Source organism: Magallana gigas, chromosome 7, assembly GCF_963853765.1.
Source record: "Magallana gigas chromosome 7, xbMagGiga1.1, whole genome shotgun sequence".
NCBI lineage: Eukaryota > Metazoa > Mollusca > Bivalvia > Ostreida > Ostreidae > Magallana > Magallana gigas.
The window spans coordinates 1374906-1655149 of NC_088859.1; the positions used below are offsets into that span (position 1 = coordinate 1374906).

A 280244-nucleotide genomic window follows, 5' to 3' on the forward strand; every position below is an offset into this window, starting at 1 on the left:
CCTGTCGGACGCTTTTCTTGGGTGTGACGACGGCCTCGTCATCCTCACTGCTGTCCTGACTGTCGCTGGTTTTACTGACCACGCGCGAGTGGCCGTTCTTCTCGGTTTTACGGGCCTTTGAGGACTGGCGGTGACTGCTAGAGTGATGCTTGCTTCTGTGTATGGATACCGTTCTCCTGCTCTTGTGGTGGGAATCATCCTCGGAGATGGAACCAGATTCTACACTGCTCCGCTTTCGCTTCCGAGAACTCTCCTTTTCTACAACTGGTTCTAGTCTTGGTGCATCAGGAAAAACTCTTTAAAAAAATAAAATGCATTATATGTAGCAATCATAGTCATCCTTTAATTATCATAGTTTACTGCAGTATTTTTACGAGAAAAATTGCATTTTCACAAAATGGCAGATACCTTCTTAAAATAATAACAGCTCTTCTCTGAACAACATCTTGTGGACGAATACAATGTGTTATATCATCTGCTGCATATCCACTAGAAGATAAAAGAGAACATCTTCCATTAAAAATAACTATTTTAAACCTAGTATATGCTCAATTGCTCATACTTCATTTCATTGCCAGACCTTTATATAAAGCTTAAAATTTTCACTTTTTTTGTTAAAAAAGATTTAGTTCTGCGACTCAATTAACCCTTTATCACTATCTTAGAAACAATTACCAGCTTGTCCGTCAATGTAGGAAGACTGTGCCAAGCTAAGATATATGATTTTATTGTAATGCTTCAGTTTTCCAAAGAAAATGACAACCATTTGCCCATTATTGATTAACCTATTACAATTTTCTTGAACATGTTTTTTCTTGGATTAACATGTTGTATTTCTAAACAATTTTTAAGTTATTTAAAAAAAGAAATGAAGCAATATATTTGGCAAAAATTAATCAATGGGGTTTTTTTTTTATATCAAAATGCACACAAATAATAAGCCTCTGTTGCATTAATACTGTCCATTTTAACAGATTATATATACTGAAACACAGTCTTTATATAACACCCAGGGTTGTCTCTAAGACCTGGGAGGCGGGGAATTCCCCCGCCTATAATGTCTTAATTACCCAGCTATTACTGTGGAATCATTAGATTTCGTGGTGGCTCAGTTTTCGTTGAATTCGTGGGTACCTCTCATCATCGAATTAACATCCTCCACGAATTAATAAATTAGGGTAATAAAGTTATATTTCTTCTGTAGGTTTGAGAGAATACACGAAATTACGTCCCCACGAAGCTGTAAAATTTAAGCAATCCACGAAGATTGGCCCCCACGAAAATTAATGATTCCACAGTATTGCTTTTCAAACACATTGTAGCTATAAGGAAGACCCCCAAACCCCCTGCTACTTTTTCACTTCCTCCTTCTACTTCAATTTTTAGAGACAACCCTGGGTGTAACACCGATAGCATGGTATCACAGGTACAAGTTTCTTTATAAAGAGTCAGTCCCAGTTCTCTGTTTCTGTCACTTTGCTTACTTCAATATTCATAAATATCTTTATATCTACACTATATTAATTTTTAAAGTACAGTAGATTGGAAAAACTTTTCCAATGCCCCCCTCTATTGCACCTGGTTTACACACATCTGGTAATAAAATGAAAAGTTTATGGGAACTTTACATTATAAATAACAATAAAGTACCTGAATAATAACATTGATGAATTGTGCAAGATGTTCCAGAACTACGCTATTCAATTGATTAAAGATGGCAGATTTCCCCCATTAAGAATTTCTTTAAGAAATTTGATTTCATTATTTCTTATTAATTTTTCAGAGTAAAAGAGGGATATGTCAAAGATGAAGTCTTGGACATTTTTCTTTTACTTCTATTTTTTTTTCAACTATTATAAGCTGATAGGAATAATAATTCATATAGAAAATTGACAAAAAGTTATTGAAACAGGAACCAGGGACAGACAACAATACAAATATTAATTGTTTCATCATCTCTTATTAAATTTACCTAATCATTGTGACACATCCTCTGTCTATTGGCAAACATAACACTGGTGTGGAGACTCGAATAGGCCTAAAAGAAAACTTACAGCCAAAACAGAGAGCACTGTCACTAAAAAAAGACACTGACACAATAGGGCGATCAAAGATATGGGGTGGGTCTATGTGGGACACAATGCAGCCTCCCGGCATGTAATCGTTAATGACAGCACTGTTAACAAACCCCTCAGGTACAATCTTAGCATCGTACAGAGGCTTAATGACTAGTTCGTGAATCCAGTCTGGGATTTCATCCACTTCTCCTTTGGGATAGAGCCTTTCCATCCCTGGTCCCTTCTTCTCCAACTGGGATCCATAAGTGTAACCTTCCCCAAAGAAATACTTGTTTCTCAGTGGCGCCCTGTCGACTGTATGTGATTTATACTCCCCTTTGTCTGCTATTTTTACCGTCTCGTTGATCTTTTCCTCTATTTTTTCACACTGATCGTCATTAAACAAGCGACGTTGCTTGATTCCCGCATGGACCTTACTTAACTCGTCTGCATTGCTCCAGCTGGCGTCAAGGTCCTGGTAATGTGATTTGGACTTGTATTTGCCATTGGATGAGTCTCTTCTCGATTTTTCGGACTTTCTGTCTCTGCTATGCCTGGACGAGCTAGAATTGTGTGGAGATTGAAGCTTCAGACGTAAATCCTTGAAGTTTTCAGCCATCTTGGCACATTTTCCGAATCTCCCAGGATGCACTTCGAAAAACAGAAATTTCGCGGGAACATATGAAGTGCAAAAATGCGTCGTTTTGTAAATACCCATCTTACTTTTGCGCTGCTTGTCTTATGTCTCATCAAACAAGTTTTATTCAGTTGGGGAATTACGGTTTGCACACTCCCCTATTCCCTTTTCTCCCTGACAAAATTTTTATGCATGCCCCCTTCCCCTTTTATAAAAAAATAACGTTAGCATACCGATATCAAAATTATAAAAAATTGCGATAAAAAGGTGTTAATTATATATGCATATGAATTTTCTCGAAAACAGCCACTCACTGATCATCTAAAAAAATTCCGGGGTGGGGGTGTTAGCTAGGGATATAATTACCATTCCGGTGGGAAGGGGGGGGGGCTATTTTAATTTTACTACTGGGTACAGGGCGGTGTTTCAATATTCGTGCAAGCACGTATCATGTACATAAATGCATGTAGTTGGCACAATAATGTGCGCGTAGATTTTTTTTTTGGGGGGGGGGGGGGGGAGGGGGGGGGGTCTACCTCAACATTTGCTTCGATCGAGGCACGTTGCATTTTTTTTTTTTTGAGGGGGGGGGGTCTGGAAACAGGCTAAAATTTATATATAAAAAATTGTAGAAGCCTCCGAGACACACGCAAACACTTTTTGGGAACATGTATAAAATGATATGAAAAAATAAAATATTAATAATATGATTTTGATGATTGCTGATGTAATGGTTTTTATTTAGCTTGTCAGGATTTTTGGTGAGTCGATCTGCACCCCCACCACCCCACCACCCCACCTCTCTTACGGCGGATCCATGTATACATGTAAAACGGAGATCAAACATTTGCTTCAATTTGATCATAGTTCCATACAGGCAGAAATGCATATATCATAAGTATTTGGATGTCTTGACTGAGCAATTTTCATTCATTGTTAGCATATGTTTCAATGTGAAATTCTTATTCAATTTTGAAATTCAAGAAATTGATAGAAACTACTGAAGTTCTGACATGCACTGAAGCATCTGAAAAAGTTACATGTATGCCTTATAATGCAAGAAAAGATCATGTAAGCATTTGGAGAGTTTTTCTTCTTTGTGCATCGATCTACTTTAGTTGACTGTTACGTTGATTGTTTTGAGTTCTATTCTACAATTCATCTTTATATATTCTCAATAAATGATTTAAAATGCAGTATTTGTCCAAAGCCACCGAGGATCTATGATCTGCGTACATAAAATTTGCATGGTGCATGTAGATCAGCTGTAGATATCTTTACTGAGAGGCGGGGGTTAGGGGTAACTGTGTCACTAAGTGGCCGTGGAATAAAACGAGAGATATTGTCCGAACTGCCTTATCAGCTGTTCGACAATTATCCAAGAAACTACTTGTGTTGTACTGTACGAGTTGCGTGGGTTCTGACACATTAGATAAAAATTCCTGCAGTTTTAAATCCGACATTACCTACACTTTTAGCTGTGACTGACAAATCAAATAATATTATAGCATATATTATATACTTGTACGATATGTGATTGATCCATTAAACAATGGCAAGTAAAAATGTCGAAAAAACAAAACCAAAACATATGTCGGTTAAATCGATCATGTACGTGTCGAAAAATATTCTCAAGTAAATCCCGTGTGTCAGAGTAACACTGTAAGATAAGTTAAATGTCTGGAAAACAAAAAACACAGTCGGGTAAAAGTCATTTGTCGGACAAAAAACCCTGTAACCATGAGCTAAAAAAGCACTGCCAACATACACTTTTTATGATGTCGATATCGGCGAAATCGTACATAAACTCACGATATCGACATCGATATCGAACTTGATAAGTTGCATTACATTTATGTCGATATCGATATTGTTCCTGATTATTTGAATTTGCCTATTTGGTGTAAGCAATTCTATATCGATGCGATATCGTCGATATCGACACCAAAGTAAGACTACGCCCAAATAAGACATTAATGCAAAATATTGATAAAGGTGAAAGAATATCAACTGCAAGTATAGATATCTAGAAGTGTAGAGTTTATGTAGATGTGCGATGTCTCTATACCTACATGTACTGTTGTTGACATTGGTGAATCAATGCTGAAACAATATCAACGACATCGACGTTAAGTAAAGACACCTTAATTAAAAGTGAAATGTTTCAATGACTACAGATTTGGTATCGTTGAAAACGAAACCAATGTAAGAAAGCATTGTTGCAAATAACGTACATGTATCTAAATTTATTGGAATGGTGTTTGACGACGGTGAAATGATATCCATGGATACGATACTACATCGTGTCTTGGACAAAACAAAATTTTAGAGTCGAAAAAAAACCTGCAAGGGTGTTTAAAAATTCTTTAGTGCCTGTATACACAACTATTATATTTATACACTTGCAAATGTTTTCCATTATATAACACTGTTTACGCAATCAGCTGTTATTTCTGCATAACATCATTTTGGGTCAAGAGGTCAAAGTAGCGAATGAATAATCTATAGGTCACTACTTTTTCTATGTACTCAAACTAACCGACTTATGCTAAAACACACCTATTAAACATCGTAGGGAAAACATAATTTAGGCATACATAAAAAACGTATCTGCATTTTGTTATGCGAGGTTTTATACATTCATTTAAGAAACAAGAATAGAATTCCTGAGTCCCCCGCCGGTCAAGCAGTATACTAGTATCGAGTCCATCGACCAATGCTGATTTTCGAACTTGACCAAAGTATTAGTGGTATGAACATTTGGTATAAATTTAATGAAAATCTGTCAAAATTTGTAGGCATGAGAGCGCTTACAAGGTCAATTTTTGGATAAAACAGAGTCATAATTGCGGTCAAAGTCTCATAACTCCAACAAAAAGTATCGACCAATGCTGATTTTCGAACTCGTCCAAGGTAATAGTGGTATATACAATTGGTATAAATTAAGTGAAAATCCGTCAAAATTTGTAGGCATGAGAGCGCTTACAAGGTCAATTTTTGGATAAAACAGAGTCATTATTGCGGTCAAAGTACCATAACTCCAACAAAAAGTATCGACCAATGCTGATTTTCGAACTTGACCAAGGTAATAGTGGTATATACATTTGGTATAAATTTAATGAAAATCCGTCAAAATTTGTAGGCATGAGAGCGCTTACAAAAAAGTGTGACGGACGGACACACGGACGCACGGACACACGGACGCATGGACGGACGCCCGGCATTTCTATGTCCCCGCACCGCGTTGCGGCGGGGGACAATAAGGTATCATTTTTGGATGTATATCGGGATATAAATACGGGTTGGTCACGTGATCAAATGAAATCTCATTTCGGGCTTTATGGGATTTGATCACGTGATCAACCCGTATTTATATCCCTATATTTACATTCTACTGTGTTTTTCCATTAAATTCCGTGATGTTTAAATGCCTCTAAATGCAACAAGTAGTCAAAGGTCAAATTGACGAGTTTTATTATGACGTCACAAACGTTGAACGCTGTAAACTGCAACGTCACAAGCGAAAATCAAAGTTCACGCTTGTGGCTGTTACTGTGGCTCTTCCATTAATGTTAACTTACCCTTAGGATAAGATCGGAATTTTAAGGTATAATTCACATTTGCAGACAAGGCAAGAAGTTAAAAAATGTAAATATAAGCATTAAATCATGATTTTTTGAAGTATACACTCTCATAACTGCCGCGGTGTGTGCATACAAATTTTCATAACGCGCTAACGCGCGTTACTCAATTTGTATGCACACACCGCGGCAGTTATGAGAGTGTATACTTCAAAAAATCATGATTCAATGCTATAATATACATCCAACAATGATACCTTATTTCTGAAATAAAGTTTATAATTTTTACACAACTCTGTCATACAATTTTAATGTAGACCCGTTTCTCTTCTCAATATATAGGTACAAAATAAAATTACATCGGTAGAATCACTGTCAAGTAATCGAAACATGGGCAAACATACTACCTGTCAGGTACTAGTAATTCTTACATATATTCAGAAAATTACAATCTCAGCTCATTCTATCAATACCGGTATTAAATTTACAGTCGTCTATTTTAATATTCTTTGGTCATGACTTTTAAATTTCCAGTGTCCAGAGAGTCTTTATATACATCAAAGGATTTTAGGTGGTATGGGACACTTCCATGTTGTGACATATTGTTTATCGAAATAAACAATAAAATCAAGTGTAATTATATAAGTAGTTTCTTTCCAATCAGTGTCACCTAAAACGTAGCGCAGTGGGTTAGAGGGTTTACTACGAATCTGTACGTCATGACTTCGAATCCGCTGAGGTTTTTACAATTTTTAATCTCCCAATATTTTTAAAAGCTATTTTTTGGATTATATATTGTAAAATTAGAAAATTCTAAACCTGTGAAAGAATTTTAATGAAAATGTACTTTAATCCACATTAATATCGACAGATGTCCCATACCACCTTAAACTCCACATATAAGTGATAAAAAACAAAGTTGTAAAAGCGTTATTTATTCATTGTATCTATAACAATCAATGCTTATTCTGCAATATAAATGCAATATATATACAGCTGGAAAAATTCCTTCCCTTATTAAAACATACTTTATAAATCCTTATTAATGCTGTTATATTTAATTAAGGTAACATTTGCAGTTTAACCATGTATATTTCAGTTTAACAAGTAAAAGGAGGCAGCAAATGCATGTAAATGCCAAAATAAAAATTGGTACCATGGTCGATCTTTGTCTCAGCTAGACAAAAACAGTTGACATTGATCTTTTTATTTTAGTTGGACATGCTTTCTAATCACAAAATCTATATGTATATGAGTATAACCTAATTCTAAGTAGAAATCTACGAAAACATTCTATATAGAAACCTGTGTAATATAGAGAATCTTCTTCCTAAGTCTATTTTAAGATACGGTCAATCTAATTAAAATTAGATCCTTCACGCTCTCGTATTTGATATGTCGCTGTGAATGTAAATTTGATTGGCTGCTATTTTTTTTTCGCAAAGTTCAATCTGAGATGACCCCATATGGGATGTTGTTAGATCCTCACAGCGAATTCGTGAAGGATCTAATTTTAATTAGATTGAAGATACGGTAGTCACAGATGCTTTACTAGTCAATGATCTGTGGGTAAATAACATGGACTTGTAGAACACAGAATGCTAATAAAAGTACTGAAGTACTGAAAGCCGGACTCTTTTGGTGTCATTATGCATATTGTGTAGTAAAGACTGAAAATCTCTCTCTCTCTCTCTCATGCTTTTGTCAGGAAAGCGTCAAAGAGCGACCAAATGTTGTAAGCGGCTATAAACAAAAATATGTCTCTCTAGTAGAAAAAAGATTAACAGCTGCTGCTTTGAATTTTGCAAGAAGCGTTATATATACAACCCCCATTTTTTCAACGTACAGTAAAGTAGTTCTTGGAAATTCATGCGCATTGTATGTGTCCAAAATGCATAGTCTTGTTTTTAAAACACGTTAGAGAAGACTAATTAAATTTTTGATTGTTTACTTTGCTATTTATAGTAACATTGGCGATTTGCCTGCCTAGAGCCAGGACTCTGCTTTCAGCAGAGCCCGGCTAAAAATTGAATTTACTTTAAGAACATATTACTGGTACATCTGTCATCTAAGTAAACATTATAGAACACTAAAACACAACACTTTAAATCTAAATAATTATGTGGTTAAGAGCTTCCAGTCCACAATTTGCATAATAATATACATAAACATTTACATGAGAATACATTGCTACCTAAAACTATATTTAAATACACATTTTTTTTTGTAAACAACAATATTATGATATGCACTAAAATATCCGATAAATGCATTTCAAAACAAGCATTTACTAACAATCAAAGAACAGGACAATGTACTTAGCAATCTGAAGGTTAACACTAAAATCACCAAGCACGTAATACAAGAAAGAAAGGTTAATCTAATACATGTATAATAGTGGTCGATCGGTGTACGTAATAGCGGTCGATCAGTGTATAATAGCAGTCGATCAGTGTATAATAGCGGTCGATCGGTGTATATAATAGCAGTCGATCGGTGTATGACAGCAGTGGATCACTGGCCTACAATAGCCAGCAGAAGTTTCTTGTAGTCTCCGCTGGTCTCGGATGACACCGCGGCATTGAGGGACTTCCCATGATCCCTCTGATATTGATCCTTAATGTTCTGTAGATCAATCTGCAAACATGAACTTCTTATTTTAAAAAAGGAAGAGATATCATTGCTTGAAGTGAAATAGACACTTTTAAAGAAAATTCTTCAGTCTACAGTTGAAGTCCACGGACACCATACTTGCCTCTGATCGGGACACGATGATTCGGATTAAGGTGGAGTCATCAGTTCCCATTCCTCGCATTGCTTCGTACAATTTGTCCGAGAAAAACTTGGGTCTATTCATAGCACTCATAACTGTGGTATGACAAAATTTGAAAATTTAGTTCAATTTTGTTATAAAACCAAAATGTTTAGTTTTATGGGGAATGATTTACCAACAAATAAACATACACTTCTGCTTGAGTATACATGTAAATATGCAAGGAAACAAAATATAGATGTTTACAAAAAAGGATTTGGTTTTTAAATTGCAAAAAAGTCTTTTTACAGTACATGACAGGCACGTAGCATCGTTTTTGAAAGTGGGGGGGCCAGACCCATCCAAAAAATCTTGACAATTAAGCAAAAAAAAAAAAATAATAAATGGGCGGAATTTTAAAGTTTCCAAAAATCTTCAAAATCCTAATCCGTGGGGGGGGGGGGGGGGGGGGGGGGAAGAGAGGAGACTCAACTATACTTCCCAAAAAAAAAAGTTTCCCTGCCAAAATTTTTTCCCCTCCAAATCATGAAATTCCTATTCCGTGGGGGGGGGTAACTTCAATTACACTACTCATTTCCTTCTTTTCATATCAATTTTTTACTACCTTCCAAAAAAGTGGGGGGGGGGGGGGGCCAACTCCATTATATTTCATTTTTTTATATGTAAATCTTAAAAAAATTGTTGCTGCGAGAAAAAGTGGGGGGGCCAGGCCCCCCCTGGCCCCCCCTGATGCTACGTGCCTGCATGAATAAATATAAATTCTAAGATGCCAGTTTAAACTACATGCAACTCACTGATAGCTTTGAAACCATATTCCAGATCCAAAGACATCTCAGAACCAATTGAACTCAGGATGTCCTTTCCAGAGAGCTGAAACCGAAATTAACATGTACTGTACACATAGTTTAAACACTTCATCAATCCAGCAAACACATGACTACTGAATTACATGTAACATTGTCAGCATTTTGCTTTGCATATACAAATTGTATATGATATCTGTCAGTAACAAAAAAACAAAAATCTGACATATTGGTCATAAAAAGACTGTTATTTACTTTCTGATATTCTTCAAAGGTGGCCCTCATCTGGTACTCGTGTCTGATGGATAAGACTGAGAGGAAGGCGGACTCATCCGTGCCAAACTTTTTGACGCCCTCCTTGTACAGGGTCTGGGCATCCTGCTGGGCCAGAGCCCGGTCGACCACCGCCTCAGGACCCCTCTGCATCAGCATCTGTCTCTGACTGTCTGTCAGCTCGGTTCTATTAGCCTGTAAATCAATCATAAGAGCGAATCACATACCTGTTCAAGATATATATATATGATTGTCAAATTAAATCTTAACATGAACTAAAAATACGTGTATTACCAGTACACATTTATATTTATTATATTTCCATTGAATACAAACATAATACACATACATGTACATATTTGCTCCTAACTACATGTCCTCAGCATAAGATTGGAAATCAAAAGGAGATAAATGTTACCTGGAAAAAGGACACCAGCAATCTTTTGAAATGTCCACTTGTTTCACTGGCACAGTCAGCCTCAAGCTCTCTTTCAAAGTCTGTTTGAGGTCAATTAATATTTAAATTTGATTTAATAAAGACATTATATATGTTAAAGACTTGTCATTAGATTAAGAATATGCTTGTCATTACTAGTATACCAAGAGTAAGATATAGGAACAAACTCATTACGTTGCTTGTAGGCTGCCTTGATGCCCCGTATTTCTGCATTTGTTCTGGTAGTCAAAATTTCAATCAGGATTGATTCAATTGTTCCCATTCCCTGAAAGATGAAATAATCCTATCAAATGTACACGTATTTCTAAGACGAAGAGACCGATGAGTTATATGGCCTCAATCAGAACTTAGGACTACTGTGCTTTCATCAATGTTCATGGCCACCAATTTCACAGATTCAGTGAAAATCAAAGTTTGAAGGATATGTAAATTTGTGGCAAATGATAATTCTGATCAATATAATATTATATTAGGTACTGCACTTCAATAAACATTTAATTACTGATCAACTCAACAACTGGTATTCAACGATTATTGATTAAACCACAGAATTTCAGCTTGAAATGAACTGATCAGACAAAAAGAGATAGCTGTCTATTTGACGTACCCTCATTGCTTTGTTAAGACACCAGGCGTCGTAGTATTCAGGGGACTTAACAAGCGCCAGGATCAGCTCCTCCAGATCACTTGACAACTTTGACTTCAGATCCGAGATCAAATCCTGCAAAACGATGGAGACGCTATTGATTGTATTAATTTATCTATAAATGAAAAGATGCTATTACATTTACATTGTATTTATTAATGTAGTACAAGTATATACATGTATTGAAACATGTAATACCGTACTCTATGATAATTGAGAGCTGCCTTCTCAGAGATTGTGCTTTATACCTTTCCATACACGCTTTTGTACATGTCGAGAATTTCCTGCCTCTGTTTGTTAGAGGTGTGGCCAATAACTTGAATGATGGCCTTCTCATCCGTCCCTACAATCACATATTTCATTATACTTTTTGATAAAAGATATATACAACTAGAGCAGAGCTCGTGGCAAAGCCACGAGTAGGTCTTCCGTTGTTGCTGCGAGTTGAAAATATATGTGATGTGGTGTCAAACGATTATAATTACTAAACTTTCAGTTCTGTTGTTGTGATTGAAAGACTGCATTTAAAACGTGTATTGAAAAAGAAAATAAGAAAATGTTTTAGTTTATGTAATCGTAACAAACATTATTTAAAAAATGAAATATTTAATGGCGAGTTAAATTTTCAGAGGGTAGCAAGCATTGTTGTAAACAGTATGTACTCGTGGGTCATGTCAGGAATTGTGGTTTGTTTGTTTTTAAACCGAACCCGTTTACAAAACACGTAACCTTTTCTCTAAGATAACTTCTTTATTCAAATATTTCTAAATTTTTGAAAACAATGTACAATTTAGAATTGTTGCGTGCTGACAAAATTTACAGACCCTGAAACGTACTACTACACCAAAAACGCGTGCGACTTACGTGCAAGAAACGTTTCGTGTTAACCTTATCGTGTGAATCGTGAAGCGTTTCGTGTAAACCGTTTAGCGTTTCGGACAAAGCGTGCAGAGTTTCGGACAAAGCGTGTAAATCGTTTCGAGCAAAGCGTGCGAGAACCATGTGAAACGTTCATCAGATTTCATTCGGAACTCTCTGACAATTTGTTTCAAAATGGCGCCCGTGTTTTACATTACATGTATTTTAAACTGTTTGTAATTAGCAAAACTCTTTTGTAGGTATTTTCATGGGAAAAAATCTAGAGGAAATGATAAACTAATCTTTTTACAAAATTGAATTTAATTTTAACAAACAAAAGAAAGGTATATGTATTAAAAGACGACTAGTTACAGAGTACATGTATATATAACGTTTTATACGATGTTTCAGTACTGGCCCAGTCGTTTTACCGGTAACGAATATTTGCCAGTATCGAATAATTTTTAGAAAAATTACTAGTGGAAGACGAAGTTGAGGTTTTAAAAAATCCTAGCTAGGTAATTATAAAACAGAAATAAATATTCTATCAGTGCGTGAAGTTGTTTGCCATTTGCACTATTATTTACCAAATTGTTTACAAATTAAAAATGTGACCCAGATATGAGCTGCCGGAAGATCAAAGCAGAAAAAACGAAAGTGTGAAAACAATTAAGCCTAACTATGAAAATAAGTTTGTTATTGATCCCTATTTAGTGGATAATAAGTAAATATAATTCATTTTAAAAGATAATGCATCATATCAAATAATAATGGAGCTTTGAATGAAATTACGACTTCAAATAGAACCACGTGTAGTTTTCCTAGTTTCGGTTCATTGCGACAGAAGTATTATTTGGCTGCATATATTGATAGATGTACGGGAAAAACAAAGGAAAATGGCAACTACTTATCATCAATTACTATTATAAAGTGTTTTAATGAAAATTCAATATCATAAAGTAACGCAAATGAAAACTGTTCAAGTCCAGTTTTAATTTGACGGGAAAACGGTATGATAAAAATAACGATCATATTATTTGTTTAAATGACATATTCCCACAATTGTTTTTCCTTCTTCATTTATAAGTCTATTAACAAGTACCTCTAGTATATTTTTGAAATTAATTCGCCTCAAAATATTCGGTCAGAAGTGATAAAGGGCGCTTAATTCGATACTGGGAAACGAATTCTCAAAACTAGGAAAATGGAGGGGGTGTTGAAATTACTACCTTTATATTTTCGGAAGTTTGATACTACAGTTTAGAAGGACAAAGAAACGCGATTTCCCACAATTGTTTTTCCTTCTTCATTTATAAGTCTATTAACAAGTACCTCTAGTATATTTTTGAAATTAATTCGCCTCAAAATATTCGGTCAGAAGTGATAAAGGGCGCTTAATTCGATACTGGGAAACGAATTCTCAAAACTAGGAAAATGGAGGGGGTGTTGAAATTACTACCTTTATATTTTCGGAAGTTTGATACTACAGTTTAGAAGGACAAAGAAACGCGATTTAAACATAAAATAAAAACATTTGGAATTCCGATAATAATAGTTGCATGCACGACGAAACCGCATATTGATTCGTTACTGGTAAAATGACTGTGCAATATTAAAATTCGCTATACATAAAAAATATTAAATACAATTAGCAAAACATGATTTCTGTTGGAACAAGCCTTAATCAACTTTAACTTACACGAGCATGTTTTGATAAGCATGTATTTTTTTTTATTATTTATTTACATCGATAACTCTTACTAAGACCATTCGGCTTTGTACAAGCGGCACACATAACCTGTGAGACCTGCACCTGGCTGAACCTGTCAATCAAACTCTGTGTATTTGTTTTCATTGGATGGTCAAGCGTCTCTTTTTTTGTCAATAGCCAATGGAAAAATTAATGACTTCAATGTAATCGGAATCAGTAATTGATGAAGCACACAATTTAAATGATAGAAAATTTATTAATTATTTGAACAAAATTAAATGTAAACATAGAAAGAAAACATACTGATCATTTCTATGAATTGCAGGAAGAAAGTTCTTTGGAATCCCGATTATAGATATTTTTACAAGTAATTATTTTAATTATTTAAACCACTGTTAACGGAAAACAAGTGGCTTTAAAAGTAATTAACGCACAGGGATTTGCCTACAATGTACACAGTCATGCAATTAATTATTATGGGAATCTTTACGTATGGTACTTAATTCAAATAGATCATGATAATCTATACACTGTACGCCGTTATACATGTACATGTAAGGAGCGCCGGTAATATATACGAAGATTGGGTCAAAAAATTAAATCATTTTTATTTCTTGTTCTTTTCAATACAATGTTAAATTACTTTGAAAAAAAAAATCCGAAATAGTAATTACAACTTTCTTTTTTGTTTAATCATTTGAATTTTTTCTGAGGTGCATGGATATGTACAGAACATATTTATTTACGCTAATGATACGACATAGGAAGAAAATTAACGGATGTTTGTATAACATTGTTTTCTAACGAATGTGACTAATTTAATTTTAAATATTTTTCAACATTATCAATGTAAATAATATCAGATTTATTTACTGTTTGTATTTTTACATCGTATTCTCTGAAACCAATAAAAATAATAATGTTAGAAGAAAAATCAAATCCCGCCGAATACTGAAAACCCGATTTCAGTTTGTAATCATGCGGATTTTATTTTTGGTATTGACTATTGAGTTACGGTAACATTTTTTCTGGATGATCTTTTTTATTTATTAATTTATGTAGTAAAAGCACCATCCAATTGTTACTCAATTAACATAACAATTGATGACCCGGGGCTCTATATGTTCTGAGCTGTGTGCGCTGAAGCGACACAAGATTCTCGGTCGCACGGGGCGGTTGAATTAACACAGACTGACCGAATAAACAAACGGGTGGGAAAGTGAAACAAAATGTTACACATAAGAAGAAGCCACCTAAAATGATTTTCGACAGATCTTGATATCGTTTCGCCAATCAAAAAAAAAAAAAAAAAAAATACAGCGCGAGCTCCTGTCAGCGGGGCGGGAGGGGGGGGGGGGCAGCAATGAGTTCGCTTCCACAATGAAACGAACATGTAGAAAAACTACAGAAGTGATTAATATGTGAGCGATAGAATCTAATCTAAAGTGTTTAAAACTCATGTGAATATTCTTTTAAATAATCATCGGATGCCTCAACTCAGGACATTCTTTTATCGTGCTAGCACCTACCGCAAACATGTAACATGGAACTTTGATTATAATTTGAATTGATTATTAAACTATCGTTCATTAATATTCATTTACACTCAAATTTAATTAAATAAATACAAAATGGACAAACTTTGATAACATAAAATTAAAACAGTTCTTGTATTTACGGCTATATTAACTCAAACACGTTCATATGCATGGAAGTGTGCGTCTCGGTGTGCGAATCTTGTGTATTAAATAACCGCTATGTAGTGCAGCCGTGGCTGAGATCCTCGGCCGTGGGCGACCGATAGATTACGTCAAGGTACAACGCACAAACCCGCACAGCTCAGAACCCATGAATCTTTGAAAAGATTGCAGTATAATGACCTTACTCTATCAAATAGAAGTTATTTATTTTAAACTTAAAAACCCACAATTGATCTATGTCTATTATTGCTTTAGATTGAAAAATGACATTCCTTTATTAATTAACTTAACGATTTCTTAATTGACACCCAATCGTTTAATCCATAAAAAAAATATGTGTAATCAAAACGAAAACATTTCTTGAGTTTGCGGATAAATAAATTCATATATGAGAGACGCAACTCTCGTGTATTAGATAACCGCTGACCGCTAGGTAGTCCAGCCGCGACCATGGTGACCGATTTTCTCGGCCGCGGGCGAGGGAGAGCTTACGTAATGGTACACACACACACACATCTCTGATTCAAGGTAGATTTTAAATGCATGGAGTTAATAACTAAAATGTAATGCATAGATTTTTTTTTATTCCATATTTTGTGGTTTACTAGAAAAGAAAAACAATGATTTGTTTCCCAAATCCAGTTTTTAAAGGATTGTGCATTATAGGAACTTAACAACAATGACTTAAACTCCTAAAATAAAGCACGTATTCTAAAAAAAAAAAATTCTTATGAATTAATGCCGTTTGTATAAACCAGCATACTTTCTGCGGTAACTTTATGCCAGTTGTACGCGCAAAGACTTTCGTTAACTTGTCAAATGAAAACAGGTACATGTTAACATGTAAAGCATTTTACACTCATACTACACAAATCTCATACAAAATAACATTGTAACGACCTTTATGAGATCCCAACAAACAACTTTTCCAGCGACAGTCATATCAAAATCCTAACCGTTTTTGAGTTATTAAGCAAAATTTTAGGGGCCATTGGCCCTTAATTTAAGGAGCCAGCCCCTTTTTATTGGTGTCAAATGAAAGCCCTTGATATTTTGCACAACTTTTATTCTACATGTCTTAACAAAATGTTTTTCGTTTAAAAGATATTAAGGAAAACATGTCTAAATTTTTGCACTTTTTGGAATCCTGTTTTTTGACCCCCTACCTTTTCCTAAATAAAAAACGTAATCTAAAAACAAAAACAGATGTGCACAACTACAATGTCTCTGTTATTCAAATTCGTTGGATTCTCATTCCCTGCTATCATAGTCTCGGAGCCTTTGTCTGGAAACAAAAGGCCCTTAAAAATTTAAAAGGGGAATAACTCTTTAACGGAAAGGGAATTCTACATTTCATGAATTGCTTAAGATAGTGTTCTGTAAGGTACATTAGCCCTGAAAATTTGAGCAAAAACCGTTCAGAAATGAGCAAGATATGAAGCCTCAAAGTTTGCGTCTAGGAAACAAAAAAAAAAAGAAAAACTAGAGCAAAGCTCGTTGCAAAGCAACGAGTGGGTCTTCCGTTAATGTCGGAAGAAAAGCTTGAAGTTCCTGTAAGAAGCAGAGCTCTTAAACCAATAACAAGAGTAACTTAAATAAAAAGATGAAAAAAATCGAATTATTCCTGGTAAGACTTAACAAATCCGAATGATTTGAGTACGAATTAACAAAAACCTTTCAGATTTCAAGAACGACTTAATAAAAAAATCCGAATGTGTTCAAGTACGACTTAACAATTATTTTCTGGTACGAGTTAATTTTACTTTGAACATTACGCTATTTTTTAAACCAAGGACGCGGAATCAAAATTTCCGGAAAAATCAATTTTTAAACCCCCATATCTCTGTAATGCATCGTCTGATTTTCCAACGGATTTCAGATTTGAATTTACCATGGCATATTCTATAAGACTGTAGTATTGTATTATTTTGTTTAAAAAAATGAAAATTTCCAAAAATTAGAACTGCTTCCGGTTTTGAGCAAATTTGATGAACAAAATTTTAAACCCCCCAGTACATTATAAAATTGATACATCTATCATCAGTAAAAATTTCAAAGCCATATCTTTAACGTTTACGGAGATTTCTTCCGGACAAAATCACTTTTTTTAAATCTAAAAATGGCCGCCAAATTTGAACGGAAGTGACGTAAATGCTGAAACTTTAACATCATTTAGGCACGGTAACTTTACAAAAGCTCTGAAAAGAATAAAATTCGTTTAATATCACATTTGGCCCCATAAATTTATTAAAAATGAAGTACACATTGAATCAAAACTATACATTGAAAATAAAAGCTGAACATATGCTTCTTAAAAAAATAAGCAAAATTTATTGAATGCGTTACGTATGTGCTATTTTTTACAAGTCAAAGTATGCACGGAACGCGTATTTCCGGAAAAATCAACAAAATTTAAAGACTTATAAGCATAATTGAATAGGTCCGCATGATATCACCACTCTAAAACTTTTACACATAAGAGATCGTTATATAAGCTCTTTGCATGCAAAAAATTACGATGGTGATATTGCGCGGACCTAGTTTTATTTTTAAATATGTTCATTTTTACGTCATGGAAATACACATGCATATGAATGTGTTGTTATATAAACATTAAGTTTGTGCATTAAAGTCAAAATACTATACTCTTATTGTTAAGTATCGATGAATAAACCCAATGAATGAACAAGTCATCACACTACTAATATGAAGAGCGGGTCTGTTACGAGTAACATGATATTTCACACGTCTTTCCTTGTATTAGCCATATCATTTTACTTCCGCGTTGCCGTATCTAAGCGACAGCAGACCAAGGTGCGTGTATTGTACAGGTAACGTTACGCACGACCAAGATCAATGAGACGAGACGGGTGAAGAATCAGTTTAGAAGAAGTGAAGGTAAATAAAATGTTTATCTTTATTTTAATATTATATTGAACATTACACACTGTATAATTTATAATAGTCATTCTCAAAGAGAAAAGTGGCACGATCACAATAGTCTCATAGAAATAATTATGAGTATAACGTTATATATCAATACAAATCTGAAACATTATAGGGCTAACATGCTCATGTACATGTAATACGCACAGGAATTCAAGTATTTTGCACTGTAGGCCAAAAATATTAATGCATTACATTCCTTTAATTATCAGATACTGGCCATATAGTCTTTATGTCTCGGTGAATATAGACGTCATTTTCCAAAAGTGACGTCACAATGCTTTTACATTATTTATTGACACTCGAGTCATATGATATTGAAGTAACAATGTCTCTCTATAATATATACGAAAATTTAAGTAGTCTATATATAGCTGATTGCCATCAATTGTCCACCTCCAAAAAAATCCATTAAATCACCCAAGTCCATGTAACGTGATTCACTTTTTTCGGACACATATATTGGATCGAATAATACTTTTATGTAATTAATTATAAACGGAATAAGAATTTGGAAGTATAGTTTTCTATGTAGCGCAAGGAAACGATAAACAATAACGGTTGATGTACATGTAATCCAAAATAACTCCTGAGAAAGACAGGTGTGTGTAATAAAATATAACCTTACAAATGACAACATGAAGAAGTACACAATTTATCGGACTATGTGACATAATTATAAATACTTTATTACGAAGGTGATATTTTATTTTACTTTGTGAACTGGGTCATTCATTTTTATGCAGTTCATTTCGAATTTCGTACTTAATCTTTGTTTTGAAGATTTAAAAAGTCCTGCAAAAAATAAAAGTTACTGGTAAATACATTTAGTTTTAGATTTTACATTTTCTTTGTTTTTTAATCTTTCACCAACTTTATTACCTTTATTGCCTGGTGGGTATTTTAACTAAGGAACATATTAGATATATCTTACAGTTTTAATTTCCGCAGCACATATAAGATTTTATATCTCTGTTAGTCTAATTATTGTCATTTCGATACAATAATACTCAGAACGTACGATCCAAGTTGCACTCTGTCCACTCTGTTGTTAAATTGCAGAATTTTTTTTATACAATTTGAGATTTTTGGCATTAATTCATTTAGAGGTATTCGTGAATTGTAGACTTATTTTCACAAAAAAGAAAACGATCACAATATTATCCATACAAAGTATTCTTCTTAAAAAGCAATATGAAGATAACGAACAGAGAGAGAGAGAGAGAGAGAGAGAGAGAGAGAGAGAGAGAGAGAGAGAGAGAGAGATTACATGTACATGTATATCACTTTCTGACTGTATTGTATTGGTATCAGAGGCGGATCCAGCAATTTTGAAAAGGGGGGGGGGTTCCAATTGATGAATATTAATACGTGCAGAATACATTATTTGTCAATAAACAAGGCCTTTTGAACACTAAGAAACGAAAAATAATTCAGACTTATTACGAAGAGCTATTATAAAAATGAATTGTTGGTAAAAAAAAAAAAAAAATATGTCTTTGATGTTTAAATTCTGAACGATTCTTGGAAACAAAACAAAAAAGGGCTTTCTTTTGTGTTTCATGTGGGTATGAAGGTACGGTATAGCTAGCATTCCAGAAAAATAGCATAACTTGCATAAAATTAACTATAATCGATTTTTTTTAAAAATAGAGTTGACAATACATTGTAGATGTTATTATAAATCTGTGTTTCTAGCGACACTGCTTAGTTAATTTTTAAAAAAAATTCCACATGTTTACTCATAGATGTGAGCACCGGATGCTGATGGGGAGTACCTTTTTCGATAAAAAAAAATCGTTAGGGTTTTTCATATAAGAAATACATGTACATGTAAATTACGGTGCGTTGTAAATAATTCTTTCAATTAGCAATTTTAAAAGTATTTATTTGAAATAATTACAGTATTTATACTATAAATGGGGACAATTGCTTTTAAATAGGCATTACAAGTTTTAAAAAAAATTTATATGTCCCAGATAAAGGGGGGGGGGTTCCGGGAAGTCTACCCACATATGCGGTCGTGAACGCTGCTCATCACTATACACAGGAAGCAGATATTACACAAGATATAAATAATTGGTCAGAATTGGTCTTTGTTTGAATATCTTATTGTTCTAAAGACAACACGAAGCGATTTTATAAGGAAATGTTACGTGTCATCCGGATTTTCTTTAAGTGTGTAAAGCACAAATTAAAAAAAATCAGTAAACTACATATAATTCAGCCCCCAAAAATTTTACTCGGTACATTGTGTTTAGCATTTGACATTGTTTAATTCAACAAACATACTTGTGTAAGAAAACCATACGATCAGTTAAAATGTTGAATGTAAAGGCAGCCATTATACGATGACAACTAATAGGTTCGTTCTCAATGGAGTGACGTTTTTGTGAAACAAGTTCCAATTATCTGTATAACCAGTAAATACACCTTTAATAGCTCATAAGTTTGTTTTCAAAAGAAAATTTTATATGCATGATTTGGGCTGCATGCTCAGTCATCTTCGTGGAATTCATTTGGTCATAAACATTCACAATGATTCAAATATAAATTGCGTATTTTCAATTACTGAATAACAAAAATATTTTTCTCATTTATCCGACCTGCATACAATTCACCTTTTACGGAAAAAGAAAATAAATATGGTTTGCCTATTAATTGAGGTGTCGCTTATAATTCAAGAGATGCTAAAATTAAATTGTGATGCATCAAAAATACTTGGGGTGTTTATGCCTCCCTGACTTTGGTCCGTAAACATTTGGGAGGATAGTTACAACATTACAGAGAGAGAGAGAGAGAGAGAAGAGAAGAGAGAGAGAGAGAGAGAGAGAGAGAGAGAGAGAGAGAGAGAGAGAGAGAGAGAGAGAGAGAGAGAGAGAGAGAGAGAGAGAGAGAGAGAGAGAGAGAGAGAGAGCTAAAACATCACTGGAGAAAAAATGTAGGTCCCATGATGGCATCCATAGTGTATTCCCCCCAATAACTGAACACATAGTGGAAAATAGCAATTTTCGAAAATAAAAATACAGTTACAGTAGAGCACATTTATAACGAACACAATTTTATCAGATCTCGTTTACGGCAAAATTATTTTCATTTACTACATTTTTCAATCGTACAATGAACTCATTATTGATAGCAAATTGTGGTTTAAATCACTGTCACTGACACTCTTCGTTTTAAAGTTTGTTTTACTGCTGAAGGAAAACTAATGAACAAGAGAATGCTAACTTTCGGGATAAAAATAAATATTGATGATATTTAAGAGTGTAGAAATGTCCTTAAATATACAGTGTGTCAGAATTTTCAAGACAGAAAATATGGGGAATTATAAATTAGGTTCACAATAAAATAAATTGCATAATTTGTTTATTTTTGTGGTCAATGTCGTGAATAAAATTGCATATAACTGGCAATCGATGTAATAACGATTGTTCTCATTCAAACAGATGCCAGGCACAGGAAAACGGGAATTCCCGTGTATTCTATGCAGGAAGCGAACAAAACCAACTGAGAGACGAACACTGACAGCAGAACTGAAACAATTGGTGCAGAAAATGTGTGTGTTCGATCCGTCTGATGAAGATGTACTTTGCACTGCATGTCGGATTAAATGCCATGTAAAGCTTAAGAAACACATAGAGAAAAAAGACACAGCGCCAAAGGATACGTTATTTTCACCACAACAACAAGGAAGCTCCTCCAGATACGCCAGGAGTCCACCCTCTGTCACCCTTCCGCTACCTTCGTCCGCCACCAGCCATGCCCGTTGTTTCATTTGCAAACGACCCGGACCCAAACTAATTGTTGTGCCAACTAGTGAGAGAAACTCTGTTTTTCTGCATCAGAAAATCCTTATTCCATACGGTTCAAGGTGCTGTAGTAAACATATTCCGGATGGCAGGTTTACCTCAGATGCTCTGAAACAGATTCCCGTTTTCTCACAAACATCAAGCTTAAACAGGAGCTCCATCGTCGACATTTTACTGTATTTGCGAGAAACTGCTTTGAGATATGATACATCTCGAATTGATTTTGACCGAGAAAATGCTTTCAGTGATCAACAGTACACAACTCTTACCGGTCTTAGCAAGAATTCCTTTAACGACCTGTTGTCTTATATCAGCGACAGTGTTAAGAATACATCTGTACGCAGCGCTAGGAATAGCCTGGGGATTTTTCTTGTGAAGATGAAGTCCGGCCTTTGCAACAGTATTCTGTCAACCATTTTCAACGTCTCCAAAGCAAGCATCCGTCGGGCTATTCATACAGTGCGGAGGGCATTAATGGAAAACTTTGTTCCCCAGAACCTTGGTTTTCAACACATATCAAGAGAAAGTGTTATTCAACATCATACACGACCATTAGCTGAATCATTGTTTGGTGGAACCGGAAGTCAAGCCCTACTAGTGCTGGATGGTACCTATATATACATTCAAAAGAGCTCCAACTTCACTTTCCAAAGAAAATCCTACAGTTTGCATAAAGGCCGACCACTCGTAAAGCCGATGGTGATTGTATCTACAAGCGGTTATTACATCTCTGTAATTGGACCCTATCTCGCAAGAAACAACGATGCAGCCATCCTTCAGCACATCATGAAATCAAACAGGGAGGATGTATTGAAGTGGGTTGAGGAAGACGATATCTTCATTATTGATAGGGGTTTCAGGGATTCTGTTGCATACCTGGAAGAACTTGGCATTCAGGCTATCATGCCAGCTTTCATGAAAAAGGGGGAGAAGCAGATGTCTACTCCAGATGCAAATACAAGTCGACTTGTAACAAAGGTATATTGAGATTGATGCAATAACTATGAAAACCAATTTACAGTCATATCTTAAGTACATGTACTAATACGTTTCCTACTTATTTTTAGATTCGATGGGTTGTTGAATCGGCAAACGCTAGAATAAAACGATGGAAACTGCTTGACTGTATTCTACCCACTAGCCAAATACCATTTATTGGTGACTACGTCAAAATTGTTTGTAGCATATCAAACAAATACTACCCACCACTTTCTTCGGGTTCGTATATGTAATACATACATAAGATTTTAAAAGATTGCATGATAGATATTTTTTATCACTGAAGTAAATATCAAACGTTTATTAATACATGTATTAATGATATTAATAACTTCATGCAGGTGACAGAGATGCCGATATGGCTGTTGCAGCCAAAATGCAGTTCCTTGCGAAACAAGTGAACCACCTTAAGGAGGAAGTCGAAGCCAGGAAACTGCACTCACGAGTAGCCATGTGGAGAAATCCTGAAGATCTCGATTCCTTGGGCTTCCCTCATTTGGATGAGGATGATATTCGCAACATAACGTGTGGAGTGTATCAGCTTAAACTTGCTAGCAGTTATGCGGCGGAACATTTTCAAGATGGAAGCAATATCTTGATACACAAAGAGGACCCGAATCTGCTGAGAATCAAAATTCAGAGTAGACATGTCTCTGCGAAATCATATCTGCTTTGGATTCGTTTTGATGAATCAAGTATAACGGGTTGGTACTGTCAGTGCAAAGCTGGGGCCCGAGTGGTAGGGGTTTGTGCGCACGTCGCGGCAGTTATTTGGTATATAGGACTCCGTAACTACAAAGGATCGTTTAAATCTGTCCAAGACTGGGGAAGATTCGTTGATGACGCTTCAGTTTTGCCGGAACCAGTAGACGAGTCTGAGTCAGACGAAGATCTAGTTGAAGAGTAAATCAAACGGAAGTTGTCAAATGAAATCACTGATATGTATCAATTGAATTGTAGATAGGGTAATTTTTTGAAAGGTAGTTTTCATTAGTTGTTTTTTTTTAATTCTTTAAATCGACTCTCTTAAATGATATCTGATTTGTAGTACATATCATAATTATCAAAAGTTGAATTCAATAACATGCTTGTCAATATGTGAACGTTTACTTTTCTAATGGCCACTTGCTGCTTTCATAGTCATCATTTTATGTACTGTATGATTTTAAAGAATAACGATCGAAATTTTGATACATGCAAAATATGTATAATGAAGGGGGAATCCAATATTCTTCTTTTTCAGTGTATTTTGTGTACGTTTAATATAGACACATAGTTTATATAATGTCTTAAATGATATTGGTAAGTTCAAATAGAAAGTTTGATTAATATTTGTGACTAAAAATTTAAATAAAACATTTTTTTTTCATTTTATCGTAGACAAAAGTTTTTCATTGAGAAATGATAAAACTGTTTGAAAATTAAGAAAATTATGTGAATAAAAATCGTACATATGTATTCAACATGATCCTCAACAAGAGTCGCTTATAATTAGCGGACGATCCTAATATTTTTTACGCCTGAAGAAAATAATTTTAGATTTGGGGAAGGGCATAACTTTACTTTTCTTTAATTATTTTCGAAGGGGGGGGGGGCAACTAAGCAAAAACCCCTTCACATACAAATAAAACAATTGTTTCATTTAGAGGGCACAAGCATTAGAATATGTTTAATACAGTACTCTGTAGAAATCAGCAATATTATGGAGGGGGTCACACTGTATCAGCAATATTATTTGGATGGGGTATGTACATGTACATATGCGTATTCACTAAGAAAGTGTCCGATTCGTTTCTTCTTCCGTTGCCCTTCCATATTCGGTGTAAATATATATACGAAAGTATCCCCAAACAACTTACCTCAGATTTCTTATTTTTACTTGTCTCTGCACCATCGATCACCAGCTCAATACGGTTGCGTGGTTTCACTGGTTTGTTTACGCATAAAAGCGACGGTTTTTGATCCGCTTTCCGAGTAAGCCTAAGGTTGTTTAATAGGAGAAACTTTGGGGCAAGTAAAGCTACAATTATTAACAGAAGAACTAGCTGAATAATTTTTAAAATAAATTATTTGCACAAAATGTGATTATGTTAATCTTTTTAAAACCAGCGTATTTGTTGTGCTGTAAATTGGAATTTTTTTCGTAAGTATCATATGCACTGTAGCTTTATATTTACCTCCCCATATTTTCTTCGTAGAGCTTCAGCCATATGTACCGTATGTATGTTTTGTCACAAGTACGTACACTTTCGAAAAATACCCCAGTTCGACGGACACGAGTAACCCGGTGAATTTTTCATTCTCTGATAATTTGTCGTGCATAATTTAGTCTGAACCAGCAGCCAACCAAGCATTAAGCAGAATCCACCGATAAAAAAGTTTGTGGTTAAGGCGCGGGTATTTTTTATGCACGAAGTAGCTGTTAGAATTGAACGCGACGCCATCGATAAAAGTCAGCCAAATCGGTTTTAATAACATTTATATAATTTTAAGCAATTAAACAATTAAATATCTGAATATAAATAAGGAAACCCCGCATGCGCCTCAATTATATATATTTGAATTTATTGGGCTGAATAGTAAAAAATAGATACGCAGTGTTATCACAGGCAACGACACTGAAAAATGTAAATATTTAATATAAAAAATAACATGAAAAAATGAATTATTTGAAAATCTGACGTAGTCTTCTTGCTCATGACGTTGCATAGAGCAACGTCAAAATGATGCTACGTTATCGCAAAGTATACTGCATTTACATTTCAGTAAAACATAAACAAAGCTTTAAACAGTTATAAATTGGTGATTTTATGAAAATATACCCTCTGTAAAAGTATTTTGAGGAACATTATCTAAGTTGGACATGGGGCCGAAATTGACCCCAAACGCACTTGGTCCTTTCATTGAAATCGGATGAAAACTTTTTGAGATATAAAGCCGAGAAGGAGTCAGAAAAAAAATAAAAAATAAAATAATAATAAAATGAAACCGAAGAAAAACAAGAGGGTCTTCCGTTGGAAACGGAAGACCCTAATAAGAATAATCTTAATTTTTTTCCCGCACAATAATAGAAAGGTCTTCCGTTGGAAACGGAAGACCTTAAAAACAGTGCAGTACTATCTGTACCAAAAGATAAACCAATAATGTATTTAAGGTAGAAGTTTAGAGTATTCACATTGTTTAATGTTTGCTCATAAGACAGAGTACTACCTGATATACTTATACAGTATTCTATTTCTATATTTTCCTGGCATACAATATAATGCAACAGTAAAGTCATTTATTTCATAATGAATATATCTATTTCTAGTTTTAAAACTAGGGACGGCCAGTACCTATTCCTCTCATTGCCGTGCGAAGAGTCATGGTGTCCAATTCACAGTTGAAAGGGTTTGCTGGACGAATGGTCGGTCTAGGAATGTCCCCCATTGACACCCCTCCAATCTGGAAGTTATCCATTCCTGCTGTGGCTGAGGGTACACCCCCTGGTGCCTATAAATAAAAGAGCAGTAAAAGTCCTATAAGAAATGCAAAAAAGAAAATTTCATACATATCAGTGATCTGAACAATAATAAGACAAAAAAATTTAAACCACATATATAAATCCACAATATATGTACACCAGTTAAGTAATTTGAACAATAGTTATACATAATCTGCATGCCGAGTATTACATTGCTTTTGACATTTTTGCTTCAGGATGGTTTTATGCAGCCATATAAAACATCTAAAAATAACCACCTGGTCATATCCTCTCTGCCCTTGGAGAGCATATGACTGTTGACCTGGAACTCCGACCTGAGCTGGTGGAGGCTGTTGCCCTGGGTAACCGCCTTGACCTGCTTGTTGCCCTGGGTAACCGCCTTGACCTGGCTGTTGTCCAGGGTATACAGGCAACTTCACCACATATGATTCACATATGTGAATCATATGTGGATCATATGATTTGTTTCATACGAGATCATAAAAAAGGGCATCATATGTGACAAATCATATGATCCACATATGATTCACATATGATAGCCCTTTCATATGATTAACATATGAAACTTTTATGTGTGTTGGAAGTTATTTTCATATGAAAATCATATGAAAGGGGCATCATATGTAAATCATATGAAACATACATATGTGGGGTTTTTCATATTTACCAAAAGGAAAATATCCACTTGTGCACACAGAAAATAAGGTATATTTCTGCTTTAAATAAAATTTATCAATATGTTTCTAAAGTTTTTAGACTTAAGCATATTATTCTACAGATCTATCCCTAAAATGTCTTGTTTTCAATAAAAAGATATAGCTTATTTTACATAGTGCACATAATTAAATTATTCAAAGAATATAGAAAAACAAGTTATTAGCATTTGTCGATACATATATTCTTCTTAAGAATACAAATTATTGGACATTTGGTTTAACAAATGTATAAGTACTAGCTGTCATGTATACCAATGAAAGTCAAATCATGAGTAAATATACCAAAAATCATTAAAGTGTATATTAAGAAACGAAAATTGAGTTAAAGCAATGTCTATCGCTTGTTTAGAACTGGAGAATTTCACGTTTTAGTCCTGTTCTCTTGTTTTTCTGCTTGCTGTCCATGGTCATGAAATGGAATAATCACCAGAATCTTCTTAGAATAAATATCTCTTTATAATTCTTCAGTATCTCCTTGGTTGCAGACTAAATTTTCTTTAGAATATATGGTCCCTTTAAAATGATGAAAAGAAATATTTTAAAAACTATACAGACTAAGTGTAATTTATAATGTACAATATTCCATACATCTTTAAATCAACTTCATTATAAATGAAAATAAAGCAATTCACCTGAAAGATAGTAGACTTCATTAGTTTATTTTTAATGACCTTTGCATGTGCTCATGATCTTGAATCTCTCAAAAACTCTTGAATTTATTTGGAACTGAATGAAAAATTTTTTTTTGATAGCAACCTTATAATACTTACCTTTAGCAAAAGTCTGGACCAATGAATCCCTTAAATTAAGTCACTTTTAGGCTTAAAATTGTAGTGCACATGATCCTTTTTGACAATTTACTAAAATAGATACATGTATATGCTACCTTAGAAATCCTTTGATACCAAGAGTTTGTTTATACATGTATATCTTTGTGTGCAGTTTTACTCAGTTGAAACATGCTTTCTGGTAAGCACTCAGATATCAAAAACACTAAAAAATAACATTTTCAATAAGCCCAGCAATAAGTATACTTAATAGAGTCACTGAGTGGCCATTTTCATAAAAAAAATAGTAAAATCATGGTCAATTTTATATACTGAATATTTTTACTGACACTGTGAATGTTTTGCATTGGTCAGAAATGTCAGTTATAAATAAGATGTATAAATTTGTAGTAGTACCTACTTAAACTATTTCCAAATTCATCGGGTTCATTATTCATTTTCTCTTTCATCTATTATAAAACGTAAATTCTTTTTGGCCAATTCTGTTAAAAGTGTTCACTATTGTTTAACAAGTATATAAACCCGAGCACATTCGTGCTCGGGGCTTCTTCACTGAACCTTGCATCAAGGTACGGAGTCGCCCTCCTTTTGGCAATTTTAAGTTGACTCAAATTCCATATTTATTTTGGGAAATTACTTTTTTGTTCTTTAATTTTTCGTTTTTTATTTTGGTCACTAAGGTACACCAGCTCCTCATCGTAATTAATTATTATTTAATTACGAATAAATTATATTTTTATCTTATCAAATTCTTCTGTTTTTCTTCTTGTTAATAGCCTTAACAGGCGGACGCAAATTATCTGGGTAAAATATCATGTAAAAACACAACGCGAAGTCAAAATATATCATATACAGTAGCAAAAAAGATCAAACAACTACATTGGTGCCGTGACCAGGATTTGAGTCAATTTCAATTTTTCTATTTTTGTCATTAATTTTTTTTTTTTTTGCATGTGTATTTCATTTTGAAAATGTTTGCAAATGACTTGGAGAGACGACTCTTAGAAAAGGTAGACGGTATTTTGAAATGGTATTCTTGAAAATCCGACAATAAACCGTCTGTTCATTTTGATGAAGCAAAAATGAGTAGTAAACCATTTTTTAGAAGATCCAGAATACGTTTCCGAAACGCCTCAAAGTTCTCAAAGAAATGTGTTCAATTTCTGTAAAACGGACGTGTTAAATAAATCAAAAAGTTTTATGGAACCACCCAGTAAAACGGCATCAGGTTTTGATTCGTGAGACTCCGGGATAAACCGGTTCGGTAGTAATAAAAGCCACTCGTTGAACAGGTTTTATGAACCAAGTCATGAAGACAGGTGCAAGCTTAGATATCGCGACGAACAGAAATATGTAAACACTACTTAGAGGTCTTATGAACCAAGATTTCACGACAAACGCGAGTTTAGAAATCACGACGACGAGGAATATGTAAATACTACTCAAAATTCTAATGAACAAAAATTTCACGACAAACGCGAGTTTAGAAATAAAGATGATTTCGTTCACACTACCCTGAGGTTTCATAATCTGACCCTCGACAGGTGCGAGTTACGAGATCGAGACATTTCTGATCACATTCTGATAATTCCCCCTTTGAAAGAAAAGATAGAATTTTGAGAGAAAAAGAACAAGAAAAATTTGACGGAATTTCGACTGACTGGCAAGACTATATCATAAGTTTTGAACAAGTCGCCGACTGGAACAATTGGAATGAATGCGAACGCGCGCAGCAATTGGTTATGTGTTTAATAGGGAATGCACAAAAATTACTGAGCGAATGCATGCGAACAGACCTTCAAAATTACCAGCGACTTAAAAATGTTTTGGGGAGAAGATTTAATCCAGTAGAACGCGAAGTTGCGTTTAGATGCAAATGTAAAAGCAGAAAAATGAATCAGCCGCAGAATTTGCATTACGAAATGAAAAAACACGTTCAATTTCATCACCCTTTGTCCCTTGATCAGGCAAATGCCTACGCTATGGAATACGAAGCGTTTGATGGGTCTTTAAATCGTGTCAAAACACCACAATATGATTCCGAGCTCGAAAGAAGCATGGCAGCCATGCACATGTATCAGTCGCGAGCGTCAAGAGTGATCTTAGAACAAGTTGAAGATCTTATAGACAAAAAAATTGAGAAATTCAAAAATGAAATTACAAATCTCCTTAAAAATCCTACTTATGTTGAGAGTCAAATCAAACCGAGATCTGACATCGTTTGTGGTTTTTGCAAAGCTGTAGGGCACATTGAAAGCCGTTGTTTCAAGAAAAATCCAAATTTAAGACCGACATTTAACAAACCAGAATCGAGACATTTAAACGGTTAGTGGCTGGTATTGGGGTCGGAATCTCAGCCAAAAATGATGAAAAACGACCAAAACAAATTTCGACTCAAACGGAAATTATTGAGACAAATGATACAGAATTAAACACTATTACTGTTATAGAAAATGAAAATCTCGAGTCCAGAACCCGTTAAACAAAACGGTGAACAATACTCAAACAATAACAATGCTTTACCTGTGAAAGAAAACGCTTATGAAATCTGTAACGAAGTGAAAGAAAGCGCGAACGAATCGAGTGAAATAAAAGCAAATGTCGCGTATCAGGAGAGTATTTCCTCTCCAGTGGTCAAGTCTGAACATCGTATTGATTGATCATACATCTTGTATGTTTGTAAAAGCACAAATAGGAAACAAAACTTTACAGTTTCTTATAGATACTGGGTCTCCTGTATCTATCTTGAAAAAGAATATTCATGACAATCTTCAGTTAAACCTTTGCTTGCAAGCGCAGACAAGGTTCTCTATGCAGCAAATGGGAATCGGTTAGAAATATTTGGCAAGGGTAAAATTGAATTTGTTGTTGGAAATTACAAGCTTGAACAAGAGTTTATCATTGGAAATTTAGACTCCATTGATGGTATTTTAGGTACTGATTTCCTAGAAAAGAATGATTGTGATATCATGATTCGGAAAAGAAAATTAAAATAAAAAAAACGGACAATAAAGCTACTTCAAAAATCAAATAACAGCGTGGCTTTTGTCAAACTAAAAAACAATGTGGTAGTTCCTGAAAATTCTGAGATGGTGTTAAATGGTTATCTTGGCGGCAGTAGTCCCATGCACCATAGGATAGTCGAGTCATCAAAGTTCATTAAAAACAAAGGTTTAATGGTAGCAAGGTCAATCATTGATACGAACAATTCATGTCAAATAGTATCAGTTCTAAATATTCACGATAAACCAATAACCTTGAAACGCGATGAGGTACTCGCCACAGTCGGCCATGTAACCGAGATTTCTCGAGAAAACAGCGATGTGGAATCTGAAGTTTTGCCGGAAAACCTAACGCCGCTCATTGAAAATATTTCCGAGAATTTGAATATTGAGGAAAGAGAGAAACTCAAAAGTCTTACTCTTTCGTTTAAAGATATTTTTGTGGGCGCGGATGGCAAGGTCGGTCAAACCGATCTCGTGACACACAAAATAGATACGGGAGACAACTCCCTCATTCGTCTTCCACCGCGTAGAATCGCGTTTAAACAAAGAGAAATTATTGACGCAGAATTGGACAAAATGTTACAAAAAAATGTTATTGAACCGAGTGAGAGCCCGTGGCGAGCGCCAGTCTGTTTGGTAACTAAAAAAGATGGTACACCGAGGTTCTGTTTCGACTTCAGAAAATTAAACATTACCAAGAAAGACGCGTATCCGCTACCAAGAATCGATGACGCGTTAGATAAATTAGCGGGAAATAAATGGTTTTCGACTTTAGATCTAGCCAGTGGTTATTGGCAAATTAAAATGGATAAAACAGACAAAATAAAAACTGCTTTTACAACTCATAGGGGTTTCTTTCAATTTAATGTCATGGCATTTGGGCTTTGTAACGCTCCCGCGACCTTTCAAAGGTTAATGGAAAAAGTTCTGGGGAATCTCCCATTTGACAAGTGCTTCTGTTACCTTGACGACATTAGAGTCTTTGGTAAAGATTTTGAAAATGCTCAGGGAAATTTGCATTTTGTTTTTGGTAAACTTTGCGATGCGGGTTTAAATCTAAAACCAAAGAAATGCTCCTTATTTCAAGAGGAAGTTACTTACATAGGCCATTTGGTTTCGGAAAAGGGCATACAGTATGACCCCGAAAAAACTCGTGTAGTTGAAAATTGGCCTCGACCCGAAAGTAAAAGAGATGTCAGAAGTTTCCTTGGTTTTGTAGTCAGTACTACAGAAGATTTATTCAAACGTTTTCTGAAATCGCGATGCCCTTAACCAGACTGACTGCAAAGAAAGTAAATTTTCAATGGGGTGAGAAATGTGAACAGTCCTTTCAAACTCTGAAACAAATGTTGATTACTTCACCTATTTTAGCATTTCCAGATTCAGATGGTGAGTTTATATTAGATGTAGATGCTAGCGCTTACGGACTGGGTGGTGTCTTATCTCAATTACAAAATGCTGACGAGCGCATGATAGCATACGGTAGTAAAACGTTGAGTCATACTCAGCATTATTATTGTACGACCAAAAGAGAGCTTTTGGCTTTAGTTCATTTTCTTAGACATTTTCGATACTATCTCTTAGGTAGAAAGTTTACCGTGCGAACTGACCACGCTCCCCTTAAATGGCTAAGAAATTTCAAAGACGCGGACGGGATGCTTGCGCGATGGTTGAGTGTCACAGAATGCTATGATTGCGTGATCGAACAGAGACCGGGCACCAAACACAGAAACGCGGATGCTTTGTCTAGGTTGACATGTAAGCGTTCAGATTGTCTGGACTGTGCTGATTCGAAGCAAATAAATAATATTCAACTAAACACATTAACAGAGCGAAACGGTAGTTCAAATACCAACCATGCCCCATCAAATTGGGCAGATACTTGGTCTCACGAAGATCTCTGCGATTTTCAAAATCAAGATGTCGCAATTGGTCCCATTAAACTGTTAATGGAAAATCATTCAGAACACAGACCCCCTAAATCTGAGATTGAGAATTTGACAAAAAATTCCAAAACTTTTTGGTCTCAATGGGAACTTTTAGAAATACGAGACGTACTTGTGTACAGAAAATCGCGTTGGTGCAATTCGTGTGAGCTGTGCACAAGAAGTAAACCTGGTCCTGGGTTAGGGAGAAATGAACTGCAACAGTTCAAAATCACAGAGCCTTTACAGTGTATTGCTATAGACATATTTGGTCCCCTACCAGTAACAAAAAATGGTAATCAATACATAATGGTGATCGGTGAGTATATCACTAAATGGAAAGAAGCATTCGCGATTGAAAATCATACTGCTTTGACAGTTGCAGACCGTCTTGTAGATGAGTTTATTTGTAAATACGGCTGTCCCGAACAAATACACACGGATCAAGGTCGTGAGTTCGAATCCGACCTCTTTAAAACAGTTTGTCATAAACAAGGGGTACACAAAACTAGAACCACGCCATATAGGCCCCAATATGACGGAATGGTTGAACGGTTCAACCGAACTTTAAAACAAATGCTTTCAATTTTTACCAATGAAAATCCTCAAGATTGGGACGATTTACTGCCCTTGTTAATGATGGCTTAAAGAGCCACTGAACATAAATCTACCGGTTGTTCACCAAATTTGATGATGTTTGGCAGGGAAAACAGTTTTCCCATTGACTTGATGGCAGGGTTACCTCCCGATATGAAAGATGAAATGTGTGAAATTCAATATGTTGAATGGCTTAAACAAAGCATGGAGAATGTGTTTCAATTTGCTCGCGATAAATTAGGCTCCGCTGCGAAAAGACAAAAGCGCAATTACGATGCTCATAGTAAGAGCAGACAAATTACTCAAGGGGAATGGGTTTGGCGGTGGTACCCTCCAGAGGCAAATAAAAAACTTGGATTGGGATGGGTTGGTCCTTATTTAGTTGTGGAAGATGTGTGCAAGTCCGTTTGTAAGATACAGAGAGATGCAACATCTCCAGTTATATCAGTCAATAAAGATCATCTCAAACAATATCTGGGTAAAAATCCTCCTGTTAATTGGGTTTCTGATGATGACTCAGTAAACTATTCATACTCAGACACTGAGGAAATAGACCAGCTACCCCTGAGGAAGTGTACAAGAGCGGGCCGCCTTATAAAACCGCGGGATATCCTTGATTTATAAAATGAAATTGCAGAATTTTTAATAAAATTAATGTATACAGTGTTTTGGTTTATGGTAAATGATTATTATTTGTTTTATCCTAGTGTTGAGATGCATTCAAATTCTGTAAAAACTATACATGTTCTTAATTTATTTTTAACATATATGTATTTCCAGATGGACTTTCTCAATATTAATGTTTCAAACGAGGAATTGCAGCAATTCCAAGAGAATGGAAGAAAGCTGTGGGTCGACGGCACCTGTTGTGAGGTGAACACGTGTAGGAAACTAGGCCCTTTTTCTACTTTCCGGGGATATATCAACCATTGGAGCAAAGCCCATACTAAGTACATTAATATCTTCAAATGTTCTGTGTTTCATAAGAACTTTGTGTTCCAAAATAAAGGTAAACAACACATTCGCGTACACAAGGACGCCATTTTAGAGGTTCAGGAAAAGGAAAACATTTTTTACGTTGAACCTGGACATTGTGTACCTTTCCGCCTAGGTGCGCCGGAAGAAAGAAAAAAGAAAGAATTTAGAAGAAGAAAAGGCCCTGGCCAAGAGGAAGAGACGGGCACAACAAAAGGACCTCTTTGCGCCATCTCCCCTATAAGAGGAATGCCTTATTAATTGTAGTGATGAGGAAATCGATATTTTCCCGGGAGAAAAGAACGACAAAACATTAGTCATCAAAAGTCTTCGAGAAAACGGAAAGAAAGTTAAAAGTGAAGTGATTGGAGACACCTGCATCATTCCAAACTTCGAAAAAATTATTGAACATTAAACTGATTAAAGTAATGTGTGAGTGAATAGGAAATTCATGACGACCAAATTGAATAAATCTGTTGTGCAAAATAAACTTTAAGTTAATGATTTAGGATAGGATAATGACAATCTTACCTACTTTAAAAATCGCTCTCATCCCATCTTCTGCTTCTATTGACCTAAAATGTGACGTATGTGACAAAAACAAATTTTAAACCGTTTTCGCTTCAATTCCCGGAATGAGATTCTATTTTTAGGGTCTTCCGTCTTCAGCGGAAGACCCTTCTATTATTCTATTTTTTCTTTTTCACTTTTCTTATTAAGGTCTTCCGTTTTCCAACGGAAGACCTTATTTTTTTCGTTCGGTGTCTTTTTAGGGTTTTCCGTTCAACGGAAAACCCTTCTGTTATTCTACGGTTTCTTTTTCTTTATTATTAGGGTCTTCCGTCTTCAGCGGAAGACCCTTCTATTATTCTTCGGTTTCTTTTTCAATTCTATTATTATGAGGGTCTTCCGTCTTCAGCGGAAGACCCTACTATTATTCTATTGTTTCTTTTTCACTTTTCTTATTATTATTTTTTTTTTCTTACAAATTTTGTGCTTGTGTTTTCTATCCAAAAATCGGACGGAAGACCCACTCGTTGCTCGCAACGAGATCGAATCTAGTTATTATTCTTTTTTGCCTTACACATTTTGTGCAGGCGATTTCTCGGAAATGGCTGATTCGATCTCTTTCAAATTTTCACTGATGATGCCTCGCCATCTGAACTTTGTACCCCCGTGACATTTTTTCAAAATTCACTTCCGGTCGGAAGTTATCGTCAATAAACGATTTTTTAAAGTCAATTTTGTCTGTCAGGTTTCTTAAAAACGAGTGAAGATATAGGGCTGAAACTTTCAGAGATGATAGATCTATTGTTTCACTGGTGTACCTCGGTCAAGAGAATGTCAGCCGTCACTTCCGGTCGTCACCGGTAGTAAATTTGAAAAATTGAATTTTTCGAGTTTTTAAATTTTTAATATTTTTTTTTTGAAATTTTTACACCTGATAATGACCCTCTCACTGATTTAGAATATGTAATTTGTTTTAAAATCGATCAAAGCATTCTCGAGAAATTAAGCGTCAAAGTTCTGAAGCGAGAGTCCGAGTAGCTCAGTCGATAGGTTCGTGGACATGGCCAAGGCGACCCGGGTTCAAGCCTCGAGTGCCGCAATTTTTTTTTTCGCTTAGATCTACGGTTTTATCTTTGAGTTGATAAGTAAGATCTAATCTATTCAAAAATCGTACGGAAGACCCACTCGTTGCTCGCAACGAGATCGTGTCTAGTTATACTTTTTTTCTTTTTCTGACTTTTTGGATCGTTATTTCTCAGAAACAATTCAACCAATTTACACCAAATTTTTAGGAGTTATAAAGCATCAATGTCGCTACAGATTATCAAAATTTCAATTGATTACGTCACTTTCGGTTTCAGATATGGACGATTTTGTAAATTTTTAAGGGTCATTTTGTCCACGCATCTCCTCTGAAACTAATCATGATAAAAGCTTGAAAGAACTATATATGATAAGAGCTAAATTTGGCCCCCACAATTCGCCATTTTGTAAGTGTTTCGGGTACGATGAAATGTTAACTTATTTTTTAGAAGAATGATATAAAATATATTTTTCATCTATTTATTTGATTTATTTGCACTCACTGGCAGTATGTGACGTCAGAGGTGACGCTATTTCTATAAGTCAATCAAAATCAGCCAAAAATTGACATTTTTCTTATCTATATACGAATGGGAAATATAGAGCGCATGCTTGAACAAGGAAAACTTTTTTGTCACTTATTAGTCTTGGCTAGATACATATCTGATTAAAATATTTTGTTTGTTCAAGCATGCGCTCTATGTTTTCGGAAGGAAAACCTGCTTGAAAACAAGCAGTTTTATGCTAAAAATGCAAAAAGGGCGGGAAAAGGTTGTCTTTACAATGTCATATTTCTAAATTGTGGGCACTTGAACCAAAATGAATATTATGTAAACACATCACATACATATTTGTACTAAGAAAATAAAGAATTATAGCAAAATGATAATGTTCATTTTGGGGGGCCATTTTAGGCCCTTATCATATATGGTCCTTTGCAGGGATTGTAGATGAATGTCTGTAGATTTCCCTCAATGCTTCCAATTGCGAAAAATGCGCAAGGCCTAGAAGCTCGCCTGAACCTGAAAATTAGCACCAGATTTTTTCACAAAATTTTCGCACATTTTCCGTAATATCTTTTGGCGTATAAATATTTTGTTAAAACATGTAATGCAAAAGCTGTTTCAATTTGCACGGACTTTTATTTGATGTCAAGAAAAAGGGGCTGGCCCCTCAAATTAGGGGCCAAGAGGGCTCTAAAGTCTATTTGCAATAACCTTTTAGTGAACAATAATTTGTTATCAATTATAGAAGCAAAAATGTTCACTGTACAGCTGTTCATCTATACAGTACCATACTTAAGTCTAATATTACGTAATTAGGGGTTTCAAGGGGCCAGAAGTTCAAAACTTTGATCATTAATATCTCAAAAAGGAGAAATATTTTGGAAAGCAATGTAGAACAAAAGTTGTTCAAAATAATATTTTGTACAATATGCTACCTTAAATGTGTTTGTTTATGACCCCATTTAGGAGTTAAAGGGTCGGCCCCTTAAACACATTTGTATAGATATCTCAAGAACGGTAAACATTTTGTGAACACTTGTTAAACAAAATATGTTTATATTTACAAGACCTTTCATTTGATGTTAAGAAAAAGGGGCTGGCCCCTCAAATAGGGGCAAAGAGGGCTCTAATGTCTTCTTACAATAACTCTTTACTGAACAATATTTTGTTTTTAATTATAGAAGCAAAAATGTTCATTGTACAGCTGTTCATCTATACATCACCATACCTAAGTCATATATTACGTAATTAGGGGTTTCAAGGGGCCAGAACTCAAAACTCTAATCATTAATATCTGAAAAAAGAGAAATATTCTTAAAAGCAACGTAGAACAAAAGTTCTTCAAAATAATGTTCTTAACAATATGATACCAAAAATTTTGGTGTTAGTGGCCCCGGTAAGGGGTTAAAGGGTCGGCCCCTAAAACGCATTTGTACAGATTTCTCGAGAACGGTTTACAATTCATGAACACTTATAGAACAAAATATGTTTATATTAGCGAGAAATTTATTTGATTTCAAGAAAAAGGGGCTGACCCCTCAAATTAAGGGCCAGAAGGGCTATTAAGTCTTTTCATAATAACTCTTTTCTGACCAATAATTTGATATTAATCATAAAGCAGCAAAGAAGCTTTTATTAAGTTTAATTTAAAACCGAAACCCGTTTTAAAATCGGATGATGCATTACAGTGATATCGGGGTTTAAAAATTGATTTTTCCGGAAATTTTGATTCCGCGTCCTTGGTTTAAAAAATAGCGTAATGTTTAAAGTAAAATTAACTCGTACCAAAAATAATTGTTAAGTCGTATTTGAACACATTCGGATTTTTTTGGTTAAATCGTTCTTGAAATCGGAAAGGTTTTTGTTAAGTCGTACTTAAAATCATTCGTTTTTTGTTAAGTCGTACCAGGAATAATTCGATTTTTTTCATCTATTACATTTTAGTTACTCTTGTTATTGGTTTAAGAGCTTTGCTTCTTACAGGAACTTCCAGGTTTACTTCCGACATAAACGGAAGACCCACTCGTTGCTTTGCGACGAGCTTTGCTCTAGTTCCCTATTATTTTTTTCTTACGTATTTTGTGTACGCGATTTCCCAAAAACTACTCGGCCGATTTATATGAAACATTCAAATCTGATAGATATTGTTCTGAACCTTATTGCAAATTTTTTTTAATGGTGACGTCACTTCCAGTTTTGAGATATTAACGATTAAACGATTTTTGGAGGGTCGGCTTGTCCACGAAGGTTCTCATAAATTAAAACAGATATTGAGTTCAAAATTTCAGGAATGATAGATGAAAGATTGTAGATATGTAATAGGGCATTTATAATTTTTCAGCGCTAAAAGCGTCGAAGTTCGGGCTAAAAAAATAAGATAAAAAGCGTTGTGATTTTGCATGGTTTTCTTAGTTTATCTTTTTTCCCGGAAATATTTTGATTAGACATGTAGAACAGAAAAGATTTATGTTTAAAAGAGCTTTCATATGACATCAAGTAAAAGGAGATGGCCCCTCAAATTAGGGACCTAGCGTTCTTGAAAGTTATCGCTTTATAACTCAAACGTGGTTAAGATTTCGATATGGCTGTCGCTGCAAAAGTTGTTCATTATGATCTTATTAATGTCGTGACAATAATATTTTGTTCAGGTATTGCGTAATATGAGTGTAAAAAGCTAGACTTGTTACCATGTATTAGTGTTTTATTTGGCAAATAAACGGGGTGCTTGTGCGTATAACTGACATAAAGGGTATCAGTTTACATACGAAAAGTGTTTAAACAATTAAATTATTTTCTAGTGAAATTAACACATTATTGATAAAAGAACTCATTCTTTGCATTGATTTTGAGTCGTTTTTTAAATCTAGCTGGATTTGGAGCTGCGTATGTGAACACCCTTGCCCGCGGCCGAGGAAATAGGTCGCGGCTGGACTTAAAAGCGAGTGGTCTACCGTTATCCAATACACAGGACTTGCGCCTTGTTGTAATGCACACATGGCTTTATTCATGTAGATGCAAAAACACAAAGAATTCCGATTTTATTTTTGTGCACGCGATTTCTCAGAAATGGCTAGGCCGATCTCAATTAAATTTTCAGATATGATAGATATTAGTCTGAACCTGATTGAAATTTTTGTATTGATGACGTCACATCCGTTTTTGAGATATTGAGATTTTTATACGGGTATTTTGTCGTTCTCCTAAAGTATAAAAAATATTAAGCTCAAATTTCTACGGTTGGTAAAGGAAATATTGAAGTTTTGCATGATTGTTGTTTTGTATGTTTAGCACTACTGGTGCCAAAGCTCGCTAGGGCTCGAAAATTGACATTAAAAAAGCGTCGTAAATTTTTGTGCTTTTCTCTCTTTATCTCTTTTCTGGAAAATATTTTCTAAAGACATGTAATGTAAAAAAGGTTTATATTTACAAGACCTTTCAGCTGATATCAGGAAAAAGGGGCTGGCCCCTCAAATTAGGGACCTAGATGCCTCTAAAGTCTTTTACCCATAGCTCTTTACCGAGGGATATTTTGTAATAGATTATAGAAGCAAATATGTTTATTTTACAGTTATGAAGCCCTGCAGTATAACGATTTTCTCATGTGTTACGTAATTAAGGGTTTTTAGGGGTCAAAAGTCCAAAACTTTGATCACCTATATTTAAAAAAGGGAAAATATTTTTAAATGCAGTATTAAAGAAAATATGCTCAAAATGATGTACTTTACAACATGCAACCTTTAAAATTTGGTTCAGTGGCCCCAATAAGGACATAAGGGACCGGCCCCTAAAACATTCTTTCTTAGATATCTCAAGAATGGTAACGAATTTCTAAACACTTGTTGAACAAAATGTCTCTATACCCAAACGACCCATTCATTTGATACCATGAAAAGGGGCTGGCCCCTAATTTAAGTGACTTGGAGGGCTCTAAAGTCTTTTTCCTATAGCTCTTTACCGAGGGATATTTTGTAATAGAGAATAGAAGCAAATATGTTTATCTTTCAGTTATGTAGCTTAACAGTATAATGATTTTCTCATGTGTTACGTAATTAGGTATTTTTAGGGGTCAAAAGTCCAAAACTTATATCACCTATATCTCAAAAAGAAAAAAATATTTTGAAATGCAGTATGAAAGAAAAGATGCTCAAAATTATGTACTTAACAACATGCAACCTTAAAAATTTGGACCAGCGGCCCGAATAAGAAGATAAGGAACCAGCCCCATAAACATTCTTTCTCAGATATCTCAAGAATGGTAACGAATTTCTAAACAATTGTTGAGCAAATTGTCTATAAAATCAAATGACCTTTCATCTGATACCAAGTAAAAGGGGCTGGACCCTAAATGTAGGGACCTAGAGGGCTCTAAAGTCTTTTTTCTATAGTTCTTTACCGAGGGATATTTTATGATATATTATAGAAGCAAATATGTTTATCTTACATTTATTTAGCCTAACAATATAACGATTTTCTCATGTGTTACGTAATTTGGTATTTTTAGGGGTCAAAACTTCTATCACCTATAGCTCAAAAAGGAACAATATTTTGAAATGCAGTGTAAATAAAAAAAAGATGCTCAAAATGATGTCCTTAACAACATGTAACCTTAAGGATTTAGTTCAGTGGCCCCAATAAGGAGATAAGGGACCGACCTCTTAAACGTTTTTCACAGATATCTCAACAACTCAAGAATTTCTAAACACTTGTTGAACAAAGTTCTTACACCTGAAACAAAATAGTATCTGGCCCTTAAAATGTAGACCCATCATAAATGAGTTAATTTAGCTGCGAACTGAAGAATTGTTTCAGTTTTGATTACACATAAAGGTTTATTCTTCAACTGGATTAAACGATAAAGTGTCAATGTTAATTAAAAAAAAAGCAATGCCATTCTCAATCTAATGCAATATCAGACACATAGATCAATTGTGGGTTTTAAGTTAAAAAAAAGAATTTCTATTTGATAGATTTAGTCATTAAATTGCAAACTTATCAAATTTTCTTAGCTTCTGAGCTGTGCGTGTGCATGACGTGTTTATGCGTTAAACCTTTACGTAATATATACTTCGCCTGCGGCCGAAGAAATCAGCCATGGCTGCACTACCTAGAGGTAAACGGTTATCTAATACACAAGATTCGCACCCGCACACTTACATGAATATGAATGTGCTTGAGTTTATATAGCCGTAAATACACTGTACACTGTTTTATTTTATGTTATAAACATTTGTTCATTTTGTATTTATTTAAATTAATCATTGGAGAGTAAATTAAATAGTCGGTCTGAAAATTAATAAAAGCGATATTTCTCCAAATCGGAAATACTCGTCAGACATATTTAAATGGTTGATTTGTTAGTCTTAAATGTTTTAAAAACTGTACAAATAATGTTTTCAATCAACAACACAAAAAACAACACAAATATTAAAACCTTTAAATAATGATCATCCCTCGCACGTGGGCGAGGAGATCCCGCGCAAGTGGACATCTTCTACATGTACCTTATCACACGTGCATGTTTGGGATTTTGTACGAACGCAACTATTTTTTAATATGTTTTCAACAATTATATTGGTTTAAGGTAAACTGATAAATTTATTTTACTCGTACAGTTTATTTAGCATTGATTTATACGACAGCGTACAAGGTAATTTAAAAATCAAATCAAATTATGATCAAAGTTCCATGGAACATGTTTGCGGTAGGTGCTGGCACGATAAAAGAATGTCCTGAACTGAGGCATTCGGTGATTATTTTAAAGAATATTCACATGAGTTTTGAAACAAGTTTTGTTTAGATTCTATCGGTCACATATTAATAACTTTTGTAGTTTTTCTACATGGTCGTTCGTTTCATTGTGAAAACGAATTTATTTCTGTGTTGCCCTCCAACCGCCCCGCTGCCAAGTGCTTTTTTTTTTAATTCCAGATCTCTCGAAAATCATTGGATAGTGACTTCTTCTTATGTGTAACATTTTCTCCTGAACGTGTTTCTCTTTCCCATGCGTTTTTTTTTTATTCGGTCAGTCTTTGTAAATTTCATCTTTCTTTATTGCGTAAATTCAATCGTCACGTGCTACCGAAAATCGTGTGTCGCTTCAGCGCACACAGCTCAGAACATATATATAGCCCCAGGTTATTAATGGCTGCAGATCATCAATTGTTATGTAATTAATCAACAGTTCGAAGGGGCTTTCTTCAAAGTGGTCAATTATCAAACAATAAGACTTTCATTTTCACATTAAAGGTGCGAGATCGTATACGTAATCTGAGAACGTGGCTATAATAAATTAACCTGTTGAACACGCTAAACTTCTGTTATATATATAGTTATGAACAGAATAATATATATTATAATTAAAAGTTTTTAGTCAAAGGTAATTTGTTCTTGGGATGATGTTATGAAATACGACTACATTATGCTATGCAGGCGGTCGCCATAGAAATCATCAAAGTATTGCAAGTGTGGACAGATTAGTTCACATGACTTACAGATAGCTGCAATAATGTAGCCCTCTCCCGATTTTTTTTTTCCATAGGATCTCCGTAATGGTGCAAGTGCGGGAGTGATTCACTCCCGCAACTATTTCGTCTCAAATCGTTTATAAAAGACAATAACATTTGCATTTCTAACCTGAACTCAAACGTTGTAGATGTCTATGGGATAAATTAATCCAAAAATATCAAGTATAGTCCATAAATCGGTTACTTTTCGTGTATGTCAACAACGAAAGTTTAATTTGTCCGCCATGTCTACTGACCTTGACCGGTTTTATTTTGGGACAGCCAATGAGAATTCAGGAGCGGATATTGAACTGAATATAGGAATTCCCCTATTATAAACATAATTAACGCGGTAAATATGAATTTTCCATTATATACTATTTCCTTAAATGATGTTTTAGTGATATAACGAGGTAAGATCAATTATTTACACTGACATTCACGTTATCAAGCCCATCAAAACTCCAAGCGTACATCCCATAAAATCACGCGAGAACTGTCATGGCTGCTGAAAAAGACGACTGGTAAACGTGCTGATGTGTTTTATCTGGTTTTGATTTATATACGATTAATTTGTTCAACCTGTTTTAAAAAATCATTTTATCTCAAGGAAAACAAATATAAAATCGATCTTTTCAGACCGAAGTCAGCCGCATTAAAAACTTAATTCTGCACCATTACGGAGATCCAGTGGAATTGTAGCTCTCTCCAGTAAACATCAGATATAAAAAATCGGAGAGGGCTACATTATTGCAGCTAGACTTACAGACTATAATATAGCGACATGTCTGCCTCCATAAAATAGTTACACTTCAGTGAGATGGACATGTGTTCCTGGGGATTTATTGCTAACTATATAAAAATTGATTTTAAAAAAAAGTTTTATTGAAGTTTTGTGGTATGAGGTTGTCATGCAACTTAATTTACTTACAAGGTTAGCTACAGCCAGTGGAATACTAATTTTAGGTCAACAATGAATACCCAATCTATTTAAATACAAGTTAAAAGGGAAGGCAAATATTGCTTGTGACATGTACTTAATTTTTTGATATATCTTTATGATTAAACAGAGAAAAGTTAAAAAAAAAAAAACCCACAAACATGGAACTTGCATCAAATTTATTTCATGTACATGTTACCCCAAAAATCCGACCGAATATGCCCCTTTGTCACATTTAATTGAATTAACTGAAAATAAAAAACGTAACACCATAATTTTTGCTTATTTTCATTGAAGTTTCTCCCGGTTTTTTTTTTCAAAATACACAGTTACGTAAACTTTCTCCGAGAGAATTACTTTTGATCCGATAAAGGAGAAACAAGTTGCTGTCCTTTAAAAAAGGACTATAATACGTGGACCATTTGCATGTGTTTCCAACGAAAACGTGAAAGCCTTAAGATGAACAGAGATTCCACCCACTCTAGCCCCCTGCTTTTAACCACCAAATTTGTACGTTGTATTACGTATATGTATAGCCCTGACATTTTATCTCAGAATTTAAAGGGTTCATACTTCTAAGATAATTATGATATATCTTTTAATGAGGTTTGCATGTTTAGTATCAGGCATTCGGCGAATTCTACTGCTGTTAACCAACTTTTATTCCCTTGCGAAAAAATTTCCGCGAGGTTCGCGAGGGCCTCGTTGTCGCGAATATTTCTCGCAGCGAACCATTCGTTGTCGTATGGTTGTTATGGTAAGACTGGTATGGAGAAGGCTTGGCCGTGAACAGTAGTCGTAGCGAACCAATTTATCAGAAGTAAATCGCGAAATAAAGTCGTCGCGAATAATAGTAGGTTTACAGTATTTGCGCACACATTACGATGTGCACTACTTTGTTAACTATGCAGTGACAGCTTTGTGTGAATTAATTTCATATTTTGATGCATTTTTCTTGAGATTTAAACTTTTATACAGTGACATTCTTAAATGCTTAAAAAATTTTAATCGGGAAGTACTTTACCTCGCCTACTATAAAAGTAAAGTTAACTTACATGTGTATTCGGAAAACAACAAAACATTGCAAATATCCTATTTGATGCATGTTGTAGTTTCGGCATAACATTAACTTATTTCATAATATTGACAGTTCATATCACATGCCGATCATTTCTTTGAAAGGAATACTTTGTTTCTGTACTGTTTACCGACAACTTTACAATTACAGCGCCTTTGAACTTATGTGTGTATATGGCATGTAATCCCGATCCCGATTCAGATAAACGTGTGCTTGCCTGGTTCCCTGAGCTACCCATTACACACAGGAAGCAGGCTAGCTCATGCGCAGGCTGAATTTTCCCCCATAGCATCCGGTTTAACCTCGCTTATATGTTTTCTGCGTGGACCTCAGGGTCCACGCAAAAAACTGACATAAATATAGGGATTTTGCATGTTATTGCATCGTCGAGAGAAGTAATATTCATTTCTGTAAATAATGTTATTTAATTTTACGTAAGATAGCGGTGTCCTTATATCAGGTGTAAAATTTAGACGCTCACTTATGCTTTAATTCTCGCGATGATCTTTGATACTAGATTTTTATTTTGAATGTTCAAGTCTACTCATATTATTAAACAATATCAGCCCTGAAGAAATTTTCAGAGATGCCATCAATTTTGACTATTTAACAAATTTTGACAGCAGGCAACAATTTCAAACTTGCATATAGTCTTAAAAAAATAAGAAAGATTTTATTACAGAAGTTACGTGTTTTTTAAGGCAGGTTCGTTTTAAAAAAAATACATTTCCTTACATGAATCATGAGTACATGTATATATCAATCCTTGCTACCCTTAAAAACTCGCCGTTAAACTTCTCATTGTTTAAACCCCTGTCACAGTGGAGCTTCGTCCTCACGGCGATCCCACTGCGTCATTGAATAATGTAAAACGCCATGGTAAACGAACTAGAGTCTCCTACAGCGCCGTAACAACGCAACAGCATCTTCGTTCGCCGCGATGGGATATCCTAGAACATTTTAGAATGCCATGCGACGGCGCGCACTGTGAACATGCACAAAGTACGCGCCGTGACTCTGTGTTCTGATAAACACGCCGTAGAAGTGGAGTAAGGTCGCTGTGACAGCGCCGTAAAGTCTCCAACATGGCATGTGCACGCAGTCAGCGCGCAGAGCACGCCGTGGACGCGCGGTAAAAACTCCTAGCACGTCATGAGCGCTCGGCGGATACCTAACGAGAGCGCAGTCAATCGCAAAGTTGAACTCTGTGGAAACGTAGTTGGGGGCTCTGTAAGAACACCTCAGTCGCCGTCAGGATGCCGTGACATTTTCACTTGTAAAATTTTTAAATAAAATTGTATATCTTTTCTGAATTTTCCTTGCGATCCTACGGCGATTCCATAAATTTTACAACGCCGTGAACACCCCCTGTGAACGCAACTTGGTGTGACAGGCCTTAAAGAGTTTACAAAACAACTACACAAACTGTGTTCGACAAATAGTTTTCCTTAAACATTTTCTTCCTCTCTTTACAGGCTTTCAATCACAACACGTTTTTATAACAAAAGCAGAAGTGAAATTTTAGTCATTAGTCATTATAATCGTTTGACACCAAATCATATAAATTTTCAACTCGCCAACGTAAGACCTACTCGTGGCTTTGCCACAAGCTCTGCTCTAGTTCTAAATATTCCTGTCTCAAAGAGTTTTCTCCATGACCCAGTAAAAAGGATTTCTGGACTCATCATTAGAATTGGAACCTCTCCATTTTTTATCTTCTCTAATACTCCTGTAATAATTGTTAATGATAATTATTCAGCAAAGTCCTCATATATGTTTTAATCAATTCAATTATTTTGATTAAATTGATTTCATTCTCCAAAAAAAGTCTTCCAAAGCTGTAGCAGGGACGTATATACTAACTAACTACTATAATATATATGGCACACCAAATTCATAAAAATGAGCTAAACATAGTTTCACAGTCGATAAACTAGGTTTATCAGCTGTTAACTATAGTTTACGGATCCTTAACTATAACTATAGTTTACATTAGTGAAACTATATTTCACGAATGTAAACTATAGTTTACGAATGATAATCATAGTTTATCTATCTGTAAAAAAAACGTTAACAATAGATTTTGCTGATAAATATAGATTCACATTTGTTAATTATAATTTACAATCGTAAACTATAGTTAAGAGTTGTTAATTATAGTTTCACAAATCGTGAAACTACATTTAGGCCAAACAAAAAAATATGTTTGTTTACTGTTACATGCTGAAAAAAAATAGGGTCGGTAGGTAGGATTATTTTTTTATTTTATTATTTATTTTTTTTACACAACTTCAGAAACGTCAGATACATGAAATTTTTGAGACAACTCGAATATATCCCTTTCTAAGTGACAAATTTTTACGAAAATTGGCATAAACATTGAGTAATTCCAAACAAATAATTAAACAAAGTAATATTGAAAGTTAATTAAATATTTTGTTTACGACGGTAGAAAAACAGGGTACCTGGCGCAGGCATAATCTCGGAGACTAAAAAACTAAAAAACTAAAAACTAAAAAACATCCCATTTCAAAGTGTCCGTAGAATTACAGTTAATGATAAAAGAAATCAAATTAAATATGTTCATGTTAAATATGTTTTGCTATATTTTGCGACTAACTTTTGATTAAGTTTCACTAATTTTCGAGGTAAAATATGGATTTGGTACAAACATATTTACCAAGCAATAGAAAATATGACAACGACATTACATTGAATTTTGACCTCAAGACGGCACATCGAATATACATCAAACTTGTGGAAATCTCAGAAGAAGACCTTTAAGGCCACGCAATTCCTTAAACCAAAACTATACGATAACCAGGGATACAGAGCTTCAGTTCATCATATTTTTTTCACTGATTGTTTGACTAGAATTAAGACAAATAGACTAAATATCCAGTACTGTTTACACACTAACTGTTGTCAACAGTTCTAAAATAAAAACAAAATGACTGCAGGAGACATTCACAGTAATTTGATTTTAGGGTAAACAGAACTCAAAATAAAAATCAAGAATGAGAGAAAATGTAAATGATGACATCTTGAAATCAAAACAAAAGATGAGAAATTAAAAAATAATTCTTATTTCCGGTCGTTTGTAAGGTGTTTAAACACAGGAGCAATGAGAAGCGTTAAAGTGACGTTGCGAAAAGTTTGCGGTTGTGTTGGGTCACCGGACGCAGGCACGTTGATCCACTTATCAAAAATGATCTATTCATGCCATGGAAAAGAAACTCTTTACATTGATAAACTTTATTCTGGTTTACATTTTGGTGAAATTTCAAAGGTAAATCTCTTTTCCTAAAAGAACAAGAGTAAATGTCTCAATAATTTCCGACCAACCCTCGCAAACTGATAATACAAAACTGTTTTGCCATTGTGTCATGCTTACTTTTGTTTGCCTTATGCACCCCTGTGAATGTTATTGTCATTTAAATTTTTGACCACGTGGTTTTATTTGACCCTTTCAGTTTCGTAGTAAAAATCGTGCCTCGTATTTATAGTCTATTTTATAGAATCTAGGTACTTGTAATCAAATATAAAATCTAGAGGTTTATTGATTTTAAACTTTATCTTCATTAATTGGTGGATAAAATGTGTTCTAGAAATAAATAAGACAATACAAAAAAATAGTTTATGTCTGCTGTTGCAACAATTAACATGCTTAGTAGAGATCTCCCCTGAGGATTAATTTTCGATTTGCGCCTGACCTGGTAATAGTATCAATAGAGCAACAGACTATATATTTTTATGCAGAATGTTCCTTGAAAATGTCTCGATATGCTAAGTTTTTATACAAAACAGACACCCATTATTTTTTTTAAAAAACATGATATTGCACATCACAAGCATCAAACATGGCCATGATAGAGATGTGCAAAAATGGATTTAAAATGATTTTTGAGGATAATTTTAGGGAAATAAATTCAAGAAATTGATAAAATAACACTACGGATGTCTGGTGTATAATATCGGTTGGATATCGAAATAAAGAAAATCTAGAAAACTCGTTGCCATCCTGTCGCTTCGCTTGCTACGCTCACGAAGCTCACTGGTAGGATTTTGCCAGTTTCTCATTTATTTTCAAGAAATTGATAAAAATCGCCGACTCCTGTGGTCAAAACTATCTTGCCTCCATGTTGTTTGCCTCGTACTTCAAAATCGGGAACCTTTTCATTTCCCCCATGTTATCGATCGAACACCTGGATAAATGCCGATATTAACTGCATTTGCTTTATGTGTGCGCATTCTTCAAACTGCAGAGAACATGTGGACGTAGATATTGTCACCATGTTTTTTTTCACTTTCGATTTCAAACGCTTGACAGATTAAGATGAATATAAAAGTTAAACGTACCCACGTGTGACTTCCGGATTTCTAACGATGGATAAAAACAATTAGGGTCGGCGATTAAATATAGGGTCGGTCGGGAAACCGTAAACAAACATATTTTTTTGTTAGGCCTTATCAGACAAATTCACAAAAATGAGCTTAATATAGTTTCACAGTCGATAAACTAGGTTAACTATAGTTTAAGGATCGAAAACTATAGTTAACGACGTTAATCTATATTTCACGTCTGTAAACTATAGTTAACGCGATAATCTATGTTTCACATCTGTTAACTATAGTTAACACTGAAAACAATCATTTGCGATTGTTTAACATAGTTTATCTGATAAATATAGTTTCACCATTGTTAAACTATGATTAACAACTATAAACTATAGTTCACGAAATCAAATTGTATTATTTAGACATTAAGGCGCCAAATTCACAAAAATGTTATAAACATAGTTTTACGTTTGTAAAGCATGGTTTACAAACAGAATCTCTCATTTAGTATCTGACATGCGGAATTCTCTGTGAAACTATATTTTAACTACGACCCTAAACTATAGTTTACGATTGAATCTATAGTTAACTAGAGTTTTTTTCGTAAATCATAAATATGTTAACCCTAGTTACAGCAAGATAAGATTTTGCCTTAACAAAGATCATTTTCATTGGTTGGTAAGATATATATTTCCTTTTTACAAGAAAAGTGATTTTTCGATAACTTAATGGCAATTGAAATTATTAAAATAACTTAACATTTTTTATTTTGATTTAGAAAAAATTAATACAAACAACAATAAAAAAAACGCGGGCTTTTTTTTATTGTATTTACTGACATTCAATTAAATCAACAACATCTTCCCCTGCCGACTCCAACCTTTGTAGATTACGGCGTATATCAGACAAAATAGTAGGATCAAAAGGGTTGGTGGTAACTTGGCATCTCAGATTATCGAGCAGAGAACTAATTCTCCTTATGCAATTGTGTACAGAGGGCAAACTCGCACGTTCTTCCCTAAGAAGAGCCATTTTCTACAATGGCGCACATTTTGCATCGCCTCTCACGATTGGTTACTCGAGATTTTAAATTGAAAAATATAGTTAACACACATTTAGACTCATAAACTATGTTTAACAGACGTAAACTATAGTTTACAAACGTGAATTATAGTTTAGAACGATAATCTATGATGAACAAACGTAAATTATAGTTTATCTCTCAAAACTATGTATAGGATCGTGACATATACTTTATGTCTTTTAAATATAATTTATAAATATAAATGACAGTTAACTATAGTTTAGAACCGAAAACTATAATTAACGATTGTAAAACATAGTTTATCTGATAAATATAGTTTCACAATCGTGAAACTATATTTATCAACTCTAAGCTATAGTTTACGAATGTAAACTATAGTTTACAGATGTGAATCTATATTTATCAGCAAAATCTATTGTTAACGTGTATTTCCAGACAGAAAAATATAGATTTGCATTCGTAAACTATAGTTTACAGATGTGAAATATAGATTAACGTCGGTAACTATAGTTTAGGATCCTTAAACTATAGTTAACAGCCGATAAACCTAGTTTATCGACTGTGAAACTATGTTTTGCTAATTTATGTGAATTTGGCGTGCTTTAGATTTGTAAACCGTAGTTTACTGATCATAAAACCCTATTTATCAGATGAACTATGTTAAACAACAGCAAATGATTGTTTTCAGTGTTAACTATAGTTTACAGATGTGAAAAATAGATTATCGCGTTAACTATAGTTTATAGATGTGAAAACGTCGATAACTATAGTTTACGATCCGTAAACTATATTTAACAGTCGATAAACCTACTTTATCGACTGTGAAACAATGTTTAGTTCATTTTTGTGAATTTGGCGTGCCATATACATATATATGTCTCTGGCTGTAGCTAGGATGTCATGTGGCGATATTGGTGGGTGTTAGAGTACATGTAATAATTTTCAATGTGTGTGTGTGTGTGGGGGGGGGGGGGGGTGATGCACTGATGCATACGGTAACTCTAATATGTTAATTTAATAAGCTTGTATTTTCCTGAGACTACTTCTACATATTATCATGATTATGTACGCTGTCACTTGTAATTAACTTAAGCTATTAAAAAAGATATTCACCTTCTTTCAGATTCTCTCCGATATAGACACAGTCAACTCCAAAAGTTTTAATGTTAATGACTTGATCTTTCATTAAAGATACCAATGGAGAGAACACCACCACAACCGCAGAACTTCGATCACAGTCATCTGGAAAACGTTCTTTCACTTTTGTCCCCCACAGTAGTTTTGGTAAAATTGAATACAAACGGTTTTACCATATCCCGTAGGTAGTACTGCAAATAAATCCTTGCCATTCACAACCGCTTTTAAACTTTCTAGTTTGAGATCTTTAAGTTTAAATGGCAAATTCATTCCATCACAAATATCCGATATAGTTTTCTTCCGTCATTGTTTACATGAATTAGGAGGTGTGTTTCTTTCAACCAATCAAATTATTTACCGGTATTTTGGTAAGCCTCATTTTGACGTTACAAACATTTACGTGACGCTTTACCAGTCTCTCTGCTCGTCGGAGATTTACGGAGACAGCCGAGCGTCTGGTTGAACGAGACTAGTCCTGCTGCTGCATTTTCCCAGAAGATGACCAAAATGTATAAATGGTATTTAGCGTTGCGCTACATTTTGATGTGTGAGTAATTTAATTATGTAGATGTTTATTACGTCTGTAAATCAGAGTAAAAAGGTAATTAAAGCTGGATCGTGTCTTCGAGGAGGTTGTTTTAAGGTTGTGCAGATCGTGTTTGCATTAAATTCAGCAGTAATAATTAATTAAATAAAATACAGCGTTTAATAGATAAATATCAATCTGGGTAAATAAAATATTTGGTGTTGAAAAGAAGAAATTTCCGAAGAGGAAGAATTTTCTGAAAAGTGATTAACACATCAGTATTATGGTGAGTAGAATTTTAAATCATGGATGCATCAGCCTTCTGCACCATGCATATAAATTATCAGAACTTCAATTGCCACCAAGTAATATTTGAGTCTGTTTTTTGTTATAATTATTCAATACATGTATTTGAATTTACACAAAAAATTTCAGCTTGGATTAGCAATATAAACAAAGTGAATAGCATTAGTAAGGTTATGTAATTCCATTTTTTCCAAGTCTCAAGTTTTGCTAACATTAGTGTGATGCTTAGCATAGAATGTCGTTGTTTTAATGTCTGCATTTTAACCATTGAACATGTTGAAAAGGAAATTATTTGCATATTTATATTAAACATTTTTTGCAGAAATAATATATTTATAAAAGCAAGTATTGCATTTTCATTGCTACGTATGACACTGCATGGTTATATCTTTTTATGTAGTCTAAATTTCACAATTCCTTAACTGCATCAAAAGATCCTGCCAGTGGTGGAAGCGGTAACATTTACTCACCAAGTCTCCATGCTCATTCTTGGAAATTATCAATGCATATCTATAATTTATTATAATAGTAGTGACTTTTTTGTTGTTGTTGCTTTTAATGGAACATTAGTTAGTGAGTAGATGGCTTAAATAACCATGCACTTTTGTGTTGTACATGTGTTTGTGTGTTTTATATATATACATAATTTGTGATTTTATTCTGGATATTTATCATTTTTAGATTATATATATATATATATATATATATATATATATATATATATATATATATATATATATATATATATATATATATATATATATATATGTGTGTGTGTGGGTGTGGGTGTGGGTGTGTGTGGGTGTGTGTGTGTGATTAAGTGTGTTAAAAAGGAGAAATTGAAAAGAATTTTTACCTTCAATGCTTGCAGCTAATTTTTTTTAAATTTCATAATTCTCTGAAGAGCTAATACAAAATAGTAAAGAGTCTTTTAATTTTGACTAGCATATTTAAGTATACTTGCTGTCGCACTGAGAAGGCTCTGGAATGCTTTAAGGTCTGCTGGGGTAATAATTGTAAAAGCGCTTTGAGAAATGCATTGCAATTTAAAAGTGCTATATAAAAACTTGCAATTATACTCTGCTGCACTTAAAATTACTTTAAAATCATCACTCTTATTAGGGGGCCAATGTTTGGGGCTTGTTTGGGGATTTTGTGGGAATCCCTTGCCCATGAATTTACATCCTCACAAACATATATACAAGCATTAGTTTAATAATCATTAAGATAACCCCAAACTTGCCACCAACGAACTAACCTCCTCACCAGAAAAATGTTGGCAACTTACGAACATTGACCCACATATGTATGTGAAATCACATGTAGTTGGTATCTCTTTGCTTTTGAAACGATGTCACCTAAGACATCACATCTCTTTTTCAATTTAGGTTTTCTTTGCAGATTCATAATGGAAAAAAATTTACAGCCATAATTAATGTGGCGGAGAATATTGTTGCCAAAACTTAACAAATAAAAGGTTGCTTGATCAATGCAAAATTACAAAAACAGCAAGATGACATGGTGAAAAAGACACTGGATGAAATTTTACAGATGGCAGAAATAATTTCAACTCATGGAAAGACAAGCAAAGAACAATTTCTAAAACTGAAAAATTGGCTAGAGATGGAAAGCTGGAGCTGGCAAGGTTGAAAAAGGAAAATTTTAAGCTTAAAAGAAAGGCTGATGACTATGCAGCAGAAGTGACGGATGAATCCTTTAACAGTCTACCCTCCCAACAGGAACTTCTACCTTCTTCACAGGAAGATACTCCAGCCAAGAAGCAAAAAATTTCTGATACTGATATGGAGAAAACGTTTGTCCCTACTGAAGAAGAAAAGAAATAGGACCTTCGGGAAAAAAAACATTGAAAAAAAAATGACAGTAATAATAAAAAGCTGTCATTGACTGTTCATCTACTTAATCTTTATGTTCTTTAAAACATGTGTAAATTATACACATACAATTATCATGTTCATTATTGTTATAAACCAAATTTACAAACTATGTGTTCTTTTTACGTGTATCTAATTAAAGTAAAGTAAAATTCTACTGTGTAAATTATAAACATGTCTTTTGGTTGTCACTATTGTACATAACACTTTTACATGCATTGATTTATTCAATAAATTTATTGTTTTAGATTGATAAAAGAATAATTTCATACCATGCCAAAGAAAGTTAGAACTAGTGGTGACAGACAGCATAGACAGAAAAAGAAAGAAAGACTGAGAGAGAAAAGGTGTCAATAATCAAGGAAATAGTGATGAATACTAATTCTGAAAAAAAAAAATTTCATTTTACAGCCTCCTATGAATAAAATCCATAGTGTGTAACGGAATCTGGTTTGCATCAACACAAGAAATAACAATAATGACAAATGTCATTTTCTTAATATATACATGTATCTCATTGGTATGGGTGTTTTTTTCTTCACAGGACTAAAACTTCAAAGGAAGATGAAGCACCTAAATTGAAAAATCTTGCAAAGAAACAGAATGCACAACAATCATCAGAAAATGCAACACCAAACAGAAACTCAAAACAAAATACAACAGACAGAGCTGCAGTTATTAATAAAAGAAAGGGCAAATCAACACACCATTCAAGTGAGCTGGAAATTCTTCAAAAGAAACAAAAGGTTCAGGAATTGTCAGAGAATAAAAAACTAAAGAGAAACCCAGAAAAAATACTACACACACTGCTACAGTTAATAATGAAACAAAGCGCAAGTTATCACATTATTCAAATGAACTTGAAAGTTTTCCAAAGAAGCAAAAGTTACAACTGTCGGAAAGTGAAAAACTAAAGAGAAATCAAGATTCTAATGATTGGCTTACAAACTACTTTGATCATCAAAGTAAGAGACAAAAAAAGAAAAAAGAACACCTTTCAAAGCAGCAGCTTAACAACATTTCCCGCCGTAAACGAAGACAAATGCCAGAATATAGACACAATGAGAACCTTAAATGAAATATTTCAAGAAGAGAAAGGCGAAGTAATGCTGAACTATCAGAATGTGAAGTCATGAGTAGAAACTTGACTCGAGCCAAAAGACGCTCTATACCTGCGATTAAACTACAGGAAAACATCAATAGAAGCTTGACTCGAGCCAAAAGACGTTCTATACCTGAGATTAAACTACAGGAAAACACCAATAAAAACTTGACGCGAACCAAAAGACATTCTATACCTGAGGTTAAACAGCAGGAAAACACCAATAGAAGCTTGACTCGAACCAAAAGACGTTCTATACCTGAGGTAAAACTTCAGGAAAACACCAATAGAAACTTGACTCGAATCAAAAGACGCAAGATTAATGAGGTGAAAGAAAATGAAAAAAGGAAAAGGAAAGAGTGGAGGCATAGGAGTAAAAAAAAGAAAACACATCACTCCACAGCAAATACTCCAAGCGAAGAAAGCAGAAAACTATTGAAACTCAGATACAAATATTTCGTGACCTATTAAAACGAGGCGATGACTATGTTTGCTCGTGTTGTAAGTAAACATTTTGCCAGCATAGTATTTACTTAGTAACAATACTTGCATATTTGAAGAAAGGCATACCTGAGCAATTTCTGAATCAGACTCTTACAGAAACAAAAAGTGTAGGTAATAGTGAATGGATTTGCAAGACATGCTATAAATACACAATGGAGAAAAAAATCCCACCAATGGCTTTCTGCAACGGATTCAAGTATGAAGAGTTACCAGATAATTTAACTGAATTAAATCCAACTCAGACAGAAGAGAGATGTGTAGCTCTGAGGATCCCATTCATGCAGCTTAAGCAACTTGGAGCAGGAAAACAACTAGGTATCTATGGCAACACAGTAAATGTTCCTATGGATCCAACAGATGTTATTTCAATGCTTCCAAGAAGGTTTGAAAACACTGCAACCATCCATTTGTTGTTTAAAAGAAGACTTCAGTATAAATCATCAATGCTTCATGAGACTGTTAGACCCAAAGTGATTTATAACCTAGCTTAGTATTTGATTGACAATAGCGTCTTTATAAACAGGAAGGTATAAAATTGGACACAAACTGGTTGTCGGAAATTAAAAATGATATCAATTTTGCATCAAAAGAGGATTTAGATACAGTTCAGAACATGCAAAATGATAAAAATGATAAGTCAGTGAGTGCATGTCAAAGTCATTTAGGAATTATTACAGATAAAGAGGATGATGATGATGACAGATGATGTGAAGAAACTGCAGAAGAATCCTCTTGATCTGGTAATAAAGACACTCTATTACAAAACATTGATTTTACAGATGATGGTCGTCATGCTTTACAAATAGCACCTGGTGAGAAGAATCACCCCATCAGTTTGTACCTTGATCAATATTCTGAAGAAAAGGCTTTTCCTGTATTGTTTGCTGGTCAAAAGAGAACAGAAAATGATGAGAGACAAAATCCAGTGACATTCAGTACAATTTGTAAAGTAGAGTTACGAAATGTCGACAGAAGATTGTGTGTCTAACATCTTCTTCAAACTAAAGAAACTGCAGACTCTACAAGTCAAAGACATTGCAACAACAGCTTTAAGAAAACAACAAATAATTCATATACTGCTGGGCATTTGAAATCTTCTGAGAATACCAACAATTTGTTGCAGAATGATGAAGGCTTTACATTTTTGAAATCACTCAGATCATCACCGCCATATTATCAAAGCAAACAAAAAGAATTATTTGCAATGTTAGGCCAGTTGGGTTTACCTCCTTTTTTTCAACTTTTTCTGCAGCTGAAACCCACTGGCTTGATTTGCTTGGAATATTAGCTAAGAAAACCCACAACGTAAATTTACTTATCAAGAGATAGAAAATCTCAATTGGATGGAACGATGTGAACTGATTCAGAAAGATCCCACCACCTGTGCAAGACCTTTTCATTTATTAGCTCATCCGAACCGAAGGTTCAAGTGAGCTTTTCTGATCACCCGTTGTCCGTCGTCCGTCCGTCTGTAAACTTTTCACATTTTCGACTTCTTCTCAAAAACCACTGGGCCAAATTTAACCAAATTTGGTACAAAGCATCCTTATGGAAAGAGGATTATAAATTGTTAAAATAAAGGACACATCCCTTTTCAAAAGAGAGATAATTGAGAAACAGTGAGTATAGGGTGCGTGTCTTTAAAAATCTTCTTCTCAAGAACCATTGCACCAGAAGTGCCAATTTTTACACAAAAGCCTATATATGGCTCGGGCCAAAACTGGGTCCCCAGGCGTGGTTCAAAGTTTAACATAGAAATACATTGGAAAAAAATGTTTTAAAAATCTTCTTTTCAAGAACCACTCGCCAGAAATGCCAATATTAACACAAAAGCTTGTATATATACTGAAGATTCTAATTGTAAAAATCGTGACTCCCGGACCAAAACCAGGGCCCCAGGTGGGGTTCAAAGTTTAACATAGAAACACATAGAAAAAAATGTTTACATGACTTTTGTTCCATTTATTCAACTAATTTGTGCACCCAAAAACCCAACTGTGTCTCCCTGATTATTGACAACTCATTGCATATGTATTTAAGGTTGTTTAATCAAGAAATGGCGGATGAATACGATAAGGTGTAAAAATTCACCAAATATTAGTTTATCGCTTACATTTTATTTGGATACCGTGTCCGATAAAAATAAAATTTAATATGTAAATTAATTTGTTATCGGGCACGGTCTCGAAAATAAATGTAAGCGATAAATTTATCTTGTGATGTTGCAATATTGCAGCTAGTTTGGTTGAGCATTATAGATACGGCAGATCAACGCACGTGGTGTGGATTTTTATGTAAACAACCATACCATAGATAATCTTGTTTCACATGGAAATTAAATTTTAAAAAGGTATGTTTTATTATAATTAGGGAAACACTGTTAATGTGTTACCTTCGTTTACAAATGATGAACCTGTAAAATTTGTTCAAGAGTGTTAAAGCAGAAAGAAGATTTATTTTTGAACTTTGAAATTCCTTCGGTTTTTGTAACCATATGATGAGTTATGATTCATTGTATTACAAATGCATCACTACGTATATTTTATAAGGAAATATACTGAGGATACATTCACATGGTGATGTTAAAATTGCATGTAAAAATATAGTTGCATATTGTGGTATTTATGGACTTATTGTACGTACGACCTAACTCAGTGCGTGCACGGATCTCTATCTCCCGGGCTCCCTGGTCGAGGACGGATGTGTCCCGATGCATGGCGAAGGCTATTGTGAACTCTTGTTGATTAACCCATGTTTTATGTGTATTTGTATGTTGTCTGCTTGGCAATAAATACTATAATTTGTACGAATTTAGTTACACAAAATGTTTTTATTCTGATATTATTTGAAATACGACTATTGGAACAGAAATTTAAATTAATGATACCTAAGCCTTAGGTATCATTAATTTAAATTTCTGTCTTTAATAGTCTTTAATATAGGTATTACCTATATTAAAGAAAATGTCAGCTCGAGGCCTTTGTGGGCGTTCTGGCATTTGATATGTATAGTGAAGATTCTAAATTGTAGAAATCGTGACCCTCGGACCAAAACTGGAGCCCCAGGCGGGGGTTTAAAGTTTAACACAGAACTACATAGGAAAAATGTTTAAAAAATTCCTTCTCAAGAACTACTGCCCCAAAAATGCCAATATTTACACAAAAGGTTGTATATATAGTGAAAATTCTAAATTGTAAAAATCGTGACCCCCGGACAAAAAGTGGAGCCCCAGGAGGGGCTAAAATTTTAACATATATAGGAAAATGTTTTAAAATCTTCTTCTCAAGAACAATAATGCAACAGATTGGGATATTTCTATGCATACATGTACATCCTTAAGTAATGTAGATTCTAATTTGTAAAAGTTGTGACTCCCAGACAAATAATGGGGCACCAAGAGGGGTTCCAAATTCACACATTTTAAAAAATATAAAGGAAACATTTAAAAAATTTCTTCTCAAGAACTACAATGTTATAGTTTGTGGAATTACTAAGCATGCATCCCTGGCTTATTTAGATTCTTAATTGGTAAAATCATGACCCCCGGACCAATACTGGGGCCCTAAGAGGGGGTCAAAGTTTATTATAGAAATATAAAGGTAACATGTTAAAAATCCTCTTCTCGAGAACTACAATGCTTCAATTTGTGAGATTACTATCATGCATACAACCTTGGATAATGTAGGTTCGATACTTTTGAAACAGTGACCCCTGGACTAATACTGGGGACCCAAGATGGGTTAAAAGTTAAATGTAGAAGTATATATGGAAAATGTTTAAAAATCTTCTTCTCGAGAACTACAATGCTTCAATTTGTCAGATAACTACGTAAGCATCCTCAAAAAGTGTAGATTCGAAATTATAAAAGCCTTGACCATCGATCTAATACTTGGGCCCCAAGAGGTGTTCAAAATTTAGCATAGAAATATAAAGGGAAAATGTTTTAAAATCTTTTTCTAGGGAACTATAATGCTTCAGCTTCTGCGATTACTATGCAAGCATCCCTAAATAATGTAGATTCCAAATAAATATAGCTTTGGCACTGGACTAATACTGGGGCCCCAAGAGGGGTTCAAAGATTAACATAGAAAGATATATTGAAAATGTTTTTAAAAAGTTTTTCTCGAGAACTATAGTGCGACAGTTTGTGAGATTACTATGCAAGGATCCTCAAATTGTGTAAACTCTAATGTAGTGGAACCAAGAGTTATCTTTCTTGATGTTGTTATGTACAGTCTGAGAGTTATTCCTCTTGATGTGGAACTCCTCTAGGTTCAGTTTTTCAGGCTGTGTACGTGCGGTCCCGCCGCAATGCTACACATTTTCATTCACATGTTACTATTTATGTTGTTAAAGCCAACCATACACCTCGGACCAATACTAGGGCCCTAGAAAGGGGTTCAATGTTTAAAATAGAAAAAGCATATGCTACGAAATAGAATGTTACATGGAACTACTGTTCAGGTGAGCGATGTGGCCCATGGGCCTCTTGTAGAACACAACTCTTCTTTAATAACATTTTAAAATCCGAAAACTGTCCTATAGGCAAAGTTCAAGATTTCTACAAAAGAGTCGAATTCCAGCAGCGTGGATCTCTACACTTGCACTGTTTATTCTGGATGAAAAATTCTCCTACGTATGGATCTAGTCAGATTGATGAAATACTCCAGTTCATTGATTCTCATATATCATGCTCCTCAGATGTATCAGATGTCAGATGTAAGAGGACAAAAAGTTTGTGAAACTACAGAAACACCGACACTCTAAATCGTGTAAAAAAAACTAGAAAGACTATGTCGCTTTGGTTTCCAAATACCTTCGATGACTGAAACGATGATTTTGGAGCCATTGTCAACAGATACAGAAAAATCAGATGTTCCGAAACATAAGGTCAATTATGACAAAATCACAAAAGTTCTAGAAACGCTTACAAGTGATGTTGAAATGGACTTTAATTCATTTCTAGATGAATGTAAAGTTGATTATACTGAGTATCTAAATGCTGTTAGATCCTCGATATCAAAGAAAAAAGTGTTTTCTTAAAGAGAACAGTGAAAGATATCAGGATAAACTCTTTCAATTTAGATATACTTAGAATAGGGCAAGCAAACACTGATATGCAATATGTGATTGATCCATATGCTGTATGTGTTTACAGAGCAAGTTACATGATGAAATCACAGAGAGGCATGAGTATGTTGTTACAGAATGCTGTACAGGAAGTGAAACAGGGAAATTTGGGTATCAGAGAGAAACTAAGAGTAATTTCCAATAAATTCCTCAATCATTGCGAAATATCAGCACAAGAAGTAATTTTTCTCCTAATGCAACTACCTCTAACACAGAGTTCAAGAGATGTGATATTCATTAATACATCCCCACCTGAAAAACGGATAGAAATACTGAAACCAGCCTCAGGACTCAAAGGTCTTCCAGATGACTCTACAGATATTACTTGCACAGGACTAATACAAAGGTACTCGGAATGACCCCCATCATTAGAGAATATGACACTTGCACATTTTGCATCTGATTTTGACAGATATACCTATAACAGAAAAGGTCTCAAAGAACCAGTAGAAGAGGTTGACATTATAGACAATAACATTGAAAATATAGTTGCAGGAACTGAAATGCCTTTACCAGATGGAAGTCGACTTGTGAAAAGAAGGACTTCAAAAATAATACGATATGTAAAATGTAGTCTGAAAAAAAAGATCCGGAATTACATTACAGGGAACAGCTTATTTTATTCCATCCTTGGCGAGAAGAACTTTTAATGATGGGAACAATTTCTTCATTTGAAATACAGTATAAGAAGTTTGAAAATACAACTGTTAAAGTCAGACAAACCTTCAATGCTTGTATCAGTGACTGTAATATGGATAAAATAATGGAAAATGTCAGTCAGGAGATTGTCAAACATAGCACCAACTGCACGTCAAACAGAAGAAGACAGTGAGGAAGCAAGAGAGGACAATATATCATTGCTTCAACCACCAAATGAAACAAGTCGTAATTATGACATTGGACTAGACATTGGATGCCCTGGTAAAACCACCAAAGAAATAGTCATTCAAAATAAACTTTCAGATATTGAATATAGAGAATTAGTACGTTCACTAAACAATGAACAAAAAACCTTCTTCTATTACATTTTACATCTAACAAAAACAACTAACAAGCTGTATCTTGTTTTCCTGTCAGGAGGAGCTGGCGTCGGCAAAAGTCATGCCCTAAGAGTAGTGTATCAAGCAGTTATGCGCTTCTTTGACACTGCAGGCGAAAACCCAGATGAACTTAAAGTTGTCATTGGTGCACCAACAGGCAAAGCAGCCTATAATATAAAGGGAAATACTTTACATTCTATATTCAGTATTCCAGCAAGTCATTCCTTGAAAACCTACATGCCTCTTGATCATAGCACACTGAACACGCTCAGATGTCGCTTTATAAAACTCAGACTGCTCATAATTGATGAAATTTCAATGGTGGGGATCCATATGTCTAACTTCATCAATAATAGGCTACAGGAAATATTTTGTACCAAAGAAGCATTTGGTGGGATCTCCTTGCTTCTAGTTGGTGATTTATTTCAGTTACGACCAGTTTTGGACCAATGGATATTTACCAGTAGCTCTTCAGACTATGGACCTTTAATGCCTAATTTTTGGACAGAGCAACTCCAATTTTTTGAATTGAAAACGGTCATGCGGCAAAACGATGATGCAGAATTTGCCCATTTACTTAACAGAGTGAGGAAAGGAGAACAAAATGATGCTGATATACAAACACTACTTTCAAGACTTGTAAATCTTTCAGAACATTTAGATCTGAGCAAGTTCATTCATTTGTATAATTCGAATGCACTTGTAGATCAACACAATGAAACGGCCTTGGCGAACATAGATGACCCAATGTATATTTCCGAAGCATCAGATTACACTTTGGAAGAAGCCTCTGCAAATGTCAAATCTACTGTATTGGAAATTGCTAAAAGTCAACCTCCACAAAAAAACTCAGAATTTGCTGACAGAATTGCAACTTAATGTTAGTGCTCATTACATGATGATACGAAATGTGGACATAAAAGATGGTTTAACAAATGGAGCATCTTGCCAACTCTTGCATGGGGAGCTTTCTAACAATAAACCCATATAGCTCTGGGTTTTATTCTCTGACCAAGAAGACATTGGATCAGATGCCAGAAAGGAATACAGACACCTTTATAAAAGCAACATTAACCGTACTTGGAGGACGCCGGTGAATTTCCTTACCAGACAGTTTCAAGTTGGAAAGTATAAAACTGTACACGTTATGAGAAAACAGTTTCCATTAAAACCTGCAGCAGCATCTACTGTTCACAAATGTCAAGGAATTTCTCTGTCAAATGCAGTTATATCATTTAAGGGGCGTATCCAAAGCCACATTGTTAATGTAGCTTTGAGTCGAGTTACATCTTTGCAAAGACTCCATCTTTTAGATTTTGATCACAAGAAAATTACTATAGACAACACAGTAAGCGCTGAAATATCCAGACTCCGAAGTGATTGTCAAATAGTTTATAAGCAGTTGCCTTCCACAAAGTCAAACATCTCAATTCAGTTGTGTGCCACAATGCTAGATCACTTCACAATCATATTGATGAGTACAGAAATGATGCTCGCCTCCAACAAATAGATTTCATCTTTATACTGGAGACATGGGCTCAGCGCTGTGATCCTTTGGAATATTACAGACTTCAGGGATTTCATTCTATTGAATTCTATTCCAATCAACAAACTCCTCATAGACCACATTGTAGAATATTTGTCTACATAAAAAATGACAAATCTATTGACAATTATCAGTTCATTCAGGCAAAGGGAATGGAAGGAAAAAAGATTACAGAATTCAGATAAACCTTTGAAAATTACAAGTGTGTATTGCCATCCAACTGCTAATATTGACACCATATGCGAAAAACTTAACTCTATAATCTCACCTGTGAATACCAATATTTTGATTGGTGACTTCAATATTGACCAGTTGAAACAAACACCGCAGCTTAAAAAAACTCCTTTCTACTACAAATAATCTTCAGCTTGAATCAGTTCACTCTCAGGAGACAACAAACTACCATTCCTGCATTGATCACTAAGCACCACAATTATGAATATGGACTGTTAGAATGCTATTGGAGTGATCACAAATTACAGTACCTCTTTATTTAAAGTATGTAGGTATGTGCAATAAATGATAAAATAAGAAAATAAAATCTTTCCTTTTTAAGATAAATATTGAACTAGAGTGTTCAAAGGCATGCATGTGTTGAGAACCCCAACAATTCCAAGGGCTATGGCACTTGCACGACAGCATCTTTAGGTCTCCTATTTTAAAACACTAAGTTAAAGGACATGATCTCACAAACCAAAGCCGCCGCCCCCCCCCCCCCCCCCCCCCGAAGGAGAGGGGTGATACTGTTTTACCCTTGTGTATCTGTCGTTCTGGCAAATGCTGTTCACACAAAAGAAAACCCGGTTTGCTGTCACATTGACAGCTTTCCTTTTGTTGTTGTTTTTCTTCATTAAATAAGGATGAAAACTTTATCTATATGTTTTTAGTATAATGGAGTACCGGTATATTTACAAATATTAGTCTAAAAGTTCCAAAAAGCTTAAAAAAATAATTCCTTAGTTTTGTCAACAGCATCCTGTAGCAGCTAGCTATCGAAGTTAATGTTTCAAAGAAAAAAGGTATATTGCTAACTTTTTCAGAGGTAAAAGAGCAAGTTGCTGTAGAACTCAAATTGATATAATAAGTTCATGCCAAATTAACTATACAAAATGATCTTTTTAAAAAAAGACAAGTTTGAATTAGGTTTTTTTTTAAAAATGAAGTGAATTATGCAAATGATACATTTATGATTACCATGCAGGTAGATTTTGTCTAGTTCCTCTACTTGAAAACGCTATAAGGTTATTGCTAGATTCACTTTTATTGCAGCTCTCAAATGTTAGCTAAAATGTTAGCTAAAATATCTGCATAAGTTTATGTCAATATCGAGATTAATAAGTTGAGTTTCCCAGGCACATGAGTAACACAAAAAAGATCATAATGAAACTTTAGAAATAATTTAAAAGTCGAAAAATTCTGATGAAAATCCAGTTGAACTTAAGCCTATTGTGTGTAACTCATACGATGTATATATAACTAAATGCTGTGACATTTCTTCTTTATGTAGGCACTCAACAAGGTGGATATCCAGAACAAGGTCAAGAAGGATATCAAGGTCAAACTGGTTACCCTGGGCAACCAGCTGCTTCTGCCGGATATCCAGGACAAGAGGGTTCAATAAAGTTTCTATTTCAGAGAAATTGCTAAACTGTAAGAGAGTATAAAATAACAGGGTGTATGACTTTATCTTCAACTAAATCGATTGTAATTTACCTGATGCACAACTTTTCCCATGCAATTAATCTAAAACTTTATCCAATTCCAATTAATCGTTTTAAACCACCTGAATGCTACAGATGTCATAAGCACTGAATACATGTAAGGAACTATATACATTATTTACATTTTTGTCAACCGGTTTCTGCAAAATATACTTACTACATGATCGTGTTCATCTGCTAAAATGGATATGAAAAGAAAGACAAAGATTTTTGGAACACTTTTTAGCATGTTGAAGATCTGACTATTACTGGATGGTCTCCAAATGATCAGATATTTAACGATGTTGCCAACGAAGTTGACAGTCGCTATTTTCCAATATGGCTACTACGGAAGAGCCACGTCATGTGAGAAGGGAGATAATTTGTTTTCATAGAATCAAAGTACTGAAAGTACTGATACAGTACCCGCAACGTTATTTTTTACAATCCTATCCTATCGTATCGTGTATCAATCCTATCGTATAGTTGCGTGTATACTGTTCTATCGTGCGTGTATACTGTTCTATCGTGCGTTAATCCTATCCTATCGTGCGTTAATCCTATCAGGTTTATCGTTTAATTTCACCAATTCTTTCGTTTATCCTATCGTGTTTATCGTTTCGTGCCTTTTCATAAGCAAGTAAATTTATTACTAAGTTGCAACTCGTTCGGTGCGCCGTATACACTGTACGAATATTTATCGAACAAGAATTGTAAAATCCTATCCAACATTCCGTCAGGATACTAAATTTAAAATTTTTAAGATCAAAATTAACCAATATTATATGAAAATCATATCTGTTAACATTGAAAATGAAAAACGAAGTTCTTAGGAACAAGGTAACATATTTACCTTTATATCGAATATATTAAATCGCACGCAGAGTGTATACCTGCGTAAACATTAACTTTTATGCAATATAATTTTGTTGCAGCATATTTTACATAAACAAAACTATTTATGATATAATTTATATTTAATTAAAACCCGAGTTGTATTTTGAACCCGTTATTTTCCGTGTGATATTTGATTTCAGGCTGAAATGTTCTCGCCAATCAGCCAGGGTGTGTGGTAATGAAAACAATGTTAACAAATCGATCGCGGAATGTGTATCTGCGTAAGTATTTATTTAACTTGTCTGTAATAATTCGTTTTTAATGCATCATTTTCTTATACAGAAAGAAATGTACTTATGATAGATTTTATATTTACTTTATACAAGAGTTGGATTTATATTATAATAATTAAACCCGCTATTTTCCGAGTGATTTAATCTCGGGCTGAAATATTCGCGGCGATCGGCTTGGTGTTCGGTAATGAAAACAATTTTAACAATTATACAGAAAATTTATTGATCATTATAGCTCATAATTTTAGTTGAAAAAAATTAACTGGTCATTTTTATACATTCTATAAATGATGCAGCGATGATTAACAACTCGGCAATTGTTACTAAAAAGAAATTCCACGTTAATCTTTATTTGTACGTGTTCTCTCTCAAATTCTGCCATTATCAGTTTGTTCGTAAATATCGTTTAAAGCGATCATACGTTTATCATGAACATCGTTTATTTTTTCCTATCGTGTATCAATCCTATCATATCGTGCGTGTATACTGTTATATCGTGCGTTAATCCTATCCTTTCGTGCGTGTATACTGTTCTATCGTGCGTTAATGCTATCCTATCGTGCGTGAATCCTATCCTATCGTTTATCTTGTAAAAAATAACGTTGCGGGTACTGTAAGCAGGGATCATTTGAGTGATGGACACGTGCGCGTATAAATTTATCTTAGACATTTTGGTATTTTGAGATGACTCAAATTAAAAACCAGACGGTAGATTTAAATTTTAAAAAAAATATAATTTAAGGGTAGAAAATGATATGTACTAATCACTGTTGAAAATAAAAGCTGATAAAGTTAATTTTGTCAATTTTGTTACCGAACGGCTAAAAAATGCCAGGAAGATAACTATCAATGTAGAAACAATAGTGTTACGGAGTTATGTCGGAATCTAAAGAGTTACGAATTTAATTTTTCGGCAAATTGTTTGGTTGATTTTATTTCCGATCATGGAATGAAAAAGATTCCGATTGTTTTAAGATTTGTAGTTCAAATTTATCAGATTTGTTTATCTAAACTTAAACAGACTGATTTTCTTAATACAGGTGACACTTGATGGCTCAAACTTCGATCTCTCGAAGTTCTTGATCTCTCGAAGTGAACTCACGGTCCCAATTTTTTTCTCTATATAACTAAGCAAATTTACTCTTGATCTCTCGAACTCCGATCTCTCGAAGTTCTTGATCTCTCGAAGTAACACCTGGGTCCCGTTACATATATTTCATTGTTTTTCACTCTTGATAACTCGAAGTGGTTGCTGTGTACACACGCGGTTGATCAAGCGTATAATTATAGCTCCGCGTGGACCTTACCTGGATGTTTGATTGAACTCTTGGGGGCTAGCGTGGTAGTGTTAATTGGTTGATTACGTAAGTGACACTACCCCTTGCTTTCTTCCAAGGGTCGATAGGTAATTTGTAAGTGATCTATTAATTTCAATAACTTGTGAAAGTTACGGTAAATGCTCTTTATTTAAAATATTCTAACGTAATGATTAAGAAAACATAATATAATTAAAAGATATTTAACGTGAAAAAATACACTTAATAACCACACAAGTAAGTTCTATATTGTTTAAATTGAAGTAATGTAGCAGAAAATACGATTGAAATCATGTCAGACTATCCTTCCATGTTATAAATATAAATTTCCGGTTATTATAATTTAAGAACCAAAATGACCGGAACAAAAAATTCCGGATTTTTTTTAAACTTTTGATCTCTCGAACTCTTGATCTCTCGAAGTTTAATCATGGTCCCTTGAAGTTCGAGTTATCGAGATTCACCTGTATTGTTTAATGAACTGATCAATTTACTGATATTTATGAAAGGGCGAAAGAAAAAAAGGAAATGATATAATTATGTTTCTGGTATTTCTGCCGGCAGAAGCTTCAAGTAGCATAACCAGAGGTCTCAAAATCTAAACCTTTGAAAGAAAATCGCAGTTTTATATTTAAAGAATGAATTTAATTTGTACTTTATATGTTATACAATGTAATATAACTTGCGACAGTTAATTTACGCTTTATAAACCAGGATGCGGTTTATATGTTCCAAGCTATGTTATACTTTATGACTTAGGTAGAAATAAAATTTATTCCTTAAAATTTAATTTAGAACTATACAACTAAATTCTGGAAAAAAGACCTTCTATTCTAAAAAAGGACTTCAATGCATTTAAAGGTATCGTAAAGCAGATTAGAAATACTTTTTCACGCGAGTCGTAATGGAACGCAGCATATAAAATTAGTGAATTTGTTTAGCCGACCAATAAAGGCGTTTCAACCAAGGGACTTCGCCCTGGACCAAAAATTAACAACCGGTACACCTTACTAATTATAACACTCTAAATCATGAATTTTTCTACGAGTGACTATTTTTAAGTTTACATATTTTTCACATCAATTATTCTACACAGTTACCCTACCGTTACCTCTTACATTAATCGATAAAATATCCGGCCACATCGTAAAACATACACACATATATGTATAGTATAGAAATCACGCATAAAAATATAAGTAAGAAATGTTTTTAAAAAGAATAATATATATGTCCGATTGTTCTTTGATTTTATTTTTGCTACATGCTTCTCTTCCTTCATTAATATGCATCATTTTCTTGATATAACTTTTAAGCTCTATTGTTTGATTTGCAAACAAACATTTTTTTCTTTCATCAATCTAAACCAATAAATTTATTGAATAAATCAAAACATGTAAAAGTGTTATGTACAATAGTGACAACCAAAAGACATGTTTATAATTTACATAGTAGAATTTTACTTTACTTTAATTAGATACAAGTAAAAAGAACACATAATTTGTAAATTTGGTTTATGACAATAAATGAACATGATAATTGAATGTGTATAATTTACACATGTTTTAAAGAACATAAAGATTAAGTAGATGAACAGTCAACGACAGCTTTTGAATATTACTGTCATTTTTTTTCAATGTTTCTTTTCCGAAGCTCCTATTTCTTCTTCAGTAGGGACAAACGTTTTCTCCATATCAGTATCAGAAATCATTTGTTTCTTGGCTGGAGTATCTTCCTGTGAGGAAGGAAGAAGTTCCTGCGAGGAGGGTAGAAGTTCCTGTGAGGAGGGTAGACTGTTAAAGGATTCATCCGTCACTTCTGCCTCATAGTCATCAAACCTTTCTTTAAGCTTAAAATTCTCCTTTTTTAACCTTGCCAGCTCCAGCTTTCCATCTCTAGCCAATATTTCAGTTTTAGAAAATTGTTCTTTGCTTGTCTTTCCATGAGTTGAAATTATTTCTGCCATCTGTAAAATTTCATCCAGGGTCTTTTTCACCATGTCATCTTGCTGTTTTTGTAATTTTGCATTGATTAAGCAACCTTTTATTTGATAAGTTTTGGCAACAATATTCTCCACCACATTTATTATGGCTGTTAATTTTTTTTCCATTATGAATCTGCAAAGAAAATCTAAATTGAAAAAGAGATGTGAAGTCTTAGGGGACATTGTTTCAAAAGCAAAGAGATACCAACTATATGTGATTTCACATACTTTGGAATCAATTTTTAACTGTGGGTCAATGTTCGTTTTACAAAATGTGGACTTCAAATGAAATCGCCCGAATCACAAAAGATGACTATTTTATTAAAATATTTAACCCGAAACTTAATCGAAAATAGATTTATCCTAAATATATATGACTGCCGTCACGAGAAAAGGGCCCTTAAGGTCAAAATTTCAAAAACTCACTTTTTTGTCAATACTGATTAGTCAACTCTTTCTGAAAGTCCAAGATCTTGTTTATTTTAAGCATTTTGTGACAATTTTAGTAAGAGATGTTAACACGACTTTGACGTAGCTCGTCGAAAACGTCACGACGTCATGAACGTCAATTTTTTTTTTTTGCAATAATGTTTTTCTTCTATACTTCCTTTCATCGTCTTTAATTGTTTGAAGTAGAATTGATTAATAATTTTCTACAATTTTAGATTTCTTACAATTTTACCAAAAGAGATCAAAACATTTTGAATATCCAGATATAGTTTAAGTTCTGCACACTTCTGATGACTCTATATGCAATAACCCCCCCACCCCCCCCCCCCCACCCCCACCATAAAATAGATAGATAAAGGATATCTAATAAAAACAAATATCAGTCCTCTCCCAAACCTTTAAATGCATCAGTTATTTAAGCTTCCGAAAAGCAAATTAAATAAGCAAACATGTAACAAACATAAAGATGGTCAAATTCGATGCCCCGAAATGTTTCCACAATTTCGGGGCATTGTCAAATTGCATACACAAATAATTTAAAAGAAGAGAAATATTTATTCTTTTTAATCAACCTTTTGCACGGAGATTTTATCGCATATTTACTGATACTGTATTACTTTTAAGTATCTTCATAGTTCTGATGCAAGTTTAAAATCAATTATAGCTGTTTTTGAAACTCGAATGTTAGCTGAAAGCGCTAACAGTAAACAATTTATTTGATTTGGACTGTCGCATTCTGTTTTATTTATATATATATATATATATATATATATATATATATATATATATATATATATATATATATATATATATATATATATATATATATATATAAACTTGGTCAATTGTCTGGTCAACTGCAAATTTATGAGCTTGTTGTTGGGTCTTTGTTTAATTGTCGGGTCTTTTTTGAGCTGTTGTGTCATCGACCCAACAATTATATGTGTAAAATGAACTGTTTGTCTGTAACTCGAACTGTTGGGCTTTAATTTCCCGTGAGGGTCACATATTGTCATTGTCCAATCAGAAGTCGCGTGAAAATGGCGCGAAATTAGATGCAGAATGAACCGAAATTCACCGAAGACCCACGAAGTGGTTGCCACTATGATGCAGAGGTATATATACATTTTTACATTTACACTGCTTTAATAGGGTCCAATGGAATTAATTGTGTAATATATTAATATGAACACTATCAAAGATTGAAATATTTGAAAGGTATAATGTCGTTGAAAGGTATAATGCTGAAGAAACCTTCGTTTTTATTGGAGTTCGAAATTCCTCTGCCTAACTGAATTGTCTTGACTATACCTAAAAAGCACAGAAACAATTAAGGATTTTAAAAGTGTTAAGGTTATATTCTCTATTCTTTATAACATTCGAGTGTATTGCCTGTATGAACAGAACCAGGTCCGTAGGAAGGAATTTCACTTAAGAAGGGGGGGGGGGGGTGGGGGGCACAACCATACATTTTGAAAATGATTTTCAGTTTGGGGGGGGGGGGCACAAAATTCCTTGACTGACAAAAAAAATAACCCCCAAAAAAGAAGGTCATCAGATGTTATTATTGAGGGGGCACAAGCATATAAAAGTTAATGTCTTCTATCGGAACATCAGCTGATCAACGCACACTTTTTTTCTTTTGCTTTCAGAAGAAACAACAAACGTAAAACGCCTCTAATGGTGGCCAAAGAATGCATTGAAAGAAAAAGGGATTTAGAATTCCTCAAAAAAATTTGGATTATCATTTGTGATGAGATACGTAAGTACATGTAATAATACACCTGTAAATTTCATGTACATGGGTTGCTCCTGGTTTATATTTATTATTTTTTCTCTGAGAGGTATTCTTTGCATTTATTGATAAAACTCTGGTGAATGAAGTGTTGATATTTTGCCCAAGTTAATTGCTCCTAGGTAAATAAACACATTTTTCATATAAATATTAAAAAAATACTTGTTTGTTTGCTTTAGATTTAAACACTACTGAAACGAATTGATACAGTAATGAGTTGTTTCACTTCTATTTAGATTTAAGAAATAGTCTGCAATTTTGTGAATGTTGCAGAATAATTAACCCCCAAGGTAAAAGATGTTGTTTGAAATATTAAAGCTGAGGCATTCGCTGAGACTTTTATATTTCAAACAACATTTATCGACCTCAGAGGTTATTCTGCATCATTCACGACAACAAGGACTTTTTTCTATTCTACTTACAGCTCTAAAATAGGACTGATCGGTTCCTCTATAGAAAACAAAACAAACAAAGGCCACTACGTCTTGATTACACAATGTTTCATTTAACACTAGAGGATCAATTTGTTTTTACTTGTATATCAATTGCATGGGATGCAGACGATTTTAGCATTTGTTGGTTTAAAAATATTCTTTATTGCACGTATTTATAAATCTGTTTGTAACATATATTAATTATCTTTTATGAAAGTAAATTTCAGTTGTCTACTTCTTTGCTTCAAAAGTAAAATCATGTAGTGTATTAAATATTGTGAGGAGGTCAGTGGAACAGCCCAACTTAGCTATAAAAAGTGACATTTATCAGCTGTTTTAGGCAATACAAACTCATTAGACTGCAGAAGACAATGCATCGATATGTTCAAAATAAGAATTAGATTCTACAGTGAAAATTCATACCAACTGTATAATATAAATATTGTTTCTAATGTTAATATTTGTTTTAATTATTATTTGTTTTTAATGAAGTTTGTCATTTATTGGTGAATAATAGGGATGGGACAATCCACCGATGCACTGATGCATCATGGTATTTATTTTGAGGAATTTGGATCGATACATTTACCATTAATACAACGATACCTAAGCAACCTTTTTTTTTTATTTTCCAAAAATATTTGAGCTTCACATATCAGCTATTTTTAGTCCGCTCGCCTAATACGAAAGTACAAAGATGGCCGAAATCGGCAAATACCTCGTAAGGTAGTCAAACCTGTTATGAAGCTAAATCTGGAGTGTGGACAACTTTTGGATTACTTGTTTATGAAAAAGTAGTGGATACGAGACTAAAATAATGTGTAAATTGTGCAACTCTTATTTTAAATATAATAAAACAACTTTGGACATGCGGTAATACATCAACAGATTGAATACATTTTGAACCATTATTCATGTTTTCATTTAGTTGCAATGTATCGTGATACGTATCATATCGCATCTCATGTATCGTGATATTTACCAAATCGGCTAAGTATAGTATCGTCCCAGCCCTAGTAAATAATGTCTGCAGCATTTCTTTGATCTTGGCAATAGCTGTAGTAGAAATGAAAATCATCACTAGCTCCTTCTTAGATTCTGAAACGTAAATTTGTTTATCTCTGATGTTAAAGCTGAACACCGCTCGTAAATAGGCACCGTCACACAGATACCTGGTATATAAACCCTTCGATTCCGATACACCCGATTGCACACCTGAAACTCGTGGTCGACGTGTAGTATTCCTTTCGTGGTCTTTCGATTTTATGCATTTGTTTCTTATTCTATGTGCATACTCTGTTTGTAAATAATGCATTGACCAAATTATTTGATGTTAGTATTCTCCTGGCTGTAAAAAAGTGCGTAAAATGTGATAATTTCATCGCGACCGAATAACACAGCGAGGCGAGATGTACGTCCACACAGGTGAGACCTCTACAGCAAAGTACTTTGAACAGTTTAGAGGTCTGTGCCTTATATAGGGGTTGTAGGGACAGCAGTGATGAAAGAGAAATATGGCGGACAGTGCCTATTTACGAGCGGTGTTCAGCTTTAAAATTCTTTATTTTTTGCAGACTGGGGAGTTGTAACAGAAAAACCTGTATATTAAGGGGATTTTATTGCAGAATACAGGGGCAAATTATGCATAGAAGAACCAAAGGAGAGTGCTTACAAGTTTTTTCACAAGAAGACCAAGTACTGGTAAGTCAGTTTTGTACTAGTAGGTAAATATAGATGCTGAATTTTTTTTTTCGAGGCAGTAAGTGGCTGATAACCTGCCCTGTAGACTGTAAAAAAAAAACAATTAATGTTTATCACTCCTTTGATAATGAGCACTGATTTGAAAATATTTTCAAAACATGTATGTTATTTTCCTTTTAAGCAAAGTCGAAGGGATCTAGTAACTTGTGTTTTAAAGTAAGAAAGTTTGTCCATGTGTAACAGATGTAATGATTGACATGAGGTTCAATGTTCTCTTGTGCAGGGATTCTACACTTATGGTGCCCATGTTCAAAATTAGAATTCACACAATATCAAAAATACTTTCAAGGACTAACCTAGACCCAAAATGTAGTGACACTTCACTTTTCTTTTCAAAGCAAATTAAAAAGAAGTTTTGAAGATCAGGGAGACATGATGCGCAAATCCACTAGCCCTGTCTAGGGCATGTGTCTCATGATTGTCTGTGTCCAGTTCATTTTGTGATAAGGCAGGTCGATTTCCAGACAGACTTGTCTGATTAGCATGAGAATCGTTTTACCTTCGAAGAATATTGTGAATATGATTTTTTTAAAATTAATATTCCACAGAATTTTTAGCCACTAGCTGTCATAGTTTTGAAATGATGCCATCATGGTTCAGTCTCTTTTCACTATAGATATTGTTAATTGACAGTGGGGATCAAGACTAAGTTGCAGACAGTAATACTGCATTTTCCAATTGTAAAGTTTAGAAAAAGCATTTTGATTACGATGGCTAATGCACTAATTTTTTTAGGGAGTTAAACAAGCATTAACAAGAGTGAAAGCTTTTGATTGTACGTGTCATAAAAAAGAATGACGCTAAAACACAAACTTTATTGACATATATTTCTTATAAAAGAAGGTGTTAACATCAAACAATATGCATAATTTGCACTAAAGTTAAAATATAAAATATCTGTTTTACCGGCTCCACTTGCCGATAAAACTCGGTTTGCGACTGTTAAATCAACATTAATGGTTGAAAATAGCAAATGAGAAGACTTTATTCCCTAATTGTTTTAAGTTACAAATTAATGTTAAATATTATTACCGATATATCTTTTAGCTCTTCAAAATTCTTTATATATGTTCAGATTTGGGCAGGTTAATTAGGAATTCTGACAAGTTACATTAATGGGGTTGGAAACTTGATGGATGGACAAGTGGATATATTTCATGATCAGTTACTGGTAATATTGAGGACTGATGAAGACTTCTTTTTCTCAAAAGTAGTTAATGAAAATGTTGGGTCTAGAAATATATATTACTATTGGGTCTAAGACTCTTGGATATGTGTATTTACATGTAGCACAGTATTATTGGGTCATAAACGTGACAGGAAGTGACATGGAAAAGAAAATGGAAAATGTAACTCTCCTTATAACGGAAATAATATCATCCATTTTCTTGCTTTTCATTTGTGTAGTTATCTTCTATAATAGTGTGAGGTGGACAAGGTTATTCCTTTCATGGAATACAGACATGCAGTAAAAAAAGGTATATGTATCACTATTAAATGTCTTAGTATTCTGTCTATGCATCTGAATGCTTTTCCATGCCCTAATGTTCATCTGATGTATGTGAATTTTTCAAATAATTGCCTAGAGCCTCAGGCAAGTTAAGGATAACTTTTTCTATAGTGTGAAACTAAAGATTGAAAGCTAGACAACTAAATTTAGTGTGTGCAAATTGTTATCTGCATTTTAACAACAATTAGCAGAAACAATTTTACTGATGATTAGCATTTGGTTTGTCTTAAATGTAACCCCATAGTATAGAGTCCATGTTCTAGACAGATTAAAAAAGCATTGGTAATTGATACATTGATAAATATATACCCTATAGTGTGGTCTGACACGTGTGACCCAATAATTCAGATACATGTTCTAGACCTTTTTTCATCGCAAAACATTCCTCATTTTGATTTGACTTTCTGACAGAAAATCTTTATTTGGAATATGATTATGTATTGTAGAAATGAGAACTGATGAAACACAGGGTGACCAAGGAGTTTTCAGCATCATAGAGGAAAACCAAAGATATGTATCAGCAACCTGCATAGATAAGCCTGGGCTCTACACAGAGACAGATAGTCATGGCTCTAGAATAACCAATGAAACACTCATTGAGGATCTTGGCAATGGTAATGTATTTGATACATTTGTATGATTCACAATGTTGTCTAACTATTAGGCCCATATTTCTCAGCAAAAATGTCTACATGTTGATGATTAGCAATTGGTTTGTCTTAAATGTAACCCCATATTATAGGGTCCATGTTCTTGACAGATTAGAGTAGAATTGGTATTTGAAATATATAGGCCCTATAGTGTAGTCTGACATGTGTGATCCAATAGTTCAGATACATGTTCTAGACTCTTTTTATTGCAAAACCCGAGTCATTTTGTTTTCACTTACTGACAGTATATATATATATCTAAGATATGATTACATATTGCAGAAATGAGAACTGATGTCAAACACAGGGTGACCAAGGAGTTTTCAGCATCAGAGAGGAAAACCAAAGATATGTTTCAGCAACCTGCACTGGAGAGCCTGGGCTCTACACAGAGACAGATAGTCATGGCTCTAGGATAACAAATGAAATGCTCAATGAAGATCTTGGCAATGGTAATGTATTCGAATACATTTGCATGATTCACAATATTATCTAACTATAAGCCCATGTTTCTCAGCAAAAATGTCCACATGTTGTTGCTTGGCAGTTGGTGTTGTATTAAATGTCACTCCATTTTATAGGGTCCATGTTCTTGACAGATCTCCGAAAATTTCCACATCTGGATGCTTAATAATTGGTTTTGTCTTAAATATATTGGTAATATAGTTGATACATTCATAAGATTCACAATAATGTTTAACTATTAGGCCATTATAATCAGCAAAAATGTCCACATGTTGATGCTTAGCAATTGGTTTGTCTTATAATAAATGTAACCCCATATTATATGGTCCATGTTCTCGACAGATTAGAATAGAATTGGTATTTGATAAATACAGGCCCAATAATGTGGTCTGAGATGTGTGACCCAATAGTTCAGATACATGTTCTAGACTCTATTTTATCACAAAACGTGACTCATTTTGATTTAACTTTCTGACAGTGTATATGCATTTGGAATATGAAAACGTATTGTAGAAATGAGAACTGATGAAACACAGGGTGACCAAAGAGTTTTCAGCATCAGTGAGGAAAACCAAAGATATCTATCAGCAACCTGCATAGAAAAGCCTGGGCTCTACACAGAGACAGATAGTCATGGCTCTAGAATAACCAATGAAACACTCATTGAGGATCTTGGCAATGGTAATGTATTTGATACATTTGTATGATTCACAATATTGTCTAACTAATAGGACATTATTTTCACCGAAAATTTCCACATCTGGATGCTTAGAAATTGGTTTTGTCTTAAATATATTGGTAATATATTTGAAACATTCATAAGATTCAAGATATTGTCTAACAATAAGGCCCATTTTTTCATAAAAATGTCCAAATGTTGATGCTTAGCAATTGGTTTGTCTTAAATGTATCCCAATATTATAGGGTCAATGTTCTTGACAGATTAGAATAGAATTGGTAATTGATAAATATAGGCCCAATAATGTGGTCTGACACATGTGACCCAATAATTCAGATACATGTTCTAGACCTTTTTTCATCGCAAAACATTACTCATTTTGATTTAACTTTCTGACAGAAAATCTCTATTTGGAATATGATTATGTATTGAAGAAATGAGGACTGATGAAACACAGGGTGACCAAGGAGTTTTCAGCATCAGAGGGAAAAACCAAAGATATGTATCAGCAACCTGCATAGAAAAGCATGGGCTCTACACAGAGACAGATAGTCATGATTCTAGGACACCCAATGAAACACTCATTGAGGATTTTGGCAGTGGTAATGTATTTGATACATTTGTCTGATTCACAATATTGTCTAACTATTAGGCCCATGTTTCTTAGCAAAAATGTCTACATATTGTTGATTAGCAATTGGTTTGTCTTAAATGTAACCCCATATTATGGGGTCCATGTTCTTGACAGATTAGAGTAGAATTGGTAATTGAAATATATAGGCCCTATAGTGTGGTCTGACACGTGTGACCCAATAGTTCAGATACATGTTCTAGACTCTTTTTTATTGCAAAACCTTACTCATTTTGATTAAACTTTCTGACAGTATATCTGTATTTGGGATATGATTATGTATTGTAGAAATGAGAACTGATGAAACACAGGGTAACCAAGGAGTTTTCAGCATCAGAGAGGAAAACCAAAGATATGTTTCAGCAACCTGAACTGGAGAGCCTGGGCTCTACACAGAGAAAGATAGTCATGATTCTAGGACAACCATTGAAACACTCATTGAGGATCTTGGCAATGGTAATGTATTTGATACATTTGTATGATTCACAATATAATCTGACTATTAGGCCCATGTTTTCATCAAAACTGTCTACATGTTGATGATTAGCAATTGGTTTGTCTCAAATGTAACCCGATATTATAGGGTCCATGTTCTTAACGGGCTAGAATTGTATTGGTAATTGATACATGTAAATGTAGGCTCTATAGTGTGGTCTGACATGTGTGACCCAATAGTTCAGATATATGTTCTTGACTCTATTTTGTCACAAAACTTGACTAATTTTGTTTTAACTTTCTGACAGTGTATATATATTTGGAATATGAATACGTATTGTAGAAATGAGTGCTGATGAAACTCAGGTTGACTCAATTGATTAAACCTTCTGACAGTATATCTGTATTTGGGATATGATTATGTATTGTAGAAATGAGTACTGATGAAACACAGGGTAACCAAGGAGTTTTCAGCATCATAGAGGAAAACCAAAGATATGTTTCAGCAACCTGCACTGGAGAGTCTGGGCTCTACACAGAGACAGATAGTCATGGCTCTAGAATAACCAATGAAATGCTCAATGAAGATCTTGGCAATGGTAATGTATTCGAATACATTTGCATGATTCACAATATTATCTAACTATAAGCCCATGTTTCTCAGCAAAAATGTCCACATGTTGTTGCTTAGCAATTGGTGTTGTAATATGTTTTACGGTGCGACCGTTGGGGCGAGCACAGCATGTGATCAAACAATGAATTATAATAAATTAAAAAAATAAAATTAACAACGTGAAATTTGAATGCCAAAAAATAAAACATACCTATTTTTCAGTAAATTTTCATTATTCATAGTTTATAAGATTTGCTATAATTTATTTATTTATATGTAGAACAATAGTTTAATCTCAGATACAATGTTGTTAAATAATAAAGATTTTAATATATAAATATTCATTGCACTGCATCTCCTCTTTTAAAGTGATTGTGATTACGATTGATTGATTGATTTCCCCCTTTTTTTTGGCAGTAGACATTTTTTCTTAAACTTACATATAAAACTTGACTCATCATTAGGCTCCCCCAATGCTAAAATTTTTTTCATTTTTAAAATTTAAAATTAAAAATATTTGCTTATCATGTTAAAAGAACATGGTGTTGCCCCCCCCCCCCCCCCCCCCCCCCGCATGTAATAAATGGAAGTGAAAATAAAGAAACCATTGAACTGCTAATAAGCTGAAGGATTAGAATTTTCATGATTTATTTTTCTTTTTGCTTGCAAAGATTTTTTGGATGAGGCTGCCATCCACCCACCCACCCCCTTTAAAAAAGGCGTTTCAGGAAATTACCGTAATTATAGTGAATAAAATATTTGTGAGCATTCATCCAAATTAGTGCAATTCACAACTGTTTCCTGTATCTGAAGAAATGTCCTTATTCGTCAGCTGTTCTTTATCTTAACCTTTGCAAGATTTTAAGAGGATTTTGGTCATTTCAGCAGATTTACAATAACTTCAATTAGAGTAATTTCCCCTTATCAGTGCTTATTGTGACGTCAAAGCTGACGTTGGTTAAGTTGTCGTCTTACTCTTTAAAACTCCCCTGAGAAATAAAAGTATGCGAAGTATACTGTTTTATTTACTTAAAAAGCATGATGTTCTTAAAATTACACATTTTATAAGCTTTTCAAAGGTTTTACTTTGATTCTCGGGAGAACGTGATGTTGGAACGTGAGGTTGGAAACCATTGGTACTATGAATTGTGGGTCAAAATTTACTGACTCCGAAAAAATATATCGGATCAATGTGTAAACGTTTGTGACGTCACACGATTATTTTTGATTGAAAGTGTACTGAGGTGAACTTTAGAGGTAACATTGACTGTATGTCGCTTACATCGTTATTGTTTTTACTGTCTAAATTTGTCTTGCTGATTCTCGTGAGAGTGTGAAGTGATAAAATTGCCATGATTACAGGGAACTACTGGGACGATTAAAACGATGCATTACTGGTCCGATTTACTGACGCCAAAAAAATCCGTTGAATGATTGTGCAACTAGTCTGAATTTTCTATTCACACACGCCTTGCCGGTAGAGCTCGCTTCGCGTCGGCGCTGCGCGCCGGCGAGCTGCGCTCGCTATTAAATGTCACCCTATTTTATAGGGTCCATGTTCTTGACAGGTTAGAATAGTATTGGTAATTGATGCACGTAAATGCAGGCCCAATAGTGTGTTCTGACATGTTTTATTTTTGTTTTAACTTTCTGACAGTGTATATGTATTTGGAATATGAATACGTATTGTAGAAATGAGTGCTGATGAAAACCAGGGTGACCAAAGAGTTTTCAGCATCAGTATGGAAAACCAAAGATATGTATCAGCAACCTGCACCGGAGAGTCTTGGCTCTACACAGAGAAAGATAGTCATGGCTCTAGGACAACCAATGAAATATTCATTGAAGATCTTGGCAATGGTAATGTATTTGATACATTCATAAGATTCGCAATATTTTTTAACAATAAGGCCCATGTTTTCAGCAAAAATGTCTACATATTGATGATTAGAAATTGGTTTGTCTTATTAAATGTAACCCTATATTATAGGATCCAAGTTCTTGACAGGTTAGAATAGTATTGGTAATTGATAAATGCAGACCCTATAGTGTCGTCTGACATGTGTGACTCAGTAGCTCAGAATTATGTTCTTAATCCTTTTTATTATAAAACATTTTGTATTTACTTACGGATAGAATATCTATATCTAAGATAAGATTACGTATTGTAGAAATGAGTGCTGATAAAACACAGGGTGACCAAGGAGTTTTCAGCATCATAGAGGAAAACCAAAGATATGTATCAGCAATCTGCACCAGAGAGCCTGGGCTCTACGCAGAGAAAGATAGTCATGGCTCTAGGATACCCAATACTCATTGAGGATTTTGGCAATGGTAATGTATTTGATACCTAAATATGATTTATAATATTGTCTAACTAATAGGCCAGAATTTTCAACAAAAATGTACTTACGTTGATGCTTAGCAATTGGTTTTGTCTTAAATGTAACCTCATATTATATGGTCCATGTACTTAACAGGTTAGAATAGTATTGGTAATTGATAAATACAGGCCCTATAGTGTGGTCTGACATGTGTGACCCAATAGTTCAGATACATGTTCTAGACTCTTTTTTATTGCAAAACTTGACTCATTTTTTTTCTAACAGTATATCTGTATCTAAGATATGATTACGTATTGCAGAAATGAGAATTGATGAAACACAGGGTGACCAAGGAGTTTTCAGCATCAGTGAAGATATCCAAGGAGATGTATCAGCAACCGGCATAGGAATGTCTAAGCTCTACACAGAGAAAGATAGTCATGGCTCTAGGATAACCAATGAAACACTCATTGAGGATCTTGGCAATGGTAATGTATTTGATACATTCGTATGATTCACATTATTTTCTAACTATTAGGCCCATGTTTCTCAGCAAAAATGTCCACCTGTTGTTGCTTAGCAATTGGTGTTGTAAGTAAATGTCACCATATTGTATAGAGTCCATGTTCTTGACAGGTTAGAATAGTATTGGTAATTAATAAATGTAGGCCCAATAGTGTGGTCTGACATGTGTGACCCAATAGTTCAGATACATGTTCTTGACTCTATTTTATCACAAAACTTGACTCATTTTGTTTTAACTTTCTGACAGTGTATATGTATTTTGAATATGAATACGTATTGTAGAAATGAGTGCTGATGAAACTCAGGGTAACAAAGGAGTTTTCAGCATCAGTATGGAAAACCAAAGATATGTATCAGCAACCTGTACAGGAGAGCCTGGGCTCTACACAGAGAAGGATAGTCATGATTCTAGGACAACCAATGAAACATTCATTGAGGATCTTGGCAATGGTAATGTATTTGATACATTCATGTGATTCACAATATTGTCACACTAGGACATTATTTTCAGCCAAAATTTCCACATCTTGATGTTTAGAAATTGGTTTTGTCTTCAATGTATTGTTAATGTATTTGATACATTCATATGATTCACAATATTGTCTAACAATAAAACCCATCTTTTCAGCAAATATATCTACATGTTGATGATTAGCAATTGGTTTGTCTTAAAGTAACAACATATTATAGGGTCCATTTTCTTTACATGTCAGAATAGTATTGGTAATTGATAAATGCAGGCCCTATAGTGTTGTCTGACATGTGTGACTAAATAGCTCAGAATTATGTTCTTGACTCTTTTTTATTGCAAAACATTACATATTTTGTATTTACTTACTGATAGAATTTCTGTATCTAAAATACGATTACGTATTGTAGAAATGAGAACTGATAAAACACAATGTGATCAAGAGGTTTTTAGCATCAGTGAGGAAAACCAAAGATATGTATCATCAACCTGCACTGGAGAGCCTGGGCTCTACACAGAGAAAGATAGTCATGGCTCTAGGATACCCAATGAAACACTCATTGAGGATCTTGGCAATGGTAATGTATTTGATACATTTGTATAATTCACAATATTGTCTAACTAATAGGCCAGAATTTTCAGCAAAAATGTCCTTATGTTGATGCTTAGCAATTGGTTTTGTCTTAAATGTAACCTCATATTATAGGGTCTATGTTCTTATCAGGTTAGAATAGTATTGGTAATTGATGAATGTAGGCCCTATAGTGTGGTCTCACATGTGTGACCCAATAGTTCAGATACATGTTCTAGACTCTTTTTCATTTTTATTGCAAATCTTGACTCAGTTTGTTTTAACTTTCTGACGGTATATCTATATCCAAGATATGATTTCGTATTGTAGAAATGAGAACTGATGAAACACAGGGTGACCAAGAAGTTTTCAGCATCAGTGAAGATATCCAAAGAGATGTATCAGCAACCTGCATAGGAATGTCTAAGCTCTACACAGAGAAAGATAGTCATGGCTCTTGGATAACCAATGAAACACTCATTGATGAAATTCTTCATTCTAAGTCTATTGGTTTTGTGTCAACAAGAAAATACTGTATATATGACGAAGTTAATGCCTTTTGTTATGCAAAAAGGATTGATTATATGCCAGTGTATGATGATTATGAAGGAATTTTTCGAATTTATTTATTGTCATCGAAGAAAGCTTTGCAGACCATTGAATGTATTGAAAGAAGAAATTTATATGCAGTGTTTGTAAATTTTGTATGATTTAGCTCAACATGAAGGTAACTAATTAGATTGATAAAACTATTTTTCTGAATATGTTTTGGAAATTTTACTGCTATTTCTGTCTTAGTCTCTTGGTTTTTTTTTTTTTTACTTTTAAATCAATCAGCGAGTGAAGATCTTTTTATTGGGCTCATGCTTTAATTATTATGCTACAAACTGGTGTGCAACATGTAACACTTGCATGACATACTGGAAGTTTATCAGATAAACATTGACAATAGAGAACACAGGAATGATGTTTTCGTCAACAAATGAGAAACAAACATATTTTAAATGCTAGGCTAAATTGATAAATATTCAATCGAATGCATATGGAACTTAAGGTATTCGATGTATAACGACCACATTTTGTACCTAATAAATGAATGGTCCGGTATTCTTAATCATTATGTCATTTTGAAGGTGTTATCAAATAAAAATTCTCCACCAAAGGAATTTTCAAAATATTGATTATGGTCCAACTAAGTACACATTGAATTTTGCATTGAAGTCTATGGGAAACGTATGTTTTAATATAATATTGTAAAAAGTAACTTGAAATTTTTAAAACTCTCTTGGTTAATACATGCATAAACTTTCTCTTTATTAAAATATGAAATAAAATAAATCATTTACCGCAGATATTTTGACGAAATTAAAATTTTCTTTTTTTCAACAAGGGGAGATAACTCTTTAAAAAAATTTAAAGTGCAAAATGACCGGCTTCTTATATGTTGTCAGTCATGTGAATTTGATTTATTTCACTTTCATTGTTATTTAGCAATACACATTTAACTGGTTTAAAATGATTCAAAATTCTTCAATATCCCTTCATTATACATTGAATACCTTAAAAGAAATGGAATTAAGAGAAGGGTAAACTTAAACAATTTTCAAAGATATGATACATGATGTCAACGATATTAATGTCGTTTCAGGTATCCAAAAACAAAAATTACTGTATGCAGAACTTTACAAAAAGTTGTTTTTTTTTTCAATTATCAGATTTGTTGATTTTTTTTAAATTTGTCCCTATGCACTTTGACTTTCTATGGAAACCATTGTGACATAGCTACAATTTTAGAAGCTGACCTGGATTATCATGTACTTTACTGTACAATGTAACATTTTTATGAATGCATATTAGATTTTGTGATATACACTTTTGAAATATTGATTTTTTTAAAATAAGTTTTCAGCTTATACATATTAGTTTAAATTTTACTTTTATGCACCAAGTAGATATCCCCCCCCCCTTTTTTTCTAAACAAAAATGTCTGTGTCACATGAGCCTGCAGTGCACAGGAAATACTACATGTATGAGAGACAAGTAACCAGAATTAAATAATTTCTGAATTGTTTGACTGTACACTTTTGGAGTAATATTTTGCTCTTAATAGTACTGGCCATGGAACTGAAGAGTTCGTGTTATTCTAAAGTGTCCATATGACTATATAAAACATTTTTAATTGATGATAGGAAAGATTTCTCATGTACACCAATAGCATATTGTTGCAGCCCAGTTCAAAGTATTTCGTTGTGGAGTTCTCACCTTATCGACGTAATCTTACCTCGCCGTGTTACTCGGTTGCGATGAAATTATCAAATTTAAGACAGTTTTTGCAAGCCAGGAGAATATAGATATTGCATTAGACCTTCCCTACGGTACCAACAATTTGACCATCGAGTTTGACCTACTTTTGAAAATTTTATCCTTGGCCATAACTTTAGAACGGTTGGTACTTTAGTGTTTTCATTTTTCACATGACAATGTTTTCGTCGAACCCATTCTCCAATTAATTGAATGAATCGCAAAGCATGGCGGTCTACTACGTGTTTACGATTCAATAGCGACATGTGGTTCTCGTTGGTTTACTGCATAATATTTACTTGGTCCCCGGAAAAACCGTACAGCTTCTTTATTTTATAAGGCTGACATCGAAAGTAATAATTGCGCACCTTAAATGTTTTTTAAGTAATGCACAGTTTCTTTTTTTAGCTAATATATTTTAAATAATTGGGTCAACGACACAAAACTATGATGTAAATGCAAAACCATATAAACAGTAACCGTTGTAAGTTAATTTATTTTTAAATAATATAATCATAGCTTTCAAGAATGGCAGAAATTAACGGAAATACAAGTATAAATCGATCATAACTTATTAGACCCACCAACTGATTTCGGAATATATATACAATTTTCAACAATAGGGTCCAAGACCCAATTCTACAGTTTAAATGCAATAGGCATATATACAGTTGGTAAACAATTTAGTCTCGTTTTTATGCTATACATAGCTTCCAGACATTTGGATATTATCAATCTGATCCCGTCTTCGCATAACTACAGATAACAGTTGGCCCAATAATTCATAAATACAGAGCAGACCCAATAAATAAGCAAGTTTGAGTATATATATATATATATATATATATATATATATATATATATATATATATATATATATATATATATATATATATTTATATTTATATTAATAAATATAAAACCGGACACTGCGATATTTTTTGGATTTATATATATATATATATATATATATATCTATCTATCTATCTATCTATCTATCTATCTATCTATCTATCTATCTAATAATAACTGAGCAAGATGTTATTGACCAATTAAAAATACTTAATGTAACTAAACCTCCAGGACCAGATGGTATTTCTCTAAGAATTCTCAAAGCAACTTCTTCTATATATAAACCTCTAACCAAACTATTCAATCTATCTCTTACTAAAAAATGTCTACCATATATTTGGATCCAAGCTATGTTACACCTGTGTTTAAGAACAAGGGTAGTGCTGATAGTCTTAATAATTAGAGACCTATTTCTTTAACAAGCTCATTGTGTAAGATTATGGAAAAAGTATTGTTCAAATATATGTTTAATTACATTAAAGACAATGAGCTACTTACAAAATTTCAGTCAGGGTTAAATCCAGCCTGTGGATTCAACTGTAAACCAACTAGTAGAAATTTATGATAAAATTATATCAAGTTTAGATAAAGGAAAAGATATTCGTTTTATCTTCTGTGATATTTCTAAAGCATTCGATAGAGTTTGGCATCTTGGTCTTATCCATAAACTTAAGGGGCTAGGTTTTGGGGGTAACATGTTAGGCTGGATAGAAGATTATTTGACTCTATAGACAACAGAGAGTAACATTAGAAGGATCTACATCTACATTTCAGATGTTAGATACTGGGGTTCCTCAGGGTTCAGACTACTTGGTCCTTTCCTATTCCTGCTTTACATTAATGACAATACTAATAGCATTTCAAACAATATTAGATTATTTGCAGATGATACTTCTCTATTTGCTATTATTGATGATGATGTCAAACAACAAACTTTATCAATTACTAATGACCTTGATATAATAAAAAATTGGTCCAACACATGGGCTGTAGATTTTAATGCAAATAAAACTGTAAATGTTGACTTTACGAGAAAAAATATAAACTATCCTGCAATTCTGTTTGGATATAATGGTGAAATCATAAACAATAAAAAAAGTCATGTACACTTAGGCTTGCAGCTACAGGTGGTTGGTCCAATCATATTAATGGTATTTATGAAAAAGCATGCAAAAGGTTGAATATATTAAGATTGCCCAAGCATACAATTGATAGAGAAACACTGGTTAAAATATACATGGCTTTTATCAGACCTATACTGGAATATGGTGATGTTGTGTGGGGCAACTGTACCAAAGAAAACTCTGAATTGCTTGAAAAAGTGCAAATTGAAGCAGCCAGAATAATAACAGGGTTGAGAGTTAACTCATCCAGAAGTATCTTATATAGCGAACTTGGCAGGGAAACCCTTCAATCTCGAAGGGATAACCATAAGCTTATTCTTTTCTACAAAATAATTCATGGTTTAGCACCGCAGTACGTGTTAGACTTAATTCAACCATACTTTCCAACTGAACATGCATATAATCTTAGGTCTAATGGCAATTTTTACTCTCTGCCACTATGTCGGACTACTTCTTATTACAATAGCTTTACTCCGTCTACAATTAAATTATGGAATAATCTTGATGCAGAAATAAAACATTCTTCATCTTTGTCTATTTTTAAGTCAAAACTCAAAAACCAAAATATACCCAAAACTTGCAAACACTACAGCTTTGGCAATAGGAAAGAAAATATTATTTTATGTCAATTACGGAATAAAGCTAGCAATTTAAATGCTCATTTATTTAAGGATTTTTTAATTGCTGATAGTCAATGTACAAACTGTGGGTCTGAATCTGAAGGTAATATACATTTTTTTCTTGAGTGTCCAAGATACACTCAACAAAGAGTTAAACTTTTTAATCAATTTAATGATATTAGTGTACCTTTTCATATTAACTATATTCTTTATGGTAGCTCTGAATTTTCATACAACTTAAATTGTAAAATTGTTTCTTATGTTCATAGTTATATTATAGCTTCTAAGCGTTTTTGATTTTTTTTTCTTCAAATGGGCTGGATCATGACACCAATATTCTATGTCTGTCTGTCGGTATGAATGAATGAGGTGATGGGTTTATAAATGTAGGAATGAATGTGTTCATGTACATTTGTGTAATGTTAAACAACAAGTTAATTTATCATCATATGACAAAAGTCAAGCTTATAATTTATTATCCAATTATCCTTTGTCTTGTATACAAATATATCAATAACATATCACTCTGTAAACTGGTAAATTATATTACATACTATATACTATATTCTATGATTATTTTATAACACCATTCTTGACTTTGTATTTTGGAGAGGATTTATATAGGCTTTGCCTGTTGCCTAATCCATTTGATTACTCAATAAAATATGTTTAAATTAATTACAAGTAATTGAATGTATTTAAATACATTCAAAAAATATTGTGTATTTTCAATTACTTTTCAATTACATCTCAATTACATTTTTCCAAGTTTAAAATATATAAAAAGGGTGTCTTATAATGATAAATAGATTTTACATGTTTTGCATGGACTTTTGTTTATACAATAATTAAATGTCCCATAATGTTTCATATATGTTTATACAGCATGACACACTGCCCAGGGTAATAGGTAAAGATCTAATTTTGTGGAGGTGTGAACTTCTCTAACACCCAAGAACCCCCATTGATTTTAGACCCAATGGAATCAAAATATCCCATTCTTGTGAATTGTAGCAATTATTTTTTATATCCTGATATGCTGTACTGCCGAAAGTTGTACTTTTTGAATAAACATAGTTTTAATATGTGAATAAAAATTAATTCGCTATAGAGAAAATATTCTTCAGAACCAAAAATGAACTCAGTGGTACTGAATGAATTTAATGTTTAAGAAAACTGTTCTAGAAATGTTCAAGAAATCTGATCTCAACCGAACTATACAACCTTTAAAAACATAACAGTGCATAAATCCCTGTATATCTTAATGCTGTTAATATATGTATATGTTCTCAAGATTTAAAAAAATAAAACTAAAGTAATTGAAATGTAATTAATTACATTTACCAAAGTAATTGAGAGTAATTAATTACATTTTTAAAAATCAATGTAATTGTAATTGCAAGTAATTGATAAAATTGTCAATGTATTTGAAAGTAATTAATTACTTTTCAAAGTAATTGACCCCAACTCTGATCGACATCGATATCGAACTATAATGATAAGTTGCATTATGTCGATATATCGATATTGTTACTGATGATTTGAATTTGCCTATTTGATGTAAGCAATTCGATATCGATGCGATATCGTCGAAATCGACACCAAAGTAAGACAACGCCCAAATTATGACATTTATGCAAAATATTGATAAAGGTGAAAGGATATCGACTCCAAGTACAGATTGAAGTGTAGAGTTTATGTAGATGTGCAACGTCTCTACACCTACATGAACTGTTGTTGACATTGGTGAAATAATACTGAACAATATCGACGAGGAAGTAAAGACACCTTAAAAAGTGAAATGTTTCGATGACTACAGTTGAATTGATGTCGATTTGATATAAGATTGTTGCAAATAATGTATTAATTAATTGGAATTATGTTTGGCGATTATTCAGTATTGAAAGATCAATTCTATGTAAGAATCAAAGATTTATTAAAGGGTCTGGCCACGCATAGTCAACAACTTTCCTTACATTTCATACATGGACACACCCAGGTGTAAAACGCAAAAAAACACTAAAAGTTGGTTGCTGTGGGTAACCGTTGCCATGGTAATCGAGGCTGAAGATGGAAAAATAGCAAAACTTACCTGCTTTGAAGCCATATTAGAAGGTTTTGCCCACTAATGTATACTATCAAAGACATAAAACAGCCTTTGTCCTATTTTCAATTCTTTAATAATATCAGAAAATTGATGGAGAAACCAATACATTTAAAATGCTACCATGGAAACCGAAAGAAATTTTTGAAATTAGATTTTTGAGGTTTTTTAGTCAGCCGAAATGTGAAACTGTTAAATTTTTACATCCATGTCAATGTCCAAGCAAGATATATTTTATTTTGAAAATTGACATCCGTTGCTATGGCAACAAGGCCAAAAAATAGGAAAAACTGAGAAATTGAAGATGATTTTGTTATGCTTTAATTCCTGATTTTAGAAATTTTTTGCAATTGTTTTAGTTGGAACTTGTAAAAATATATCTAAAGTTTCATTTTATTCCACAAAAAGCTTTGTTATGCATAAGAAAAATGTTGTTGCTATGGAAAATTAAGTTGCGTAAAAAAATCACGCAGAAATTCTCATTTTTTGAAAAGTTCATAGCAACGGCAATTATTTTTAAAAATTTTTAATTTCTTTTCAAGTGTCATTAAAGTTAATGACATATTTTATTTTTCTCACCAATTGATTTCATAAATTTATTCATTATAAGTGAATAATATCCATTCAAAGATGCCTAAATATATTATAATTTTACCATAGCAACGGTTCTCAATTTTCATATTTAAATTCTTAATTGCACAATCATAATAGTGTTTACCAAAAAATCCAAGATTTGCACTTTTTATTCAAATCAAATGAAGAAAACAGATTTTTAAATTTCTGTTTAGTAACCATGGAAACGCTCTAAAAATATGCGTTTCTCCATGAATTTTTTTCTGTCTTTTGGAAAATGACAACTATTTTTAATAATATATTCTACTCTGGAAATCCCAAGTTGTGCACATTACTCACAATATGTTCTTAAATAAGCATTCAAATGCCATTTTTACATTTTAAACGTCGGTTACCATGGCAACGGGACCACACAGCAACAAATAAATGGTGTTAAGTTTTTTTACTCATCAAAGTCTATCAAATTGTCAAGTATGAAGAAAAACACTGTGACTATGCGTGCATGGCCACCAAATTTGGATTCATACATAGAATCGATCTTAAAAGAGCTTTAAATTTTCAGTGTCCAGAATGTCTTCTTCATATAATTTAATTCAAAGGATTAAAATTTCACAAATAAGTAATAAAAAACAAAGTTGTAATTGATATATTTATTCATAGTTTCTATAACAATCAATGCTTTTTCTGCACTATAAATACAAAACTGAGAAAAAGTAATGTACTATAAACATTTCATATTCAACACTCTTATTGCGCTAAGGTATTGGAATGAAGAAAAGCCAATTGGAAAAATTCCCTCCCTTATCAAAAGGATAATTTTTGTGCAGGCATCAAACATACTTTATAAATCCTTATAAATGCTGTTATATTTAATTAAGGTAACATTTGCAGTTTAACCATGTATATTTCAGTTTAACAAGTGAAAGGGGGCAGCAAATGCATGTAAATGCCAAAATAAAAATTGGTACCATGGTCGATCTTTGTCTCAGCTAGAAAAAAACAGTTGACATTGATCTTTTTATTTTTGTTGGACATACTTTCTATTCACAACATTTATACGTATATGAGTATAAACCAATTTTAAGTAGAAATCTACGAAAACATTCTATATAGAAACCTGTGTGAGATAGAGAATCTTCTTCCTATGTGTATTTTAAGATACAGTCAATCTAATTAAAATTAGATCCTTCACGCTCTTGTATTTGATATGTCGCTGTGAATGTAAATTTGATTGGCTGCTATTTTTTCCGCAAAGTTTAATCTGAGGTGACCCCATATGGGATGTTGTTAGATCCTCACAGCGACATCGTTAAGGATCTAATTTTAATTAGATTGAAGATACGGTAGTCACAAATGCTTTACTAGTCAATGATCTCTGGGTAAATAGAAACATCAGTATAAAATACTTTACATGGAATTGTAGAACACAGAATGCTAAAAATTGAATTCACTTAAGAACATATTACTGGTACATCTAAGTAAACATTACCGAACACTAGATAAAACACAACACTTTAAATCTAAATAATTGTGTGGTTAAGAGCTTCCAGTCCACAATTTGCATAATGATATACATAAACATTTACATGAGATTACATTGCTACCTAAACCTATTTAAATACAACAAAATTTTTCTAAAAAACAATATTATGATCTGCACTAAAATATCTGATAAATGCAATTCAAAACAAGCATTTACTATATTTGCTAACAAAGAACAGTACAAAGTACTTAGCAATCTGAATGTAAATACTAAAATCACCAAGCACGTATAACAAGAAATAAAGGTTAATCTAGTATAATAGCAGTCGATCGGTGTATTTAATAGCGGTCGATCGGTGTGTATAATAGCGGTCGATCAGTGTATGACAGCAGTGGATCACTGGCCTACAATAGCCAGCAGAAGTTTCTTGTAGTCTCCGCTGGTCTCGGATGACACCGCGGCATTAAGAGACTTCCCATGATCCCTCTGATATTGATCCTTAATGTTCTGTAGATCAATCTGCAAACATGAACTTCTTATTTTAAACAAGAGGCCCATGGGGCCACATCGCTCACCTGAGCAACAATGGGCGTTCAAAAGATATTGTGCCATATGGTCCCTCGGTAGAAAAACAAAAAATAAATATTGTAAAGTATTTGAATTTTACACTTATCTTTGTATACATGTAATCTTTGACATTGTACCTTCATGAAATATTATTTTTTACCAGAATAAGAAAATTCTACGCAAGATATAAAACTAAACATTTGGTAGAGGTATACTGTTAAGTTGTTAACTTCCAAATCCCTATATTTTCGTTCTGCCCTCCCCCCCCCCCCCCCCCCTTTGTAAAGCGATCAAAATATATGAGAGCATATAGGTACATTTTTTCATCAACTACTCAGTACTTACTAGTTATTGTATTAAAAAAAATAGTAGTTATTGTTTTTTATTTTAAAAACCCTACATGTATAGATGTGAAGAAGAAAATTGTACCTCAATGTGCTCATTCCTCAAATTAAAAACATTCAAAAATTTTATTTGTCTTCTCCATTATAATTAAATGACTGTTATTTACTTCGCGTACAAACCAGGATAATTTTCCGCTGTAGTATTCTTAGGAATAGCGATAATTACTTTATCCCCGCAACAGAAATGTGTCAGAAATATGGAAACTGTTTTAAAGATGACGTTTTTATTTACTCGTGTCTGAAAAACTATCAAAATTGATGTAGATTTCACATTATTTATTGTATAAAGAGAGGGCCCCAGAGAGTAGATATATACAGAATACTCACAGTATCATTCTTTTATTTTGTTTGTGTACAAGTATTTAACATGCTCTAATTCATAGAGATTTTCTAATGTTCAACCAAAATTTCAGTGTCAATTGTAGAATTATAAGCAAGATACAGAGCTCACAGTTCGCCTAGGTTTGATTCATATTTTGTTCACATGAGTTTATTACATTCAGCTTATGATTTTTAACTTGGTATTTCCTATTCAGCATTAAAAATGGAAAAAAAAGAATGGCCTAAGATTTTATATTCTTTTATTAACTCAAGACCAGTTTACTGGTATTTGAGGTTCAAAATCAGTGTATACAAATGTACACAAACACAGTGAAGGATCACATGTACAGTAGGAGTAATAATGACGAAAAATGTTAAGTTTACAATACAATAAGATGTTAAAGTTGGTTTCTGAACGAACAGACTTTGAAATTTTTCTTAATAAATATTGACAAATTTTTTACTTTTTTAATCTTTAGTTTTTAAGATCTGTGTACAAACAAAGAATTGTGAGCAAATCTCTGTATCTTGCTTATACCGAGCGCAGCGAGAAGCGGGCGAAGCCCGCCTCGCGAAGCGAGGATTAATGGTAACACGTATATGTAAGAAAATCAGTGAAAAATGAAAGTTGAATCAGGGGTACTTATGCCAAAAAAAATTTCTTCCAGCCCTGGGCGCCGCCATATTGGCAGCCATTTTTTTTTTCAACAAGTTAGTTCGATCAATAAATTGACTGGTACTAATCGATGTTTATTGCCCCTGAACTCGATTAAATAAGTTCCAGTGTTTCGATAGAAGGTAATTTGAATTAAAAGAAATTAAAAAGGAAACTAGATAAGTTTAGTAGTGTTTCAATCAAGAAACACGACTTGTTCTGTGTATGTCTTATCAAATTATCAGATGGAAAATAAAAACATTAACGTCAAGGAACTGATCTTTTAGATACTTAATAAAATATTTAATTTTATTACAGCGGCATTCATATGAATTTAATTGATGAACAATATGAAAGAAGAAATAAAAAAAAGTTTGGAATCACGTAACTCTCTTCGGCTATTTCCGAAGACAAAACTTGAACGTTTTACGTCTGAAATATGACGTCACAATGTAGACTGAGCACGCGACGTTTAGTCAAACTTTGGCTAATGATTTTATGTGTAGGCAACCAAGCGGATCCTACTGTGTGCGTTTCAAATAAATTTTGTTCTACAAAAATCAAACTCCACTGTGTTAGAGCTGCGCTCGGTCCAACGGTTTACAACCGTTTACATATTAATTTTAAGCTTAACACTCAAATATGGTTAGTAAATAGAAATTGAAAACAATTAAACACAAGAAACATTCACTTTAACAAATAAAGAACACAATTTATTTTTTCGAAATGAATCATATATATATAATGTATATACCTACATATTTCCGTCAGCAATGTCAAACTTTATTTTAAATGAATAAACTCGAGAAAATGCCGAGCATCGCAACAAAACCTATTGCATTAATCTACCATTACGCAAAAGATAATGCCGATCGAATTACCGATAGAATGAATTGTATTTCATTATTTTTTGATACATCAGATTTTGCTTAATTTGCGCAGGTAAACATTTAACTGTTTGATTTACCAAAGTCTCTGTTTGATTAGATACGTAAAAATCACGAAATAATAGCGAGCGCAGCTCGCCGGCGCTGCGCGCCGGCTAGCGAAGCGAGCTCTAAGAACCAGTGTGCGCGGGAAAAAGAACGAGCTAAACCTACAGTTCATCAAACAAAATTTTTTGTCTACGTCCCATAATGCTCTCTAATGTTTACACCCGTGGTGCTATGCCAAAAATGGCCGACTTTTAACTCGTAATATACGGTGACTTAAAGTTTGAAGACACGTTTTTGAGTACCGCATATGCTTTGGCGAGACTCAAAAGATTTGTTACATGCTTCCATACCTTCGTATTGAGTCGAGAAACGTAAACAAAGACGAACAAAGTCATAGATGACGTCACAGTGCACTCGCGCTATATTTCCCGCGAAAAATTTAGAAAATTTAGGTGGATCAAACATCTGTAATGAGTGTACTGGCTATTTCAGTATAGTCTGCGATACCTGCCTCATTGACATATGATTTGTTTTTAATCTTTTTTTAATATAGAGATTTTATATATATATATAAACTAGCAAGGGCCATACTTTACTGTCATGTCGATCCATTTTTAAAGTAATTGTGCATGCATGTACCGTGCAGTAGGCAGGTAAGTATATGAGTAGGGAGGAAATAAACAATAGGACATTTTGAACTAAATAAAAAGGAATAAAATGAAAAAATAAACAGGTAAAAAAATTATGTAGATATTGCATATAGTCATACCATTAAATAAAAGTGGGAAATTACACACCTACAAACAGGTACCGGGCTCTCTCTCTCTCTCTCTCTCTCTCTCTCTCTCTCTCTCTCTCTCTCTGGGTAGGGGGTTGCGCTGTATATATCATAACCATTAAAATTAGTACATTTGGCATACTTATTGTAGAGCAATACTCTCTCAAAAATTCTTTGACGTTCGTTGATACCTAAATAAAACTATAAGTTGACAATGATGCAAGGTACAGTATGTGTAATTCTTGCTGCGCTCGCCAGAACGGTAGCACCGTAAAACATATTACAGACGATAGTTCCCAGGTTACAAGCAGAAATAATGAAAACGAAACGAAAATCGGAACAAGCTAACACCAACGTCATGTGTGAAAACTGTCAACGCATTGAAATATTTAGCCTCAATTTACTTCACAAAATCGGCAACAATATATTTTGCATGTTTCAAAAATTTCCCTTCATACGCCAACTGTTGCACAACAAGCAAATTCATCATAGTCAGATCGACCCTTTTTCGTATAATGTCATGGCTGCTTTCAACAAAGAACCTCGTTTTAGAAGTATGGAATACGAGTCTAGGTAAAATGGGTATGCAAACCCGGGCCGTGGCAAAATAAAAGCCAAGGCAGATCGACAATCGTCAATTCCAAATACGCATTATTTTGCAGCAATATTTACAGCGAATACAAATATACTACTCCATCAAATATCCTGAAATTTTAATGAGATTGGCAGATTAATAACTGCCAATCTTTGTTTTGCCCAGACCACGTCATGCGTACCCATTTTACCGGATGCCGGATTACCGGATGCCGAACCCGAAGCTATTAAACTGATTGAAACACGCATTTCCTTTATTATTATTTTCGTAATAACTCAGATTTGAAACAGAATTAGCACTTAATTTTTGCAATTTATATTTTCCTTCCCATAAGGATAATTTATGCTAAACTACGTTGAATTGGAAACAGTAGTTCTTGAGAAGAAGATTTTTAAAAATGCACCCCCCTTTTTCTACAGTTTCAAGGTTTTTTCCGCTTTGAATACAGATCGGACTTTTATTTTTGCAATTTATATTCGCCCTCACATAAGAATGCTTTGTGCCAAATTTGGTTGAAATTGGATAAGCGGTTTTAGAGAAGAAGTTCAAAATGTAAAAAGTTTACAGACGGACAGACAGACGGACAGACGGACGGACGGACAGACGGACGACGGACAAAATGTGATCAGAATAGCTCACTTGAGCTTTCAGCTCAGGTGAGCTAAAAAGGAAGAGATATCATTGCTTGAAGTGAAATAGACACTTTTAAAGAAAATTCTTCAGTCTACAGTTGAAGTCCACGGACACCATACTTGCCTCTGATCGGGACACAATGATTCGGATTAAGGTGGAGTCATCGGTTCCCATTCCTCGCATTGCTTTGTACAATTTGTCCGAGAAAAACTTGGGTCTATTCTTAGCACTCATAACTGTGGTATGACAAAATTTGAAAATTAAGTTCCATTTTGTTATAAAACCAAAATGTTTAGTTTTATGGGGAATGATTTACCAACAAATAAACATACACTTCTGCTTGAGTATACATGTAAATATGCAAGGAAACAAAATATAGATGTTTACAAAAAAAGGATTTGGTTTTTAAATTGCAAAAAAGTCTTTTTACAGTACATGAATAAATATAAATTCTAAGATGCTAGTTTAAACTACATGCAACTCACTGATAGCTTTGAAACCATCTTCCAGATCCCCAGACATCTCAGAACCAATTGAACTCAGGATGTCTTTTCCAGAGAGCTGGAACCAAAATTAACATGTACTGTACACATATTTTAAACACTTCATCAATCCAGCAAACATATGACTACTGAATTACATGTAACATTGTCAGCATTTTGCTTTGCATATTATATATGATATCTGTCAGTAACGAAAAAACAAAAATCTAACAAATTGGTCATAAGAAGACTGTTACAGCAAAACTCGTTTATAACGAATTTCAAGGGACAGTAGAAAAAACTTCGTTATAGCCGTTATAGCAATCTGTTTATAACGAATTCGTAAAACTATTATGGCGAATTCGTTATAAAATAATTAAGGGTTTTTCCGACTAACAGTTTTCTAAACTATCGTAAGTTATAAAATTAGTATTACCGTCATTTACAAAAAATGTCAATATAACCCTTTCATTTCAATTTTTAAAAAAATTCCGTATTCTATTTGAATTTGAGTATTTTATATATGCATCTTAAAATTGCATCTTTCTTCAATGAAAGAACTATGTATGATAAGAGTTAAATTTGGCCCCCTTAATTCGCCATTTTTTAAGTGTTTCGGGTACAATGAAATGTTAACTAATTGTTTAGAAGAGTTGATATAACATATATTTTTCATCTATTTATTTGATCTATTTGCACTCACTGGCAGTATCTGACGTCAGAAGTGACGCCATTTCTATAATTCAATCAAAATCAGCCAAAAATTGACATTTTTCTTATCTATTTACAAATGGGATATATAGAGCGCATGCTTGAACAAGGAAAATTTTTTTGTCACTTATTAGTCTTGGCTAGATACATCTCTGATTAAAATCTTTTATTAGTTCAAGAATGCGCTCTATGTTTTCGGAAGGAAAAACTGCTTGAAAACAAGCTGTTTTACGCTAAAAATGCAAAAATGGCGGAAAAAGGTTGTCTTTACAATGTCATTGTTCTAAATTGTGGGCACTTGAACCAAAATGAATATTATGTAAACACATCATATACATATCTGTACTAAGAAAACAAAGAATGATAGTAAAATAATGATGTTCATTTTAGGGGGCCATTTTAGGCCCTTATCATATATAGTCCTTTGAAATGGAAAAAATTTGTTATAAAAATGATAAAATACGTTAAAATTTTGCCAGCGGGGGTCTTAAAATTACTTCGTTATAGCCGTAAATTCGTTATAGACGTGTTCGTTATATACATAAATTTTCTATAGGTTTATATAAGAAATTTGCCGGGACACGGATAATAATTCGTTATAGCCATAAATTCGCTTTATCCGTGTTCGTTATATTAGAGTTTTGCTGTATTTACTTTCTGATATTCTTCAAAGGTGGCCCTCATCTGGTACTCGTGTCTGATGGATAAGACTGAGAGGAAGGCGGACTCATCCGTGCCAAACTTTTTGACGCCAGCCTTGTACAGGGTCTGGGCATCCTGCTGGGCCAGACCCCGGTCGACCACCGCCTCAGGACCCCTCTGCATCAGCATCTGTCTCTGACTGTCTGTCAGCTCGGTTCTATTAGCCTGTAAATCATTCATAAGAGCGAATCACACACCTGTTCAAGATATATGATTGTCAAATTAAATCTGAAAATGAACTAAAAATACATGTATTACCAGTGCACATTTATTATATTGCCATTGAATACAAACATAATACACATACATGTACATATTTGCTCCTAACTACATGTCCTCAACATAAGATTGGAAATCAAAAGGAGATAAATGTTACCTGGCAACAGGACACCAGCAATCTTTTGAAATGTCCACTTGTTTCACTGGCACAGTCAGCCTCAAGCTCTCTTCCAAAGTCTGTTTGATGTCAGTTAATATTTAAAGTCGATTTAATAAAGACATTATATATGTTAAAGACTTGTCATTAGATTAAGAATATGTTTATCATTACTGTGGAATCTTTAGATTTTGTGGTGGCTCAATTTTCGTGGAATTCGTGGCTACCTCTCATCCACGAATATACACCCCCACGAACTAATAAACTAGGGCTATAAAGTCATAATCTTTTTGTATGTATACGAAAATACACGAAATTACGTCCCCTCAAACCTGTAAAATTTAAGCAATCCACGAAAATTAGCCCCCACGAAATTTAATGATTCCACAATATACCAAGAGTAAGATATAGGAACGAACTCATTACGTTGCTTGTAGGCTGCCTTGATGCCCCGTATTTCTGCATTTGTTCTGGTAGTCAAAATTTCAATCAGGATTGATTCCTTTGTTCCAATTCCCTGAAAGATGAAATAATCTTATCAAATGTACACGTATTTCTAAGACAAAGCGACCAATGAGTTATATGGCCTCAATCAGAACTTAGGACTACTGTGCTTTCATCAATGTTCGTGGCCATCAATTTCACAGATTTAGTGAAAATCAAAATTTTAAGGATATGTAAATTTGTGGCAAATGATAATATCGATGCAATATTAGGTACTGCACTTCAATAAACATTTAATTACTGATCAACTCAACAACTGGTGTTCAACGATTATTGATTAAACCACAGAATTTCAGCTTGAAATGAACTGATCAGACAAAAAGAGATAGCTGTTTCTATTTGACTTACCCTCATTGCTTTGTTGAGACACCAGGCATCGTAGTATTCAGTGGACTTAAACAGCGCCAGGATCAGCTCCTCCAGATCACCTGACAACTCCGACTTCAGATCCGAGATCAAATCCTGCAAAACAATGGAGACGCTATTGATTGCATTTAATTTATCTATATAAATGAAATGATGCTATTACATTTACATTGTATTTATTAGTGTAGTACAAGTAAATACATGTATTGAAACATGTAATACTCTAAGATAATTGAGAGCTGCCTTCTCAGAGATTGTGTTTTATACCTTTCCATACATGGTTTTGAACATGATGAGAATTTCCTGCCTCTGTTTGTTAGAGGTGTGGCCAATAACTTGAATGATGGCCTTCTCATCCGTCCCTACAATCACATATTTCATTACACTTTTTGATAAAAGATGTGTACTAAAACAGTGCAATAAGGTTTGTACCAAAAGATAAACCAACTAGAACTGTCCTAATGGGACTAATACCCCCGCTAGGCTAATTTCAAATGGGACAAATAATTGAATTGAATAATAAAGGTTTGGAACACATACAAAAAAAAATTTCTAGAATTGTAAAAAAAAAAATTAGTTAACAAAGAAAAATAAAAATCAAAATTGTCAGAATTTCACTGTAAATACATATCTATAACAGTAATACATTTACAAATGTATGTATTTGATGATATATTTTTTAAATTTAATTGATTTAAAGAATAACCAACAAAATGACAATAACCCCTCCCTTTGCAGTGAATAGAAATACCGGCAGCCAAGCAATGCTCTTCTGTTGATAAAACTTTCAATATCTTTCTAATAAGAGTCTTGACAGATGCAATTAGTTGTTTCAAATTTTCCTCACTTTCTCCTATGGCACAATGGAACTCCATATCAGAAAATTGATCCCATAGGACTTGTTAAATTTAATAAACTCCCAAAACATTACCATAATTACCATACTATGTAAAAATATGTAAAAAAGAAAATTTAATATTACAAACAATTTTAAAATTGCCAAAACACTACAATCATATCAGTAATTTTGAATTTCTTTTAAATTAATGCCCAACAGGGTCACTTCATCAATTTACTTGACAAATAAATTTAAACAACCTCTAAAAATAGTTTAACTTCTTTATTAATAATTATATTATTTATTTCCTTATAATGATAGACCTTTTGGTTTACATGAAACGTACAGTTTTAAAATAGCCCCAAAACCATCACCCATTTTACAGATTATCAATTTCCCCTAAACACATGCTCCATCTGAACCATGGCTCAGATAATGGCTCCCTTGGGACAAATGAATTCAGCCACACTTGTCTTTGATGTTCTTATTAGCTCCTAAGAATTTATCATTGACAAACAAAAACTTTGCATTGTCAGTTGATAGAATACTTATAAAAAATAATTTTTTTTTATTAATTAAGACATAAAGACAAAAAACTCCATCTGGATGTATTTATATAAATATATTTTAGAGTGTTTTCTATTAATTAATTAATAAAATCTGTAAGGATTACCTCCCTTACTTTTCAACATTAGTGTACAATATATAGAATAAGGAAAATGAAAACTGTCATAAAATCATTAAATCTTGTCTGATCTTAAAAAAAATTGCAGGTGCACATCTTCAGATGGTGTTCAACATATGTACAAATTTTCAAACTGTTCCATGCAGTAATAAAAAATTCTATAGGGGGGACAAAGTTGCGTCTACAGACAGACGGACAGACGGACAGACAGACGGACGGAGAGACAGACGGACAGGGTGAAACCAATATACCCCCCTAAACTTCGTTTGTGGGGGTATAATAATGTATTTAAGGTAGAAGTTTAGAGTATTCACATTGCTAAATGTTTGCTCATAAGACAGAGTACTACCTGATATACTTATACATTATACTATTTCTATATTTTCCTGGGATACAATATAATGCAACAGTAAAGTCATTTATTTCATAATCAATATTTTTATAATATTCAATAATAAATAATCAATAATTTTATTTCCTCCCAATGATAAATCCTTTATAATTGCCCTCTAAAGAGCGGTCACCTGTCTAACGCGGTCAGCGGTCATCGTTATTTGATCCGAAACTGTACAGTCGACATGCATTAGGCGGCCATTTTGGCCGGTCACTTGATTTACACCCGGGGATTTTAAACATGGCTTCCGAATGTCGGGTAGTAAATGTAAACAATAATTATACGCTCGAGGCGAGAGAAACAAAATTAATCGATGTATTTATATTTACATTTTCCAGCGTCTATGCCTATGATAACACTACGTATCAATTTTGTACTATATAACTCATAAAGCCAAATTGAGGCGCAAGTGGGGTTTCCTTATTCATATTTAAACATTTAATCGTATGATGGTTTAAAATTATATAAATATAAGTAATAAGGAATCATTCTTTGAATATTATGAGGTGATAATTTCGGTTGGGGCGTGATCAAATCTATCATAAAGCCCTTCGGGGAAATAGGTGTCAAAAATGTCCGCGGCGAGGCAAGAGAAAATTGCTTGATTAAATATTATGATTTCGAGTTCAGATACGGTGGGTTAAAAACTTGAAAATTGTTGATTTGTATTAAAAGTGTTTGTTTTCTATATATACGGTACTCATGAAAATAGTTAGTGTTATAATTGTGAAAATGTCAGCGACAAGGTTTTACCACGTAATGACTTTTAAATATAAAAATTGCATGCACAATGCACTGTTAAGTATCTGTACTTATTTGTAAATATAATAGATACTATAAAACATTTAATCAATTATTTTATCTATCATTTTGATGCATTATTGTTTTATTGTGATCCGGGACGTATATACTAACATTTATATATAGCATATACGTCCCTGTTGTGATAATTGTTTTAATAAGGTATTTGATGTTGGCAAACTCACAAGTCTCTATTCAAAGGTCACCTCTGTTAAGAGGTCACTTTGGGTGCCTCCCGTAGGTGACTGCTTAATACAAGTTTGACTGTATATCTAATTCTATTTTTAAAACTAGGGACGGCCAGTACCTATTCCTTTCATTGCACTGCGAAGAGTCTTGGTGTCCGCTTCACAGTTGAAAGGGTTTGCTGGACGAATGGTTGGTCTAGGAATGTCCCCCATTGACCCCCCTCCAATCTGGAGGTTCCCCATTCCTGCTGTGGCTGAGGGTACACCCCCTGGTGCCTATAAATAAAAGAGCAGTAAAAGTCCTATAAGAAATGCAAAAAAGAAAATTTCAAACATATCAGTGATCTGAACAATAATAAGACAAAATTTTGAAACCAAATATATAAATCCACAATATATGTACACCAGTTAAGTAATTTGAAGAATATTTGTACATAATCTGCATGCCGAGTATTACATTACTTCACTGTTTTGACATTTTTGCTTCAGGATGATTTTATGCAGCCATATAAAAAATCTAAAAATAACCACCTGGCCATATCCTGTCTGCCCTTGGGGAGCATATGACTGTTGACCTGGAACTCCAACCTGAGCTGGTGGAGGCTGTTGCCCTGGGTAACCGCCTTGACCTGGTTGTTGCCCTGGGTAACCACCTTGACCTGGTTGTTGCCCTGGGTAACCGCCTTGTCCTGGATATCCAGCAGAAGCAGCTGGTTGCCCGGGGTAACCAGTTTGACCTTGATATCCTCCTTGACCTTGTCCTGGATATCCACCTTGTTGAGTGCCTACATAAAGGAGAAATGACACAGCATTTAGTTATATATGAGTTACACACAATAGGCTTAAATTATTGGATTTTCATCAGCCTTTTTTTACTTTTAAAATTATTTTTGAAGTTTCATTATGATCTTTTTTGTGTTACCTCATGTGCCTGGGAAACTCAACTTGTTAATCTTGATATTGACATAAATTTATGCAGATATTTTAGCTAACATTTTAGCTAATATTTGAGGGCTGCAATAAAAGTGAATCTAGCAATAACCTTATAGTGTTTTCAATTAGAGGAACTATAGACAAAATCTAATCATAAATGTATCATTTGCATAATTGACTTCATTTTTTTTAAAAATTGTGTATTTTATATCTGTTTTTAATATTATAACTTATTCATACTTGTCATCTTTTAATAAGATCATTTTGTATGGTTAATTTGGCATAAACTTATTATATTCATTTGAGTTCCACAGCAACTTGCTCTTTTACCTCCAAAAAAGTGAGCAATACCTTTTTTCTTTGAAACATTAACTTCAATAGCTAGCTGCTACAGGATGCTGTTGACAAAACTAAGGAATTATTTTTAAAGCTTTTTGGAATTTTAAGACTAATACTTGTAAATATACCTGTACTCAATTTTATTCAAAAACATATAAATAAAGTTTTCATCCTTATTTCATGAAGAAAAACAACAAAAACAGCAACATTTCATATTTAAACTTTATATTTACCTCATAAGAACAAGTACATGTAATTTCTAAGAGCTGATCCTGAGTTTAACAAAATTGCACTTGCTGTCTTAACAATTCATTTGATTACTGTATCTAAAGTTTTCAAGAACAATTTAATACAAGTTAATCATAGGTTCTCTTTAAACCAATGTATCTACAGTTCATCAAAGAGACCCTCTATTTCTGGAATTTAGAAAGTGATTACATGTACGGTATTTAGTTTAAGACACCTAAATATCTAACTCGCATACAAAATGCCCCCTATGTATAAAAAAAAATGACAGGAATGACTTAATACATGTTTATACATGTACAGTTATGTACATGTACCATTACATTTACATGTATGTCAACCACTTAATGTAAAACATTTATTAAACTAACAATATAAAAGGTATATATTGTAAATCTACATAAACCATGTCTGGTACAAAAATAACATTTAGTAATTATTCATAGCATATCGTGTTAGAAAATATTAGTTTTGTACCAATGTTGTTTTCGAAGAATACTTTAAAACTATTTAAAAACTAGTCTCTAGTATCTACTAACAACAGGTATAATATTAAAACTGTATATCAATTCTGACCCCCCAAAAATAATAAATTTCAATAAAAATAAAAAAGAAGAAAAGAAAAATAACACATAATTAATATGTCTTATTGAATTTCCCATGTTTAATATATAAAGTTTAACAAAACAAAGATAAAAAACGCAATATGTTGGCTTTGAACAAAGAAGATGATCATAAACACTTAAAGGAATTCCCCATCCCACATCAACATTATAACTCACGTGTATATGTATATATATATATATATATATATATATATATATATATATATATATATATATATATATATCACCGACCACTGAGGTTTTTCTTGGATTTATATATATATATATATATATAACACACTTTGAAATGAACATTGACAATAAATAATAAAAGATGCTCAGCCATATAAAAATGCGATGCATATTTTGAATAAAGCAGTTACCATTCACAATGTAATATAAATATGTACCGTATATACTCGCCTATAAGTACGATTCGCCTATAAGTCGGTTGCCTTTTTCCAGCTTTAATTTGAAGATTTTGCTGTTGACTCCCTTATAAGTCGGGTCACTTTTTCAGGACAATTGATGTACAGATACTCTCAGTAGAATACCACATTTTTTCATACATGTTTTGAGTTCTAAAAAAAATTGTCCTTATTTCACCCCATAATTGCTCATAGACTATTTCTATCATGGGTCTATGATGTTAATAACTTTTGATTTTAAATGTTATTATTTTTTATAACACTAATTACAAGTTGGTAATAGCTTCAAAACTACCAAGTATTTAAATATATAGAGTCCTTTTGAAAATTTGATGATAGTGATTTATTTCCTTACTGACTGATTAGGTTGGTAATTAGCCCCTTTAACTGTGGTGTTGGCTTGTGTTGTTTTAGGTGACATGACCCCTATATCTATTATCACCTTAGGTGTGAAAAACTGCTTGACTTTTCTTTTTATGATCACAGGTTCAATGCATTTATCTGTTTATTATTTAAAAAGAAATATAACTTACTTCTCTCTTGTGAAATTTTTTTACTATGTCTCACCTATAAGTCGGACTCCCACTTTTCACTCAAATTTCTACTCCCAAAAATCCGACTTATAGGCGAGTATATACGGTATATTAAAAAATCAATTTACAATTACCATACGATTACCATGTAAGCATAAAAAAATTACACCTATAAATACATGTTTTATTAAAGAATCCCTTTGCTTTTGTACATGTACATTTTTATTTAATATATGAACATTTGCCCATGCATACAGAAAATAAAAAGGAAAGAAAATAATGGTACCACCATAAAGTGTAAACTTGTTATAAATATTTATCATGCAGTTAAGGAGTTGTGTGGAAATAACAATCAGCAGTTCTAGGCTATAACTTTCCAAACTGTAACTAGCAGATCAGTAGGGGCGGTAGTCTGCAATAGAAACAGAAACAACAGTTACTCTAGGTGTACGTCCCAGATTTCCTGTCATGACTTTACCTTACAGCCTACCATTTAATGCAATAAGATCCAAGAATTCAACAGTAAAAATCAAATGAACTGTAATTTCAAGAGCTATAAACTGTTTTGGTGTGCTTTAAATATCAAATTTTCATTTCTGTCACTACAAGAGATACAGTGATCCAAATAAAATCAGTATGTCGGTAAAAAACTGAGTTTCTGTTTCCTATTATGCTACAAGGAGTACACACATTTACTTCTAGCTATATGCTATATGCATGGTATGAAATTTATCAAATAAGCAGTAAGGGGTTCCCAGGTATAAGGTTTATCTGTCAATGATTAATAATCTTAATGATTATTACATGTATGCTCTAATTAATTTTTTCAAAGCATGTTACATACAAATTTCATTCATTCTGAGTGGGCATAAAGATTAATAAAACAAAACCCTAGGATTTATATAGCTTTGGAAAGATTTATAAGCATGAAAATTTTAGAAAATAATGTACAAAAATTGATTCAAAAGGAAATCAATTTTTAAATGTCTACCAATTAATCATATGTAGATGTAATTTAAGTATATATCTGCTCCTTTTGACTTGTTCTTACTATAGAGAATTTTTTCAAACTCTTTGTAAATGTAATACATGAATTTCAAACATTTTCTTAAAAGGAGGGGTGGGGGGGGGGGGGGGAGGTTGACTTGTTGAAACACAAGTCAAAGGGCCCTAGATTAGACCCTTGCTCCCATGCAGTGTATAATTGTACTAACATTACATGTACAAACAACATTGAACCAGTTCTCATGCACTAAGTTAATGAACACTGTCTAGTTAGAGCTGCTCCTGCTGTTATATTTATTTAAAGGTATCAAGCATGCACTAGCTCTCAGCTATACAATATAACTTAAGAGTTTTATTAAAATCTTAAGACTTACTTCCTGGGTACTGGGCAGGTGGGGGCACATTTCCTTCAGAAAAAAATATTCCAGTCATTATTAATGAACAGTTACATTTTTTCACTGGCATATTAAAGTTACTTACATTATCTCATATCATATTTTCAATATGACTGACACAATTTCAAATTCTAGAGCAAAAAATACTGGATAAACATGCAAGTTTAGACTGCAAAATAATGTCAAAAATCAGGTCTACAAGTTGGTACAAGGATTATTTTGTTTACCGATAATTGATGCTTTATGGTAATGGTTTAATCATGATTGCCAATCATTTACAGGAAAATTCAATAGAGATTACATTTCAAAATTTGCAATAATAAATCATCTCCATCACCTGCAATATTACCAATGACAGACACAGTCATTTTCAAATCGATGAACATGAACTAAAATACCTGGATAACCTCCCCCTGGTGCCTGGGGGTAACCTGGCTGGGGTTGGGCGGGGTATCCAGGGGCACCACCTGGTGGAGGAGCAAAGCCCCCAGCTGAGTAGCCAGCTGCAGGGGGTACCCCACCGGCAGGATATCCCGGGGCTCCAGAGGGATAGCCCTGTCCCCCCGCAGGATAGCCTGGCCCTGTCGCTGGATATCCGGAACCTGCTGGTGGCATGGCACCGTGTCCTGGGGGGTAGCCACCTGGGTAGCCAGCACCACCTGCTGGAACCGCACCAGGGTAACCCTGTAACAAAGGTCAAGCTGTCAATTCGCAAGGTCAAACCTGTATATATGTACTACAATAATTGTATGCTGGTTATCACTGTCAAACACACAGAGTTGTTCTTTAAACTTTTCTTGTTCTTGTTTTCATGAATAATTTATGCTCTATTATAATGACTTCTTCACATATTTGTGAAGGAAATCTCACCAATTGCTGTAATGCTTGAACTTTCAAGAATAAACAATAGTATGTTTTCACTTTTTAAAACATTGTCTTAGTTTACATACATCCAACACTTTTAAGTCTCAGCTTGTTTTCTCATTGATAGATTGAGAATAATGAATATTCATAAGAACCAAAAAAGCTCATGTAGAAGTCAGTAAGCTTATGCAGGACCGACAATGGATTTTCATCAATTTGATGTTATCAACTGAAATGTACTTTAATTTATATGTTGAAGATAATGAAATTTATCATAAATCAAAAACATGTTAATTTACTCACAGCTCCTGGCATCCCTACACCATGAGGAATCTTTCCCTGCAAATAAATATGTCAAAGTAAGTAAAGACAGTATGTCAATATAGTAATAATGTACTAAACTAAGTGTGATCATGTGCTTATACATGAAAATGGCTGTTTTACATATAAAACGTCAACATACTTTCTTCATCTGCTTCTTCATTTTCTTCCTCATCTTTCTCTCTTCCTTTGGCAGGTGCTTGTACTCCTCGTCTGAGCTAGAACTGCTGCTGCTGCTGCTACTGCTGCTGCTTCGATGCCCATGCTTGTGCTTCTTGTGCTTTCCCATATTTTACAAAGATGTCAGACTAACTGATAAAGACCAAAAAAATTGCGTATTACATGTACTTATTCTGTTCATAGAAGTTTGCAGCATTTAATCTTAACCAATTTTTAACAGCAATAACTCCCCAAAATAGGGAAATTGTGATTCTCCCTTGGAGATTTAGTTCAAAGGGAAATATTATTGTGTCCTCATCCTTTCAAATCATAAAAGTGTGACAACTGTTTTGCACAATTGAGGTAAAGGGTAGATAGAATGATCAACTTCTTTAATGGCAATCAGACCTAGTTTATCAAGCATCTAGCTTACCCTTTATCTAAGCGAGATTCGTCAACTGAAAATTTTGACGTCCGTCAAAAATTTTCAGTCTCAACGAATCTCACTGAGATACGCTTACCCAAGCAGTAAAATAGGATTTATTTCCCTTTTTAACAAAAATGATGTCGTCTGAATTTTAAAACTTTACTACGTAAACGAATGTCAGACAACACAACACAACACCTCGGCCCCAGGACCCCTCGGCCAAGACGGGTCGGCCCAAATTTTGAGACACCCCGGCTCAAGCAGAATTAAAATAAAATTTCAGTAATTTATTTTTCCATTTTAATGGTAAAGACCTTGTAAGATGCAAGAACTTGTGTCATATATATAAATATATACTGGTATATGATATATACACACACACACTCACATTAAAATATGTTAAAAATATTAAAATATTACATATCAAATACTTGTAAAAGAAGTTGAATTATTAGAAAAAACGAGACCATTTAGTGCTAATTGTTAAGCAAACAAGAATTCATGACAAAGTAAAATTATGAAAATGACGACAATTACGTGATAATATATAAACAAACAAGAGGATGCAGCACACTCCTTTGGAATCTCAAACGCGTGTAACGTAAACTGTAAATTAAGAAATTTACATTCTCCAGTGTCTTTGCCTGCGATAACACTACGTATCGATTTTGTACTATACAACTCATAATACAAATGACGCCAAAATGAGGCGCCAGCAGAGTTTGCTTATTTTTATTTAAGTATTTAATCGTACGATGGCTAAAAATTATATAAATATAAGTACCCGGTAATAAGGAATCATTCTTTGAATATTATGAGGAGATAATTTAATTTGGTCGGGGCGTGATCAAATCTATCATAAAGTCCTTCGGGCTTTATTGGATTTGATCACGCCCCGTCCAAAATTATCACCTTATAATACTCAAAGAATGATTCTTTATTCCTTATATAAGTACTTTTTAAGTAGCACTAAAAATAAAGACTGTTCATACGAAATGAAAAATAATGAAGCTGCATAATATTAACCACACACACGAGATGAAAATTAATGAAGCTGCATATTATTAACGACATAAATGAATAGATACAGTAATTACCTGCTCTGTTTATAATTTAAAATGCTAACGAAAGTTTCTTTGGGGCGAGGTGTCTTGTACATATTTTGAACTGAAAATTTCTGTGGGCCGAGGTGTCTTGTATATGGGCCGAGGTGTCAATAGTTTTGGGCCGACCCGTCTGGGCCGAGGTGTCAACTGCCCTGGGCCGAGGTGTCGTTGGGCCGAGACGTCCGTCTACCAGGTAAACATGCTAACGTTATATCTCAATATTGTTTGATCGGAGATGTAATTCAATAAATTATTATATTTTATTGTTTGTCTTATATGCAATAATTTAACGGACAAGAAAAAGTTAGGGACTCCCTACAAAACAGTACATGGAAATTCTGAACAGGACAACAAATAAGTGATTACTGTGAGATAGCCTATAAATGTTTGGCACGCCTACAAATATTTTGATAATGATATTGCCCCGGTCAGTGCCGATATACAAGCGACTTTGGGCTTGTCTGTTTGCCTTAACAACGCTTAACGTTTGATACTGCAATAAAAATTCTTATTCTTTACTCCTAAGAAATTCTGAACCCATTATGGACCAACTTACAACAGATACAGGACGCACAACTTCGCGAGTTCGTCGGCAACAGTCGCGCGAAACAGGAAACAAAATATGTGGAGCTCTTCTGTTAAAGAAAGTAGAAATGGTACATGGTCAGTAAACATACGTGTGTCTGTAATGACTGTATTGAAAACGCCGAACCTCTGAACTGAAGATTCGTCGATCATATGTTAAAATAGGTTTGATAAAGGTGTGACATGTGTATCACTTTTACAACTATCAGACAAACCCCATGGATTATAGAGTCAGTTGGCATTGCTCACCTGAGCTAAAAGTTAACATGGTTAAATAGCTCATCAATTTTTCTTGAATGTTTTACTGTAATTAATCTGAATTTATTTTTACTGGATGTCCCACAATTGTGACAATGTTTTATATAGACTATAGGTAGTATAAACCAAAATCACAATAAACTAGATAAAAAAAACAGTGGTGTCCATGCAATCGTATGGTGTCAGGATAGGGCCATTGCCAAATTGAGCCCTACACTGGCTTTAGGCCCTATAGTCGTTTAAAGTTCTGTCACACAACTGTGAGCGGTTATGCAACTTCACGCATTTCGTAGTTCTACTTAAACTACATTACACAACACGCTGTTGCGCAGTCACTTGTGCGACAATTTGTTATGTGTAGATGGGACTTCTGTAAAGTGTGACAATATATCTAGACAGTCACATGGGTTGTACAAATTAAATTGTGATATCATTACAGTGATGTGGCAGTGAGACAATGTTGTGGCTTCTCACTATTACTTATTAGGTTAGTTACTGACTCACTACGGAAATATATTGGGTTGATCAATCTCATAGATGGCGAGGCGAAGTCAGTAGTGAGTCAGTAACTAACCTAATAAGTGTTTTGTTTTCCTGAGGACTATCAAGCGACATATTTATTCACAAATAGCGATGATCTACGCAAAGCCATGTACAAGATGCCTAACATTTCGTCCAATTTAACTCATTTAAGCTCTTTAAAATTTTCAATCTCGCCTTTCAAATACTCTTTAAAATCTTTGCTTCACCCATGTTTACTTACAATGTTTTGTTGCTATTCAATTTTAAATGATTTCTCCCTTTCTTCAGCAGAGATTTGAGCAAATTTCGATGCTGCCATTTTGTTCTGCTCCAGACAAAACAATGTGACGTCAATATTCTAAGGGGAACTACTCTAATTTTAAAGAATGTCAAAGGGCAACTACTCCATATACTTTAAGAAGTTTGTATTATCAAATACTTTGAAATGTCAAAATATGTAAGCGAAGCGTCAGCCAATGACAGCCATATTGCCTAATATTATTTCTCACCAAACAAATATAGAGATATATGAGGCAATCACTTGCTATGTTTAAACCAATGAAAGTGTGACCTTTCAGTCCAAGGGAAAACAAAATGTGCTGTCGAACTTTTGCAAATGGCCCTATCCAGACACTGTACAAATTTAATGTCATTGACATATATGTTTCATGTATTACTGTAAAGTTGTAAACATACTACATTTGGCAGTGTATTCTATTTAGCACTTTTGGCAGAATGTGGCTTCCACTGAATCAAGTACATCGCTAAATACTGTGGTTTCATTAATTTTCGTGGGTATCAATTTTCGTGGATTTTCTAACAACCACAGTTTCGAGGATACGTAATTTCGTGGCCAATGATCCTATCAATACGAAATGTTAGTTCAAATTGAAGTTCAATGAACATTTAATTTCGTGGATCAACTTAACAACGAAATCCATGAAAATTAGTATTCAACGAATATTGATGAAACCACAGTACCATGCATATAATTATGTATAAGAATAGTCACATTCAGGGATATGCTAATTCAAATCTACTCCAACTTGTTCAAAAACTTATTTTCGCCAAATAGTGTACACGCGACATAATATATAATACATTTAAAATATATAAGCTTTACTAATGAAATAGCTGATGAAGTAAAAGCGTAGAAGATTTACTGACAGTGACTTAAACATCACCCTGTATCCAGCTAATTATACTGCCTGACTAAAACTCTTTAATACTAGTAACTATTTCCGTTATTAATAAATTCACAGAAATTTTAAGCAGTCCCTGAGCAATGGTGAGAATTCTCAGCAATGGAGACATAGTACCAGATGACGATCCAAGGGCAAGACAGGCTGCGGGGAACAGGGGCAGTAACTCTGCTAGACCAAGACAGGTACTCGCCTCAATGATTATTAATTAAGAAATCTAATAGGTTGTGATCTTCTTTTACAGATCTAATTTCTAAACCAGTGATTTTCAGTTGATGATGAATCACTTCAAAGAATAGGAAAAGAAATTGTTCATATTAAGTTTTCATTGGATGCTGCAAGGATATGAGGTGCAGTGAGGACAAATTATGGAAACTATAAGTATTGATGGACAAAGTACTTGCAGCAACAGCAACTTAGTTGACTTAAAAAGTTTCATTAAATATTTGAGATAAATGCAAGTTCACCATAAATGGGAAGAGCTAGGCTAAGCATACAGTTGTCCAGGCCTATTTACTTGTTTACAAGCATCATGCACTCTCTCTTTTTTTTCTCCCACTCTCTTTCTCTCTCTCTCTCTCTCTCTCTCTCTCTCTCTCTCTCTCTCTCTCTCTCTCTCTCTCTCTCTCTCTCTCTCTTAGCCTTAAAAAATGGCTTCTGTAACCTAGTTTATTTATTCCAGTGTAAATGCATGATACTGCAATAGTCAATGAAACAGTAATGTTTTAAGAATTTGTGCAATAAAATTAATGCTGTTCATTCATTTAATCTTACAGGGCTTTGTGCGACATGAGGAATACCAACAGGGTGGGGCAGGAAGAGGATTCCTGGGTCAAGGTGATGGCCAGGTGTCTGTGTTCACACTCATAAACCAGAAACTTCTGGACTTTGGGATCCCTCGATTCAATGTTGGTCCCTATGTTGTGGAGCCTATAGCGTTAGTGGGAATGATCCTTGCTGGCTTGATGTTTGGACTCCCAGGACTTTTATTTGGAGGTGTTTTGTTCATGGTAGTGATGTCCAGTCAAGTAGCAACCAATGCAGGGAACCAGAGGGGGCAAGCAGGGACTGGGGGTGGGGGTGGGGGGCACAGACTGGGGTAGGGGCAATCAGTTATATCATTACTCATGTACATCTTTCTGTAAAATATTTTGATAACTAAATATTTTATGAAGTAAATTGTTGATCTTAGATTTGCTGATTCCAATTTTTCATTGGAAAATGAATGTTTGAAATGGTGTTGTTCATTTAATGAATAAATTTATGCCTGTGAACCTTCAAGTTTTGTACAATCCTGCTGAAACACAGAGTGGCAACCATGGTGTATTTCAAGGTTCATTAGCAAGTCGTTTTAATCCTATGATGTAAAAATTTTATAATTTCAAAAAAGTACCAATCACTGCAGTTTTAATTTCATGCTGCGAGAAAATTAAAATTAAATCAGTTTATTATAAGTTGAATAAATTTATTTAAAACTATGTATTCACAAGAGGTTAATTTAAAATAATGAATCGCAAACATATTGCTTTTTTTGGCAGATCCAAACTCACCTACAAGGTATTTCTGTTGTAGGGTAATGGTCACTATTACAAGAATGATTAACTGTACAATAGGGCAGAAATCCTGTTCATAAATAACAAACATAAGTTCTTCTTTATTTATGTTTCAAACATGATAAGTATTCAATTACAATCTGTGTTGATGATATGATATGGCATCTACATTTTACAGGTTTCTGTGAAAAGCTTGTTTGATCCAATATTTCTTCACTGCTAATTTTTGCATTGAGGTCATTGACTCATCGGGCAAAAGTTGTTTTTTTTAATTCTAATTTTTTCTTTAATGAATGTTTGCAATCTTTTAATCTACAACAAAAGATGATTTTTATTACTTTAAATTATGCTAAATGGGAACAGACATTATTATTTTAAAAAATGATATTATTATAAAACCATGCATTCGTTGATACTGATAAAATTAAATTTGCATAGTTCTACTTGCATGTTATATTTTTGTGACCTGTACTAAGGTTGGTTTCATGAGATGAACAAAGTTGTAATGTTTTTGTGAAATACACGAAATAGTTACCGTAATAATTAAATCCTTCTCTGAGCCATATACAGGCATATAGAGTAGGTGCTTATTACCGGTTTCCGTGGTGCTAAGCGGATGAGAGTCATTGATTCCCCTTGGATGGGACACCAGTCCATCGCATATGTTAACTCCCAGAGTAAGCCAGTGTCCTTTCAGCTGGGTGGACTGAGACAATGTAGATAAAGTGCTTTGTCTAAGGTCACAGCAAAGTTCATCAAGTGACCACAGTGGGAATTGAACCAGCAACCTTTGGGTTACTGGCCTTACACCTATGGTATGACCACTGAGCCATGCACTTCGCTTTTGTGAAATAGCTGGCAATAAATATCCTACAGTAGAATTGACAGTCTTACTTGCTACAAATTCTGGTCATGTTTGTTTAATTAATTACCGGTGGCATATAATATTTTGAACCCCGTGATATGTTGAACCCGAAATCAAATTAGCGCTGCAATATATTGAACATCCCCCCATTAAATATTGAATAGGAAGGTGGGGGTCAATATACCATATTATTTTGAACTCCCTTTCCAATGGAAATTGAAAGAAGGAGTGGGTTTCAGTATATCGCAGCCCTAATATTTTGAACCCCTTATCCAATAGCAATAAAAATCATCAGGGGGTTCAATATATCATTATATTTTGAACCCCCTATCCAATAGCAATGAAATTGGGGGGGGGGGGGGGGGGTCAGTCTATCGCAGCCATAATATTTTGAATGAAGGGGGGGGGGTCTATATTCAATTCAATTTCTTTATTAACCAATATGTCGCTGCCATGTAATATTAAAACTCCCTCTACATGCAGTGAAATTTGAAATACTTGAAGAGGGAGGTTTAATATATCGCGGCCATAATATTTTGAACCACCTAGAATTCAATAGCAATGAAGATTAGGTGGGGGAGAGGGGGTCAATATACTGTGGCCATAATATATTGAACCCGGGGTTCAATATCTAATAGGGGGTCAATATTTCGCAGCGATATATATTGAACCCGAGTTCAATATTTCGCGGTATCAAAATATTAAATGACACTAGTACGTAGTTGTTTTCCAAAACCTTTCCCCAAAAAATGGTTCGACAGGTCAAATAAAAAAAAAGAGAGACACAGTTTCACAGAAATTTATAAATGTATATTTTTATAAATGTATGTACAATCACTGCATGCGCGGATCCAGAAAATTTTTCCCGGGGGGGGGGGGGTCCGACGGTTATTTGTGTTTGCCGGGGGGGGGGGGGGGTCCGAGGCATATTTTTGATAATTTTATACTGTAATATAAAGAAATTTGAATTTTACAGCGCCCCCCCCCCCCCCCCGCTCTATATCCGCGCATGCACTGACTCGCATCCAATATCCAAAGAGATTGATAACATATCAAATGTTGATTCCCTCTTTAAAGAACATTTATAAATTAAATGTTCAAATGCTGATTCAATTCGATCTTGAAAAACATGATTATCTTCATGATGCCAATTTTTTATTACCTGTAATGATAAATGCAACAAGAGGCCCACAGGTCACGTTGCTCATCGGAGCTTTGTACACCGTATATTGTTACAGGACATCTAACCAGTAATAATTTATTGAAAACATGCAGTACAAAAAGTCAAAATATCTCAAACATTCAAGTAAATTCCTTTTACACTTCTTCATAATTACAATTTATTACATGCTCTATTTTACAATTAAATGATAATTTAGTTTTTCCAGTATTAGTTTTAACAATGCACGTATACATGTACATTCTTTGTTGATTCATGGTGGTATAAAGTTTACAAGCAGTGAAGAAAAAATACATAAAATTTAATTGATCATCTACAGTACCGATCAGATCCAACATATAATAACACCAGAATAAACCCCAACTAAACCCTAGTTTACTTTTGAGGCTTATACTCTGGGTTTGCTTTTTGAAAATTTGGGTCCACTCGGGGTTTACTTGGAAATTGCTTTTGAGGTCAACTGTACATACGGAGGTGTGAAGCAGACCCGTCTTTTATCTTACCATCCTACTAGTACTGCCTGTAATTCCTGCCCCTTGTATATTCCGAATACACAGTTAGCGTCTGCTTTCAGAAGTACATGTGTCTTTTACTAATTAACAATTTTTAATTGTCAATGAGTCCATGATAATTAGTCATGGACTCATTGACAATTAAAAATTGTCCACTCTGGGTTTACTTTCGGTTTACCCTAGGCCCATTCTAGTCAACAACTGAACTTTATTTATTTTACAACGATTGATAAGCAAGTTCTACAACTTATATTAATATCTCTCGTTGGCACGGATGTTAGCGCGAGGGGGTCTTTGGTGTGGGAAGAAGCCGGAGTACCCGGAGAGAACCCACGTGTCCAAGCGGGCGACCGCCATACCCTATCACATACAACCACTGTCGATCGCGGGGATCGAACTAGAATCGCAGCGGTGAAAAGCGAGTGCATTGTCCACTACGCTACTTGGACGCCACTCTAGTAAACCCGGAGTAAACCCAAAAAGTAAACCCAGGGTTTCGATCGTTGGGGTTTACATTCTTTTAGGTTGGGTCTGGTAGGCACTGTACATTTACAATAGTTTTTGTGCCCCCTCTGACCCCCAAGGGTCAGTCATGGTATATAAAAAAATCTACAACTTGTCTAAGCTTTGATAACAATTTTAAAATTACGGCCTCTTTTTGCTTCCGATTTTATATCCCACGTGAAAAGACCACACACATGTTAGCGCACGCAATTTTTATGTAAGTGTTAAATAAACATTAATCAAGTTTTCAAGTGAAAGCATTAAGTGTAAATTAAATCAACTTATGTAGACTTATTAAAGATGGTCTTTATTACACTTGATCAACTTGAAAAAAAAATGATTACTCATTCATGCACCTGGGAATTCCAGTTGGGTAAGAGAAAACAATACAAAATGAAAATACAATTACAAGAGTAAAACTATGTTTTAAAAATTAAAAAAAAAAACGCACTCTAGTAGATACAAGTAGCATCTTCTCCAGTAGGACTATTGCTTAAAAAGACAATTCTTCACATCATATTTTTTTCTATTTGGTTGAAACATCCATGATTTTTTGGAGTTGATTTTAATCAACTCTCCTACGCAGATACTCTGACAAACCGAAAGTGAAACAGTGTTTGGACCAAAGCACAAATCATCGCCGCTGACAAGAATGAGTTTTTTGAGAATAATTGATAAATTCGAAATAATGTATGTTAGAGCATTGTTTTTCAAGGAAACATATTTATAAGTACCTTGAAAACAGTCAGATTTTAAATGGTACGAACAATTTAGATATTTTTTGGAGTTTTATGTATTCTTACGCCAGAGCTCAATATAGTCTCCGACAAGCAGAGAGTCTCTCTTGCTTGTCGGGGATTAACGGCGACAGCCTAGCGTTTGGTTGAACGAGACGAGAGCTCAATATTGCTTGGATCCATACATTTTCCAGAAATATTTCTATCACTGATACATATTTTGATTGAATTTATTCTATCTTTAAATATTACTCAACATGATTCATATGGGGTTTTATCAACATTCTTGTGTCGAAAAAGTCCGAAAATTCAAATTTTGAAAATGTGCGTAATTCAGATACAGATTAGAAACTACCTTTACTTGTCATGCAAAATAACATATCATTGATTTTAAAATAAATAAACATCGATACAATCAACTCCCGTCAGTTCTTCGGTACTTTGATTTAATATTAATCTGTAATCTGTTTGTTATATGGATGGAATAGTCAGTACTAGCTTAGCTAGGCTTTGATTTTCTGTTTCAAATTCATAAATTAAATTTTAAAAACTGTTCACTTTTTTTTCACCGAACTTAATGTAAAAATACACCAGGCTGTCCGAGGATATTCATTACCTATGATATTGGCTATAATATTTATTGTTTTTGACCAAGCTTTGATTTTACTGTTCATATCATATCTAATACATTGACTTTAACCTTGACAGTTCGCATGTCTTTGACTTACCTTTTCTTTATCTTACAAAAGCATCTTTTTTTCTCTTTAACCCTAACCCACCTTGTAAAATGAAACATTGCACGGTTAGTTTGCAGGGAAAATCGATCGGCACATGTTACATTCTCCGAAGTCAGTGAGATGTCGAAAAACAATTTATATAGGATCCATGTTTGTATTTCTATAATTTGTTTTGCATATAGATCTGTTGAAAAAAAAATCCGACAAATATTTGGTCAAATGACTATAAAATATCGGATAAAACGAGTTTGATAAAGGTGTTTTTTCGCTTCAAAAAGTAGGCAATCGATCCAGTCCAGGGATATCAGTTTATGAGAACACTCATGGATATAAATACCACGGATTATTGATTATGACGAATGTATTTTTTGATTATTTTAAAGAAGATCTGACTTTAATTGTTTTCAGTGTTATGGAAGATAAAACCAGTACACAAGAAAAGTATCGATGAAGTAGTATTTAAAGTACAGCCGGGTTATGTAGGGTAAAGATTTCTTTTTTCTTTGGGGTGGGGAGGGAGGGGCGTCCTCTCTAGATTATTTTACGCATCTTCGAGTACTTAAGTCCTTTTTAGGGGGAGTAGGCATCCTCATAATTATATCCCGAATGCATGCTTGTCAACATGCATCTCTTGATCAATGGCATTTTCCATGTAACAAATTAAACCAGAATAGGATATAGTGGCGGAAACAAAAATTATTATTATACTTTCATGTTAAATACTGAAATCTGATTGGTTTAGACGCAGTTGATAATCCGTTCTATTACCCTCAGCGTTAGCAACACGCTTGGCAACGGGTAACACAACGAATTGTTACATGCGTGGAAATTATGCACGTACGGTTCGCCGTACAATTCACGTCATTTCTATATAAAAGCATTAAATATTTCTCAAAAATTAAGACATTCAGTATAATAAAATAAATAGTGCCTGTTTGGGAGGATAACAGTTGAAATTGACACCCCTCGAAAACCACTGTCAACCTCCGCTTCGCGTCGGTCCGTGGGGGGGGGGGGGGGGGGGGAGGGGGGGGGGGGAGTATACCTATACTTCCCGTAAAAAAAAAAATTAACAATTTTCCCCCCCCCAAATCATGAAATTCCTAATCCGTGGGGGGGGGGGGGGTACTATGCTTCTGAATCCAACTTTTCAATCTTTCAAGGTAAATTTTGAAACAATAATCTTTCCTGCGAGAAAAAGTGGGGGGGCTGAACCCTCTATTATGCTATGTTTCTAATGGTAAGGTATAAATTTGCAAAAAAAGTGGGGGGGCTAAGCCCCCCCTAGCCCCCCCCCCCCGGTTCCGACGCCTATGTTAAGGTAAATGTAATTCAAGACCAATTTAAATAGATAAAAAGACAGTTTTGTAGCAGATTGTAGTTTTGCATTACAATATATAAGGAATCATTCTTTGAGTATTATGAGGTGGTAATTTCGGTTGGATTGCCAATAAATACTCCGAACCTGACAATACCTATCACGATAGTTTTATTTTCACGGAGAATCGATTTTTCTATGATAAAATTACTATGATTTTATTATTAAATCATTTTGAAAGGAAGTGAAATTTGCCTTGTTTTTTTCTTTTCTTCAAATTTATGATCAATCTTATTTTCTTTTACTAAAGTCATAATAAAGAAGTTTCTTTTTGTAGAGGAATATAGTTAAGTACGGTCAATTCTTTTTTAATTGGTGCGAAAAAGGTAGGTAAAATTTTTTAACAATACTTAAAATTATTTAATGTTTGGGGAAAATTGTCTAATCGCGAACATAGCGAAAATAAAAACACTTTGATACGTACACAGTATTAAGGTAGCGGGTTTTTTCGCGTGTGTTGTTAAAAAATGGAAATATATTTCACCGTCTAATTTTTCAGTAACACAAATAGAAAGCAGTGTAATGGATAGAAAACCCGTGGGTTCCGACGTTGACTTAAAGAAAACTCACTTCTCACTGTTGATTCAAATATTAAACGTGCAAAAACACCTGGACGACCTCGTAGATTAATATCTTAAATTTTCATTGAATTTAGCTCACCTGAACTGAATGTGTGTAAATCTATGCAATTTGTATTGCTCCGATTCTCTCAAATTGTCGTTTTACTGGATTCCATCTCAATCTCAAACGACCGAATATTGAAGACTCGAAAGGCCGAGTGTTCAGCGCACTGGCCGATCACTACAGGCCGCTTACTGCTCCGAAAGTCGTGAGTTCAAACCCCGGACGGAGACCAATCTATTATAGCTAGTACATTTACATACAGAACAGTTATGCCAAAATAGCAAAAGAGACCACACCAGGAAAGTGCCTGATTTAGAGAGAATAACGTTTGTTTCGAAATAAAGGAACAAAATCTTGGGAATATGGAGAACATAATTTCATAAATTTCAACCAAACTTGACAAAGATTATGCAGTTTTGAGAATTCAAGTTTATTCCAATAAAGTGATCATTCTTTTTAAAAAGGAAAATTAAAAAAAAGAAAATATTTGAATTTTCGGTTCTCTTTTTCCCTTGGGATATATATATATATATATATATATATATATATATATATATATATATATATATATATATATATATATATATATATATATATATATATATATATATATATATATATATATATATATATATATATATATATATGACAATCACTAAAATTCATCTCAATGCAATGATTAGCCTTATCATCACGCAGTAGTTAGTTTTGATTCAAATCCTTTTATTCACAAGAACTATAGAGCTACAATTTATATATATGAATGAAATTAGATACTCTAAAGCAGTGATAGTCACCTCGAAATGAGTATTGCCCCCCCCCCCCTCCCCCGGTTCTTAAACAAAGGAAAACATGTACATTGAAAATAATTATTACTAAAAAAATTTAAACAAAGTCTACACTGATTTACATTATATGTAACATTTCTACACAAATGTATACACACGAATCATGGTGAACCTAATGGTCTCTTGATTCAATACAAATGGGCCTCAGGGGGTTTTAAAGTGTATCTGGAAATTAATGGTATCAATTTTTTTCTCTATAGATTCCTGTGTACAAGCGATCCCCAGGTCGGCCTTCGAGTTCAGTTTCTGTATAAAAATGAACTGCATGTTAATCGGGTAAGCCTTGTAGCCCGTGTGCCTCATTTTTGCATTTTAAGGTAGAAAACTTAGAATTTTTGTTTTAACGTCTGTGCAGGTGGTAACGCTGATATAGAAATACCTCACATTATTGGTCAAAGTGTCATAGACACGCTATATGTATACCAGTAACCAAATGGGCAATGCATGCTACATGTCATATCATAAAATAACATGTAATTTGTCTTAGGTTTTGCAAATAACTAGTATTTTTCTTTGGCAAGACTAGATTCATCTGGTATAATATACACATTAATTAACGTTACATATCTGTCCTAACACCCCACCCCCTGCAGTTTTTGCTTTGTCTAGAATCCAGATCATATACAATGTGGGTCATTGCAATTGCAGTCGAGACCGTTCAATGTCAGAGTATACGCGTAACGGTTCACATGGGGTGACACGTGCTGAGCGCGATTGGGTCAGTAGGCTTGTGTGTGTATTTACAGTCGATAATAAACTGTATTTTATACATATAGTAACCGCTGAATGCGCAGATCCTGTTAGAGTCGGTGAGGTCTGTAATTCCACTCCCCTTGGACAAATTCAGGTTAGGGTTGGGGCTAGAGAATATGCATACAATGTGAAGTTTAAAGAAGATTAACATAGGACGCTTCCCCGAAAAAGCAATCTGATCCCTCATGAAAAATTGCTTGATCCGCGCAGTTGTTACATTCGCCCATACTACCTGACATCATGGGTGGGGTGGGGGGGGGGGGGTGGGTTGCGTATGTCTTACACTGCATGTAGGGAGGCAATATACTGCTGGGTGTCGGGTCTAGTTTTCAGTTATTACACTGGCATTGGTCGATATATACATGTATGCACTCTGTCGCATTCTTTCTCTGCCATAACTATCTGTGCTTTAGGGTCCAGCTGACGCAAAACCTTTCAAGTTTGTTAGAATCTCGATGGTCAGTGGGTCATAAACACACCTTCCTGAATAATACCCCAAGGTTAAATAAATCCTGACACGCAAGGTGTTAAAGTGTAAGGATCCTAAAACAGTCATATATTCATAAATATAGTATCAGGTTTTTTTTTACATGTACCACAAAATAATTATTTAATGGGGCCATAGGCACTGTCACTCAGCTTGTAGACTTGACATATACTTCTCCTCTCACTGATCAACCAGTGAGTGAAAATACTTCGCCTCACCACATACATATCCTAGTTATAAACATCTGTTACACTGCAGTCTAAATATAACTCCAGGAGTTAACTGTTCAAGAAACCACACACAACTCGCTGCTAAGTTCCTGAGTAAGTTTAATGAACAATGGGTACTACAGCAGAACTTAAAAAAAAATATGACAATTATTTTCACATTTCATCTCATGTGGAGTTAATGACATACATAATACATGTAACTATACAAAATTAATGAAACATGATTCTGTCAATATAACTATATACAATGTTAAACCATTAACAGCTTACAAAAAGGACAGGGTAGCATCTACCCCATTTATACACAATATTCCTTTAAAGAGCAATCGCACAAAATAATAATGAGGGGTAAATTTCACTGAAGTGACCCCAATACAAAAGTCACCCCAATGAGGCAATTCATTGATACACAAAGGAAAAACATACGGACCATCACAGAAGGTCTCAAAACACCTAAAACTGATAATAGCACAAAAAGTCCAGTAAGATAGCAATGTGCAGATGGGGGAGGGGGTAAATCTAATACAAAATGGCAGTACATATAACAGATATATATAACCTAGAAAAATCCTGACCTTCTTTGATAAAAGTAACAGAAATTTGATAAAAGCGAATCAAATGTTCTTCCAATGCATCATAGCATTTCAGTACTGCTCAACTGGACGGAGACTTTTATTAAAGAAAGCCATTGTACTATTTCCAGAAAAAAAATCAAAATTCAATCAGTGCTCTGTTTTGTAGTGTAGCATTATAAATTCTATCCAATGGTTACTGAAGAACTGATGCAAGATCAGGAGAGAAAATCAAAAAACAATTACTGATAATGCCAAGAAATGTTACCATATTTGTCAGGTAATTGCCAAAGAAGTGAAGAAGAGCATATTATTATTATAGTTAGTATTGATATAGCATGGTCTTTTCCAATGGTATAATGCCATTCAAAAACCACATTAATAATAAAACCATATACATGTTATATTTCCAAATAAGTATTTGTATTTCTACAAGTGGAATACATTAATTTTTCCATGGCAATTTCCTGTACAAAATATGGTAACTCCCTCACATTCAATGTGTACAAACAAGGATAATATAGACATGTTGCAAATAAATATTGAGATCAAAATTAATAGGCTTGAAACAAACAAACTTTGATACTTTACGCCAACAGGGTTAAGTGTGAACGCCATGCATATAATGTTAACAAGGTCATCATGTAAATTGAAATGTAATTACAAACACACCATTGTCCTGTTACAAATAGTTGACTGTTTGCTGACTAATAACCATGCTCTTTTATATTTTTATCACTTAGGAAGGGGGAGAAAAATAATGACACAATACAGAAATACAACAAAGTTGACAATAGGTAATGTAAAACTTGAGGAGTCCAGGCTTTTTTCTGATCCTGGTCTGTATCCTAGCACTGTCCATTACACCCCACTCCACTGATCAATCGCTACAGCTAACACAGGCCCCAAAAGCCCACAAAACAACACAACTGCTCTCCCTCTCTTCACTTGGGAGCCTGTGTATTTTATCTCTGAGCCTCGATTTCCATGCCTTTGGGAGAGTGGGCAACTTGCTGTGGTGATGTAGCGTAAGGGGAGGAACTAAATTTTTCTGTGGTGGAGAGTTTTGATAATGCTAACAATGCATCTGGGAAGTTAGGGGGTGTGGCTGGAGTATTTGCTGGTGCACATAACTGAAAAAAACAAAAACGTAAAAGCAGATTAACTTCCTGTTGAAAGGGAAATACCAGTACAATTTTCCTTGGCATGAAAAAGTATTGAAAAATCATTTTTTATAACCCTAACAATTATTTGTAAACATGGATGTATTTTCCAACTTTATATGCGAGTGTGTTGTACAATTAATCACCATAACTCCTAGTAACTGTGTCAACATAAGTGGTAATTATTTATTCATTTTGTGCATAAAAAACCTCTAGATATGCTTGCTAAGTTGTCAGTGCTTTGGTGTGTTGCACTTAGATCCCAAGTGGCCTATCCTGGCCAGAATGCTTTACTTCCTCACAGCACTGTATGTTTAATTCAATAACTTATTTTTATCTCTAAGGTCAATAGATAAAAAATACTCATATAATCATTTTTAAGAACAAAAAGGACTGCTATAGTGTGTAAGGTGTTGGTTTTCTTGAAGCCCCCCCCCCCCCCAACTTTGTTATCAAACAGAATTCTATGTCCTAATCTATTAAGGAGAATCTGCACATGACCCTTTTAAACGTTGACATGTGCCAGTATTTAATCTTTTTGACCTTACTTGTATGTCAGTATTGATCAATATTATACCATACTTATATCTTCATTATGCTAACAGATCAATAAAGGGGAAAGAAGTCACCTACAAAACTATCCAACATGTAATGTCATTATTATGTCAATATGTATATACACTTTGGGTAAAAGAACTTGCACTGAACATGTTGAGAAATATTTTTCAGGTCTTCCTAGGAGACCATACACTGAGACACATGCCTCTCATAAACAAGTCCAAACAACGTACATTATTGGAACAGGCAGATATGGCCCACTGGATATTACCAATTATAGATATTGACAAAGAACAACTGAATTGCTATGCAATGCTTGGACTGTATGTAGAATAAATGCTCAAATGGCATATGCCACAAAACAGGGAGGTGTATAACATTAAATATGTGTGCCATGACCAGTCAAGCATAAACAAGTTCAAAACATGTAGTAAATTCTTCTACATAAATGGCTTCATTCACTGGAGTCAAATGACTCAGAGAATCACTGAATGTTGACAAATCTGACCTTTGTCTGAGTTTACTGCATCAACCTGTACAGTCTGTATTTAAAGTATTGCATGTGGAGTAAACTGTGTACTACTGCTACACGTGATGACTGATGAGTATACCAACACTCAGATCCGGCATTTCAACAACTACCTGACCTTCTACCAGTCATAGTCGTACTAAACATACTCTCCATAAACACAGACAACTCAGTTATGAAATGCCTCCACCAAGGCAAGTTGTTTACATTATTCATGGCTATAGATTAAAGGTCTCCAAGGTCATGCATTCAAAACAACCACTGAGCTACAGTCTTCCATTACTCCTCTACAGACAGGCAGTTCAGCTGTTCGCGGTGTGTTCTAATTTCAGTGTTTACCTAGAGATGTGCTGCCTTGTCTGTACGCCTGCCTAGCTGCCTAGACGGTTAAACCACATTACCAAGTACACAATAGAATGCTCAATAATTCTCTTCATTGGCACAATGCTCATGTTGCATAGAAAATTAATCAATATGGCAACCCCATCATGATCAATCAGCACTCAAATGCTGATCTAATGGTCAGTGGTTTTCTTTTCTATATTGTAACGGGGGTTGCTACTTCATAAATGCATAATAATACATGCTTTATTGCACCATACCTAGAAATCTTGTTAGAATCATTTCCAATCAATTGTGTATACATCATGATAGTTAATTTTTTAAGAAAAAAAAATATTTTTTTTTGGAAGTAAAATTTAGTAACATCTTATAATTATCAGTTATCTTACATGTAAACTCTTTCATGATTATGTTAAATTAAGTTTTTTTTTAAAGAAAACTATTGGCTCATACAACTTCTAGGATCAATGAGAATAGTATGATAAAAAAATGCCCCTAATTTTAAATGCTAGTATGTATACCTAAGAACGTATGATATACATATAGCTATACAGATGATTTAGTAACTCTATAGACATAACAAATCAATGTTAACTTGTGTTTGATTATTCAGGCGTGACAAAATGATTAGAGACCAGAATGTAAACAAGTTAGTACTAGCATGTCAGACAACATAGAGAAAAGAATTATCAAGTTTAGCAAGACTTTTTGAATTTTATTCTATTGATTTTTTTTCTGTGCTTTAAATTGTTTACATCCACTTTAGTCTGTTTACAATTTTGTACACAAATTAAAATTCAAACTTAATATTTTAAGAACAACATTGATGTTCAAGGATGTAAATTATGTATTTTTCCATAACTTTCGGTTTATAACATTTCCATAAAAAGGTTGGGATTGGTAATATAAAGGTTATAAATTAGGTCATGTTGGTTCAAAACAAAAACAAAACGATGGGTCAACCAGACATCTATTAAACAACATCCTTCCCTTATTCACCCATCGTAACTTAGGTAATATTGACTGCAACATAAGATCTATTTATAAACACGAACAAGTTGAACAATGACGTGGTTCTAATGTAAACACGGCAAAAAGCAACAACAGAAGTGTATGATGTCATCAATCATGGAGGAGCAACTTACCGGGTAATTTGCGTTTGAGTGATTGCCATGACAAGTCCTACACGTTGGAATAGACGATTCTTGAAGAAACATACTAAGAGCAGTCTGAAAAATAAAGAAACAATATCATACTTCATTCATAATTCAAGTCTTTTCCGAGCGTCAGTCGTTCTAAGGTGGCGATATACACAATCAACATGCGCCATGATAAATACAATTTATGAATGCACGACCTATAAACATTACCTGAAATTGCCAGTTTGAAGCCGCTAACAACTGTTTTGCCTGTTCCGCATGTACTCCTGTGGCCGACACAAAATGGTTTATCATAACTTGTTCTTTGAGGTTATCCATTTTCATGGATTTACACGCAAATTTCCTGCTGCCGTGAGTCCTTTGATAAGGCCAAAACAATGTTGTTATTTCGATGGACGAGTTATTGATAGCTGACGTCATAGAAATTACGACGTTTCATTGGTCCATTCATGGAGACATGGGTGGGGCGATAAATTAAAAACACTCGGAAAGAGCGTGTTTATGAAAATAAAATTTAAGTAAATGCAAGAAAGTCAGTTTTGGTATGTTAATTAAATAAAATTCTCATGTTATTTGATGTTATAAATTATTTTACAAGCAGGTACCTGTGACGTCATCAGATGTAAATACGGAAGTCGCCATATTACTTTTGGTAAACATCCACACTCATTGAAGAATGGGGGGTATAACAAGTCGAGATGCAGGGGAAGAAGAAATCGACACAGCATCAACTAATGCTTATCGATATCCTCCTAAGATTGGTAAGAAGTGAAAAATATATTGTAAATTTCGTTGTATCCCCAGAAAAGCAAGATTAAAACAACTGATACAGATTTCATGCTGTGTATACTTAGAAATTGAATAGTATTTGCTCAGATGAAACAAGAAACACGTTATATTTTTACAGTTAGTTGTATCATGAGTTTGGAATATGATATATTATTACCTAAACAAATGGATTTTGTTTTTTAATAGAGATTAAATATTTTCATCTATTTTGTATATCTAATCATGCATCTTTACTTATCACTATTGAAACCAATCTATTGAACTGCTGGCCAATAGACTGCGATCTATTAGACAGTGAGTCGGTCAATAGAATGGGATTTATTAATCTGCTGGTCAATAGAATGCGATCCATTGGACTGGCAACATATTTTGGAACAGTTGATCTGGGTTTCGAATTCATAATTTATGTACTTTGCGAAGATGTCAACACTATACAAGGATTTGAATGCATCTTGATATGAAAATCTTCTGTAATAGTACACAATTGTAACCATAAATGCTAAAAATAGAATTAGGTAATTAAACAATTATTGAATGCCTGAGCAGTCAATAAACCAGAAAAATTTTCCCTTGGCGCAGGGAACAGCTCAGTGTGTTCTGTTGCCCTCAGCCTATGGCCTTGATCGGGCAATAGAACACATTGAGCTTTTCCCTGCACCTCGGCTAAAAATATTCTGGTCTATTCAGTATTGACTGCTCAGGCATTCAATAATTGTATACTGTCTCACTGTATGACTCTGAGGTCCTATTCTCTGTGAAAAGTGGTATGGTTTGTACAAGAAATTGGTATTGAATGTTAAATGATAATTTGATTTATCAATCATGCTTATTTTGGAGATCATATGAGTTCAATGTTATAGGTAAACATAGACTCCCATGATGATTATGCCCTATTTTATATAGGATGTTATAGGCCAATATAGGGCATGAAGTGAGTGGGAACTCTTTGACACAAGCTAGTGATGCTCGTTCATTCAATGTAATCTTAACTTAGAAGATTGACATTATGAAATAAATGCTGGTGGTTTTTCATATGTATATTTCACTCTAGAAACCGTCTATCCTCAATAAGTTACAGCTATTTTTAAGATTTAATCACTGTATTTCCATTCAAAACTTTTGTCGTAGTTTGATAAGGATGTAGCCATGTTTGTTTATTTCAATTTTTTGGTACATGTGGTGTATTCAATATTTTAGTAATATTGAATATGCGTAGTACATTAATGTGTTAATATGTTTTACGGTGCGACCATTGGGGCAAGCACAGCATATGATCAAACAATTAATGAATTATAATAAACCGGTAAAAATAAAATTAACAACGTAAAATTTGAATGCAAAAAATAAAACATACCTATTTTTCAGTAAATTTTCATTATTCATAGTTTATAAGATTAATCTCAGATACAATGTTGTTGAATGATAAAATTTTAATATACAAATATTCATTGCACTGTATCTCCTCTTTTAAAGTGATTGTACCTTTTTTTGCGGCACGTCTTTTAACCCCAAGGAACCCCAAGGAACCCCAAGGAACCCCAAGGAAACCCCAAGGAACCCCAAGGAACCCCAAGGAACCCCAATTATAACATTTAATAACTATTAATACCCTAGGGGGTCTCATTAGAGTGCAAGTGTCACCCCTCAGTACCCCAAGGATACCCCAAGGAACCCCAAAGATGCCGAAATAATACAGATTTATAACTCTTGATACACCATGACCATAGAACCCAAAGGAACCTCAAGGATACCCTAATAATAAAAAATTTAAACTCTTGGTACCCCTGGGGACTCATTAGTATCCAAGACCCACCTCTAAGAACCCCAGGGAATCCCATGGATATCCAAGGAACTCCAAGGATACCCTAATAATACAGATTTATAACTTCTGATACACCATAGAACCCAAAGGATACCATAATAATACAAAATTAAAACTCTTGATACCCCTGGGGACTCATTGACTTTCCAGACACACCTGTAAGAACCACAGGGATATCCCAAGGAACTCCAAGAATACCCCAATAATACAGAATCATAATTCTTGATACACCATAGAACCCCAAAGATATCTCAAGGAACCCCAAAATTACCCCAAGGATACCCTAATAATACGAATTTAAAATTCTTGATACCCCTTGGGACTCATTGTTATCCCTTACACATCCTACAGATACTTCAAGGAACTTCAAGGATACCAGTACACCAGTAATTTAAATTTCATAATTCTTGATATCCCAAGGAACCGTAAGGATACCCTTATAACACAATTTTATATCTCTTGATACACCTTGGGGTCTTTTTGATATCCCAAACACCACAAGGTATCCCACGGAACCCCATGGAACTTAAAGGATACCCTTTTAATACAGATTCATAAAAGTTGATACCCCATAGAACCCAATGGAACCCCAAGGGGACTTATTGGTATCCCAGACTTACCTCTAAAAAGCCTAGGGAACCCCACGGAAATCCCAAGAAACTCTTATATAGGCTAATAAAACAGAATTATAAATCTTAATACACCATAGAAAAGGATACCCTAAAAATACAAATTTAAAACACTTGATAGGTCATCACTAGATATCCGAAGGAACCCTATGGAACTCCAATGATACATCCATACATTTATGACCTTTGATACATCAGGGCACTAATAGTGTATACCATTAATACTCTGTGTAATTTGGTTCAATAGGAGACCATAATACATCATATGCTTTATATGCATTGTTTTTCAATGCCTATTTGTGACGACTTTATTTCCCAAATAACCTAAGATAAACTCATCTAGTATGGTGACTTATTTTTGCGATCAACCTTAATCTACAACTGTGTTGTTCTTACACCTATAGGGCAAGAACTGATTCTTAGCAAGAAATATTTGTGAGGATGAGGTTCACCGGGACCTCTTGAAAAATTCTTTCCCGCAAGTAAAAGTTAATTGCTTTCCAGTATTTGATAAACACACATGAAAAAAATGACATTCTCAAAAAAATGTCAACCCAAAGAACCTTAAATATACTCTAATGTACTCGAACAACACTCCAATTGTATGGTATTTACATGTACCTAGTATTACCTAAATTGATAAACTAAAACAAGATGCATTGATTATTTGAATGACTCCTTTTAGGAAAAAGGAACAACTAGCTCTCGGTCTTTATACACAAGTTATTTACTGATGATATCTGTTTAAGCTTAAATAATAAGCTTAAAATGGTTGATATAAATCAATGTGGTTTTTTTTTAATCCTTATTTTTAGTTTAGTATGTAAAGTTCTACTATGTAGTGGGGGGGGGGGGTATATTTTTTTCGCACAGTAAACAGCACTCCTTGCACACGCTTTTCACCGCTGCAACCAGAGTTCGATCCCCGTGATCGACAGTGGTTGTATGTGATAGGGTATAGCGGTCGCCCGCTTGGACACGTGGGTTCTCTCCGGGTACTCCGGCTTCTTCCCACACCAATGACCCGGCCCCCTCGTGTTAACATCCGTGCCAACGAGAGATATTAATATTATAAGTTGTAATTTGCTTATTAATCGTTGTAAAATAAATAAAGTTCAGTTTTTTAAACAGCATTTCTTGAAACATATTTTCCAAGTTTTAGCATCCTCTCTTCCTTTGATTTTTATGCACATCGTAAGTTTAATGTACCTCAAATACAACCAGGCTGGTATATACTTTTTATTATTCTTTCTCCTTGTAATTTTATTCAAATTTTTTATTGTCTTATAAAAAAAAACCCTTTTTTTAAGGATTTTAAGTAAGAGAGAGGAAGAGAGAGGGGGGAGAGAGAGAGAGAGAGAGAGAGAGAGAGAGAGAGAGAGAGAGAGAATATTAATAAAATTGTTTGATATCGTCAATTATCAATCAATGGCCTACATGTCTATGACTAAACAAGTTAATGAGAGTAATATAATAGTTCAGATTTTATCTTTGTGAAAAAGGGCTAAAACTATTCATTGTGTTTAATTTGAGTTTTGATAAACAATTTGCTGTAGGGATTCTCCAGATGTACATTTTTATATTAAACATAATTAATCAATACAAATTCAGCAACAATTAATAAGGATTGTCATGGGTCCAAACTGTGTACTGCTTTTGCTTTGAATTCCCCTTGTAATCCAGGTAAAAAGTCCATTGGAGCTAACCTAACTTCATGAGGGTTGTCTACCCCCAATAAACAAGGAGATGTAATTAGGTATAGGTAAATATATTGCAACAGTGATGGTGAAGCCATTGTGTCTACATGTAAAGGGTGATGTTGGCCCTTTAATCCCTGTCCAAGAGCTACTACGAATATACAAGGGGTGTCTACCTGCAATTAACAGGTACCTTGGTGCCTGTCAGGTGAACATTCTGCACCCCTAATGGGTCAATCCATTGTGTTGCACCCATGGAGGGGAGATAGCCCCACTCCACACTCCAATGATCACTTCTTGTCTTTTCTCAAAAGTACTCCCAAAGAAGGGTAACACCCCTCTATAATAGTAAAGATTATATTTGGACCAAGTGGCATAGCCAAAAACAGTGATGATTCTATAACACTCAATACAAATGTGAACAACCTGCAGCCATTTTTCAAAAAGTATCCTCAATTCGAAACATACTTCAACCACAAAGTAAAACATAACTTAATACACCATGTGATACAGCCAATCAACAATTCAATTATTCAGGAACTTTGGACAAACAACAATACAGAATCTATGAACAACAGAATGAAACTGCAGTGCGACTGGAAAACACAGAAAATGCCATCCCTAATCAACTCATTAGAAAAAATTACTTCTTCCCAAATGCGTGACTTGAGGAGGTCCTTGTATGGATTTGGAAACTATAAACTTTTGGCCAACTTTTCAAAATTTCGAATTTCTCCAGCAACTTGGGCAGCAAAGACTCCAACTGTGAAAGGAAAACTATTTCAGAAATTTCTTAATGCCAAAAAGGTTGAAAGTGAACATTTAGAATGCTCAAAATTTGACGAAAATTTCCAAATTCCAAAGACAAATAAGTTTGCCAAGAAACCAAACCAAAGAAGTCGTCCTCGAGCGGAAAGAACAAGATCGCATAAGAAGTTGAAAAAACCAAAGAAGTTCTGCCATACAGATGAAAGTGAATGAGGTGCAAAAACAAAATCAAAATCCGCGATACAAGTTTACACAACACTTAATACAACACAAAGACAGTGACTGTGACAGTGACTTATTCATTTTGGATGAAATGAATTCAGGATGGAATTAACTCAAATATAATCTGATTTAGGCATTTTGATTTTAATTTTCTGTATGTCTTCAAACATTCTTTGAAAGGGTGTCACATCTGCCACAAATTCAACGTCATATGTTCATTTGTAACTTCATCTTCTATATTTTTATTTTTTGGATGTTTTTTTTCAAAGACAGATAAAAATTCTTGATTACTTAATACAAACTTTATTTGCATTTATTTTGGGAAAATTTATGATAGTTTACTAAAATGTCACGTATAGAGGACTTAGACAAAAAAATCTTATATTTAAAACAAAGAAATGATGAAAGAAAAAAATAAACGATTATTACAGGTAAACACAGTTGTTTTTTCACAGTCAGTTTAAATATATTATTGTATGATATTTTTGGAGGTTAATCAGTTTTTAAGATTATATCCATTAAAGCTTAGAATTGTTAACAAACGATGTTATATTCAATAAAATATTCTATATTTGAAGATGAAATATCAAGTTGACCCTTCTATACATGTTTGAAAAGTTAAACTTATCAATTTTATGGATTTGTCATCAGCAACTACATGTAAAGACAAAGGGTTATGTGTAATTTACTGAGATCCAGAGCAGTTTTTCACATTTTTGTAGAAAAAGATCGTTCTAAAACAACATGTAAAATTATTTTAGAGCATGTTTCTGGCTTTGAATACTAGTTATCTATGTTTATGAAATATGTTTATTTTGGTGTAGAATTTCATTTTATTTACTTTGCAATTGCTATGGGCATCAAGACTTCACAAGTATTTCAAAATAGATGCTGTATTCATCTTTTTAATGTACAATTGTATTTGAGGCATTTAACTTGTGGTATTCATGATATCTTAAATAATTGTCCTTTTAACAAGCTACATATACTGTGGTAAATCAAGTATAAATTGTCCATTAATATTTGCTAGTGTTCCTATAAATTCAGTCATTGTAATAAAAAATGATGTTATTATTGCTGATCAAATGAAATTGCTGTTTAACTTTAATTTTTTAAAAAATTTATCTACTTGTACTTGCCTTTCAAAATAAAGTTTTATAATATAGATGACTGCAGTGTTCAAATTACTTCAAAAGAATAGTGATTAAGGAGGCTGGAGAATTATCTTCCATAAATTTTTATGTGAATTGTTTAGCTTCAAACCCGCTTCAAACTATCAGTTAGCAAAGGTTATATCCATAAAGTTTAGCCTGTAAATCGGAGAGTTTACTATATCTTCATACAGAGCTCTTCTTTTTAGGAGATTAATAATGATTTAGTTTAAAATGACCATCCAGCCCTCTTAAGGTACTTCACTACACCTAAACTTATACTTTTTAAGACACTAGTCACAAGATGGCGATATAATCTTTTTAAAATTTTGTATCAATCCATTCAGATGTATATCGTCATAGCTTAGTGGTTAAAGTATCAGGCTTGTGAACAGCAGATCATGAGTTCGAATCCGCCTGTGGCTTTTGTTCATGTTTATACCAAAAGAAATTTTTTAAAATATCGTTTTTATCCAAAATCGCACATTTTTTCACCTATTTGACAATACTTCTTATCCTTCATGCTCTCTATCATAATCAAGTAATTTTCTGCTGATTTGAGAAACTATTTGAAGGTGTAGTGAAGTACCTTAAGTCAGATAAACTTAGTATACATGCTGCAAATGAATTCAAAGTAGAATATCCCTCAAAACTTGCATTGCTCTATCATATCTTCCTTTCATCGCCTAATTCTTTTCATCTCCCTATGTCAAGTGCTTCTGGCATACTCCGAGTAGTGGAGGGATCGGAAACCCTTGACTTAGGAAGATGAATTCATCTATTCTCTATATTGCTTCAAAACAGTTTGAATTATAAGATGGTTTATACCTGATGTGTATACACAACTTGCATAAGCATTGTTAATAGTGTTGTCAAGATGAACAATTTTTAATCGTTGATCAGTTAAAAAGGTTGTCAATTTACATAATCGATTTTGATATTAAGATCAATTCTATTTAGGAATCAAAATTCGGTGGCCACGCATAGTCACCGATTATCTTCATACTTTAAAATTTGATAGATTTTAATAAGTAATAAAGCCTAACAACATTTATTTGTTGCTATGTTGTCCTGTTGTCATGGTAACAGAGCATAAAGATGAAAAAATGACATTTCAATGCTTACTAGAGATATTATTGTAAGTAATGTACATAACCTGGGGCTTTTAGGAATGAATAAATTATTGAACAAAATTGTCATTTTTCAAGTAAAACATTTATGGGGAAACACATCTTTTAAAAGTGTTTCCATGGTAACTAAAGAGAAATTTCAAAATATGATTTTATCTTTGAATTTGAATAATAATTGTAAATCTGTTTTTTGGTACACACTATCATGGTTTTTCAATTCAGATTTCAAAAATAAAAATTGAAAACCGTTGCTATGGTAACAAGCTGAAAAATAAAGTATTTTTAAAAATAAGGTTACCCAGAGATGTTTTTATGATATTCCATTGAGTCATTAGGTATTAATTAGAAATATGTTTTACAGTAAAACCATTGGGGTGGTTATTAGATTGTATCATTTCGGTACCTTGGGGTTCCTAACTTCCTACAGTATCCTTGGGGTACCAATAGTTGACCCGTAGACTCCAATAAGTATTCTTGGGTATCAATAGTTATCTATTTTTATCAAATTGGTATCCTTGGGGTTCCTTGAGGTGACCCTTGATATCAATGAGACTCCTGGGGTATCACTTGTTACTAATTTCTATTATTGGTGTTCTTATGAGTATCCTTGGGGTTCCTAGGGGTATCCTTGGGATACTTGAAGGTGACCCTTGGATTCCAGTGAGATCCCTTCGGTATTAATAATTATTAATTTCTATCATTGGGGGTACCTTGGGGTGAGCCTTGGATTTGAATGAGACCCCTGGATTTTCAGTGGTTAATAATGTCTATCATTGGGGTTCGTAGGGGTATCCTAGGGTTTCCTTGGGGTGTCCTTGGGGTACTAAGAGGTGACCCGTGAACTCCAATGAGACCCCTTGGGTATTAATAGTTATTAATTTCTATCATTGGGGTTCCTTAGGGTATCCTTGGGGTTCATTGGGGTTCCTTGGGGTTTCCTTGGGGTTCCTTGGGGTTAAAAGACGCACCCCTTTTTTTGCAGTAGACATTTTTTCTTAAATCTACATATAAAACTTGGCTCAACATAGAGCCCCCCCCCCCTGTTAAAAAAATAATATTTCATTTTTTTTTCAATTTACACATAGAAAATCGACTAACACTTCACTTAAAAAAAAAAATATATTGTTTATTTTTTTTTTGATTTACGCTTAAAAATATTTGCTTTTCATATTAAAAGAACATGGTGCGCGCCATTTTATATTCATTAGTATTTAGTCTGTCACCATGACTTAACATTGCCCCTGAGTCCCAATGCACATGGATTTATTTATTGCTTAGATATTTTAATGATGTAACTTTTACAATGTTGCAATAATCATGGCCCCAAAGGAAGTAGCTGAAATTGCATGCTGGGGATATTGGATTTGCACTATAACTTTTATAACTCTAAAATAATTATATATTCATTAAAATTTTGATTGAGTTCTCAGTTTCATCTCCGTTGAATGAATGTGCAACTAGTCCGAATTTTCTATTCACACATGCCTTACTGGTAGAGCTCGCTTCGCTCCGGCGCTGTGCGCCGGCGAACTGCGCTCACTATAAATTTTCATTCAGCAGTTCATGTTATGATGTATTTCATACCTAGAGGTGACGGAAGAATTATACCTACTTAGTCATTATTATTCTCACCTTTCATAAGCTGTGAATGCCAACCTTAATAAAAATTCAATTAAATTTGGCAATTGATGATCAAATTAACACCTGGTGAATAAACGTATATTACCTCATGCGCGGATCCAGAAAATTTTTCCAGGGGGGGTCCGAAGGATAATTGTGTTTGCCAGGGGGGTCCGAGGCATATTTTCGCGATAATTTTACTATGTAAATTTAATTAATTTTCATTTTCCAGGGGGGGTCGGGACCCCCCCGACCCCCCCTCTAGATCCGCGCATGTTACCTAATATGGTACTAAGATACATAAACATTGAAATGAATTTTAGTATCAAAAAGGGTTATGATTTAAACTGAGTTTTATTTTTGGTATGTTTTTATATGAATGGATTTTTGAATCTATATATTAATTATTTAATTAATCTATTATTAGATAATTGTATATTTTAAACATTATCACAATTGCTTAATTGAATACAGTAAAACTCGTTAAATACAAACACGGATATAGTGAAATCTTGGATGTAGCAATTATATATGCAGTAAAATTCTTTACAAATATTGGTAAATTTTTACGGTTATAATGAATTCAGATAAAACAGTTTAATATGGATATAGCAAACTGATTTTGTATCCTTTAGAGGTGAATAATGACAAAATTTTACACTTTTATAACAAATTTCCTTTCAGTTTAAAAAAGCTTGCACTACCATTTAAAGTAATAGTTTTTCACATAAATTCTTCAATTTACAATCCGATTATTAAAGGTATCAAAAAAATGTATTTTCATTCAAAGTCTCAAATAGCAAAAATTGTAATCTGATGAAAGAAAACATGTATATAGTGAATTTGCCATAGATGTTTTTACTAATTTGTTTTATGGATATAACGAAATGTCAATACATGTATTACAAAATAAATCTATTGGTCCCTAGAACTTCGATATGACCAAGTTTTATGGTAGAAGCCTAAGAACATATGCAGAAATGAGAATGTTTGTAACTATGTACGTACAGTGTTAAATAAATTGTAATGGGTTCTGAATAAACTTATTCAAATAATCTGATTAATACAGTATGTTCAAAGTTATTAATTTTCCAATACCAGATAAACTAACCCAATTTAATCGCACATCTAACATGAAAGTACAAGCTATGGCCATTGTTGCATTGTGTTGAATGATGACACTTTCTAATCGATGTGTATTTCAAATGCGATTTGCAACAAAGATTCTGATTGGCGCATTTATATAGACCCACCAAATTGTCAAATGCATGTTGAGAACATGATGTCAGAGAAAGAAAACTTAAAATAAAGTTGTGTACTTGCAAGTTAAAAATTAGAGTTATTGGAGAACAAACGGGGCGATCATGTTTATGTACATGTGTAAATAATGTTAGTGGAAAAAAAAACAAAAAATAAAATAAAATGCATCAGATACATTACTTATTAAATTGTAATATTTTCTACTTTAAAATGACATGGGGGCACATTTTTTTTTTTTATAATTCTTTGTTCTTAAATATGAATGACATCAGTAACAACTTTTTTATTAGGAGAAAAGGTGTAACTGATAATAAACCATGTTAATACTAAGATATTCAGTATTTTCTCTTCAGTCTTTTTTAAAATCTTGTCTTTATTCAATCATACCCTATTTACTCAATTATACATGTATTAATGTTAAACTTAATGTTTATTGAATGAAGTAATGACTGCCATTTGGTTGTTTTCTGGACAGGTAACTACTTTGGGAGTTACTTCTACATGGGAGGGGAGAGGTTTGAGATGAGTCAGCCTGAGGCCTATTTATTTGGTGAGAACTCGGACCTAAACTTCCTGGGAAGCAAACCTATGCCGGTATGTAAATATCATCACACTGCGATCTGACAGTGTGTAGTTTTACCTGAAGTCTATACCTGTACATACACACCATTGTTTATTAGACAGGTTTATGAGTGTATGTGTTTTAGATTGTTAACAGTTATTATAGAACATACAATGAGATCCAATTGCTAGAATCAATTCACTTCCTTGCTATGGACACAGTTGAACTACATAAGGTTAATGCACACAATTCCACATCTGGTGATATTTCAGTATGAATTGGTTGTACCTGTAATATATACCGGTAAACTATGTCACCTCAAGCTGCTGTAATTAACTTGTAATGGTGTATTGTTAGAGGGAACCATAAAGACCAACAAAATTAAAGCCCTGGATCATCAGACCTCTTAAGAAATGGCCTTAGGAAAGCAATTTGTTTGGTTCTTTTGATGTTGATACACAAGACCCATAAAATCATTGAAAATGTTTCCCACGTAATAAAATGAAAGAGGGATTTAAATTCAAAAGTAACAACATCATCATTGTCCATGATATGGATAAAAAATTGGTAATAAATACATATGCTGTTGGTATGCAACAGTGATATTAATATAGGAATGACTGAGTTGTTGAATAGAGAATGAAGTAAATATTGAGGAAAATATATCGATCTGCAGATATTGGAATTGATGTTGTCAGTCGCCTATTACATAAGTTTATGCGGTGTGACAGATATTGATCTTTGTTTACAGTTTCCCTACCAAGGTTCTACCTCTGGAAGTGAGCCAACTAAACCATTGAAAAGTCTTGTCAACATCCGCAAAGACTCCCTCAAGTTCGTCAAGTGAGTGTCCACTGTTTATAGATTACAAAACACAAGTCATTGGTGTGTGACAATAAAGAAGACCTTTTTTCACTAGACATCAAATGATCTATTACATGTATTAGATATTTATTTTTCAATGATGGGTAGAGAAATACTAAACTTGAAAGTTGAAACAAGATTAAACAGATACCAAAAGTTACATTGTACCCACAAAATGCATGTACACCTTGCAATATTCACTCAATAATAATGGTAAATACTATTTCATTGTTGAAGTTACAGTTATCAGAAAGTAGTTCTAGAAAAAAATATTTGTGAAATGTAAATTGCAAACTTGTTTTCATCTGATGACAAGATACTAACTATTGTAAGTTTAATGCTGTGGTGTGTAAAGATGCTTTGATAACTGAGAGTATAATGCTGTTGTGTGTAGTGTAGTACTGTAATTGACAGGGTGGAGGACAGTGAACAAAGACCTGAGGGTGATGAGTCCGACGAGTCCGACCCATCCAGCACCAAGTATAACATTGAGTTCACCTTCGACTCTGACTCCAAGTGTGCTATTACTATCTACTACTTCGCTACAGAGGACGTCAATAATGGACAGATAACGTGAGTGTCTACATTGAATAATAGAATAGAGACAATGTATTACTGTAGATTCTAAATGAAATGCAAGGTACTCCACATAAAATCGCTAGAAGCGCATCTCAGATTTTAAAATCTTGCTTTTGATTTTTTGGACAGATGTAAACTATATGAAACTATGATAAGAATTTGGTGTTTGCAATTTTATATTCTCACGTTCAGATGCAAAATAGTTGAATAGTGGAATTAAGTACTCGCAGAAAATAAGAAATCTACAGGTTATTCATTTATGTATACTTATTACATGTATATAGCTGCAATAACCACAATAGTCACAATTTGGTATACAAGTCAGCTTTCAAGGAATTTCACATCTGATACAATTACCGTAGTTATCATCATTCCTGTGTTCAATAAAACCCAACATCTCTTACTCAGTTTGTTAAGTTTAATCATTGTTTTTACCTCTTAAACATCAATAATGGTGATGTGGTCTGTAATTTTACCTCCTTGTTTCTCCCCACACAGGTTCCAGACAAAAGAGGCGTGTTTGAACTCTGAGACCTTCCATTATAAGAGGGGCGCCAATCAACTCTTCTCCCAGTCAACACATGTCCTGGACCCCAGCAAGTTCTCAGACGAAGAGGTCAGTTCATGTCAAACACATACTTTCATATAAAATTTAACCTACCAAATTGTGGTGCTGAGATTGTTGAATGAGCTTGGTTTCAATGACTATTTGGTTACTATAAATGTACTACATTTGGCTGTGTATTCCCTTTAGCGCTTTTGATGGAAGCATCTTCCGTTAAATCAAGTACATTGCCAAATGTCATGCAAATATGTATAAGAATAGTCACATTTAGCATAGGCGTCGGAAGCAAATTGAAAGTGGGGGGGGCTAGACTAATCCTCAGAAGTATTGAGAAAAAAGTAATTCCCAAAATCATGGAAATCCTAATCCGTGGGGGGGTGGGGGGGGGGGGGGGGGGGGAGTATACCTATACTTCCAAAAAACAATTACTTACCCAAAATTTTTTTTCCACAATCATGAAATTCCTAATCCGGGGGTGGGGGGGGGGCTAGTATCTTCTGAATCTAACTTCTCAATCTTTCAAGGTAAATTAGGAACGATAATCTTTCCTGCGAAAAAAGTGTGGGGGGGGGGGGCTGAACCCTCTATCATGCTATGTTTCTAATGGTTAGGTATAACTTTGCAAAAAAAGTGGGGGGGCTAAGCCCCCCCTAGCCCCCCCCGGTTCCGACGCCTATGTTTAGGAATATGCTAATTCAATTTTAGCCCAACTTGTTAAAAAACTAATTTCCGCTAAATATTTTCTTGTCAAATTTAGTACGTTTACAGTAATTTGTGCTTTGATTCCAGTGGCAGTATGACCCTGTCAAGGAGACCATCCCTGTGGTCATCAGCTGTTTGGTGGAAGATGATGGTAAGCTTACTGTAGCATCACAACAACAACAACAACCGGATAATATTACAATATACAACTTATTATTCCATAAATAACCTTATATATGCATTTACAGCAGCTGAAAATCACAATGCAAGGCATTTTCTTAATCTAACGAAATCATATTTTGAATTAACTCCTGCTTCATTTCAAATCCTTAATGAAAGATTATCAATAAAGGTTTCACCTTATTACATGTACCATCATATGCTTTTGGTAATCTTGCCTTGCCTTGCAGATCACCCATGTCACTGTCACATGACCTACGCTGTCGTGGAGAAGAGCTCCGTGGACGGGGGCTACATGATCAAAGCTTTAAAACAGAAACAGTTTGTGGATGGACTGCTGTATCTCCTACAAGAAATCTACGGCATAGAAAACAAACAGACAGACAGATCAAAGGTAAACCACCAGGACAGTGTCTTCATCTCACATTACACTCAGATTTGTGATGGTACAAACATTTTCAGCATGATTTTACCTTGTAGGGTAACATTTGATAGATATCAATTCTATATCAAAAAGACAATGTTTGTAAAGAAATACAAGTAATCAAAACTAGTTATCTCTGATGTCAGGGTGAAATTGTACCTTAAAGAGAAAGAAAAACAGAATTGTAGCTGTAACGCATATTACATAATACATGTACCAGAACAATTAATACATACCTTAAAGTCTTCTTTATAATATGCACCTTTTTCAGCCAAAATTTGATCAAACGTAGGGGATTATACATAGGAATAAAATTTTACCCAGTTTTCAGAGTTTGTTTCTGAATGCTGCAGGAGTATAACTGCTGATATTTCACATTATGCAAGTTATATGCGTGTACAATGTACCCTAAACATCAAATATATCTTATCATTAATTTTATTTCCATGTACATGTATTAGAATATTAATCATCTCAGACCACTGTTCCTTGCACCAAAAAAGTTCTTGCCAGTGCATTCGCTATTATGTAACCAGCCACCTGTTGACTTGTCACATGGTCAATGTTTGATTTACAATTTACGGTGTCAGAAGCATGCACTTGTCTCTTGTCGGACTTCACAGTTTATTCGAGTGCAGGAAGATGATTTGATTTAAACTTACTTTGTGTTCCGTTATATTCAGTTAAACCAAATTGTTTTACATATTACATATGAATTGACGATGATGATATACAATGTTTATTCAACAACAATCATAGAATTGGACTAATTATCAATTAAGTCATTACTTTTGTTGTTTTGGTTTAGATCTGCAAATGTTATTGCTTTTAAGTGTTTTGAATACATTATCAACACATGCAAATCAATGTCTTTTCAAAAATCTCGATTGAAAATTTCTTTGTTTTTTTTTTATTGTGTATTATACATAGGAACAGTGCTCTTTTCACCATTTTACATCCAATTTGGGGTTGCTATACATGAGACTTTACTGTATGCCTAATACACAATTTAACATCAATCACATGCAGTTTTTATAAAGCAATATTAATATAAACTTTTAGCTGGAAGATCCAGATGATGAGGTTGAAGACAGTGGGGCAGAGTGTGTCATCTGTATGTCAGACATGCGTGACACACTGATCCTGCCGTGTCGACACCTGTGTCTGTGCAGTAATTGTGCCGAATCTCTGCGCTATCAGGCCTCTAGCTGCCCGATCTGTCGCTCGCCATTCCGAGCACTACTCCAGATCCGAGCCATGAGGAAGAAACAACCCTTGTCCGTGCAAACGGTCAGTCTATTACCCACAATGCACTATGCTGATGAATTTATTCCACCGGTATATACCGTGTATGGATCCATAGTTTTATGAATGTTTTACTCAGATACGGTAGAAGCAGAAATATTTGTTGGGGGTTTTAATTTCCGTATTTTCGTTGGTAGTATTAATCAACAAAATTAAATCCATGACAAATTTTTAACCTAAGTACTCTAAAAACAAAGTTGATTCGTGATATATTTTAGAGATTATGTCATTGATATAACGAAATTTGTTTAAAAACAACGAAATTTTAACCCAATGAATTTATGTGCATCTACAGTAACAGTGTTTGAGTTGGCTATACAGAACTAATCAGACCCAACCTAAAAGAAAGTAAACCCCAACCCTGGATTTACTTTTGAGGTTTACTCTGAATTTACTCTGGGTTTACTAATAAACCCAAAGTGGCCACAGAGAGTAAACCCCGATCAGAAGTATACCCCTGAAAAAAGAGGCTACATGTGTATTTAGAAATCACAAGGGGCAGGGATTAATACAGGCAGTAAGATGGTAAAATAAAAGATGGGTCTGCTTCACACTTCAGTGCATACAGTTGACCCCAAAATCAAATACCGAGTAAGCCCAAAGTAAACCCCAAGTGAACGCAAATTTTCAAAAAGCAGACCCCGAGTAAAACCCAAGTAATCCCCCAAAGTAAACCCGGGTTTAGATTGAGTTTACTCTGGTGTTAAGTTGGGCCTGATCAATACTGTAGAGGATACTAAATGTCATATTATGTTATTGGTGGATTTTATGTAAAATGGAGCAGGCCATTAAATCCAAAACATGTGTTTAATTTTTTAACGAGTACTGGTATGGCATAAGAGTACATGTCTTGAGTTAGACAGAACAGGTCCTTGACAATGCATGGAATGTTGAATTAATGTTTGTGTCATAAATCATTCAATTCAAGCTTAATGTTGTTAAATTTCTTGTTTTGAAATTATAAATTATCTTATAAATAATTCAAGGACGAGAAGATCTTGACACATTTTATTTGCATAATAGCTGTCTGATTTATTTAGAAAAATTAGTTGTCATGACCTAAATTTGGTGTAAGCAATTGATAATGAATTCTAATCATAATTTTGGATAGAACAATGAAATAAGTGTCATGACTTATGTAATAAGTTAAAAGTATTAACATATAGATTAAAGATGGTTGATAATAACATTAGGGAGGGGGAGATTCTGTGTTTTGTATTTCTATTTCACCTGTGTTTTTGCATTGTTTGATAAAATGACAAATTATTTCAAATTACATGCAATTCATTACCTGCCTATACTCAATAATGTTGCACTCAGATTTTTCATTACCATAAAGTACTGACAAAATAAGGTACCCAGGGTTAATCATAATAATTCAGGGATGTTTGATTTTAAACCATTCTCTCTGTATAATGATACATAAAATTTAGTACCTGTTACTCGGTTATATTTTGAGTGATGTAATTTAGAGTAAATATTTCTAAAATTTTCATAGCAAGGCATTGACCAGAAATTGTTTAGAAGCCAGCTACAATTTGTTACTATCCTTTTGTTGCAACATACATTGGGTAATCCTTGCATGCATAAACTCAAAAAAAGATCAACACCCACTCCTGTTTTTAAAATCAAACAATTAACTTGAAAAGACTGTTCTGTTTACTGTAGGCGGTGACCTTTGAACTTTAGAGGTCCAGATTTCTTAACAAACATGTTGTGGAAAAATAGAATATATTAAGCTAATTTTCTGTTTTGCATGAATAAATTCATGATTCACAAAGAAATAAAATTTTACCTTTCATTTTAAACAAAGAAACAACTATGAACAGGTGGTAAACCTTCAAATTATGTATGCATATCTCTTGATGTGGGGTGAAGCAAGATTAAAATAGAATCAACTGTAAGGTGCATATATTTTAATTCACCTGTTATTGGGAATACTATTATGTAGGCAATGTCGATCAAGCACAACAACAGAAATTAAAAGGGCAAACTCGAAAAGAAATATTAATTTGTAAGCTTTAAACTGTTCATGCATGTTAGTCAAAATAAGCTCTGGGTCTGTTTTTAATGGGGGCAGTGTCCTCAGGCAGACATTGTGACCTTCATGGGAAAGGTCAAGACGTGCCAGTGTTTGATAACAAGGTTAGACAAGTTAAGCCGCTCTTTGTTTGTCTTTCTCTGAACACCTTACCTTTTTTATGGACCAGTTTGAGTGTTTTGAATTTTTCCTGAACTGATAAAACGGTTATGTTTATTGTCAGTCCCTATCTTATGTAATGTTGTAGAAATAAGTTTTATTACATGCTCCTTCAGCTCTTTGAAAAAAGTAAAAGGTATCTTAAAAAAGAGGAGATCAATTACTCAAGTCTTTACAGATGTATCAGAATTGATTTATGGAAGCAAACCACATATAATTATAAATGATATGCAGACTGATACAGCTTGCATTTACATTTAAAAAATGTTTACAAAAGTTCAGATGTGTACTTTCAATCAATTTTTTTTTTTAATTGCTGTACTTAAATCTTTAAATAGTATGCAAATTGACAGAATAAAGGAAAATTAGCTGAGGCCATCATTAAAAATATCTCTGTTTTCCCTAACCCAACCCTAAATTTTGAAGTTGTGTAGGTAGGTAGGTAGGTAGGTAAACAGTTTTTTTCTGTCAGCCGAGGGCAGAAAATGAAAATTTATTATCGATTAATATTAAGAAATAGTTCATTACCTTTATTAATAATAAAACTAAACATGACCAATGAAAAACAAATTGTTAATATTCATGTACCAATGGAATGTAAAACATATTCAACAATTTGATATAATGTTGTTTATTTAAAAATTAAACATGTTTGTTTCAATGACTAGATGTGCATGACTAGATTCATTATAATTTCAATGTTGATGAATATGTCGACCTAATGATAATGTCTACTAAGTATCAATTAATTTCTCTTAAATTTCTGGGTATATTAGATTTCATAAAAAAAAAAAAAGGAAAATGTATATTGTGGTTAAAAAAAAAAATTCAGTCATCGGGATTTAGGTGGGTCGGTCGTGTTAGGGGGAAACAGAGTTGATTTATAACTTGAATGGAAAAGATATAAATAGTTTTCAAAGATTAAGGGTCAGTAGAGATAAAGTTGCACCTTCATTATTTCTCCCTCTCAATAATGAACTGTGCTGTGGTGTGACTGATGAAGTGTGTATTGTGATGTCATCTGTTGCAGGGTGAGACTCCAGGGGAGGAGAATCCGGTCAGTCAGGAAGGGGTACCCACGGGGTACGAGGCGGTGTCCCTGATAGAGGCTGTCAATGGACCGTGTAATCAGTTCTTCTCTGTGGACGGAGGTAAGGCACTGAGAGGTCTCTCTGAAAGAAGATTCTTAAGGCTTTTGAATTGTTACAGTAACTGATAAACTTGTGGGTCAAGGCTGCAATTTACAAATTTCTTTTAAAAAGAACTTGCATCTTATGACCAAACTTCATGCCAGTGAAAAACTTTTATTGCTATTGAATTAATTTGGAATATATGATTTTATAATAAAAAATTGCGTGATTAAGATCTTTTCATAAGACTTGATAGATTTTCTAAGTTGCATTTTCTTTTGTAAAATGTAGCCCTTCTCTATAGAGTAGATACTAGATAAAGTACAAATTAGCAGTATCTATATTACGATTAAAATTATTTTTGACCCTGGATGGGGTATTCATGAACATCTATAAAGGGTTTGCATTTATGCTGTGTTGATCACCGAGTAACAACTTTTTAGAGTTGAGTGCGATTCAAGTGTTGGTTTATTTACAGGACTTCAGCTGCCAGTAAGGAACATAGCACTGGATGTTGACAGCAGTTACAGAGAGAAGAAACAGAAACTATCGAAAAGGTGAGTGTTCATTCCTTCGTATATACATGTATATACCTGGTACATGTACCAGTACAATGAAATGAATTTATAGGTGATTCCATGGTACAATGTACTCATGAGTTGAAATCAATCTCACTGTGTAACACAAAGGAATGTTCCATCACGCTATAAACAATTACTAATATGCTCTCTAGTTGAACTATTCCAAATGTTTGGTTAATTGATGACCTCACAGTTATATGTTTATCATACTACATACTGTACAATTTAGTTAATTGGTTTTTAAGTCATACGACCAATTCCAATAACCTGTGCACTTGGAATGTTTTGCAAAATTAAGTAGCCATTTTGCTTTTCAACTAGATGTACATTTTTGGTTTATCATAAATTTTCTACTCTTTGTATGGATAATGGTACTTATAAATTTCCTAGTTCATGTTATTTAAAGCACAAAGTTTTGAGGGTTCATATGAGGTATTTCGGAAGTCAGAGCGCTAAAGTCACCGAGATCGCTGTCGCTACATGTGAACAACAAAATTTAATAAAAAGATGTTAATATGCAGCCTGTGAAAAACAAAATCAAATGGTTTATTAAAACATTTTGTTAAACAGCGGGAGAAATGATGTGTTAATTTGAATGACGGAGGATGCAGCTATAAATCCTACTCAGTGTTATTTAAATTGGATTTTATTATGAGAATTGTTGCAAATTTAGAGAGTATGGTGGACTGTTATGAAAATATCTCCATAAAACAGAATATTTGAATGAAACTCAACCACTTTTAGATAGTTTAGGAACCATTTAGAAATTTGTAAAATAAAAAATGATTTATGATATAAAGTCATTAATTTCTCAATGATGAAATTTGTACAGATCTTCTGTGACACTGTGCTTAAAATCACAAAATCATCAACCTTTAAGAAGGCTGGGACTAATTTGTTCTGCCCTAGATTTTTTAATGAAATTTTTTTCATGAATTTCTACTGATTAAATTATTATTTTGAGATAAAAAAGATAAGACAATTACCACACCCTTTGTCTAAGAGGTCGTCTCAAAGTTTGTTAATTTTTAACATACCACCCATGGGATTTTGCTTGAAATGTATCAATTTTGCACATTTTTTACATTTTTTTTAAAACTTCTGCCCTAGGGATTTCTTTTTCTGTTCTACATATTAAGCAAACAGATGATGTCACAAATGAAATGCTGGGCGAAACCGTGCGTACTCGATCTGAACTCGGCCTCGTTAAGTCTATCAAACATTGACATTTAGAGAGCCATTTATCAGCTTGACTTTAATAGGAAATAAGACACTTTATTTTTTCATTTTTGATATTCAGAATGGTTATAAACCGTTAACAAGGAATGCTTCGTCAAAATTTGAAAGTCAAATATCAAGTTACAAGCAAGATACAGAGTTTGAAATTCTTTGTTATATAAACAAAGCTCAAGTCTTTGTTTACTTACATGTATGTGTTGTATTGGTTAAGTTTTATTCAAATGTTGCTCTCTTTTGTCGATAATGTTATTTTGAACACCCTGAATCAGTGTATCTCGTTTTCCACGAGTCGTTTTGTCAAAGAAATGATAATTTTCTTACTTACATTATTTACAAACAAATTATAAGGTTCGAGCTTTGTTTGCATAACAGTGATTTCGTACCTCAGTATATCTCTTATAACTTGACTTCTTACATTGGAGGGGAACTCAATACAAGTACCAACTTCTTTTTAATGTAATTCAATGCCTTATTTTCTGTTAGTCATGTCTTACTTTGTTGAAAAAAGATTTAAATGTTAATTATAATTGTCATTTATTACTAAAGTCTTTTGCTAATTATCTTGTCACGTGGAGACGGGTTTCTTTATCTTGGAATTGTATTGTTGTCTAGTATTGAACTCTTTTGAACAAAAGAAGTACAGAATATACGTAGGGAGTATTCTTTGGTAAGCACAACAGGGAGTCTGAATAAAGACGTACCAATAGCAATTTTGTTTTATTAATTTGAGGGATTTGAAAAAATAATTTATTTCGTATATATCTTGGGCATTTGTTATTTATCAAGAAACCATTTGATAAAGGCATGACTTGGTTTGTTACAGACATATGATCAGTGTGAAGACAGAGGACCCTGTGGTGAGCCCCAATGTAAAACCTGATGATAAGAAGGTCTTAGATGAGGAGGAGGAAGAGAGGAAGAATGAGGAGCCTCTGGAGGTGGTGAGGATGGAGAGAAAGTCCTCCAAGAAGGATGCCACCAAGCCTCAGTAAGATAGCAAAACCCCAGTTAGATAGCAAACCCCAGTTAGATAGCAAAACCTCATTAAGATAGCAAACCTTAGTGAGTTAGCAAACCTCAGTGAGTCAGCAAAGCCCCAACAAGATAACAAACCTAAGAGAGATACGGTAGCAAGCCTCGGTACCATAGCAAAATTCCAATAAGATAGGAATTCCTCAGTAATATAGCAAATCTCAGATAGTTAGCAAAACCTCAGTTGTATAGCAAATCCTCAGTATTATGATAGCTGTGAAGAAAATGGCAGGGTGGAGAGGGGGAAGTAAAACCTCAGGAAGTTGGAAGTGGTGAAAAGGGAGGTTGGTGATGGTGCCAAACTTCGGTAAAGTAGCAGTTGAGAAAAGGGATTACAATTATACATGTTAGGACAGGTGAACTCTAAAGAAAACTTTTTTAAATATAATTTCTGAAATGAAAAAATGACAATAAGAAACCGTCAACCATCTCAAAAATCCATAAAACAATACAAATTCAAAGCAGAGCAACACGAACCTCCAAAAAGATGGAGGTAGGATCAGGTGCCTAGGAGGAGTGAGCATCCTCTGCTGACCGGTCACACCCTCTGTGTGCTCTTTATCGTAATCGGGAAAAAAACCGGAAAAGTCTGTAGACAATTAGGTGATTAAGTATGGTCTAACAATAAGTATGAAAAACGTCAGTCAGCATGCGACCCAGTGGAAGATTGTATTTGCTGACAAGGTCGTTGTATCAACCATAGAACTTACTAAAATATGACTTCATTCGATATATTAATTCAGTGCCATGTTAGCACTTGATGTATGAATTTACATGTTTTCTTAAAAAAAAAAATACAAAAAAAAATGTACTGTATTTCATATAGAGGTTCAAACTGTTAAAAAAGGTATCATTTTTATATCGACATTTACTTTCTGAGCCCAATGTCAAAGTGCTATTTTTAGATATGCCGTAGGCAAGGAGGTGTCCGACAAATTGAATGCATCCAAGATAGTCAGTGTTGGTGAGGATTACAATACAGACAGTCTGGACAGTAAGGTGTGTACTATATGTCTCATACTCTGGTGTTTTGTTACTGAAAAATACAGAGAGAACTGAATAGTTTACTTACTTGTTTGAAATGGTCAACTTCATGAGCTTTATTTCTTCCGAACCTGTTTTTGATGTATAACAAAAGTGCTTTGGACACAATGAAATGAATGCCACAGCTTTTGACAGTGTTCAACACACATTTTACATTAGAACTGATAAAGAGTGTACTGATGCATGGCGTAATTGAGCCATACTTTCTACCCATGCTGTTGGTTTTGTAGGGGATGCGGACGGCCACTCTACGAGTTTACGAGTCGGAGGCTGACAGTGATTATGACTTAAAGCCGATGGGGTCAAATCAAGGTCACACATCTACGGAGAATCTGGCTGATGACGAGAGAGAGGACAGCTCAGAGGCCGAGCCAGAGCCAGAACCCGATTACGACGATGACCTTATATCTGGTAGGTCAAAGGGTGAAGGTCAAAGTAAACCAGCCAGTCAAGTCTGGAAAAAGGAAGGTTTTTACAATTACTGTTAGTCTACTCAACGATTCCTTGTTTTAGTTCATTCATGAGAATACTGATCGTCTTTTGTTAAGGTTCACAGCCATTGTTAGGTAAACAGGAAACCTCCTTTTTACTGAAATTCATTTCATGCATCATGATCAATGATTTGCATGGGTTCTAAGTCATTTTTTCTACAAGTACTTTAAAAGCTGTTAGTTAGACAATACATGTACAAGTAATCTGCATTTCTTATCCATGTTCTGGACTTGTTTGTATTCCTAACCTGTGTTTGTATGGACAATGTTATATGTAGGAACTAGATGTGATTTGATCTTGTAAACTCTTTATTAGATCACATTACACCTGAATATCTGACTGCAATTCTCTATTGATAGTTTATCACACAGTTGGAATTAGCGGAATCGAGAATCCTTTGTATATAAAAGTAATCAAGCACATTACTTGTTGTAGTTTATAGTGAACATAAATTTTGTTTTTATTTTATATTTTTATTTTGTTTCAATATTATAAATTACATGTAGAACATCAACATTTAGAACACTTTCAAAAACTATCTGTCTTCCTTTTGCCATTATTGTCTCCTTTTGAGTTTTTTCACTGCACATTCATACATGTTTTTTGCATTATAACTACTAAGTTTGTATCCTTTCTCTTTTTCTTATTCTCTCTGTGCTAAGACTTTGCTTCTTTCAATTAAAATTGCTTTGAAGCTTTCCGCACTTTTGCCTTATTTGTCTTTCTTGGTGCATATGCTCTGATTACAGATGACAACAGTTACTGCCCTTTCTTTTTCGACTTTCTTTATTCCTGGTTGCTTTGATTCCATCATCTCTTCCCCTGGCTGTCTATGGTTTCTTTGTCACACAATCCACTTTGTGGCATACTTTTCTGTTGTTTAAATAATTATATTTATCTACATAAAAAAATCTGTAAATCTTTTTACAAATTTTGAAATTATGTGCAAGACATGCACTTAATACCGTATATAACTAATAATGATATTTAAAATATAATTTGAGGAAAATACATGGAAAACTATGTCACATAAAGATGTATTAGAATAAACACCGTGTGTCTAAACCTGGTAGATGTACTTTTGAGCTTTAGATCATATTGTAAGTTGTGTGTTCATGTGACTTTTCCAGAAGCAGTGAAGTCTGAGTCAGCGTTGAATGTGTCTGAGAAACAGGGGTCACCGGACTATAAAGACAAAGGTCAAACATATGTGAAGGGACTCAGTCGCAGCATGAACGATGTGAACAGAGACAATTCAGGCTATCACCCCCTCTGTCTACAAAGTAACGCCTCTCTCCCAGAGACCTCTACCAGTGGGAATGAGGCCTCAAGCTTTGGAAGCACGGACAGTTCAGGCAAACTTTTAATAGATACTGCAGAGAGTACTGATTGAGATGTGCTTCTTAAGGGAGGGGATGGGGAGGGGGGGAATCTTAAAGGAAATTGTCTACAAATGGTTACATGTGTTGGAATTTTCTCTGTTTTGTGGAAGTGAAAGCTGGTTTTTTACTTCTCTTTGATGTAGTTTATATACACCATGATTGTTAGAAACAATTATGGTAAAACTGGGCCCAGTACTTAATCAGATTAATTGTAAAAATGTTTCCTGAATTGTTGTTGTACAGTATAATGGTCTATTTATTGATTCTCATTTCTAGTATCAATACATGAGACATTACGTCAAGATTAGAGATTATTTGTATAAAGCATACCAATGAAAACTTGTATATACAAGCAGTTAAGAGTATATATGCTAGGACTTGATTATTGTGAAAGATGAAAGGTTGTGCAGGGTGAATGAAATCCTTGTTTGTTTCCTGTGATGTTGAGTAAAAATTAATACATGTACTTGTGATTGAAAAATTATGATAATGGTTATTGTGTGATTTCATAGGCACTTTATATTTTAAACATTCCTATTGTGTACGTTGTAAATACATTCGTTAACATACATATAGGTAAATTTTAGAAAATGTTTAAAATATCAGTGACTGTGCAATGAACACTACACGAGCCAGTGCTATTCCTAGTCGCAACAAGCAGGTGTTCACTGCTCCCATTGTTAGTTGATTTTTATCGGAGGCTGACCGTCTCCCTGAATTTTATTGTGATCTTGCTGACACAGATATGTATAAATCCATCATAAAAATGTCAAAAATATTCTTCATTTAAACTTCATGTTAAAACATTACACTTTTCTGTTCTGTCTAAATGGGATCATTTATAATATTGTTTTCAGTGCATTTCATTGCTAAACATTGTATTTATTATAGATCTTTACTTTTTTGTTGTTCTTCTATTTTAAAATTAAACAATACAATGCATTTTCCTTTTGTTCATACTTTTATAGTGACTATGTGCTTTGCATGAATGCAGCCACCGTATTCCTACGAAGCAAACAAAGAATGCATTCTATTGTTTATGTGTACTTTCTCTTTGAATCATTAATATAAAGTATAGTTGAATATGCATAAAATAAAAGGAGTACAATGTATGTTACAAAGATGAAATACTGTGATTTTATCATTATTCTTTGAATAAAAATGTTCGTGGATTTTGTTGTTGAGGTGATTCACAAAATTAAATGTTTAAAGTGCAAAATCTAACATGTTATATTGATATGATCAATGGCCACGCATTTATGTATCCTAAATTAAAACCGGCATTTTGATTAAATCCTTGGAAACTGGTATCCACAAATATTAATGGAACCATAGTACATACATGTATATACGTTGAACACTTGGCCTACGGGGTGCTTGCTAATGAATACCATTTTTTATCCACTCTTAACAATTTCATAATAATACAAATTGTGAACAACAATCTGGATTTATACAAAGAAATACAGGAGAAAATAATCCCAGTATCTGGTACATGTACAAAGTTTTAACACTGATTCTTGGCCAATGACAACTTTGTTGGGTAATCCAAATCAAGAAAAACTTTGTCATGCGAATATTCTTGAGAGAGAATTCGAAATCCAATCAGTTACAAGAGACATTGCAAGAAGACATGTCATTTCAAGGTATAGAAAGATGCTACAAATATTTCTGCATCAAGTTGACAACTTGGTGACTACAGTATAAGAGTGAGTAGGTCTCCAGTATTTGTCGGTTTTGATGTACTTCCATGTTGTATTTTACAATGAGGTACTAGGTACTACACAAAAACAGGACGCTGGTCGCCGTATTTTGTAATTTTCAGTGACCATTCCATAACGATTGTGTAAGTTGTTAATAAAGATCTACATTGTATAGGTAATCCTTTGTATTTGATAATCATATTTGTATCGCCTGAAATTTCGTGTTTTAACTGAAAACAAATACTTATTTTAAATGAACATTGTAAAAATGACACACTTTAAAAGCATGTTACTCAAAGATTTATTCCAAAAATTCAATGACAAAGAATCTCCAGTTCTTAACATTTAAAAATTGAAATAAAACTAGACATAAAAATGTATGTGACTTTCACTTTGTGTCATTCACAACGACTTTGGAGGGGGGGGGGGGGAGGGGCACTGACTACTTGGGTCTAGTAGATCGTGGGGGGACGGGCGGAGGGCCCACGTGGTCCTCTGTTATTGGTTGCTGGAGGTAATGGTCCTTGTAAGATAGTCGTTTCGCCAAGGACTGTAAAAGAAAGAAAAGTTGTTATAGCAGATCCCAACGATATACATGAATACGTGTATAATTAAGATATTATGTTTTGATTGACATGTTGGATGCTAATATTTTCGGTTATTCTGACGAGAGTACGCTAAATAATGCAGATATTATTTCAATTTTTACAAATACATTACGGATACACAATAAATTAAAGCCGACATACAACTGAAGTTTTACATTCTTCGCATGCGCTTTCAAGTATCTACATGTACATGTATATCTATAAACATAAGGAAAGAAAAAAATATCTGCTTTACAGATAACATTTATGAAATGTGGTGTACTGGATATTTAAACAATCGCTCGCATACAGATAAAGGGGAAAAAAAAGCGCCCCCCCCCGAAAAAAATAAATAAAAAATAAACCAGCATGCGCGGATCCATAGGGGCTTGGGGGACTCCCCCCCCCCCCCCCCTTGGAAAATTCAAATTTAAATTTAAATTCATATTATAAAATTCCAAAAATAGTATCCCCCGGACAAAAAAAAAATATGGATCTGCGCACGCAGTGTCATGCCTCATAAATTTAGGTGAGGTAGATTGTACAATAATTTTAACATTACCATGGTGTACATTCAAAAAATTCGACTGTAACAGAGTTCATAGTTCTTAATCGAATAAAGCTAAGAAGAAAGAGGAATGAAAACAGTGCCAGTACATTGACTTTCTGGTAATTTAATTCAAGGAAATGTTAAACATTCATTTTAAAATTCAAAATAAAAGTTCAATAAAACTGATTCAATAAACTCATACCCTTATTTCTTTGAGATCAGTATGGTTTAAAAGCCTTCCACATGGTATAATCTGTATTTTTTGAAAATCTAGTACATGTAATTGTCGTAAGCAATGAAACTCTTAAAAAATTTACAGTAAAATAAAATGGGCGGATCTAGAAATTGCAGATAAAAGCACTGCATGCGGGGATGTTGGTAGAAGTTCCGTGTGATGGAATGATTCTTAAGCTTGTGAAGGCTTTCAGATAACCAGTGCATCATACACATACGTACATAATGTCTGCTTCTATTCACATCTAAATGTTTGTTGATTAGTCGACGTTTCTTAAAATTGAAAAATCTCAAAAATTACTCAAATTCCCATGTGTTTTATTCCTCAAAATGTTTCCGATTCCGTAAATAAGCGTAAATACTCTGATACATAAAAAGTATGTTACAATTCTTCTAGTATCATGTAAACATACAATAGTACACTATCCATGCATAAACAGGTTATAATTCATTCTATAATTCTATATCCTGAGGCATCCAGTCCTTTAATTATGTGAAAAAAATGACTATTATATATATATATATATATATATATATATATATATATATATATATATATATATATATATATATATATATATATATATATATATATATATATATATATATATATATATGGAATGATTAACGTGTTGTTTATAGCTAAGCATGTTTAGTAGTATCCGATGAATATACATACATAAAATTGGTCTCGTTGTTCCAAATGATGATATTTTAAATTTCCCTTTAAAACCGAAATTCATTTTAATCACATTTAAACAGTGACGTTCGCGTATATTAATGAAACAAGTCAATACTACGCTGTTTGGTTTTTTTTTTTTTTAGATTTTAATAACAAAAGATCAAAAGTGGTTAATAAAAATGCGTAAACATTTGTGATACAGGTCTTTTAAGGGGGCCTTAATGACTGTATTGGTCTCCTCTAGAAGAAGAGCTTATAAAAAATCTCCCACTCTCAAAGCTATAAATAGAACCATTTTAACAAGAGCTTGGACTTTGGGTAGTTGTGTCAAACACAAATGTGACGTAGGCCTGTCTATTTCATTGCTAGCCACTCTGCCATGGCTTTTGAAATCAACATGATTTGTCTGGCTTTGAGATAAGACTATGCAATTGAATCATATTTCGCTTGAAACCACGTCATTTTAAACATGTTTTGACGCAAGGAATAGATAGCTACGCCCTACTGTCCATGGTCCATGGTCTTGTGGAAATGGTTCTATGCCATTTTTCTTCAGGAAAAGGCAGTTTACTGGCACTGTACCAGTTATCGGCTAAAATTTAACGTTTTCTTTTCGTATTTCCTTTTTTTTTTATATTTTTGGATAAAAAACGACATACTTTAAAAGGTTAACCCCTTATTTATCAATCTGTTAGATTTTATCATTATTAAGAACTCAAAACATCTTGTTTCTGTTTTTAACACGCCCCGAATTTGCTGAGTTTTACGATTTACTGTATCAGTTATCGGCTCGCGATTATAACATTAAAAAAACCCTGTTGATTTGATACGTTGCAAAATGTAATTGTGGGGTAAAACTAAAGGTCGTAGGGATTATGATCAGACGTAAACAAAACTCATGAAATTATTCGTCTGTTATCATACGGTAATACACAAAATCGTAGACTATTCAATACATAATAGTAACAAAACTCATAAAATTATTCGTCTGTTATCATACGGTAATACACAAAATCGTAGACTATTCAATACATATTGTTATACTTTCATGTTAAATACTGAAATCTGATTGGTTAAGACGCAGTTAATAATATTTACTATTACCCTCAGAGTTAGCAACGCACTTGGCAACGGGTAACATTAAAAAATGTTACATGCGCGAAAATTATGCGCGTACGGTTCGCTGTAGAATTCACGTTATTCCTATATAAAAGCAGTAAAATTTTCTTAAAAATTTGAAAAAAGACATTCAGTATAACAAAATAAATAGTGCCTGTTTGGGAGGATAACAGTTGAAATTGACACCCCTCGAAAACCATTGTCAACCTCCGCCTCGAGTCGGTTGACAATGGTTTTCTCGGGATGTCAATTTCAACTGTTACCCTCCCAAACAGGCACTATTTATATAATAGTAACAGGCAGACTGAAATCTACACGCCCCGTTTATCGATTGGTCGAAATCTACAGCGAATCACGGATTGCACGAAATAATCATGATGATGTCAGACTCAAATTCCCATAGGAGACGATTTGGCTATTTCTTTTAGCTAACGTATAATCAATTGATTATTTTACTGATAGAAAGATATTTATATAAACAATAAAATGCTTTCTTTGATGATTCATGCGGGTTATGAAGGTAGCGATCATTGTAGAAAAAAAATTACATAACCCGCTAACGCGAACTCCCAGTTTAGCCGATAAATGTTACAGTACCAGTATATTTCTAAACGTTTAAGGTAGATCTGAAGAGTAACTTATTGACCAACCAGCCTCTTAAAGCTCAACTTTTTACTTGGACCGGGATTGAAGAGAGAGAGAGAGAGAGTGTGTGTGTGTTCCTTCACCAAGCAATTTGTATTTAACTCGGTAACAGAAACAGACATACCTTGTCATCACCAGTTGTTCCCCCTCGTCTCTGCGAGGTCGAATCCTGAGAAAAGAATATCAACATTTTTTTTCTTACTCTAAAAATGTGATGCAAAACGCATCAATCATCGCATAATGAAATACCAGGACTTGTGTATTTTGTAACATTTATTGATGTTCAATTTAAATAACCGAAAATATACTTTAAATACCTTGGCGATATCTAGATTAATATCATTTAATTGTATAAATTCTTCTAAACTAAACACAAGGTTACGTATGTACATAAATATTATTTAAAGCAAATATTTTATTCCTTAACTTTTTAAAGTTTGTCAATACAGAACATTTTTGATCAGAGGATAACACTTTTTAAAACTTATCTTCTCTTGATAAAAATGAGGGGAAACTGAATCGTGTTCGATTTAAGTTATGATATCTTTCAGCAATATCTAAGGAAATGGTGACCATAATCACGTGACTTACGTCGGAGTCGGTGTCCGAGGAGTGATACACGCTGTCCTGGGAACTTATGCTCATCCGGCTGTCACGGGAAGACCCCGAGGAGGAACCTACAGGGAACATGTCAGTAAACGTATATATATATATATATTTCATAATCAAATGACAGAATCAAGTATAGTGTAACTACAGGGAACATGTCACAACCCAGTTTATACGTATATAATTACAGGGAACATGTCAAAATTCAGTAGTGTAAGACTGCAGAGATGTGTGTGAAATTAGTAAAAGTATGATTATGATTACGGATATTTATCGCTGTTACGTAGCATCGGGGAGGGGGGGGGGGGGTGGAGCCAGCTTTTCTTTCAGCTGGCGCCCATTTTTCTTATAACATATTTTTTCTATTGCATTTGAAAAAGCCCACCCCACCCACACATTTCCAAAACCTATACTACGTGCCTTTTTCTACAGTCAGAAGTCAGAATCAAGTAAGAATTATTACTTTATAGACAGGTTTGGAATTAAACAACATGGAATAGAATAATACGAAGATTTTTATGGACGAGTATTGGAAACTTAGACAGAATCTGACATTGACACAGTCCCTGTTGTACGTGAACTAGCGGACTTACTTCCTGAGCTAAGTGTGCTAGCTCTGTTTTGGGTCCAGTCCGCAACACGTTCATAAGTTGTATGCTAAAAGCGAAAGTGATAATATTATCAGTATATAAACAGTATTTATTGACTTAGGAACGCGCGATTTGTCTCTTTTGGAAATATTTGACATAAGATATACAAAATTCAAAAGGTTAGACTTGACATTCAGTTCAAAGAACCTATCGCCACATGGTACGGATTCGACTTCGAAAATTTGCTATGATGGTTATACACAATAGCAACCAATGGAACACAGTTGTAGTTGTTTTGGATATTATCATTTCAACCAAGTTTTCAAAGCATGGAGTAAAAACAAAGAGAAAAAATGAAAAAGTTATCAAATGCCTTAATTTTGGGTTGGTATATGTCTTCTCTGGATGACTTCCTGCCACCAAAGGTCGACTTGATTCTCTCAAACAGCGACTGGCGCTCGCCTCGGGCCTTGGCCTGGTGAATGACCCCGGCATATGTGTTTCTCATATCCTCTAAGCCTTTCTGCCGGTCCTTCATGGACATCTTAAAACTCCGGTTCCTCTCCCTCCAAGCGCTGTACAGCCGCTCCGCCTCGTCTATAGAGAACTCCTTCTCTGACACCCCTTTCTGGATCTCAATGAGTTCGTCCAGGGAGGAGGACCCTAAGCTCCCCGGGCTTCTCTCTATGTTTACTGTCAAATTAAGAAATACTCTTTCTCTAAATCTACTGTCAAATTCAGAAAAACACCGTTTATATTTACTGCTCAAATCAAATATACACTTCAGCTATATATTCTGCCAAAATCAGAAATACACTTTATCATTATATATTGACAGTATAATAATGCACTATACTATATTCAGATATAAACTTTCTTTACATAAACTACCGAAATCAGACATGCACTATGTTTCTAATTGTAGACGAATTAATGAATACAAAAATGATAATCTTACGTCCAGAGCCGGACATCCCCATCAACTCCGCCGGCGACATTGATCTGTTGGATGGGGGTTCCTGGCCTCTCTCTGGTCTGAGGGAATCACTGGAGAAACTTCTTTTGACCACCGGGGGACTAGGGCTAGGATTTCGTTTTGCAAACTGTGGACCTTTAAAAACAATATTTAAAAAAATATATCTGTTTTAGATATATAACGTTTTTTCAATGCTTTTATCATTATTTTCTAGAGTTTGTGATATCTAAGATACGTAGCTAATTTGAGATTGAATCTAATCTTGTAAATATCTTGCGATCTGTAAGAATTCTTATATGCACTTAGAGATGTTAAAACGAGATCAAGATCTTATAAAAATGATACTAACTGAAACCTCATATAGATATACGCTGAAACAAACATAGGAAGAAGTCACGTATTCCGTGTGACAATTACTCTTAAACAGGTCAAATAAAGCAGTTTGGATTTCCCTATGAGTAAGGATCAGGGAGAGAAAAGGCTAAGGTCACCTTCAGGTTTTTTTGTTGGTTCACGGATCACGAAGGATTTACTTTGAGGGAGAGGAAGTTCCTTTCTCTTTGGAGTCTCTGGTTTGATTTCTATAAATACCACATTCAAAAAATAGCACATAATTGTTTTCACAAATCCGACACTATATAAGCTACATGTTTATCACATAATATTGCTTATTTTTCGTTTGATTCTCTTCTGACATTCAATGAATTAATATCAATTTTATCAAAGTTCAATCGACATAAAAGGGAGATAATTTCGCGTTCCAAAAACTGTAAAACAGCTGCAAGTACCGCTGTCTAGAGTTAGAGACAACGCTGGTTTTTCTGGGTAAAGTAATTCAGTACACACCTTCCGGTTCCTCCAGTATTGGCTCACTGATTGACTTGGGTAGGGATGGCCTGGACTGCTTTTTGGGAACGGGTGGTAGTTTCTTTTTGGGTTTACTTGTGTGGAGTTTTTGTAACTTTTCTGAAAGCAGAAAACTTAAGCTGCAAAACTCTATCGACTTACATGTATATTGAAAAAAGTGTTGAACTTTTCCTCTATCTATATTTGAGCAGCTTTTTCCTGTTATGCATTACAAAGTGTCATTTTCACTACTATGTATATTCTTTTCTAGATCCAATTCTTTATCATTTTAATTTTTAGACGAGGACCTACTCATTTTAAGCGTGTTCGATTTTAAAATCCATTTCCGGTATCATCATAAAATATCAATGACTTCGACACAGGTACTTCTAACCAAGGAAGTAAATATTATCAACAAATAAGTGGGTGATATAATAGCTCTCAACAGAGCAATGGTTGGTGTGGATTGCTCACTTACCTGTCGTCTCCTTGTGCTCTTCCTGTAGCTCAGACCTGTTGTTATACAGGTGCTCGCCCGTCATGTGTAGGTACAGCTCGTCAGAGACCTCAATCACCGCCGCGGTCTCCTACCAAAGAAAAGGGTGAAGCAGAATGATAAAATTTGTAGAGAGAGCACTGCTTGGTCAATAATTAGTTACAGTGACAATTACAGAACAGCATTTCTATTAATCAAATGGTTCATGGGTTACAAAGCTCACACAAGCTACAAATCTACGGTTTTTTTTTGCATCAGTTTTTACAAAACGTTGTACTAAAACTAATTGCAAAATATTTGATGGCTGGAAATATCCATTTAAATAGTCATTGACAGATTAAAGTAGATATAAACATGCACGTACATCTCTCTCTCTCTCTCTCTCTCTCTCTCTCTCTCTCTCTCTCTCTCAAAAGAATTATGTAAAAACATCTCCGGAAAGACAAGAGATAAATATATGTACAATGTAAGCATTCAAGTGGGTATATTCGTTATCAACTTGCATTTCCACTTTCCCATACAGTATTACATTGACAGAACGTGAAGATGTTTCGTGATTTTTTTTTGTGTTACTCATACCCCATTAAGATTGTCGTTGTTGAATGGACAAATAGGAAGGAAGATGTACGTGTATTTACGTTATCTTGACTAAGCCACATCAATGTAGAAAAGTAGAAAAGTACGTTAATAAGTAATTTTTACCATTGGTTTCATGAGGTGTTACGGATTTAACACTTAATTTAAATATGAATAGTAATGAAAAGGCTTATTATAAATGGCAGATAATTATGTAAGGTCGTAAAATCTTCAAGCAGTGTGCACCAATCAGTTGCAAACACTTCTAAACAACTATACCAAACACCCCCCCCCCCTCCCAAAAAAAAAAACATGAGCAGAAAATCGTGACAATAATTTTAAAGAATTTTACAAACGTGATTCACAAACATTTTTATTTAGAAAACATGCATATTTAACTCTTTCTAACAATTCTGAAAACCGCTTTGATAGCAATAACAAAATGAAGCTTAAGGCTTACGACAAACATTCTGATGAAGCTGGCTAGTTCGTGGAATCCCTCTTTGTCTGCTATTTGGGCGGGGTCAAGGCCGTCTTTATTCTCGATGTGGAAGGCGGCCAGGGACCCAGGTGTGTCAAGGACGGAGCAGCAGAGATCGGTCAGTCCATACTGGGCGGCGAAGTGGAGGAGGGTGGGGATCCCGTAGTCACTCCGCTTTACTGCAAATCATCATCATCATCATCATCACCATATATAGTTTAATACGAATGTGATAAAAAACATTAAATTAGATCAAATCAACGAACAAAACTAGAAAATGTGTTCCGATCAGTACATTTCAATATATATTTCCCGAGTGCTAATAACAGATGAGGAGTTCTTATAACAACCCATTATGAATCAAGACAGTCCTCTTCAGATGAATTTGTTTGTATCCAACATATTCTAAAACATGTGGATACAGTGAAGGTCTGGCAAAACTACAATCGGGGGGGGGGGGGGTGGTGCAGGCGAACCACGGGACACAAGGAACAATCTAAACTGGATTTAACGACCAAACAAAACCAAAATCATACCGGTATACACTTGAGTGTAAGTAACATATGATCTAATGTTTAAATAAGAGAAAAAGCATCCGAAATTCTGTTTGTATATACATATATCTTTTCAACATCGCTCAAGGGGAGAGATTCTAAAATTTAAAAAAATCGTTTTCACTAAAGCATTAAGTGAAAAAGGAAAATGAAACGACATACCTTTGGCACTTGAGTGAATTTCAAACAAAAACTTTTGTACACATGCGCGGAAAATGTGTTTGTTTGTTTGTTTGTTGTTCAATTTTTTCAAATGCTTATAAGGTCTATTTTTTCCATCGAATACTTATAATCTTAACAATGTTGATTGTTGATGTTTAATAAAATTAATTCTCATTTCATACTTTTGACATTAATTCTCCAACGACGATTTTTAGATCGAACTTAAGATGTATCAACATTAAAAACGGAGGACAGAGGTCTAGCATTACGGTTCCTTCGTCCATACGTAACTTTCTTAATCATTAATACAGCAATTCCAAGTAGTTAAACTTATTTTACATGAATGATATCAGACATTATGGGCATATCATCTAGAGAGGGGGGGGGGGGTGTTATTCGGGGGGGGGGGGGGTGGGGGGGGGTCTAGAACCCCCTCCCCTTAAGAAATTTCAAATTTGTTTACGTTACATTGTAAAAAAATATACGAAAAAAGTCCTTGCATTTGCCGTGACACACATACACCCCCACGAAAAAAGTAAATTCCGGATCCGCGCATGGAGATCTAAAGTGATGTGTTTTATATAACGTTGAAATAATTGCGTTTGTAAGTCGAGTTAGCGATTGAATTTTTTCAACTAAATTGATAAAATCAGATTGGATGTCAGTGCTATGTGGGGTTAGAGAGATGTATGTATAACTGTCTTGTTATAACATGTATCATATTCTGTAATCAATTAGATCCAAAGAAACTCGACAACTTAACGTAAATTTCCCTATTCTTAGACAAACTCGAAATTATAACATACGCTCTATAGTACTATGAGAGATGACATAACCAGGAACGTACTATATATAAACATTATACGTCCCTGACATTATTCATTACAAAACTCATTTCATGGTTATAGCTTGTATCATTGAAGGTTGAATGCCTGTGAAAAATGAAAGAAAAAATTGAGAGTATATAAGGAATAAGGAATCATTCTTTGAGTATTATGAGGTGATACTTTTGGTCGGGGCGTGATCAAATCCAATAAAGCCCGAAGGGCTTTTTGATAGATTTGATCACGCCCCGACCGAAATTATCACCTCATAATATTCAAAGAATGATTCCTTATTACTTATATTTATATAATTTTAAACCATCTTACGATTAAATAAGCAAACCCCGCTGGCACCTCAATTTGGCTTTATGAGTTATATAGTACAAAATCGATACGTAGTGTTATCACAGGCAAAGACACAGGAAAATGTAAATATAAAAATATCTATCCATTTCAGATTTATCTACAGTATATCTTGTTGTATATAACTGTATCAGAATCAGATATTTTCGTTTTCCGTTTCGTGTTTTAGAAACTCCCGATTGTATCATCTACAATTTTCTTTGAATCGAACGTTTTACTCTTTTGAGAACATTATTTGAAAAAAAAAGATCAAACACAAACAGATCGGGTAAAAATCACAGTTCTCCAAAATACACAATATAAGTCGCCTTAATTAAAAGTCACTTAAATACGATTAACGAGTCACCTTTTTACACCAGTTGAGTCGCCAAAATTCACTAAATGAGTCACCATATTTACACTAGATGAGTCGCCTTTTTAATACAGTAGATGAGCCATGCACCATAATACACTAAATGAGTCACCATAATACACTAGTTGAGTCGCCTTTTTACACTAAATGAATTTTCCTAATACACGAAATGCGTTGCCTTTATACACTAGATTGAGTCGCAACAATATACTACAGATGGGTCAGTATAATATACGAAAGTACATGTAAGTCGCCCTTATCTTATAAAAAAAACTAGGTGATTCGCCCTAATACATTAAATGTCATCATAAACGAGGTGATTCGCCATGATAAACTTAATCTAACCTTTGTTTGACATCATATGAACGTTAGCGGCTCGATGCAGCGTCAGATCGGCGGGCAGAGTGGCTTCATAGATCTCAACCAACTTCCGGTCCAGTTCCTGCATGTTGTCTTTATTTAGTCCGAGGGACTGGGCCAGGAAACTGATGGACCGGAAGGCCTCTAGTGACGGCGTTTGGTATGTGAACGGACAATGGTGAACGGGGCTGCCATCGACATAAACAGTTATCTTCGTCACCCCGAAGTCGTGCACTGAAAGTTGTAACCGAGAACCACATTGAGTGCAGACACAAACACGATTATTTTAATGAAAAGAAACCTCCATATGACTGATGTATGCTTACATGGCGCTTTGAATGTGTACGTCTGGTCATTCTGTCGTCTGCAGTCAATGTACTCCCCTCCCTCTAACTTAATTTGGACCGTTCCTGACGGTTTATCATGAAAGATGATGGCAATTTTCTCATTAGACTGAAAAAAAAATATGGTTGGATTGTTTTAAATGTTTTACAATGTGTATGTGCATCGTGCTGCACATACTATCTTACTTAATCGATTGAATATGAAGTCTGTTGCTCAAATATAGACTGCATTTGACTTTTTGTATGTTGTACGATGTCTGCATATAACATACTCTTTAATTAATTACTCATTTAATTTACTGTTAATTTAAAATTTAATTTGAGAAAACTTCTCTAAAACCGAGAAGTACGATCAAATCAGATCTTTCCCTACCATCCTAAGGTACACGGCATTGGGTGATTTTTAAAAAAAATTAACCTTTCAAGGACACGGAAGCGTTTCAAATATCAGCTGACCTGTTTTTTTTTTATTTTTTTTTTATAAACGAGGACATTTAATCTGTTATAAGTTTTTATGGACTCTCATAGGTATATGCTGTTTTTATTTACACATACCTTATGAACGCTATCAGGTGTAATGACAGGTATGGTGTTATGTTCTGACCTCTGTCATCAGATATCATTTTTTGTCAAATACCGTTCAAGCTTTTAATTCAACATATTTTAAGGCACATTAAAATTCATCAGGTATGACTTTCCATTCACCCTAAGGGCTCGGGTGGTAAGAACATACCGTTTAACTTACCTTATGTACTCTATCAGGTATGATTTCCAGAGTCTTTCTTTTATGTCGCTTCTTTTTTCTGCTCTTTTCCTGTTCATCCACGAGTCCCGCCAAATCAGCGATGACCTTTTGACATTGTCCAGAACTTCCATCACACTGAATCTCCCTCCACTTTGAAGAGTTCGAAAATCTGTCCTTGACCTTACCAAACTCCTCTGCGAGAGAGGACCAGACTATCACAGCAACACTTTGATGGCTGTTTAACTTATCAGACACGGAGCTGTTCGGCTCCAGTAGACACTCCACCAGATTCATTGTAAGAATGACCACAACCACAGAACACTCACTAAACGTCTTCTCCGTCTCCACGGAGTCGACCTTGACACTAAGGGACACATGGGTCAGAATGGACTTGTCCAGTAATTTGGTGAAATATTTCTCCCAGCTCTGACCGTCAACCGGCGAGTACAGAAGACAAACATGGGGCATCGTGGAAACCTCGTTTCAAATCTAATTTTAGACATTTTTCATTTAAAAAAAATACACTGTCAAGGTCAGAGTCTGAACGCATTCGATTTTTCATTTACAGTGAAAATTTTTGATCATGTTTGTGTAAGAAGAAAAAAAATAGGATCACTCACCTTGGAAAGCGTTATATTCCTTACATTTCTATGGTCCGACTGTAAGAAAAGAAATAAACTCGTGTTGATATCATCTAATTCAACCGACATATTGTAGGTAAACAAAATGGATGATAGAGTGTATTAAAGCATTCATATGAACCTGCCAGGAAGTAAACCTGGCGCTATATGTCCTGTCACATAGGTACCTTTTGTTTTCTAATACCCCTGTTTGACCCTCAGTATAAAGAAGATCTATGGTCGATATCTAAACTTCCTGTAATTTCACTGCGCATTGGCTTACTTATGTTATAACTATTTGCAAAAGAAATAGAATGCAAGAACTTGTGTTTATGACCGAGAATGTTTGATAAATAGACTAAAATAGTCATTGGTTAATTGAACGTCCGCATAACGTTTCGCTATTATTCTATGTTATGTAATTTCTCAGTTTCTTTCTTTACATGTTCAATACTTTCTTTGAAAAAAAAATGGTCATACACTGTGCATACATCAACTATAATGATAGAGTTTTCTTTATAACTCATCAACAAGCATTAGACTTTTTAAAATTTTCACACATATATTATTTGTTTTGGTATATGAAGATAATAAAACATTATTTTTGGGTGTAAACACTTTAGAATCTATGCCAAGTATATACTTATGTACACATGCATTGAAATACTAATCATGTGTTGTATGCTGTCATCTACAATACAAGTCTTTGCTCATGAATTTAATTCAGTTCTTCAAAGAAATTTTTGCTGTGGATTTGTAAGCATAAATATTAAATAACGAGATAAACGTTTCAGATTTATGACTTGACAAATGAAATATGTTTTCTGGATAGTTTTCTTAATTCTAATATGATTAAGAATTACATATAGAAAAAAAATCACCATCTGGATTTCCGAAGTCTATCTTTAGGTTTTTAGGTGGAAATTGAACGTATATTAATTTTCTTATAAACTTCACAATTCTTAGTCACAGTATTTTTGACTTAATTATTTCCTTGTGTCTTAAATAGTGTCAAACATAAAAATATCAAGTCCCTGATTTTACCCTGATAAAAAATGTTTTTCCAACTTTGAGCATACCGCATAAAGGAGACTTAGAAGAACTAGACATTTTTCACCCAGGAAAAAGGCAAAATGTGCTAATCAATAAAAATCGTCTTTATTTACATGGGTGGGAAAACTGAATGCAAGGTTTAGTTTGTGGGTGTACTCTTTACCTTAGTCTAATGTAAAGTTCAGATTTCATGGACTGATTACAAATGATGACACACACACACACAATACATATTACATTTTTTTCTACCTAACATTAAATGACCCCCGCCCCCTTTCGACGGATCAAAATTAGCCTAAATTCAGTTAGCAGTGTATTGTGGATCCTCAGTGGTTATGCTGTGTATACCTGAGTATTAGCATACACGGAATTTTTATAGATATCGCCCGAAAACTCGCGTGATTATAAACCCCTTATCTCAAGTTATAGACTGATTTTGTACATTTTGTAATGGACGGTCATACACCACATTGAATAGAAAAACTACAAAAGACAATGAGCTCAAGTGAATAGTCTTATGAATATATATCTGGAAAATGAATGAAAACAAACCCTCTCCCTTCTAAACAAGAAGATATTTTTTAAACACGCATTCTTAACCCGAGCCTAGATATGTCACCAGTCTAATTCATTTACAGTTGAAGCAATCAGTATTGTATCAAGCACTTCACAATGCTTGTCTTCATAGATTTTGTTTGCATTTGGATAACACCCCTATATAATTCTTGTTAAAAGCACATTTCAATACAATAACAAAAATGCCAAATTATGCACGGAAGTACTCATGATCACTCACGAACGTCACCTGCCTACAATTCGTTCAAAAACAGGTAACAATGAATGAGAGAGTTTTGAAATGGTTCCTGCATAGCAATAATTTTGTTGAAATTCGTTCGTTCGATGATACACATGCGCCACGTCAAATGGCGCTTTTGTTTTTTCATTCATAAATAATATTTTAAATATATGAATTAAGTTGCAGCATTGGTTCACATCAGAGATATTTTTTTCATTCTTTGCTTACTAGTAATTCTAAGGATATACTAGAGCCCCATCCCAACCTCCAACCCCAGGCAGTATGATCATTTTTTTTTATTGAACATGAAATACGAAGTGGCTGTAATTCATCAGAACAATGTTTATTTAAAAAATACCAAAATAAAAACTAATTTTAGTTTTGTATTTATAATGCCTTGTACGTAAAACTGTTTCTTAAAAAGAAAATTCTGTTCTTTAACTAGGAAAATAGACAGATATGCTCCCCGATTTAGAACCCCCATACTTCACATTTGTATTAAGGAGTTGATAATCTATACGTGCATTTTTTTCTCATTCTAATCTCTGTGTACCATGGTGCACTTACATGGAATTATGATCGAAATAAATGGATGTACACAAACTGTAGTTTAGTGACAAAATCCCCGAAACTGTCGGACGAAAACATGGACTATATTAAAACATAGACACGTTCATCAACAAAGATTGCAACACAACACAGCTGTAACCGAGTGGGAAACAATTCTGGTAATTTTCGTGCACAACCTGTGGACTTCCTTTTCCTCCCCAAAAGACCAGGGACAAGCACCAAATTATCGATACCCAGAAATTGATGGTGAAAGTGCAAATTTAGTATGAAATTAAATAATCATGATTTAGCCTTCTCTAAAAATGTTTCTATACAGGAAAATAGTTATTCCTTAATTGTAAAGTTGAGTTAAAAGTTGAATTTGTCATTATTGATGCAAATTGGTCAAGAATCAGGGAACTTTATGATTAACAATTTAAGTAAATACATGTTTACTCAACAAATCGGTTCCACAGACTTGAACTTTGGCTTGATCAAGAGCATTGATGTGAATTCTATTATCGACAACATAGGATATAAACTATATAATTGATGAAAATGTATTATTCCACTCTATGCGGTTATGAAGTCCTGAAACTCTCTCGAAATTATTGCACTTTAGTTAAATGATAAAGTTAAAATAGCTAAACGAAATTATTCCTCTGCCCCCACCCCCCACCCCTTCTTCCCAAAAATGTTAGATCCTAGATCCTGGATCCACACTTGTTCATATTCAGACATCATACTTAATGAAACATGTTTATAACTTTTTTTCCCTTCTATAAGATGCCTTTTTTAAGTGTGTACATCTCACAACATTTTAGCGACTCATCTTGTTTTGTTGTAAGTAAGGCTCTTTGATATACGATCTGATGTTCTGTAATTGGTCCGTACGTCTGTTCACTTAGAGCTGAAGCTCTGGTTTGCTTTGGTTTGTCCAAGCTCACTTAGAGATGAAGCTTTGGTTTGTCCAAGCTCTAAGTGAGTACTTCTAAATAAACATACGCCATGGTAATACTTGAGGCCTCAGACAAAACAGAAACAAAAACCTAATAAAAACAGACCAAAACTAAACGGAATAAATCTGGTCTCTTTTTTAGACGCATACTTTACGAGTGTCTTTATGACCTAGTTAAGACATTTCTTATCGTTTTAGGCAAATAAAAGTGTTATAAATGTTATCACTGCGATACCTACAAATTCTAAAATCAAAATCAAAGACCCCATCCCCTAAATACCCTGTTTGTGTTCATGAAACTGCAAAGACAGGATGCTCATATTACCATCACATTTTTAATGTTTGATACAACGACATATACGTATACATGTAAGTAAAACTTTGACCACAAAGGTAGAGATATTCTTTGATCTACAGTGATATACGAGTGAGAAGATATGGATTTTTATTTGTAATATATCTTCTACATATCCCCATAATCGGGGCGCTGTTTCAGAAGATATCACTGAATGAACAGGCAATTCATATTGGTATTATTAAGATTTGATTTTGATGGGTTTTTTTCCGTAGCGAGTATACCGTACCGCTCATAAAGTTCTTTAAAAACTCAAGTCATTGGCATTTAAATCCTTATTCATGTTTACAAAACATACATCTTTTATATTAAAAACGAAGGAATCGTGCAACACAAAATAAATAAAAAAGAATTAAAAAAACCCTCTCTAGTCTGTGCTTTGTTTAAAGTGTCTTGATCAGTGCCCCCCCCCCCCCCCCCCCAAGTCTTAAAGTAAGCCCCAGTTAACGCCCACCATGTAAAATACACATTGACTACCCAGACGCCAGAAGCTAATATGAAGAATTCGACCAGAACAGGTATTATAATTTATTTGAACCGTAACTGGTGATCCATGAAAAAATAAAATGATTAAACAGTGCTGTTCCTCAATATCATTTATCAGAGCTGGCTTTATGAATTAAAGTAGTCATCTAGGCAGAGCAGTACCACTTACACCGCTGTACTATCGCGCTAAATTGCACAGTATCTGACATAATTTAAAAATAGAACGTCTCTCTGTCATCGGCGATTTTTTTAAACTGTTATATTACCTTGCCAGTTAAGATGTCATTTGGACAAACTAATGGAGTATCAGAAATAATGGCATACGATTACTTACCTCTCCCGTACAAAAATGACTGCCTCTTTAGCCCCGACATCGATTTTGGAAGGATTGGGGACGTCTTTCCTATTTCCTTTTTTTATTTATATATCAACAAGGAAGTAACACATATTTAGACTTGACATTTAAATCACGTGACTTAAAGCGAAGACACTATCTAAAAGAAGAAAACACAGTTGCTCTTCTTTGATTATGTTTACCATTTGACAACTGTTTAAAAATAAACAACGAAAGTCCAGCCACTTTATTTCGTCTTATTTCAAAGTGTTTTACATAATTATACACCTTTTTACTGGTTTTAGACAAGTGTGACATTCACGGTGTTATCTTTCGTGACCAGAAATACCCTCCTGTAATACAGCGGGGTCGGTCTCTTATTAAGGTACTTCACTACACCGAGACTTAAACTTTTTAATACACTACATCACAAGATGGCGATTTAAATGTTTTGTTAAACTGTTTGTATCAATCGATTCAGATGTATATCGTAATAGCTTATTGGCTAAAGTATCAGGCTTGTAAACCTCAAGTCATGAGTTCGAATCCGCCTGGGGCTTTTGTTCATGTTTACTGAATGAAATTTTTGAATATATCATTTTTCTAATCTAAAATTGCACATTTTTTCGCCTATTTGACACATATACTTCTTATCCATCATGCTATCTATCATAATCAAGTAATTTTCTGCTGATTTGAGAAACTATTTCAAGGTGTAGTGAGGAACCTTAAGGTCGACTACACGATGAGAACAGTTTTCTTTCGGGATTTTAGTTTTCCTCAACACATTAAATCAGGTGTTTGAAGCAGTACTTGACCATATTTTGTTGACACCTGTCTTGGGATGTAGTAAAAGTTTCCCCGCTTTGTTCTCGTCTCAGCTAGTACGTACTAAGCCCTGTACTAAGTATGCTAGTTGACGAGGCTAGATGGAATTGGCCAGTAAACTAGTAGTAATTTTTCCTTCCGGATGATGAAGAATCAATTTATAGAAGCCAGTGCAGGCACATCCTCACACAAAATAATTATCAAACAAGGAAATAAATTTCTATTGCCAAAATTATATTCTGATCAGGAAGAGATACATATATACTATAAACGTTTTTGGTATAATTTGCTGGTTCTTTTCTTAACCTGGTTGTTTAGTAGCTATTTATTCAGTATTTTCTACCAAGTTGTTTGTCTCAAAATGATTTTTTTTTCACGAGAGTTTAGTATTTATTTATAATTATTTATTCAAACAAAATTCATTGTGTTGGATTAGAAAACAATGGCGGGAGGGCGTACTGTGTTGGGCTTAATTTTTCGCGGTTTTGGGGGGGGGGGGATTTGGAGGTTTTGATTCTGTACTGTATGGTACAAGTCTACTACATATGGTTAATATATGTACATTATGCACTAGTTGTCTTTATTTTTAACTGGTTTTAAATGTACAAATAACATTTTTGTATAACCCATTCATCGAGTTCAAACTGAAAGTCTAAGATACTTTAATTTATCGTAAGAAAAAAGAAATGCTTTCTAAATTAAAGTATATCTGAATTTGCATATATTTACTCTATTATAAAAAAGTTCCAAACTGAGGAATTATACGGAGAGGTCGTGTACTCAGTGCTATAATTACTTGTTCTACCCCTTGCTGCAAGTAATAACCAATATGACCGTATAAACTGATGATCATTCCCCGTGTCATGTATTCACTCAAAACTTTCACAGTTTTCAGAAAGTAAGATAAATAACGAAATGTTTTGGTTGTTTTTTGGCCCCATGGACACATCTTCCTCACCAACACCGCAACCACCAATACTCGATTTCATTTTAACTTAACATTATCATTAAATTGAATGTAACGGCTAAGTCCTAAAAATTTTATATTCATAACATTTAGTGAAGATTCATTCTCATTTTGTCAAATTGTCAAAGTTTTCAAGTGACCATCTGATCTTTTCTCTGACAAGTGTAGAGCGGAAGCAGTGAGATTGCTTTGGAACGTATTCTGGTTCTAGTTATCGACCTAATACAGGATAAAATGTTTATTTAAGGTATCTGACCCATAATAGCCTATCTTCAATGAATCGGGATGTATGACAGATATATATGGGCTAATACTCGGTATACTTGGAGATACTTTATATGTTTAAGTGTCAGTATGTAATTTGAGCGGAATGTGTCCTAATGACCTTTTCCTGTTATCGAAGAGTTGTCTTCCTTTGCTTTTAATCTATAAAATACAATTCTAAAAAAAATCTATAAAGTGTAAGGTTTGTTTTAAATAGCTTTCCTATTCCCAATGATTAAATGGCTTATGCATCTTTCCACTGGAGCATTTATTGATACCCTTGGTATTTACTTTTTTATTTAAAAAAATGTGCTTGTCCCCTTTGACTTTAATGCAATCTTTATTAATTAATTACTGCTTAGTAAATGATATTTTAAAGTTTCTCTCAGTTAATCTTTTTCTTCTTTAAAATACCTTGAATTAATATGAGAATATTTAATACATGATTGATATTAAAGGTTAAAATAATTAGGTCTTAATATAGATCGGATACCTTAAAACGAAAGACAGTAATCATCCAATTATTAGTTTTAATGCACAAACAATTAGTCCATAATATTTATTCGGTAGAATATAAATGATTATTCTAATTTTATAAAGGGTATTAGTGAAACTGAAGATGAGTCGCTTGTTGTAGAAAATGATGACTACTTTTTAAATGTCGCTTATAAAAATGTTGATGACTTTCGTAACTGTGAAATAGATGACGGTGAAATATTGGCTGCGGTTAAAAATTTAAAAAACAACAAAGCATCAGGTTTTGACAGAGTGTTGAATGAACATATTTGTTCTACTATTACTGTTTTTTTGCCAGTGTACAAAAAATTATTTAATATTAGAACCATTATTACAAGGCCTTGGACTTTCCGTAGGACGTAGCTATCACTTCTTGCGTCAAAACATGTTAAAAATGATGCTGGATTCAAGTGAAATATGCACCGATTGCGTAGTCTTAGCTCAGAAGCCAGACAAATCGTGTTGATTTCAATGAGCTTTCACTGAGTGGGCAGCAATGAAATAGACAGGCATACGTGACATTGCTGTTTGACACAACTACCCAAAGTCCAAGCTCCTGTAATAATGGTTCTATTTTTGTAGTGGTATTGTTCCAGACGAGTGGTTAATTTGAATTGTAAAGCCTATTTATAAAAACAAAGGGGACCCTACGAAATCTGAAAATTATCGTCCTATAACTTTATTACGTTGTCTTGGTAAACTTTTTACATTTATTTTAAGCACACGGCTGGAAGCATATGCAAATGAGATTGATATAATAAGTGAAAGCCAAACTGGTTTCCGAAAAGGCTATTCTACCCTAGATCATGTGTTAACTTTGCAGGTTTTATCAGAAACTCTTATGAAACAGAAAAAGAAATTATTTTGTGCCTTCATCGATTTTAAGCTAGCATTTGACACTATTTGGAGAAGTGGGTTATGGTACAAAATGTCAAAAAATGGTATTAGTGGAAAATGTTATGTTTATATTAAAAATATGTACCAGGGTATTAAATCTCTTATTAGTATGGATGGTACCACATCTGATTTTATAAACTGTAATGTTGGAGTTCGCCAAGGCGAAAACCTATCACCATTTTTGTTTTCATTGTATATCAGTGATTTGGAGAATTTCTTATTAGACAATAACATTGAAGGTCTCAAGAGTATTTCTGATGCTATAGAAAATGAATTATTTATGTATATGAAACTTTTTATCCTTTTTTATGCTGATGATACTGTTATTATGACTGAGACTGCCGAAGAACTCCAAAATGCACTGAATGAATTTTATCTATATTGTAGTCAATGGAAGTTACAAGTCAATACTGACAAAAAATTTTATTTTTTCAAAAGGCCCTCTACCGAAAAATGTGTTTTATTACAATAAGGTTGCTATAGAAAATGTCAAAGATTTTAAATACCTGGGTATAATCTTTTCCAGAACATGATCATTTGCTAAAGCTAAAAAACATTTGAGTGAACAGGCACAGAAAGCAATGTACAGTGTTATTAGAAAAATAAGACAATTTAATTTACCAGTCGATTGTCAGTTTGACTTATTTGATAAAATTGTAGTTCCAGTGTTATTGTATGGGTGCGAAATTTGGGGTTATGAAAATATAAAAGTTATTGAACGTGTCCATTTTAAATTTTTAAAACATGTTTTTAATTAAAAAGTAATACACCATCCTATATGGTTTACGGGGAAACAGGTCGTTTCCCTTTATATATCAATGTATATACCAGAATGATTTCCTACTGGTCAAAGTTATTTACGAACTCTGAAAGCAAAATTGTATCTGTTTTATATAGGTTTTTGGTCTTGCAATATCAAAGGGGAAATATGTCGAACTCTTGGATTGCAGTTGTTAAAAATATTTTAGATATGTGTGGTGTAAATGTAAAGTGGATTTCTACAATTGTAAAACAAAGGTTACAAGACCAATATATCCCAAAATGGTTTAGTGAAATTAATGACTCGTCAAAAGGGCAAATTTACAAGATTTTAAAGAAAAATTTTAATTGTGAAAATTACATTAATATATTGCCACTTAAGCTCAGAAAGGTTTTCATGAAATTTAGAACCTCAAGTCACCATCTCCCAGTGGAGACTGGGAGATGGTACAATACACCTTTAAACCAAAGAGTGTGTAAATTGTGTAATTCAGGTCAAATTGCTGACGAATTTCATTATATTCTTGAATGTAAAGAACTATTGACATTTAGACGTGAATATCTTGATGATAAATACTGGTCAGCGCCAAATACTATTAAGTTTTGTGAACTTATGTCTTGTTCTAATGCTACAAACCTGAAAAAATATGTTATTTTATAATCAAATTATACAGTTTGATATAATAGTCTGTCCTCCATTATTATACTTTTTCCTATCTTTATTGTATATATTGCATATTTATACTTATTTACTATTTATCTACTACTTATCTATTCATTTATACAATGAACCTCTGACTTTTGAACTGTATATAATGATTGACCTCATGTACCATTCCATGGTGTGAGCGAATAAACTGAATTGAATTGAGAATCGATACATGTACTTCAACAGAATACATGTGATTTTTACTGTTCATGTTGAGATTAGTTAAGTAATTATTCAATAATTTTGATGATGGTTGTCTGGACCAAATACTTACTTTAAAAGGATTTAGTTCTGTGGAACCCTCGATTAACGAGTGTTTCACGGGTAAAAATGCAATGAATTGGAAAGTTGTGGGAGTTATCAGTGGTGAAAAAACGTTACTGAATTATTTATGGTAAAGTTCTGGTATTGATATGCAGTGTTATGCTGGTGGAATATTGCACATCCGGTGTATCCTGTCAGTTAAGACGATTTTATGGATTTATTGCAATGAATAACTTATATGATAAAACTGTTAATCCCCACGTGTTCGACTATTTACACGAGAACTCACATGCATACAATTTCTATTGCCCGTCCGAAGTTGTTCTGCATTTCATTATGTTCTTTATTTAGATTTTGAAAGATTCCAATTAATTGATTACTAGTCGTCCAGACAAATTCATGCATGTGTAAAGCTGATGACGACCCCATTGTGAGCATAATCCACTTCAATAAATCATAAATCAACGATCGTGTTCGGAGGGGGCTCATTTGCATTGTATTAACGAGGCTTACCTATTTAGACGATTAATCCTGTAATAACATCAGAACATTACGTGGACATTTTCTATCCATCATGCCACCGGATGCATTGGTCTCGTGTTTATCGGAGAGTTAATGAGGATGCACAAAGGGCGGACATAAATGTATTCGATAGATGATATAAATTTATTCAAACACGGGAGTAAATGTAACTCAGGTGAAGGGATCTTTATGAGATAATGATGATCATTGTACAATATCACAAAAACCATTGAAGAAGCACTCATAAAAAACTAATGTCATTAACTGGTTCACCGAGGAAGGCGATGAAATTCCGGTTGTGCAATGGTTATCTGCGTGCACGATTAACTACCAGTCGACGTTAGAGAGTATTATATTGCACTGAGATTCATATTTGAATATTTTACTTAATAGATTACAATATATTCAGACTTAAGAAGTTTGTCCGCGCATGAATATACGCGATATTTGGAACTATTTGAAACTATAATTTAACGCATTAAGAGGTAAAATTTATTCAAACACCTGTGCATGGTAAATAATGGTTACATGATTTCATTATTAAATGGTGTTTTATGTAATATTTCAGATGTAACCTATGCGTGTGGATTCGAAGATTTAGCTTCATTAAAAAGCACGGAATGACGTCAGCCATCCAAACAGTTCTATAAGTGGTGAAAATAAATGGTCATTTCTTCAATTTCACTAACTGTACATGCGCAGATTCAGAGAATTTTCAGAATTGGGTTCTGAAGGATATTTTGGTTTGTCGAAGAATGGTGCCAAGGAGCTTATTGGTAATTTTACATGTGAAATTATAAGAAGTTTCAATTTTCCAATCCGGACCCCAACCCCTCTCTAGATCCGATCATGCTGATTCTTTTCCAATTCTCGCTACCTTTATACCTGAATGAACTAACAAATTCCACTGTTAGATGAACAATTCATTCATTCTATTCATAGACACTCACACACATTGAGGAAGAATATTCTTGTGCAAATGTGAACGTTTACGACTAATTATATCTTAACCCCACCAACCTGTGTCTGGTTAAATGAACTTCGTACTAGGGTTCCGTATAAAATTTGGAACTAAATCTATATGTGAATAATTCAAAAATACCCCGTGGACAACTCCCGATATTATGAAATATAGATACGTAGTTTGTTTTTTACGTTAATATTTCCGCATACATGTACTTTATAGTAATCGGGTCGATTAGAAGGAAGCTTTATAAAAATGACGTAATAATTAAATAAATAAACATTAGAAAAGTTGTTGACGTTAAGTTTTATAGGACATTTATTTGTCTATACACTGAATCAAAGATTTAAGTGTTCACCCACTATAATGTTTTTACCATATGAAATAAAAAAATGTTTGTCTTAACTTTTAAATAGTTAAGAACGATGTATTGTCCTTGAACTCTGGTTTCGACCCAAGACCTTAACCTTTGCTGGATATAACATTTCCGGTTTGGTCGAATCTCGCACATTCCATTGGGATTGTTTAAGTTTGCCGATGAAAATGACAACATCATAAACCGCTTTAAATAGAAACAGTCCGTGCTTATTTTGTACAGGAAACAATAAAAACAGAACTCTATAAATAAATTTCCTTGAACATCGGATTTCAAATGATTTTAATGAACAAATATATATTAAGTATTTTTATTATATTTAAGTCATGTATTTGAGTAGAGTGAAATTCTAGTATACTAACAAGTTGGTATAAATCTCGACATGTACGAACAACAGACATTATTATATGATTGATTTAAAATTCCTAGCTCTTTGATTGGCTCAGATCCTTATATCTTGCATCGCCTTGACGCCTACAGGTAGCCATCCAAAACATCCTTACCACCGCATATAAGTACTCCACAAATTGGAGATTCAAATTCAATGCAGATAAATCAAGCGTTCTTAGATTCTCCTCATCATCAATTCGAAACCTGTCGAATCTCTCATGGCATCTCGGAAATGAATCTGTCGAATTATCGGAATCATACAATCATTTAGGAATTCTCCTGCAATCTAAACTGGTCCATACCGAAAAAATCGAAAACGGATGTAGAAAAGGGAGACAAGCGTATTTCGGTATCAAAATACGGGAACATCTCAATCCCGACACTTTATCCCGACTGTATATAAAAGTTGTCCTTCCATCTATTCTCTACGGATGCGAACTCTGGTGCGACCTTCGGCAACGAGATCTCCAAGCACTCAGCACGCTCCAACATTTCATATGCAAATACGCTATGGGCCTTCCAAAAACAACGAGATCGGACATTTGTGAATCTCTATTCGGACTTCTTCCCATATCATCCGAAATTGATAAAAGAAAACTTCTTTTTTTCGGTCGATTATGTGATCTAGACACTAAAACCCTTACCAAACAGATATTTCTACATCGACTGTTTTCCTACCTACAATCCCCCGAACGCAAACAACTTGGCTTTATTCACGACATCATTGCTCTCATGCTTAAGTACAATCTCCTTCAATACCTCACAGTTTATCTTCAAGTTGGCTATTTTCCCCAGAAACTTCTATGGAAAAAATCCGTAAAAGAAGCAGTAACGAACTCTCATATTGACTCAAGACGCCATCGGATGTTTTCTGACCCAGATTTTTACCTTTTCAGTAAAATTAACGCAGGAAGACCACCTTCTGCTATCTGGAAAATCCCATCCAATGTTTTCGAAATAGAACTCTGTAATTTTATTGTTAAATTATGGACACTTCCTGAAATTTCACCGGAAATTTGTCTTATGTGCAGCAACCATTTTACCAACGTCTTTGAGCACATCTCTACCGTTTGTCCAGGGACGTCTGCATTTCGAGAAGCTTGGTGGGATACAGTTATCGAAAACTTCGACATCACTCTTAGTGCTGAACTCAGTGGTCTCTGTACACGTGACATCTACCTCTTTTTGCTCGGGTCGAGACTTATCTCCAACATTACAGCTAACTTTGATTTATGCACCTTGCACATCCTCAACTTCCGCTTCTTGAGGGACACCGCAGCATGGTACAACCGATACCTGTGTTCTATTCAAAACACGACGTAAAATACCAGTACAATAGTGAAGATACTTTTCTACACTGTGCACATTGTTATAGCTGTAGGTTACATCAAGTCATACTCAAATGGACATCCCCATGTTTATATGTTTCTGTTTTTGTTTTCTTTGACTTTTTCCCCCTCTCTTTTCTGTTTTTTTTTCTCCGATGCCAAATAGGGTAATATAGTTTTTCTTTTCTTCTTTGTGTGTGTGTGTGTGTGTGTGTGTGTGTGTAATGATGTTTGTATATTGTTCTTTGTAAAATTTCATGCCACAATCTCCTAAGGGAGGAAATAAAGAAAGAATGAAAGAAAGCTACCCTCGAAGTACAATATTTATCTTGCCTCCGGCTCGCTGATTATTGTTCTTCTCGGGTAGCTAATAATCGTATTGACCTAACAAACAATAATTGCATATAATATTTACATTTACTTTCTCATATTAAATTGCATTGGTTGAATTGAGTGCTATTTACGCATATCGCAGATCATAGGTGTCGGAACCGGGGGGGGGGGGGTCTTTTTTTGCAAAGTTAGACCTAACCATTAGGGTCATAGCATCATAGAGAGTTCAGCCCCCCACTTTTTCTCGCAGGAAAGATAATTATTGTTCCTAAATTTACCTTGAAAGATTGAGAAGTTGGAGTCATAGGCATACTAGCCCCCCCCCCCCCCCCCCCCCCCCCCCCGGATTAGGATTTCCATGATTTGGGGGAAAAAAATTTTGGTAGGTAAGATTTTCATTGGGGAAGTATATGTATACTCCCCCCCCCCCTCCCCCGGATTAGGATATCCATGATTTTGGGAATTAGTATCTGAGGGTTAGTCTAGCCCCCCACTTTCAATTTGCTTCCGACGCCAGTGCAGATAGTCTGGTGCGTATGAATATACAATATTTCTTTAATATTTCTCGAAAAACATAACTGACTCCCCGTGCGACTCCAACCAGAGCACATCCTGATGTTATACTTACGCTGATAAACATTTCATGGATGTAAATATTCCTAAACAATTAAATAAATTTAATTCAATGATTTATTATTATACTAAAAGTTATTTTAATCGAATTACAGAATATGAAATAAAATTGTGTCTTTAGAATCCATAGCGTTGTGCACTATTTTTGTCAGCATTACTCGGCTGTTCCTAGGCTCTTCTTTTTATTACGCATTACTCATAAAATAATGCAGAGATTTTGAAAAATAAATCATAATTGCGGAAAGGGATTAATGTAAAAACGTAAACATAAGCAAGTCAAAAAAGCATCCTATAATTCAATATCGGCAAATAAAAAAAAAAGAAGAAAAAAAAAAATCATCTTTTAATAAAAAGAAACACCATATGAAGAAACACTTTAAGCAGCCTTATCTAATGGAGCAAATAACCATATAAAAGCATATAAAATGACGAATATCAGTATATAATTTAATTCTGGTTGTAACGCGCTTTCTGATTGGCTAAAAACTTATTTTATATCCTATAAAGAATGTTGCCTACGTCATAGTAAGACTATCGTCAAAAACGTATCAATATGCTTGACGTTACGTTTAATTTTGTACATCTTGACGTCATTTTAAAGGTCAAATGACGGGTTTCATCTACAATTAAGAGTAAAAAAAATTAGATTATAAGCAATGAATTCAATATTTATCAGTTTTATACGATATAAAATGGTTTGAAACAGTTTACGCGTATAAAACTAATAAATATTGAATTCATTCATTAAATAAAGACTTAAAATTATTATACAATGTATAATGAAATGTTAGTTTTTTATGGCGTTCCATAAAATATTAACAGACTGAGCTGGTTTTTGTTGGATATACCTGAATATATTTACATTTGCAAATACATTGATCAATGTATATCTACTGAGAAGCCCTCCGGTCTTCACAGGATTTGATCACGTGACCAACCAACTTCAACTTTTTAAATTGCTGTCTATTTCTCAATTGACAACAATCCCACGTCGTCTGCTAAGTTAGGATCTAAGTCTTTAAGTCAGTCTTTGAATTCCGCGTTGAGTTGTCATTGTGGTGTTCATCATCCATTCTTACAATGCAGACGATGATTGAAAACAAGAGGCAACTTTGTTAATCTCTAGTGTGTAAATCGTGATATGTTTAGTGAAAGACAAAAGTCGAAACCGGTTCACTCTGAGAGAGAGATCAAAAGAAATATTATTTCTTGCACAACAAGGTTGTAGGGAAGGTATAGATGCTCATAAACTCGTAAACATAATATTATGCAGCATTTAAAAAGCTTTAAAATCATTCGTATGGCATAAGACAAAGTTTGGCTTAAATAATTCAGCTATTAATTTGGGAGATCGATACAAAAGACAATTTTCGACAATTTTTTTTTCTTCGTAGTTCTTTAAAAAGAATCCCATTTTAGTCGAAAATTTTGATTTTATACCTATTCATTAACTTAAAAAATTAATTTTAATAAATATTCTTAAAATTTAAAAATGCATCTCATAATGAAATTTCATAATAAAATCAAATGCGCCATCTTATTAGCCTGTGCTTTTTTGCCAGCATATCAATTTTAGCAACTGTCACAGTTACTTCTATATCATAGCAAATACATTTTTTATATATCTGGTCATAATTTTTATTTGTTTGAAATTAATATCTAACAAATACTAAACATCATCATGATTCCACTAGTCATCATGTCAAATTCCAAAACGCCTCGCGAGTAGATTCAGGAATGCAAGTGTTTTGTCCGTAACAATAGCGGAATTAATCGGAATTGATTCACGAGTTAAGGATATTACCCCCCGCGATAATCTCATCAAAAAGGTGGACCAAATCCTATCAAAAAGAATAGTAACCGAGTATTGATTTTTATATGGGATATTCTCATTGTGATAAGTAAAGAAGAAGATCATGTTCATTAAAACCATGCTATAATTAGAGAAGCAGAAGCTTTTACTGTAATGATGAAGCATTTTATGCTAGCATGTTATATTCCTGCGTCTTTGATCAGGATAAAATGCATTGATTGTATGTTTGCTTTGACTCTGTGGGATTTTATTCTGGAGAGTCTGTTATATTGAGTTAACACAAACCATATATATTCCAGAAACTGTTTCCTTTATAACTTTAGGGCCGAAAAACTTGAATTACCTTGGAACATGCTTAGACGTTTTTTCGACATTAAGGTTTCTTTGTTCAGACAGATTTAGATCTCTGCCTTAGATTTATTGGATTCAAAGTGACGAAACACGGACATTCTATCGGTGTTTTAAGTAATTATCCACATATATAAACTTCTTTATGAGTAACGCGATTAGTTAGTCCGTGAAACTCAAACACGCTGTACGGAAAATAAGCAAATAGATTTTGCTTTAGCCTAAAATCGGTAAAGATATCCCTGGAGTGGATCCAGTAGTAATTTGGTATTAAAGTGTACCATACGAAGAATTTTCTTTTGAGTTAGCAGTAACGGAGACAATTCTGATCCATGATTGGTATGTCATTAGTATTTCCTTTCCAGCCCCTAGACACAATAGACTACGGGAAGACACGCGTCACGTGTAAATTACCTCCGCTATTTCTCCACCTCGAAAACCTTGGACGGAGGTTTTCGGGTTTAATTTCCAATCGCGATATCCGGTGTCACCTATAAATGCATTTTATTATTGAAGAGAACAAGACATATTGGAAACTGATACTTTGGCCGTGTACTATAATTCCTGTAATCGTATATTGATATGTTTCTATTCTTAAGTCTGATTTCTTCGTCTATAGGAAAAGATTGGAGCACGCATATTGAATATACTTAGTGAATCGCTTTTACACAAAAACAATTCTTTTTTACAAGGAAGAAATACTTATGTAAGAATAAAATATTCATAAAGTTCATTTGATCTTTGACATGAAACAAGCAAAATATTCTGCATTTAGTGGGAATTCCTTTGGAGAGTTCATAAGCAAACCTATAGGTAAAACTATTAATTTTTAACACAAGGAGGTGTTAAAAGATGGGCAAGGAAACTAAGGCTGTGCTCTTTAGCTCAAAATCAATCAGATGACAAAGGCAGTGAGACTAAATCTGTCCAACATGAATTAATTAACTTTAAGGAAGGAGTCTTTTCATTATCAAACATACTTCTTATAATAAGAAATGCATGAAATTTTGACACAGTCAAACGGATCATATTGCTTAATGATTCTATCAGTTTAATTAAATTTGACCTTTTTGTTTTCGGATAAAGGTCAGGTCAAGGTCACTACCTTTTTCCTCAACGTAAAGAGTGATAAAAATAAGTGTAGCTCTTTATAGTTCTGAAGACATTTGTTTAAGATTTGAAGATTCAAATCTTCAATGAAATCATAGACCATGAGAGTGTCTATCAGCTTATACTACTAAATTGGAATAAATATTTATACTAAAATTGATATTGCTTAGCCCGCATTTCCTCTAATTTTCTTAAATTTTGAAGAAATGTTGATTATTTTTTTATGCTTCCAATAATAAAATATTTCTAATTTTTATGTATTATGAAGACTTTATATAAAGATATAAATTGACAGAAAAGCTAATATATTGACCGTTTCATAAGAGAGAAAAACTGATTTTAGTGATTTTTTCACAAAAATCAATGTATAGAATGGGCGCTTTAAAAAGCTTATAAAAATGTTATTTGATAGGCAAATCATATTTTAAAAACATATTCTGAAACCCAAGTATCATATTATTAGTTCACATTAGTGAAAAAAATCCGACATTATTGTTATTGTTTTTAAAATGCTAAAACAGACTCATTATATATATATAATCTGCAACAATTCTGAATTGCGCAACATGTGATATTTTCCTACGCCAATATTACGCCCAAAATATAGTCCTTGTTCCATTCTAAACATTGATTACATTTTTCTATGCCAAGTTGTACGATAGTAAAAAAGAAAGAAAAATATACTATTTTAATTTCCTTTCATCTTGATTTAATGAACAATTAATCAAATTTACGTTTGACAAGTTGAAAACCAGAAAAGACTCCTTCCTTAAGCTTTTTGTTTTGGTAAAAAAAATGACATCGATGATATCCGTCAAATGTGTTACGTAACTAGAAAAAGGAAATGAAAATAGCTATAATCCGTTCAACATAATTCTTAATTTGCTTTCATAGAAATATGATTTTAAAAATACGGAAAAAATAGACTTTAAGTTCAACAAGCACTTTAAGTATATATGTCACGAATAACTTATCTCATCTGGATATTCCATGTATATTTCTAGAGCAGTTTCCTCTCTTTTTGTTTGTCAAGAGAGATAAATAGTTTTGATACACATATACTAGTATTTGACATTTTTTATATAATGTAATCAAAAACATTATTGACCATTTCCACAGCAAACTCCCTTCCAGATCTACAAGCTGAAAAGAATCAACAGACAACAAAGTTTTAGTAAAGTAAGTAAGTAAATGATTTATAACAGTGACATGTGTTTTATAAACAAATATAGCGACATGTGTATTATATAGTAACTTGATGAATAAAGACCCGGCCCATCGGACTTATAAGTCACTTTATAATATAAACATGAGTATACAAATAGTAATGTTATACTAGACTAAGTCGTCTGCAATTTTAAAACGTAAAAACACAATATTACATTTCAAATCAATGAAATCATTTAAAAAAGATTAGCTAATATTTGAAATGTTATAGATAAGTGTCGAAAGACTTCACGGAACAGAACACCGAGTTAGCATTGTGCATAACAGCTGTATGGTTATTATCTCTCATCATATTCATCAATAGTTGCTAATATTTTTTCTTCGGAAATATTGATTCCAATGTTGACAGGATGGTGTTATTGATTTTGTTGACAATGTTGGTTTATCTTAATAAATTGATTTTAAAAACATACAACGTAATATGTATCTGGACAATGATATTCTACTATGTGATGTCGCAAAAAATGATGGACTTTTGCATGTGCGTCTTTGTCCCAAGGCCAGGTATTTTAATGAGACAGCTCAAATTTCAAAATGAAAAAATTAAGTATTCAAGAATCAATTGGAATCGGAAAGAGGAGAATAAAGAATGGGGTAATTATTGGAATCTATGAGAAAAAATCAAAGCTTTCAATCAGTTTAAAGTTGTTTCATCACACATCAAAGAGAAGGCAAGAAAGACTTGAGACCAGAGAATGAAGAGAGTAAATTAATTTCACAGATCATATTGATTCCATAATATGGAAATGAGAAGATCGATGTAATTGATCACGTGATCATTTGGCGGCGTCTGCAGATTATTCTGTATATCAATAGATGATGTGAGAAATCTGTAGCAAACTGCCTGTACCATCTGCCACTCACAGAACGCGCGGGGTCCCGTACCAACTGCCTACTAGTGACAGCTTCCGAACATGCTTCAATTCTAAAAAGCCGTTGTCATGAGGAAATAACGTATAACTCAAGAAATTGTCGATTCGCCATCGGAGGTTCTGCCGCCGCTGGTCTGCTGTTGAAATGATGGGACAAAGTGCCAAAGTCTTCTCCAAATGGTTTTCTTTGACTTCCTCTTCCCAGGGTCAGTGCTTTCATTTCTATCTTATTTTTAATTATACACGTATTTATTTGACAAAGATTTCAAGATTCTGTAATAAAAATATGAAACAAAATAGTCTAATCGTCAAAAATCTAGAAAAAAATGTTATAAAAAACTTAAATCATACGAAAATTTGCTAAAAGAAATATACATGTACTCGTGATATCCGTGTTAAAAACAAATGTTTTATGATATTTACTCCTTTTGTGCAATTATAATTTACCAACTTTGCCTGTATTTACAATGCAAAAATATAATCTGGAAGTAGAAAATTCTTTGGGAATGACATTTTTTAATTTCAAAAGTGGTAATAATCAGCCAGGAAAAATCGCTAAATTTTTTTTTAAATGGATAGTTCATTTCCATAGCGATGGTTTTCCTTGATAAACTCTTTCGCCGTTTTCCATCAATAATAAACGTCTGGATATCGTGTACAAGTATCAGCTTTACTGAACGCTTCTATGGAGTTTATTGCCTGGGCATCCAAGTGCATTTACTAGGCAGTAAATAAAAAGGGAAATCATCAACTAAAGGAAATCAACCCGTTATTTTTTGATATGTACTAAACACGCCAAAGTACACTGGTGACAGTACCCTTCCTCAAAAACAATACTGAGGGTTTTCTAATTTCAGCAGATGAATAGATCATGTATAGAAATACGTTAAATGTCAAATAGTGAAACAGGAAAGACAATAAATGGAAATAATCTACTACAATCTGATCCACAGAGAGTAAGCAATAAAAGACATATATTGATACTCGCGGAAGTGTGTGTCCCTAGCATGCATCTTAAAAGCCATTATAAAGTCCGGAAGCCAGACACCTCGTCTTCAGCACCATGGGATAGAATTTCAAGGCTCTCACTTTGAATCGATAGGTCTGAAAGATGGTGTTGCTTCTCGCGGGATGGCACCGTTACTCTTTTAGCCGGGGGTGTATTTTCTCTCATCAACTTCTGCCTGATTTTGCATTAAATTGCAGATAAAAGGGAATAAAATGTAATCAGGCTATTTTTAGAAGTGACATATCGTCTTCTCTTCCAAAATCTCATCAGCTTATACAATAAGAGAATATCACTGCATATTTTCATTCTCAGACAAAACCATTGCACTTAGTGATTCTCGAACATTATGTCATCTCTATTTTCTCATATTTTTAATTTATATGTTTTTTCCTTCACATATTTCTTTTCTTTGACAATGTTCATCTATTTCTATTCTCAAATAATATCCCAGAATATTTTTTGGACACTGGGTTTGTATACTAGTATCATTATTCTCGGACAAAAACATTGAATATATATCAGACAAAATCCTTGGATATTTATCGCTGAATATTTTGTATCATAAGGCAATATAACTGTAAACATTTTGTCCCTGTATTTTTTTGAAACAACGTTCTTGAGAATATCATGCTTAAACAAAACCATCAATATATTTTTCATCGTTTGACATTTTCTCTGCATATAATTTTTTTTTTGACATCTCTGCAAGCTTAATTTATTGGGACATCTCTGCTGATTAAATTTATTGAAAACTTTAATCGATTTCATAATTTTATACAATTCTAAGAAAAATCCTTATATATTTTTATTTTTTGACATTTCTTTCTTATAATTTCATGTACACGTGTATGATTATCCTCTGACGACAGTTTCCATCCTTAAAGAGCAGCATCTCTTTCTATTTGTATTCTTTAGCAAAAGCTCTTTATCTTTCTTTCTTCAAACGAAAAATTTTGCATTTTGTATTTCATTCTTCAAACAACTTGTCTTTTTATTACTTCTCTGACAACATCATGCAGCTTATATTCCAATTTTGCTCAATGTTTTTAGATAATGTTGCAACATTTCATTGTATTCCTTTATTCTGTGTAGTTGCGACACCCCCGTAATTTACTTGTAGTCTTCTACAGATGAATGAAATACTATTGTTCTGACTTTCTATAGGAAAGAAATACTTGATGCTGTGTCCTTTACCTTTTAACTAATTAAGTGAGGCAAATTTCATTGATATCATAATTCAAGTATTATACTGCAATTCCTCCATATTGGGGTAAAATGGCTTCAGTGTTCAGGATTTGGACGATAAAAAAACCAAATTTCTGCTGACAACAGTATATTCTGTTGACTTCTGTTCATTGCTGACCGGACTCGAATAGGGTTCCTCCAAATGGATAGCAAGCACTCTACGGCACCGTGCCAGATACTTTAGCTGAAGGAAATTTTAATCCACATTTAATTAATTGGTTCTTAACAATACAGAGATTTAAAAGTAGCTTTGAAAAGCAGTAACGGAAGTTTACGTTTTTACAATGTCAGATCATTGACAATCTAGATTGGATGTGAACACGGCGTTGCACTATTCGTACATCTCTTCAAGGCAGGATGTATTTGCTGATCCGAGTTTCAAAAGATTTTGCGTTGGTGGTAGCTTGTTTCCATTGAGCTTTAACACAGTTGGTTGCTTTGAAATCGTTTATTCTAAAGCCGTTAATCGTAAAAAGCAATATTTACAGAATGACTACATTTTGTTTTATGGCCGACCTGTTTTACAAACAGACCCCACCTCGACTTTACTGCACAAGTAAACACCTGTCGCAAATGATCGATGCAATTTCCTCTAATAAAACTTCATATCCAGAGGCCAATTTCTTTTTCTGGTATCAAGCTCGTTTTAAGGATTCGAGTGTTTGCTAAGACCAAACTGATTCCCGACGATATTGGTCTTTCCGATCTTAGCCCTACACCAGTCTCCGGAATCGATATTTTGTAGCTTCCTTGTTGTTTTACTTCCGGACCTATGACGCATTATACAGATACAAACACTAATCACTAACACAAACTGATACAAAAAAATATCACCTGCTTTTGTTTTTCTTAATATGACGGAAAAAGACATTGTACATTATTATACTTTCATGTTAAATACTGAAATCTGATTGGTTTAGACACAGTTGATAATCTGTTTTATTACCCTCTGCGTTAACAACACACTTGGCAACGGGTAACACAACGAATTGTTACATGTACTTACTTAGTCCTCTTCATGCTGGTTAGCACATAATGCTGTAGATAAGCGATGCATTTAAAGAAAACGAAATAAGAAGAATCGCGTTAACAAGATTTGATAAAACATTTTTAAACAGACAGCAAGGAAATCTCTGAAAGAAAAAAAAACCCAACTCGCTGTTTGCATTTTGGCATCATGTTAAAAATACCGTATTACTAAACATGTATTCGTTGATCAAAGCACTTTAACTCATGGAGAAAAGCGCAGTAGATATCGCATTGATATGAGCTGTTTACCAGTTAATGTTTGATGGATGACTTAGTGCAACGACCTGGTTTGTGGAGCCATGGAAAGACAGAAAATCATTGTCTCCCTATAATGACAAATGTCCTTCAATGAAGATAATAATTCTGCCCCCTGGTGTATTGCTTCCAGGGAAATGTCAATACAAATATGCAAATTACGAAAATTCTATGCTTAAATAACATCTAATGAAAATCAGTACTATTCCCCGCAAAACTGAAAAAAGTCATTCACTGCCGCTCATTTTGTCATATGTATTAACAAGACGTTTAAGCCTTCTTTTGTCACTGTATTACAAAGAGTTAAACCGCTAGGGTATTCTGAGTGGATTGATTACGAGGTTTTTTCCGAATAGATGTGGAAAAAACTCACTAACATTATTCTAAAGTGTTCGCTAAAAAAAATGGAAACAAATGGCATTCCCCCAAGACAAATAAATAGGCATTCTGTGACCCAAAATCACGTGTCTTGTGCATCCTAATTTGTCTTTTCCCTACAAGCCTTAAAAGCATCTCTGCTGTTCCCATAGAAACTATGATCTCCAACGGTCATTAACGAACGACCGAGGGAAAAAAAGCAAATATAGATCAAAATTCTAAAGTAAGTTCGAAAAGTTTTTCTACTTCCATTCAACATCTTATTTTTCCTCACATATCGACTTTTTATATTTTGAAGAGTATTAGTGTGTAAATTGCTAATATTACATATTGTTATACTTTCATGTTAAATACTGAAATCTGATTGGTTAAGACGCAGTTAATAATATTTACTATTACCCTCAGCGTTAGCAACGCACTTGGCAACGGGTAACATTAAAAAATGTTACATGCGCGAAAATTATGCGCGTACGGTTCGCTGTAGAATTCACGTTATTCCTATATAAAAGCAGTAAAATTTTCTTAAAAATTTTAAAAAAGACATTCAGTATAACAAAATAAATAGTGCCTGTTTGGGAGGATAACAGTTGAAATTGACACCCCTCGAAAACCATTGTCAACCTCCGCTTCGCGTCGGTTGACAATGGTTTTCTCGGGGTGTCAATTTCAACTGTTACCCTCCCAAACAGGCACTATTTATATACTAATACTGTAACTAATTAATTCATTTTAAAGATTAAGTAGGAAGATGTACAACAACAATATCTAAGCACTGTTATTTTGGAAAAATTATACATAATTCCTTTGCTGGCATAAAACAAAATGTGTATCGATAAAGGGCATGTATAAAGGAAAATTTTAAATATTTCTCTTGTAAAAATTTATAACTCGTATAAAATCAAAAATATAAAAATAACGTATCTCGACATACAGAACTGGTAATTAAAAGTTCTTTTATAGCATTTACTAATATAAAAAAGAAACTAAAAAAAACCATTTAAACTTAGTCCATTCTCCCTCTATATGTAGATAGTCAAACTTTCTGGTTAAATGATTAGTTTAAACGGATGTCCATAGTTTGTATGAAGAAATATTCCGCATCGCTTCATAATTAGATAATATCGTTTGCACATTCATTTCCCAAAAGACCATTGCGTACTCACTTTGCAATTATTTATTCCAAAGATATTTTTCTTCCTAAGTATTAACCAATTATCAAAATTTGCACATATCTGGTCAGCTTTGCATATCATGCAGGAGCTCCATTAAAGTTTTATTTTGATAACCCCTGAGTATGGTCGCTGATAACAGAACCTTCAAATTGTGCCTCGTTTTAGGTTTGATATTCGATTTGACGCACTGGGAAAAGTGCTAAAAGCTATGGATATTGTGTGCTCAATATATGGCATAGATTTTGAAACATCTCTTATCTAATAAGTACTGCTAGTCTGACATTTCATTATCGCACTCTGTGACAAGAAATGTAGAATAAGCAATAGCATCACTTTAAATTATCATGTTTTTATCTCATACTGGGGAACGAAAGTGTCTGAAATATTCTCTTTATGACTGTGATTTCTGATTTCTACTCCCTCGAACAAATTATATCAGTAATGTTTTATACAAATCTTGCATTCTTTAACATGCTTTGCAAAGTATGTACTTTAAGTCTGAGAAAAAATCTGACATCGATGAGGTGTCGAAGTGGATGGACCAACAACTGTATTCATAATTGATGAGTGAATATTTCTGATTTCCATAACATGCACCTTAAAATGTTTGAAAATCTGAACAAATAAAAAGCAAAGAAAACTAACACTTAAAATTAAAAATAAAGTGAAAATAAAGATATTATAATAAATATCAAAGGTTCGAGTGATGAAACCAAATGACCAACTCAAATAATTATCGCATCATGATATAAACAATGTTTTTTTTTAATCTTTCAGGAGGGAAAACTTTGAACCAGGAGCGAGGCCAAGACAAGGAGAACATCAGAACGGTGCACGAACAGTTGTGTAAGGAGCTGAGCGCCCTCCAGCGAGAGTACAAGCACGTGCGACAGGTGGTGGACACTCTCCAACAGGACTACGAGAGATCCAAGGACTTTGATCCTTTGCGACGATATGGCCTACTGAAAGGCATGATCAAGAGGACCATTCTACATTTTAAACTGAATGAAGATAAACTGCCCGGATCAGTTTCAATGACTGGGATTCGAAGTCTTGCCAATAGCTACAAGGAGTTGTCGTATACCATGGAGTTAACGAGAAGGAAGGCCGATCTGGACGGTGAGTCTTCTCTGATTTTGGTAGCCCTGCAAAGGCAACTTTCTCTAAATATCACACTGTAGTTCGATAATGCGTGATAAATAATGAAGCAATGAAATTATTGCTAATATGTCACCCCGTTATCATTTTAATTCACTTTTAAGATGGCAAAACGACAATTTTAGCTTCTTTGTGCATAATAGCATGTAAAAGTCATGTGAAAACAAATAGTTAAGTCTTGAAATAAGTACAGAAAAATGTATAATGCGTGCATACAAATGTTGGTCTAAATAGAGAATTGATGTGAAGGTACATGATCATGTAAGTGTTGTATTTTACTGTTTTCCGGAAGGTAGATTGTAACATATTACTGACAAAAAACATAGCATGTGCCTGAATGTACATATATTATAATTCTAATTGAAAAATGACAAAATCATGAAAGAAATGAAAAACTCATTTCACAGGGGTTTCACTTTTTTTAGATATGTGTGTGGAGGAAATAGAGTCCGAAGTGGAACAGTTACGTCATCAGATTAATGGTCTACGGGGGCGGTGCTCCCTTGTGACTGACACTGTAACACAACTAGAAAGCAAGTACGAACTATCTAAAAACTTTGCACCACCAAAACGGTACGACTTAATGAAAAAGATGGTTCAAAAAGTTGTTAACGACCAGTTTATTTGATGTAAAATGCTGAACATTTTTCACTGCGGCCATGGTATTTAGAAAGTAATTGATCGCATAATGGTAAAAAGGTTTTGACGAAAGCCATAAAACAAAACGCAAACTAGTTGTTAATCGGACAGCTCAATAAATTGTGTCTCCGAATAATTATAGAATTCGAAGTAAATGCCAACATTCAACTCCGACTCCCACCACCAATTAAAGTAGAAAGGAAACTACAAAACTCTTCAGTGTCAGAATTGAGCGGGAGCAATAGGTCTTCATTATCAGTGTCGAACATTCTGTGAGTTCCAATGGTGAACAAGGAGTAAATATCTGTATACCTTACTGACGTGATACCTTACACGCTGCATTTCCTGTCACCAGACTTATTGTATATGTGGTGTTGGTATGCTGCCAATGACAGTGTCTGAAACATGTTTTAAATTCGCAAATGAATGATCAATTTTCATCGTCTGTAGTGATTCATGCAAAATTAGAAATTAAGATACGTGGACAATAGATGCCAAGATGAAGCCTCATCAATATTTCTCAAAATCTCTATCGGGAAATCAGTTGAATTCAGTTGGTGTTTTGCAAGCTTTATTTTAACAATTTATAATACCATTGCAAATTTCATACAAGGTTCGATGTTTTACACTGTCATTAGTACACATGTAATACAAGTATAGATACGGTGCGTACAATTTATTTTCACAGAATTCGTCATTTGAAAGGTAAAAAGGTAATGAAAATGATTTGTTTTTAAAAATATTTGTATATGATTTTCATTTGATAAATTTTTGTATTAGTACGTTAACAGTTCATCAGTTCATTCATATGAATATTTTAAGTAATATTTTAAGTAAAACGTCAAGACAAGAAATAAGAGTAATGGCCTAAACGTTTATTTTTAAAGGTACTTCACTACACCTAGACTTGTACTTTTTAAGATCCTACGTCAGAAGATGGCGATTTGAATGTTTTGTTAAACTGTCTATATCGTTAGATTGTGTAGCGTCGTAGCTCAGTGGCTAAAGTATTGGGATTCTGAACAGCAGATCATGAGTTCGATCCGCCTGGAGCTTTTGTTCATATTTGCTGAATTTTCGATGATGTAATTTTTCATCCAAAATTGCACATTTTTTTTTGGCCTATTTGACTTAAATATCTTCTTATCCATTATGGTATTTATCATAATCAAGTAATTTTCTGCTGATTTGAGAAAATATTTCAAGGTGTAGTGAGCCACTTTTATTAAATCATAGACACACTTTTTAAAGTTAAGGGAAACAAGCCCTTTGACCCTCTTGTTGGATGAAAGCATGAAAGGATGAGTCTTATGATTCAGGTTCTAAACCTAGACATAATTGTTGATTTTAAATATTTTGTTGTGTTTTTTCAAAATAAAAAGTACAAAATGGTTTAGTGTTATGATTTATTTTTCAATTAATGAAAAAGGAGTCAATCATTATGATGAGGTGTTCATATACGATAGAGGTAATCAAATCCAAATGATTGATTAAGAATGGATAATACAATATTTCATCTTAGTGAAAGAATACTGCCTTATTACTAATATTCTTATAATTTTCAATAACTTTTAATTTCATAATATAAAGGATGACAACTATTCCCCCTTCCCTCTTTCCTCCCTCTTTCAAATACAGTTAATTTTTTAAAATTTTGTTACGAAGTGGAAAATCGCTCCATGCTATAAAATGCATCAAACTCGCAAGACAGCTTGTCTGTTCCGCACATGTTACAATATTCAATTCTAAAAACCCACTTAAATGTCGGTCACAATTGCACAGCGCCGCTACTAGGCAGTCATACATCTGTATTTGTTAACACTTACAACGTACGATACAGGAAATCTCTTGTTTAAATATTTAATTGCACAAAGTAGCTTATTCATATATTACATTAAACTCATCTACATCGACGACGCATTTGAAATTTCAGGTAAATCCAAGTTTCAGAAAGTTTTTTGCATTCTAATAACTTCGTTTTGCTTTTACACTAATTTGAAATAATGGGTTTTCTATTTAAGAAGGTTGGCACCTGAATTAATAATAATTTCAATCATCCGAAAACCACTTGGATATAAAGAAGGGGACCTATAATGTTCTTTTATTTTATTTGTGACCCATATCACATGCCATGTTTTGGAAATATTGCGCCCCAAACCGAAATGATGATTTTCCTGAAATTTTTGCTAAAATTTGACATTAAAATTAATAATTTGAAGAAATCAAACAAATAGTTATAGCTTGAACTATCATATAGTAAAGTTATGATTTTAATACAGTATGAAGTTGAACACGTGTAGTAACTATAAAAGTAACATCTAAGTCAAAGTTTAAAAATTCTTGCTTTACTGGCGGCTTCAAAGGCCAGTATATAATGAACATCAAAGTACTGAAGTACTGAAAGCCTGGCTCTTTTGATGTGTCTTTATGCATATTGTGTAGGAAAGACTAAAAATCCCCCCCCTCTCTCTCTTTCTTTCCTATCTCTCTCTCATGCTTTTAATGTCGGCAAAGCATCAGAGAGCGACCAAATTTTGTAAGCGACTATAAACAAAAATATGTCTGTCTAGTAGAAAAAAGTTCAACAGTTGCTGCCTTGAATTCTGCAACAAGCGTTATATATATATTCAATCCCAATTTCTTCAACGCGCTGCAAAGTAGTTAATGAAAATTCATGCGCATTGTATGTGTCTTAAATGCATAGTCTTGTTTATAAAACACGTCATTAATAAGAAAACTAAAAAAGAGAGACAATTCTCTAGAAATTAAAAAAACGAAACAAAAACACTTTTGACAAAACGTGGCTCTTTGCGTAACTATTTGGTATAGCGGAAGCTTTTACTTTTACGCTGTTTGGTTTTTGTTTACTTTTGAAGTTGTGCTATTTATAGTAACATTGGCGATTTGCATGCCTACAGCCAGGACTCTGCTTTCAACAGAGCCCGGCTAACAACAACAGATGTTAAAACAGTTTGGATTGATCAAATTATAACGCCAAAAAAAAAAATTATAGTAATGTCATCTTTCCAAAACTTTGCATACAAATAGACAAACATTTAATGTCTCATTTAAAAGTAAAACAAGTATATAGGGGTCACGTCTCACAAATTTGAGATATAGCATAAAATAAGCTAATTTAGGCCAAAATGGGGTAAATTTATCATGACTTCTATGAAATATAAGCTAAATATGCCAAAATACATGTATATCGATACAAGTTTTAAAATATTGTTTAAATATGTTTTTAAAACACCATGAATATATCTTAATATATCTTAAAAACTGTCTAGAAGTTTGGTATGCGCTGAGAATTAGGAAGCTAAACTAACAGTACCCTAAAACTAGTGAGTTATGAAAAATGTTCATTTCCTTCTTGCAAACTACCCAAAACCTAAAGCAAACTTCTTTTATATTTAGATATCTTAGAAGTTACAACTGTCGATTTGTTTCAGTTCTCCTAATTAAGAACATGCAATCAAAATGATTCAGTTAACAAAATCAAAAAGAACACATAGGCGTCGGAACAGTCTAGCCCCCACCCCACTTTTAATTTGCTTCCGACGCCACTGGAACATATCAAACTTTAAACTTCTACTGATACATCTCTATACAGTCGAAGTTTTCCTTCTAACAGTGATATCAGTATGAGTATCAGTATTTTTTTTTTATCAAAAATCCTCAAAATTATGCTAGAGATGATAACTTAAGACAGATTAAGCATGGTCTTTCAGTTAGTTAAGATACTAACATTTTTTACACGAAGACCAACTATACCATCTGGAAAACCATTAATAGTTATATTTGTCCAGAATCTTACATCATTATCAAATCATCTTTTACTAAAACGTATTTTACAACAACCTAATTTTTTAATAATTATGTATATTTAACTCTTAAACTCTTCATATACATGTATACTACTAGTATCCAAGGATAACCACGTTGTCACCAAACTTTCTTGTGATTATGTGATTGTAAACTTGTCAACAAAAGCCGGATATAAACCATGCCAATAATCGAACAACTTGAAGATCGTCTAACCTTTCTCAAAGTTGATAATTCTTATATGGATGAAGCTTTTGCAACGATGGTTTGTGGTCATAATCATATAGTTATCTTATATCTTCAATACTTATGAATTAATATCATTGTATCCCATAGTTGGTATGTCCATCAATGCTGGAATGCACTTTACAGATATGGGGAGTCCATTTATGTCCATTATATCCATGTATACATGATTGGGTTCAGTCTGAACCCTGTGGTTTCATGTCCAAATGTTATGTATGTTATGTAAATATCCTTCCTTGTCGCAACGCTGACTGTTGGCATGGACACATTTCGAATGTAGCATCAATTGGCGCTTTAAATAGTGTTTGACAATTAATAAAGGGACATGGTCACTATTTTGGTCAATTTTTTCCCCCCGATTTTAATGTTTATAATGCTTCAGTAAGGCATTTTTAATAGGCAACCAAAATTTGAGTGTCATTTGTTGAGTTATAAGCGAGTTACAGAGCTTACAATTCCTCGCTATGTAAACATAGCTTTTGTTTACATTTTGAACGTTGAAGTAAAAATTCAAGTTTTAGACCTAAAATGAATGTGTTAATCGTGAGGAACTGTTTATTTATGCTTAAAATGAATAAGAATACAGACAAATCATCTTGAAAAATATTTTTACTAGTATATTGAACCTATGTAAACAAAAACAGGACACGAGCCTTGTTTACATGACGAAGAATTGTGAGCCCTGTATCTTGCTTAAAACTCATCGACGGGCACCTAAATTTCATTTGATCATTAGAAATGCATTCATAAAGCATTGTAAATAATAGACGCAGAAAAATAAAATTTGACCAAATCGTGACCATGCCCCGTTAAAAGTAGGTACCAAACGTGTTGATCGGAAATAAGAGTTCACTGATGATGTTAGGTACACTTTTGTCTATTCACGAATCCATTGTAGTTACACTAAGTCTTTTGACCTATTTCGTTGGCAATTTCAGAGCACTCGTTGGCTGTTGCCATTTTTAGACCGTGTTATTCTCTTATATTTACGTTTTCCAGTGACTTTGCCTGTGATACCACTACACATTGATTTTGTACTATAAAACCCATAACTTCAAATGAGGTATAATTGGGCGCCAGTGGGGTTTACGTATTTATATTTAATTATTTTTTCGTACAGTGGCATAAAGTTATTAAAATATAAGTAATAAGGAATCATTCTTTGAATATTTATGAGGTGATAATTTCGGTCGGGGTGTGATCAAATCCAATAAAGCCCGAAGGGCAAAGGGTGATTCCTTATTCCTTATTTATAAGAAAAGCTTAAGAGAAAACCTTAATTTAAAAGGTTAAAAATATGGATTTGTACTATATAAAATTATAGTATATCCCTAAATAAACCATATTTTAAAAGGTTAGGTAGATCTAATTCTTAATTTGTTGATCATTCAGCTTCCTCAATTACTTTTTAAAACGTAAGTACATATTAGGTAACTATATCACTGTGTCAGTCTTTTTAACCGGCCAACAGGGTTGGGCACGATTACTTAGAGCAATATGAGCTGCAATTTTCATGTTGAATTTTTTTTACGAAAATGTTATTTTCTAGTTAAAAGACAAAAATTATCACGGCTTTTAAATTTCTGTTATCCATATTTTTGTGGGAAAAGGCGTTAAGAAGCCTTAATTGGACCAAAATTGAATTATTGTCGTCCTGTACAAAAATTGATTTGCTATATATTCCTTAGAAGAGAAATCTTTCTTTTTACAAAAATTAATGATTTGTTCTAATCTTATCATAAAAGTTTAAGTAACATATAGACTTATTATACTAGCAGGTTTTTGCACTAAAATAAAATTATAAAAAATACAGCTCATATTGCTTTAAACATGTAATCGATTATTAATCAATTACACTCATTTTTGTGGTGTAATAAATTACTTTATAAAATGTAATCTATTAATAATAGATTACCTCAATTTTGTCATTTTCTTTCAATAAAATGTTAAAAATACTTCTGATGAACTTATTGTTATCAACTTTTTAATCTAATATCATTAAACAAGTCGTTTACATTTAGAATTCCACATGTAATCCAATTTTTAAAAAATAGGGAATTTCCCTTATGCAAAAAATTGCAGTTGTTCCATACTGGTTGTTGCATATTTTCTATCTTTTTTTCTGAAACTTGTAAAGCGTAATTCACATCTATGTTTATTTGTTTACAGTAGGAATCTAAAATTTTGTACAGAATGTTTTTGTTTTTTAAAAGTCGAGGAACCCATGAGGCTTTTAATGCCTTTATTTTGCATTCAATATCGACAACTGCCAACCCACCGTTTAATAGCCTACCTATTAAAATATTGCGTTTAATTCTTTCGTTTTTTCCCAAATAAAGTTATAGATTAATCGTCGATTTTTTTAAATAAAAGTCATTTTCAGAAGAATTAAGTATTGAAGCAACGTATGCGAGTTTAGATAAAGCAAGAGTGTTAACTATGCATGATTTACCAAACAAGGTTAATTTTCTTCTTTTTCAAGATTCAAAAAGCTCTTCAACATCATGATAAATTTTCATCCAGTTCTTATCATAACATTCTACTTTATCGTGACCAATGAAGATTCCCAGACATCTTACTGCTTTGTTTGTAGTTTAAATACCAGAGAGCTCATCATAAAGATTTTTTAGAGTTCCTAAGAGAATGACCATTCCTCTTTAAAGCATGTATTCACAGCGTGAAATCAAGCTTGCTAACCGCTTTCTAGAACTTTGGTACTTTAAGGGGGATGTACGGCTATGTGCGAGTTAAAAGTTTTAGAACACCTCTTTTGTATTTACTTAAATAAAGACTATATCAACGTTGCACTAGTTTTAAAAGTTATCATTATACCGATCGACTCTGATGGAAGTCATTACAACAGAAATTTTATTTTTATTTTCTTTTTGTTAAATAAATAAAGTAAGTATATTAGCTCCAGTTTGCTTGAATCCAATTAACAAAGTTCCAGGTATCGGCATATACACCGGGAAGCTCTGGGCGAGCACAGCCGTATCCCCAGCTGACCACACCTACAAAGGAACAGGTGATAAACCAAATCAGTTCATTTTTAGAATAATTCACAATGCTTAAGGTGGCTCACTACACCGTGAAATATTTTCTCAAATCAGCAGAAAATTACTTGATTATGGTAGATATAATAATGGATATGAAGTATTTAAGTCTAATAGGCCAAAAAATATGCAATTTTGGATGAAAAATTACATTTTCGAAAATTATTGCTTATTCGAGCTCGTGATCTGCGTTTCAGAAGCCAAATACTTTAACCACTGAGCTACTGACGACGATATACACCCAACTGAATGATATAAACAGATTAACAAAACATTTAAATCGCCACCTTGTAACGTAGTGTCTTAAAAGTATAAGTGTAGGTGTAGTGAGGTACTTTTAAGGTGGCTCTATACACCACTTTTTGATGACGCAGTACGCAAAAAAGTAAATCGGGAAACATGCATTTCCGGTACTGGCTTATTTAAACTGAGGTGAATTGTATGGGAACCGCTATTTTGAAAAAATTGTTAGATGGATAGATTTAATTTGATAATTGGAAAATTCATTACTTACAAGTAATGTGGTATGTGACACCTTCACGTTGTGTGGTATTATTTATCGAAATAAACAATAAAATAAAGTATAAATTTTTAAAGAGTTTCTTTAGCATCATCGATATGTTACACCGTAGCGCAGTGGGTTAGTGGGTTCACTACAAACCAGTAGGTCATGAGTTCGATTCCCGTTGAGAACAATAAATTTTTTAACTTTCAAAAAATTTCTAAAACGTATTTTTGGGTTGAATACCGTGAAAGAAAATTCTAAACAGGTGAAAATATTTCAATTATAATATACTTTAATGCACATTAATATCGACACCTAACGGGGATGAGAGGGTTGCTTTGAATTTCTCTCAGGTTGGGATCCATAAATCCTATTAGCCTAGTCAATGTTCCCCTTTTATTTATTTGACTTAGTTTTGCACTAAAGCGAATATATTCACTTATACAGGGCAAAGTCTTTAATGAAATATGCATGTATTTATCATTCCAACATTATATTTAGGAAATTTTCTTCAACTCAGAAATGAAAAGTCCCCAAGGTGTTTGGGCCTTGGGATTTAGGAACGATAACCCTTACATGAGGAACTTTCATACCAAATAAAATTTAAAATATTTTTTGTGTTTATTTGCAATTGTTTTCATTCAATTTTTTATTTCACATTTATTAAAATACATTTTCTTATAACATCAAGCAACTTTTTCAGATGATTTGTCAACAGAGTAAGAAAATATGAAAAAATATGTTTTGGGGAAATACTAAAAAAATTTGCAATAATAACATTTTTGAATGTTAAGAAGTGTTATATTTTTTTTATGTGTCCGAAGGAAATATCCATCATATGACAAAATAATTTCTCTCAATTTGTTGATAGCTGTCTTTTTAAAAAATATTTTACAAAAACACGAAGAAACATTAAAAAATTCTTTAAAAATACCTATAGTAAACCTATCGTCATTTTAATATTTTATAAGTTTATGTTTTGTGGTCTTCTATTGAAAATTGGAATAAACTGTGGGTGTATAGAGCCACCTTAAGCATTACGTTTACTCAGGGGCGAAAAATTCCACTAATAGGAACGAAAAACTACTTATTGTACACAGTAGCCCTTCTTTTGTAGAGCTATTTTTCACTTTCAAGTAACTAGGTCAATGACCTACTTATTATGCTAGTGACCACTGAATGTATATCGAAAAATTATCAAAATTGTTCACACTTTCCAAGGTTTTCTTTAATTAGTAGAAATAATAAAGCGATTTGTTGTTTGGAAAATAATGAAATACGAATAGCTTTACTTATTTCATATTTCAATGAATCGTTTTTAAGTTTATAGAATCACATTTTAAGTTTAATTTAGTCCGAATTTCCTCTATCCATTTTCAATGTTCTTTCCAGTTTTACATAAACTTACTAATAGAAGCTCCAAACCATTGTTTCCGAAAACTGTTTTAATTGTTTGTATTCTGATGACATTAACATTATAGAAGGTCAATGATGAAAATCTATCTTAAAGTGATTTAATGTATACTAAAGTTACTCCAATAGCGTGCCAGCCAGTGGCATAAAATTATACACGAGATAAATCAACCATACAGTATGTAAAATGGTATAAAAAAAAACACACTGAAACTTAACTTTTTCAATTACATTACTACGGTAAGTTTTTAAGAGAAAATAAGAAAATGAAAAATTTAGTCCGAATTTCTTTTGTTTCTACCTTTGTCGTAGCATATCTTCGGCAAATAAACAAAATATGGATATCAATATCGATATTTGTTGATAACATCGTTTTTCTGAGTTTTTTAAAACAACTTTTTACTTCAGGTATTGAACATTGTAAAAATGTTTTTTGAAATCTTAAACCCTGAGTAAACGTAATCCTTAAAATAATTAGTCAAATATCATGGAATAACATTTTTGACACAGACAATAAAACCTACCAGCCAATTCCCAAATGCCGTTTCTCTGAGCAACCAATGGTCCGCCAGAATCTCCCTGTGAAACATCAGTTCATAAATTACTTCATAGGAGAACAAAGAATGCAAGACGTAACTACCGAAAAATATTCTGGGGATTTATGTAATTGTCGATATATTCCGAGGGATTTATGTAACTGTCGATAAATATCCGGGGGATTTATGTAACTGTAGAAAAATATCTTAGGGATTATGTTGCTGTCAAAAAATTTCTGGAAATAATGTAACTGTCAAAAATATCCTAGGGATTATGTAACTATCGAAAAATATCCGTGGGATTTATGTAACTGAAATATCCTGGAAATTATGTAACAGACCAAAAAAATCCGGGGGACTAATGAAACTGTCGAAAAATATCCGGGGAATTTAATGAGCTGTCGAAAAATATCCGGAAGATTTTTGTAACTGTCAAAAAACACCAGGGAATTATGTAACTGTAGGTGGAGAACAAACTTGTATCTTTTCGGGTACATCAGTCAAAAAAGACTTTACAACATGTAAATGGTAAAGATGCCGGGGTATTATATATGGCTTAAACATATTTAATTTTTCAATGGCTTGCATGAAATTATAAAAGATTTCAAGCGTGTTTTCTATGAGACCTAACGGCTGCTTTATCTATAAAATACTTGTATAAAATAGAGAAGAAGTGAACATTAAACAGAATAGAATTACACAGTAAAATGGTTTAACATTTCCCTACACCGTAAAAAGGTTTAACATTTTCCTACACAGTAAAATGGTTTAACATTTTCCTACCTGGCAAGCATCGGCACCACCCTCGGCGAAACCAGCGCACAACATGGTGGCACTTTTGTAGGAAGTTCCGAGGTAGGAACTACATGCAGAGTCTGCCAAGATAGGTTTGGAGACCTCCATCAATCGGTCTGTAGTAGATCCACCTATAAATACAACAAATGCAGTACACATAAACCCAAATAATAAGCGTCAAATAATATAGGAAGATGTGCAGAGCAGACTGTATTCGTGTTTCTTTTTTTATACAGTGGAAACTTTTGCTACCATACCAGTGACGTAGTTAGAGGCAAAAGCTTACCCTCAGATGTGGTACCCCAGCCAGTGACGTAAGACAACTCATTGACGCCGTGGTCCCTTGATGGCATACAAGCTGGCATGACGTTGCTGCCCTCTGTTGGTTGTGTGGTAAATGTCAAAATGGCAATGTCGTTGTTGATGGTAGCAGAATTGTAACTTCTGTGTTTTCTCACCTCGGCGACTGCCATGCGCTGTCCAACGTTCTGACTCAATCTCATTTCTCCAACCTTGACTCTAAGATTATTTGCGTTTCCGAGAGATCTAAAAGATAAATGACATCTTTAAACATATATTTCTTATGTTTAGAGACATGATGCATGCATGGCAACAAACAAAATAGTTAACATCTAAGTCAAGCTTCAGTGTTAGAACCAAATGAAGAGAAGTTACCCATCCACACAGTGGGCAGCTGTGACAACAACTAAGTTCCCAGCAGTGTTTCTGATCAGAGTACCACCGCAAATATGGCGACCGTTGTATTCCAGGCTGATCTAAAAATAGAAAAATTATCCTTTTTTTCTATAAAACACCAAACCCCAAAATCACACCCTCCCTAAACAAAAAAGACAAACAAACATCAAACCTAAACACAAATCAAGCTAAGAACAATAAATATAAAAGTTTGGCTTTTAAATCCCATGTCTGAAGGAGCACATTTTACCTGCCAAGGCCATGCATCCGTATTAGCTATAGATCCGCCTACAATGTACTGGGAAAGCCCATTAGGCACTCCGCTGGGAGTTCCGCATGCCTGATTCCTGCTGTCTGTTTGGACATTCACGTGGGGTTTTGCTGTTTAAGTAATGAAAAAATGTTTTGTAGCATAAAGGTGCTAAAACTTGTTAGAGAGTTTACCAAAAATATGGAACAGCAAAATACAAAATAAATGCTACTGCAAACAACAAGAATTGCAGCATCTACAACATGGTATTTATCTCCAAGCAACTGCAATGTAATACACATCTTGGTACATTTGCGAAACAAATAAAAGCATAGATTATGAAATCTATTTTATTTAGAATTATTAAATCTATTGTGTTTAGGAAATATTAGGAACGGTTTTCGACATTCAAGAATTTTAAAAGAACCTAAATGCAAGGTAGCTTATTACAAGGTACACCTTTTATAAAAAGTTCTCTTATGAATTTCTTTAAGTAATTCAATAAAGATGCAAATTAAACTGCTAAAGTGTAACTTAAAATATAAACTATTCCAAACTCTTTGCTTATAAATGTTAAAAATATTATAGGAATGTCCGACAAGATAAATCTTTTTTTTAATTTTCCTTTTCGATCTTAATATTTGTTGGTGAACTCCCTACCTGAGGCAAGGGCCAAAGCAGAGGCCAAAATCAAAATCCACATAATGTCCACTTGTTAAAGCTCTAAAGTCCTGAGATGAATTGGCAGCAACGGTGAGTATTATTCATTTATATCTGTTACAAATCACGTGGTTCACAGGGATTTCTTATCTATTAAACAGTCTCTCTATCACGATCAAGGTGAAATTTCTTGTAATAAGCGACACTCACAAAGCTATTGGTGTTTGTGATTGCCTAACACCAAGAAAATCTAGAAGCTTACTGTTTCTATCAGAAGTCATTTTGATATATAGTTTCAATGGAAATTTGTTTATAAACACATTTTTTAGCCCACTGTTATATATATAACATATCTGAGCAAATTCATCTTTTTCAATGTTTTGAAATGACAAACTCATACAGTGATTAAAAAACCCCCCAATATTTTTCATGAAAAAAATTTCCTATCATTTTATTCATTGCAGTTTTAACATAAAATAAAATTACTCATTAGTCAACCTTCCCACCTATGTTATGTTAATAACTTAAATAAGTTTTGGCACTTTAAGCGGCAAACAAAAATAATTCATTGTGCACGTTTCTAACGGCGATCAGACTCTCTACCTTAGTTATGTATTGAGTGTTTGAGAGATTTATTTCAAATTCTTTCAATCTATTTATTCGAGAATACACTTATTTAATCAAAAATTTGAATATGCTTATTGGTTGTTTTTCTTTAAATTTAAAATATCCTTGTGTGTTTATGTTTTCATTATCATATTTCACCGTTCAACACTAACAAAGACAAAGAACTGCTTGCTTTATGTTCCTAGTTCTTTAAAATTAAAGGTATGGATGGAGCTTTAGAAATGTTTTCAAAGATAGACAAATCATATACAATGATAGTCTAATTACATGAAAGTTATGTAACAAAGAATAGTTGTTTGTTTTTTGGAAAGGAAACATTGAACGCATGCTTGCTCTAACGCCACCTTTTTAAAAATATGCGATGCAAAATTATATCCTCAATTACATATGTGAAAATGATAACTATGCGATCTTCTATTGATTAATATGAAGAAAAAATCATGATTTTTTCATGTTTTTTAGAGAATGGTTGGGCACTGACATTAATTGTTTTATATTTTGATGAAATATATGTATGATTATTTATAAAAGGGACAGAAATAAGACTTAATCAAGTAAATATATCTTTAAGTCCTTCATCAAATCAAATAAAGTTCTTCAACACAATTAATGGAAAAATTAATGTTAAGTATTCAGTAATGTGCTTCTCTTAATGTTGTTAACGAAAATAAAGCGTACATCAACTATCACTGACATTATTTGTATGTACATTTAAGAAGTGTGAAACAAAGCACCAATCTATCTGGAAGGTATGCCACAGCCAGAGAGACCTCTTGGCATTGCGGAATGTGTAAATGCTTGTTAGCTGTCACCAATTTCAAACAGAGCCCTCAAAGTTCAATTCCAAGATAAACGATGCATATGTACAAACACTGAACCTTCGGGAATGAGTTCAAAGGGTCATAACGTCAGTGCCATATCATAATCCATATTGAATATCCCTTATCATAACAATGGTGCCGTTGTCGCCACAGAACACAGCTAATTGAAAGTTATGGTAGTTAAACTGGATATTGTCATTGCATGAGCCTTTTTTGTAGGAGCTAGTACTAGTTTAAAACTGGTACCTTAGCAGTTTTTGTATAAATAGGCAGTGTTTCTGGCTATAAGACCATAAAGTGGGAACAAACTTAAGTCAAGAATTTGAATAATTATAACAAAAAAATATTTACCACGTGATTGTTTATCATACAAACTTGCTACTGTTATGAAAGTTTTACTAAAAATTAAGATTTGATATCTCTTTACCATGTGTTTGTTTATTACACAAACTTACAACTGTTATGATAAAAGTTTTGCTAAAAATTAAGCAAGAGATTTAACATCTGAAATTTAACCTAATTCTGTTCTCATTTCATAGTCTTATGATCGGGTTTTTGATGACCTCTTCCCAATAAGACTGTACCAGGTAATATTTAAAATAAACTACATGTACTCTATACTTTATTTCTGCAAAAATCGTTCTCGTTTTGAAATTTACAACGTACAATATTGAAGTCATATTTAATATAAAATATCGTGTTTCTCAAATATCGCCGTTAGTTTTCAGCCACCCGGATGTGACGAACTCAAAAACGTGAGTGTACACTGGGGGGAGTCCTGCCGTTCCGCATCCATAGCCCCAACTGACGATACCTGAAATCGTAAATTGCTCTCAGTGAACATAAAACGGTTTAATTTGGCATTCCATAATAATTTATTTGATATTTCACATGAAGGCATGCTTGTCTTACCCGTTAGGTACCAGATATCCTGTCTTTTACACAGAAGTGGACCGCCGCTATCCCTCTGCATGGAAGAGGACATTTTTTAAAAATAATTTGCATTAAATACAACTAAATTTAAAAGTACGCTTAGTATCACCATTGTGGATTTGCACGTAACACAAAAGAACAAATTTGTCAATGTATGGAAAAGATACAATGGTTGTTGCAACTATTTTAAAGGGGCATGATCACGATTTTGGTCAAATTTTGTGTTTCTGTTTTTATTGTTTACAATACTTTATTAAGGCATTCCTAATGATCAACCTAATTTTGAGTATCAGTTGTAGAGTTGTAAGCATTAGATAAAAAGCTCACAATTCTTTGTTATGTAAACAATGATCGTACAATGATGTTTTTGTTTACATTGCAATTAGTTAAATATACCATAAAAAAGTTTTTGTCGAACCATGCCCCTTTTTTTTCCTAATCAGTCTGTGTAGATCCTAGGAGTTCCTGTTTTATATGCATTTATAAAAATAATTACAAAAGTCAGCATTAAAAATACACAAATAAAGAACCGATTTAAACATTATGTTTAATATATTTGAATAAAATCCTATATATGTAATGACGGATACTGACACCACGGCCTGTATGTAATGATGAATATTGACACCATGGCCTGTATGTACTGATGAATAATAACAACATGGCCTGTATGTAATTATGGATATTGACACCACGACCTGTATGTAATAATGGATATTGACACCACGACCTGTATGTAATAATGGATATTGACATAATGACATGTATGTAATGATGGATATTGACACGACGGGTTGTGTGTAATAATGGTTACGACACCACGATCTGTATGTAATGATAGATATAGATACCACGGCCTGTATGTAATGATGGATATTGACACCACGGCCTGTATGTAATGATGGATATTGACACCGTGGTCAGCATTAAAAATACACATATGAAGAACCGATTGAAACATTATATTTTCTATATTAAAATAAAAGTTTACATCAACTTAGCTAAAAATTCATTTAATGCTGATGATAATAGATATTGACACCACGGCCTGTTTGTAATGATGGATATTGACACGACGGGTTGTGTGTAATAATGGTTACGACACCACGATTTGTATGTAATGATGGATATTGACAAAATGGCCTGTTTGTAATGATGGATATTGACACCATGGCCTGTATGTAATGATGGATATTGACACCATGGCCTGTATGTAATGACGGATGCTGACACGATGACCAGTATGTAATGATGGATATTGACACCATGGCCTGTTTGTAATGATGGATATTGACACAATGGCCTGTATGTAATGATGAATATTGACACCATGGCCTGTTTGTAATGATGGATATTGACACGACGGGTTGTGTGTAATAATGGATATTGTTATATTCAGTAGTATATTCTCACTATATAACTCTATATAGACAAATAGTCAATAACTGTAATATTAGCTCGTCCGAAAAATATTGACCGGTCAATATTTTTTTTATATTGACCGGCTAGGAATAATATCTAGAGAACATTCCCTCTATTTCAAAAAATCGCTTCTGATTTGTTGATTCGTAAACGATGACGTAAATACCTCTTCGCGACTCCAAAACAAGATGACGTCATAATAGACAGTCAGTCAAGGCAAGTAAACAACGTACGCGCAATGCGACGGTTTGCTATCATAACGGATATAAGGATTTTCGAATTACTGTGAAGTGAAATCAGGTAGAACATCTGTATTTTATTTCTTACGGTCGGCGGAATATCACCAGTGACCGTTTGATGCAGAGGATATTTGTGAAATGAACTTTGCCAAAAATTGAATTCGTGAATTCTTTGTAGAGCTGAAAAAATTACGGCGATCTGTTTTCAATTACTTTCTTAAATTTTGGTTTGTTTCTTCATATAACAAAACAAATGTTGACTGTGTTTTCTGGCAACATTGATTATATTAGCCCCCTTGAGACGAAAATATTGCCCTCCGCTTCGCGTCGGGCAATATTTCGTCCCTCGGGGGCTAATATAATCAATGTTGCCCTCAACCCCAGTCAATATTTGTATATTGATAACATGGCCTGTATGTAATGACGGATGCTGACACGATGGCCAGTATGTAATGATGGGTATTGACACCATGGTCTGCATGTAATGATGGATATTGACACAATGGCCTGTTTGTAATGATGGATATTGACACCATGGTCTGTATGTAATGATGGATTTGACACCATGGCCAGTATGTTATGACGGATACTGACACGATGGCCAGTATGTAATGATGAATATTGACACCATGGCCTGTATGTACTGATGAATAATGACACCATGGCTTGTATGTAATGATGGATTTGACACCATGGCCTGTAAGTAATGATGAATATTGACACCGAGGCATGTATGTTTAGATGGATATTGACGCCGCCACATGTATGTTATGATGGGTATGAACCATGGCCTGTATGTAATGATGGATATTGACACCGTTGACTGTATTTTATCATGGATATTGACACAATGGACTGTATATAATGATTGAATTGACACCAAGGCCTGTATGTATTGACACCAAGGCCTGTATGTATTGACACCAAGGCCTGTATGTATTGACACCATGGCCTGTATGTAATTATGGATATTGACTATTGACACCATGGTCAGTATGAAATGATAAATATTGACACCATGGCCCGTGTGTAATAATGGATATTGCCACCATGGCTTGTATGAAATGATGGATATTGACACCATGGCATGTATGTAATGATGAATATTGACACCATGGCCTGTATCTTATGATGGATATTGACACCATTGCCTGTTTGCAATGATGGATAATGACACCATGGCCTGTATGTAATGATGTATATTGACCCAATGGCTAGTATGTAACGGCATGTATGTAAAAGCTCTTACGAAGCATGCCCCCGCTCCGCCCTCGTCTCGGCCCGCACACATCATTGTACGTCTGTCAAACAGGGCACCCAGCTGCTGGGAGCAAGTGTCCGCGTTCAAGAGAGGCTTGGACACCTGTTGTAATCTATCGGACACCTCTCCACCTGTTCACAAACATAAATACATATACTGTAAACATACACATGTGAAGTAATCGCGTTAAAATTTGCTTTACTTGATTTATTTTAGGCTACATATTGGTTAAAATATTGTTAGCAAATACAATGTTATCTTTTCTTTCATGGAATCAAAGGCATGTTTGATTCTCGAGCAAAATGTTTTCCGATTTTAGAATTCTTGGGATATATACCTTGGACAGTCTGTCCCCATCCGAGTGTGACGCAGTTTTCCCCTGGCATATACATGTCTCTGGTGACGCAAGCGGGGCTGACGCCATTGGTTTCTTGAATGACACCTTCAACAAGCATTAAGGCAATGTCATTGGCGTACGTGTTCGGGTGGTAATCTGGATGTTGAATGATCTTCGATACTCTGAACTGCTGGTAGTACGGTTCGTATGTTGCCCCTGTTCTACTGAACACCCCGAGACGAACTTGCCATCGGGTTTCATCTGCCAGCGTACTACAGTCATAATTTAAAATATAATCTAAATTTTGATATAAATTTAAATATCTTTCTATTAAAAAGAAACCTCACAAAGTTAAAATACTGATTTAATTGGTTAAATTTATTCATATCCTTTTACTTTGCTTTTGGGATAACATGTACCCAGTTACTTTGAATCTTGCCTTTTGGGATCATTTTAAGGTGACATTTACTCAATTACTTTAATTGTTTGCTTTGGGAGATATTCTTATGCAGATATGTACCAATTTAATTTAATTCATATTGTTCTATTTTTTGCTTTTTTAAATAATTAGCGAAGGATTCATACCCATCAACACAGGCCGCTGAAGTGATGATGAGCATAGTGTTGTTATCGTTCCTGACTACAGTACCCCCACACGTCAGACTGCCATCAAACTTCAACAAAGCCTGCAAAGTGTAAGACGTAGAATCTGTTTAAATTTTATGTTTAAGGACGTTGTTTACTCAGGGTTTGAGTTCTCAAATCCGGATTGTTAAAAAGTTCAATTTCATGAGTAAAATTTGTTTTAAATACAAAAAGTGTTTATGAAATGAATTATTATTAATATAACAATCGATATTTTTACTAAATTATGGAATTAGGCTCTGACAAAGTTTGACTTTTAGCAAAACAGAGGAAATTCGGACTAAATTTTTCAGATTTTGTTTTCCACTGAAATATTTTTGGTAGTACTATGATATTTGAAGTTAAGATTTTATTTGTTAGTCAACATAATTTTGCATATTTTCTGTTGGTTTTATCTTGCTTTTTCGTTTAGATAATCGTATGGCACACACTACAAAAATATTGAAAAATGCTTTAAAATGATAAAAGACACCATATCTCAAAATTTTGATCATTGACCTCATATAAATTATATACCAGCAGAGAAAGGTCAATATACTTCGTTTAATACTATAAATGTTTTAGCATTATCATCATTCAGTTTTCTGTTATATTAAATCAAAAATGGGTAGTAATTTGAAAACTGATAGAGGAAATTCGGACTAGAATATCTATAAAAATTGTGAATGAAAACTTAATGCTTTGTATCTATTTAATGTCACTACCATTCATAAACTATATTTCATTTGTTAAAGAGTTAAGCAATTTGTATTATTTTCACAATTAAAAAAATCTGAATCATAGTGTAAAATTTTTATGGATTTTTCTTGAATTTCCCAAATATACTCAATGGTCATTAACTCAAAAAGTAGGCCATTGACCTACTTTTTTGAAGGTGAAGAATAACACTACCATGTAAGGTCTATAACACACAATAGTTGGTTTTTCATTATCATCAGTGGAAATTTTTTTCATTCTGAGTAAACGTCATCCTTAAACCTTTATACCTTTATACCTAGACCTTGGACTACACCTTTAATTTAAAAAAGCATACCTTTTACCTAATACCAATTAAAACATATGTTATTAATTATCATATTTTTTCACATTTCAATGAAATCATCTTCGTGCATATATATATATATATATATATATATATATATATATATATATATATATATATATATATATATATATATATATATATATATATATATATATATAATTGCAATTATCATAATATTATGCAATTGTTATAATAAGAGTGTAATAATTTAATTATGATAAAAGTGTTAATCTTAACATGTAAATGTAGAAACTATCATACAAACGTAAACATTATGATTTTGTAGTAATCAATATAAATAAATATTAATGAAATTGCGAAACTTTAAATGTAATAACAAACTTTATCCTTCAAGTAGAACTATTCTTGTTTTCCTTTTTTTTCACTATCACGTACCATCCATGGCCAGCTGTTGGGAGCCACCTGCTCCCCTCCCACCACTCTTTTTACCGGGGAGATCGGTTTGTAGTGGGATACCCCACATCCAGTGTTGTTTGGAAGAGACCCCCAAATTGGGTCTACAAACGAATCAAAGGATTTTGTAAACTCATAATCGAAAAAGAAAATCGCTCTCAACTAAGGTAAGTGTTGCGCAATAACAAAAATATTTCATAGAAAGAGCAGACAGTTTCTTTAGAATTAAATACGTCATATTTTTAACAATGATATACATGTATATGTAACATATTATCACATACCAACCACAAGGACACTCCAAATAGCTAAAAATAGCATTTTTTGTCTTATTCCTGAAATATCCCAAGATTGATGCAGGTCTTCCTTTCTTATCTTGAATCAATGTCATTAAAACAAAATTGTGGTTCTTATCGGTGCTATATCACGATACATTAGAATATGTGCCAGTTTACGATGTAGAGACACATAGGTCAAAGCTACAAAGTGTTCAAAGGCCATTCAGTTTGCCTTGAATATACTAATGCTATAACAGTGAATATAGTACTCACCTAGTAGAGTACTTGTACCATGGGCCTATTTTTCAAACATAATGATCATCCTACATGTTATTACTTGATTATTTAAGAATTTATGTGGTAAAGATTTATCATTTTTCAACCAAAAACGTAAATAAAGTAGGTTATAAAAGGATTGATAAAAATTCATTATTGTAATTGCCTTATACAGATATTAGTTTTATAAGCCATATACGAAAAAGAGAACCATCTAAATAAAAAAAATATATAATTATGATAAAAATATGCATTCCGAATTGTTCGTGTGTTTGTAAGAAGGAATGCACACCGTAAGGTAATGAATTCGAAGTATATTGATTTATGCATTATATTTGTCTTTAATCTGGCAGTTCATTTATAGATGAATAATCAATCATTTAAAAAGATGTTATAGTGAATAAGAATCTTTGGATACAGACAAATATGGATCACGATTAAAATGAGTATATTCTCAGTACATCTACACCTTTCACTAATCACAACCCCTATTGAATCAGACCCCATTACTTCTAGGCCACATTAATAAATGTCAAGGTCATAATAATACCATATTATGTGGCAATTCTTTTCCGATCAAATCCCATAAAGCCTGAAAGGCTCTATGAAAGATTTGATCACGTACCAACCAGTGATATATCAGGGATAACGTTTGCAAGTGTAAATATTTAATCATTTGAGCTAATGATAGATTTTTATTTTATTGCATCAGTTTGTAATCATCATAATATGATAAAATAATGATATCATTATGTTGCATCAAAGATTTAATAGCCCTTCGGGCTTTATAGGATTAGATCGCGTGACCAACCCGTATTTATATCCCGATATACATCCAAAAATGATACCTTATTTCTTAAATAACTGCAATGGCTTTCCATACACTTTAAATACAAAATAAAAGTGGAATGCAAATAAAGTAAATTGCTAAAAAAAAATGTGAACCTCCACCTGCATCCCAAACCTATGGTTCAGAATCATCACCCAAGCTTGTCATGTACCTAAATATCAGAAGATGTATAGTTCATTTCAGTTCCGTAAATAATGGGAATTAAACAAGAACTATCCTGGTAAAATGAAGATTAATTAAATGGCGACCAATGTAAAGTCAATATGATATCTAGACCGCTGACCTCTTTTGCTGCCTAAGATATTGTCTTTCCACAAAACTATTTAAAAATTAAATTTGTTGTTATGACTACTTTAAGGTGGATCTCTACACCAAATAAGTGTAGGAGATTTTTGTTGCATGCATTTGTTACCAATACTAGGCACAGTATTCAACAATAATAGACCTCAAAATACAATACACTATTTTCTAGAGAATTTTTAAAATATCAGTCTGGTTCCAGATAACCCCTTATTTATCAAATTTTTAAACATTTCTGTTTTAAAATTCTTATGAAAGTGAAATGTTATTAAGTTTAGAAATGAAAAACCAAAAAATCATGAATGAAGTTTGTATGATTTTTATTGGAATCCACATAAATATGAAACTAAAATATAAAAAAATTCTTTTAAGGCAAACTGCTGGACAAAATTCCACAAAAACCTGAAAATATAAACAATATTCGTTGGTGAATGGGATGAAGAAAAGAAATTGAATGAAATTGAAAAATTAAAGGAAATACTTAATTATTGCAAAAATCTTGGTATGAAAGATCCTGTTTTAGAGTTGTCTTTCTTTATTTTACATGGTCTCAAATATCTTGGGATCAATTTTTTAATTAATAAAAATCACGAAGAAAAATTAAAAAAGGAACAAGTCTATGCTAAATATGTAGATATAAGATAAGTAGTGCTTATGATAATGTTTGAAGCTGAAAAATTATATTATTGATGAATGCACTATATATATTTAACTCTTCAGAACAAAATATTAGTAGTTAATTATATTATAAATGTTAGCAATTATAAACAACAACCATACGCATATTAATACATACATTAGATGTCCATAGTGATACACATGCATGTGTGGAAATGAAAAACATGCTCCTTTTCAGAATTCTGTCTTTCCCTCATTTGGCTTGCAAATCCGGGCTTCCACTGCTATTGCTACCTAGCTGTATCTATCTTAATCAAAATACATTAGTTTAATTTCAAAGTTTCAGTGAAAGTCTTTTACTGCAAATGTTTTTTTTTAAATTTGGGAAGTTAGGATCAATTCAAGAGATCGTACTACGGTACTTTCGTTTTATATTCATCATACATATATAGTTTAAATGAAAATTTGACATCTGCTTACCTATATCGATAATCCGCCACATATGTATGATCGTCTGTTGCAGATGACATGACAAAAATGTATTGCCAATAGCAGCAGAGCAGGGAAACGGTATATTATTTAGATTCCACGTTTTCCGTACAAAACAGCTGATAATCAATGTTAGTTAAAAGCTTTAAACAGGAAGAAAATTGACATATTTTCTAAGCGTTTTGGTGATTTCATTCCTATCTCATCTCCTTAGTTAGAAGAGTTCAATTAAACGGTGTATAGCTATTTTGTACCACGACATAATGTTATCAATCCGGAACACAATGGCGTTTCGAACGGAAGTCAGACATGTTGTGACGATGTAGCCTTCCACCTTAATTAATTAAAGTAGTCATAACAACAAATTTAATTTTTAAATAAATTTGTGGAAAGACAATATAATATAGGTCAAAGATTCCAAAGAAAGCTTATTATTTTCACACAGGCACCTGACGTAATTATATATATATATATATATATATATATATATATATATATATATATATATATATATATATATATATATATATATATATATAAACACACCCTTTTCCTAGAAATACACGTGTTTTGTGCAATGTTACAGTTCTAGAAAAATCCAAGATGGCGGCGAAACGTATAACTAAAAAGGAAATATACTTTTTAAAATTTTGTTTTGTGAGTAAAGTGTATAACATCAGATCTCCGTGGTCATGCCATAACAGTTAATTTATAAAAACACATCATGTCTTTAAATGACATTTTTAACTTATTTTCACAAAATAAAAAGATATATTGCCAACTTTTTATATCTTTAAAAATACCTTTACTAAACACTCTGAAATTGATTAGGAGTACCCCCCGCCCCAAGGAAATGGAATGCAATATTTTGATTGTGTATTAATATTAATCTATTAATTGTTATACTTAGTGTAATTTATGTATTAAAAAGTATTTTATGCAGTTGAATCATATTGCTAGGGGTTTTATAAAAAATAAAACAAAAATGTGAATTTTTTACAAACCTTGCAACAGCACAATTAAATCAAGTTTTTTTTGGCATACAATTTGTTTTTAAAACTGTAGTCTTAATTATTCAAAATTGGAATTTTGATAAAAAAAAAATCACCATTTTTTCATATAGCACTGACTGCTTTTTTGCCATAAATTTAGTTATGCCATACTAAATATATTTCGTTTTATGGATTTTTGAGAAAGTTCATTTTTTCATCTTGTTCTTCGAATCTGTATTTTGTTAAATGATCGAGTACTAAAGAGAGAAATAAAAAAAAATCTTTTAATATATACTTGCAAAAGAATAAGCACTTTAATAAAACTAGCGACTCTCTATGTGTATATCTCAACATTCCCAATCGGGTTTGTCCCCCTTGGGCGACTTGTTGTTATCTAGGAACATTGTAACACATATCGGACAACTGGTACTCTAATGACGCATTTATCTACAAAAGTTAAATCCTTTTGTATGATTTCTTTTGACATACAAACGTTGAAAGATATATTGTTGTTTAAAAAAAATACAATGGAACCAGAGAGAGAAACACCTTTAACGAAAACAAAAAATCATAAATCTGCTATGATATTGACAATCTCTGATACGTGAGAAAAGATGTAGCAGTTGAAATTTTCTTATACACATAATAAACACATTAAAATATGGTCTGAATTGGGGGAAAATAACACGTGTAAAATAAAGGTTTAAATCATGCAAGTACACGTATTGGTTTCAACATATTAAATGTTCAGTGCAATGATCTAGCAGAAAATTGATGATCTCTATTTCAATAAAAAAATTTTGGTTATATGTATTTATTCTGATTAACATGTTATAGGCAAAATTAAATGCTATTTTTTATTTGTTTTCAAAAACTTTTCTAAGGTAATTTATAAGAAATACATTTACGTGTGAAAACAGAATATATCCTCCTGATTACTAACGTGTGAAAATCAAAATGATTGCCAGGTGGGAATTGAGAATTTTAGAATGTTGGGTAGGTGGGAATAAACCTTTTGTGTCACCTGTATTCTAGAAATTATGCATCATATATTGATTCTATTCATAAATTCAAACTTTATAATGCCAATTAAACAATCTTAAATAAAATAGTAAAGGAAAAATTACATATTTACAGAGTTTAGTGACTATTTTTTGTGGCGGAAGGTTTTTAAAAAGAAAATGAATATTTTTCATAACCCAGTTGTCTTACAGTATCGCCACTTTAACTTCCTTATTTTCAGTGCAAACAAAACTTCCAGATAATTTGTGCATTAGAATATCTTTATTTTGTTACGAAAAACAATTTGTCAATATCTTTATCGACACATACTGGCAAATTTAACTTATATTTCATAAAAGTAAAGAAAAACTAGAATCCCATTATTTGGGGGCCTAAAATCAGCTTATTTCATGCCATATCTCAAATTGTACATAACAGATCCATACTTTTTGTCTTACTTTCCCATCAATTAAAACTGAAATTTTAAGATTTTTCTGACAAGTGTATCATAATTTGAGAAAAAGTTTGAGACTTTTAAATAGTTCCATTACATGTTGAATTGGTAATGAATAAAAATAGCTTTTTATAAGTGCAAAAAGTTCAAAATATCAATTAGGTGAAGAAATTTAACATTTTCCTTTTTGATAATTTTAAAATTCATTTATTTCATTTATTTTATTTTATTTTATTTATTTCATTTATTTTAAATAGTATAAATTTAAATGCCATGATTCATTCCGATAATAAAATATAGACGGAAAAGCGACTTAGTGCAGAAAGGTCATATTAAATACATCTAGCGCCAAATGAAGCATATAGACAACGAAATTTTGTTTTGAATTTTGGTTAAGCTATGTGTGTAGATTTAAAAAAAACTTTGGAAAAAACTTTAAGACTTTTGATCGTAGGATCTAACGCCCTTAAGGATATTAAGAATAATTTTATTTCATTTCTGTTTTTATAAACTTTAATCAATTAAAAAAAAATCTGTATAATGTTTTAACAATTTTTGAGTGAATATAGTACATTGTAAAATTAAAAAAAATGAATAAAAATGAATTATAATTATTGTAACAGTTACTAAAAAACCCGAACATTTTAAAACACCTTAATGACGTTTAAACAATGGCTATTTAGTGATTATAACATGTCACAAAACACCGTTTAATTCTTATTATTCACTTTTTTTACAATACATAACACATTTAGTCTGACAATTAATTGAAGAATAATGGTTTTCCAAGAAATAACTTTCTTAGACAAAGTTCTGGTCATCAAACCGTCGTTTATAAATATTGTCCAACCCAACCTATCGTATTATTAGTAGAGTATTAAGTAATTTTTGGAAATATAGATCAAATTCTTCAGTTTCGAATACTAGTAACAATGTGCATAATAATTATGCCAGTGTCAAGGTGGCATTTTTGCACACTTCTAAGCTGCATATATCGAAAAATTCAAATATGCCATATGATAGACATTTGCTTAAAGAGTTTTTAACCATCTTTGTATCATTGTATCTCACCTGTCAGGTGAAATATTTACTTTTCAAAAATAAAATCCCACAGAAAAATATTTTTTCCCGATGGAAAAACAATATTCCTATTGGAAATTTGAAATTTCCAATCGGAATACAAGAACTTCAATTCCGACAGGATTTACTAAAATTACTATTAAAAAAATACCTGTCTGAGAATCATTTCTCCTATGGGAATTATCATTTTTCTATAGGATATTAATTTTCAAAAGTAAATATCTCACCTGTCAGGTGAAACACACTACCCGTAAAAACAAAAGTGTTATATAATCTCTATACAATGTTCTATCATTTGGTATATATGGATTTTTCCAAAACTGCATCTTAAGCGGGTACAAAAATGCCACCTTGACACTGGCATAATTATCCGACACCGTGTTTAGTATTTGTGTAATTTAATAATAAGATTTACTTCGTAATCCAGTTATTGAGATTTTGAGTTCCCATGTTTTCTGTAGGTGGTATATGAGGTTAAATATCCAGTCCTTTACTATTTATTTATATAATTCTTTCACTGTCTTGTATCCATTCTTTCTTTTTTAGTCGTTTTATCATTGTACGTTGTTTCTAGTGTCCACCCTTTGGAGTAGTGTACTGTCTTTGTATATCGTTTCTAATATCCACTCTCTGTACTTCTGTACGTTTGTGTACACGCCCGGTTGGTCAGCCTGTGCACATTCGCTGTAGGTTTTTCCTCCCCAGCTTGTTATACCTATTTTATAAAACCACATCAATTATAAACCGAACTTGAGAAAGGTTCTAAATTAAGCATTAAAGAATATATATATATATATATATATATATATATATATATATATATATATATATATATATATATATATATATATATATATATAAAGCACTGAATAGAATCAACAACACTAGGCATCTTTAAAGTGTCGGATCTAATATATAGATACTAGGCCAGTAAACTGAATATAAAAAGCACTAAAAATGGCTAACGACACGAACAATAGAAATTGACAATTTATATATTGCAAAGGAATTCTTCATCGTATATTTCCCCTATTAATGATTTAAGATATATATTCTTTATTAATTAATGCATATCATTTAAACTATCATTTATACTTATATTTAAATAGATAATGATAAAAGTTTTAGATAAATCCATCTTTATGATTATTACACAAATAACATGATAACACAGTTTCCGACCTTTTACGCGCCAAACGCCATCAGCATGACACTGCAGAGGTCCCCCGCTGTCTCCCTACAAACACAATTAAAGTTACAATGAATAGCAACCTAGCTGGTTTTTTTGAAATAAGAAATTAGTAGTTTAATCTTATTTTCTGCACAAACGATATAGATATTAGATTTTGGTATGTGATGCGCTGTGTGAGTGCTATGTAAATTATTTTATACATGCATTACTTTACTCTTCCGTACATCACAATGACATATCTTAACGATTATAATTTTTTATTAAGAAGCGTATTTCATTTTAATTTTTAAAAAAGAAATTAAATTGAAAGGAATTGATTCGGTAGCTACCAAATTAAATATACACTAGGTGTGAACAGTTAATGCATTATATGATTTGTGCTGTTGGTTATAATTAAAGCCTAAATTGACGTAACTTGAATTTTATGCCAGTATACTGATGCAGCATAATGATAATATCGAATTCATTCTTAAGCTTAATAAATGTATCTCCAAACTTTTAAAACAAATTGTGTAACAATATTCATTCTCATGTGCATGGTAGCAAACATTTTTGTATCACTTTACATAATATTGCTTTCACCCTTATACACAATCAACGTTACAATGAACAAACCTAATCTTTATATTGTAAGAAAATTAATTCATCTTATTTTATGCACATTGAATGCATATATCATATTCTTATATGTAACGCGCAATTTCATTGCTATGTAAATAATTTTATACATTCATTATACTTTTTCGTACATAAAAATGACGTATTTTTACAATTTTAAAAATTATTTTGAAGCATATTTCACTTTATTTTGTTTCGTTTTTAATAGACTTTTTGAATTAAAAGGAATTTGGAATTCGGAAGCTACTAATTTCAATGTATAATATGTTTGAACAGTTAACGCCTTTGATGATCCGTTTTGTTTCATTGTCATATCTTGAATTATATGAATGAATACCGATCCGGCAAATACTAGTATCAAATTCATTCTAAATAAATGCATCTTAAAACGTTTTAGACAAACCATAGTGAAGTGCATATTAATTCTTATGTGCATGGTAGCAAATAGTTTTTTCCTCTTACTTAAAATTGCTTTGACATCTAGTAATTTACGTTTTGACAGCTAGAACTTGGGATATTGTATTATTTCTTTCGCCAATATATTAAAATTATCTTTGTGAAAAACTCCATACATTGCAGGAATCTACGTGACCTTCGGGATAGCCGGCACAGACCATGTTTTCTGTTAGTTTCTCGTCGTATCCTTCTTTCTGTTGACACTCCTTCTCTTCGATGATTGGAATCGAGGCTTGTTGTAAAAGATCTGGCCAGGCCGTTGAATCGATCTCGTAGAGTGATGACACATTTGGAGCTGAAAGTAAATTGCATATATGATTAATCATTGGAAAATTAATGCAGTTGTTTGGTGTGTGATGGAAATTTCATTATGTGTCTTAAATAGCTTTAGATGCATGTTAACTTAAAGCGTACTTCTTTTAATCCCCCATCCAGTTATAACACAGTCATTTTCAATAGTATCGATTTCTGATGGCAAACACAGCGGACGGACAAATTCGGTAGTTTCTATTGCATGATTTAGCTTCACTAACGCAATATCGTTATCGAATGGAGTTGAATTGGTGCCGTAACCAGGATGCGTATATATCTTTTGAATCATTCGCTGCTGTTCGACGGGGTTTCCAGTGAGTGAAGATGAGACATTGTGTATCCCTGTCCGGATCAGCATGAATTTATAAGCATCATGTAGAGGCCTTAAAAGGAAAATATAATAATTATCTGCGCACTATACATTATTGTCTTAGTTTAATAAAGGTATAGTCAGTCAAAATGCATGCTTACGGATCAAAACAGTGAGCTGCAGTTAAAAACCATGCATTGTCGATGAGAAATCCTCCACACACGGATTGGTGAAAAGGGACAAAATATATAGACACCTGTTTGATAAAAAAATGGAGTTATTAGTAAATATTTACATTCTACTGTGTTTTTCCATTAAATTCCGTGATGTTTAAATGCCTCTAAATGCAACACCTATTCACTGCGTATGAATTTACAAGTAATTTACATAAGTAGTTCTCAAACAGTGATTTCTATGTTACCGGTTAAAAAATGTATTTCATAAATGTTGTCAAAACACCATGTTTTATAATTATTCAACAAAACAGTTGACTTTATTGTTGAAAGCAACATTTCAATAGTTATTTTTCATGTATTATATTTTCATGCTCGTCGATCTCATCTCAATAGTCTCTGTGATAACCAGTTTAAACCGGTTTTACAAATCAGCTGTTCTTGCTGTTACTAATTCACTCCCTCCGTGATCTGCACTTTATATCAATTTATTTAAGTAAACAATTGATTTCTTCAGTAAGGGAATGTAAATATAAGCATTGAATGATTTATTTTTAACGTCGTCGTGTCAATAACTGCCGTCAGATGAACAGACAAATTATCATAACGCGCTAACGCGCGTTATTCAATTTGTCTATTTATTTTGACGGCAGTTATTGACACGACGACGTCAAAAATAAATCATTTAATGCTATAATATATACACCGCATATAAATGAATACATGTAAATTGTAAATTATGTAAAACACCCTATAATAAAGCGTTAGGCATAATAAAATAACCATTAATGTACCATCCATGGCCAGCTGCCTTTCCGAGCGTCCGTGCCTCCCATAATTCTGTAATGTGTACCATGAGGAGCAAAGTGTTGTCTTCCACATGAAGAGGTGCGATTCCTCATCCAGGTAATCTTCCATTCCGAAAATGAGGCCATTCCGTTGAAGTTCATCGTCGTTTGTTCCTGTAATGTAGTTTTGGTCGTAGAATGGTCGGCGGGGTGTGATGCAGGGTGCAGTGCCGCGCCCATTGTCGTAGCTGTGTTTTGGTGCAGTACATTAACCAGTATAGGTTGGGGATTGTGTACCGGGGAGTGACTGTTTGACCACGGTGGAGGTCTTTTCGGGGGAAATTTCTGACCTTTCTGCAGGTCTTCGTCGATAGTCTGTTCATTTATTTGGATTCGATGTGGCCCATTATACTTTGAATTCCCTTTGAAAATAAAGCAGTATTATTTAAACTACTACCGCAAAAGGAGACTTGCATTTTTTTTTTTTTAAATGCCATTTTATGTTTTTTAAGCTAAAATTCTAAAGAAATAGATGAATTAAATGTTAAGGAAGGGGTCCCTCAAGTTTATTTAATGAGAAATTCATTTTAATTTTCACACAACCAAATAGGAAGAAAAAACTACCAAGTGATGGCATCATTTAAATCAAAGACCATCTAATTTTCGTTTTATCTTAAAATGTGAATATAAATCGTTTGCTATTCAGTGATTTTGATTTGAATAAACGTACAAATGTAATATTTCGAACGCAACGTTAAAAGGAAATAAAAATAATTGATCTTTTAAATTCAGTGCATTGCAAATTAATGAACATTTATTAAAATATTCTGCCAATATTTTGACAAGTTAGAAACAAAACAGGACTCGTTAAAAATTCAATTTCTTTATTCCCATTTATAATAAACAGAATGAAAATTTTCATATATACAGATTGAAACAAATCTCCTTCTTAATACATATGGATTTCATCTTCAGTTTTTTTTAGTAAGAAAAACGGAAGAAAAAAATGATATAGCAATTCATGTCATTTTACGTATAATAAGTTACCTTGTATAATATATTTAGCTGAGGCAAAATCCATCATGAAAGTGACTAAGGTGAACACAGCTAAAACCTCCATGATTTGCCCGCGTCCTTACGATATCTAATGGTATACGTCATGTCACATAGGTATATATATGTACGTACATATATATACACTGGACACAATATCGATAGGTACCTTAATTCCAACCATTCCGTGAATTATGACAGTGTTGAAAAGATTGCCAATCAAATAAATTGTTTGAACAGCTATCAGAATTACCTAGCAATGGAGAAATGCGATAGTCTTAATTTGATTCCTGGATAGATATTTCATTCTCACTAATTTTAAATCAAGCACTGATATAGGGTTTGAACATCCGTTTCAAAGTCTATGGCTTCCGCGATCCTTGGACCCGGGAAATACCCAAATTTAAAAGGATTTGTGTTCATTGGACCACATTTACAAATTAGACTTGCGGGTCACGTCAAGATGTCCATGTGGAAGATTAATTAATCTCCTGTATATAAAAGATCATACATTTCTTCATTCACACGTATCCCGTATACATGTAGTTATATCTTAAAGGGACTTGGACACGATTTCTGCAAATTTTCAAGTTTTCTTTCTGATGTGTTAAAAAAAATATCACACCATAAATACAGACCTGTATATAATACCATTTTCTTTATATACACATGTAGTAACTCTTTCGTGTGTTTAAAAATTATAAATTTTCTTACATTTTTACACATATACCCTTTCTTGGAATGCGTGCAAAAAATAAATTATTGGGTTTAATTATGTCATATACTCTTTCCGGTACCATCGTTTATATGTACGGGGATACAATGGATTATGGGGCAAATTGTGTTTATATTAGTAAATGTCATACATAAGAAGGGGTATTCTGATTTTTATAAACACGTGTCAAGAAAAGGATGGGGTCAATTACAACAGAATGTAATTAATTAAATTACAATTACTTTCATAAATCATTCAATTAAATTACCATTACCATGACAAGAGTTTTTCAAATGTAATTAATTAAATTACAATTACTCTGCAGATGTAATTAACTAAATTACAAATTACATTTTCATCAAAATTTACTAAAACCACGTTGTACCGGTAGCTATAACATAGATGTATAAGCATTGAAGGAGTTATGTCTATAATGTGAATAAAATTTCGTCATAATCAAAATACTTTTACTCTTTTAGAATTTGCTGAACTATTCTGATAGGTAACAATTTTTGGAAAGAAAAAAATATAAATGTGGTTTTAATGTTTATTTCAAAACGCGGGTAGTCACAATATGGAGGTGTCCCATACATGTACCACCTTGATATTCAATAAACATTTAAAAGTCATATCCCCTAACCTACACCTATCATGTCAACTATAGTAGTTCCTGCATGCAAAACTTTTATCTGAAAACTTTTTATCCACTATTTTTTCTTTATAAATACAATGCCAAAAATACAGGTTAATATCAGGTAGAGGGTAGACTATAATTGTTATAAAAACATAATTCACACCTGTTGTTTTATACCTAATTATCAAATTTTTGCAATAAGGGAACACACCCTGTGGACATGTTTGGCATCTAAAACTTAAAACCCATTTGAAGCCATACATTTTAGCTCTATGTATTTTAGGCTATCAATTACAAAGCATGACTTGATAGTTAATATAATTTAGATAACACTGATTTTTTTTGTTAATAAAACAGTTATTTTTGTTTAACTAATTCAATTATAATTGACTTACTAATTATTCCAATAAGAATGAAAATAATTTTAAAAAAAAAATAGATCAAGCAAATTATCAAATACATGTGCTTTTTTTGGAAAACTTATGATTAAATGTGGAATCATTGAAAAAAATTCATTTTGAAAAAAATTTAGTATAATGAATATGATAAATTAATAGTTCATTGATTTATACTTCTCTTCCTAACTTGACCTTGTACCATCGATAGTGTGGGAAACAATGGGTAGTGAACAGTTTCATATTTATATGCAAATCAGTGTCTAATTGAATCACTCAATGTAATTGAAAAGTAATTGGAATGACATGCCTTTTTTTAGAAAGTAATTAAATTACCATTACATGTAATTGCAAATTTTGCCAATTACACATTACTTACAATTACATCAAAATTTGTAATTAATTACACTCAATTATTATTACAAATTACCATTACCCCATCCCTGGTCAAGAATAATATAATATATTCAAGTTCAAGTTCTTTATTCCAAGAGACAAATGTCTCATAGGTTATACATATGAACATATACATATTAAATAAACAGTAAGAAAAAACAAAGTGTACATAATCAATTTGGATAATTCACATGGAGAGTTCGTTGCTTGTTTGCATAATATAAATATTTACCTAAATTACACAGTTCTTTAGTATTAGAGGTAGATAATAACTGTATAACTTTATAGACACTTGGTTTTCGGGAGTAGTATTTTTTAATATACTTATCTCTTAAACTACAAAGTGATGGACAAATAAGTAAAAAATGGAACTCATCTTCAATTACATTTAAGTTGCAAGATTCACATTTTCGACAATCACGTGTTAAATTATCATACCTCCCTGTTTCAATCTTTAAGTCATGTGAGGACAACCGTAAGCGTGTAATTAATTTACGATATTTTACATGAATTGGTTTCTTTAGGTAAACTTGTAAACAAAAATGATCAACAACATGTTTATATAATATACATTTTGATGCATTGCTTATATCGTTAACAACTTTTTGTTTAAAGACATCACACATTCTATTAAATATAATATCTAAAATAACAGACTCTTTCATAGTACTTTGATATAAATCGGCTAAGCCTAAGATGGACAATTCTTTCCTGATATTTGAAATCCATATGTCATTACTTTTCACCATGTCTTCGTAGCATGCTTTTAAAATACAGTTTTTACTGTTTCTCAATTTAAACCAGTATTTAAAAATTTTTTGTTTCCTGAAAATCTCTAATGGAAATCTACCTACTTCATAATAAACTGCACTGTTGCAAGTATTTTTTCTGACACCCAAAACCTTCTTACAAAAATTTATATGAACTTTTTCTACATCTTGACCTTTATGGAATCCCCAAATTTCAGCACCATAACTAAGTACACTTTTTACATAAGTATCAAAAACATTCAATTGAGTTTCAACATTAAAATTCAAATCTTTCATTTTACTAGATATGCTGAACATTGCTTTATTTCCCTGTGCTGCACAGTGCTTTTGTGTAGATAAAAATAACCATTGTAGTTAAACAACATACCAAGATAGTTAAATTGATTCACTACTTCTACGTATTTGCTATTGTATTCCCATTTTTCATTATCTTTAACACATTTTCCGTTTCTAAAAATTACAATTTTGGTTTTTTGTACATTAACAGATAACTTCCATTCATCAGTATATCTGTGCAATGTGTTCAGCATATCCTGTAAACCCTCGGGCGATTCTGCCAAAAGGACAGTATCATCAGCATACATAATTAAAAACATATTAATCATTTGTAATTCAATTGATGTACAATTACTATTTATAAAATATCTTTCAAAATCATTAAGGTACATTGAAAATAATAATGGAGACAATATTTCACCTTGTAGAACTCCAGCTGAGATTCTAAATGTTTCTGTAAATATACCTTTATGTTTAACACATGCTCTTACATTCTTATATAAAGACTTAATAATACGTAACAATTTTCCTCCAAAACCCTCCATTTGCAATTTATACCATAGTTTTGATCTATCAATTAAGTCAAAGGCCTTTGTATAATCCACAAAACAACAGTACAATCTTTTTTTGTTTTTTAAAGTTCTACTTATGAGATTCTGTAGTACAAATATGGCATCAATTGTACCTACCCCTGGTTTAAAACCAAACTGAGCATCAGTAATGATATTATATCTCTGGTCCCATTCTAACAATCTAGTATTTATAATACTTGTAAATAGTTTTGCCAAGCAACTAACTAATGTGATACCTCTATAATTGTTTAAATCTTGCATTTCACCTTTTTTAAAAATTGGTACAATACAACCTTTTGACCAATTGTCTGGGTAAAAACCAGAGTCAAATATATTATTAAAAAGTCTACACAAAATAGGTATCATAACCTCTTTACATTTCGAAAAAAATTCATTAATTACACCATCTTCAGCATTACTCTTGTTACTTTTCAGTTTCAAAATAGCTTTCTCAACCTCTAATTCTGAAATACACACATCTAACTCTTCATAACATGGTAATATTTCATAATCATCACTAGTGTTGTCATACGTAGTAGTTTTTACATTTTCAAAAAGGTTCTTAAAATGCTCAAAAAACTCTTTGGCACTTACATCACAACTGATTTTTTTATTATTCTTAAATAAACGAAAAAACTGCTTTGGGTTACATTTTCTTAGGTATTCCATTCTGTCTCCCTGATATCGTTCGTAGTTATGCTTAAACTTCTGGACTGTTTTTTTATAAACCTTTTTCTTTGCACAAAGTACAATTCTATTTACATCCGACTTGCATACATTAAAATTATGCAGTGCACCTCTATAATCACGGTATTTTGATTTACAAATATCATTAAACCAGGGTTTATCAATACAACGTTCTGCATCTATAACTGTATTTGCCAGTCCACCAGTGATAATACAATAGGGCTTCATTATTTTACAGAGTGTCTTACTAAAATTCGTTACACAATTGTCAACATCTTCTTGTGTATATAACTGGTTTTCTACATATGACAAAAATAAATCATAGTGTTCACTTATTGACCACGTAGCTTCTAAATCAGCACCTTCTTTCCATCTAACTGAAGTACATTGATTTATACTCCCGTTCCCTTGTGAAGTGTTTGCACAGCACAAGGCTTTTGATCCCCCATCTATGTAGTTAGTTTTAATACAAAAAGAAACAGGTGCATGATCGGAGAAGCAGTTAAAAATACCTGTTGAAAAATAAGCAATATTGTCAAAATTGTACACATCTGTAAGTAAATAATCTATCGTACTAGTTCCATTGGCGTTATAAAAAGTGATATTACCATTATAGTCATTTTCATTTCTTCCATTAACAATTTTCAATCCTGTAGTTCTACACAAATTAATCAACTTTTTACCAAAGTTGTTAACTCCTCTGTCTGCATTATGTCTACAGTATACATTGGCATTATTGTCATAGTCTACAAATGACTGTAAATTCTTTTCTACTGACTTTTCAAGCTTGTCATCAGAAATAAAATCATCCAAAGTTCCACACCGGGCATTAAAGTCCCCTACCACATATATATGACCTTTACGGTGAAAACTACAATAAGATTCTTCTAAATAATCAAAAATATCAACTTTCTCTTTTTTATAAAACACACTACTTTCTGGGGGTATATAACATGCGGCTACAAAAATGGGTGTACCTTGTTTACTTTTATGTTCAAAACGTATCCAGACAACAGTACTACAAAATTGGTCTACAATTGATATGCTCATGTCTAACATGTTTTTAATAAAGATAACAATGCCACCTCCTTTTCCATTTGTTCTATGAAAACTATAATTATTATATCCATGTAGATCGAAACAATCATCTTGATTTATCCAACATTCTAATAAAATAATTATATCATATTTTATTATAAGTTCTACAAAGTCTAGATTATCTAGTTTAGTTTTTAGGCCTTTATTAACATTCCATGCGATGATAGATAAATCCGCACTCCTACTCCCGAGCCTGTCCTAGTGACCGGTAGAATGTCCAGTGTACGCGTTGGAGGCGACTGTACTGTACGCGGTCGTTGGATGTGTAGTCTGTCTTTCATGCCGTCCTGCTGTTTCGTTGGGTCGTCCTTGGGCTCCTGTCGATCGAGTTATGTGTTGCGCGTGTGTGGCTGCGTGGCGTTGTTGTCTATTATCTGGTGTTCCTGTGTGGTGTTCGTCTCTGCTTTCTGGACCTTTATATAACTTTCCGTTCACATACAGACGATCTTTCACTAATTTGGTTCTGTTTCCTTGACTTCTGAGTTCCCTCATGATAGGATAGAGTTGTTTTCGTCTTTCCTCAATAGCGTGCGGGAATTGTTCATTTATGCCGAATCCACTTCCTTTTAATTTATAGGCTCTTTCTAGAACACTTACTCGGTCATTTTCATAAAGGAATTTCGCAACGATAGGTCTGCTCCTGTTCTGTTGAAATCGACCGAACCGATGTACGTTACAGAACTCCACTTTCCAGTCAACTCCTAATTCAAAATATATGAAGTCCCGCAATTTGCCCTCCGTGTCCTCTTCCTTTGTTTCCCCACCTAGCCCCGTAAACACGAGATTGTATTTCATGGAGCGGCATTGCAGATCGACGATTGAATCCTTTAGTTGCCCAATATCTTCTTTTTCTGTTTGCAGAGATTTAATGTCTCTCTTCATTTCGTCTAATAGCTCTTTCTGTGATTTTTCCTTTCTATTCATGCTGATTTTCATTTCTTGGATATTTTTTTCAAAATCATGCACTTTATTTGATACAAATCCAGCACTTTTTTCTAGTTCTATCGTTTTCTCTTTGACAGCTGTTAATCTAGTGTCCGTCTCTTTAAGTTTAGTCTCTGTTTCTTTAAATTTACTTTCGTGGGTATTTACCAACTTTTCGACACTGGAAAGTCTTGAGTCAATGGAAAGTAACTTTATATTATTATATAGTTTATAGTATATTCAACGAATAGAATTATGATCGCCGAACCTTGTCTTAAATTATTGTTTTGTATGTTTATAAAGTCTGTCATAATAAGTTGCGTCTCCACAGAGTTATATTATCACGAATAGTCGTGGGATCGCATTAAAAAAGGCAAATATTAGAAATTCAATTTTCTGACATCAAAAACTTTGTTTAAAGGTCGTCCATACTTACAATGGCTACCAGTGCCTACCACTGCTCTTTGTGCGATTTGCTGTGAACTACATAGAGATGCAAGAAAAGAAGGCGACGCATTGCATGTTTATTCAGGCACAGAGTATGTTACTATAGTAGTACTCTCTATGAATGTGAGCATATCAATAACACATTTAATGAAAATATTTTAATTTGTAAAATACATATTAAAATTATCACAAGAAAATAAAAACAAGAAAGTTTAGAAAGCAAATCGCCACTGTAGTTCCACTATTCTTTTTAATTGGGGTTAAGGGAGTTATTTTAAAGAAATTCTTTGACATATTTTTGACTGCTATCACTGAAAAAATATATTTACTTAATATGTGAAATAAAAAAAAATATCTGTCTGAAATTCTGATATCAAAAAGCAAGCAAACAATGTATTCAATAAGTATATGCCAAAAAATATATGTAAATGTATCGTCTATTATCACAAAATACATTTTACCCCCCCCCCCCCCCCCACCCCTTCTCATTCCACTGTAGTAGGAAAGGAGGAATGGGTATTTATAAATACAATTTTAACATATGGCTGGACCGGGAATCGGACCCTTGCAGCTCTAGTCAGGAGCTCTACCACTGAACTACCAAAGCCGATATCCACGGTTCATGTACCCCCAACTACAAAATTCTCGAGCTCGCACATTCCGAATAATAATTTGTACAAGTTAACAAAAGTTCCTTATAACATTAGAAATAAAGCATGATATTATAATGGTTGTTGCACATTGTTTGCACATTATCCCTTTACTGCTGCGTGATTTACTACTTTTTGTTTAGTACCAACTTGCTTTCAAAAAGTAATATAAATATAATCAAAGTTATAATGTTTTTATTTTAGTTTTTATTTGATATAAGAGTTATCACAAAATCGAAAATGGCTGCCGCCTTGGAACAGTATGTAAATACAGTTCAAAATTTGTCGTCACAAGGTAAAAACAGTGTTTTGAGCAACTTAGTTTGCAATTGATTGGATTTAGATATTGTTAATGTTTTTAATTTTGTCATTTTATCTTATATTTTCTCATCTGCTGAAAATTCAAACTGATTAAATTGAACTATTTTTCTGATTTGTGCTGAAAATTAGGATTGTCTTGATCAGCTGTTGATTGTGGTGTTATATGTTTTTTCGGTGTGACCGTTTTGGCGATTGGAGCTACAGATAGCTCATGCCGTTGTCAAGTACGTTGACTTGTCCCCACCCAAAAACAGCATCGTGTAAGTCCTGTCGGCGTTTTTCTTGTAATTCACTAATTGACAAGTTGATGCGCTAACTAGAGAGGATGGGGTCAGGAGTGTGCAGACTCCCTTGAAAATCCAATCTTATTTATGCAGCACATTTGGCTGATTTTATATAAAAAATTAAATACACATACCTGGAAAAGAAGTGCAATGTTGAAAATGATGGAAGGGAAAATTCCCAAGATATCTTCATTGACACATAATCATTTTTCCCTCATAAATATTCACAGGAAAAAAACCCAGATTTATTACATGTATAATGGAGAATGTTGACATCTCTTCTCCGTTTGGAAGTCACTCGGAAAACCTTGCACAATTTTTTAACGTTATCATCTGGGTCTGCTGCTATACAAAATCCCTGTAGGAATTACATATTTTGCTGTGTATTGAAACACATCAGGTAGAGGGGGTGTTTGAAATTTTTTATACTTTTGAAGAACATCATTTGAACCTTGAATTTTTTAAATATCAAGTAATTAAGCAAAATGTGAATCGCGAATATCTTGGGACATAGTATAGTTATATTTTTGTCCCCTTGTTACAGATTTTTTTAAATTTCATAACTTTTATCAATTTTATATAATTTCTTATTTAATGTTAAATTAAATGTTTGCTATAATAATGCACATTTAAAATGTGTGGCCCCGTTCCCTTCCTCCAGTGTGACATCCAACCACACATGAAGGTTTGACCATTCAACTGCTTTCCTTTTCTTTCCTTTTTGTTTTATTTATTAAGACATACAAAATCTTGTTGCAGCCAATCTAATAAAAGTTAGATTTTTTATTCCGCCCTCTTTATTTAACACCTTTGCCATAACCTTGATTTGATATGAAAATAAAGCATTGAAAGAGTGAAATATAAATCTTTGGAAAAATACAATATTTTATAAAATAATTGATTCTTTCAGGAAATTTTTCACAGTTATGTGAATATATTGGAAAGAGTGCAGAAGCCTTGGCAAAAAATGCTAATCATTTGGATAATGTTTTGGCAACCCTTGACATTCAACAGCACTCATTAGGAATACTTGGAATTTTGTGAGTATTGCAGTACTTTATTCTATACTTTTTGCAAAACAAATAAACTTATCATTAAGTATGATTACATATATCTATTCCTTTGAATAATGTTGATTTTTTTAATAGATGTGTGAAGTACAACCTGCCAAATATACCCGACTTTGAAACACTTTTTCTACAGACACAAGAATTCATTAATGACTGTAATGGAGAACATGTTAGATATGCGACAGACAGCTGTAAGATTACTTGATTCTCACCAAATATGTTGACAATTTGTTTTATTAAATAGGGAATGCATAGAATACATACATACATGTAGTCTAGAATGCATATAGATTTATGACAATGCTTTTTTTTTTTAAATTTTCAACAGTTGCAGATTTGTGTCACAAGTTCACTCAAAATCTTGTGGAAAAGAAACAGGTAATATATAATTATTTATTTATCAATGAATATGATACATATGCTAAAATACAAGTATGTACATTGATTTAACAGAGTGGCTTGACTTATACCAAAAGAGAATATGTTTGTTTATTGTGATGCTCAGACTTGCAACAAATATTACCCATGCATAATTATTGCCTTTTGTTTTGAAATATTGGATTGATTATGGGCAGAGATATTAAAATTACTCTGATTTGATATTTCAGCCAATGAGAGGGATCACAATTTTGGTAAAAGCCATTAACAAGATACAGCTCTTTCCTGCCCAATTAACGTCCATACATGCTGACATGTGTCAAGTAAGAATAAAAATCATATTGCATATATAGAGATATTTGATGTACATATATAAAAGACTTCAGTATTTTACTTCATGTACTATAGATAGTACAGATACAGAGTGAATTGTGGGATACTCCAATGAACTAATTATCCATTACAGTTGTGTTTGTTATCAAAGAACATGAGACCAGCTCTCCAGTTTCTGGACCGGGATATCACAGATATCAGTAAAGAGGTAGGTGGAGAACTAGATATCTGTGTCACAGTCTGAACAGGAGTTTGTGTTTGCATACGTACTTTCTAGAACTACCAGTAATACTCATGACTCCAATTTTACAATATGCTCCCATTAAAGGTTTGATATGTTGATATGCAACAAACAGAAGTATATATATTTAGGTAGAGACATTGGCATTAGAAACAGCAATTTCACCAGTGGCTGTGTGGAATACATTATTGGAGGATTATATAGTTTCCTACTGAACATTGTCACATACATTATTATAAGCTATTCATTTGGATAAACTGTGGGTTATCTCATGTTTGTTAAGCCAGTAAATTGTACCGGTATTTGAATATTAATAAACATAAAAAGTTTTTTGCAATGCCTGTTTAATACCGATATTACTGATACACTTATTACATTCAATTTTACTGTTAATGTTTTACAATCAGGGAGGACATTATGATGCCAAAGATTTTCTCCTATACTACTATTATGGAGGAATGATCTATACTGCTCTAAAAGACTATGAAAAGGCTCTTTATATGTTTGAAATTGTAAGTATACACATGTATAAATATTTAATTGTGGCTTGTGAACCTATTTACGAGTTGAACTTTGTTAATGAAGGCATTGAATGATTATGACTCCTTGTACAATTGTATGGTCTAATAAATGATTGAAGTCTTATGTCAGTTGTTCAATTGAATTTACTATCAATGGATACATTGATTATATTACAACAGGCAATAACTACTCCCAGTATGGCAGTCAGCCACATCATGCTAGAATCGTACAAGAAATTCATCCTAGTGGCCCTTATATTACATGGGAAGGTAAGAGGGAAGATTTTAGGCTGAAGTCAATTTGGATGTGAAAAAATCAGTAGTATGTGTAAGATGTGCACATTCAAACAAAAATAAGCACATAAAGAGCTTATTATTAATTAAAAACTTAAAAGATCAAACATGATTTTAGAAAAAAACGAATAATCCTCAAGACATATGGAAGCATTGGTACATGATTGTGTAGAGACAAGCTTGAGGAATTGATACAACATTGCTTTTACAGGTTCCAAATCTCCCAAAGTATGTTTCCCAAGTAGTTTCCCGATATATCAAGGTAGGTACAAAATATTAACCAGTTATTCTTTTATCAGAAAAGAGGTTAATACAGCACTGCATTGAATCAAGCTTTGTACATTGATATTTGACATTTATAGACAGTAGTATTATAATAGTCAATTCTCTATCACAGAGTCCTGTCTTTTTCAGCCTTTATGTCAAGCCTACCACGATCTGGCCCTGTCCTACGGCTCCAACACTCCCTCCGACCTACGGACCATCATCAACAAATATCAGGAGACGTTCACCAGGGTATGTGCAGCTGTGAATTATTATCATTCCATGGCATGAACAATTTTATTTTTGTTAAAGTGTACCTGTACTTGTACATCCAATTTGAAACTATGAGTGATGTAAGACATGTAGATTAAAACTGATCATGATAGATAATTAACATCCTCTTAAACTTCTGTTCGTAGGACAACAATATGGGCTTGGTCAAACAATGTCTAACTTCGCTGTACAAGAAAAATATTCAGAGGTTAACGAAGGTAAGAACAAATTCCCATGTTTACATGCATGTCTACAATTTTAACAATTAATCAGAAATTAAAAATATAATTATATAAAAATTTGGGAGTTTGAATAAGAATCTATTTTTTGCGTCTGAATACTAGTATTAAACAAAGTCAACAAGTACATGTTGTGTTTCTGAATTTAGTACCACTTTTTCAGTGGATTGTTTAACACACACGTTTTACAAGTTCTCTGAATTTATTCTGTAGACATTTTTGACACTGTCTTTGGCTGACATGGCTAATCGAGTTCAGTTATCAAGTCCTAAAGAAGCAGAGAAATATGTTTTACACATGGTGGGTACCTACAAAAATCAGTAGAATCATCAAAATTTGTGATGAATCTATTTTCATGGGTTTCACAGGTATACGTCTACCTTTCAGATTGAAGATGGTGAAATTTTTGCAACAATAAATCAAAAAGATGGCATGGTCAGTTTCCATGACAACCCAGAACAATATAAAAGTGCTGCCATGTTGCTACAGCTTGATCAAGAGGTGAGATGTCAAGATATTGGCTTACTATTCTTATTGTATACAATAAAACAAACACTATCAAAACACATTCTCAACATGTGCAAACCTCATTTAGATTGTATATTTTAGAATATTAGAGTGACTTGATAGGTCTGTTTTGTCAGGTGCTAAGAATTAACTTTATTTTACTAAATTTTGTACATTAAAATACATATCCCTATCATAATTCTTTTACTTAATCGTACGTTTCGTAGGATTGTACACCATGTACAAGGTACCACTCATTTCACTTAATGAGTCAGTGGGTCATATACACAAAATTTCATTGACCAGTTTTAAAATGAAACTTATATTTCTAGTTTTACACTCTCGGCAGCAAGCATCAGAAATACAATGAAAATCTTGGATTTTCATGAGAGTATATTGGAGTTAATTTCCAATTAACATTTATTTGTTGTATCGTTATATCCCATAGAAACTTTTTAAATTGCAAAAAATAACTGACACCACTTGAAAAAAAAAACATTTTGACCCCCATTTCTCCCAAATTTTATGACACATTTAAAAAAACTCCCGAATGTACATTATGTACGTTTACCTTTGCTCAGACAGCTGTCGGATTTCATCATTTACGATTTGTATTTTTTTTTTCAAGGAATTTAAAATTGCATGATTCTTGCAGCATTTACATGAACATGTATTACCACATGAAGTTTCTGTTCATTTGTAGATGCAGAAAGCTATTCAGGTAGAAGAAAAACTAAGGGAAATGGACAGAGAAATTGCTGTCAATCCACAGTTTGTACAAAAGGTATACCTATAAATGTACAAAAGACTTGTTTTATGATTCTGTAAAACACTGATTTTTTTTCATAGTTTTGTGAAACAATCAATTTATAATTTTCATTCATCAAATTTTTGTGCTAGACAGCAATAGATGATCAAGTTCCAGAAAAAAAAATCAAAAAATAAATAGTGATAGTTGTATTTGTAAATTCTGTTGCAGAGTTCAGGATCACATGAAGATGACCTTCCAGGAAGTTCAATAAAAGGGCAAGGCTACTGATAAACTGTTCACACTTAATATTGTGCTATTTTACTCTGTTATTGTATAAAGTGCTCTATATGATCATGATCTTATAAAACAATTAAAATTTGATTTGTTTTCTCTTTTTGTCATAGATATGATGAAAATTTTATCTTTCATGTTTGTTTTTCACCAAGTTAGCTGGATAATTAAGATTAAGCTAACTATATAACATGTTAATATGGCTGTTTCATATCCCTGACTAAGAGCGCAAATAATGGCTTTATAGTGGCTAACATGCAGAATTCAATTTGTCTGCATGCTTGGTGTGTCATAGGACTGACGACATCCAAAAATAAGCATTCAATGCTTAAGATTTGTCCCAAATTTTCTACACCAAATTCAATATCAATATACGTAAAAAGAAAAATAAATAAAAACCACACATTTGAAAAAAGACTGACATTTTATTGCAACTCGAAAGAAAGTCCATGCTTAAAATGAGAAAATGAGCTATCATAGTTTTGATTAATCATTCTTTAAAAAAAAAAAACCCTGAAAAATCATATGTACATGTATTAATACAATTATTACATGTTAACGGTAATCCTCTGGTCACAATTACTGATGGAGTAGCCAGCTCAAACCTCATCAACAAACACCGCTTAACATTCCAGTTATCACCTAATGAGCAGCAACCAACTTGGACCAATGAATGAAGTCCAGAAGTACTAAAACATGCCTAAAATGTACATGGTTTCTTTTTTAAGTTCATATCAAGAATTTAGATATTCCTTTCTAAAGTCTTCAAAGTCCTTGTCACTGAATATAGACTGTTCTTTTGGTTTTGCTTCTATTTTCTTCTGATTTCTTGATAGTTTCCCTTTGTTGTACTCCAAAATCTAAAATTGATTGGTACATGTATTAGTTTTTTTTTTATATAAATATGCACATTATTCAACAATTTCAAGACATGTCTGGCCAAAATAAATTAAGTCTTTTAATATATGTTTGGAAAATTAATTCGTTCATCAAATGGCAAATTCATAACACTAAATTATTCCATTATTATCCTGAAAAACAAAAAGAAATTATATCATAACGCACATAAAACATTCCTATTTTACAATCTGTTTGACTTACAGTATTGACTGTCTTGGCATCAGGTTTACCTCCAACGTTGGAAATCATGTTAAGATAATACAGGGAGTCGTCAGTCAGATCTACAGATTTGTTTCTATTGTAAGTTTCTACAACACAAAATTATCACAAAATACAAATAAGGGACATACATGTGCAAACACCAAAGACTACATATGAAATACAATAAGAGCTTCACATCTTTACAATACATGATTGTTCATAATGGAGGCCAAGTTATCAACAAACCCATTATATTTACCATTCCTTGAAATTTTAGATATGGTTTGTCTAGCTATAAACTACTGGTATCATTTAGCAAAGAAGAAAAATATATAGCTTTTGAATTTGAGTATTTTCCAAAATCTTTTTAAAGCATTATTCTTGTCATGGATATCAAATTTAGTCTAAAAATGGCCACAACCATCTAGCCTTCTTAAAAAGATAGGTACATCATTAGGCACTAAACACATTTCCCAAAATAAAAATTATACAGTTTGGTTATTAATTATTACCCAGGGCTGACTCCTTGGATAGGCTTGACTTGGGTTTCCCGACATGGTCTGCTGTCCGCTTTCTCCGCTTCCTGATCCCCCTCTTAGAGGAGTCCTCTACAGCTTTACTCCTTCTCCCTTTTGATTTGTCTGACATGGAGAAACAACATTCATATGTATCTGACACACACAATTTATCATGGAGTTTAAAGTTAAGATATGATTCGATGATTTTTAAATTAGAAATCTTAACAGATTCTCATTACATTCAGGCATTGTTTCATACAAAATGATGGTTTCCTATTCAACTTTTCATTCACCGTGATTTAGATTACGACCAGAATTGACGTTGCCCATTTTTTTACTGGGGGTGGGGTGGGGTGGGGTGGGGTGGTAGAGTGTTAAAAAAACCGTGAGATGTCATTATTCCTGGACAGTGACTGATTTGTTTAAAAAGTATGTAATGCCCATGGGTGGTTGAGCGGTTAGCAGTTGTGTGAAGTCATTACCTTTTCCTTTTGGTTGATCTTCCTCAAAAAGTTGTAGGCTCTTCCTTAATATGGAAGAAGACATAGCTTTCTAGAAAATAAATAGAATATTGTTTACAGACACTCACTCACACTAACACTTACACTGTCATCACATTGGCCATTACAAAATAAAAAATTATCCGAATTTCGAGCCCGGCCATAGAATTTGTCAAGTAGAAGCAAGTTAATTTCTAGCTGCAGGTCTGAAGCTCCCGGTCTGAAAAAATTGGGTGGACGACCTGGGAGCTACAGTGCCTCCCATAGTAAAAATCTGCAATTTACGGCGCACAAAAAATTGCGCTAGTGGGGACTGATTAACCTTATTTACACAGAAATTCTGTGAAAAAAATAGCACCATTAAATTATTCATGCCATTTTCTACTGATATCGTCTCTTTCCTTGTCTCAGACTTTCCCCGAAACACGCTAATCGACCTCGGAAAATGTTATGTTAAATTCACGTCCAGATCGAGAGTCGTCATTTTTACATGTAAACAAACTGCACCACTTCACTTTACGTGACTGGTGATGGTGTTTAAAAGAATATCAGAGGCAAGTAAAGTGATGATATCTGTAGTAAAATGGCTGCGGAATTTTTTGAAATCAAATATATGAGCAGAATGTGTTCGAAAATAAGATTAATCAGTCAAAAACTAGCGCAATTTTTAGTGCGCCGTAAATTGCAGATTTTTACTATGAGGGGCACTGTAGCTCGATCCCAGGTCGTCCATCCGAATTTTTTTTAGCCCGGGAGTTACAGACCTGCAGCAAGTTAATTTCTAGCCTTTGTATAAATTTAGATATAAGTGCCGCCCTGTGATCGATGCTTGCTTCTGAATGTATCAAACATGCTAGTACGATGATTATTTTTACCGGTACATGCATCATACGTATACATTATAACATTTCAGTTTATTTATACAGTTATTACATATTATCAAAATATTTTTATGAAATTTTAAAACAGAAACTTTGTTTCCTTTTTTGGAATAAAAAGAGGGACTTCAATTTTAGATATGGCCAGAATTAGTTCTGACTTTTACCCAATTTCATTTGTAACCAGAAACGTGGCACTATTTCCTGGTGACAAAAGTAACATACGGTAACCTATAACAAAACTGATTATTTTCTTTCCGCTGGATGGTTTAATTTCATCCAGTAACAATGGTTACAACTATATTCTATTGGTGACAAAAAGTAACAAAGGTGACGAGACCTTTTCTGTTTAGCAGGGGGTCTTATTTTATTTGGTTACAATTGGTTACAATGGTAACAGCTAATATGTAAACGGTGTGACCGTTGGACCGAGCGCAGATTAAACACAGTGCATTTTGCTTGGTTGCCTACTCAAATCATTCATCAAAGTTAAACTAAACGTCGCGTGCTCAGTCAACATTATGACGTCATATTTCAGACGTAAAACGTTTTTGACTTCGGAAGCCGAAGAGAGTTACGTGATTTCGATTTTTGTTTTATTTCTTCTTTCGTTGTTCATCAATTTAATTCATATGAATGCCGCTGTAATAAAATTGAATACCTTATTATGGTATCCGATGTACAATTGACGAAAAAATGATGCCTGGTAAGGTATATATTCAATGTACTCGTTTGATAGGTAAGGATATGTAGTTTCTAAAAATAGATGTTTTTCCCGCCAAATCACTATGGGGAAGTAACTCTAGCTCTGCAAATCACGCATGGTAAAATAATACTTTTCTTTGACGAAAACATGTGTAATCATTTATAATATTTATCTAATAAAAATATCCAACATATTTTAATAAAAATTAAGTTTTTAAATAAATTGATTTCCTTTATCAATATCTTTTTTTATTTTTGCGAATTTGTTTTTACAATGACCATAACGACTCACGCGATTTTTACACCCCCCCCCCCCCCCCCGTCAGCCCTGTCATTCATAATGCAACGCATATTCCCGTTACCTAGTAATTTTCCTGTTTCCTATTCCTTTACGATTGAGAACTTGTAATTTTAGAATTAAAAATCTTAATTGTTCAGGGTTTTTTTCATTCAAAAAATATTGTTACTACTACAACGAAGTCGTGAATTGCGTGTCACATCAGGTGTGTAAAGCGTTACGAACAAAGCGTGCGAGAACCGTGTGATATGTTTTATAAGAATTAATTCCAAACCTTTTACTCGTAGAAAACAATATACATTGTATTATCTTTTACTCAAAATTGTATTTTTTTTTTTCAACAACAAAATTAAGTCAGTTTTAAAATGGAGACTGCCGATAAAGTCTGACTACGATGTTTCCGTATAGGTACAATTGTGGAATGCACAATACATCAACATGCTTTACACAGTTATAACAAAATATGAATCAACCATAAATGACGCTGTGATGTTGTAATAAGCATGCATTGTTTACACGATAAGATTGTGTACAAATACCACACATAACATGCATTGGACATCGGCTATCTGGCTGAACCTGTCAATCAAATTTCGAGTATTTGATTCCATTGGATGGTGACGCGCCTCTTTTATGTAAACAGCAAAATAAAACGAATTGACTTTAAAGCAATCGGAATCAGTATCTAATAGTATTATTTGAATGATATTAAATCCAGCGATTTTGAAGAAGAGTAAAAAATGTACATTTTGTACCGTTCATGCACATACATGTAATATGAAATGCGAGAGCAGAAAATTGTTTGGAATCCCGATGAAAAAATGAATCAATGATTAGAAATTTCATTATTTGACTCTTGTTAACTTGATTTACGGAAAATAACAAGGATATGTTTTAACACAATAATTTCTGTACAATAAACGTGTACAAGCATTTGAACCACGAAATTCGTATGCATGGTACTTATTAAAAATAGTAAGTAGCAAATACGCTGTTATACAAATGTTAGGTCCGAAACACTCTGTATGTATAATGAAATTAGGTATACAAAAAATTGAACAAATTGAATAGGGCCATACGACTACCAGACTACCCCAATTCCCCCAAGTGGGTCTTTTTTTAAATTGGTTACAATGGTTACCTAACCCTAAACTAACCCTAACCCCTAACCTTAAAATAACCCTAACACCTAACCCTAACCCAAACCTAACTCTATTTTGTAACCAATGTTACCAGTTACCACAGTAACCTGTCACAAGGACATCAAAGTTTGAAAATCATTTATAATCAAACATTGTTACCAATGTAACCAATGTTACTGGTTACAAATAGAAATGGGTAAAAGTTAGGACTAATTTCTAGCCATATATGTAAATCTGCATGCCCCGTTCATCGATTGGTCGAAATCTACAGCGGCTGAAACTTGAGTAGAAATTGACAGATCTTAAATTGACACGCCCTGTTTATCGATTGGCATAAACCTACAGCGACCTACAAAATACCACGGACTGCACGAAATAATCATGATGATGCCAGACCCTCAGTCTCACAGGAGACAATTAGGCTGTTCCTTTTAGCTAACCTACTTACGTTCATTAACAGTAATTTAGCGAATTTTACTTACTTTACATAATCAAATTATTGATTTGTTAAAGAGAGATGTTAATATAAACAATAAAATGCTTTCTTTGATGATTCATTCGGGATATGAAGGTAGCGATCATTGCAGAAAAAATTTAATTATGTATTTTTTCGGCAATGTCGCTACCTTCATATCCCGAATGAAAATGAATCACCAAAGAAAGCATTTTATTGTTAAAATATAGTCAATTATAAAAGATAAAATCTTTGCTGCGAGACAAAGAGGACTGCCCCCCCCCTTCCAATGCTACATGTACGTGTGTGGAGGAAACTCATGATATTAAGTTTAATATTTAATGCAATCGAGTATTTAATTCCAAAGAAGATTTGTGTTGTTGACATATTGATCAACTGATAATAATTATACTTGTTGTCGCATTAGAGCTCACACTGAATTGTCATGATGGTACTCCCGGTTTTTTGCCCTAATTGCCAACATATCGTTCACGAGATACTATATAATATGCGAATCAAAAGATAAGATAAACATTAAACTCAAGCGTTGTCGTACCAATTATTGCACTGTTATATCATTTCAGGAACAATGAAATTCTTGGTAGCGCTGATTCTATTAGAACTTTACAGTTCTATCGAGGGTAAGGCATGTTGTAATAAAAACCATAGATACATGTATATCGTCTAAAGGAAGTCAGCCAATTTACATGTATTTCAGATAAATGTGAATTTATTAGTTGAAAATAAATGACTTAGCGGTGTTTAAAAGATTTAGCTTACCATATGTGAGTTTAACAGTTAAGCTGTTAAATAATCAAGCAACTGAAAATATTTGAATGAAAAACAATCTAAACTGATGTAAATGTACATATCGCGTTTTGAGCTTCTTAAGAAGCATTGGAGCTAATATATAAATAGTGCCTGTTTGGGAGGGTAACAGTTGAAATTGACACCCCGAGAAAACCATTGTCAACCGACGCGAAGCGGAGGTTGACAATGGTTTTCGAGGGGTGTCAATTTCAACTGTTATCCTCCCAAACAGGCACTATTTATTTTGTTATACTGAATGTCTCTTTTAAAATTTTTAAGAAAATTTTACTGCTTTTATATAGGAATAACGTGAATTCTACAGCGAACCGTACGCGCATAATTTTCGCGCATGTAACATTTTTTAATGTTACCCGTTGCCAAGTGCGTTGCTAACGCTGAGGGTAATAGTAAATATTATTAACTGCGTCTTAACCAATCAGATTTCAGTATGTAACATGAAAGTATAACAATGTATACTAGCAAATGAAGTGGCGTAAAAGTAAATCATTAAAAATTTTTATGAATTTTCAGTTTTAAGGAGGCTGGGTGGTCAACAAATTAGCCATCAGATCTGTAAACTTTGGCATTGTATGACATTTAGTACAGAAAAATCCAAATATTTAAGCTTTAAAATTGGGTAATTTTTCCTATGTTTTTTAAATACGGATTTGTCGTGCTTGAAAAGATTGAAATGGTCTTAAAATGGCCATGACCATCAAGTCCTCTTAACATTAATTATTTGTATAATACTTGTTAATTTCTTTTTAGAAAATAGTAACAATTGCAAAAGTCTCGAGGCTAAGTTTTGAACTTATTAAACTCGCATACAGGTAGCCGACGCTTTATCAAAATGCGACTCGCTGCATGTTAAACATCAAGAATTTGCTTGATTTGTAAAGAAATCATTTCACGTTGCAGGATGCGAAGTTGGATGGGTACAATTTAGAACAAAGTGTTATATGTTTAGCCACACAGCAGCATCTTGGGCAGAGGCCGAGGTAATTCTTAGTTACTTTATTCTAATATTACAAATTGAATTTGAAGATACTAGGTTGCAATTATCGAAGCATTATAATATAATAAAATTAATCGAAGTTAGTTACTTATGCATTATGTGCAGAAAAAGTAATGGTCTACATGAAAGCCCACCCACAAAAATGAGCTCAATGGGCCTCGTAAAAATATGCAAGTTAAGTTATATACAACATACATGCACGTGCTTCCATTTACTCAATAGATATGTTGACTTTATACAGATCTATACAGGTTAAGTTTTTTGCTTCTCTCAAATTGAACCATAAGCTTTCAGTGTAAAATTACATTAAAAGTTAATCTCTGTCCGCCATTTTAGCAGTGACTCTTTAAGTTTAGCAAATTGGCTCCTTGTTTCTAATTGCAACGATATTGGCCATTTATTTACACTCATATATTTCCAAGGTTCAAGAAATAAAAAGTATTATATACTGCATGGGGATTCTTTTCTGAATAACGCAATGTCAATTTCTTTTTCAGAGCATTTGCAACGCCTTTCATTCTATTCTTGCCGAACCGAGGTCACATGAAGAATCCAGGTTTTTGATCAGCCACAGTGTAAATCAAGGTTCTTATGTCAATTAATTAATCGTATTAATTCTTGATAATATAGGGTTTGTTAGTTACATGTGCTTGTTTTGGCAATTGCTAACGGTTACTCAAATCAATTTTTGAACAATATAATGTACATAATGTATGTAGATGATTTTCGTTTTGTCTTTCCATGAAGTCATTTCATCTTTGTCTGTCTCTCTGTCTGTCTGTCTCTCTGTCTGTCTGCCTGTGTGCCGTCCGTCTCTCTCTCTCTCTCTCTCTCTCTCTCTCTCTCTCTCTCTCTCTCTCTCTCTCTCTCTCTCTCTCTCTCTTAGATTAGGTTTTAATAGATAAATTAGATATATATTAAAACTCGCCAATATACGGCTTGGAATAAAATTCTACTCCATATTTTGATAATCGATAAGTAATTTTTTTCTGCAATGATCGCTACCTTCATAACCCACATGACTCATCAAAGAAAGCATTTTACTGTTTATTTTTAACAAGTTAATAAATTCATGTACAAAAGTAAGTTAAATTAACTTAATTACTGTTAATGTTCGTCAGTACATTAGTTAAAAGAAAAAGCCAAATCGTCTCCTATTGGAATTTGAGTTTGACATCATCGTGATTATTTAGTGCAGTCCGTGATTTTCTTAGGTCACTGTAGGTTTCGACCAATCGATAAACGGGGCGTGTAGATTTCAGTTTTTTTAAGTTGAATTAAAGGGGCATGGTCATGATTTTGGTCAAATTCTATTTTTTATATTTTTATTATTTACAATGCTTAAAAATGCATTTCTAATAATCAAATAAAATTTGAGAGTCATTCGTAAAGTTATAAGCAAGATATAGGGCTCACAATTCTTTGTCATGTAAACAAGGCTCGTGCCCTGTTTTTGTTTACATTGGTTCAATATACCAGTAAAAAATCTTTTTCCAGCCTATTTGTCTATCTTTTTATTTATTTTAAGCATAGATACACAGTTCCTAACGTTTCACACATTCGTTTTAGGTTTAGAACTGAAATTTTTATTTCATCGTTCAAAATGTAAACAAACGCTTTGTTTACATAGCAAGAATTTTAAGCTCCGTTACTCGCTTATAACTTAACAAATAACACTCAAATTTCGGTTGCCTATTAAAAATGCCTTTCTGAAGCATTGTAAATATTAAAAACGGAGAAATAATTTTTTACCAAAATCGTGACCATGCCCCTTTAACAATGAGTAAGTTTTCGTTAGAAATAGAGGGAATCGTACTCCGTGGATGTAAATATACAATTGTAATTTTATGATATTTTTAAATTTAATTGTTTTGTTAAAAATATATCATGTAAATGCAGCATGAATCAGATTATATGAAAACTCATTTACATTTTAACAGTTTGTAATATGGTCAAGGAAAAGACATATATACAGCTTGAAAGTTACAATTGACCATGATTCATTCAATCCTTTGGAATATGCTGGCGAAACAGAATGTTTTGCATCAACACCAGTATGTGAAAAATAAATGAATAGTACAATGCACTGTGGCGTAATGCGTATAATTATATATATTTTCATGTTCAATAGCCGGAGAATTCTGGATTGGGATATCAGATATTATAGAAGAAAACAGATGGATCTATTCATCGGATCTACAGGTGTCAAAGGTGAACGATTTTCACTTCGGAGAACCTAACGGACATACCGGTGCTAACTGTGTAGCACTGTGGAAGCCATTCCGTGGTTACTGGGCCGATGAGTCCTGCGGAGCCCATTATAACTTCATTTGTGAGATGTCACAAGAGTAAGGACTCCTAATTATTGCAAAATATTGACCAAAATATTCATTGATATAAGGAATAGGACATAAGTGATCCTAAGTTGTTAGATTTGAACAATATTAGTGATTATCAGTGTAACCGATTTAAAATGATACATGTACCAGTCCAATAGATTGTCCGACTGAAGCGCAACTGTTTCAATATACTTTTTTTTTTAATTCCAAGCTTATTATCACTGTAACTCATCTTGTTTTTTCAGATCGGGTGGTGATGTCCTTGGTTAATTTCTGACAAATTTACTCTTGCCTGTGATAATAATTCATTAAATAAAAAAAAAAAACCATGAAAATAAATCACAGTTTATTTTTTCTCTAAATTGTTATGAAAACCAAAGAATTTCGTAGATCTAATATAGGTTGAGATTCAATTCGGCTTGATTTTAAGAATGACGCTTTTTAACAGTTTAAAGCCAAATCACAATACATAACGGCCTATTCGATAGAATTACCAAGTTTGTGTTTTCACATCCCTTTTTCCAAGTACAAATGAACAAGAGCTTTCGAAATGAAACATAAGTAATTGAATAATTTTTGCAATTGTAATTAATTTAAAAGTACACATGAATAACGGAGACGCATTAGAAGGACCTATACACGATTTGAGATGAAAAAGTTTGTTTTTAAAGTCTATGTATAAAATGGTTTACTTGTGTACTTTGAATGACTCAATAGAATTTGAATGTTAGAAATCAAGACACTAGCGAGATATAGAGCAAAGAAGTCGTTGAAAGTAAACAAAGTTTGAGTCTTTTTACAAATAATGTAAAGTAAAGAAATTCCTATTTGTTTCAAAATAAAAAGAAAATTCATGTTAAAAAAAAAAAAAATAAAAAACCCGGGGTTTTCCTTTCAACCAGATGTGAATAATTACGTATTATTATAAAGCTATGACATTCTTTGTTATAAAAATAATACTAGATTATAATTTCTTTTTATCTTTTGATAAGTTCTAGAGTGCTTGCTCTATGGAAAATGTTCTTGACTTCCCTTACATATTGTGCAGTCAGTGCGATCTCTGTTGGTAGATAAGATAAACCTTAGCACTTTTGCTGTGCTGTACTTATAGTTATAAAAAACAATGAGATTCTTTGTGACATTGTTGATGCTATTGGAACTTAACAATTCTGGGGAAGGTAAGCTGAACCAATATGTGATTGTGACAATCACTGTTCATATCGAACACACCCGATTTTATTTTTCCCATAATTCTTTGCAACGTGCTTGGCCGACGCTAACAATAGGCGCTAAGTTATACCCGGCCGAGCTGTCCAGCAATAAAGACGTGCTTAGTGTGTGAAGGGGGTATCGTGTTAGAAGCCTGTGTGGCATGTTTTAGTTTCACAAGTTCAGCATTTGACGCGGACACGGATAGCTGACCGTGGTAAGTATTTATTTAGTTTGGTGTAGTTTATTTGTAAATTTTTGCCTTTTTATTAGTATTACGCAGTCGTCCTATAAAGTCACCTTGACCATTGTTCACTGTAGAGTTACCTGTGTGTTCACTGATGTGTGACTTTAGCGAGAGTGTTTAAATGGAATTCGTCTTTTTCTATAGTACAGTTTTTGCTATTGCTGTATAAAGAAACGGTGATTTAAAGGGCTATTTTCTATGCGTTATTTTATTTTACAATTTATTGTCACTTTTTCCACTTAACTACTTGGGCGGAAGTGCGTCACCGGAAGTCTCAGACGCCATATTGTTTACTGTAAACAAATAACTTAGTTACCATATACTCACAATATTTTGAGATGTTGCCTTTAATATAATACTATTTATACTAATAGCTTTTCTGTCACGTGACACGGGGACGTATGACGGTGCTTATATCGGCTCTGTGTTTTTGACATTTTCTAAAGGATTTATTGTGTATTTTGATAATTCCTTTGGATGTTCCTTTGGATGCATAACTGTGAGTGAAACTTTGGTGTTTTTTCAGTTAAATAATATTTTTGAAAGCCAAAATTAACTGAATTGAAAAACTTTTGTGTGAGCATCGCTCATACCTGTATTACCTGTATTATACTGGTTACTTACACGGGCTGCCGATCCTAGATACGCTAGGTACGCTCAGTGACCAGTGACTATCTAACGGTACTATGGATCTCATAAAACCGGTTTATCTGAGAGACAGGGAGATCCAATGTGGGTCTACCCGTATCTCCGACTTTGATCTATCTATGTCTGTAACCAAAAGCATCAGTGATCTCACTTGCGTACAAAAAGATAGAGACTTGTGGAGGATATATGTAAAATCTAAAGAAAGCAGATCAAAAATTCTAACAGAAGGAATTGATATAAGAAACACAAATGTCAAAGTTTATGATACAAATCCTTACTCAGCCGGTCTTAATGACCCATCTGATAACGTCATCAAAATTACAGTCAAAGGTGTACCATTGTCCGTCGACGACAATGAAGTTCTTAACATGCTAAAAAACTTCAATGTGTCATTCACTAGTGACATCAAATATGAGAAAATCCGCCATCCGGTAACCAGGAAGATGACGAGCATCCTTAACGGTAATCGGTTCATTTACGTGAAAGCGTTAGACGAGGGTGTCTTCCTTCCACGTACATCCACCTGCGCCGGTCTGCGCTGCTCCATCTATCACCATGGTCAACCCTCTACAAAACATAACCCCCGTTGCACCAACTGCTGGGAGGATACACACTTTACTAGAGATTGTCCTAACAATAAAAGATGCAAAGTTTGCAAACATGAGGGTCATCTACCAGGCGACGAATCGTGTGAATTCCACGTTGAATCTGAAAACAATGTGCTTCCCTTCGCCGGGCGTGATAATTGTCTTTCCAATTTCTACCCCTGTGAGTTGAACGTGTTTGGTATCTCACACAAATCGGCTGAACATGCATTCCAGTACATAAAGGCAATGCGCAGCGGGGACATCCCTAGAGCAACATCAATTCAATCGGCTGCTACTGCACTTGATGCCAAAAAAATCGGAAAGCTAATCATTCCGTCTCCAAGCTTTACGGAAAAACAGATAGCCATTATGACAGAAATTCTGGAGGCAAAAGCTGATCAAATCCCCGAATTTTCTGATTTATTAAAAAAACACAAAAAGTCCGTCTTTGTTGAGACCACGTATGACGATTTTTGGGCATCTGGACTGGACAAAGAGGCCACCATCCACACTCGCGCATCCGCTTGGCCGGGAACAAACAAGCTTGGCATTATCATGTCTGAAATCGCTGGGCGCCTACGTCGCTCTGCAGGTCGTTCTCACTCTGCTAGCGGACCAAAGACCAGGACCGCGTCAAAGGATAAATCTAAAACTCAACAACTACAGATCTCAGAGATGATCCAGGACATTCGCAAGACTCAAAACTCTGGCGGCTCAGTTACCAAAAAAACAGCTACGACAAGCCAGGTTCGCGATTCGCACGCGCGCACCGCTGAAGGTTAACGCTGGACTCGATCCCTTTCGGACTCTTACAGGAACTCTGACCACTATTGTGATTTAAGGACTCAGATTATACGGTAAACTAAAACTACCTTAGACTTTTGTTTATTATCGATTGTTTCATGAGTAACATGGCATTGATCAATTTTATATCTATTAATGCAAGAGGCCTTAATACTAAAGAAAAAAGATTAAAGTTCTATAATTGGTTACATGATTCAAAGATAGATATAGCTCTCATCCAAGAGACTCATTTTACCCAAAAGAACGAGTTTAATTACAATTGTAACTGGCGAGGAAAATCTATTCATTGTTTTTCAGACTCTACTTATAGTAAAGGTGTATCAGTTCTATTTAAGAAAGATTTAGATATAGATATTATTAATAGGCACAGTTCTAATGATGGACGTAAAATCTTGATTAATGTAAAAATAGGCGAAACTGATTTAACTTTGGTAAATATTTATGCCCCTAATAATGAATCACACCGTATTCAATTTTTTAAAAGAATGAAAACATTTATTAATAATAACTCGAATAATATATCAAATACTATCTTGTGTGGTGACTTCAACTGTAAGCTGAATAGTACTACTGATAAGAGTTCAAAACTTTTGAAAGAAATTATTAAGCAAATGAAATGTTCAGATCTATGGGAAGAAAAAAATAAACACTCCGATGGATTTACTTGGTGCGATGCAAATAACACACCAAGAAGTAGGATTGATTTTGTATTTATGAGTGAAAACTTATCATTAAAAACTAATAATTTAGCATTACAAAAAATTCCCGGCACCCATTCTAACGGCAATAGAATGTCCGATCATAAATCGATACAATTTGATCTAAATATTTTTGATAACAAAAAGGGGGGTGGTTATTGGAAGCTTAACACGTCTCTTTTAGAAAATAAAGAATACAAAGAGCAAATTTCTGAAATCATAAAAAATATTTCCAACACGCATGACACATTTATACAAAAATGGGAAATTTTAAAGGACGAGGTTAAAAAATTCTCTATAATTTTCTCCGTTAAACAATCAAACAAATTTAAAAAGAAAATATTTAATATAGAAAAAGAAATTGAATATATAGAATCTTTGCCTTACAATGAAATTGATATGATTAGGAAAAGAAACTTAGAGACTCAGTTAAACGAATTTTATGATAAAAAGTCTAAAGGTGCTCAGATAAGATCACGTGCAAAATGGATTAATGAAGGTGAAAAGAACACGAAATATTTTTTATGTCTAGAAAAAAAACATCAAACACAAAACGTAATTTATGAACTACAGAATGAAAAACAGGAAAACGTAACAACAGATGACGAAATTTTAGGTGAAATGTGTCATTTCTATGAGAATTTATACGATACAAAAAATGTAAACGACGTAGACATTGAAAATTATTTAGAAACTAGTAATATTAAAACGCTTTCTACTACAGCTAAAGACAATTGTGATAAATTTCCAACCTTAGATGAATGTAAAGATACAGTAATGAGTATGAAAAGTAATAAAGCTCCCGGGCTTGATGGATTGCCAGCAGAATTCTATCAATGTTTTTGGGATCAACTATCTTCACTTTTTTTTAATATGTTAAAAGAAATTTTCCAGTTAAATGAAATGTCTTTCTCTCAACGCCTAGCAGTAATCTCTCTTATCCACAAAAAAGGTGAAAAATATCTATTGAAAAATTACAGACCTATCAGCTTGACTAACACGGATTATAAAATCATTGCGTTTATATTTGCACGCAGATTGCAAAAAGTGATAGATGAATATATAAGTAATGAGCAAACAGCGTACATAAAGGGAAGATTTATAGGTACAAATGCTAGACTAATTCTAGACATTTTTGAATATTGCGAAAACAATAATCAAGACGGGCTACTCCTCTTTTTAGATTTTGAAAAGGCTTTCGATTCTGTTGAATGGAATTTTTTATTCAAAACGTTAGAGACTTTTAATTTCGGAACTAATTTTATTCACTGGATTAAAATTTTATATAAAAACCCAATATTTCGATTAAAAAATAATGGATGGATTTCAAGAACATGTCAAATGCATAGAGGAATTAGACAAGGCTGTCCTATTTCAGCATTATTATATCTTTTCGTCGCTGAAATCTTATCCGATGAAATAAAAAATAATGGGTTAATAAACGGATTTACAGTTAAAAACTCAGAAAAAGAAATTAAAAACATCCACCATGCAGATGATATGACATTATCACTGAAGAATATAGATTCTCTCAAACAAGCCATTAAAACCATTGACGTCTTTTGCAAACTCGCGGGATCAAAAATAAATATATCTAAAACAGAATGCATCCTTCTTGGCACTCTTAAAAACCAATATAACAATGTTGAAGGAATACATGTAACGAACCAATCAGTGAAATGCTTAGGTATACACATTGGTCATGATAAGATTGAGTGTTACAATAAAAACTGGATGAAAATATATCATGAAATGGAAACGTTATTTGAATCTTGGAAAAAAAGAAAACTAACAATATTTGGAAAATGCACAATAATAAACACATTAGCAATTTCTAAACTTATATATGTAGCTAGCATTTTGGAAATACCCGACAATGATTTCATAAAAAATGTTAAAAGGCTTATATTTAATTTCATGTGGAATAAAACTGATAGGATCAAAAGAAATACCATCATAGGTGAAGTATATGAGGGAGGAATAGGTCTTGTTGATATAGAATCTAAATTTACGGCCCTAAAAGCTATGTGGATTCCACGTTTACTTAGTACAGAACACAATATTAAATATTTTTTTAACAGTTTCTGTAAGGATACAAAAATTGATATTGAATATCTGATGAAAACAAATGAGACGGTTGCCAAAGACTATGGTATAATAAACAACTTCCCAGAGTTCTACAAGCAAGCTTTTGTATGCTATAATTTATGTAAAGATGATACCCAAACCAAAATACCTGCCCTTTCTACCGAAGCTTTTTTATTACAACCTATTTGGTCAAATAAAATATTCAATTTTAAAGGTAAGACAATCTGCTTTGAAAATTGGATTAAAAGCGGAATTCTATATGTAAAAGATATTTTTGAAGAGAATGGAACTTTAAAAAGTTCGTCGGATATATTCGATACATTACGCAAAAGAACAAACTGGTTATGTGAATACAAAATAATAAAACAAATTTTTACCAAATTTGAACTCAAATACGATTTTTCAAAAATTCCATACTTACAAACAAAACAACTACAAATAATTTCCGATCAACACAACACCAAAACTTTTTATTCAAGATTAATAAAACGTAAATTTCAAGCACCTTGTACACAATCTAAATTAGAAAAAGAATTTAAGTTGGAAAGCAAAAATGTATGGAAATCAATATATACACAGAAAATTAAAAATACCAAAGACAAAGCCTTAGCTGAGTTTAATTACAAACTACTGAACAATCTGTTATGTAACAATCTTTTAGTGAGCAAATGGAATAAAAATATCACTGCTAAATGCAAACAATGTAACGAAATTGAAAATTCAAAACATCTTATTTTTGATTGTGTTAATGTAGTAAAAATTTGGAAAGTGGCTAGCGAGTGCTTAAATTTTGATATTAATTGGAAGCATATTGTTTTGGGGTTCTACCTGGAAGAAACACAAGTCACCAAATTATATAATTATTTTTTGTCATTTATTGCATATAGAATATACAAATGTAAAATGTATTGTAGACTTGAAAATTTACCCGAATCAATTTTATTGATAAAAAACTCATTCAAAGAGTATATTACGACACACTGTGCAGTTCTGAAAATGCTAAAAAACACAAAAGAAAATGAGCTTTTTCAACTGTTGATATCTAAACTTTGATATTTGTTATTCTTTTCAAAACAATAATATACCCGATACACATAGGGACTGTCTATGTGTATTAGCGCTTTACCCGGGGACGTAGTGAAGGACTGTATGCATATGTATGTGTTATGTCCACCGGGTAAGCCAGGGGTTCAACTTATTTTTACTACGTATACCAATGAATGTAACATTTCAATATATGCATGTATGATTATGTCTTCGGACGATACATTATATGTTAGTATGTATGTTCTATTATATTTATCACTGTGGGCATAATAATGAATAATGATTTCAATTGAAATTCATATCTATGTATAAGCTATCTTTGTAAATTGTTTTATATAAAATCAATAAAAGAATTTGAAAAAAAAAAAAAAAAAAAAAAAAAAAATATCTATCTATACTACTATATTAAAAAAAAAAAAAAAAAAAAAATACTATTTATACATTATCATAGTTTGATACTATCAGTGAGATACTTATATGATGTATTATACAATATTGTTTTTATTATGGTGTTATGGTGTCACTTGTACACTTATTGTAGTGTCATATTGTTGATGTTGAGAAGATGACGGTGTGATGGTGATGTCGATGACTACGATGATGATGATGGTCATGTCGATGATGATGGTGTAGATGATGTCGTTCATGGTGAAGTCGATGACGATGCGATGTTCATGTTGATGACGACGATGATGTTATGGTGATGATGACGACGACGATGATGATGGTCATGTCGATGAAGATGATGTAGATGATGTCGTTCATGGTGACGTCGGTGATGATTATGAAGTAGATGATTATGGTGATGACGATGATGTCTATTATGATTATGGTGTTGTAGGCGATGGTGTTGACGATAGTGTCGATGATTATGATGGCGATGGTGATGATGATGATTGTGGTGACGAAACTACTCTAGTTGTGGTTGTCCGTAGTTGGTCCAGGACTACAGCCCCGGAGATTCGGACACTCTTGTAATTTATTTTTGGTCATTTGTATAAACATCATATTTTTTCTTGTTGAGTGAAAGGTGTGTGAGTGGTTGTGTGGTTTAGTGTTTATATTTCTATCTTTTCTTTCTTTCTCTTATTTTTTTTTGTTATTAAATTTTGTTAAATTTAAGATGTCTTGTTGTTGTTTGGAGTAGCCTCCGCTCATCCCGTTACAATTGGTGGCAGCGGTGGGATGAGTTGACTCCTCCAGATACTACAAGATATCTTTATAAGTGAACAGTTGCCAAGGTTTATTTTATTTTTCATTTTTTGATCTTTTTTGTAGTACATGTAAGAGCAAGTGTAGGTCGTTGTTTCCTTTTCCCTTGGTGAGTACATTACGTTAGGCAGATTGTTTTGTTAAAAGTTGAGAAGTTAGTCCCTTCATGAGATAATTTTGAGGTAAGTTGGTCTGTCAGTCAATGCACCATGTCTACTGTCAAGGAGATGCTGGAGCTACTTGAAGTGGGGACCAAGATGGGGATGAAGGATGAAGACCTTCAACAATTCGTGAAGGACGAACAGGCCAGAATGCGGGACGAACGTGAGAAACATAGAGTCGAGAGACAGGAGGAGAGAGACCGCGACTTCAAACTACAGATGGAGGAGAAAGACCGCGACTTCAAACTACAGATGGAGAAAGAGCGCGCCGCAAGAGAACATGATGAGCGAGAGCACGCCCGATTGATAGAAGAAAAGAGACATCAGCAAAAACTAGAAGAACTGGAACTTGATCACAAACTGCAACTCGAGAGATCTCACATGAATCCGAGTGTTGTGACTAAAGAGGAGAAAGAAACTTCTCAAGTGATAAAAGGACCAAAACTTCCTCCGTTTGAGGATTCGAAAGACAACATTGACGCGTACATTCAAAGATTTGAGATATACGCAACAACGCAGAAATGGAATAAAGACACGTGGGGGACTCATCTTAGCGCATTACTCAAAGGAAAGGCACTGGATGTGTTCGCAAGACTCTCACCCGAAACAGCACTTGATTTCAACGAGTTGAAGAACGCCCTGTTGAAACGATTTGACATGACGGAGGACGGTTTCCGCAAGAAGTTCCGATTTTCAAAACCAGACGGAAGTGAAACTTTTATGCAATTTTCTACCAGACTGGACAGTTACCTTGAGCGGTGGATTCAGCTGTCTAAGACTAACAAGACATTCGATGATCTGAAGGACTTGTTCTTACGTGAACAGTTTTTATTGTGTTGCTCGAAAGAACTTGCCTTATTCCTAAAGGAGAGGATTCCTACTTCGATCCAAGACATGGCGCGATACGCGGACCAGTTTGCTGAGGCCAGAACAGTGACATCCTCTTCACTTACGCAAAAACCGCTCTTTGACAGACGACAGCAGTCCGATAGACAACCGCCGTACAAAGATTCCGTGCAACAAAACCAATCTGGAAATGCAGTGAAGTGTTATGAGTGCGGACGACAAGGACATAAAGCCTTTAACTGCAACTTCCGCAAAAGTCCGAATAACAGGCCGTTTAATTCGAGCGAGAAACAAGAAACAACACCGAAACATACTTACCCTAGTGATTTTCAACGTGGGTCGTACAATAATGGGAACCATGGATATCCAGGACGCGGTAGAGGTCGCCAAGGAGCCGCGAGTGTCGTCGAGAAACATGGAAACTTACCGTGTGTTGGTGATTCGGTTGCTTTCTGTGAAACGGAAATGCCAGTTGTGAAAGGATGTGTTGGCAATAAACTAGTGACTGTGCTAAGAGACACAGGTTGTAGTGGTGCCGTTATTCGTAGAGAACTGGTAAACGATGATCAACTAACAGGGACATCTCAACGATGCAAGTTAGCAGACGGTCGTATTATTGATTCAGATGTGGCTAGAATTGATGTCGATACTCCTTACTTTACCGGAAGTGTTGATGCTTGGTGCTTTGATTCGCCTTCGTACGATCTTATTCTTGGTAATATTCGTGGAGTAAGGAAACCACATGAACCAAATCCAGCCTGGATTCATTCCGTTGAAAACATAGCAGCTGTTGAAACGCGTGCGCAACTGAAAAAGAAACAGTCTCCATACAAACCATTGAAAGTACCGGAAGCAATACGGGATGTATCGCCGGAGGATATCTTACAAGAACAACGAAACGACGAGACACTGAAAAAGTTATGGAGCTTAGCTGAGAGTGGACAGCTTAAACATTTCAGTGACGGCGGATTTTCAAAAATGTGTGAACGGAAGCAAATGTTGTTCAGAGAATTTTGCAGTCCCAAAGTGTCCAGTGGAAAACTTTTCCGACAGTTAATCGTTCCTCGGAAATACAGAACTATCGTCATGAAGATAGCACATGAAACGCTGATGGGTGGTCATCTGGGATCAAAGAAAACAACCGACAGAGTAGTGTCCGAATTTTACTGGCCAGGAATTCAGTCAGACATTAGACGGTTTTGCAGATCATGTGACGTGTGTCAGCGGACTATTCCAAAAGGAAAAGTACCTGCAGTACCGTTAGGACAAATGCCGCTAATTACAGAAGCGTTTCAACGAGTAGCAGTTGATCTTATAGGCCCTCTGCAACCAGTTACCGACAAAGGGAATCGTTACATTCTGACGCTTGTCGATTACGCAACCCGTTATCCCGAGGCTATTCCACTTCCTGGAATTGAGACAGAGCGAGTAGCGGAGGCACTGGTAGACATCTTTAGTAGATTAGGAGTTCCGATCGAGATGCTAACAGATCAAGGATCGCAATTCACATCGGACGTAATGAAAGAAGTGAGCCGTCTGTTGTCATTTAAACGGATTACTACTACTCCGTATCACCCCATGTGTAATGGACTCGTCGAGAAGTTCAATGGTACGTTGAAACAGATGCTAAAGAGGATGTGTGCTGAGCGACCAAGAGACTGGGATAAGTACATCAACCCATTACTCTTTGCATACCGTGAAGTACCACAGGAGAGCCTTGGTTTTTCGCCGTTTGATCTTCTCTATGGACGTACTGTTCGTGGTCCGATGACAATTCTTAAAGAACTTTGGACAAAGGAAATTCCTGACGAGGACGTTAAGACAACGTATCAATACGTACTTGACTTACGCACACGATTGGAAGAAACATGTGACATAGCTCGCCAAAACTTGGAGAAAGCTTCAAAACGTCAGCGCAAGTACTACAACAGGAAAACGCAAGGTCGTCAGATGAAAGAGGGAGACACAGTACTGGTTCTTCTACCGACAAAGTCAAACAAACTCCTCATGCAATGGAAAGGACCTTATAGTGTAATACAGAAGATAGGACATATGGACTACAAGATCGATATGGGAGGCAAGCTGAAAACTTTCCACGCAAATCTTCTTAAGAAGTATGTTGAACGAGATACATTGAACTGTGGTGTTTTGTCAACATGTGCAATTTCACTCATAGACTTTAGTGACCTAGATGATGATGAACAACAGGACTCTATTCTTATGCCACCTGTTACTCAAACCGAAACAGCAAAGGACATAAAGTTTGCAGACAGACTAACACCAGATCAGTTGGAAACTGCTAAATCACTGTGTGATTCGTTCTCAGATGTATTTACGGATATACCTGGAATGACGAACTTAGTGGAGCATAAGATTGTTGTGACATCGTCTGAACCTGTGCGTGTGAAACCATATCCAATTCCGTTCAGTACAGAGAAAACAATTACAGAAGAAGTTCAGAAAATGCTACAGTTGAATGTGATTGAGCCATCATCTTCCCCTTATTCAGCTCCAGTTGTCATAGCTCGGAAGAAAGATGGAACGAATCGATTTTGCATTGATTATAGACGACTGAACTGTGCTACGGTATTTGATGCAGAACCAATGCCCAGTCCAGAAAGCATATTTTCCAAAATGACCGGAAAGAAGTTTGTGTCAAAGATAGACTTAAGCAAAGGATACTGGCAAGTACCGATGGCTGACGAGAGTAAGCCGCTTACAGCCTTTTCCACACCATCCGGATTGTACCAATTCAGGACAATGCCGTTTGGTCTTGTAAACGCGCCGGCAACATTTAGTCGTATGATGAGAAAACTACTTCAAGGTATGAACGGCGTAGAAAACTTTATCGATGATGTCATTGTTTTTACAGATACCTTTGAAGAACATCTACACATACTGAAGACTGTGTTCGAACGACTCAGAGATGCGGGACTTGCGGCCAGACCGACAAAATGTTTCATCGGATTTGACAAGATTGACTGTTTGGGACATATGGTGGGCAACAAGTGTCTAGAACCAGAACAGGACAAGATTGATGCAGTCAGAAATGCGCCAATACCACAAACCAAGAAACAGGTTCGTGCCTTCCTAGGCTTAGCAGGATTCTACAGAAAGTTTATTCCGAATTTCTCTGCGATAGCCATTCCACTTTCTGATCTTACGAAGAAGGGCCAACCAAATAAAGTTATTTGGACTGAAAGTCAGCAACGAGCTTTTGATACATTGAAACACATGTTATCAGAAAGGCCAATATTGAAGTTGCCAGAATTTAATGAAACCTTCATTTTACGCACGGATGCTGCAGATGATGGGATAGGTGCTGTGCTGTTACAGATGGAGGATGACGAGAAACTACCCGTAGCGTACGCCAGTAGGAAACTTCAACCAAGAGAAAAGGCATACGCTGTTATCGAGAAGGAGTGTTTGGCGGTAGTGTGGGGAATACAGAAGTTCCACCAGTACCTTTATGGACGCGAGTTTCTACTTGAAACTGATCACCAACCCCTGACCTACCTTAACAAAGCAAAGACAGAGAACTCCAGACTGATGCGTTGGGCTTTGCAGCTTCAGCCATACCGCTTTAGGATCATTGCAATCAAAGGAAGCGACAATGTGGGTGCGGATTACCTGAGTCGTCAGTGAGATGTATAGTAGACAGTACAGGTATGTATATAGGTTTTATTGTAAATACGTGAGAATTTTCAAAATTCAGTGATTGTTTATTTGAAATTGCAGGACAATTTTTTAAGGAGGGAGGTGTGTGACAATCACTGTTCATATCGAACACACCCGATTTTATTTTTCCCATAATTCTTTGCAACGTGCTTGGCCGACGCTAACAATAGGCGCTAAGTTATACCCGGCCGAGCTGTCCAGCAATAAAGACGTGCTTAGTGTGTGAAGGGGGTATCGTGTTAGAAGCCTGTGTGGCATGTTTTAGTTTCACAAGTTCAGCATTTGACGCGGACACGGATAGCTGACCGTGGTAAGTATTTATTTAGTTTGGTGTAGTTTATTTGTAAATTTTTGCCTTTTTATTAGTATTACGCAGTCGTCCTATAAAGTCACCTTGACCATTGTTCACTGTAGAGTTACCTGTGTGTTCACTGATGTGTGACTTTAGCGAGAGTGTTTAAATGGAATTCGTCTTTTTCTATAGTACAGTTTTTGCTATTGCTGTATAAAGAAACGGTGATTTAAAGGGCTATTTTCTATGCGTTATTTTATTTTACAATTTATTGTCACTTTTTCCACTTAACTACTTGGGCGGAAGTGCGTCACCGGAAGTCTCAGACGCCATATTGTTTACTGTAAACAAATAACTTAGTTACCATATACTCACAATATTTTGAGATGTTGCCTTTAATATAATACTATTTATACATTATCATAGTTTGATACTATCAGTGAGATACTTATATGATGTATTATACAATATTGTTTTTATTATGGTGTTATGGTGTCACTTGTACACTTATTGTAGTGTCATATTGTTGATGTTGAGAAGATGACGGTGTGATGGTGATGTCGATGACTACGATGATGATGATGGTCATGTCGATGATGATGGTGTAGATGATGTCGTTCATGGTGAAGTCGATGACGATGCGATGTTCATGTTGATGACGACGATGATGTTATGGTGATGATGACGACGACGATGATGATGGTCATGTCGATGAAGATGATGTAGATGATGTCGTTCATGGTGACGTCGGTGATGATTATGAAGTAGATGATTATGGTGATGACGATGATGTCTATTATGATTATGGTGTTGTAGGCGATGGTGTTGACGATAGTGTCGATGATTATGATGGCGATGGTGATGATGATGATTGTGGTGACGAAACTACTCTAGTTGTGGTTGTCCGTAGTTGGTCCAGGACTACAGCCCCGGAGATTCGGACACTCTTGTAATTTATTTTTGGTCATTTGTATAAACATCATATTTTTTCTTGTTGAGTGAAAGGTGTGTGAGTGGTTGTGTGGTTTAGTGTTTATATTTCTATCTTTTCTTTCTTTCTCTTATTTTTTTTTGTTATTAAATTTTGTTAAATTTAAGATGTCTTGTTGTTGTTTGGAGTAGCCTCCGCTCATCCCGTTACAGTGATGTCGTTGTGATTAGATATGTAACATTTATACATGTATTATATTTTGTAATTGTGTTCAAAAAGGATTCCCCATGATAAACCGAAAATATTTATGATACATTTTGCCTATTTATGATACATTATGATACATTTTCTTTTCTTTATGACACGGCAATTTTTGTCATTTCTGTTATCAAAATAATTTACGATAATTTTAGTTCAATCATGATCATTTTCTTTATGAAAAATAATAAATCAAATTTCTATTAGATTAGCTTGCTCTTCACTCACAATTTACCAACTTTTATTTACAACGACATTATTTTGCGACATTATTTCGCCATTTTTCGTGTGACCGGTCAGCAGAGGATGCTCACTCCTCCTAGTCACCTGATCCTGCCTCTGAGGTTTCCCAGAGGTACGTGATTGCTCTGCTCTCGACTATTGATTAAATACCGAATCCACGGGGTTTTCTCCGTTTTTCCCGATCATGATCTTTTCCCGAAATAACGACATTTTTCCCGGTAATGACATTTTTACTGATATGACATTGGGCGCACGGCGGGTGTGACTGGTCAGCAGAGGATGCTTACTCCTCCTTTGAATTTGTATTTCGTTTTATGGATTTTTGAGATGGTTGACGGTTTGTTATTGTAATTTTTTCATGACCAACTGGTTCACAACGACAATTTTGTTGTGTTGTTATTACAACCAAATGAAAAAGACTGGTTTAGGTGATAAATTTTCGCGACGACGAGGCTCTCGTCAACCTTTTCAAAATTGTTTTGCTCGCGAATAAAAGTTGGTTTACAGCACGTATTGAAAAAAAAATATTGCTGCAATATATTACCATTGCACTTATTTCATGTAATTAATTAATTTATAAATCTTTTGAGTCTTTTTAGAAAAACTTTCATCATAATCAACCAACGACAACGTTTGCCTTTATGTATCCCTTATTAAACACGCCAAATACTTTAGACAAAATCAAGACAGTTTCATAATTTTTTAGTATTTTTTTACTTTGCACTTATGATGTATCAACTTTTCCCAAGCCCCAAACAAAAAGGTGAAACAAATTTTGACCCATCAACAAGCACTTATTTTGTCACAATGTCTGGAAGAAGTTTTCGAAAGGACATAATACAGCAACCGTTGTCGTATTAAAGAATGAACAATTATTATACTACTCAGTACACGTTGATTAAGGCGGTCGATAGCTGATAGAATCGGTTCATGTTGCAGGATGTGATATTGGTTGGATACGACATCATACAAAATGTTACATGTTCAGTAACACGACAGCAACCTGGGCAGAAGCTGAGGTATTCTGTTTATACAATGTAATAGATTGGACTAAAGAAGTAAACCAGTTCATTGATTTAAAAAAGCAATGCAAAACAACATTCATGATTAAATATATACTTGACCAATTGAAAACTTGTATATGAATACTTATTCTTCAAGTTTTCTCTCCAAAAAATATCTAGTAATTTCATAGTGCAACAAATAAATATTTCAAAGAATTGAAGTCATTTAGAATTGTGTTAAATGATAAAACATGCAAAAGTTAAACTTATGTTAAAATGATGTCCCCAAACCAAATTTATAATAACGATCCTTTGTTTTTTTTAAAATATACATATCGAATATGAAATACTGATGTCAATTTCGTTTTTAGGATTCCAGCATTTCAGCCTTTAATTGTGGAGTTTGTTAAACTTTTGATAGATAAAATTCAGTTAACTTTAAAATGTTTTGTCATCTGTTTATAATTCATATTATTTTTAATTTACTTCATGTTCATGCATGTTATTGGTAATATTTCAATTTTAAACATGCTACGGACATTTTTAAAGAGTTTTTTTTTAATAACCACCTTTTGTTGCATATTTCATTGCCAAATAATTACTTTTTAGAGCATTTGCAACGCGTTTCACTCTATCCTGGCTGAACCAAGGTCACATGATGAATCCATGTTTCTGATAAGTCAAAGTGAAAATGAAGGTTTGTTTTACATAATTGTCTCTGACTTTATAGTTAAGATGAAATTTGACTTGTACACGACAAATCAAAATTAAGAAGAATGGTGATGTTTTGGTCTAGTTTAATTTCAAGAGCCCTATTCTATAACGTAGTTTTACTTTTTTATGATTATCTATTCATGTATGTGCTATTGATGCATTGAAAAGACCCCTCATAAAACTTGCACACATCACTTATACCAGAGTTACACAAAATATGTTTTGAATAAGTTAACACGATATGCTGATCCACAAAAAAAATGGAACCTCTATGCAATTTTTGTTTTTATAGAAATTTAACAACAAAAAACCAAAAAAAAAAACAAGTAAGTTCTAAAAAAAAAATTATATTTCTAATATATATTTTCCATAATAAGTTATCAATAGCAGAATATTTTTTGAGATAAAAAATTTCGACATTATAATATGGCCTATCAATCCATCAATTCATGTAGAATTGGTATTTTACTACCTATTAAACACTAAAATGTATACTGTATGGTATAAACATTATAAAATTCATGACAAATCTTTCATTTAAAAGTGTTGACTCACCAAAATAGTATGATAACATAATAACCTTCTCGTTTCAATGTAGTAGAATAATTAATTGTATGTAGGCTGAGATCAATTCAAACATGCCACGTTTCTGTGTACATGTAAAATAGTTTCACTCATATTCACAAAACGTACATCTTTCCTTTTTTAACTAATTTTCGTTTCTTTAAATAGTGATTATAACCAATATTTTATGTAAAATTCTTTACTGTAACTATTGAGCAGCAGAGTTTGTGGAGGTCTTAAATAATAATGATAATAAATTTTTCAGCTCTATCCGGACCTAATTTTTCTTACCTTGAAACTTCATCATGTAGTAAAATCTCTGATATTGATTAAAAGCATTTTAAAGTAGAAAAAGATTTACCTAGAAAAATTTTCAAAAATATTATTAACTAAGAAGTAATTAATTAATGAAGAATGCATTGCTGTCTATGGGGACAAGCACATTTTTTGAATAAAAAATTAACTATTAAGAATAATAATAAATGCTTCGGTGGAAAGATGCATTTCATTATTAGGAATACAAACACTATTGAAAATAATTTTTAAACTGTTATGCATCCAAATTCATTAAATCTGAGGCTATTATGGATCGGATACCTTAAAATCACAAAAATTCATGAATCAGACATATCCAACCATAAATAAAAAAGTGACTTACCTTGGAAACTCTTTAAATTCAGGAATATTTTAAAGATTTTAAAAAATAATCAAGATTACCACATTAAGAACTCCTAGTGTATGGTGTTGCGTAACAACTACATGTTTAGTTTTATCACATTTTGACCTCAAATAAAGTTAAAAATCAGTTTAATTAACTTGGAAATGGTTTCTTGACTGGGATTTGGTAATGAAATAATGACTTAGTTTGGGTACATTTAAAGTTTTGGATAATGAAAGTTATAATACGTCTTTTCCACTTCTGTATCATTGCTGTGAGTTTTGAAAGTTGAATGTTATAGCTTAAATCAATTATTTTATCAAGTTCTACAGAAAAAATGCATTCCTAGGAGAGAGAAAGTAGTTGCCCCCCCCCCCCCCCCCCCAGTCTAGCTTCCATCTGGAATGATGGGAGACCTAAGCTTAAAATTGTTTTGAACCAATACTTTAAACTCTTTAAAACATTTAAAGGAGACAATTATCAGGGACGGGACTCAGACTTAACTTCTTCTCAAATATATTATGTCCTTAAAATATCTCTAAAAAGATTTTTTTAAGGTGTTCTACTTGCATGCACATCAAGCCAATAACGTCACACAATCCTGTATATTCAATAGTTGGACACTTCTGGATCGGGATATCAGATATAATAAAAGAGGACAGATGGGTTTACTCCTCAGATCTACAGCCGGTCAAAGTTACTGATTTCTATCCTGGGCAACCTAATGAATATACCAGTGCTAACTGTGTAGCACTGCGGAAAATATTCCATGGATACTGGGGCGATTTACCGTGCTCTGAACATTTTAACTTTATTTGTGAGACCAAGGAAAAGTATGTAGATTTTAATAAATGTTAATATAAGATGAAATTCATTTGAGGTTTAAGAATGAGTGGTTCAATTTTCCGAGGTGAAAAAAATATACAGTTTTGCCTTTTTTACAAGTTGTCTTTATCTAATTTTGATATTAAGTAAAACGCATATATTGATGCTATCCCCTTTTCTTTCAGATCAAATGGTGATGTGCTTGGTTAAAATCTGGCAAATAAAAACAAATATTTATGAATTAATAGCATTTTTGTACTGAGTCGAGTGTTGTATATTTATTTATTCCTTGGTCTGATCACATCACGTGTTCCTTACGCAAAATGATATCCTTGATTTTGGAGCAAAGCTATGTCAATAAAAGTGATCAACTGCTTCAGACACTCTAAAGTGTGCAGGCAGTGCATGCCACAAGATAACATGAAAACAAGTGTTGCCGTACTCAGCTTTTTAAGAACAATGACATTTGTGGCGGTGCTCTTCTATTAGAATTTTTGAATTGTGTTTAAGGTAAACCAAACAAATTATTCGTGTTTTATGGTAAAATCATAGATATTGGCTACCACGGATGTCAAAGAACAGTCTAATATTCATTCAACGAATATGAACTTATATGCTTCAAATAATCAACGATTCCTTGGAAAAGTTTTACGATTTTGTTTGACGCGTTAATTAGAATAAGATAAAGAAATTCAATTAATTTGGTATAAATATTGTGCTCCAGGTCTCCTATAGTTACGAAACATCAGAACTGATGGATAAATGCAATATACTTACAAGAAATTTAATTCATAGTTGTATGTATCAGAATTCACTTTTCGAGAAAGGCTCGACTTCATAAATTTTTGTTACGAACAAACAGACAGACACACAAGGGTAAAACAGTGTACCCCTTTTACCTTTATATATATATATATATATATATATATATATATATATATATATATATATATATATATATATATATATATATAAGGAGTGCAGATGTCAACAGTTTTTGAGATATGAAATACTTTCCCAAACCTGGGGGTTGAAGAGGACCAAGAGACCATATCTTATGTGCCAAATAATGCCAATAACACTCAATAAATGCATCTGAAAGCCTAATATCTATAACGGTTTTTTTTAGGTTAAATACAATAGATATGCAGCAGGTTTGGGGTAATGCTAAATGTAATGGTAATGCATTGCAATGCATTACATGTTTTCAAAGTAATGCTAGTAATGTGTAATGCCTCAAAATTAGCATTACAAGTAATGCTAATGTAATGCATTAATTTCGAAAATCTATGGCATTACTTTGCATTACTATGCATATTTATGCATGTTCACTTTTAAAAATGTGATGAATAAATGAATAGTTGAAATTGAATTTGATTAAATTTATTTTTAAAGAAGAAAGAAATAATTCTAATAAAGAAAAAAATGTTTTAATTGTACATGTTTTATTAAAAAAGGTTTTTTAAAATTCATTTTTGAATTGTTTATATTACTAGAGATAACAGCACAATTTCATAACATTTTAAAGAGTGTTGTTATTAAGAGTTTTTAATCATTTAAACAATTTATTCCAATTAATTTGCACTTCAATAAGAAATGTGTCAACAACACACTATGCCCCCAGGATAATCTAAGTATCAAAACAATCTATTGTTATAAGAAGTGCTAAACACCCCAATCCCCTTCCCTTCGCTATGTCACAATAGAATAGGAGACAGACATGCACCTATAAAAGCAAAATGAATGCACTGTCCATCCATGATGAAAATCAATATCACTTCCAATAGTATAACCCATTTGAAAAAAATCTTACTTATTTTCTCTCTCTTTCTCTCTCTCTCTCTCTCTCTCTCTCTCTCTCTCTCTCTCTCTCTTGTATATTAATTACACTGTACATTAGTTTGGACTGATAGAAAATACAAGATTTATGTATTTAATGTATTATTGCACATAAGATAAAGATCGTCAAACAGTATTTTCCAGTCCAAGCTTTGACTGCTCCTGCAAAACATTTATTTAGTATAGCCTGGAAGATGGATGCATTTAAAAGATGAACCCTTTGAAACTTCGATCATAAAGTGCAACAGCAATCTTTTGTCTTAAAGTGTCCTTCGTAAAAAGAAATACGATTAAAATATATTAAGAAATATAACTGGGAAAATCATCTGTTTATAAATTAAAAAAATTAAGTGTCCAAAATTATAAAGATTTGTGTAATCTGGGGATATATCTATATTTAGCTTTTAAAAACCGCAACATTATTTCATAAATTGTTTTTTGTTACGCATGTTATCCTGTGTCTCTATTTCATATCTGATATTGTATCATGCCAAATGTCTATAAATATCATTTTACTTATGTAATATGTTTGTTCATATTGCCACAATATGATTATATATTGAGCAAATAGAGAATGACTCTTGTTTATTCATTGAATTTGAACCTGATACTGAGCATGAAGCTGTTGATATGTTAAAGAGTGTTGTATATTTGAAACATTTGCAAAAACTCTTTATTAGCTTTACTTTTAAAAAAAGTAATGGTAATGGTAATGCATTACTTTACTCATGTAATGGTAATGTAATGCATCACTTCAAGAAAATCAAGTAATGGTAATGGTAATTTAATGCCCAAATTCATGAAGTAATGGTAATGTAATGCATTACTTTACAATGTAATTCGCCCCAAGCCTGATATGCAGGCATATTATATCCTAGTTTTGTACAATTTTGTTACGCCATTTCTGAGAACGCGATGGAAAAGTTCAGAGGCGATAAAGAAGAAAATTAAGAAGAAACCGTACAAAACCAATAAGTCTTTAAACTTCGTTTGGGAGATTTAATTAAACTTTAAGAGCTCACACTTTCATATTTTAACCAAACATTTGTCATAAAGCATCCTCAAATGAATTTATGTCTCAGATTTCATTAAGTATTTACAAAATCTTAACCATAATCATGTACAGTACTAAATGTTTGGGTTTTTTTAAAATGGAATTGACAATGTTAGAATTATTTCCTTATCTCTGAGTCAGACCTTCCGAAAAAGAGGTTCTGTATAAAGAGATAATACCAAGCACTCTAGCGTAGTCGTGCAGGTTAACACAGATATATAACAATGAGATTCCTATTGGCCCTGTTTTTATTGGAAGCATGCATTTGTGCAAAAGGTGAGCTGATTCACAACTGATAGTTGCAATACGACCATTTAAAGGATAAATCGTAAATAATTGATGTTTGCTTTGCAAGTGATATTGAAGATTGAAAGGTTAGAGTTTTTGCCTAGTTTAAAGTCCTTTAAAGACATGTTGGTGGTTTTAAATATAAAGAAAATAAATAGAATTCCAATCTAAACCTTTATAAATATATAAAATTAACAATTAATTTTTAAATCAGTAAGACAGAAGGGGAATAATTTCAAAATTGTATCTAATTCTATATTATTGCTGAAAAATCAAGACCTCAAGAATCAGAACCTAGAGGACAATTTTCACTACGCAGTTATTTTTCTTACTCGTTATTTTTCTTTAAAAAAAGGAAAACCCAGAGAGTTATACATTAACATTATAGATATAAAGACATAAACATATGTACATTATATACAGAGATATATTAATTATCATCCAATAAAGGTTCCTTACGGCATTTAATCGGGTTGAACTATTTTAGATACTGAGTTTTAATACACAAATATTTTATTGGCACAAACACAATAACAATAATAATACGAATATAGAATTGACTTGTACCTTTAAATTAGTAACAATGTGTATTATTATACTTTCATGTTAAATACTGAAATCTGATTGGTTTAGACGCAGTTGATAATCCGTTCTATTACCATCAGCGTTAGCAACACACTTAGCAACGGGTAACACAACGAATTGTTACATGCGCGTAAACTTTGCGCGTACGGTTCGCCAAAGATTTCACGTCATTCATATATAAAAGTAGTAAAGTTTTCTTTGAAATTAAGACATTCAGTATAATAAAATTAATAGTGACTGTTTAGGAGGGTGAGAGTTGAAATTGACACCCCTCGAAAACCATTGTCAACCTCCGCTTTGCGTCGGTTGATAATACTTTTCTCGGTGTGTCAATTTCAACTCTTACCCTCCTAAACAGGCACTATTTATATAATACAACATTAAGTTGTAAAATATCTCCAGGAGCTTTTTGGTAAAACAAAACACATTTCATCGAGAATGATGTACATCTTTTGTAATATCATAGACATAATGTAAAGCTAATTTCTAAAACAACTTTATTTTCATATTTGTTTCATTGCAGAAATGTGCGTTTTTTTAACTGGCTTGTTATTAAATGGCATATATATTTCTATGTTCTTCTCTGAATTTTAAAAAAACCCATATTTTTAGCACACTGTGGTTTCATCAATATTCGTTTAATACCAATTTTCGTGAATTTCGTTGTTTAGTTGATGTTCATTGAAGTGCAATTTTTATTAACATTTTGTATTGATAGGATCATTGGCCACGAATTTACGTATCCTTGAAACTGTGATTTTCACTTTATCCACGAAAATTGATGCCCTTGAATATTAATGAAACCACAGTACTTGCATAATTAAATGTGTTATCATTTCCTTGTTATATCTATAAAGTAAGTAAAAAAGAAAAGAAAAATGGTTCAAGATATTTGTTGCTTAATGTATTAGCTAATTTTCAATAGACCCTATCCCTAAAACCGCACACACACTGTTTAATAAATGTGCAGATAAAAAGCAGTCCGGTCCTTCAGCTGATTATATTTTTTGAATACATTTCTATGCACTTTGATAATATAATCTGAATTAAAAACAGTTTATGTTGCAGGGTGTAAAACTGGTTGGATACGATTTCATTCTAAGTGTTACATGTTTAGTCACACAGTCGCAACTTGGGCAGAAGCTGAGGTAATATTTTTTCATTCTTAGTTGTTAATTATGTCTAAAGTATTACACGCTTTTTCAAATGGACAATATATTTACTGATAAAAAATGGCTTTCAGTCATCCTTTCTTTTTCATTTATATATTGACTTAGCTCTGTAACTTGAAAGTGATTTAACAGACTTCCATTTATGTGAGAGGTTTAACCTTTACATGACTATGATAGGTAGAAATGATAAGAAAAACAAGACGACACAGACACACAATTTATTAATCACTGAGCGGAGAAAACTATACAGCCACTACAACTAGAATAGTCGATAAGGTCGCATAATATATAATAAATTTTGTTGGGAATTTGGGAGAAGGACAGTATTCCAATTTGACTACCCACTTAGGACCCACTGTCCAAAGCCTGAACGATTGTGTAAAGGCGGGTAGTGATGCCTGCTCTTCTCGCCCGTCTCCTGAGGGCTACATGGTATGAAAGCATGACCGAACAAACATGTACACAGCCCTACCGTTGCCTAGGAAACAGACACCAGCCTGTGGAATCCCTCCCTTGGTTTTGAGGTGGATGTGGCACCAGCAATGACCTATGCACCCTTAGATAACTATATATATATATATATATATATATATATATATATATATATATATATATATATATATATATATATATATATATATATATATATATATGTGAACTTTACATATATACATATAGTGACCTATTTATTTTCTGAACAAATTGATGGTATAATTGAACATTGCCCCCTGTTTTATTAGCTAGTGGTAGGAAAGAACAGGATTTGAAGCATGATTAGTGATCAACTACCTCTCTGAACTACCTAGTCCCACCACAGACACTGAAAAAGCCCCCCCAAGAATCCCCCCTTCCCATATACAATAATAAATCTTAACCATAAAATGAAAGGATGGGATTACTAATTTTTGCCAGAAATAACAACAATATGGAAAAAACGAAAGTGTCTAGAAAGCCTGAGGTTGAAGCAGTGCTCTTTCGTATTGCAGACCTGGTAACTATTCTGAAGAGTAGCTAGTTTAGCTGTTTTGTAGAAAAGGTTGCATAATTGATTGCAAATTGTTGAAAAATAGTTGGTTACCAAGACTTGACTTGTGGGTGCCGTCAGTACGAAAAGAAAATTATTTGTTTGGCTGTAGTATACATTATTGTCATTATTGGTCCATCCCCAAAACATCTTGGATATAAAGATGAGGACCTAACACGTCTATTTTATTTCATTTGTGACCTATGTCACATGCCATTTTTGGGAAATATGTTTATATGTATAAAAATATATTTTTTACTTTGGGAGTTGAAGATTAAAATGACCTGCGGAATTAAAATGTAGATCTGAAATTTTAATGCATAGTACCTCAAATTAGAAGAACAATGTAGGCGAGACTGAAAGAAGCTGAGAACAGAGAAGCTTCAAATGAAGATCGACAAACATATTGGAAAGATGATTAAATTAAAAAGATGTGAAAAAATGGGTACTTGAAGATCCTTATCAACTCTGATCTACGAAGGCCTTCAAGTGTTTTTGAAGAGATTATAGACCCTGGTAGTGTCATGATAGTCCCTATTTTGTGAATGTGTGAAATGGCATAAATGTACATGTATAAATACACAATTCGGTATGCACACTTACCGAGGGATATCAAGGCCATGTAATGCAAAAGATGGTCAACTGAAGCTGGCCACGATTCACAAAAACCATATTTGGAACAAGAACTTTTAAAGGGACACGATTTTAGATCAACATTTCCTTTTTCTTTTTTTTTCATGTATAAAATGGTTAACTTGCTCATTTTGAATGATTGACCAAAATTTGAAAGTTGAAAGTCAAGTTATAAGAGAGATACAGAGGTAAGAAATCATTGTTATGTAAACAAAACTCGAGTCTTATATATTTGTTTACAAATAATGTAAAGTATGGATTATCATTTCTTTAACCAAAAGACTCATGGCAAACAAGGTTAACTGATTCAATGTGTTCATAGATGATATGATAAACAGAAAAAAACATTTCATGGAGACTTCTACCAATAAAACACATATACATTTAAACCATAACAAAGCTCGAGTTTTGTTTACAAAACAAAGATTTTCAAACTCTGTATCTTGCCTATAACTCAATGTTTGACCTTTAAATTTTGACAAAGCATTAAAAATACCCATATTAACCATTTTAAACATAAAAATTTGAAAAATAACATTTTGAATTTTGAGCTCAAATCGTGTCCAAGTCCCTTTAAATTCTATAAATGCTGACAGGCATGTTTAATGTGTATTGTTAGATAAAGAGTTATGCAGAAGCATTTTTGCTTCTTCTACTAAATGTCACATCAGTGATTTGGCAGTGGTATGGGGAAGGCTCTGCTTTGCACCTTAACCTAGACCACTGTGGATGAGATATTGAATACACAACGGAGGTAGCGTTAGCAGGGATATATAAAGCTGACTAGGTCAAACCTGCTTGTTGACAGCCAAATGCTACGATCCAACAGGCAAAGTTAAGTAGCGCTAACAGCGATTGCAATTGAAGTGCTACCTTTTTAGCTTAAAGTACATGAATTTAATAAAAATTATATAAACTATGATAAAAACTATCATGTTTCCACATTAGTTTTGTGAAACATTTAAATAAAACAAATGCGCTTATTTATTACCCCTTTTTATCATTTATTTAAGTTTTACGCATTTTACAAGGACATCTGAGGGTTTGCTTTTGTTAAGGTAAACATTGCATATATATAAATTTGGGAAATGTTTTGTATTGCGTTTGAATAAAAAATGGTGCATTAAGCACAGCATAGTTTTAAAATAAGCAATATATAACCGTAAGACGACGTTTAGCGATCTGTTGCATGAACCTCTTGGTTTTTAATTTATAATTTATTCAAATAGTGTTTATTATCTATCCAAGATACAGTACTATAGTCCGGTACTCTACATACAATTGGTCTGAAAAAAATGTAGTTCCATTCATGATCGGCAGTAAGAACATTAATTACCACAAATTTTTAGAATATTAATGTAAAATTTTGTAATACGTTGACTAACCCCTCCCCCCTTTTTTTAAAATCACTTTTCCCTCAGAAATATAATGCTAGCCGCCTCCTAAGTCTTTTTCACGAAAATATAAGTCATTCTTCGATCATGTAATGATTACTATGTGTTCATGTAAGTTGTTACGGACATGAAGAACTATTTACACAAATGTCTTTACAACTTTAGTGTTTTAATTTAGAAATCAGCTGAGCACAGTAAAAATTTAAATGATGTTAAAGTCGAATTTCTTGGATATGGGCCTACCTATATCTATTCTTGTTATTTCTGGTCTTTCTTATCAGTTTGATATTATCTTCTTCTTCTTTTTTTTATTTTCTTAGGATTGCACAAAAACAATTCAATGTCGTCTTATTCAATGCCGTCTTATTTTTAGAGCCTCTGCAGTGCGTTTCATTCTGTCTTGGCCGAACCAAGATCTCATGAAGAATCAATGTTTTTAATCAGTCACAGTGAAAATGAAGGTATGGTATATGTTTAAATACAGGATGGGCAAATTTGTTTGCTACTTACTTGGTGTACATAAAAAAGATTAAAGAATAAAGTCTCTCTCTCTCTCTCTCTCTCTTTCTCTCTCTTAGATTATTTTAAAATGTCAATTATTTATATTCAGCGGGCACGCAAGTAAATCGTTCTTTATTTTCGTAAGGCAATCGTCTTATATGTTTACGTATTTATAACATAAGGACATGATGAGAACATACATCGTAGACTGACAAAATATAGTTTATTAATTATAGTGGGTACATATTTGTTTCATACTTCTCCATGGCACCGGATCCTACCTCTAATTTTTCTAAAGGTCCGTGTTTGCTCTGTTTCTGTTTTGTATTTTCCTTAAGTTTTTACTTTTCATTTTGAACACTGTTCGTTATCACTGCATGTCATATTAACATACATGTAGTTTCTTTGCCTTACTACTGTAAGGCATCCAGACCTACATAGCATAAAACTGTACTCGTTGTCTATTCATATGATACGTTTCACTGTTTTTTAATTTGTTCTTTTAAACTGTAATCGGCATTCAAAACAGTTTCGGAATTTATGGATCACCTTGTGATAATTACAAACTTTATGTAGTATTAAATAATGGGATCTAAGTTTATTTGCATAACACAGACATCTCACTAAATTGCTTATTTCTTCGTGTTTGTACTACAGAACGATTAAATAAATTTGAGTATAATATTATAAACTTAAGTCTTAAATTGAAAAAAAAATGGACATATCTGTACAAAATGATACTCATCATGAACCTGTGTTGATAAAATATCAAACTGTGTCTGTAACAGGAAGTTTGATTTTGAGTCATTGATCACACCATCGACAATTTTATGATAGATCCTATCGTGTACTATATATATTTTGCATTTGTGTTTTTAAAGCGGGACAATTTTGGATTGGAATATCAGATATTATCGAAGAAGACAGATGGATATACTCGTCCGATCAGCAACCAACCCAAGTTAACGATTTCCATGCCAGTCAACCGAATCAACATACTAGTGCAAATTGTGTAGCACTGTATAAATCCTTTCATGGTCACTGGGCTGATGAACCATGTACTACTCGATATAATTTCATTTGTGAGAGTCCACAAGAGTATGTATATTGCGATGAATATGCTATTTAATTTGTGCGAGAATTTAATTTCAAGACATTACATGTAACTGAATGTTAAAGGTTTCCATGAGTGAGAAGTAGTAATAACAATTTTAAAAAGAATTGGACGATCTTTGGACGAATTTTATTTTTTTCCTGTTGTTAAACAGTACATGTTCATGTACTATTTTAAATCATTGGCTGTTACAATTGTAAAGTATATTTTCTGTCCAAACAAGCAGTAATGTTTGTACGTGTATGGAGCAAAATGATATCATGTGAAACTTGTATAAAATTGTTTAACTAGCGTACAGTTCCTTATATATAAGAATTTTTTCAGTATCTAAAACGACATGTCTTTCTCTCTTTCAGATCGAGCGGAGATGTTATTGGTTAAGATAATACAACTTGAAAAGATGGATCTTTAAAAATAGTTTTTGAAAGTTGAAAAGTAAAGCATTGTTTTCTATGACATGCAGTTTTTAATATATATATATATATATATATATATATATATATATATATATATATATATATATATATATATATATATATATATATATATATATATATATATATATATATATATATATATATATATATATATAATATTATATATATATATATATATATATATATATATATATATATATATATATATATATATATATATATTGTAATAGATAAAAATATTACGGAAAATAATTTATTTCTAGTATATATTACATCCAGTGATTAAGATACTTAAAATACCATGATAGTCCTGAAATAAAAGAAGGCAGCCTGAATACCTAATGATTGATAATTAAACTTTTGCTATCAGGCGTTCAATTCTTATTCCAATTAAAACTGTAAACGTAAAATATTGAGTTATGTTACTACCTTAATATAACAGTAAAATGGAGAAAATACATATTCTAAAACACTAATGTTTTAGGAGGATTAGAGGAAGTAAAATCATTGTTTTTGGCATGCAGTTCATTTCTGTATGATAGCCATTGAAATAGTTATATTCATGAAAATCAAACTTATTTCCAAAACAAGGTTTGCCAAACCTCTCTAATATCTCGTTCTTACGAGAAAAAATCTCGTAACTAGGAGAAAAGATCCTATTATAACGGAAAAATATTTCGTTATTACGAGAAAACATTTCGTTTTTAGGGTAAAAAATTTCGTAACTTACGAAAACCTTTTCTTATATCTTTTAAAGAAATAATTATTCGAATTAATTATTTCGTTAAAAGATATAATAAAAGGTTCTCGTAAGTTACAAATGCAAATGATTAAATTGGAACACATCTGTTTTAGGAAAATAAACTCTACACCCAACTCCTCATCGAAAAACGTGCGGATTCTTGTCTTTTTTCAGCTACAACACAGTGCGGTTTTTTTTTTTGTTTTTTTTACATTTTTCAAAGCATATAATGTTAATTTTGAGAAAATCATATGGATAACAGTTTTAACAAGGTTAAAAATTGACAAAATTTATCGTTTTTAGCTTATTTAACACATCTCTCAAGTAAATAACATTATATATTTACATTTTCAACTTTTTTTGTCTGTGAGAATATTACGATTCATTTTTGAAGCATACAAACCAATGATTTCATAAAACATGAGTGACACAAAATGGGCGTGTTTTATAGCATGACCGAAACAAACTATTGGCTGCGCCGCGTAGTTATCATTATACATAGCATGTGCTACATGAAAAAATAGTGATCCTAAAATGTTGTTTTTAAAATTGTAAAAATTATAAATAGTATAATTATAAGTCATAAAAAATCATTCTTTGAATATATAAGGTGATAACTTCGGTCGGAGCGTGGTCAAATCTATCATAAAGCCATTCTGGCTTTTTTGCATTTGACCACGCCCCGACCGAAATTATCACTTCAAAGAATGATTCCTTATTTCTTTTACATTTTCCTTATTCCATTCTGTTCCACTTTTCGTTCCGTTTTATGTTCTGCGTTTTAGCAACACCATTTAAATACAACCCCAGTATTTATAAATGACATTTGGTTCTAGTTATTTATACAGCAATATTCCTACATAACTTTATCTTTCCTTGGACATTCCATGTAAGTGTCCCAGGCATTCATACTCTTTTATAGCAGTTTCTAAAAGTAGAAAAAACAGCTGCTTTTATATTACCATTCTCGAAAAATCCTGGTATATTTATAAACGACATTCTAATCTTACACTAGTAATAATTAATGTATACGGCCATAGTCCTACATAACTTGAACTCTCCTTGGATTTTCCATATACGAGGGTTGTTCGGAAATTATTGAGACAACTCGAATATTTTCTTTTCTAATTGACGAATTTTGGTGAAAATTGGTATAGTCACTGAAGAAACGCCAAGAAATAACAAAACAAAGTAATATAAAAAGAATATTTAATATTTTGTTTACAACGATATATAAACAAGTCGGTGGTCGGGGTACCCGGCGCAGCCATGAACTTGGAGATTTAACAATTTTAACATCTAATTTATAAGTGTCCGTAGAATTACAGTTAATGATTAAAGAAATCATATTAAATATGTTCATTTTGCTATTCTTTGCGACTAACTTTTGATTAAGTTTCACTGATGTTCGAGTTGAAATACGAATATGGTACACACATATTTACCAAACAATAGAAATCTGAGAACGACTTTACATTGAATTTTGACGTCATGGCGGCGCATTGAAAACCGTCAAACTGGTGGAAATATCAGAAGAAGACCTTTTAAGGCCCCGCAATTGCTTAAAATAACTACACGATGACAAGACAAGGTATAGAGCTTGAGTTCATCCTATTTTTTCACTGATTATTTAACTAGAATTAGGCCTTAGGGATTAATTATCAAGTACTTTTGACACACTAACCGTTGTAAACAATTTTAAAATATATATAAAAAATGACTGCAGGAGACATTCACAGTAATTAGACTTTTGGGTAAAAATAACTCGACCCCCCCCCCCCCCCACAAGAATGAGAGAAAATGTAAATGATGACATCTTTAAATGAAAACAAAAGATGAGAAATTAAGAATAATTATTATTTCTGTTCGTTTATAAGGTGTTTAAAACACAGGAGCAATAAGAAGCGATAAAATGACGTTGCGAAATGTTTGCGGTTGCGCCGGGTCACTGGTCGAAGGCACGTTGGTCAGCTTACCATGAATGATCTTTTCATGCCATGGACAGGAAACTTTTCATATTGATAATCTCTATCCTGATTTACGTTTTGGTGAAATTTAAAGAGTTTATCTTTTTTATTAAAAGAATAAGAGAAAATGTCTCAATAATTTCCGAACAACCCTCGTAAGCGCCTCAGTCATAGCAGTTTCTAAAAGTAGAAACAACAGCTGTTTTTTTTTTACCATTTCAAAAAAGTGATCTCATAACTGATTGTTAATAACGTATACCATCTATTCAGATTTGTTTGTTGATTAGTTTTAAAAAAAGTCATCATCAACGTGTTGCATTCTGCATACAAAAAGTTGAGAAAGGGGGTCCTTTACAGTATTGCATTGTATTTAACAGTT

The 280244-nt window shown here is 33.5% G+C and overlaps 18 protein-coding genes and 2 long non-coding RNA genes across 40 annotated transcripts in view; 10 read left to right on the forward strand and 10 right to left on the reverse strand.

Annotated features, from left to right (window-relative positions):
* LOC105330918 (RNA demethylase ALKBH5) overlaps positions 1–2711 on the reverse strand; it is a 2932-nt gene extending 221 nt beyond the window's left edge. Inside the window, exons 1-3 of the mRNA XM_011432859.4 lie at positions 1973–2711; positions 409–489; positions 1–296 (exon numbers count right to left, since the gene is read on the reverse strand). The exon at positions 1–296 is cut by the window's left edge and continues 221 nt beyond it. Coding sequence (XP_011431161.3) covers positions 1–296; positions 409–489; positions 1973–2676 — 1081 coding nt within the window. The 5' untranslated portion in view covers positions 2677–2711. The remainder of the gene's footprint in view (positions 297–408; positions 490–1972) is intronic.
* Positions 2712–7194: 4483 nt separating this feature from the next.
* On the reverse strand, positions 7195–111302 carry LOC105348537 (annexin A7). Of its 3 annotated transcripts, XM_066067277.1 has the most exons (15): positions 111281–111302; positions 109175–109344; positions 109015–109050; positions 108246–108531; positions 107827–107859; positions 103895–104148; positions 103483–103639; positions 100725–100819; positions 100440–100553; positions 100014–100104; positions 99588–99667; positions 99164–99376; positions 97802–97877; positions 97440–97552; positions 91581–92947 (listed from the first exon to the last, which is right to left on the reverse strand). In XM_066067277.1, the coding sequence occupies exons 2-15, from the start codon at positions 109319–109321 to the stop codon at positions 92825–92827; spliced, it is 1818 nt and encodes a 605-aa protein (XP_065923349.1). In that variant the 5' UTR covers positions 109322–109344; positions 111281–111302; the 3' UTR covers positions 91581–92824. The 3 variants fall into 3 exon arrangements, with proteins under 3 accessions (XP_065923350.1, XP_065923349.1, XP_065923348.1); XM_066067278.1 differs by lacking the exons at positions 91581–92947; positions 111281–111302 and adding an exon at positions 7195–8912 and having other exon boundaries at positions 109175–109358; XM_066067276.1 differs by lacking the exon at positions 111281–111302 and having other exon boundaries at positions 109175–109358.
* On the forward strand, positions 17984–24620 carry LOC136270225 (uncharacterized). The gene is made up of 4 exons (XM_066067190.1): positions 17984–18394; positions 21892–23232; positions 23322–23472; positions 23595–24620. Exons 2-4 carry the CDS (start codon positions 21892–21894, stop codon positions 24158–24160), a joined length of 2058 nt encoding a protein of 685 aa, XP_065923262.1. The 5' UTR covers positions 17984–18394; the 3' UTR covers positions 24161–24620.
* LOC136270244 (uncharacterized) lies at positions 43895–65999 on the reverse strand. Its single transcript, XR_010707991.1, has 3 exons — positions 65808–65999; positions 51860–52464; positions 43895–47092 (listed from the first exon to the last, which is right to left on the reverse strand). It is a non-coding gene; the product is annotated as an uncharacterized lncRNA (long non-coding RNA).
* Positions 71494–84137, forward strand: LOC105324030 (uncharacterized). Of its 7 annotated transcripts, XM_066066781.1 has the most exons (15): positions 71511–71624; positions 72162–72271; positions 74313–74439; positions 76456–76623; positions 76942–77111; positions 77638–77805; positions 78238–78405; positions 78723–78890; positions 79301–79468; positions 81175–81342; positions 81654–81816; positions 82127–82294; positions 82614–82781; positions 83211–83378; positions 83702–84137. In XM_066066781.1, exons 11-15 carry the CDS (start codon positions 81720–81722, stop codon positions 84079–84081), a joined length of 981 nt encoding a protein of 326 aa, XP_065922853.1. In that variant the 5' UTR covers positions 71511–71624; positions 72162–72271; positions 74313–74439; positions 76456–76623; positions 76942–77111; positions 77638–77805; positions 78238–78405; positions 78723–78890; positions 79301–79468; positions 81175–81342; positions 81654–81719; the 3' UTR covers positions 84082–84137. The 7 variants fall into 7 exon arrangements, with proteins under 7 accessions (XP_065922855.1, XP_065922853.1, XP_065922859.1 ...); XM_066066783.1 differs by having other exon boundaries at positions 71494–72271; XM_066066787.1 differs by lacking the exon at positions 78238–78405.
* Positions 111303–111378: 76 nt separating the features above from the next.
* On the forward strand, positions 111379–115287 carry LOC105348521 (protein FAM241B). Of its 2 annotated transcripts, none has more exons than XM_011457992.4 (3): positions 111379–111485; positions 113352–113476; positions 114068–115287. In XM_011457992.4, exons 2-3 carry the CDS (start codon positions 113375–113377, stop codon positions 114392–114394), a joined length of 429 nt encoding a protein of 142 aa, XP_011456294.1. In that variant the 5' UTR covers positions 111379–111485; positions 113352–113374; the 3' UTR covers positions 114395–115287. The 2 variants fall into 2 exon arrangements, with proteins under 2 accessions (XP_011456294.1, XP_065923351.1); XM_066067279.1 differs by having other exon boundaries at positions 111414–111447; positions 113350–113476.
* An 8494-nt stretch (positions 115288–123781) lies between these two features.
* Positions 123782–128428, reverse strand: LOC105348520 (UBA-like domain-containing protein 1). The gene is made up of 3 exons (XM_011457990.4): positions 128234–128428; positions 128009–128092; positions 123782–125404 (listed from the first exon to the last, which is right to left on the reverse strand). The coding sequence occupies exons 1-3, from the start codon at positions 128345–128347 to the stop codon at positions 125237–125239; spliced, it is 366 nt and encodes a 121-aa protein (XP_011456292.1). The 5' UTR covers positions 128348–128428; the 3' UTR covers positions 123782–125236.
* Positions 128429–128623: 195 nt separating this feature from the next.
* LOC105348518 (E3 ubiquitin-protein ligase MGRN1) lies at positions 128624–154564 on the forward strand. Of its 3 annotated transcripts, none has more exons than XM_011457987.4 (15): positions 128624–128784; positions 139587–139705; positions 140425–140516; positions 140952–141110; positions 141615–141732; positions 142471–142534; positions 142794–142957; positions 144050–144277; positions 147523–147643; positions 148101–148179; positions 150266–150430; positions 151380–151473; positions 151749–151929; positions 152067–152084; positions 153141–154564. In XM_011457987.4, exons 1-15 carry the CDS (start codon positions 128700–128702, stop codon positions 153401–153403), a joined length of 1950 nt encoding a protein of 649 aa, XP_011456289.3. In that variant the 5' UTR covers positions 128624–128699; the 3' UTR covers positions 153404–154564. The 3 variants fall into 3 exon arrangements, with proteins under 3 accessions (XP_011456289.3, XP_011456291.3, XP_011456290.3); XM_011457989.4 differs by lacking the exon at positions 152067–152084 and adding an exon at positions 152370–152419 and having other exon boundaries at positions 128625–128784; positions 153141–153283; XM_011457988.4 differs by lacking the exon at positions 152067–152084 and having other exon boundaries at positions 128629–128784.
* An 808-nt stretch (positions 154565–155372) lies between these two features.
* LOC105348516 (phosphoinositide 3-kinase adapter protein 1) lies at positions 155373–172486 on the reverse strand. Of its 8 annotated transcripts, XM_034455722.2 has the most exons (18): positions 172342–172485; positions 167811–167849; positions 167191–167679; positions 166428–166554; positions 166087–166335; positions 163466–163665; positions 162412–162520; positions 161934–162053; positions 161579–161668; positions 161070–161222; positions 160485–160804; positions 160115–160178; positions 159504–159589; positions 159037–159081; positions 157146–157190; positions 156689–156739; positions 156435–156485; positions 155373–155645 (listed from the first exon to the last, which is right to left on the reverse strand). In XM_034455722.2, the coding sequence occupies exons 3-18, from the start codon at positions 167656–167658 to the stop codon at positions 155538–155540; spliced, it is 2286 nt and encodes a 761-aa protein (XP_034311613.2). In that variant the 5' UTR covers positions 167659–167679; positions 167811–167849; positions 172342–172485; the 3' UTR covers positions 155373–155537. The 8 variants fall into 8 exon arrangements, with proteins under 8 accessions (XP_034311613.2, XP_065923109.1, XP_034311614.2 ...); XM_066067037.1 differs by lacking the exon at positions 161579–161668 and having other exon boundaries at positions 172342–172486; XM_034455723.2 differs by lacking the exon at positions 157146–157190.
* Positions 172487–187465: 14979 nt separating this feature from the next.
* Positions 187466–194483, forward strand: LOC105348514 (uncharacterized). The gene is made up of 3 exons (XM_011457979.4): positions 187466–187667; positions 193327–193668; positions 194133–194483. Exons 1-3 carry the CDS (start codon positions 187607–187609, stop codon positions 194333–194335), a joined length of 606 nt encoding a protein of 201 aa, XP_011456281.1. The 5' UTR covers positions 187466–187606; the 3' UTR covers positions 194336–194483.
* A 6796-nt stretch (positions 194484–201279) lies between these two features.
* LOC105348513 (trypsin-1) lies at positions 201280–206433 on the reverse strand. Its single transcript, XM_011457978.4, has 7 exons — positions 206326–206433; positions 205666–205796; positions 205395–205495; positions 205006–205265; positions 204708–204850; positions 203913–203967; positions 201280–201428 (listed from the first exon to the last, which is right to left on the reverse strand). Exons 1-7 carry the CDS (start codon positions 206366–206368, stop codon positions 201328–201330), a joined length of 834 nt encoding a protein of 277 aa, XP_011456280.3. The 5' UTR covers positions 206369–206433; the 3' UTR covers positions 201280–201327.
* Positions 206434–208378: 1945 nt separating this feature from the next.
* LOC117684283 (chymotrypsinogen A) lies at positions 208379–214508 on the reverse strand. The gene is made up of 7 exons (XM_034455721.2): positions 214354–214508; positions 214052–214173; positions 212551–212651; positions 211966–212237; positions 211617–211759; positions 208686–208740; positions 208379–208587 (listed from the first exon to the last, which is right to left on the reverse strand). Exons 1-7 carry the CDS (start codon positions 214388–214390, stop codon positions 208478–208480), a joined length of 840 nt encoding a protein of 279 aa, XP_034311612.2. The 5' UTR covers positions 214391–214508; the 3' UTR covers positions 208379–208477.
* A 1568-nt stretch (positions 214509–216076) lies between these two features.
* On the reverse strand, positions 216077–217221 carry LOC136270141 (uncharacterized). Of its 2 annotated transcripts, XR_010707865.1 has the most exons (3): positions 216872–217220; positions 216570–216695; positions 216077–216175 (listed from the first exon to the last, which is right to left on the reverse strand). It is a non-coding gene; the product is annotated as an uncharacterized lncRNA (long non-coding RNA). The 2 variants fall into 2 exon arrangements; XR_010707864.1 differs by having other exon boundaries at positions 216077–216695; positions 216872–217221.
* A 2778-nt stretch (positions 217222–219999) lies between these two features.
* Positions 220000–225636, reverse strand: LOC105348511 (brain-specific serine protease 4). 2 transcript variants are annotated; one of them, XM_034455718.2, is made up of 7 exons: positions 225305–225632; positions 224264–224679; positions 223458–223552; positions 223089–223369; positions 222791–222969; positions 221591–221645; positions 220000–221123 (listed from the first exon to the last, which is right to left on the reverse strand). In XM_034455718.2, exons 1-7 carry the CDS (start codon positions 225375–225377, stop codon positions 220963–220965), a joined length of 1260 nt encoding a protein of 419 aa, XP_034311609.2. In that variant the 5' UTR covers positions 225378–225632; the 3' UTR covers positions 220000–220962. The 2 variants fall into 2 exon arrangements, with proteins under 2 accessions (XP_034311609.2, XP_034311611.2); XM_034455720.2 differs by having other exon boundaries at positions 220985–221123; positions 222811–222969; positions 225305–225636.
* A 7384-nt stretch (positions 225637–233020) lies between these two features.
* LOC105348510 (COP9 signalosome complex subunit 3) lies at positions 233021–238731 on the forward strand. Its single transcript, XM_011457974.4, has 15 exons — positions 233021–233169; positions 234390–234519; positions 234628–234740; positions 234878–234927; positions 235158–235250; positions 235394–235468; positions 235909–236013; positions 236203–236292; positions 236528–236578; positions 236731–236832; positions 237000–237071; positions 237306–237392; positions 237480–237593; positions 238303–238383; positions 238579–238731. The coding sequence occupies exons 1-15, from the start codon at positions 233115–233117 to the stop codon at positions 238636–238638; spliced, it is 1278 nt and encodes a 425-aa protein (XP_011456276.3). The 5' UTR covers positions 233021–233114; the 3' UTR covers positions 238639–238731.
* A 315-nt stretch (positions 238732–239046) lies between these two features.
* LOC105348509 (active regulator of SIRT1) lies at positions 239047–240901 on the reverse strand. Its single transcript, XM_011457973.4, has 4 exons — positions 240743–240901; positions 240255–240383; positions 239743–239849; positions 239047–239501 (listed from the first exon to the last, which is right to left on the reverse strand). The coding sequence occupies exons 1-4, from the start codon at positions 240804–240806 to the stop codon at positions 239376–239378; spliced, it is 426 nt and encodes a 141-aa protein (XP_011456275.3). The 5' UTR covers positions 240807–240901; the 3' UTR covers positions 239047–239375.
* Positions 240902–244727: 3826 nt separating this feature from the next.
* Positions 244728–248759, forward strand: LOC105348503 (perlucin-like protein). The gene is made up of 5 exons (XM_034455716.2): positions 244728–244878; positions 245966–246045; positions 246560–246647; positions 248194–248410; positions 248647–248759. The coding sequence occupies exons 1-5, from the start codon at positions 244827–244829 to the stop codon at positions 248669–248671; spliced, it is 462 nt and encodes a 153-aa protein (XP_034311607.2). The 5' UTR covers positions 244728–244826; the 3' UTR covers positions 248672–248759.
* A 704-nt stretch (positions 248760–249463) lies between these two features.
* On the forward strand, positions 249464–267360 carry LOC136270108 (asialoglycoprotein receptor 2-like). The gene is made up of 5 exons (XM_066066603.1): positions 249464–249579; positions 264290–264369; positions 264964–265051; positions 266907–267123; positions 267301–267360. The coding sequence occupies exons 1-5, from the start codon at positions 249525–249527 to the stop codon at positions 267323–267325; spliced, it is 465 nt and encodes a 154-aa protein (XP_065922675.1). The 5' UTR covers positions 249464–249524; the 3' UTR covers positions 267326–267360.
* Positions 257114–262884, forward strand: LOC136269959 (uncharacterized). Its single transcript, XM_066065906.1, has 2 exons — positions 257114–261936; positions 262435–262884. The coding sequence occupies exon 1, from the start codon at positions 257151–257153 to the stop codon at positions 261591–261593; it is 4443 nt and encodes a 1480-aa protein (XP_065921978.1). The 5' UTR covers positions 257114–257150; the 3' UTR covers positions 261594–261936; positions 262435–262884.
* Positions 267361–270175: 2815 nt separating the features above from the next.
* LOC117684282 (asialoglycoprotein receptor 2-like) lies at positions 270176–277202 on the forward strand. The gene is made up of 5 exons (XM_066067510.1): positions 270176–270284; positions 271950–272029; positions 275478–275565; positions 276487–276703; positions 277076–277202. The coding sequence occupies exons 1-5, from the start codon at positions 270233–270235 to the stop codon at positions 277098–277100; spliced, it is 462 nt and encodes a 153-aa protein (XP_065923582.1). The 5' UTR covers positions 270176–270232; the 3' UTR covers positions 277101–277202.
* The last annotated feature ends 3042 nt before the right edge of the window (positions 277203–280244 follow it).

What these genes read in the sequence shown, in the direction of transcription:
- LOC136270225 (XM_066067190.1), top strand. Translation starts at nt 21,892, where the DNA reads ATGCCAGGCACAGGAAAACGGGAATTCCCGTGTATTCTATGCAGGAAG. An exon ending in CAAGTCGACTTGTAACAAAG is followed by an intron (nt 23,233 to 23,321) that starts GTATATTGAGAT and finishes ACTTATTTTTAG; the next exon opens with ATTCGATGGGTTGTTGAATC. An exon ending in CTACCCACCACTTTCTTCGG is followed by an intron (nt 23,473 to 23,594) that starts GTTCGTATATGT and finishes AACTTCATGCAG; the next exon opens with GTGACAGAGATGCCGATATG.
- LOC105324030 (XM_066066783.1), top strand. Translation starts at nt 81,720, where the DNA reads ATGTATCAGCAATCTGCACCAGAGAGCCTGGGCTCTACGCAGAGAAAG. An exon ending in CATTGAGGATTTTGGCAATG is followed by an intron (nt 81,817 to 82,126) that starts GTAATGTATTTG and finishes TACGTATTGCAG; the next exon opens with AAATGAGAATTGATGAAACA. An exon ending in CATTGAGGATCTTGGCAATG is followed by an intron (nt 83,379 to 83,701) that starts GTAATGTATTTG and finishes TTCGTATTGTAG; the next exon opens with AAATGAGAACTGATGAAACA.
- LOC105348537 (XM_066067278.1), bottom strand. Translation starts at nt 109,321, where the DNA reads ATGGGAAAGCACAAGAAGCACAAGCATGGGCATCGAAGCAGCAGCAGT. An exon ending in TGAAGAAGCAGATGAAGAAA is followed by an intron (nt 109,051 to 109,174) that starts GTATGTTGACGT and finishes ATTTATTTGCAG; the next exon opens with GGAAAGATTCCTCATGGTGT. An exon ending in CAAGGCAGCCTACAAGCAAC is followed by an intron (nt 99,668 to 100,013) that starts GTAATGAGTTCG and finishes GACATCAAACAG; the next exon opens with ACTTTGGAAGAGAGCTTGAG.
- LOC105348521 (XM_011457992.4), top strand. Translation starts at nt 113,375, where the DNA reads ATGGTGAGAATTCTCAGCAATGGAGACATAGTACCAGATGACGATCCA. An exon ending in ACTCTGCTAGACCAAGACAG is followed by an intron (nt 113,477 to 114,067) that starts GTACTCGCCTCA and finishes TTAATCTTACAG; the next exon opens with GGCTTTGTGCGACATGAGGA.
- LOC105348520 (XM_011457990.4), bottom strand. Translation starts at nt 128,347, where the DNA reads ATGAAAATGGATAACCTCAAAGAACAAGTTATGATAAACCATTTTGTG. An exon ending in CTTCAAACTGGCAATTTCAG is followed by an intron (nt 128,093 to 128,233) that starts GTAATGTTTATA and finishes TTTATTTTTCAG; the next exon opens with ACTGCTCTTAGTATGTTTCT. An exon ending in ACTCAAACGCAAATTACCCG is followed by an intron (nt 125,405 to 128,008) that starts GTAAGTTGCTCC and finishes TGTTTTTTTCAG; the next exon opens with TTATGTGCACCAGCAAATAC.
- LOC105348518 (XM_011457987.4), top strand. Translation starts at nt 128,700, where the DNA reads ATGGGGGGTATAACAAGTCGAGATGCAGGGGAAGAAGAAATCGACACA. An exon ending in GACTCCCTCAAGTTCGTCAA is followed by an intron (nt 140,517 to 140,951) that starts GTGAGTGTCCAC and finishes TGTAATTGACAG; the next exon opens with GGTGGAGGACAGTGAACAAA. An exon ending in GCAAGTTCTCAGACGAAGAG is followed by an intron (nt 141,733 to 142,470) that starts GTCAGTTCATGT and finishes CTTTGATTCCAG; the next exon opens with TGGCAGTATGACCCTGTCAA.
- LOC105348516 (XM_034455722.2), bottom strand. Translation starts at nt 167,658, where the DNA reads ATGCCCCATGTTTGTCTTCTGTACTCGCCGGTTGACGGTCAGAGCTGG. An exon ending in AATACTGGAGGAACCGGAAG is followed by an intron (nt 161,669 to 161,933) that starts GTGTGTACTGAA and finishes TGGTATTTATAG; the next exon opens with AAATCAAACCAGAGACTCCA. An exon ending in TGAATAGAAGCAGACATTAT is followed by an intron (nt 156,486 to 156,688) that starts GTACGTATGTGT and finishes CAAAAAATACAG; the next exon opens with ATTATACCATGTGGAAGGCT.
- LOC105348514 (XM_011457979.4), top strand. Translation starts at nt 187,607, where the DNA reads ATGATGGGACAAAGTGCCAAAGTCTTCTCCAAATGGTTTTCTTTGACT. An exon ending in TTTGACTTCCTCTTCCCAGG is followed by an intron (nt 187,668 to 193,326) that starts GTCAGTGCTTTC and finishes TTAATCTTTCAG; the next exon opens with GAGGGAAAACTTTGAACCAG. An exon ending in AAGGAAGGCCGATCTGGACG is followed by an intron (nt 193,669 to 194,132) that starts GTGAGTCTTCTC and finishes CACTTTTTTTAG; the next exon opens with ATATGTGTGTGGAGGAAATA.
- LOC105348513 (XM_011457978.4), bottom strand. Translation starts at nt 206,368, where the DNA reads ATGTGGATTTTGATTTTGGCCTCTGCTTTGGCCCTTGCCTCAG. An exon ending in GCTGCCCACTGTGTGGATGG is followed by an intron (nt 205,266 to 205,394) that starts GTAACTTCTCTT and finishes TTTATCTTTTAG; the next exon opens with ATCTCTCGGAAACGCAAATA. An exon ending in CGGCATTTGGGAATTGGCTG is followed by an intron (nt 201,429 to 203,912) that starts GTAGGTTTTATT and finishes GTTCCTTTGTAG; the next exon opens with GTGTGGTCAGCTGGGGATAC.
- LOC117684283 (XM_034455721.2), bottom strand. Translation starts at nt 214,390, where the DNA reads ATGCTATTTTTAGCTATTTGGAGTGTCCTTGTGGTTG. An exon ending in CCAACAGCTGGCCATGGATG is followed by an intron (nt 212,652 to 214,051) that starts GTACGTGATAGT and finishes TACACTTTGCAG; the next exon opens with GCTTTGTTGAAGTTTGATGG. An exon ending in ATGGGGACAGACTGTCCAAG is followed by an intron (nt 211,760 to 211,965) that starts GTATATATCCCA and finishes GTTTGTGAACAG; the next exon opens with GTGGAGAGGTGTCCGATAGA.
- LOC105348511 (XM_034455718.2), bottom strand. Translation starts at nt 225,377, where the DNA reads ATGGAGGTTTTAGCTGTGTTCACCTTAGTCACTTTCATGATGGATTTT. An exon ending in AAGGCAGCTGGCCATGGATG is followed by an intron (nt 223,553 to 224,263) that starts GTACATTAATGG and finishes TTTATCAAACAG; the next exon opens with GTGTCTATATATTTTGTCCC. An exon ending in TGGCGTTTGGCGCGTAAAAG is followed by an intron (nt 221,124 to 221,590) that starts GTCGGAAACTGT and finishes TTTATAAAATAG; the next exon opens with GTATAACAAGCTGGGGAGGA.
- LOC105348510 (XM_011457974.4), top strand. Translation starts at nt 233,115, where the DNA reads ATGGCTGCCGCCTTGGAACAGTATGTAAATACAGTTCAAAATTTGTCG. An exon ending in ATATTCAGAGGTTAACGAAG is followed by an intron (nt 237,072 to 237,305) that starts GTAAGAACAAAT and finishes TTTATTCTGTAG; the next exon opens with ACATTTTTGACACTGTCTTT. An exon ending in ATCCACAGTTTGTACAAAAG is followed by an intron (nt 238,384 to 238,578) that starts GTATACCTATAA and finishes ATTCTGTTGCAG; the next exon opens with AGTTCAGGATCACATGAAGA.
- LOC105348509 (XM_011457973.4), bottom strand. Translation starts at nt 240,806, where the DNA reads ATGTCTTCTTCCATATTAAGGAAGAGCCTACAACTTTTTGAGGAAGAT. An exon ending in ATCCAAGGAGTCAGCCCTGG is followed by an intron (nt 239,850 to 240,254) that starts GTAATAATTAAT and finishes TTTGTGTTGTAG; the next exon opens with AAACTTACAATAGAAACAAA. An exon ending in ATGCCAAGACAGTCAATACT is followed by an intron (nt 239,502 to 239,742) that starts GTAAGTCAAACA and finishes AATCAATTTTAG; the next exon opens with ATTTTGGAGTACAACAAAGG.
- LOC105348503 (XM_034455716.2), top strand. Translation starts at nt 244,827, where the DNA reads ATGAAATTCTTGGTAGCGCTGATTCTATTAGAACTTTACAGTTCTATC. An exon ending in ACTTTACAGTTCTATCGAGG is followed by an intron (nt 244,879 to 245,965) that starts GTAAGGCATGTT and finishes TTCACGTTGCAG; the next exon opens with GATGCGAAGTTGGATGGGTA. An exon ending in CATCTTGGGCAGAGGCCGAG is followed by an intron (nt 246,046 to 246,559) that starts GTAATTCTTAGT and finishes TTTCTTTTTCAG; the next exon opens with AGCATTTGCAACGCCTTTCA.
- LOC136270108 (XM_066066603.1), top strand. Translation starts at nt 249,525, where the DNA reads ATGAGATTCTTTGTGACATTGTTGATGCTATTGGAACTTAACAATTCT. An exon ending in ACTTAACAATTCTGGGGAAG is followed by an intron (nt 249,580 to 264,289) that starts GTAAGCTGAACC and finishes TTCATGTTGCAG; the next exon opens with GATGTGATATTGGTTGGATA. An exon ending in AAGTCAAAGTGAAAATGAAG is followed by an intron (nt 265,052 to 266,906) that starts GTTTGTTTTACA and finishes TATATTCAATAG; the next exon opens with TTGGACACTTCTGGATCGGG.
- LOC136269959 (XM_066065906.1), top strand. Translation starts at nt 257,151, where the DNA reads ATGTCTACTGTCAAGGAGATGCTGGAGCTACTTGAAGTGGGGACCAAG.
- LOC117684282 (XM_066067510.1), top strand. Translation starts at nt 270,233, where the DNA reads ATGAGATTCCTATTGGCCCTGTTTTTATTGGAAGCATGCATTTGTGCA. An exon ending in CAACTTGGGCAGAAGCTGAG is followed by an intron (nt 272,030 to 275,477) that starts GTAATATTTTTT and finishes TCTTATTTTTAG; the next exon opens with AGCCTCTGCAGTGCGTTTCA. An exon ending in ATTTGTGAGAGTCCACAAGA is followed by an intron (nt 276,704 to 277,075) that starts GTATGTATATTG and finishes TCTCTCTTTCAG; the next exon opens with ATCGAGCGGAGATGTTATTG.